This window comes from Lepisma saccharinum, chromosome 16, assembly GCF_977018435.1.
Source record: "Lepisma saccharinum chromosome 16, izLepSacc3.1, whole genome shotgun sequence".
Classification (NCBI taxonomy): Eukaryota; Metazoa; Arthropoda; class Insecta; order Zygentoma; family Lepismatidae; genus Lepisma; species Lepisma saccharinum.
In genome coordinates, this window is record NC_139244.1 from 23191784 (window position 1) to 23419462 (window position 227679).

Here is a 227679-nt window from a genome sequence, read left to right on the forward strand (position 1 = left end):
AGTACTTTTAGCTAAAATGTAATCTACAGAATAGATTATTATTATTATTATTATTATTATTATTATGGTTTAGTGATTTCCACTATGCCTTCTTTGTTTTGTATTTCTATATTAATTTAGGGCAGGTTACGCCTGCTACGTAGGAAAGTTTGTTTATTTTAGAGTTTACCGAGTATTTTGTTACTTTTATACTAGGTAAAGTTTTCTAAATATATCAGGTAGGGCTCCATCCATATACTTTTGTTTTTGCTGTTTGGAGATGATGTGACCAGCATCACTCTCCATCTGCTTTTTATTTTATGTACCCAATATTATTTTGAGGCTTAGTGAATTCTAGAGCCTATTTATGCAGGAGAGAGGGCTTGAAAATTTTGATTTCAGATAACCCACAACTATTTGTCAGAGTATTTTAAAGGATATTTTATATTTATTATGTGCCACTAGAATATCAAATTTGCTTATTTTTTATGTCTGTAACGCTGTTATTGTATTTCTAGCTAAGGCTTACTGGATAAAGTACACGAAATGTTTATCATTTCGACTATTTACCTTTATACGAGGCCAAATTTTTAGTGTAACGAAAATTATTGTGTGTCTATAAAGACTGAAATTTTTTTACCGATGGGTCCATAACTGGACGCTTACCAACATTGTTCCTTTTTTTTAAAAAAAAATATATATATATATAACCATTTATCAATATATTGACAATTCACAGGACAAGACGAAGTTCACAGACAACTGACTATATGGACCATAGGTCCACTTGCTAAATTTTTTTCTATGTTAGAAGAATAACTTAGCCTTAGAGCCTTTTTCAAGGTATATTTGAAGTATTACTGGTTTTTTGGGTGCATCAACACTTGGGTTATTTCCATTTGGTTTATTATACGAGGCTACAATCACTATCTGAACACTGAAATTCTCTGATTGAAACTAAAACCTTAGGCTGTAACTAGGGACTTAGTATGTATAGCGACAATTTATAGGACAACATGAACTTTACAAAGGATTGTAGGTGATGTAGGCCCACACGCCAGAGCTTTGTTAATCTGCAAGAAGCATTTACAGCTAATGCTACGAGGAAATGAGGTTGATTTTTTACTGTTTCAAAAGAATGCTATTTTTTATACACCCAATATTTGCTTTTTCAAGTAACTACATGTGCCAGAAGCACTTACAGGCCAACTCTAACTAGACTTCGATTTATGTAAATGTAGCAAGAACTATATTTCTGAGGAAGCACGCAAAAGCAGATTACCAGATTAAAGTATCTGAAAAACAGATTTTTCTATGCAAGTATGTTTTTATTGACTGGCTTATTTAACAGATCAAACAGGAAGACTGCAAAATTCATTAAATGTAGTTCTATAGTATAAGTGGTTTCAGAGATATAAAAAGAACAAATATAAGATTTCGCTTTTGTTTTGCTTCTGAGGCTAATCGCGACGCTAAGGGTAAATGGCGAGGAAATGTAACGGAGGAGAAACAGTCCCAAAAGTTATGGGCTGCATGTAAGTTAATACCACAGAGATATTACAGTAGGTGTAGGTTCTACCACCAGAACTTTTCTATCATAATAATAATGGTTATGCCGTACTGTTAGCTAAAGATGCTGATATTTGAGAAACTTAAAAGCTTATTTGCAAAATTTTAGATAAATAATAATCTGTAAACATATTTTATATCCATTCTGCAAAAGATCCGATGACAAAATTTAAAAATTGTTATCGCCCAGACAGGGACTCGAACCCTGGACAGATAGGTTAAAAGCCTAACGCTATACCAACTAAGCTATCTGGTCACAAGGTATTCTTTTCTTGAAAAGTTAGTTATGTTAAGAAATATATTGAAACATTTGAGAACACTCTTGGTCTGGTTCGACAGAGAAGGAGACAACATTTCCAAATTTTTACAGACTGGGTGTATTTTTCCACTATAGAGGCCTTCACTATATGTAATTCGAAACGCTAAAGTTCAGCTAGCTTCCAAAATTGAGGCAAAGATTGTGTTTGACGAGATTAACAAGTTACAATTATATCCAGTTACGGACAAATAAAGCTAAAACTCTCAGATTTACTGTACTAGCCAAGTTTTAGTAACATTTTCTTCACTTTAGTACAAATACCAAAGAAATAGGTATATTTTATTTATAATTTGACAAAATGTACTAGTATTTAATTCACAAAGTTAGGTAAAAAACAGTATTTTTTTAAAAATATTGTTACTGCCTTCAAATTTTATGTTATTTAGCCACTAACAACTGGTTTACACTGTTTGGCATTCTTTAAATAGGAAAATAAGGAATTATTTGTTTAGTATTTTTACTACTTTATATTTATTTAAGAAAACAATTCTACAGTTTAACTTAATTTTTAACAAATTGTTACTAATTTATATATCAAAGTTATGTTATTTAGAGTGTTTGAAGGCGTATAAAGTTAATATTTGTACTTATCAGTGCAACTAACAATTATATTTTACACACAAAAGATAATGTTTACAGTTAAATCACTTGAATCAGAGAATAATATTTTACAGTAATTGATTCATTCAGCACTAGTCAGTACTTTTATGCATCAGAAAGTTTTCTTAATTTTCTATTATGCATGCTATTTTGTGCTATTCTTAAAATGTATTTCTAAGGCAAACTGGTTTAATTTTCTGCTTATAATGGAAAGTTGACATAGTTTTCGCACAATGCTTTGTACATTTGTTATATTCACTACTTACAATTCAAATATTATGCTTATTTAATGTATAACTAACTAACTCTCTAGCCTTCTTAAACCCGAAGGTTCATGGCTGCAGCAACACATGCCTCTCATCTGTTCCTGTCCTAAGCAAGATCTATATACTCCTTTCCATCCCTACCAATTTCCTTTAGGTCCATCTCTACATTATCCCTACATTTTGTTTTGGTCTTCCTATTGATCTTTTACCATCAGGTTTCCCAACAAGAATCCTGTATACTTTTTTTTCCTCTCCCATTCGTACCACATGATCTACACACCTAAGTCTTCTTGATTTAATCATTCTAATAATATCTGGACATGAATACAAATTATGTACTTCTAATTTATGTAACCTTCTCCACTCATTTGTCTCCTCATCTGTTTTAGGCCCAAATATTTTCCTAAGGATCTTATTTTCAAATAGTCTCAATTTATGTTCCTTTTTCAATCTAAGGGACCAGGTTTATTTACTGTATTTAACTTTTATTTTTAACAAAAATTAAAAGCTTATACTGTAGTTATTATATCTTTTTCTATCAGCTTATTTTGAAATTAATATTATTAGTTATAGTCTTTGATTTATAACTATATTGCTTTTTTATCAATTTATCTAAGAGTACACGCAGACAAACACATGTGTACACACGTTTATGTAAATAGATATGCCTTTTTTCAATATTTTAGTATGAAGATTGCACTTTAGCTATTTAAGCAAGGGTAGGAAAGGTAGGATTTCTGAGAATTTGTTGCAGGATTTTGTTGTCCAAGTATAGATGAGAACTGAGCTGGGAGACTGTTTTGAACATTTTCATGAGAGTTTGCATGTGAACTGTATGCAAATTGAGCACTATTGACTGTGCATGCTTCTAAGTTTTGCTGTTATTTCACATCAACTTTGTGAGACTGTAGACAGTTTTCCTATTTCAAGTAGTTTTTATTGATTGTATTTGTATATGTTTTGGGGACTTAGCAGTTTTATGTTATGAGGCAGTTTGTTGTAGAATATTTTTACCGGATTGTTTTGAGATATTGAGTGTCTGCTGTTTTACTTGTAATTATTTTCCTTCTTGTGTTGTGTATTTGACTATATTTTGTCCAAGTTCGTAGTATTTAGAATAATTGTTATTGACTTGTAGATGTAGGGAGTAATAATCCTTTGCAAGATGCTCTATACTTTAGTCTGAACATTATTCTTAGTGTTCACTTTTGAAGCCTTAGTATTCTGGTAGTATTATTAATGTAGAGGTAAATTAGGCTGAAATGTAGGCATTTTTCTGATACATTATACTCACTTAGTTGTTTCAGCAGGTAGAAGTTGCATGATGGTTTACTGCTGATGATGTTAATTTGCTCTTCTTATGTACTACGTATGATGTAGCTTACTTGAGTAATTGGAATTTTCTACTGAAAAAAGGATTGCTTGTCTATTTTATTCCTATGTTGTTGAGTTTGTCCATAAGCAAGCCATGTTTTTACTCTATCCTATGCCTTGGAAGAATCTAGATATATTGTGTTGGCAGTTTTATGTTTCTCTAAGGTTTCAGCTATGTAGTTTTTTAAACTGTGCTATGGGTGTGACTATTGATTTCTCTTTCTGGATGCCATGTTGGTTTCTGTGTATTCCTCTTTCTAGATCTTTATATGTTTATTTGTTCAGTATTTTTTATTTTTTTAATATTCTTTTACATAAAAAAATCAAAGTACATTGTTAAAGTCAAAGTGTGTTCAAATTCAATTTTTCAAAGTTAAAATTTTAAAAATACAATTTTCTAAAATCAAAAGTTATAATAGTATATTTTTGTTAGTAGAAGTTTTTATACTAGGGCAAATTATTTTGTTGTTAATGTAAAATTTGTTAGTTAATGTAAAATTAAAGTAATTAAACATCAATTTTTCAAAGTTAAAGTTTTAAAAATACAATTTTCTAAAATTAAAAGTTATAATAGTACATTTTTGTTAGTAGAAGTTTTTTTTTTACTAGAGTAAATTATTTTGTTGTTAAAGTAAAATATGTTAGTTAATGTAAAATTAAAATAATTAAAATTCAAAAAAATAAAAAATACTGAACAAATAAACATATAAAGATCTAGAAAGAGGAATACACAGAAACCAACATGGCATCCAGAAAGAGAAATCAATAGTCACACCCATAGCACAGTTTAAAAAACTACATAGCTGAAACCTTAGAGAAACATAAAACTGCCAACACAATATATCTAGATTCTTCCAAGGCATAGGATAGAGTAAAAACATGGCTTGCTTATGGACAAACTCAACAACATAGGAATAAAATAGACAAGCAATCCTTTTTTCAGTAGAAAATTCCAATTACTCAAGTAAGCTACATCATACGTAGTACATAAGAAGAGCAAATTAACATCATCAGCAGTAAACCATCATGCAACTTCTACCTGCTGAAACAACTAAGTGAGTATAATGTATCAGAAAAATGCCTACATTTCAGCCTAATTTACCTCTACATTAATAATACTACCAGAATACTAAGGCTTCAAAAGTGAACACTAAGAATAATGTTCAGACTAAAGTATAGAGCATCTTGCAAAGGATTATTACTCCCTACATCTACAAGTCAATAACAATTATTCTAAATACTACGAACTTGGACAAAATATAGTCAAATACACAACACAAGAAGGAAAATAATTACAAGTAAAACAGCAGACACTCAATATCTCAAAACAATCCGGTAAAAATATTCTACAACAAACTGCCTCATAACATAAAACTGCTAAGTCCCCAAAACATATACAAATACAATCAATAAAAACTACTTGAAATAGGAAAACTGTCTACAGTCTCACAAAGTTGATGTGAAATAACAGCAAAACTTAGAAGCATGCACAGTCAATAGTGCTCAATTTGCATACAGTTCACATGCAAACTCTCATGAAAATGTTCAAAACAGTCTCCCAGCTCAGTTCTCATCTATACTTGGACAACAAAATCCTGCAACAAATTCTCAGAAATCCTACCTTTCCTACCCTTGCTTAAATAGCTAAAGTGCAATCTTCATACTAAAATATTGAAAAAAGGCATATCTATTTACATAAACGTGTGTACACATGTGTTTGTCTGCGTGTACTCTTAGATAAATTGATAAAAAAGCAATATAGTTATAAATCAAAGACTATAACTAATAATATTAATTTCAAAATAAGCTGATAGAAAAAGATATAATAACTACAGTATAAGCTTTTAATTTTTGTTAAAAATAAAAGTTAAATACAGTAAATAAACCTGGTCCCTTAGATTGAAAAAGGAACATAAATTGAGACTATTTGAAAATAAGATCCTTAGGAAAATATTTGGGCCTAAAACAGATGAGGAGACAAATGAGTGGAGAAGGTTACATAAATTAGAAGTACATAATTTGTATTCATGTCCAGATATTATTAGAATGATTAAATCAAGAAGACTTAGGTGTGTAGATCATGTGGTACGAATGGGAGAGGAAAAAAAAGTATACAGGATTCTTGTTGGGAAACCTGATGGTAAAAGATCAATAGGAAGACCAAAACAAAATGTAGGGATAATGTAGAGATGGACCTAAAGGAAATTGGTAGGGATGGAAAGGAGTATATAGATCTTGCTTAGGACAGGAACAGATGAGAGGCATGTGTTGCTGCAGCCATGAACCTTCGGGTTTAAGAAGGCTAGAGAGTTAGTTAGTTATACATTAAATAAGCATAATATTTGAATTGTAAGTAGTGAATATAACAAATGTACAAAGCATTGTGCGAAAACTATGTCAACTTTCCATTATAAGCAGAAAATTAAACCAGTTTGCCTTAGAAATACATTTTAAGAATAGCACAAAATAGCATGCATAATAGAAAATTAAGAAAACTTTCTGATGCATAAAAGTACTGACTAGTGCTGAATGAATCAATTACTGTAAAATATTATTCTCTGATTCAAGTGATTTAACTGTAAACATTATCTTTTGTGTGTAAAATATAATTGTTAGTTGCACTGATAAGTACAAATATTAACTTTATACGCCTTCAAACACTCTAAATAACATAACTTTGATATATAAATTAGTAACAATTTGTTAAAAATTAAGTTAAACTGTAGAATTGTTTTCTTAAATAAATATAAAGTAGTAAAAATACTAAACAAATAATTCCTTATTTTCCTATTTAAAGAATGCCAAACAGTGTAAACCAGTTGTTAGTGGCTAAATAACATAAAATTTGAAGGCAGTAACAATATTTTTAAAAAAATACTGTTTTTTACCTAACTTTGTGAATTAAATACTAGTACATTTTGTCAAATTATAAATAAAATATACCTATTTCTTTGGTATTTGTACTAAAGTGAAGAAAATGTTACTAAAACTTGGCTAGTACAGTAAATCTGAGAGTTTTAGCTTTATTTGTCCGTAACTGGATATAATTGTAACTTGTTAATCTCGTCAAACACAATCTTTGCCTCAATTTTGGAAGCTAGCTGAACTTTAGCGTTTCGAATTACATATAGTGAAGGCCTCTATAGTGGAAAAATACACCCAGTCTGTAAAAATTTGGAAATGTTGTCTCCTTCTCTGTCGAACCAGACCAAGAGTGTTCTCAAATGTTTCAATATATTTCTTAACATAACTAACTTTTCAAGAAAAGAATACCTTGTGACCAGATAGCTTAGTTGGTATAGCGTTAGGCTTTTAACCTATCTGTCCAGGGTTCGAGTCCCTGTCTGGGCGATAACAATTTTTAAATTTTGTCATCGGATCTTTTGCAGAATGGATATAAAATATGTTTACAGATTATTATTTATCTAAAATTTTGCAAATAAGCTTTTAAGTTTCTCAAATATCAGCATCTTTAGCTAACAGTACGGCATAACCATTATTATTATGATAGAAAAGTTCTGGTGGTAGAACCTACACCTACTGTAATATCTCTGTGGTATTAACTTACATGCAGCCCATAACTTTTGGGACTGTTTCTCCTCCGTTACATTTCCTCGCCATTTACCCTTAGCGTCGCGATTAGCCTCAGAAGCAAAACAAAAGCGAAATCTTATATTTGTTCTTTTTATATCTCTGAAACCACTTATACTATAGAACTACATTTAATGAATTTTGCAGTCTTCCTGTTTGATCTGTTAAATAAGCCAGTCAATAAAAACATACTTGCATAGAAAAATCTGTTTTTCAGATACTTTAATCTGGTAATCTGCTTTTGCGTGCTTCCTCAGAAATATAGTTCTTGCTACATTTACATAAATCGAAGTCTAGTTAGAGTTGGCCTGTAAGTGCTTCTGGCACATGTAGTTACTTGAAAAAGCAAATATTGGGTGTATAAAAAATAGCATTCTTTTGAAACAGTAAAAAATCAACCTCATTTCCTCGTAGCATTAGCTGTAAATGCTTCTTGCAGATTAACAAAGCTCTGGCGTGTGGGCCTACATCACCTACAATCCTTTGTAAAGTTCATGTTGTCCTATAAATTGTCGCTATACATACTAAGTCCCTAGTTACAGCCTAAGGTTTTAGTTTCAATCAGAGAATTTCAGTGTTCAGATAGTGATTGTAGCCTCGTATAATAAACCAAATGGAAATAACCCAAGTGTTGATGCACCCAAAAAACCAGTAATACTTCAAATATACCTTGAAAAAGGCTCTAAGGCTAAGTTATTCTTCTAACATAGAAAAAAATTTAGCAAGTGGACCTATGGTCCATATAGTCAGTTGTCTGTGAACTTCGTCTTGTCCTGTGAATTGTCAATATATTGATAAATGGTTATATATATATATATTTTTTTTTAAAAAAAAGGAACAATGTTGGTAAGCGTCCAGTTATGGACCCATCGGTAAAAAAATTTCAGTCTTTATAGACACACAATAATTTTCGTTACACTAAAAATTTGGCCTCGTATAAAGGTAAATAGTCGAAATGATAAACATTTCGTGTACTTTATCCAGTAAGCCTTAGCTAGAAATACAATAACAGCGTTACAGACATAAAAAATAAGCAAATTTGATATTCTAGTGGCACATAATAAATATAAAATATCCTTTAAAATACTCTGACAAATAGTTGTGGGTTATCTGAAATCAAAATTTTCAAGCCCTCTCTCCTGCATAAATAGGCTCTAGAATTCACTAAGCCTCAAAATAATATTGGGTACATAAAATAAAAAGCAGATGGAGAGTGATGCTGGTCACATCATCTCCAAACAGCAAAAACAAAAGTATATGGATGGAGCCCTACCTGATATATTTAGAAAACTTTACCTAGTATAAAAGTAACAAAATACTCGGTAAACTCTAAAATAAACAAACTTTCCTACGTAGCAGGCGTAACCTGCCCTAAATTAATATAGAAATACAAAACAAAGAAGGCATAGTGGAAATCACTAAACCATAATAATAATAATAATAATAATAATAATAATCTATTCTGTAGATTACATTTTAGCTAAAAGTACTTTTTCTTTAGCGTTTTTGAAAAGATTTAAATAAATACTAAACTCTAAGTTAAAAATTTGTAAATGTATATATGATACAAAACAAAATAAATAAAAATTAATACATACCCTGCAAAAAATCAGTACAAAAGTTGAAAACATCTCTTTGTGCATCCAAAATATAATAACAAATCCTTCCTGACTGGATTAAATTGTGTTATTTGAGTAATATTAAGCCTAAACTTGAAAATAAAAAGGTAAAACTTGACAAAACTGTGTGTGTGTGTGTGAGTGTGTGTGTGTGTGTGTGTGTGTGGGGGTGTGTGTGTGTGTGTATGTGTAAGTGTGTGTGTGTGTGTAAGTGTGTGTGTGTGTGTGTGTGTGTGTGTATGTGTGTGTGTAAGTGTGTGTGTGTGTGTCCAAAATGTAATAAAAAACACGTTCAAATCGTGTTATTTGAGTAAATATTAGAATAAACTTGTGAAATAAACAGATAAAAGTTGAGAACACACACTTTGTGTGTCGAAAATATACCTAAAACTCTTTCCTGAACAGATAGAATTGTGTTATTTGAGTAATAATAAGCCTAAACTTGTGAAATAAACAGATAGAAGTTGAGAACACACACTTTGTGTGTCGAAAATGCGACTAAAAGTCTTTCCTGAACAGATTGAATTGTATTATTTTGGTAATAATAAGCCTAAACTTGTGAAATAAACAGATAGAAGTTGAGATCACACACTCTGTGTGTCGAAAATGTAACTACAAGTCTTTCCTGAAGAGATTGAATTGTATTATTTTGGTAATAATAAGCCTAAACTTGTGAAATAAACAGATAGAAATTGAGATCACACACTCTGTGTGTCGAAAATGCGACTAAAAGTCTTTCCTGAACAGATTGAATTGTATTATTTTGGTAATAATAAGCCTAAACTTGTGAAATAAACAGATAGAAATTGAGATCACACACTCTGTGTGTCGAAAATATAACTAAAAGTCTTTCCTGAACAGATTGAATTGTGTTATTTGAGTAAAAAAATAGGCATAAACTTGTAAATAATAAATTAAAAGTTGAAAAAATCTCTTTGTAAATACAAAATTTAATAAAAAATGTTGCCTGAATAGTACAAATAGTGTTATTTTGGTAAAAATTAACATAAAGTTGTAAAATAATAAGTTAAAAGTTGAAAAAATGTCTTTGTGAGTCCAAAATTTAATAAAAAATGTTGCTGATTAGTACAAATAGTGTTATTTTGGTAAAAAATTAATATAAAGTTGTAAAATAATAAGTTAAAAAGTTGTAAAAAATGTCTTTGTGAGTCCAAAATTTAATAAAAGTGTTGCCTGAATAGTACAAATAGTGTTATTTTGGTAAAAATTAACATAAAGTTGTAAAATAATAAGTTAAAAGTTGAAAAAATGTCTTTGTGAGTCCAAAATTTAATACAAAATGTTGCTGATTAGTACAAATAGTGTTATTTTGGTAAAAAATTAATATAAAGTAGTAAAATAATAAGTTAAACGTTGAAAAAAAATGTCTTTGTGAGTCCAAAATTTAATAAAAAATGTTGCCTGAATAGTACAAATAGTGTTATTTTGGTAAAAAATTAACATAAAATTGTAAAATAATAAGTTAGAAAGTTGTAAAAATATCTTTGCGAGTCCAAAATTTAATAAAAAATGTTGCCTGAATAGTACAAATAGTGTTATTTTTGTAAAAATAAGAATAAGCTGTGAAAATGTTTGACATAAAGTCAAACTTTGGTAAAAAATAAACTCAAAATTAAGTTAAATAGCACACAGTAACATACATTTACTACCTAAATCAATAATCAAAGGGTCGTAGGTTCGTTACCCCGTGATAAAAGCAAATGGTGAAAACTGTAGGCCCCGTCCCTAATAGCTCTCCCTTCTTCATAGTACAGATAAAAAAAAACCTGCGCTAAAGCGTCCTGTGCCTTGAAGGCAAACCTGAGCGGAATATTAATTGGCGGCGGAAACCGCATAGCTTCAAAGATTTGACCCTTGCTGCGTATTTCCAGACATCCTTTGTTGTCTGGTTGAATCCCTCCCCTGCCCTACGGCATTGCATACCTTTCTCCTGTTCTTGCGTACTGGTTAACCTTGAAAAAACCGGTTCTGAAAATCTACCGACGCGTTCTCTGATTGGTCAATCGGGTTCCTTCTTTGTCCTGACGTTGTGACGTCATTTGACCTTGACCGCATATCTCCCAAATTCCTTTCTCGTCTACCCTCAGCGCGGAGCGCGGAGTTCACCGTCTTCTGTCTAGCGTGTTGCACCACCGTGTTTCATACAATAATAACATACATTATTACATAGTACTAATTAATAACATTACATATCGCGGGTTCAAATACCGGGACCGTCCCAAATCGTAATTGGACCTGTACCTACACCCATTAACACCGTTCATAGCGGTTCATAAACCATAAAAACTTATTTTCAATATTATAAACATTAATATTATCGATTTATACATTACATACTTTGCAGTAATGAATATAAAACCATATGCATAGCGTTTAGTACCTCTAATTACCTTCTATATACATATTTTTCATAAAATAAATAATTATATATTCATAAAAAGTTCTAAACATGCAAATACATAAATGTAAAGTATTCTAAGTACATGCTAATGAATTCTAAGTACATGCGAATTAATTAAAACCCGTGCAAATGAATTGCGAATATTAAACGCCCGAGGGCACAAACAGTCCTTGGCTCATTCAGATACTACTCACAAGCATAATTTCTTCACTTTCTTGACCTACCTGTTGATTTCCTGACTTTTTCTTGACTTCCATGACATTCTTAACTGGTAGAGACCCTGTAATTTCATCACATGGTCAGCGAGAGTCGGTACCACAATGTTGTCAAATATTCTTTCACGTTCACTTGATGCAGAAATACATTAATAGGGCCGAACCACTGGAAATGCACCCCATGTGTAGACCTTGCCAGAATTTTTTGTGGGGGTGTCAGGTCGTTGATAAAATTGAATAGTAGAACTACTAGTAACAAATAAGTAATTAATAACAATTATTATTTTAGTAAAATAAAAGTAAATTATAGATTTACTATTATTATTTTCTTTGAGAAGGAAATTCACGGTTATTCTATTTTAGTATTACTTTTTACACACGTTATTTAAGAAAATCTGAAAGCTAGGAGGATATGAAGTTTACGTTGTAGTTGTATGACCTCTGAAAAAAATCTCCAATTTGGATTTTGAAAAGGAATGGAACCATTCATTTTTGGGAATAAGTGGTAGGATATGCAAAATTGAAGGTGTGGTTTGGTTCCCACACATTACACTCAAATTTCTGACCTAGTTTTGAGTTTTCCTTTCGTTATTTTGCTGGAATATTAATTAACTTTATTTCTCTTGTTGAACATCAAAATAATAAGAAACGAACGAGACTCCTGATTACAAAGCAACAGCCAGGGTTGGGCAATTAGACGTAAAAAAGATTTTCAACATGGCACGCAAATTACGCGTAAAATACGTATGAAAGTTAAAGTACGTAAAAAAGTAGAATAAAAAATCAGAATTAAAAGAAAGCATGTTTTTTGCAATGGTTATTGTTATGTATGGCAGTTGGCAGTGATAGAAAATAAAGGAAAAGCTTTAAAAAACTTCCTTTCGAATTTGTACTATGTGCTCTTATATTGGAATTTTACAAACGGTCATATTCATTTTCACATTCACATCATAATTAGCCTATGCAAGTGTATAATACGCATGAAGAAGGTATTTGACAAGTACTAGTGCGAGACGTACATAACAGATTTTTCAATTTTCAAATTATGTGAAAGAACAGTCCTGTTTTTAAAAATCTGTTAGTGAGGGTTAAGGTATGAGGTGGTTGTATAAACAATCTTCAGAAAATAATGATTTTGTGCTGAAATATGTAAGAAAAGTAAAGTTTAAAATGTAACATAATTAAAGTAGGTTTTATGTCACTAATTTACGAAAGAAATTAGTTATTCTAGTATATGGAACTGACGGGCCGCTAAATTAAAGCTAGGGGGCCGCGGGTTGAAGCCTAGGGAGACCTTTAGAGTTACTGTATGAGCTCCCAGAATGTCTGTGTTTCTCTGTCCAGTCGAAGCACATGTGCCATAAACGCACGCCTTTCTTCTGAATTTAATGGCGGATTTGTAATTTCGAAAGCCTTGAAGTGGTTTAAACCTTTAGACTTCAATGAAATTAGTAAAAGAAGGTAGATTTCATTCTGAGGGGGCTGGTAGTCCTAGTAGGGAGAATAGAAACCTTCACGAATTTAGAGAATGTTTACCTTTTGTTCATTAGCAATAGCTATTAAGTTGAATGTATCTAATATGTGAGGAGAAGAAAGTGAAAAATACATTAACTGAATATGACACCCATTATCATGATTCTCACAGCAATTTTCAACGGTTGATTAATTCAATATTAACAAACCGCAAGTAACGAGAGCTTACCATTGTTCACTAATTTGTATATAAGAAACACCAATTCAATTTTCTTATCATGAAGATTTTGACATGTATATTATCAATTTGATATTATGCTAAGGATTACCAATTGCTTATTTCTCATAGAAAACATCGTTTAGTTACTAGTAGGAATATAGTTATACCTATTGTTCATTAGGTAAGCATCGTGCATATATAATCGTAAATAATAAGAAATTGCGCTTGGTAGTGAAGTAAGTAATGACTCTCTCAAAGTAGTTCCCTGAAACCGTAGTAAATTCAATTGTTGTTTTTTAAGTCCACTTTATGCACAGATATGCTAATCGAGCTGGACATATGAAAGTGTAGTGGCTATAACTATTATCGCTTTTTATCTCTGGCTCTGTTTTCAGTAAAGGCATATTTCAGTGGCAAGTTGTAGGTCCAATCTAAATTTGCATAAATAGTGTGTATATGAAGAAAATAATTGAAAGTAGCATTTAATTGAAAACTAAACACAATTAATTGCAACTATAATAAAACATAATCAAAAACCATTATTGTCATTGGTTGTTATTGGTAATCTTTTTTATATTTCCCATGATTTTAACTTATTAGTTTTAACATCAAAGCTTTTTAACCTAAAATTTGCAAGATGCATGTTTAGAAATACTGAAGAGAATATTTGAAGAATTTATAACAGCAAAAATGATTTTTTCCAGCTATGAACATCCTTATGAAAGCTCTAACTGCATTTTACATTGTTCTTTCTATCATATCTTTTAATGGCACAGGTTTTATGTACATCGTTCTAATAACGTACATGGGAGATTTATAGCCTAAAAACATAATAAAGTATGATGTTTTTACAATTGTAGAAATAGAAAGGGGTTCTTTTAATTTTATTTGTTCTGATACTTTTTAAACGCGAAACATGCTTCACTGTAACTCGTGTAGTACATCCGTGAAATAATGTGTTTTTTTTTTCCCTCACGTTTCCCTCAAACCGTCCACGTCAATGTAAAACTAATAACAACTGAAAAATAATGCACTTTAAAAATAAATATTTGAAAAATGAGTATATTCTAGGAATTAGTTTTTGGAAGGTGGTAAATCTGTTTATGAAGAAGTGAGTATATTTTTGAAGTATGACGTATCAATGGAATAGAAGCAATTACAGACCGAGACAATTAATGTAACACATTCCTCCCCCTTAATAATTACATATACTTGGTATTTGTATGTTGACAGGGCAAAAATAAGGCTTGGAGAACATGACAGCAGAACAAACCCAGATTGTGACGACAGCATGTGTGCTGATCCCGTGCAGGACTTTGCTCCCGAGAAGATTCACACGCACAAGAAGTTCAACGTTCCAAGTATCCTGATGAACGACATCGCTCTGATTAGACTGAACAAGAATGTCAACTTTTCAGGTAAGCCCTGAGGTTTAATTGTTTTATTTATACAGAGTGAGTGCAAATCAGTCAATAAAGGTGTCATGTCAGGAATGATTCCGTAAAAGCTGAATCAGTTGTTAGAACGATACTATACCGCTCACAATTCCAACTGGCGGCTGGAAAAGAACGAATCAGAGATCAGTTGAATTCTCTTCGATTGACATCGGGCATTTTCGAGTCACAGGGTACAGAAAGTTCCTGTCGGGACGAAACAAATGAGCGTCGGATACACAGCATGTTGCCAAACGTACTGTAAAATGGGAAAGAGAGAGTGTTGATCAGCGCCATTACAGGATAAAAGTTGTACAATAGTACACACAACACGGAAAAATAGTACACAGAACATCCAAACACTGTACAAGCAAGCCAATAAAAACAGCTAACAAGAAATGACGTACGCTTGGCAACGTTGTAACGGGCGATGTTATCCCTACAGCTCTTACTTCGCCAACTGACGCTGTTGACACTCATCGAGGCACACCCCCCCGAATACGATTGGTGGACAGATAGAGCTATGTAGCAAAAGTATGTCAGCCGCCACTTGGTTTGCGATCAGTATAGCAGTTCAAAATCCCAAAAGTCCCCCCCCCCACCAAACATTCAGTGCGATTTGTCTGACATCACATTCGCATGTACGTATTATGCTTTTTATAATAGCATTCTCTTGTTACAATAAAGACATCATTAGTTAATATAATTAGTTAATAACACACAAAATGTCAGGGACGATTCGTCACCTCTCTGGGTGGAAAGTGTTGAGTGCTGGACTTACGATCTTGCCATCCACGGTCTCAGGTCGAGTCCTGGCGTGGGCATTTATGAGTTTCAGTTTCATATAATCATCATTCATCTTCATACAGTAAGAGATAGTTCGAATAACATACAGGTATTTATCAATTTCGTTGAGAAACATTTATATTAGATATATGCATGAAACAATATAACAATGGCAATTGTAGAAAAATTGTTCTCTTGCAGCCTGGGTGAGACCAATTTGTTTCCCTCATGATGAACTCCTGACTAAAAGTCTCATAGGTGAAAAGGCTGAAGTTGCTGGCTGGGGAATAGTTGATATGAGTAAGTATATCCTTAATACATATTTTCTGAAAACTACATCTTGTTGAGAATCCTGACGGTAAGAGATCTGTAGAAAGGCCAAGACGAAGATGGAGGGATAATGTTGAGATGGACCTAAAGGAAATCGGTATGGATGGAAAAGATTGGATTCATCTTGCCCAAGATAGGGCCAGATGGAAGGCTTGTGTTGCTGCAGGGTTTAAGAAGGCTAGAGAGTTAGTTTTAGTTAGTTTTGAGCACTACATACAACATTTCCATCTGACTGAACAAAAAATATAATCTATATCACTTAATCTTAAGATATCGATGTAGAGAGGAGAATGAAATACCAAGAAAAACTTGAGCATGAGAATGGCGAAGTCATTTGAAATGGTTGAATAAATGAAACCAAGTGTGGAAGACTTAGTGTCTTCCAAAATTGATTTTGTTCATGTGGGTGTCAGATCCTTAGAATATTATCTTTTAGGAGAATATGTCAGATTTGTATTATTACAAGCAAAGAAACATTTTTGTTTATAACCACATGAAGACACTAGACTGAGCTTTCATTATCCATAATCATTATTTGATGAAAATATTGCAGTTACCAATATTTTATCTTCCTTTGGTGATTATTAACGAAGTAAGATTTATGGTGCTGCTATGCGCATACTGTTACGTTGCACAGAAGAAACTCTTCTGCGCATGCGTTGTACTCTACTGCACATTTCATTGCGCATGAAAACGTTGTAAGGAAAACTAAAGACTCAAAATTTCCTATTACAGCAACGAGGAAGACCAGCAATGTTCTAATGTACGTCCAACTCCCAATTGCAAACAATTCTGTTTGCGAGAAGGAGTTCCAGGGCCACGCATCCATCAAGACGACGCAGATGTGCGTAGGAGGAGTTGTGAACCAGGACTCCTGCGGAGGGGACAGTGGCGGACCGCTGATGAAACCCGAAGCCTTAGATGGCCCTCCGCGTTACTATCTCTTCGGCGTGGTGTCCTTCGGCGCCAAGAACTGTGGTACCGACGGCGTACCGGGAGTATATACTAGGTTAAGATGCTATATGAAATGGCTCCTAGATAGGATGGAGCCATGATGTCCTCTGATTGCTTGTCAGTTATTTCGTCCCCCAACCCCTTTCCTGTGTCCTATTGGCAGCCAACTTGAATGTATCACTATCAGACTAATGTGACCAAATCTATTGGATTGTCCGAATAAAGATGTATAAACCCTTTTCCATAATTTGTTTTTAAGGACAGTGCTTCATCACCTCTTCGTTTTAATTTATTAGAATTCCAGCATTATATTTTGATTGTCTTCTGAATGTGTTTGTGTATGTAATAACTGCATCACAGTGCAGGAGACCGTTTCATCTGCGTTCTCTTAAACAATGCTTAGATAAATTTGTTGTAAATAAATCAACAAATCCGTTATTAAATGAATTCGGAAGTTTTGTAATACCATGTATAAATTATTTAACACACCCATATAACCTAGCCTATATAAACACACTTAACCATATTAAAAATGTAATCGTTTTCCTCTGGTATCATTGTCTAGCTACAATGCACTTAAATGTGTTTCACAATATAAATAAGTAATATTTAAAGAATTGGAGTAAAATAGAACATAACAGTTAACTCTTGAAAAAACATTTGTTTGTTTGAACTCTGGAGTTCCAATTGCTTCTAACCAGTCACCTAGTCATATTTATACACAGAGTGTTCTTCGTAGATATCGTGGGGAAAAACTTCTTGTTGAGGTCTTGTATCGACGCTACGACCCCTCGAAAATGTGAACAAAAAATATCCTATATGTATGTAACAGCGCGGCACAAATTAATAGTTGCCGTAGATATTTATTTTTCTGTGTAACCAAACAATGCGAGGGCTATCCTCTCGCGTGTGAAAATCTTAGGCGAAAATATGTGTTTCCCCTTTTAAAAAATGGCAAAACCTTAAATATTAAGGGCTACATATGTGTGGTGTTATACATCGTATGATACAAACATGATTTTAGGAAGAAAAGAAATGTAAGCTCGCCAACGTCATCCTTAGGTCACCTCTACTTGTATGGTCCTGTTACAATGGCATCGTTTTTGGTGTGTTTTCCGGAACACGTCAACGTCAACCTTGATTATGGGTTGCATATATATTCAGGATAAAAGTTTCCCGTTTTATTCAAAGGCTCGGAAAGTAGATACAAAGCCTCGACGAGCAAAACGTTAAGAAAAAAAATGGTCCTGAAGTTTTCCGCTCAATGTGAAAGGTGTTTTTTTTTCTTTCTTGCGACACAGTCCCTGGTATATTACAACGCCGGAAAAGATGAAGTGCTATTTCAAGATATGAAGTTTGTTTACGAAGGGCCGTGGGAAATTTAGAAAACACACTAATGCTTATTCGGAATAGAGGTTCGCCGGCCGCCGTGGCGGAGTGGTTAGCACATCGCGTTTCCACGCCAGGGGTCCTGGGTTCGAATCCCGGCCTGGGCATGGATGTTTGTGAGTGCGTATTCATCAATTTCATCATGTCATCACTCATTCCCATCTTCGCAAATTAGCCAAAAGTGACACAAAAAGCAAAGTAAAATAAAGTAAATCAATTGAGGGTGCCGCTATCTGACGAAACGAACTCACGTAACAGGAAAGAAAAGAAACGTAATAAGTACATTACCCATGATTCGAACCTAAGACCACTGGAGCCTCAGAACGTTACGATAACCACACCGACACTGTGCGATTATCGTAGGTCAGTGTAAAGTTTCCTAGCCTTAATATTATTATACTTTGAATTTACATTATCTTAATGAATGCACCATAAATGACTGAGGAGGGAAGTCCCAGTGTAATATGAAATATTAATACATAATAATAATAATAATAATTATCGGTGGAGGCACATAGTGGTTCGGATTCCACTTTAAACTGTAGGCCCAGTCCCGATTAGCCTTACTGTGCATAAAGTGGACTCAAAACACCAAATCAATCCAGTCAATCCAATAATAATTGTTTCTGGAGTTTTGAGAAGATTTGTCCTCCCTGTTCCCTTTGTTTCAGACTGCTGCTCTATAAAACAAACAGAAATTAAAATTAAATAGAGTAGACGTTTTTATTAATGTTATTGTTTTGCGGCCTGCTACCCTATGTCTTCCAATATGACTAGTGGTTAAACACTAAAATTGGTTCTACATGTCTATGAACTAACTATAGATCAAAAGGCACAACAGTACCAGATTTTCACCAAATGAGCAGACGACAAAAGGGAGCTGTGTCAGCGAAAACCAATCAAATCGTCGAAACAGCCACCGCCATTGTCAATGTTTGCCGCAGCCCTGTTGAAGCGGTCAATAACCTTCGAATATTTAGGCTAGAAAATGGTAGAGAAAAATGTAAGATTGATTAGAGAAGTGGCTAATGGTGACGGGCGAGCCGTGTTGCTGGAACTGCCAGATATCAAGATGTGGCAGACTCTTCTTAGGACACAAACAGGACAGCAGTTGCATTGAAAACTTAAACCTTCACGAACCTGTTCACACTTCAACGGAAATTCATCACGCGTCTACTAGGTCAGTACAAATATTCAGAATTGCAGAGCAGTTCTGTATTACAGAAACCATCGGGTGACCAACTTTTATCTCCGTTGCCATCAGGCTCATGATTCGGACGAAGAGTACGAAGTCAATCTAGTTGAAGTCCTGATTCGAACGCCAGTTCGGTATCTTTTACATAGCTCGAGAGGAAGCCGACCGGACGCATATCTGGTTTCGAGCCAGCATCTGTTTTTTTTTTTCTGAGAAGCCCTGTTGTCACTTTTTCCCGCAGTGTTTAGACATCCAACACGAATTGCGACGACGTTACACTCCCAAGTTCTCCACGTTGTGTCTAAAAAATATAAATAGCGCAACACAAAAACAACCTAGCAAAGATAACCTCACGTTATGAAATCTCTAAAGAAACTGAATTGGCAACGTCTCATTTACTCCACGTGGACGTGACAAGAACTGCCAGTTCCTAAAACGGACGCTATTGGTGGGAAAGGTTTGAGGGGAGGATATACTTAGCTCCACGTGGTCTTGACGTTGTCAGAGAGAAAATTATATTTCGGAACTTTCTTAGAAGTAAAGTGGCGTTCGACTCAGGACTTCAACTTCATCTGCAACCTAGCAAGGTGGAGATTTATAAAATTTGAGCACCTAAGCTATCCTTTGTTTTGGGCCCTGCCGACATCATCATTATTATTATTAACAGTTTTCTTATTATGGTACTTTACTTCGACTAATTGCATGCTTTGTATTAATAACACTTGCAAACTTTAAAATGTAGACACTTCTGATTCAAATTCGATAAAACAATACACTTAGATTTAACAAGAGAACACTCACCTAAAAACAAAACAAAACAAATCCAAACAACAAAAGTAATGTTGTCAAGCCATAATAATTATCTCAAAAGGTCTATTTGACCGAAAAAAAAATGTCAAGTTGCGAATCCAACAAATAACGATGATGAATGAATGAGTCAAAATTTTGGGGTGCGTCGGCACGTATGGCCATTTTATACCCTTTAAAGTATAAGATGAAAACATCCACTTATCTAAAACCCTTACATTAAAGTAAAAAAAGGGGTGTAAAGAGAAGGATTAAAAGTGCAAGATTGTAAAGGAAACTGCACAGGACAAACACAGCACATTAAAATGGTAAAGCTAGTGTAAGAACTTCCTCTAAAGCCCGCATTACACGGAACTGGATTACCAGTAGGTATGCCCTAGTTGGCGCTGGACTTGCTATCAATTTGCTAGTTTTCGCCTCACACGATACTTATCAGTGTACTTGTCAATAGACTTTTGTTCCCATACGAGGGAAGTTGTAATGGCGGCCGCGTGAGAAGTAAACAATGTATCACTTCACATTTTTAAAAGCCGATAACTATTCAACCGAGAGGAATAACGTTTGGTATAAAACGTTATTAGGTACAAGACAATGGCGCTGCTTAAATACATACTTTACAACGTTTACTGTACACGTATGGAAGCATATTTTAGTTCTTCCGTGCACTCGGCATAGATGGTATAACTCAACGCGCCTTTTTATGCTGTATACGTTATACATTGCTGGAGTAACACTCGGAAACCACAGACAAAAACGCTCCTTTGCACACTCACAGATTATCTTCACATGGCGAAACTTTGCTCTGATTGGCTGTTCCACAGAATCCAGTCGAGGAAAGCAAGTAGCAATTAGAACATGTCCTATTTCTTCAAACCAGTCAAGCAGTCAGCCATGATTTCTACCTAGAAAGTTAGTTCAGCGCCAACTAGGGCATTCCAACTAGAAATCCAGTTCCGTGTGATAGGGGCTTTACTCTGGATTCCTTGAAAATCTGACTGAGTCTGCCATCTGTAATTTGACATTGGTATAGTAAGCTTAAATTTTAAGATGAACAATTTCTGTTAAGCGGTACCTTTGAATTGTCTAATAATTTTGAAAGTTATTTTATGTGAGGTGGAGAGCGGGGGGTCATCGGTAGTACCGCATACCAATTGCAAATCTAACATCAGATATAATTAGTATTGTACATTATATGCATGTTTTCCTTTATGTTAACTGCTGGAAAGTTGTTATCATTTCATCTGTAGTGCAGTAATAAACGAAAATTTCCAGGTTTGAGCAATCTGCACATTTTAGTGAGATTTTGTTCGTGCATTCCTCTTTGGTTTTCATACCAAGTTTTCTCATAACGAACCATACTGATCCAACAACCCAAACTACCATTTTATGAGCTGTCATTAGAACCTGGACATGTTCTGCTTCAGTGATATGTGGACGAGTATAGGTAGTGTGTTCATAAACACAGAAGTGACAAGATGTCTTATTACAAGCAACAAAGTCTCAACTTCAAAAGTCATTTCCCCAACAAATTTTCAACAAGACAAGAAGAACCTGTGTGACATCCGAGTGTGAAATTTAATGATGGTAAGTACAAGTGTATCTCTTAATACAACAGTAATTCTAATAAGCGCTTATAGTGAGTCAGTGTGTAGTAATAAATAGTCACACATATTTACATGAATTCATGTCGGTAACAGTTCGTTATATCGGAGACACATTTCTTCATTTTTACAGAAGAAACTACTTACGGAAATGAGTTTATCCAAGCTATCCAACTTTCCTCGAGGTATTTTCTTTCATCGTGGAATATATTTGACCAGGAAATCATGTATTTTTCAAGAGAAATATCTCACTGACGCACAACTGTCATTGCTTTCGCTACGTGAACTGCATGCTGCGTACGTTTGAAGACCTAAGCCCCTCTCAGTGTTTCCAACCCTTTTTTTCCACTATGCTTGCCTAACCTAACCAAACCTTATTGGAAATGGTTCGTGGGGCTATCCGTGAATGGTTCGTGGGGCTATCCGTCAGCTACCGTGCATAATGGTTCGTGGGGCTATCCGTGAATGGTTCGTGGGGCTATCCGTCAGCTACCGTGCATAATGGTTCGTGGGGCTATCCGTGAATGGTTCGTGGAGCTATCCGTGAATTGTTCGTGGGGCTATCCGTCAGCTACCCGGGCTATCCATCAGCTACCCGTGCATAATGTAAAATTTTCACACGTGACGAACATGATAGTAGGTATTTTTCGGTGAAGAAGTTTGGAAACACTGCATACCCACAACATGAGTCAAAATGTGCCATATTGTGTGTTACAGAAGCGAAGAAAGGAATCAAAAACATGACTCTGTATGTGAAAAATTGTGTTTGTTTTCGTGCAAAAAGCATAATGGCACCATGAACTATGTTCCGCAATACACAATTGGTAAGTACAAACCACGCGAAACACAAAATATCCGATTTTAATGTGTCTCGGATATAACGAACTGTTACCATTATGTCTCAAACATTCTTCAATGTTTTGGAGGGATGCAATTACAGACATAACACAAAACAATAACTGGAGTCAAGAGACAGAATAATGTTCATATTATCTGTGCTACATCTCTGGCTCATTATATTCTGTTGTCAAATCTCATACATTTTCCATTGGCATACTCAGGATGCATTTAGATGTCATAATACAAATAAATATTTCATATTGTCATAGTGATTATTTCCTTCCTCTGTCAATGCAAAATTATAACAAGGAACTCAACAATTTCAAATTAGTGAAATAATACAGATGAACTATTATCCAAATCCCGGCCGACAGTCGACCCGGGTTATAGCAAGAAAAATGTTGAATATACACTACTTTGTAAGAACATGATAGTAAGTCAAGGGCACAATGGTCCCGATACTTACAAAAAAACTGTTAATAAACCATTGGCATTGGCATTGGCATAAGAGTTGAAGGAAGAACAAATCTATACTTATTGATTGAGTTTGTGTTTAAAGTCCAATTTATGCACAGTAAGGCTCTGTGGTAAGGCTAATCAGGAGGCACTACATATTAAAGTGGAATCCGAACCACTATGTGCCTCCACCGGGACATGCTCACATAATGGATTTAAAAGTGACATAATTAGTTATTTGTCAGTATCGTTTGATTTTCCCAATAACGTATCCTCCAAGGAATGAATAAACTTTATAAACTGTTTTTATTTCAGAATTATTTCATTTTGTTTGTAATGGCAATCTCATACGTCAGCCTATTCTACGCCGAAGAGAGATGCGAGGGTGAGTGGCACAAAATGAACTTCTTTTTTAAACCGCTTAATTTTGTATAATGCATTTTTATAGCTTATATATCAGTACTATTTAACTTTTTTAACTTTATTCAATAATAATAACAATCATCATAATCTCTTTATTTGGTAGGCCTCTCTAGGTATCTTCAAAGAGACTCAAAAAAACTCCCTGAGGTAGGTCGAGTATTCTCGCCCCTCTCTCCCCAAAGGGTGTAAAAAAGTCTCCCTAAGGCAGGGCGTGGATACTCTTCCCTCTAAAGGGAGGAAAAACACTCCAGGAAACTCAGCCCAACGTGGGATGAGGAAACTCACATTTTTCGGTGTGCCGATTTGTGATAAGCCAAATTCATCCCAAAAAGTGAGTTTACACCCTTTTCTCCTCAATGTTGCATAATCACTGGTCTACTTTATTTATTTATTTATTTATTTATTTCCTTCAACAGAGAAATTTTCTCCTTTTACAGAAGGTAGCCAATAAAAATACAAATAAAAATACAAATACCAAATATCCTATAAAATTTCACGATCATGAAATTACAAAGTAAGAGAAAACCAATAAGAAGCATTCTTCACTTTCAGGTGGATCAAATTTCAACCCTAAGGAGCATCCGAACTGGAAATTGCTGCCTGAAAAATGCGGCTCAAGTTCATCGGAGAAAATAATCGGAGGAAGCAACGCGGATCTTGGAGCATACCCTTGGATAGCTCGTATAGGGTATACCAGTGAGTTAATCCTACGCTATCATTTCTCACTATTACATAGCGTATTTGCACAGAGTCAAATGAGACCATTGCTTTAGTAATAAGACAGGTCTTTCAGGACACTAAGTTTAATAGTTGTATATGTAGCAGTTTCTGAATATCAATTGGGTTCGATTGTTGGCTGAACTCCCCAATCGAGAACACACCTCTTGTTGATTAGTACTTTTAAAGTTCACAAGCACACACCGGCACATAAAAAAGAACTATTCTGTATGGCGTATAGGGAAAATATTCAATGTACTCTTGAGTAGAATAGTGACATGTTGCGAAATGCATATTGGCCAATTTTTGACCTCGCCACCAAAGTTCCCAGGTTCGAGTTCCGGTATTGGGCATTAGGTGCACTTCATCAATTTCCTCCAATCGTCATTCATCCTCATCGTCCCGATCAAAAATGGCAGAAATGCCATGTAAAATAACAAATACAAATACGAGATGCAGCATCCAATACTCATTCATTGATTTGGATAATTTTATTTCGCTTTTCTGCCACTTTTGGTTAATCGCGAAGATGAGAATGAGTGATGATATGGTGAAACAGCAGCTCGGTTACTTCTAAGCAGGCGAAATTTAGAATTACTTCTACAGCTGCTATTCCTTACTTTTTCGTACGTAAGAGAATTTTGGATGAATTTTCTTGCCTCTTTATATTGTCACGAATATTAATTGAATTAATTTAGTTTCTGATGGTCATTAGTGAAATAAATAAAACCATACTTAGGGTTATTAGTGTTATAATTTATCTACACTAAAATAACTGTAAAAAGTAACTTATAGTTGATTTTAACTGTAACCGAGTTCCTTTCCAAAACGAGTAACTGCAACCGAGTTATTTTTTGACTGAATCAACTGTAACTCTAACTAACTTTGATTTGATTTTTGTTATTTCACGTCGCTTTTCTGTCACTTTTGGCTAATCGAGACGATTAGGATGAATGATGATATGATGAAATTGATGAAGAACACCCATAGCCGTGACCCCTGGAGTGGAAGCGTGCTGTGCTAACCACTCCGCAACGGAGGCCATTATTTCCGTCTCTACCTTAGTTACTTTTAAAAAGTAACTTTCCTAAGGATGCAATATCTTCCGATCATCTCCAATCCTTATTGACTCTAAAATTTTAATGTACAAGATATAAAAAATAAGAACATTAAATTAATTATATATTGCACATAGATTACTCACGTGACCTTCCTTTCCAGAAAATGGCAAGGACAACGTAGAATATGAGTGTGGAGGGACTCTTCTTAACAAAAGATATGTGGTGACAGCGAGCCACTGTGTGGTACACCTAAAGGAAGAAAGAAAAGTGTAAGTTTTTAATACATAATTTCTGTACGCGGATTTATATCGCCTTATGAGAACCAGAGGGACGTTAACTCCAAAAATGCTGTTTTCAGTTTTGTTTAAATAGACCCTTCTATTTGGAGTCAGGTCGACGTATCTTCACTTCTATCCTTAGCAGTAAGGTTGAATCATGTATCTCCAACTCTTTTTTAAGAGTCAGATCTCAGATAAAAATATATATAAGCAGATCTTCATCTAAGGCAGTAAAACCGGTGCACGAACCTCCCACTGGGAACGGGCCCTCGCAAGAAGTTCCGGAATAATACGTTGAGAGGCACTGAGAGGTACATCTCTAAATCTTGCTTCCACTTCTTCTGCCACAAAAAGACATGAGATGGCACTGCTAAATTTCAACGCTCGGGTGCTAAGCCTGACGTCATCGAATTCCGAGACAACTTTCACTTGCGAAGCCTCAGGTCTTCGGCATTGAAAACTGACCGCGAAGGCGTGGCTTTATCTTTACCAGTGGTCAGACATATTCATTCCTAAGAATACATTACTTCTTCTGTCCTGTGTATTTGATAAACTGGTTCTCACATGACGATATACCAAATGATTCAACAGTTATTATACCACTTAAGCAGAATTTAGAGATTGCCACGATAACTGAAAATTATGCAAACACTTAATTCTTTTAAAATTAAATTGAAAATTACAAAACATAAAAATCAGTAGTGCTTTGTTATAATTAAACATGTCCACAATCACTCAAGTTCAATCATATTTTAATGTTATTTAAGTTGCCTGCTAATATCCACAAGCTACAAATTGTTGGACTATTTCTTTCTCTCTCTCGGTGTGTGTTTATATTTTATATATATATATATATATATATATATATATATATCATACACACACGGGCGACCGCCCTGGGGTGCAGTGGTTAGTACATCGCGCTACGACGCCAGGGGTCCCGTGTTCGAATTCTGGCCTGGGCATGGATATTTGTGAGTGTCCATTCATCAGTTTCATCATATGATCACTCATCCCCATCTTCGCGAAGTAGCCAAGAGTTGCACAAAAATCGAAGTAAAATAAAGCAAATCAAAACACACGGGCGAACGCACACATTCACAGATAAAATATTAAATTAATGAATTTCGTTCATTTTGCTTCGCTTTTCTGCTACTTTTGGCTAATCGCGAAGGGTTGGAATTTGAGTTTTGGTTTTTAAGTCCACTTTATGCACAGAAAGACCAATCGGGACTGAACCTACAGTTTACCACTTGCGCCTCCACCGGGTATAGAACCCGGAACCCCTTGATTACAAGGCGACGACGTAATTGCGAAGATGAGGATGAGTGATGAAACTTTAGAAAGGGCACTCAAAAAGAACACCCGGATTCGAACCCGGGACCCCTGTGCTAATAACTTAGCCACAGAGGCCGTCAGATATAATATTAAAATATAATTATTTATAACTTATATGAAGCTGGGAATAATTTGGGTATAAAATAACAACTATTTAGTAGAGATTTCATTTAGTCTTCCGAGCTAGCATTATCTACGAGTACCAGGCGTTCTCTTAACAAGTACCTTTTGCCAGGGTAGGAATCCGTCTAGGGGAACTCGACAGCCGGACTGAAGTGGACTGTAACGATGAGGAATGCTCTGATCCAGTGCAGGACTTTGCACCCCAGAACATCCTCTCCCACGAGCAGTACAACCCGGATTCCAAGCTGAACGATATAGCTCTCATCAGGCTGGACAAAGACGCCAATATTACACGTAAGATATAATTGCAATGATACTTATTAGTAACTACTCTATCTGAATGTTTTCAATGTTACATTAAACGCATCTTACCTTTCCTTAACAGATTCTTTACATCTTTCACATACCCTCATCACAACGTTTGTCATTTTGCAGAAATGGCAGTAATTATATGTAAAATAATTGCTTAGTAACTGAGAACAAACGCGATTAGCCAGTACGTATCATTGTTATGCAATTATCTATTATTTGCCAAAAGAAAAGTTTCAGAAAAGTATACTGCTTACCAAATAAGAAGGTTAATAAGGCAAGATAATAATTTAATTAAATACAGTTTGTGCATTCGGCAATATAATTTGACACAATAAATACAATTTTATGGCAAATCTAAGTTGACTGAAATATACTGTATATTCTCACTAATGGACAAATTTATTGGCTCTCTGTAATATGCACTAAAATTGATTGAGTTGATTTTTAAGTCCACTTTATGCACAGTAAGGCTAATCGGGACTGGACCTACAGTTTAAAGTGGGATCCGAACCACTGTGCCTCCACCGGCAATCGAACCTGGGACCCCTTGATTACCACTGTGGCACCGGGGAGGTCAATATGCACTAAAAGAAAGTATCCATATGTACGAGGGGAGTTCAACAATTATTGTCCCTAACATAGAAGGAATGATCTGAAACAACTTAATTTTTTTTGTGTGTCATGTGATTACCACAAAATTTCAGCCATGTAGGGTCTATAATGTTAATGTTATGTTATGCTTTTCAGGACAAGGTGAGCCCTGACTGAGAAAATGAAAAAAAATCGGAAGTGACAGCCGTCATTTAGTACTGCTTTAGCCTTGCGAACAAGTAAAAGTCACTCAGGGCAACATCTGGAAAGTAGGGAGGGTGCTCGATTAGTTCAAATCCAGCAGCAGCAACAGCGGCGGATTTAAGATGACTTTTGTGGGCTGGAGCATTGTCTTGCAGCAGCAGCATTTTCCGGTGACACATCCTTCTGCGTTTCTCCTTGATTGCATCCCTCACTTTTGGAATCAATTTACGAATAATAGTCACCTGTGATCGTCTTTTGGCGCTGGAGGTAGTCAATGAACAATACTACTTTGGCATCCCAAAAAATGGTGGCCGTAAACTTGCCAGCTGATGGCATTGTCTTGAATTTCTTGGGAGGTGGAGAATCATGGTGCCGCCACCGCATCCTCTGTTGTTTTGATTCAGGGTCATAATGGTGTACCCAGGTTTCATTTACGGTCACACATCTACCAAGAAAGTTACCCGGATCTCTCTTAAACGAGGCCAAACTTGTCTCTGAACAGCGGTACTTAATGACGGCTCTTACTTCCAATTTTTCCATTTTCTTGTCCTGAAAAACATAAAATTAACATTATAGACCCTACATGGCTGAAATTTTGTGTGTAATCATTCAAAGAGTTACACATGACTCTTAAAAAAAATTCAGTTGTTTTGGTTCATTCCTTCTATGTTAGGGACAATAATTGTTGAACTCCCCTCGTAGATACTGCAAAAAGAAGAATTCTTCTAAAATAGCAAAGAATAAAATAGTCACACATGTTGAACTGACACAAGGTTATCAAATGTAAAAACAGAGGCCAAGGAATGGAATGACATGGGAAAAGCTAATCGATTTGGATTGGATTGAGTTAGTATTTTAAGTCCACTTTATGCATAGTAAGGCTAATCGGGACTGGGCCGACAGTTTAAAGTGGGATCCGAACTACTATGTGTCTCCATGGAGTATCGAACCCAGGACTCCGGAAAAAGCTAATCGAGTTGGTCCTGAAATATGGATGGGTTTCAAGAAAGTACACAAATGATAAATAAGGGAAAAGTCAAGAACATTTAGACTGAAATACTTGAAATAAGCAGAACAGGTATAGTCTTGACTAATTTATAGCAAAAGTATTGCTTTCATTTAATTTATATCTTAGTCCCACTTCTGTGTAATATTCCCTTTCCAGAATGGGTGAAGCCAATATGCGTTCCACGTGGAGAGCTTCTGGACAAAACTCATGAAGGAGAGGAGCTGGAGGTTGCAGGATGGGGAATCACCAGCATACGTAAGGTTCATGTATATTCACCGCCAATAAAAACAGGACGTCTATATCCTGAAATACTGGCTTCCTTGCAATGCGTTATGCGTGTTACCTACCTCAATGAGCCAATTTAATCAGCGACTTAAAAAAAAAGATCTGATATCACTGTGTGTTCCACTTTAAGTTTCTAAACTGCCATAAGTTTTTAAGTTCACCACAGCAAGGATATTTTTCCGTTACTTGTTACTGAAGTTATTGCGTTCCTCCTAGCTCGGGTGCTATGGGCTACGCTAACCCATGCGTACAACTATTAATAATAATAATACGTATAAAATTCATGATCATGGACTATACTTTTTATTAGCTGGAACTAACAACCTTTTTGGAACTCAATAAATAATCAATTTTAAAATTTTGTGGCATTAATATCTTTGGTGGGACACTCCATTTGTATAAATTTTAATAATAATAAATATACATAAGCTAGATAATAACCACATGCTGTTATATCTCTATTCTAATATTTTTCTACCTGTTCATGTAATAATAATAATAATTGACCTGTTTCGTACAAACATTGTTATTAATAATAGATATATTAATATTGGTTTACTTATTAATAATGAACATTATTATCAGTGGTCGAACATTTTTCTTCAAAGCTAGGCGCCAGCTCTGAAAATCAGGCGCCAGGAAACCACCTACTAGCAATTGTGCATACTACAGTATGTTTCAAAAGTCGCGCAATCTAAACTTTGAAAATGTATATCATGAAAATCGTAAGAGATATTTACACCGGGTTTTCTACACTAAACTAATCCTGTAGGCTATCACTGGGCTCATCAATTTATGTTAGCATTTATCTAAAAGCAATTACATTATTTTTAAAAAAAAACATTGTTAATTTGCTGAAAACATCTGAGAACTGATTTTCAACAATAAATACCAACTCTTAAACAACTTGTGGGATCATTTGTTGGAGTTTGACTGGTTGTAAGACAGTTGCTTTGTGAGGTACAGCAGAAGCAGGGCATTTTTATTGGAAAATCTCTTGCACATGAGTGTAAGAATGAGTAGTGAAATACTCTTCAACAATGCACACGCACTGCTCCAATGAATACGCCAGGCTGAATCATTTAAAAAACAGGCACAGTAGAGGCGAAAGTGAGCGAAGAGAATTCAATGTAACCAGGGGCAGCCTAGGATTCTCTCCAGAGTCCAATTTCGGCACAAAATCTTGATTTACGATTGTTCACGTAAATGTATAGCCAATACTTAGACACATGTTGCATGCGACTGTTGGCAATATTTCGACCTGCTAGTGTTGCCATATACGGAGATAAATAATAATAAAAATGGCATTTTTCACTCAACCCATAAAATCGCCAGTCAAAAATTCATCAAATGTTGCACATGACCAATATTGGTCGCAAATAACAGACTGGCATAGCATCAGTCATCAAATGTCTAATTATGACCCTTCGATAATTTCTTACATATTTTTCTTACTCAGAAGTTCATTTCTGGAAAAAATTGGATGCTGCTTTCCGTCAGTTATTAATTTATATAATTTTCTGTCGGAGTGAACTGATAATTTTAAGCATTGCAAAATATCTCAATGGATGAGGCTTTATAATGCAGAAAACCTGGTTTAAATATCTCTTACGGTTTTCATGATATACATTTCCAAAGTTTGGGTTGGGTACTTTTGAAACACTCTGTATAAGATGCTGACGGTATTCAAAACATCGCTAAATTATTTGAGAAAGCAGGAAATGGGGTGTTGGGGGACAAAGGGTAAGAAATTCTTACTGACTCTATGTAATGTTCACAACGTTGATAACAAAAATCATTTGCTAACTTACGCTGTGCTGCAATTTCAACTTAGAATCATCAAAATTTCGTACATAATATAGCAAAAGATCACAGTCGCCAGGCTGAAATTTTTAGTCGCCATGGCGACCTGGCGACCGGGATTTTTCGAGCCCTGATTATTATTCTTATTACTTGTGAGGAATTTGGTTCTGAATCCTTCCGAAATATTAGTAGTTCTAGATACGTGCCTGTTTATTATATACAGTCAGCGGCAATAAAAATGGGACACCTAGATCCTGAAATGCTTGCTTCCCTGCAAGGTGTTGTGTGTGTTGCCTAACTATACGGCGATAAGATTGTAATAGCAAATTCTCAATGGCAACTTCAACCACCGCCGTAGGGTTAGGCAACACACATAATGCCTTGCAGTGAGGTGAGTATTTCAGTATCTAGATGTCCTACTTTTATTGCCGGTGACTGTACATATTATATCAGAAGTTGCTTTATTTCAGTCGACGTTAACTTGCTTTCCGTTCCAGTCACGAGGCGCACCAGCAATGTCCTGAAGCAGTTGAAGCTGTCCGTGGCCAGCAACGAGAAGTGCCAGAGCGACTACAAGAACCGTGCACAGGTCACTCCGAACCAGCTGTGCGCCGGGGGCAAAGTCAAGGAGGACACGTGCGGAGGGGACAGCGGTGGGCCCCTGATGAAACCGGAAAGTCTCGAGGGCCCACCCAGGTATTTCCTCATTGGAATAGTGTCGCATGGCCCATTGGAATGTGGGGAGTATGGAGAGCTTGGAATATACACGCGATTCAAGTGCTATCTGAAGTGGCTCCTTGATAAAATGGAAGAATAATGACATTAATCAATAAATAATTGAAGTTGCTGGTGTAATTTTTGTCCTTTCCATATCTTACTGTCGGGCTTGGATATTTGGTAGTGTAGTCCAGTCCGAACCGAAATTGAACAAAAACTCCGTGCTCACTTACACGAGACTGAAACTTGCCTCTGGAGTTTTAGTTCAGGTTCAGGAAGACTGAAACTACGTCGGAATTAGTTTTATTATTTCGGTTCAGTTTCAGTCGTGATCCCTGGTAGAAGGGTTACAAAATTTCTAATACTCGATAAAGTAACTTCCACTCTTATTGCGGCACCAATAAGACTCTAATAAGAATAAACACTACGTTGTAGAGGTGTTTGGAAATGAGCAACTATTGTCGAAATTGTAGATAAGACATTGGTTTGTGGTTTTGCGAAGGAAGGAAGCAGAATATCAATAGCGGATATGAATCAAATTCGGCATAATGAGGAGTGATATACAATGGCACCTTGCCAACTTGCAAGAAGGAAATATAGGATATGAGAGTTTTTCCTTACTTTCAAAGCAAGTTCACTGCATGCTTGAAAGACTGGATGATTATGTGGGTGCCATTTTTTATTCTGGTTATCTGTTCCTCAAACCTGCTTCAGGAAGCAAGATGCCGTAAGTAGAATCATTTACATCCAGTTTTCTTGGTTGTTATATCGGGCGATCTGATCGATCATTGCCAATTGCTCTACAATAAAGTAAATTCATTAATTGACTTGAATCTTGCATGTAAATATGATGTATTTTTAAGATATATTATAGTTCTGTAAATGAGTTGATTTCGAAAATGGGAAGTTTGTACTTCCTTTGAAACAACTTATGGAATTAAGATAGACAATCCAAAAAACAAAGTTTACCTTGAATATGTAACAAAACATTGAGCATGTTTTCAGTTTGTCGCTACTTAACTTTCATAGTTTTTGATTTCAAATATTTATAGCTCTGTACTTTTTCTGTGGGTTTTATGGATAAACGTGTTCATATAGTGATGTAGTTTTGTTGTCGTTTGAATTGTGTTGTGGTTAACACGGATCATAATTTTCTTGTTAGTGGTAATGCTAACAGCATGAGCCAAATACAGCATAGTATACAAATTATAGATATATCATTTGACTGATTGATTAAGAACATTTGTTTACGAAGCCATTGATATACCAATGATGCATACAAGAAAGGATAAAACACATATAACATAATCATGCTTAAAATACCGTACATATTTCTACACTGTAAGCCGTAATCATAAAATTTACAATATTCTGCCGTAAAAAAAATACAGTCTTCCTGTTAATTTACGGAAACGGGACGCGACCGTTTTTTCTCGTGAGCGCAGTTGCATTCTCTGTGTTATGGCTATAAAAGTAAACAAAGCGTCAATAAACATTCGAAACATTAAACACGAGACGCACTCATAAATAGAAAACCTTCAAATTGAAATTTTCATATTTTATTATGTATAAAGATAGATCTCAATTATATATTACATTTGTGTGCACAATAACTATATATTTTTAAAACTGGACCCTTAAAATTGAATTGATTAGGTTAACTATTTACAGTTATTTCATTTTTACAGTGCCGTTACGCTTCATGTTCAGATTCCATCAATTCATATGTCTACTAAAATATTAAAATTTTGCAACCAATCAGTCCAGTAATATATAAATTGTACATTTGAATATTTTTTCTATGCTGTATTTTGGATCGTGTTGGAAAATACTACTAGAGTAAACTTTGGGATTTATTTTTCGAAATAATAAAATTAATATGTGAACAAAATCCTTGACAGGAGAAAATGCCAATCGCCAGAAATCCCATTGGCACCTCGCCATACTCTTAAAACCAATTAAAGTTATAGCGCGTTAAAATTGAGTGAAATCGCAACTGCCTCAAGAGCTACGAAGTTTTGATAGAGAAAGACCTCTATAAGTTACACACTTATATACGCTCTCGGCTCTTACGCTTCCCAGAACAAAAACACACATGAGATATAACTGAAAGCGAAGGAAATAAACAGCAAGGTGAATCAAATGGGCTGGCTGTCCCTTTCTATAAAATCTGTGATTCTTAACTGTAGAGGAGGACTTTTGGTCGAAGCCAGAGAAGCCGGTTTCTAAAATTTCTCACCCTTCGAAAAACCGCCATGATTTTCGAGACTAAAAAATTGCATCTGCTTAGAATTTATTCTAGAACATTCATGTGAATTTCTGTGTGCCTTGCTTTCGTTAATATCTAGGTTCGCAATAGTTTAATAAGCTTACGTAGCAACGAAACTACTGGCTGGCTACGGCACGGTCTTAATTCTGGAAGAAATGAAGGCATGATACAGACACGAGCAAGAACGGTCAAAAAGGAACTTCAAATTTGTAACAACCACCCAACTAGGCAACCCAACACACAAACATATACATGGAACTAACACGAAAGGTTCATGCAAAGGCGACGATCAAAAAAGGTATTGTAATTTATATATTCCAATCGTGTATTCATTGTAGAATACGAGTAAAAGAAACAAAGGAAATTGACCAGGGGGGCTGAGCCCCACTGGAACTGCCATCAGCCCCCTCCCCCTGGCACTGCCGTCAGCCCCCTTGACATTAGGCAAAACTATTCTGTGTAATATGTTTACAGTGAAGAATGAATATGTAGACAGCAGATATTATTTTGGTCACAACTTTGGTGAAGGAAATTTTCAGAACATGAACAACAGCTAATATATTTGTTCATCTTATTTTTAAGAAGAAGTCTAAGTATTTAGAAGATCCTCTTCTCTAGACTCTAGAAAGTTCTTTCACAGGGCAGCTTCTTTATCTGTACCTTCACTGCCCCTGTAGCGACCTCCCGTTTAGACAGAAATCTGTGACTTTGATGCTATCATGCAAATTCCCTCCACATCTGCGTCAAAGGTCAACAGCTTTCAAATTTTCGGAATGAAGGGGAGTTTCATTGCTTCCGCCGGGGATGGAATGTACTGTAGACACTATGATTGAATATTGTGCATTTTTTTCTTGCGTATATAAATATTTGTATCATCAAAAGTAGCATGGAGTGTGCAGTAAGGAATGATTTCAGTAGCAGTCAACACTTCAAAAATCGATGTTTTAAAATATATAGAAAAATGTAGTATTTGTATATTTCTAAATTTTATATAACTTCATGACATCCTCCTCCCACACACATAGTTTACCTTCAATTAATACTGTTAAACTTTTGAAAATTGGACTTGGTTTACAAAGCCCCCTCTGATAGGTGTGAGCCCCCCCCCCCCGCCCCGGAGATCAATTCTAGCTACGGGCCTGGATGAATGATGATTAACTTGGTTTACTTTACTTTGATATTATAACACTTTTGGCTAATCGCGAAGATGAGGATGAGTGATAGCATGATGAAATATACGAAGGGATGTTCACAAAGAACACCAATGCAAAGGAACCCCTGGCGTCGTAGTGCGCTGTGCTAACCATTCCACCCCGAAGGTCGGCGGGAAGAATTATGAACTCACGAAGCAGATGAAGGAACAAACCCAGGGAAACATCCACGCCTTACTCAGGATTTGAAATTAGAATACCATCGCTTCACTGCGCTACTCCAACCACTACACCACGAAGACTTGCTATATGGAAAACAGTAACGTTAGGGTACAGCATTTAACGAAGAATGTCAGCTAGTTGTTTAGCTGTCACTCTTAAAGAACTGGAAAATCCTTTACGGCCAATATAATGGTACAAATTAAGCACCGTAAATAAACCAACCCAAAAATCCACTGATATCAACAGATATCCTTGCATGATATGTAACTTGCTAGTCTACGGTGTAATTTAATCTGGACTTTTAAGTTCACCATTTTGTTGAATGAACTCAAAGCCCTTTCAGCTTTTGGCTGCACTCAGGCCAGTCTGGTTCGTTGCACTTTCTGACACCAGGTGTAGTGCAAGTACATCCCACGTGAGGCAAGGAAATTGTGTTCAACTAAGTAACCGCTGTACACAAGAAGATTCAAGAAATGCCTGTCTGCTGCTTCAAACATTCATTTGTTTGGTTAACACGTACGACGTGACCATACATCACACTGTACAGCGCTGCAGAAGGTAGTGCAAACGGTGTAGATACCAAATACACTACATGGCATCAAATCAACCAACTATACGACTCGGTGTTGCACTTTGTAACTAACTAGACACGTGAGTGCAAACAGAGTCAAAAAGTGGGGCGAACTAGACGGAGCCGTTGATAGCAACGTAGTTTCTATCTGGTTATTGCCGTTTAAAAAACCAAGAATCTCTTTTACAGAAACTGAAAATTGCAGAACACCATCAAACGAGGTGGGCAATTGCATCAATCTACGCCAATGTCCAACCTTACTGGCTCTCCTACAACAGATTTCTCAACTACCAAACGCCGTCCAATTACTCCAAGACTCCAACTGTGGATATGACGGCCGAATGCCAAAAGTCTGCTGCCCTCTACCTCCAGGCACCCTACCAGAGGAAGAATCAAGTCAACCGGAAGCTCCTAATATGCCACAGCCAGGTAACCCTAATCTTCCCACCAGGCCGGACCTTCCAGAAACGTCCCGTCCAGAAGAAGGTAGTTTCAATATTTCAGGAGTGGAAACTGGCAATCCAGATACTCCAGAACGTCCTGAGTTTGGTAACAAACCACCAGGAGGCTCTGATCAAGGTGGTTCATCACCTGACTCCGGTGCACCAGAAGGAAGTGAAGGAGGAGAGTCACCTGATGATCCAGATACTCCAGAACGTCCTGAGTTTGGTAACAAACCACCAGGAGGCTCTGATCAAGGTGGTTCATCACCTGACTCCGGTGCACCAGAAGGAAGTGAAGGAGGCGAGTCACCTGATGGTTCCGGGTTAGAAACTACTAGTCTCCCTCTGAGCGAATGTGGTAGATACAACCCAGTATCTTCCGCATCTCCACAACCTACTGACTTTCCATGGCTTGCCCTTCTTCAGTATGCAAGTCCAGGTTAGTATTTTTGCTTCTTATGGGGCAAGCATTATGATACGTTCATGCCTTACCCTTCGAAACTTACACCTCTGGTTTTTTTTAGTGACTTTTACGCCACGGAGGTCAACAGGTTGGCACAGGATTAATTACATGTACGAGGGGCGTACCATAATGGTTTGCACTTTTGAATGCCCCGCATCTCATGGTTGACCATTAGTCTTGTCAAGTCAGTCACAGGTAGCTACTAGCTAGTACCTTGGTCTCTCACATGATATCAGCACTGGGCAGAAAGGGGCCAATCCACGTGAGCCATGTCAGTGTGTATGTGGACAAAATGGAAGGTAATCAGCAAGTGCAGCGCTGGACGACGTGGTTCTTTTGGAAGAGGACGTAAATACCTCAGAGATTCAAAGACGATAGTCAGGGAAGTGTGGTGGGTGTGGCAGCACCTGGAATTCCACCTGTGGCTGTCATGACAAGCACAATGACCAACCATGTGATGCGGGGCATACAAAAGTGGAAATCGTTATGATACGCCCCTTGTACATTGATTTCCAAAATCTTCCTTGAACAGAGTTCAACTTCAAAAGGATACTATAAAACTGTTTTCGATAATGTTGTTGCTATTTTGATCTTCCCTTTGGTATGTCTATACATTGTACCTCACATTGAAATTTAAAAATGTATAAAAAATGCATAAATATACCTGGTCTTCTCCAGATGGTAAAACTCATAATCAGATAGATCATATTCTCATTGATAAGAGAAGGCATACTAGTATAATTGACGTTCGTACACATAGAGGTGCTGACTGTGTCAGTGACCATTATTTAGTAATTGTTAAATTAAGAGAAAGACTCGCAGTGATAAATCATAAGCAACAAAATCTAAAAGTTATAAAATTTAATATAGGAAAATTTGCTGATGAACGAATTAAGAAAGATTACCAAATTAAACTGTCAAATAGATTTGATGTTTTGCAGGATTTAAATGATGATGAAAATATAAATGAAACAGACGTAAATAAGAATTGGGAGCACATACGTAATGCAATAGAATCAGCAGCTAAAGAAAGTATAGGATACCATAACCAAGAAAAAGTAAGCCATGGTTTGATAATGAATGTCATAATCTAATAGAAATAAGAGATCAGGTTAGACTTAGGTGGTTAAATAACTCTGATGATACAAATCTAAGCAATTATAATAGAATAAAGCGAGAAGTTAACCGCACGTTTAGAAGTAAAAAAATATATTACTTGAAAAGCAAAATTAACGAAATTGAAATAAACAGCAAAAACAAAAATATCAGAGATTTATATAAAGGTGTAAATGAATTTAGAAAGGGGTGGCACCATAAAGTAAACTTGATAAAAGATAAAGACGGTGATTTTCTAGCTGACCCAAGCGATATTCTAAATAGATGGAAGAACTACTTTAATGACCTTTTAAATGTTCATGTAGGAGATAAATCAGAAGTAAATGAAGTACACACAGCACAACCTTTAGTTCCAGAACCTAACTTGACTGAAGTTAAAGATGCTATTAAAAGGCTAAAGAATAACAAAGCACCTGGCATTGATTTAATACCAGCTGAGTTAATTAAATATGGTGGAAATTCATTAATATGTCAAATTCATAAATTAATTTGTTTAATATGGAATAAAGAAGACATCCCTCAACAGTGGAAAGAATCCATAATTGTTCCTGTGTTTAAAAAAAGGTGATAAATGGAACTGCAATAATTACCGTGGAATTTCCCTACTTTCAACAACATATAAAATATTATCTAACATTATTTTAACAAGACTACTAACCCCATATGCTAATGAAATTATAGGTGATTATCAATGTGGATTTAAATGTAACAGATCAACTACAGATCAAATTTTTCACATTAGACAGACACTTGAAAAAAAGCGGGAATATAATCAAAATGTCCATCAGCTATTCATTGATTTCAAAAAAGCATATGATTTGGTCAAAAGAGATAAATTATATAATATATTAGTAGAGTTTGGAATACCTATGAAGCTTGTTAGTATGATAAAAGTATACACCAGTGAAACAGAAAGTAAAATTTGTGTAGGTATTAATGTGTCTGACAAATTTACAATTCATGATGGGTTAAAACAAGGAGATGCATTATCTCCATTGCTATTTAATTTTGCCTTAGAATATGCTGTTAGGAAGGTAAAATAAACTAATGAAGGACTAAAATTAAATGGTGTGACTCAGTTGTTAGCATATGCAGATGATGTAGACTTACTGGGGGATGATGTGAATACAATTAAGAATAATGCTAAAATATTTTTCAAAACTGCTAAAGAGATAGGTTTGGAAGTTAACAAAGAGAAAACTAAATATATGCTTACAGGCCGAAACCAAGTGTTAGGTAATAATCAAAATCTAATTATTGATAACAACTCGTTTGAACCAGTTTCCAAATTCAAATACTTAGGAGTAATATTAACAAGTGAAAATTATATTAAAGAGGAAATAAAAAGTAGGCTTAATTCAGGAAATGCATGTTCTCTTTTGTCTTCTCGTTTAATATCTAAGAAACTAAAAGTTAAAATATACAAAACAGTAATTTTGTTTGTAGTATTATATAGGTGTGAAACTTGGTCCCTTACATTGAAAGAGGAACATAAATTGTGAGTATTTGAAAATAAGATCCTTAGGAAAATATTTGGACCTAAAAGGGATGAGGAGACAGGTGAGTGGAGAAGATTACATAATTTAGAACTACATAATTTGTATTCATGTCCAGATATTACACTGAGGAACAAATTAAAACTTTTTGTTTTGCCACTTCATGAAAATAGGTGATCTTTAATAAATCGGGTGCGCTGATTTCAAAAATCATAACAAAAATGCTGTATCACGTACCATTTCTGGCGGAAACCATTTTGAAAATTTTTCACAGCACATTAAAAGAAGGGTAAAATATAGCATATTGCTCCAAACCTTAATGTGATAGTGTGAATTTTAGTAATACATTGGGTTCATAGAATACCAAATAGGATTGTAAATGATGTAGTTATGACATGCACTAAAATTTGCAGTTGCAGTAAAATAGTAATCATTAAAGAAAACAGTAAAAGTAACGCACCTTCAATATGTATTTCTGTATGATTTCCGCTTGTAGCAGGCGTGTTCAACATCTGAGACTGTGTTCCAGCAGTAATCCGTTAGTAAACTGGGAGACCATCTGCCTTTATAACGTTTTTCCATTTCTGCGATTTGTTGGTGAAAGAGCTCGCCCTACTCGTCACTCACTGCACCCAGATTAGAGGGGGAAAAGTGTAAATGGGAACACAGAAAGTGTATCTTGAGAGACATATTGCACCTCATTTTTTTGGTATGTTGCCAGAATACGTTCTACAAGTTCAGAGTAATTGTGAGCCCTGTGGTTGCTAAGGAAATTGCGACACACACCCTTGAACGCACCCCATGCTGCTTTCTCACATTCACTTCAGTTTTTCAAAATTGGGATCGTTCATTACCTCCCGGATTTGAGGGCCAACAAATATGCATCGCTTACACCAGGAAATTTGCTTCGTAAGTACTCAAACCCTTTTCCTTCTTTGTTCATGGCCTTCACAAAGGTCTTCATTAACCCCAAGTTGATGTGCAGTGGGGGGGGGGGGAGTAACACATTGTCGGCGTCGATAAGAGGTTTGTGAGAGACACTTTCTGGGAGGCCAGTGTTTAGTTTTGTAATGCATGTCCTTTCCTCTGCTGTCCCATAGGCGGAGGAAACAACAGAATTTCGTGAAACCTGATTGCATCCCCAAAATAATTCCCAGTACCTTCAGATCAGCACAGATTTTCCGCTGGTGTTTGTCGTAGCTAACACTTGTGAGAATCAAAGTAATGTTTTCATATGTTTCCTTCAATTCACTCGCATGAGCAACTGGCACTGAAGGTTTCTCATTTCCATTATGCAGAAGGACCGCCTTGAAGCTAGTTTTTGACGCATCGATGAACAACCTCCATTCGCCTGATTTATAGTTTTCTCCTAACTCCTGCATTAATCCAGTGACATTGTTGCAGTATACCAGGGACCCATTCATATCAAAAAAGAAAGACAATTTTAGTTGACGTTTTCTGAATATAATACTTGTCCCTGGTTTCAGCAGGTTCCACCCTTGCAGTCTTGAACCCAGCAGTTCCGCTTCTTTCTATGTAAGGTTCAAATCACGTATTAAATCATTTAATTCTGGCTGGGTGATAAGATGCGGTGTCTTCCGTGACTCTTGAAAGTCAGGATCATGTCCGAGAGAAGATATCGGTTCATGTGAGGAAGTTGTTTCCTCTTCCAAAGACCATTCCAATGGTGGCTTTGTCTTATGTTGCACTGGTCTTATCGCAGAATGTAAATGGATACTGTAGGATCTTTTGGATTTTCTTGAAAATCCCGTTACATTAGTTAAACAGAAGTAACAATCAGTAACGTGATCTTGAGGTTCGCGCCATACCATGGGAACAACGAAGGGAATGGATAGATGGGTACCATGTACCCACCCTCGTAAATATCGCGAGCATCTACTGCAACAGACATGAGGCGCCCACTCTTTATCTTGCATCCGAAATATAGCTCGTAAGCTTTCTTCACTATTGGTGTAATTGAGTTTCGTTGGGATTTTGTCGTGAACTCGCTGCACACATAGTAAAACAGATTGGGTGAATTTACACAGTTACGAGGTATCACTGCACTATTTTCAAATAATACACAAAACAATCTCTATGAAGCACACAACCTACACTTCCAGCGAACAGAACGCAACTGATAAAGACACAGTAGAATAAGTTACCTTGCCTCTTTAACAAAGACTTTTCTCTACTCTTATCATAATATCGGGTAACAAAATAAAAAAAAACAATGTTTGCCCTTTTGTTGTCGTTACAATGCTTTCTTCATATTACGCAGGAAAAACAGCCAAACGCGATCTCTTGAAGAATCCTTGTATATCTTATGGCGAAAAAAAAAGCTTTGTCACATTTACTTCAATTTCGTGTTTTATCAAAAACTAGACGTGGTGGAGGAAAAAGAACATCATTTTTGTGTTCAGCAAGTCTAAAAACATGGAAATAGGTTGTTTTTCCGGTCGCGGCAAATTTCATTGTTCCTCAGTGTTATTAGAATAATTAAATCAAGGAGACTTAGGTGGGCAGGCCATGTGGCACGAATGGGAGAGGAAAGAGGAGTTTACAGAATTCCTGTTGGGAAACCTGATGGTAAGAGACCTGTAGGAAGGCCAAGACGAAGATGGAGGGACAACGTTGAGATGGACCTAGGGGAAATCGGTAGGGATGGAAAAGAGTATATAGATCTTGCTCAAGATAGGGACAGATGGAAGGCCTGTGTTGCTGCAGCCATGAACCTTCGGGTTTAAGAAGGCTAGAGAGTTAGTTAGTTAGTTATGAAAAATGCATTGTTCTATGTATTTACTGAGAATTGACAGTACCTAGCACGAATGTGATTCACAAATATGGCGAAATGTCTAGTATCTAGTTAAAGAGAGCTTCGCCCTCTCGTCTCTCCAGGCTTTTTACATGTTCCTAGCGGCTTGCCGACTGCGATGAATTACCTACGTTGGCCGGGTTCATTGTTACTGCTGTGGCTATAGTGATGTAAGAAACATTAACAAAAACATTTTCAAAAGTAAGGCGATTTATTAGCGGGGTTTGGATGAAAAACACAGCGAATTGGCTTTTCTGTATACATGCAACAAATGTATCGCCCCAAACTGTCCGATTTTGTTTGTACAGTCACGGGCACTTCTGGGTTTTGAGGGTCCCATTGAAAGGCAATGGGATAGTTGCAGCCCATAACATTTCTGACAAATCCTGAAAAAAATATGCACTTTATATGCAAAATGAAGCAAGATATTAGTTATTACCAAAAGTGCCAAAATATGAATCTTAAATATGATTTAATGTTCTTACATTTGTGATAAATACATGATAACAGTTAATTTTGGAATATGTCTACTTAAAAAAATATGCATTTGCATTCTTCTAATTATGCAATATGAAAGGGTATCATCCTGTGTACAAATAAATAAATAAAATATAAATGATACTTTTGGCATTTGTCAACAATAGTTTCTAGAAAGTCATGATTAAAAGGTGATTTGGATATTGTTCTAAGCTACCATGTATTTTACTTAGTAAGTACCATGGAAGATCTGCAATGTATAGCTTAAGATGTTTGTCGATGGAAACACACTTTTAAAATAATGTTTACTGTTCTTGTACAGAGAGAAGCGTGTAGTGTGTATAATTTAGCCATTACTTTCTTTCAGATGGCAGAACGGGATATAGATGTATTGGAACAGTAATAACAAACAGGCATGTTCTGACAGCAGCTCATTGTGTTGTTGGGTTACCAGGTGGATGGAATTTGTAAGTTAACTTTCATTTTCCAAGTAACGTATGCAATAGAAGAATATAATCTAAATGTGGTCCAACCTTCAGATGTTCATTTATGTGCATAATGTACAAGGGAGAGTCAAATAATAACTTTAATTTGTTTTTGTTTCTTATGCAGTATAATTCCGTATGTAGGTTTGCACAAGTTTGCTGCATTTTAGCACAGACCTATTGCTGATCTACAAATATTTTCAACTTTGAGTTGGTTCCTGTATACCTTAAGAAAAATAAGTTTTTGGGGTCCACGTGCAGTCACTTATGAGCCACTGTGAATGCCTTTCCACCCATCTACCTGCGAACGGAACCCATCGTCGAATTTTCACCTCCATTAGTAAACTTCTTAGTGTGGTAAGGATAGAGATATTGAATTTTCATTTGCCGGGAAATTTCTGTAGTTTTAGGCTGACAGAGGGCAACAAACCACTCCTCTTCACTGGTGTAAGTGTGTAGAGGAGGCGCGATCTTTAAAATAACACAAATGGCGTTTTGAAGCTTACTTGATTAGTGTTGCAGCCTTGAGGTCGTTTTGTTAATACCACATGTAAATTTAATTTGTATACAGTCGGCCCTACAATTTTTATTGAACTTTTAAGGTTTTCATTTCACTCTTGTGATACAAATACATTGAAGAAAGAATGTTAACGAATACAAGAAAATCATTTATGCAAAAAAAAAAACATAGTTAATTATGAAGTTCAACCTTGTATGTAATGTATTTCGTATTAGAGAGGCCATTCGCCATTCCGGTATTTTAAAACGGGAATACATGATCGTAAAGAGCATTGGGAATTTATAGATTTTTCTGTAATACCGCCACTGCTAGTATACACAGGAACTTATTAAGAATGAAAATACAATTTCTATTGTAATGCGTTTCGATTTTTTGCAGACTGGGAGTTCGACTCGGAGAATTTAACTTACAGGAAAGCCAAGACTGTAGCACCTGCAACCCGCCATTAGAGGTCACCGTTGGAACAATCATACCTCACCCCGGATATTTAAAAAGTTCCAAAAATCAACGAAATGATATTGCTTTGCTGAAACTTAACTGGGCGGTGAATTTCACAGGTAAACATCTCGAAGAAATTTATTCTGAAAAAGGTTGTTTTGCAAAAAGTTTCCAAAGTTTGTTTTAACTAGACTTTATAGTCAAATGATCTTATCACGATTGGGCAATTCAAAACGAGATCTAAGCAACTATAATGTATGCATATGTGTGCGTGTGCGTGCCCCTACAGGAAATCGAGGCACAGTTACTCAGTTAAAAAATAAACAATACTTTCCCCTCTACTTGACAAATAAACTAAACAGACCTGCTGGATCAAGGACTACCAAGTGAAATTTTTCATAGGACGACACGTGATCAGCGCATGTAAACTGTTCTAGATTTAGAAATATAGCAAAATATTTCTAGATCAGAATCTCTTATTTCTTATTCATATTTTCAAACCATATTTTGGAGTTTCTACCAAAATCAAGGGTACTAAGCTTTCGTCTACACTGTAACTTCTTACTTCAGCTAGTTAAATAAATACGAAACTGAACATAGACTTATATGTAAGAATATGTTTCTTAGGAGGTCACTATAAAGACTATAATGCTGATTTACTTAGAATTGTTATACATTCCCTGATTTTATTTCAGATCAGATTCGTCCCATTTGCCTTCTTCAGGATGAAGGAAAATCCTATGTTGGTTCAGATCTAAATGTGACTGGTTGGGGAGCGATGAATGGCTGTAAGTATAATTATATCTATCATCTTGTGAGCTAACACTCTCCTGGCACAGTATCTTTTCAATAAAGACACACAACGCCTTTAACTAGATTCAACAAAAATACATTGCATTTCCAAAAAAATATGCAATGTTTGTGCTACAACACACACAAAACTCAAATTGGAAGTCAGTAAAATGTGTTTCTCTTCATTGTTCAGAATACTTTAATCGGAATAAGTACTTACATACCACCTAGATACAAAACTGAACTGAAGCGAACTGTTTCTGTACAGATTATAAGCAAAGAATGAAAATAATATTAACTTGACTACTTTGAAAATAGATTGTCCATGAGAATAATTATTTCTACGATTGTGTAAACAAGCAGGCAATTGTCCAATGTTAATTTTTGTTGTTCTGCTTTCGCATCCCAACTGTTCATAAGGTCCCGATTAGCCTAAATGAGCATAAAGTGGACTTGAAAATAAATTCAGACTTTTAATTTTGCTCATTTGGATGCTATGAATCCTCGAAATACATGTTCTATCCTACAGGTATGCAACCACGCGACAAAGATTCACGGTTGTCACTGACGTTCATTATTTCTGTTGGAAAGTGAAATTTGTTACGCGATACGGGATGGACAAGGCAACTTGTTATGTGTAAATATCTCTTACAAATATTGCGTTTTTTTTTGTTTTGCGGAAACGCTTCAAGTACGATGTGATTTCAGTCATAAATGCATTATCAGAAGGAAAAGGGTAAGGTCAGTAAGACCCTAACAGCGCCTCTGCTGGCATAATATTGTATCCATGGCATTCTATCGCTTCTAGAATGTTATCTACAATAAAAACAGATGCAATTACAACAAATAAGCTATCCATGGTATTGAATACATCAAGGTTAAAAATGCAATTTTTTTCGTTGCAAACGAGGATATCGACACCACTGCTTTTTCCGGTGTGTACTAATACTACTAGGGCGACAAACTGGCCAAAACTTGTCACTTCCTAGGAACGTCACCGCCACAAGCGGCAACACTATTTTTCTGAAAGAGGTCATCATGGAGAGTTAAAAAAGTGATGTTGCCAACTTCGTAACTTGCGACAGTGGCGGCCATATTGGATTGAAAATGGCAGCAGGTCAACTACACTTAGCTTGTTGTTTTTCATGATAGAAACGTTACTATGCAACACAGACTTGCAAAACTGGTGTCATTCGAAAGAGAGAACTCCAACGAAGTGTAAAATTACCATCAATCTTACGTTTTATTGTTACCCGTTGAATATAGAAACAAAACACTTTCAAATATAAATATTTTTCTTGCTCTCAAAATTGTATTTTGTTTCATAACATGGTAAATATCAATCAAGTCGAAAATATGGTTTGAGTTTGAGTTTGAATTTAAAATTTTGGGAGCGTCAGCACTTAAGCTATTTTGGTCCCGTCACATTATACGGGGGCCAGCCCCTTATCATTACAAATAACAACTCTAGCGTTGCATAACTAAAAATGTTAAAATGTTCTGACTTCTGTTAAAAGCTGAGGCAGTAAACGGGCACTCAGCAAACACAAGGACAACAAACAGGACAACACACACAAAATTATACTGGCCATAGTGCCAGTCGCCAGAGCCTCGTTAGTCTTTAGTCCAGGGTGCACTACGTGGAAGTGAGGTTGACTCTTGGGCGCCTACGTGGAAGGTCACCCCTTACACCCCTCGAAAATATGGTTATGATAAAAAGTAAAGTACAGTTTCTCATGAGTATGTTGCAAGTTTGTTGAGGACGTTATCGTTCTTAGTTCCGAAGTTATGAATCAAAACATATTTGTCGGCGTTGTATTATAACGCAGATATTAAACCTGGCATTGCAAACTCCTCAGTTCAGTTTACCAAGATATAACGAAGAAGATATATAACCTTCATGTACATTTGAATACATATTTCATTCGTAACGATTTACAGTTTTTGACGATGATATTACTTTAAATTAATGTGCGAGGGGTGTTCAAAATGTAAAGTCACATATTTTCTATTGCGAAGTTAAGCAAGGTATCATGTAACCACAGCAAGTGGATCTGGAATATGCACAACAACCAGGATATTTTCTGATATTAATGCTCTTTTGAAGTAAATATAGCGGACAGTAATAACACTTTGAAGGTAGATGTTCTAGAACGTTTATCATGAGAGATGTTGCAATCAATCCATGCTTATCGGAAATAAAAATATAGTTTATTAAACTGCAAGAAAAGTAATCAATAATCAATCGATACCCGGTGGAAGCACATAGTAGTTCGGATCCCACTTTAAACTGTAGGCCCAGTCCCGATTAGTCTTACTGTGAATAAAGTGTACTTAAAACACCAAATCAACCAACTAATCAATGGAATGAACAAGTACTAGGCCTACTTTCAATAAAATTGAAGTGTGTACATATTATTGTTTTTTTTGGGGGGGGGGAATTGACATAGATTATTAACTACAAAATTGAGATGACAACACAACGAAGTGCTTGCTTGAATTTCTTCTGCAAACTTTGTTGCAGACAAAAAGTTTTCACACAGAAAAATAAATTAAAATAGTTTTATCGTAAAACGGACCTTTAGTATCTTACGAAACAATATAGGAGGTACCTCCAACCAATAACCTATCACGTATCTTGTTCTTACAATGAACGACCGAATTGGTAACTTTATTTTCTGACGACCTCTCGCACATCATTTTAAAGTAATATCATCTCAAAAACTGTAAATCGTTACTAATGAAATATGTATTCAAATGTACATGAAGGTTATGTGTCTTCTTCGTTATATCTTGGTAAACTGAACTGGAGAGTCTGACATGCCAGGTTTAAAATCTGCGTTATAATACAATGCTGACAAATATGTTTTGATTCATAACTTCGGAACTAAGAAAGATAACTTCCTCAAACAACTGCAACATACTAATGAGAAACTGTACTTTACATTTTTTTCATAACCATAATTTCAATTTGATTGATATTTACCATGTTATGAAACAAAATACAATTTTGAGAGCAAGAAAAATATTATCTTTGAAAGTGTTTTGTTTCTATATTCAACGGGTAACAATAAAACTTAAGATTGATGGTAATTTTACACTTTGTTGGAGTTCTCTCTTTCGAATGACATCAGTTTTTGCAAGTCTGTGTAGCATAGTAACGTTTCTATCATGAGAAACAGCAAGCTGAGTATATTTGACCTGCCGCCATTTTCAATCCAATATGGCGGCCACTGTCCCAGGTTGCGAAGTTGGCAACATCACTTTTCTAACTCTCCATGATGACCTCTTTCAGAAAAATAGTGTTGCCGCTTGTGGCGGTGACGTTCCTACGAAGTTCATTTCTAGGCACATTTTTGAAGAAAAGTCGCCCTACTATAACGCTATTGGTACATTAATATTATCGACCTGAAATCAATAGGCCTATATCTCGACTTCGATTTTCATTCGTTGCACATTTCAGTTTTAAATAGATGCAGTACGGTATTTAAGTTAAACCTTTTCTTTGTATTCATTGACAGTCTGGAAAAGGATTTTGTTCAGAGATTCTATTATATGTTACGCAAACGTTTTTTTGTTCATTGGAGTATAAAGATGTCAACACTTTTCATAATAGTTACTCGTGGCTTTTGCGGACGCAGGTGGGTGTCCCCCCATCCCCTCCCTCGATAAATCCGCCAATGGCCAGTTTCATATCTTTATTTTCAATTTTTCTTATTTATAATTCACACTTATTCTGAACAAGGAGTGATTAAAGTCCATTGTAATTCACTGCAACTTTCATTTTTCAGCTGCTTTCAACAATCTTCAGCGCCGTGTGGTCGTCAAAGTTATATCCGAACGCCTATGTTCGGACACTTACACCAATGTGGACATCACCTCGTCTCAGCTATGTGCGCAGGGGTCGCAAGAAGACGCCCCTTGTCTGGGGGATGGAGGAGGCCCGCTTTCAAGCCTCGAAGAAGTAGATGGCGCCTTGCGTCACGTCCAAGTGGGGGTTGTCTCTTTCGGACCAAGGGTTTGTGGATCTACACCAGACATCTTCACCAAGATTGGCTACTACTACGATTGGATAGTTTCTGAATTGCAATCTTAAAAGCACCATTCAGCGTTTAGCATAATTGTGCAAGTTGTTTTTCCTTATACTTTTGTAAATTTAGTCTAATAAAGAGACGCTTTACTTACCAACAGTTTCTACTACTTTCTATGTCCACGAATTTTTCACACAAAAATGATGAATTCGTTTAGTTTATTTTACTTCATCCTAAAAGCGACGTTGATTTAATCAACATCCAATAAGAGAAAAAAGTAACTACTCTCATATGAATTGGGTATTAAGATACATACGTATAAGCGAAGTTTAACTACTTCAAATTTAACAATTCTCTCACTATAAATACCATGGACATGTTCATGTACATATAACTAAATTAAAGTCAGAAGAACAAGGATGAATTTGCATGGTTTAAACACAAAACAGTTTTGAAAATTCGATAAAATTTGCATGACTTATTAAAATCACTGCTTTGTGGCACTAATAAATCATACTAATGCCTTCCAATCATTGCAAAGCGAATGTCCATTATATACGTATGTGAGTCTTTGTGCCCATGCTGTAAGGTATCAATAAATTACACAACGTATCGCGAAAAGGAGATAATGACAAATAGAACGCAACGCTTATATCCATAAAGCCACAAAAATCATTTCCTTCGATTCCTTCATAAGAGATGGAACCATGCCAGCTTCATAAAAGGAAAACTAATATTAAAAATATCAAACAATATCATGTACTCGTACTAAACCAAATCAATGCTCCAAACTGCAAAGTATTATCTTCCTTGATAGTTGTTTTGAACGTTTGAAATTGTACATTAGTTGTATTTCTTAACGTTACGATAATTGCTACTATAATTTTCAAAAAGGGTTAAGAGTGCGAAAAAAGGATCCCAAAATATTCAATAGTTTTCTAAATAATGTCCACAAGTCCCTAACCTTGAAAATCATAAAAGTATCAGCGAACTTGTGTTAATCTAGGGAATTTTACAATAGAATTTATATGGTTATCGAAAAAGGAGAATCAATACCAAACTAGAGATGCTGTAATAAATGTTAAATAAATACATACCTTGTGTCATTGGATGCTTGGCATTATTTATTATCCTAATAAAGTTTACATCAACATTTCACTACAAAAATAGGGTATATTTTAGTATTATTCAGTTGGTTTAAAAAATATAGCTATGCGTATGTATGTATATATCATTTGGCTATTGTCCGAAATCATATGACTTCATGGAACAGTCTCTTGGAACTATTTCAATTTTGCATTTTGGTCTGTATTGCCTGTCTCGTTTTCAGACGGTTTGAGTCTTTGACCTTTCCCAAAAAATGGCTTGAATTCTGGTGGAGTGTTATCAGCGTGCTTAGGCGGTGGAGGTGCATTGTGCAAGAATCGTATTTTGCTTCTTTTGTAGTCAAAATCTGGAATCCCTCTTTTGGTTCTAACAGGTGCCGCTGGCACTAACCTTGTTTTTGTGTCTTTCTTAACATCCTTTCCATCCAGTCTCTTCCCTTCTCCACTGAAAGGTGCAAACCCTTCGTCAACAGGAAGCAGCTCTTCGGCTTCCTTTTTGACTTCCTTAGGTTCTACGTAGTCCCGTGGAGTTGCAAAATCAACACGCATATCGCACTCAAGTATGGACACTGCTTGCTCAGGCTTAGTTTCCAACACAAGTATCTCGTAGTTCTTGTTGTTGTAGTTGATAGTAAACATGTCTCCGGTTGTCAAACATGCGAAATTTCTCAAGGTATTTTCCATAACTGCCTTTTGATTTGTTATGTTCAAGAAATCACATGTTTGAGGCTGAAATCGTGCATATGTTGCCACGCTCAAGTACGCACATTCAACCTCAACGTTGTCGCCTTCTTTTAACAGTAAATTTTTCATCATCCAGTTTGGAAGGAAGATGTTCCCTTCTGTGCCAATAAATTCCAACACGCCACAGTGAGTGCTTCGATTCGCGTCACGATTTACCAATTTAAACAACCACGGATTCTCAATCCTGCATTCTGTTAAACAACTAAGTGCAGATGGTGGCATTATAATCTTTCCGCCACGTTCTAAATCAGGCCGTTCATTACCCGGCAACATTGCAACGGAATAACATTTGTATTTTAACTTTATTTGCTCTTCATAAAATGGAAGCTCATCAAATAGGTCATTTTCCTCCATGATGGTTACACACCGGGACATGGAATAATTGCACCTGGACGCTGACGAATTAGCTATCTACACGAAATGTTCACCATATTCATGCCCACTATTTCTTCTGCTTATTCTGGACGATTGCTTAATCGCAGTTCAAAGAAGACATGTTACTGATTTAGCATGTAGAAATAAACCATAAACCATGACAAAATGTAAACCAGCCCTGGCCCAAAACCATGGTAACGGTTGAAGTTTTTGCGTGCGATGACGTGTAACCGGCCAAGTGAATGCATCACTTCAATGTGAATTCACGTGAAATGACAAAACGACAGTGTTGCAGTATGCAGATATTAAACACCAGAACAAGAACAATGTCTAGATGAGGTTGTGTACTACAGGCTGTGGAAAAGGAGATGCGATAGCCACTAACGCCGTCAAACGGTTGGGCGGGAACTTTACGTCACATACCATGAAGAAGTAATAGGATCCGAGCTGATTATGTCCTTTGCGATTAGTCCACTCAGAATTAGTTCACTTCATCAAATGATTTACTAAATCTCATCAATTTACATTGTCGAATTCATTATTTGAGTTTTTTTTTGGGTTTAGGTTCAACATCTTCACCGAAGAGAAAATTATGCTCATTTCTTTGTTTTCCTTGACCCTGTACATCCAGGGTCAAGGAAGTCAGTAAGAAGGTGTGTTATATACAGTGTACATACAACTATAGATTGAATTGTATCTTCTCCAAATATGATGTATAAAGAAACAAACTGCCGGAGAACTAAGTGAGGTGAGTGTACAATTTTATATTACCATTATAGTGGAACCACAAGCAAAGAAACCTGCGCAGACTCGCGACTCCTGTGCACCGTACTCCAGTGTGGAGGGGAGGGGGAGAGTGGAGCATGCTCTCTTATAGTCCGAGTTGAACGGAAGAGGAGGAAGGTTCTTTTTCTTGTGGTCGCTCTTGTAAGTAAGGTGAACTGTGATTGGCCATTCATCTATTTTATCACTTCTTCATCATCTCAATTGGCTTAAATGGCCGGAAGAGCAAAGTAAATTTATCAAATATAAATACAAACACGTACCGTTTAATAAATAACCAAAATGGAATGAAGCAGTTTGTATTTTTATTGCTTTATGTAAATATGTAGGGAAAAGCGAGAGAGAATTGTACACCAATGGCAAAGAAATGGTAGGCGAAGTATTTACCAGGATTATACTCCTTACATTCTTGCTCATAATAAGGAGTCGAAGGTATCTTGCTTAAGGATCTTTCTTCGATGTAAACCTAAAAGTTGACTTTTCAGATTACGTACATAATCTTCTGGGCAGAAATGCGCACTGCAGATTCTAGTATTAGCATGATTCACGTTAGCGTTTCCACACGAATCCAAAGCTCGGTGACCGAAGAATCCTTTTGAAAAACGTATATATTATGTTCAACGTACTTGGAAGATGTATCTTGTGCTGAACTAAAATAAATAATAATAACAAGTGGTGTGCGGTATCTCGAAAAGTCGGGACCGGGATCGGAAAGAAAAATTCAGTCCCTATCCCGACTTCAGCAAATGACTTCCCTAAATTTCTGGATCCCGAGCAGTCGGGAAATACCGAATGGTCATTTTAAAACAGTATTAATTCTTGATGTTTTCTACATTGCAAATGTCTGAAACTTATCGGAAATTGTTAGTTTTCATTCCAGAAATGCAAAGAAAATCACTTAAGGTGAAAATGAGAATTTGAGATTTCCCGACTAGTCGAGAAATTGCTAATATTTCCCGTCCCGAATGTCGGGATTTAAAAAAAATTCCCGTTCCAATCAATAATATTCTGTCCCGCATAACAATAAGTACCTATCTATATTTATTTTCAATTTGTCTGAAGCCACAAAATGTAAATGGGTGGAAATGCTCATTTGTGTACTCGATTTCGTGTGTTTCAGTTTCTGGCATGGTTTCCTATCTGCATAGTGCAACAGCAACACTAGCGCATAGATTTGGAATTCATTTCATGGATAAATTCACCTCTTACCGTCGTTTCGTCATCACGAGTAAACAACGGATTGGCCCAACCTATACTTCTAATAACCTTGATGTAAACGACGTCCAAAGTTTCAGACATTTAAACGATTTTGAAAAAATATAAGTTGTATCTACAATCAGGTTTGTCCATAGTTTGTAGAAGCTTGTTCATTGGTCCACGTACCTTCATAATAACTTTGGACGGAAAGTAAGAAATGTTTGTAATGTAAGACTATGCTCCTACAGATAGACCTGGGTAAGGCTAAGTACGATTCATTAACATTCCTTTGCAATAATAACTCTGCATCTTTTCAGTTTATAGGAGCTCATAGAGTTGGGAAGATACGCCATTTTTTTTCTGCCGCGTAACAGATTCGTTAAAAAAAACATCTTCGACACACACATGAGAAAAGCATGTGCGAAATGTACCTTATACGTTGTTGTACAAAATAGAAAGGAAAATATATTATTTAAAAATCGTCTAGGTTGAATACATTTAAGAAATATGTCGAAAGTTATACCAAATTTGGTCAACTTTATGCGAATTTTTTTTAACTTAAAATGCGAAAAGGAAATCATGCAATGGCCAATGGCTGATGTGATATGCTTAACGATTCTATTCTTCATATTATTATTATTATTATTATTATTATTATTATCATCATCATCATTATCATCATCATCATTTTTAGTAGTAGTAGTAGTAGTAGTATCGCTTAAACACAGTAGCGGCGATTAGGTGCAAAAAAAGGAGGGGGGTCGGCAAGGATATTTACTTCTTGATAGACAAGGTTTAGCATTAAGAGGCCATAATGCGGGGGCGAAAGTGTCAAAAGGTGGGGGGGAGGATTACACACCCTCCTAATCTCCGCCACTGCTTAAATATATTAATCAATCGAACATTGTAAAAACGAAATGAATTGATCGAGCTACTAAAAACCAGTCCAATATATTCTTCTTGAAAAACATGCATTACCTGTTATACAGCCGGATGTAACATATATTATAATAAGATGCTCTCACCATAAATGTTACAAACATTCTCACGGGATTCGCATTCGGAATATTCTTTCACTTGCGTAACTAGTGACCTTAACATTAAAATATAATACAATATAGTGTTACCTACTATTACCTCTTCCCTAAACGATGTCTGAAATGTTTGCTTTTATAACACTTCCTTATTAATAATATTTTAAATTACCGTAACATATATAGGTGTGTAACATGTGGAAATTACATTAGGAACGAAACATTTTCCTGTGACCTTCGTCCAGAAACAACTAAACAGAAAGTGAAGCATAGTGTGTCTTTATTTCTGAGCCTAAACAGGAAGAAATGAAACCATGCATCAAAGACTTCGTGATTTTTATCATTAGGGTATGTTACTCTACTGCATCTACCTACCTCTTCAGTTCAAGGATAAGAATTGTATTGCGTAAAAATTTGATCAGGTATTACATCTGGCACATGCTGAAATTTGCAATCATGTGAGCATAGGCGGATGCGGAAGATTTTTCTCGGAGGGGCACAGAATGTCCTGTAAGTATATCATTAGGACGTGAAGATTTTTCTACATTACGTATTACCATATATACAATGCATATATATACATATACAAGTATACGGGCCCTGTATACTTGTATATGTCCTGTATTACAGGGTGGCCCAAAAGTAGGTATACAGTATATACCACTGTCGGCCTGGCATTGTTGTTTGTAAGTTCATTTCTCTTTTTCTTTTCAGATTTTGAATTATGAGCAAAGGAAGTGGATTCTCCTGGATCCATACCAAGAACGTCGTTACAACGCTTAATGCGTAAATTGAAAATAAAGTCACTGGTACTGTATACCTACATACCCTGTATGTGAGATTTTTTCAATGTGTGGTAGTTTCTTATCGGTCCATTTTGTGCTCAGATAAGCTAACCGGGACTGGGCCTACAGTTTAAAATATAACTGAACCACTGTTCATGTGTCTTCATAAGGAAACGAATTGAAATCTCTTGATTACGGTGCTTGTATCAACAAGGATTAAAAATAAAATATACGTGTATAAGCTCAAGCGTTACATTCTTAGGAAAGATTCCTCCTTCATTATAAATTTACGTACGTACAATGTCTTCCACTGTACCATTCTTTGAGGACATTCCCTATGGTCCTGTAATCACATTATCGTCCTGTATTTAAGATGTTCCATATTGCTTCTACAATCCGTGACAAAAATATTGAGCCCTCGGTTTGCGAGCTTCTAAAATTGTACTCCGTGGGAGGAAAAAAGTCAAATATACCTCATTGGAAAACTACAAGTGTCTACTTTTAGACAAAAGCAAGGCAAAGTGATTTTAACTGTGTCTGTTTTCTATTCAGACAAAATTGTTCGTAAAAGTGTAGTTTTTTCGGGTGTTTTTTACATAAGTCGAATTCAATTGTGTGTAGCATCGTGCAAAACCGTCTTAAAAATATGATTATTTTTTTTTTGTAATTGAACCTTGTTTATGTGGAAATATCTCAGCCAAATATAATGGTACTATCATCTGTGGAACAGTCACAATTAATGATTAATTATGTTGCAATCTCGGTAATTGTCAGACCAGAGGTCATGAAATACATATCAAATGATGGCCGTGGAATAAAAATCAAACTTCCATATCTCATTCTTGCGCACTGTGCGAATTGAAAACAACAGAGAGAATTGTTTTCTTGGCAACCGGTTCCCGCGCAATTCACATCGTTGCTAAGTACGTATGTAGAGCGTTGCCAAGCGTCGCGGCTTGCCCTTTAAACTCCGAGTCCAAGCAGCTTTGACACGGGAAATGACCCGAAACAATGTGTTGCGCAAAGGAAAGCATTGTAGAGATGCCGAAATTTTCTTGTGCCACTTCTGTGTTTACATTCCTGCCATGAATTACTGCCTGAACTCCCACATAGCCATAATAATAATTCTTAAGTGCATTCTATCCAGGCAGTCGGTTTCTCACAAGTTCGCGTTTGTTCGTACGCACTGTATTGAGTGATGGCGGTTCTGTGAAGTGATTTTTTTGTTCCATGAAAATGGCAAGACGGTAATATCATAGTGGTGCAAAAGAAATTGTAGTCAGTGCCAAGATATATTTCGACCAGGGGAAACGAATAGGCGCATCTCACGACATAAGCCAAGGTGTCAAGTGCACGGCGGAGTGTTTGGGGGTTATGTCAGCACAGTATGTAAAGAAAAAGGGAACAACAAAAATTTGCATCGACCCAATATTTTATTGGGCGAGCTTTTCCAAGGTGTGGTGAGAAGAAAGATACACGACTTTTATTTTAATTATCCAGTTCAACAGAATCCGTTATGAACAGCATTTTATACTTTTACCTTTCACTCATATTTATTGAAAATTTATTAATGTTTTAAGTCCTTTTGTCTCTCTTAATGAACGCACAACTCCTTGCTTATTACAAGAGTTGCAGCTGTGAAACAGACCAAAATATAATATCAATATTTCAGGTGCGTTAAATGCTGAAACCACCACCACTAATCGATACGATCATTAAGTGAATTTTGCGAGATAAACACATTTAACATGTGTTTTTGCTCGAAATATATTTTATTAAAATGTTAGTTGGCGTGAAGGCTTCAAATGCGCAATTTTTTAACTATAATTTCTATGCGTTGCTATCGCTAGTATTCCCCTCGCTCGGTTTCCCTTTCTTATGAAATCGCTGTACACAACAGGTGCGTTATTATTGTATACAGAGAAGACTGGATCTATCATCGACTTCATTCAAATCGTCCTCATCGAACATCGCTTTACTCAATATATCTGTTTAAATGTGCGACATAAAATAATACTGGGAAAATTTTGTTCTCTATAAGTTCACTTTGTGCACAGGTAGGCTAATCGGGACTGGGCTTACAGTTTAAAGTGGGATCCGAACCACTATGTACCTTCGCCGGGTACCGAAGGAAACGATGTTAATATGAAGATAAAAGCTAGAGAAAATAAGGGGGGGAAACCTGCAGTACAGCAGTACTCCATTTGCAATATCATAAATATTTAATTATTTTATGCTGCGAAAATACTATGGACCGGCTCTACGGAACGTACTTGCGCGATTCTCGCAGCGAAGGGGCAACGCTGTGGAAGTCGCCTGTGCCCGCGAAGTCTGAGATTGGCCACACTCCGCCATACGTCATGCACCCGTTTACCATATTAGGAGTGCGAAAGAATAATTAATATCTGGAACCATATTTGATGTACACACACCAAACTTCTGGAACTTGATCAAATGCGTTACATCAACAGTTTTTTTTTCTTTGCAATTTCATTGAATTTGTAATTATGCACGTTTGCACGTTTCCCTAAAATGTCAATTTTTGAAGTATCTAGTAAAAATGTGCATTTGATTTTTTCTACAGAGGTGCAAAAATAATCAAACTTCAAGTACACGACATCTTAAAATTTTATGTACAGTCGATTATGAACTGTATGGTGTTAAGTTCCCCGTTCGTGAAAATTGGAAGGAAAAACTACACTTTTCAGTGAATTTTTCATTATAGCAAGAAAACAAAGTTAAGAAAAAAATTCAAATAACGCTTATTAAAAAGTAGATACTTGAAGCTTTCCAATGAGATATATTTGACTTTTTTCCTCCCACGGAGTACAATTTTACAAAGCACACTTCTGTGCCCAGTCGCCGTTAGCCTACTTGTGTTAAACTTCTATTTTTTTATATTTATAACTTCAGGTAGCTATTGAAGAATTCTACACTACGTTACATAACGATTTGTTCCTTTGGAAATAATTATACGATGTATATTTATTAGCCATTCTTTTTGGAAGGGGCACGTGTCCCCGTGCCCCTCCCGCTAAATCTGACAGTGCCTGTGAGTTATTATTTAGTTCCCTTTACTCCCGCTTGAAGAATTTATTGAACTTGTTGCAGAACTATTATGTCTACGCTAATTTGCTAATTATGCTTCCTTTTGTTGCATTCCAATTGAATAAAACATCAAGATAAAAGAGCGTGGGAGAATTTCAGGATTTCATCCACATTTAGATATTTTCTAAAGTTTTATGACACACGTTCAAAATTCACATTCCCTCCAAACACAGTTTAGCTAGATGAGTCACTGGTCAAATTCAATAAGGAATGAAGATAGTAACAGTGCAAGCAGGCATATCTAGAAATATACAGTATTTCGGGAGAGGTCTGAACCAAGTAAATAATAATAATAATAATAATAATAATAATGTTGATTAAATTAAAGCAATTAAAGTATAATTAAATTAAATATTAATTAAAATATGTAAATTTATTAATATTGCATTTTTATTATTACATGAATACTGGAAAAGCCTATAAGAATATAAATTGAACAGCATATATTTATTATCTAATTTCCGTGTACTTAAGATCGCCAAATTTGTATAAAAACAAGGAAATTAATGTCAAATAGATAAAGAATTTGAATATTTATTGAATAATAAAAAATAATGTTCCTGATTAATATTTTATGCATATTTTTATAAGTAGTAGTGTGCATAAATCTTCTTTGGTACTTTCCTTCAAAGCAGTACAATCCCAAAATAATAATCCTTGATTCCAAGTTCATTAGAAATAAATAACCATCGATTATAGTAATACAACAAATGCTAAAAAGTACATTTTCATTATTCTATTTTAGTACTTGGTAGGTCTTTCAGGGTGGGGGAGATCCGAACCCCCTGAACCCCTCCCTAAATACGTCCTTGAGTGCAAGGAGGAAGAAGGGTCTCTCGATTCTTCATTACAAAGGTTCCTTGAACAGAACTGGGGAAAATTCTAGCATGTCACTTCTGAGCACCAATGTTTCAAAGCTCTCTATGAACAATGACTGCTACTACATAAAATATCTATGTTGAAATAGCAAGCCAAGTGCCTTTAAAACTAAAGCAACTCTGTCAGAATGAGTGGATCTTCCAATGTCGTCGTTTCCTGTCGCTTTCGTTTTGGGTAACCGCTTCCGTATTTGTCAAGGGCAGTTCCTGTCTTAAGAAACTCGTATCCTTAACCCATACAGCTTTGTTATGGCTATTGCTATTAGATGAAGTCAATACCTTCAATCGTTTCTTTATTTACTGGGGACATTGAACTCGGAAATACTGGTATTACCTAAACCTTCCGGATGTTGATATCACGCCAGAGGCCTGTGGCAAGTTTCGAGTTCAAACGTTACAGTAACTATAATTGCATTTTGAAAGTGGAAATTATAACTTCTTTCAAGTAACTAGTAACCAAATTAAGAGTTATATGTAGTTTCTTTCCTTTAAGTTTTCGCATGGCAAGAAACTGCCTTCAGACAAACTCTTGCAATATCCTGCTTGCTTGAAAATTCACAATGCATGTACAGTCACGGACACGGCTGGGTTGTAACGACCTTATTGAAGAAGCACTGAAGCAAGCCATCCATGTCTGACCACCAAGCGTCTTGTGACTAGACAACCCAACCAGTATTGCAATTCTGCGGCTTGTATACCAGTCACGGGTATACATCTCTGTAAATTGAGTAGTGATGCCAACGAGAAATACGAGATAAAGATTGTCGATCGTAATGTCTCGTGTTCTCGACATGGAATAATACTCGGTACACGTTACGTTCCATTATTTAATGTTGTTTGGGAACGAACCTGACGGACTGGGTTTATGTTTTCACTCCTTGCATTACAGTAAATTCCATATTTTACAATTATATTAATGCTTTGAACGAAAAAAATGCCCAGAAAAACATCGAACACACGTTCACACCATTCTTCTCACACATATTCACGTGAAAACAAACACACAAAGCTAAGTTTTAACTTCCAAGTGAATGTCCAAATAACAGTAAATGGAGAAGCACGATGTGCGAAACATGGGATTTTTCACAGAAAGAATGCGTCTATTTGTGACATACGTGGTTTCTATTAATAGACAATGAAACAATTATGAGAGAAATTAACATGCATTTTCGTCTTCAGGTGCTGAGGAAGGAAACAGACTGACTGGAAAATAGAAAACATGGTGCTATTGATAGAGTGTTGGTTAGCGTACAGAGCATTCATCAGTGAGGTCTAGGTTCGATCCCCACCAAGGATAATTTTTTTATTCTTTTCTATTAGTGAAGAATTAATTATATAATATTGTTTTCTAGGCATTTTGACGAAAGGATACACATCAAATTTGTTCGTTTAATCTGTATTTTCATTCTTCTAATAAGTTCTTTATCACAAGGGGATATAGCGATTCTCTATCTAGGCGATGGATATCTTCTCAATGGTTCCGTAGCTACGATTCTCCAGTCCCTCCCACCCACTTGTCTTATTTATTTACTTCATTCATATCAACTCACGAAATACCATGAATCTAACGAAAACACACACATATAGTTAGAACAAGAAACACACCTCGCGTCGAAGGTTCCAGACTCGAGTTCTGGCTTCTTTTTTTGCGAGGGTGATTATTCTTGTGTGTCTGTTTATCATCTTTGTCAAAAAAATATTCCTTATTATTACCGTGATTAACCTAGGGAGAGACCAAAGCGACTGAAATAACAAAAGTACAGAAAATGCAAGACACATCTGCTCTGCCTAGGCATGTTATACCTTGGGAATTAGCAATCTGAAAATTAAGTTGCGTTTCAGTCGACTACTTGCGGAAGAGTTTCGTGTTGTCTCGTTTGGAGTGTTGGTTATCGTGCCGGACTAGCATGCGGGCAATCCGAATTCGAGCCCAGCGGAAGGAATTTTTTTTTTTTGTGTAATTTCATCCAACCTTATTTATAAAACTGAGGTTTCTGCAAAACCTCTTGAATTGCATGCCACTTCGTATGTTGGTAATCTGAAAGCAGCAAAGATGGAAATTTGATGTTCCGAAGCGACGATGTATTTGTGTATGTGTTGAAAAAACGCAGTTATTTATTAGCGAAAAACATGCAGCCACGTGATCATTAAGAACGCTTCCTAGTTGTCAGTGCTAATATGGCAGTAGCTATATTCTGTCAACACACACCAACTTTCATGTTCCCCGTAAAATGATTACCTTTCCACGTTTCAAAATCATGAGTGCTGTCTAAAGCAATACTTTGATACTTGCGTTTGCATGTTCGAATCTAAAGTAGCCTAATATGAAACTTTTTTTGCCCAGCAAATGACATTGAAACCAATAATAACTGTTTGCAATGTGATATTGATATCAGATATGGAAAGAATAACAATGGAGAATTTCGCTTAAAACAACTTATAAATAGGGAGCGAAAGTTGATGAAATGTCATCTTTTCTCTGACATCTCGGACACGATGCCCATTAAATATACACAATATTACACTTCGTCTAGAACCCAAATAAGGTCATTTTAAAGTGCATTTTTTTGCATTTGTTGCCATTTGTCAGGGTTTAGGTCATTTTCCCCGATTTTTCGGCATTTTCCCGTCATTTTTCGCAATATTCGGTATATTTTTTCATCATATTTTGTCACTTCTTTAATTTTGGTAATATTCTTGAATCTTTTCACCAAGGTGAATATATGCCTATATATATCTCGCAGGATTGCAATTTGCGAGCAAAAGAAAACTGAACTGGTGATAGTCTTTTTTGTGCCGGGGGAAACCACCAGGTGCCCGTCTGGGGTAAACTCAGATTTAAGATCAGATAAGGAGAGGCTGGAAATACCATAGCTAGACTCTGTTTCCATTGGAAATCCTCGTTGCATATTTTAATTGAATGTGCATGATTACATAGTTGAAAAAAAAACAACAACTGGTGATCACCATAGCCATGCCACACCTTCTTTGTTCAATTGTAATGAACAAAATTATGTATAGTTAAAAAATAAAATAAATAAATAAATGTTAATTTTCATTTTCAAATATAGGGGTTAATTGAACTGTATAGCCTCTGTATTTTTGTAATTGAAGTTACCTATAATGTAATGAAAATTAATGTTAATTTTTTGTTGGGCATCTGCGAAAAAATAACACGAGTTATTATACGAGTTATTATATCTAGTATAAGTAGCAGGGAAAGTAACCTTTTACTTTTTAAAGTAACGGTAATAGTAGCTGAATTACTTAATATGAAATTGCACAGGAGGAAGGTGCATAATTAATTAACCTGTGCTTTCATCACCCTTAAAAATAGAGTGTGGTGATATGTTTTAAATGACTTAAATTATTATGAAAGATGTGGACGGTCAATGAATTGTCCGCCCCCCCCCCCCTAACTCTCACCATAAAATTCTGGGTCTTGGTTTTCTATTTTGAAACAGTACTAAGGAGAAAGCATCTGGAAGTGTGATTGTTCATAAAATCCACGTTTTCTCAAGATAAGATTGCCTGGAATAGCCACTAGATATTGCCATAGTTTCCGCCGGAAGTGCTTACAGACAAGGAAGATACATTGAATGTTCTATCCAATAGTTCATCCCGTCGTTATATGTAATTAGGTATTTTGAGTGTGTTTTTCGTTGTCTGTCTATTAGGAGGCAGCTTGAGATTGACTTTCTGTCATTCTAGCGAGCTGCAGCCAGTTCAACGATGACTGTGCGTGCAGACGAAGTTTCAGAGGAGGATCGGTTTGGAATATAATCTTACTCAATCGACTTCATGTTCATATATCTTGCACAATTATACTAACCTTTGTTTTAAATTTGCGGAGGTTTTCTTTCCCAAGCATAACCACTTTCATATTCTATATCAATCAATCTTTCGAGCTATATAGTAAAATATCTTCTTGGAACAACTCGTTCCTGTCAGATGGTGTAGTAACGATGTCGCCTTGTAACCAAGAGGCCCTGCGTTCGATCTCGTCTTTGGCATTTTTACATGAAAGTATTTTCATTTTATAATCGAGAGAGTTGAGGGTAAAAAGGGAGGGGGTTGATAGGGGATCATAGTCTCTCCTTGTTTGGAACAATGGTAGATTGTTAAAAAAATATTGCTTGAATCATCTGATTTATTTTACTTCGCTTTTCTGCCACTTCTGGCTAATCGCGAAGATGAGGATGAATAGTGAAAAGATGAAATGGGTAAAAGGACAATCACAAACACAAATGGACAGCACAAAACACGAGCCTCACAGAGGATTATATTGGGTGCGAGTCCAGACGCCAGTTAGTGTGCAAAATGCAGTCCCGAGTGGGCCAAAAAGCCACCTCTTTTAGAAATTCCTGTGTACGCCACTGGTTCTGTGTGGGCTTAATAAGTGCACTACGACAAGTAATAGAAATGCCACTTTATATCTAATTAACGAGGTGTTTTATCGTGAGACTGAAAGCGTATTGTGCAATAGGTACCACCATTCCACAGTTTACGAGGAACTGAATCACGACATAGGTTACTTACTGTACGATACAGAAAAGTGAAAACTTGTCGATTCGGATGGTTGCTTCACATTAGTATGCGGAAATGAATCGACAATGCGCTTATGAACTTGGTTTCGTCACTGGAAACTACCGAGTTCTCTCTTCGAGCTAGCGTTCCGTTCACGTGACTCTGGTAGAACAGAAACAGTTTTGAAAACAAGGTCAGAGACTGAATACAATGTCAAATGTTCCCACGAGTTAAGGTCATTGGTTACTTCGCTGTTGTTTTTGGTAAGATTTATCTTTTGTTCTGGTCTTTACTTTTCGTTTACACAACAGAGGGCAGCACGGGAGAGTAGGAATGTTATTGAGACGATTCGATACTTCGCAGTATCTCTGTTTAGAATCTCGAAGTCGAAACATATACATCGTGGCACCACACAAACTTCCACAATGTTACCTAATGTTATCCTGAACACATGTGCGACCACATAGCAAAGGACCACAATTGCCACTAATGGATTGATTTTGGAATCACTATAAATTAAATATACGACTTCTGTAAAAATAATCAAATAGATATCCGCTTGGTATGTCTGAAGATGTAACGTAAATTTGATTTAGGTATAATTTTCGACATCACACCAAAGTCTCGGACACAAAGTTTGGACCTCGTCTCGGGTTTAGAGAAGTATGTCTCGTTCTCAGACCGATCTTGATTTATACAAGGCTCTGTGGGTCTCGTCTGGGTAACATTCCTAGGAGAACAGAAAAATGTTTATTTGGAGGGGGGCACTGGGAAACTATAATATTAAAGTTTTTAATTCAATTAAGTATCTGAATACAAACTGAACTTCAAAAAGGAAATTACTGCCGTGGTGGCTGAGAGCACTGAGTTGTCGACTCATGACGTGGCCACGAAACGTTCCGGGTATGAATCCGGACCTTTCACGAGTGCCCGCCCCTACATCAATTTCCTCTCATGACCATTCATCCCCATCGTCACGATTAGCCAAAAGTTGCAGTAAAGATACGTCAAATAAGAAAAATAGCAACAAAATACATAACTAGGTATATCCAAAAATTGCCTGAAGTTAGAAAGTTACTAACTGAGACTTACTATGGAACGAGTAAGCTATTTGATTCGATATCTATCAGAATTTCTACTTTGATTAGTTCGTATCGCATTTCTACTTACCTAGGTTAATCGCGACGCTGAGGATGAATGGCGACGAAGAAAATAAATTACATGATCGATTGACTGATTGGAATTAAAATTCTGAGTGTCTCAGCACTTAGGCTACTTGCACCCGTCACAATACACGGGACCCAGCCCTTGCCGTAGCTAAAATCAACATCTGTCTCTGAGGACTAAAATCTCCATACCCATGGTAAATGATGAAGCTGTAAAGGGGCACTCAACACATATATGGACAAAACACAGGAAAACACGCAACACTATAGAGGGTTACTGCCCGTAGGCCCAGACGCCAGAGCCTCGTTGGACTGCAGCTACCGGGGTGTACTACGCAGAAGTGAGGTTGGCCTTTGTTGTCCTCTAAAAAGGGCACTCCATACGCCCCAATAAATTACATGACTTGCCTACCTCGGTATTCTGAAAGTATTCTTCCAGCGTTGGTCCTTGAACTAATCAAGAAAGGTTCGTTGCCATGGAAGCGATTTGTTTTTGTTTTGCACCGCATTGCCGAATTTAACAGCCGCAATGGTTTTAGCAAAAGGGGACGGGCAATGCTTATCTTCCCGACCTCCGAGGGGACAGCAGATGTTGACTGGCCGAAGAGTTTCTTATTACTGAGGATAAATTGACAGAGTGGCAACACTGTTTCCACCCCTGCATCTCTCCATCATTTGTAGCCGCAAAGTATAGCTCTGTTCTTTCATCGAATGGACTGTAGGAACATCAGTGTCTCAGCACGATGCAATAGTCACCTGTTATTGGCAGCAATTTCTCCTGTATTTCGGCGTAGGACCAATCATATAACAGCTATAATTAATTATGATTAACCTACCCGGTGGAGTGATACATTAACTTTCATCTTGCAATTATACTCTATCCCGGTAATCTCTGGAGCAAGATCGCGCAGAAAGATACGAAGGAAGTGGGCGGAGCGAAGCAGTACATGCTGATACAAATAGCTGGTATCTGCAGTATCTTTTCCCCTCCACGCAATCCCGTTCACTACTTGCGCAGAGACTTACTTTCGTTTACTCGCTCCAGAAATTTCCCGGACAGAGTGTAATAGATCACCGCTTATATTGTGTTGCTCGGGTATGGTTAAAATTTCAAGCAGGATTATCAGTAATTAAATTTCAATTTAGTTTCCAGAATTTTTGACCGAATGTTTTCGTTCTACAATATTCCTCCTACGAGGCTTACACTGACAGTGGGGTATCCAGGGAAGGGGGACATTATTCAAAGCCCCTACCCAGTTCATGCCCTCTCAATGCCCAAACGCTGCTCTCGTCTACCTTGTGACAGTGAATGCTCCACGCTGCTTATACCGCTATTAGTTATGCGACCACACTACCACCATGCAATTGTCCGATTTGTCTCTCTGTTCGGTGTCAATGCACTGAGCTGAAAGCGATGAGGAAATGTTCCTAATGCATGCCTCGTCACTGTTATTAATATCTCATAAACGGCTGTAGCTTTGCCATAAAAAATTCCCTTTTGTACACTCACCTCACTTATAGATCCATCAAGCTTTCTGAAACCTTGGAATATTCGAACTACAGGCTTCCCCATAAATTAGCCTAGCGACGCTAGCGCCACTGCTCCCACGCCAGGGTTTCAAATGTCTTGGTGGATCTATAGTATTCCGGCAGTTTGTTTCTTTATACAGAACATTTGCAGAAGATACAATTAAACCTACAAGTGTATCAATATATGCTGTATAAAACACACCTTACTGCTAAATTCTTTGTTCGTACAATAGTTGCCTTCATATGGCTGTGTATATTGTTAATATACGCATAATTGATGATATGCAACTTGACGTCATGAAGCCTTCTTACAGCAAGAAAATTTCAATTTAACCACTTTCGACAAATACCATACCCACAATGCTTATCCGGCATGTTTGCAACGCAGGATCTGATCTGTTTGCCCGAAATGTGGCGCAGTGGATTGTGGGGGACGTTGTTCGCTGAATATCATCCATTGAGTAGTTGGATATGCAACATGAAAGGATTGAAAAAGAACATTGTTCATATGTTATGAAGTCAATCCTAGTAGATGATGTAATTTTGTAGTTTCACAAAGTGGTCATTGACCAACCTCTAGGTTTTCGGTTATTCTCATTATGTTTTTCTTTTTTGGACGTTGCTATATGTATATGTAGTTTGATCCGGTGTTGTATCTTGTACAGTAGGATCCATGAGTATTACCGTGTAAATTGTCCATGACTATTTTCATTAATTTTCTCTTACATCCTATGTGTTTTTAAGCGATGGAGTTTTATGTATGCTGGTGGAGAAGTTGTCAACAGCTTGTTTTGAGTTTTATTTTAATTCTCGAAGCTCTTATTGGGTCAAATAAAGTGAACGAACATGGCGATGGACAATTTGCACGGTAATACTCATGGATCCCACTGTACGTTGAATTTTGTCAACTATAATTGAATAAAATAAATTCCATACCAATATTATTATTTCCTTTTAATGTGTGAAATGTCTTGAACAAATATTAGTGTTCCATGAAAACCATGGAACTGTACAGAATTGACCACCCATCATATTCTTCTGCAGACTTTTAGCTGTTTCCGAAATTGAAGTTGGCCATGGAAGGAAAACGTCATGGTTTAATTAAGGACACCCAAAAGCTTGCGACACAGCTTTTGAAGAGGATTCCGGCGAAGAACTTCCAGAACTGCTTCAAATAGTTTTTCAAACGTTTCCAGCCGTGTATTGATTCAAACGGAGACTACTTTGAATAGATAACAATAAAGACACAACATAAATAACGCCATGTGTCTCATTTCAGGTCAGTCACCTTCCCACGACACACTGTGTATAAATCCACCATTTTTTTATGTTGCTCTTGTAGCTTCTCCGATATCAATAGCTGAGAGACAGGCGGACGACCCGGCGAAGTTGGATACTTTTTTCAGCTTTTGCAGACTATTTTTTAATAAAAATACGACTTTGTGTAACAGATAACGTTACTTACCGAGTGTTTATCGCAGACGAAAGCTTCTAATAGACCTGGCGAGCGATGAACGTGGCAGGAAAACTCTGAAAAAAAAAGAAATAGATATTAATTACCACACAGTTTAGTTAGAACTAGTTTCAGCTAGTTACATCTAGTTTTATGCGAAATGTATAATACTGTAAACTAAAATCAAGTCAGCTATCAAGTTAAAAGTAATTTTGAAGCTAGTTTTCACCATAGATGCATTTCCGACGGTCTCCGTGACAAAGTGGTAGGCGTAACGTGCTACAAAACCACAGGTTCCAGGTTTGAATCCTGTGTAAGGCGTGGGTGTGCAATTTTGTTTGTCACATCATCCAATTCATCACTCATCAACATCGTAGCGATTAACCAAGGATGTAGAAAAACGAGGAAAAATAACAAAAATTGAAAGAAATGAAAGAAAATACATGCACTTCAGTTTAATCAATTTAAAAGTATCTTCTCGGTTTAGCCATGAACCCATTTCTGCTCAGTAATATGCATATAATTAATAATTATAACGAAACTAACCTAACATAGTCCCTTCCGATGATTGCTTTTGTGCTCGTACGAATATTGTGCAATGTCTATATGTTGGGTTTATTTCACCATCATGTGGGAACCATTGTATGACGATATTCATAAGATGGTTACTGATTTACAAAATGATAATATTTATAACCATTGGTGTGAGGACAATTCGGGCTGTGGGGGTGCCCAAGGCGGGGGTGGGGGGTTGTGGAGGTCATAACTTCCCTTTTGCCCAGTAGTCCTAAAAAAAGAACATCAAAGGCAAAAAAAAAAGGCAAGATTAAGACTGACTACTAAAAAAAAGTATACATCACCCCTCCCCTTTTCGAAAATCCTGGGCACGTCACTTGGGAGGGTTCAAGTAGGTATATCTTAAGAACGGCAGTGCTGACTGACGCGGATTTCCTTTGAAGGCCATAAATGAAGTCATCACTTCAATTTTTTGGTATACTGTTGTAGGAGGATATGAATGTTACTAAAAAAATATGATAAATGTCAGTTTCAAAGTAAAATATAACCTTTCAAAGCCGTTTTATTCGGGAGAGAAATTCCTGGAAGGTTTTCCCTTAGAAGCCTTTGCACCCAATCCATGCACTGTTCATAAGCAATCGGAAGCTTGGCAACCGTGCATTACTGCCTTGAGCGATGGCATTGGTCTTTTACCTATGAGGATCTCCTCATCAACATACCAGCGAGGGTAGAGGATGGTGGAAGTGAAAGTACACGTAAAAGTACTTGATACTCTTTCCAAATGCTTGCATAAGATCCACCTTGCAACCATTGGGTATCGTTGCTGTAATAAAACAAAGCTTGATCCAGTAACATTGAAATTTCTCGGGCACCCAGTCACTATCCTGTTCCGGTCGGCTGACGGAACTCGGTCTTCCGCGCCTTGCTTATAATATGGAAAAGGGGAGGGGGGAAAAGCAAGCAAAAGGTTGGGAAAATCCTCCGATTCAACGCGGTGAGTGAAAACAGACAGGGATTTGCCGTGAAGGCTCTGGTGTGCGAGTCAATTATATTTTTAATCTCAGCGCCAGTGCATCGTAACGCGGACAGTATGCTCTCTTACCTGAAAACAAGTGTGTTTGCTTTTCTGTGCTTGCAGTGTGCCGTCTCACGTGAGTAATCTTTACCATTCTTTCTTTTTTACATTAATTTACATCTTCTTTTGTCTTGCTCCGGTTAACGCTTCAGTTACTGCACCTTTGTTTTTCCTCTTTTCATCATCGCCTTGGTTTTATTTCAAAATGCTTTCTGCCTTGTGTCATGACATTAGTTTTTGTCTACCTGAGTGTAAGTTCCACGCAATAACTCTTTCCAGTACAACCGTTTGGGACATTTAAAAGTGATATTTCTTGTGCAGGAATTTTCGTATATCACGTACTCCAAGAGCGGTTGGTATTTTTTTTTATTTTGCTATTTAAAGTCGCTTTTCAAACTCTAAGTTGATCGAAACTATGAGAATGATTGCTTACAGTTATTACCATACCGATACTCTTTTTCACAGTGGCGTGCTCAGGATTTTAGAAACGGGGGGAGAGTTACGAATACTTTCTTAGTAGATAGCCCTCATTTTTCCATCTTTTCCTGCTTTTTCTTTAGCAATGCTAGGCCAAAAAGGCATAACACTCCCCCCCCCCCGTACGCACGACACAGCTCTTTCATCTCCCGTTCCTCTTCTTGCGTACTATTTTTCTTTTTCCTTTTGTTGTCTCTCTCTATTTATCTTTCTATCTTTCTCTTTTTGCTACCTTTCTGTATGGCTGACCCTGTTTCACTCTCTCTCTTTGATTTTCTCATTCTTCTCTTACGTACTATACTTCTTAATTTATCTGCTCCATTCTCTATTTTCTCTTTCCTCCTCTGATCTGTATGCATTTTTGTTTTGAATTCACTTCATGCACAGATAGGCTAATCGGGACTGGACCTACAGTTTGAAGTGGTATCCGAACCACTATGTGCTTCCACCTGGTTTCGAACCCAGAACCCCTTGATTACAAGGCGACGACATTATCTCCTTCTTTAGCGTTCTCGCCAAAGATGGTTCTGGATTCGAGTCCCAGTTTGGACATTCATAGATTCGATTAATTTATCAGATTCATCTAATCACCATTCACCTTCATTGTTACGATTAGCTCAGATTAGCAAATAATCCTGGACGCTATTTTTATGGGATGGGAAACCTTTCAATTCTGCTTCCTCCCAAAGTTCAGCTCCAAGTCACGCCCATGTATAAAATTCTCCCTTTCTAAGTGACGCTTCTTCTGTTACAAATTATTTCTCGTGTTGGCTATTTTTGTTGGTAAAGAAGCTTCCGACTAAACAGCAGGAAGAGTGAAATACAGAAGATGTCCCGGAACGACATCTACAAACTTTCACAGTGTGTAGAGGACATCAAAGCGAATAGTTTTTCTTAATAGTCATTCGTTCATTGAGAATTCATTTCGACACCAAAAAATACCATTTTTATCTTAGGTGTGAAACAACGCTGCACGTTTTCCACCGATAATTGTTATGTCAGTTTAGGCTTTCACCTCGAATCATTTGTGTATTTGATCCATTTGTATAAACTTGCAAGTTTTCTCCAAAGCTACTCGTACTGCACAGTGCAGACCTTTGATTGGGTGCACAGTCTGATTTGAACGTACTAAAGATTTTGTCGTTTTCTCGCTTTAAAATCAAAGTTCAGTGGCAACAATTAATCTGTACCGCACGGTTACATACACACAGGAAAAATTGCCCTTTTCTGAGACTGCTTCATATTGACGAATGATATTAAATAAAGAGCGAGTGCCTGATCATACATTGTAATAAATATTAATGTAATTTTCATATTTTACAACGCTACTCTGCCCACTGAGCTAATCGTAACAATGAAGGTGAATGGTGATTAGATGAATCTGATAAATTAATTGAATCTATGAATGTCCAAACTGGGACTCGAATCCAGAACCATCTTTGGCGAGAACGTAAGTAATATACTAAATGCACTACCTGGTGGCCGAATACAATTTAAATTACAAGGATAACGTCGTCGCATTGTAATCAAGAGGTCCCGGTTTGAGTCTTTGCTTTTAGTACACTTTATGCACAGACAAGCTAATCGGGACTGGATCCACAGTTTGAAATGGGATCCGAACCACTTTGTGCCTTCACCAGGTAACGAATCAGGGACACCTTGATTACAAGACAACGACATTACATCGGGGAGTCTCTGGGTCCTGAGCTTCATATATATATATATGGAAGCACATAGTGCTTTGATACCACTTTAAAAATTTTAGTCCAATCTCGATTAGTCTATCTGTGTATAAAGCTCAATTACAAGGAAAATAAATAATAGGTTTACCGGGAAATATATCTATTGGTCGGTGCAGTATATCCTATTATTTTCTCCATGGCTAATAGTTAACCCTGACTTGCGAAAATCCTCCTAACAAGGCCATCAAAGACCGTGTATGACTTAGTAACCCGTTACATTGTTCTCAAGACTTCAGCCTTGAAGCAAATGGCGCGTGCAAGGAGCTAAGTGAAACCACTTCTCGGAAAAGAAAAAAAAATGCAGCGAGGAAGTGGTTAAACTAAAGTGTAAAATACTAAGTTCGAAAGGCATTTAGCACAGTATTGTTTTTTAGTTATTCCTGGAATTCTAGGAGGAAAGATGTATGAAGGAGAAAATGTTTAGGAACGATGTTTCCATACGGACTGATTTTAATGTAATTTAAATCCAACGGGAGCAGTTATTGTTGGTTTTGTTTCCTCTTCTGTACGAGAGAGCAATGCCCTCGTACATACTACGTGCAAATCTGAATTCCAAATGAAAAGTGAAAGCACATTCGAAATTTCAGTGTCACGTTTACCACTATCAGACAGGCACTTATCCAGAAATATATTTCTGGTGTCTCATAAATAACAGCAACAACAATAATGATGATGATAATATTATAAATGTTTAAATGAATACGTTAATATAATATAAGGGTTTATTAATAATATGCCAATTACTTAATATTGTATTGTTATTACAAGAATAGTGTAAAAAAAGACGGTATAAGTAGAGCTGTATTCAAGTTAATAACAGCATACAAACCGACAACTCATCAAAGCACTATCAACAAGAAAATAACATACAATAACATGCTGTACTGCTGCCTTGTTTCAATGCAAGCAAACATTAAAATACGCGTTTCATAATTTTAATTTTAAAAATGCCTTCTCTATTGTGACATGCCTCTTCTATTCCAGTTATTAGAATCGTAATTATTATTATTATTCTACCATTAATGACATGTTTTGTCGAAGTTAAATTATTTCATTAATATATGTAGTGGAAACGTTTGCATTTAACGTTTCACGAAACTTAGCGTATAGCCTTGTAAATATTGAGATTACAACACTGGGTATAAGAACAGAGATATAACCAAGGTTATTAGAATTATATAAGGTTGGTTGGGTCGTAAGCTTGTTTACTCAAAATGCACGCGATCCGATGACGAATCGTGAGATCAAGTGAATCTATCCTCCGAAAGTCCACATAAAAGTGTTGCATTATCCACGTATCAAAAAAGAGCACAAAGTGAAAACTGTAAATGGAGCACAGAAATGCTTATATCTTGATGTAAAGAAGTGGAAAGACTGATATAAATTTGGGTCTGCGAACAGATTCATAAATCTCCAGAAGGAATTCTAAGCAGTTGGAATTTTTAGGATTTTTTAGTGTTTTATAAAGTAGAAGAAATTTAGAAAACTGCTTTACTGGCGTCTGCCAAGAACCCAGCCAAACCTTAATGATACATGTTCATGTCGACTTTCAAAAGTCAAAAATAGAGTAGGCTGTGAAACATCAAAGAAATATCTGGAAAAAAATATCAGTGTATGATGAGTCTATTCGCAAATTATTAACACGATCTTTGGGCATGAAATAAATTTTAAATAAAGCATATAAATCAACCTAGTCACTTCCCAAATGATTCTGTAATTTTTTAATAACAACTTCTTCCGCTTTTAAGCTCGCTTTTTTCTGCGATAGTTTAATCGGTACGCAACCTGCAGATTAAATTAGGATATGAACCTTTGAATCGAATTCAGGACACCTTGATTCAAAGGTAATAACACATGTAAGACATCGAAATTTTCATTCGAATAAAGAAATCCATTTGGATTAACGTTATAATAGCAACTACTGTATATAAACTTCCGAGCAAGTAATTAACAAGAATAAAATAAATAAATAAAATAAAAATAAATAAATCATGCAGTTATTATGAATGATCATTTTGAATACTTCTTGAATGCACAACTGCTTAAATGTAACAGATTATCAAATAATATTACATAGGAATAAGAACTTTCGTTTTGTATAAACCTTAAATTATTCAATTTACTAATATTTCAATATATTACACGTAGTACAGTAATCAGCAAATATTTGAGGAACAGATCGGACAGAAGAAGAACACAATATTTTTTTTAAAGTGTGCGTATTCTCACCCGACCCAAAATAGAAACAGTCTTTTTCGACCGATTTTGAACGTCTGCCATTTTCCCTAAATCCATAATCCAACAACATTAATTCCATGCTGAATCTGTAAAAATGTATCAGGTCTGGTGAAAATATTACTTCTTTCTATTAACATTAAGTGCGTGCATGAATTCTTTGCTACTTGCCTGTTTCTCACAGTTGTTTCGGGTATACCTTCGTTGTCCTTTATACGTGCATATTGCAACACTGTTCTTTCACATCTTGTAGGTAAGTTCACAGACATGTTGAAATGCATGCTTCAATGCAAAAGCGTTGTCCTACATTTCGAATCAGATAATTGTCTGAATGTTAGAAACAACATATGTGTGAATTTCTTATGAAGTAGAGTGCACGACGGATCAGGCATTGTGCATTTCTCTTCCATCTGTGATCAATTAATCCATACAGGCTGTGAAATACGAAGCGTTCCCACAAAATGCATCACTACAAATATTCACAATTTTCAGTGTCAAATACCAAGCAAATTAATCATGCGAAGGAAAATTTGTCATATTTCAACTTCGATTACAATGTTCGTTACGAACAATGAACGCAGAACGAACTTTTTCATTCATGAATCTTCGTTTAAGCAGAGCATTACACACTTCTCATATGTGAGATTTGAAGATTGGTTCCCACGATACGTCACGAGCAAGGAAAAAACAGTTGAAGTACTCCTTAGCTACTGACCGGGGTTGGATATAACAGTACGTACGTATTCATTATCTACATTATGTGTACAGGGTGTACCAAAAGTCCCATTACCCCCCTTCGAATTGTAGACTAACCTGCAAAATGTTATTTTAACAGCATGCGTATGATGAGAGGATGGTATACCACTAAATCAGACCAGTGACCACTATTCACTCCAGAGGATCTGTGTGCACACCGCCATTTTCATGGCACAGTATTGTTTGCCTCCAGGTGCGATGTGGAATCCTCCGTAACATAAGATGTCAGATCTGGCAGTGTGCACACAGAGTAAATGGTGGCCATTGGTTTGATTTAATGGTATACCATCCTCTCATCATACGCATGCTGTTAAAATAACATTTTGCAGGTTTGTCTACAATTCAAAGAGGGGGTAATGGAACTTTTGGTACACCCTGTAGTTTAGATCGCCAAACTGTTCCTGTAATCCCGTGTTCATATATTCAGCTGAACAAACTAGCTGAATGTTTCCAGCAGTTTTTATTCTTTTCACTGGTTCCTACAAATACTAGGAATTTTCCCATTACTTTCTGATAACGTGTTTCCTTCCTTCACGAGGTGAAATCGTATAAAGAAGGAAGTTTGGTAGTATGAGGAACCACACTCAGGCCCATAGCCAGGATTTTATTTCGGGGACGGGGTCATCCCTTATCAGCAGTGGCGTCACCAGAAATATTTCTAGAAGGGAGCATTCCATTAATAAAACTTGATTAGTTACAACGGTTATAATTGTCATTTTACAATAATAACTATTATAAGTTATTAAAAATAAATTGTTATTATTATAATTATATAAATGGAGGGACTTTGTTTCTCGATGACTGACATTATTTTTCTTACATTTTGTACAGTTAGTGTATTGAAATTCATAGTTTTGTTAAATGTAAAAAGGCAAAGCGCTCCCCTGTGCTATGCACCAAGCCATGAAGGCGTATAGGGGTGTGGGGTTAAGGCCCCACACTTTCTTGATCACGGCCGAAGATGGGGGTGATGTGATGAGCACCAGGCCCCTGGCCGCCTTTATCCCCCAGAGTTTCCTCCGGGTGCCCACTTTATACGACGCTAAATGGGCGTCGGGAGCCGCTTGAACAGGTGAAAAAAAATCCCGGTTCTCCCCCGCCGGGGATCGAACCCGGGTCTCTCACATGGTAGTCAGACGCCCTGAGCTACCGCGGCTTTATTTTATGTTATTAACTTTTACACATTCCGTTAAAAAAATACTTTAAAAGTTAAGGGGAAATTTTACTTATAAAGTTTGTATTGTGTGACCTTTCACAAAGAAAACTATATATTTTGGGAGCTGTGGATCCATATATTCTTCTGGATCTAGACTTCCTTCTTGTCTTCTTTGTAAACTTCCCTCTGGATTTCCATTTATTTATGTTTTTGACGATTTAATTAATTCCTTTATCCAGCTTTTTCCTTTAAGCTTTGGGAATAAAACTAATATCCTCCCTTGCGGCTGCGATTGGAACGCGCCAACACTGAGTACAACAGAGTGTATACTTGGTGCAAACGATTGACACGCGCATCCAAGTAGGTGCTACGGTTGAAAGGCACAACCAAAAGTGCTGTGGGGCGTCGATTGGAACGCGCAGCCACTGGTGTAAACAAAAGTTTCCGCTAAGGGGATGGTAAATCAATCATACAGATTCAATATCTGTTCAGACACAAACTTGTATCAGTGCGTTGACTTCTTTAATTTTCTGATCAGTTTACATATGATCACTAGTGTGATTTATCAAGTATATACATTAATTAATTTATTTTATATTTATTCTTTATCTTCTTATAGTAGATTCTATTGTTTTTCATCTTTCCAATCTGCTTATTTATAAAGTTATTCACATATATTATGTTAATTCTTAATCTTGCCCGCCTGGTGCTGCCATCTCTATTCCGCTTTGGCAAACTATTTACATTATTTGCAGGCCCGTAGCTAGAGGGGGGTAGAGGTAGCAACTGCCCCCCCTGAGAGACTGCTTCCCCCTTGTGAAAAATACAGAACACATTCCTACCTGAATTTCTCTCAATGATCTTTACAATTATATCATGTGTTACTCTAGCAACATAACAAAGACACTTATTGATTTTGTGATTTATTAGCGTGTATGGGATTCCGTATAATGTCGTATCATGATTGGGGGAGGGAGGAAATTCCCTTCCAGATTCAGAATTCGGAAAATGATTTCGCAATTTTCAGTATCTAGAACAGTTGTGACATTTTGAGTAGTCTTGTAGCCTAAAGATGTCGGATGTTTTTCTTTGTTGCTATGAACTTAGAACTGATTAAATTTTTGTTTCCCAAGTCTGCCTTTTGGTAATAGCGATTCATGTGATAGAGAGAGGGAGTGGATATTTGATTTTTGTTACTTATTGTTGCTTTTCTGCCACTTCTAGCTAATCGCAACAATTAGTGATGACGTGAAATTGATGAAGAGACACTCATAAACAGTGCCGCAACCACATGGGAGCAGGGGACGGGGGCACTGTCCCCCCCAACCTTGGAAGGAAGTCCATTCTAGGGGAAGCAAACATTGAAGTAACAAAACAAGACTAGGAGAATCTAAGAATAGCAGGACAATTGGATACTCATGATGGAATTAGTTTTTACGTGTTCCTTGCATTTTCTTCCAGATGGCCAAGGACACTTGCAAGGGGCACAGAGGGGCAATTGCCCCCCTCCATTTCAAATTTTATAAAATAAAAATACATTTCGTAAAATATTCTTGCTCGCTTCACTCGCAACGTCTGCTATTCTTACAGTCCAACTTCAGAGCTATAGCTATGGGGTGGCGGGAGTCGGCCAAACGATCTATAGTAAAAAAAATGTTAAAGAGAATGCCATGGCGCCCCTTCAAGTTATTTGTTCCCTATTAAAACAATTTCTTTCTATGAAACTTAATATGAAATATTAATGATGACACTGTAATCCAAGAAGAAGTCATTGATCAATCAAGGGATTCCTATTTGTTTGTCAGGTGTCAAAACATGTATTTTAACTATAATATAATACAATTCACACAATATTTTGCAAAATGGTTAACGTAACCAGTAGGCAAACATTGTCTGTAGTGATGCAAAAGTCTCCCCTTTCAAGGAAATAGAGTCCGTGGTGGACTAAGGGTCCCATGTTTTAATGTTTTAGAAAGTACAAAAAAATATTACAAATTTTTACACAATTCATCGAAGTGTAGATAATATGTTACCATTATTATTTAATAAATTCGATTTTTCTTGCATAACACAACACAATGGTGCTGTTGGATTCACGTTAGATTCCTTTGTGAGTAAAAATCTTGCATACTGGAAACTAGAGGGAATCATTATGAAGCATGAATTATAAAGGGCTCCCTTAATCAGTTTTGCAGAGAGGCCGAGAGCTGTTAGTACATATTAATCATCTGTTAACATTATCGACCTGTAAATATCAAGTAGATACAGTCCCTATTAGCTTATTTATGTTAAACTTTATATTCTTTGCAGTGGCGTGCCCAGAATTTTTTAAAGGGAGGGGTTATGTCTACATTTTTAAGTAGTCAGTCCTCATTTTACCATATTTTCCTGCCTTTCACGTTCTTTGTTTTCAAATATTGGACCAAAAAGGGGGGTATAACCCCCACCAGTCCCCCCTTGGGCACGCCACTGATTCTTTGGCAATCTGGAAAGATCATTATCGAAATATTGCTATTTGATGTTGCTCGAAGTTTTATTGTCCGTTGCAGTTTCAAGATATCATCCCTTTTCTGTTACTTATCTCTTTTGAGGGAGGGGGCAAGTGCCTCTGTGTACCCTGCTATATCTGCCAATGCGACACAATATATTAAGAAATTGCCCCCTCTAGGATTGACTTCGCCCCCCTACAAAGAATTCCTGGCTACGGGCCTGATTATTTGGTCCTATTGGGTACGTAACAATCACCCGAAGTATGATGGAAGACATGTCATCCAAACCCGCTAGGTCGTGACGTAAGGGTTAGGCTCCGACAACAGGACCCCAAGTTCCATGAGACAGGCAACATAAAACTCGTGTAGCGCTGGGATAAATGCCTGAACCTCAACTTCTATGTTGAGAAGTAGTTCATGAAATGTCCTTTCACATGTCTGTTTGTATTCGTCTAATAAATACCTAATGGAATTTGTAGACTTTGTATTATTTCTTTTACGATCATTCGTAGTAGAAGCCAATACTCTGTTTTCTGAGAACGTGCTATTTTTATTATTTAAGTCCAAGCGTCAATTCAGAGCAGGTATAGTACTCACTGAGTCGCTATGTTAGTAGGTGTAAGTTTTATTTATGCTACTCTTAATGAAAAGCAATGGAAATTATGTTCAACAAACTTTTAAAATTTCCTTCTATCTGGTTATAGTGTGAAGTTAATTCCTTCGAGAGAATAAACGTAAAATCTCCCTATTATTCACGTGGTTGCGTGACTTTGTCGTCGTTGAAAGTTTTTTCAATATTTTCTAATGATTTGGTGTTTTATCTACATGCTCAAAACATCGCTATGTCCACTGAAAAAATAATGATTTTATTGCAAATAAACAGAAATTTCAATATCTGTGGCTTCATCACTGAATGCAGAAAATCTCACGCGTTTATATGGTATATATCAGTGGAGTATCGAAGATGGACCCGGCTTTGGCCCAAATTTCCTCTTAAAAATATTGCAGCCAGGAGAAGGTTGTAAAAGAATAGAATAGAATGGTCTTTATTTAAGCAGGCGTGTTTCGGCCTCATGTGCCGTTCTTACAACCAATCCTTGTCAAAGATACAATAAATGAATAAAAACAAAAAGAAAGAAAAAAACACATAATGATCATGATAATACAATCAAGATAATATAAAGATTATACAATGATAAAATAATACATTGAATAGATTAGTATATACACTGTGGAGTAAAGATAATTAATAAGTCTTCGGTAGTTCAATGTGTGTACGGGGGGAGGGGGGGGGCGGTAGGTTAGGTATGCATTATATGATGTGTAAGTGCAGGTGCAATTGTTAACATATGAAGGTTAATGAAGTTGTTGGGACAATAGTAAGTTCTTCAGATTTTCCTTAAAACTTTGATGGCAAATAATGTTAGTCACTGGTGCAGGCAGTTTGTTCCATTCCCTGTAACAATGAAGGACTTGTTATATGTGGCGGTTTTATGTTTGGGGATTTTTACATTGTGCTTCTTGCGGATATTATGTTCGGCTGATGTTCTACGAGAACAGATCTTATCGGATAAGTATTTTGGGGAGCCACTCTTAAGTATTTTGTGCATCAAGGTGAGTGTTAAGTATTGTCTTATATTGTTAATGTTTAGCCAAGAAAGTTTCTTTAAATAGGGGGAAACATGTTCCTTTCTGTTTAGGTTAAATATGCAACGTATACAACAATTCTGAATTTTTTGAAGTTTATAGTTTAGGCCCTGGGATATATTACTGTACACTGGAGCGAAATAGTCTAATGTGGATAGGAAAGTGCTTGTATAAGACGATCTTTAGCACCAACTCTAGAAAAGAAAGCATCATTAAGCCTTAGAGGAGGTCCTGGTATCTATGTTCTATCCCGGAAATCTCTGAAACAAGTGAACGGAGACAAGTTTCTGCGTAGTGATTCAAGAGGGCTTGACTAATGAACGCATGCGAGGGCAAGTTATTCCCGGGACGGCCTTGAATCCGGCGCGGAGTGACCCTCTGTTGCTGCGTTTACCTGCGAAGGAACTCGCGGTCAAACAACCAATTAGGCCTACTGCTTGGGCAAGAAGCGGCAACATTAAAAATCCTCCTCTCCAAAACGGCCAGCAGGGAAACTGGATTTTGTCAAAATAACCGTTCTGCGATGTGAATGGACACCGGTTGGTACGGCGGTTGTGTACATGAAGAGGGAAAAGCGGCTGTCGCTCTCAGCTGTTATGCAGCAGCGCGCACTGCTTCTCTCCGTCCACTCGCTTTCTTCTCTTCTCCACCGTTATGTGCGGCCTTGGTTCACATATTCCCGGGACATGGTACGAAGAGAATATACTAGGGTAAATCAAATATAAACGGGAACTTATTTTTCGTAATTTATTGAAACAAAATACAAATACAAAACAAAGTAATTACTTTTCTACATAGCTCCCTTGAACTGAAATGCACTTTTGCCAGGGGATAGGGAGTTTGGCAATCCCTTTGTCACAGAAAGTTCTCGGTCGTGTGTGCAGCCAGTTGCACACGAACTCTTCCACTTCTGCGTCATCCTGAAAACGCTTACCTCCGAGTGCTTCTTTCAGGGGTCCAAACAAGTGATAATCACAAGGGGATAAGTCTGGACTGTATGGAGGATGTTCAAGTGATGTCCAATGAATTGCATCCAGTTTGTCACGTGTTGCACCAGCTGTGTGAGGTATTATATAATTATATTATTATATAATATATTAAATAAATTGCACACGAAATCAAAGCAGCAGTTACTAACCCTTGTAATATTATCCTTTCCAGAAACCTTTTTCGGAAGACAAAACCAATTTTGCCAAACACCCGACGGAAGCAGAGGCCAGTGTGTTGTCATAGACCAATGCGAACCTCTAAGAACTCTACTGCTGAGGGGACGACTGACGTCACAAGTTCGCTACTTTCTCCAAGCATCGCACTGCGGCTTTCAAGGCCAGAGGCCGCAGGTGTGCTGCCCGACGCTGCAGCAGCCTCAGGTGGCGACAACCACCAGACGGCCTGGGACGGACAGGCGTCCTCCAACCCCCAGGCCGCAACCAGGCGGAAGGTCAAACGGTCTGCAGGAGGCAAGGGAGATATGTGGAACTGAGATCAATTCGAGGATAGTCAACGGAGAGAGAACGGCAGTTGGAGAGTTCCCATGGATGACCCTGCTGAAATACTCTACACGTAAGTAGAGACAACTTTTTCTTTATTATTTATGCAATGCAACAACCACAGTAATATTTAGCGGCAAACGTATGATCTATACAGGGTGGTCCAAAAAGGACTTTACAATTTTGTAAGCGTATAAAAATGCATTCGGAAACGTTACAGAACTGGTTGCGGTGTCATTTTCTAAGTACAAACGGCGTGGAATGGTACCAAATTCCGCTGGCGCTTGCGGTTAATTCCATCAAAAATTGCTGCTTTCACATGTTAAGGGAGAGCTCGCTGTATGTTTTGGCCGCATCCATGTCCAAGAAGTTGGCGCACCACATCACTACCACACCGAAACCCGGAATATCCTCAATAAACCGATTTACAGGTCCATGAATGAAACATCGAAAGTAAAAATCGAGGGTGTTCAGATCAGGTGAACTAGGTGGCCGTGCAATTAACCCACCTCGAACTAAGCATCGACCTGGAAATCGGTTATTGAGGCTATCCCGTACTTCCGCGAGGTAGCGAGATGAATATAGCATATGTTAACATGTGATAAAGTCATACCACTCGACAAAGAGGTTGTAGGGCCTTAAATTACAGCCAACATATTCATGGGCAAAATAACGCCTGAATTAGCACAGTGGAACGGAACTATTTCTCAGAAACATGTGGTTTGTTTACATGAACTTAGTTCTTGCAGTGGGTGGAGAATGGAGAGACATCCCCCTTCCTTCCAAGTGTCAACAATTAACAACTAGAGGGAGGATGCAGAAGCTAGAGGGGAAAATTCCCCGCCATCCTTCAAAAATCACATTTTATTTAAGGGGTGTAAAGATACATTCGCCTCCATTGTGATCGTTGATAATTAGTAATGCAAAACTTAATCTTTACAGGGAATGGCGAGTCGTTCCAATGTGGGGGCGCTCTCATCACTAATCGCTATGTTTTGACTGCAGCGCATTGCATTGTGGATATTCCCCGAAGTTGGAAGCTGTAAGTATTAGTTCAAAGTGCGGCCTTGAATGTACTAAACTAATAAAAAATATATTAACTCAATGCCATACGCAATGACGGGACCAGCACAGAATGAGTGAAAAGGCGGAAATCATTTCTGAATGGGGCCTCCCCGATGGCGCAGTGGTAGCGTCATTGCCTTGTAATCAAGGGGTTCCGGGTTCGAACCCGGTGGAGGCACATAGTGGTTCGGATCCCACTTTAAACTGTAGGTCCAGTCTCGATTAGCCTTAATGTGCATAAAGTGGACTTAAAACACCAAATCAATCAATCAATCATTTCTTAATGGGGTAGTCGCATTAAATATACATACAATATCACACAAAATGCATCTTTGCCTTAAAATAGCATTTAGACGGGAAGGAAATGCTCAAAGAGCAGACAGTAAGAAAAATATGGACGGAAAGGGAAGGCAGAAAATATACGACAATGAAAAGCAGAAACATGAAGAAAATTGAATTGAATTTTATTTTAAGTGTAAAACTTATTCCTATGCAATTACACTTGTGAATCATAACACATATGGACCAACTCAGGCCTTTTAGTCTTCAATGATTTCTGATTTATATGTACGAAAAAAAACTATTCTTAACTATACTTGTCGAGACTGTCATGGTAAGGCGTGACGATACAACTTTGCCTGCCACAAACAGAATAGTAAATACATAAAAACTAAATTCTGGCTGTGAAATTTCAAGCTCTTCTGTGTTCCTGACACTCTTGTGTTCCTTTCAAGGTTGGGGGTTCGCCTGGGAGAGCACGACATAGACCAGGATCCTGACTGTGAGGACTTCAGACTGAACAAGGTGTGTGCTCCATCGCCCCAGGACTTCAACGTGGAACCCATAATCCATCCAAATTATGACAGCAGGAACAGGAACAAATACAACGACATCGCTCTCCTGAGACTGGACAGGCCAGCCACGTTTTCAGGTAAGAACAGCAAGGGCGTGCCGAGAGAGAAAGAGAGGAGGCATATACAATATATATTTTTTAAAAAATGAGACCCACCCAGCCTTGTATCAGCAGGTACCTGGGACCAACGCTGGGCGGTAAAGGCAGGCGGGCGTGATGCTGATCACATCATCCCAACTGTGGCCGAGATCAAGAATAGTGGAGCTCTACCTCCACCCCATATGTTTTCATGGCATGGGTGCACATGCACAGGGGTACCTTTACCTTACCTAAACATTTAACATATTCCGTAAATAAAAATCGAAAAATATTTTCACCCTCCTTTCCAGTGAAAATGAAATACCTACTACAGACCTGCAACTGCTTGTTATTTATATTATTCTTCATTAAGAGTATTAAGAGGAACATTCCCATTCTCGTCTGTTCATCAATAATGAAGATATCTTCCTAATAGGACTAATTCATTCCATTTTTCAATCCAATAATTCCTTATTTTCCTTTCAATAAGGTAAAACACTAATTTTTCAAAACATAAAAACGTCTGGTAGCCGGTCAGATTCGATGCCTGATTACTGAATTTTTCATCCAGCATTTGTATGAAGATTATCAAAAGCCATATTATTTTCAATGAATGAGTTTAGAGTTCTCGAATAACAACCCCTCCTCACCCCCGTGGCTCAACAGCCCGTAAGGGACTTCGCCTATCTCCCGACTGCCAGTCTCCCTCCCACAATCCTACCTAGAGGTATGGAGGTCTTCAACCAGTAATGGGGTGACATGTGGTCAGCACGTAGAACCCCCAGCCGTTATAGAAATTTTTATACCGTCCAGCAGTCGGAGCCCAAAGCACAGCGCCTTAGACCGCACGGCCACGGAAGAGGACTTGAGCTTTCGAATAATCATTATAAAATCAGTTCGTGTAATACAATCGTGTATGACAGCATGACAGTCCAATTGTGTTTGAAACTGGACAGGTTTGCTGTCTAGTGAAATTTTCATACTAACTTAATGAGAAGACGATCAGAACGCATGTTATTGCAGTGAGAATGTGAAATGAGGAAAACAGTTTAGCACCTCAATTGTTCTTCTCGGCATCAGGTAGTTCCATTTTACACTCTTCTACATCCAGAGAACTTATCAAGATAAACTGAACAAGTTTCATGGAGACTCCTTGTTTATTTTATGCAGTATCCAGTCTGATGTGGACGCTGCCTCTTCGTACAGTTCTTGGCACTCAACACGTTCATTTTCGGGTATGACTCAGCGCACCAAACTTAAGCACCTTCTTGGCTAGCTGCCATATTTCATCTTCTGACGTAAGCCCGGAATGTTTTCGTGGTTAGGTTAGGAAGATTGCAGGTTCGAGTCCTGTCACGGTCGGAGAATAAAAAGTCTTACAATGAATTCACTTTTTAAATTCCTCACAGAAACTGTCACTAGCGAGACGATAATTATCATTATTTTCTTTAAAACCGAATTGTCTGTCCTTTTGTAACTACACTTTTTTATCTCAACGGGAATGAAAAAATCACAATTACGGTGAAAGCAGATGACTGTACTTGAATGACCAGTATAAAAGCTATTGGTATAATGCAGTCGTTCGTGACCGTCTGGCCTAATGGATAAGTCATCGGACTTCTGCTCCGAAGATTGCAGGTTCGAGTCCTGTCAGGATCGGAGAAAACAAACTTTAACAATAAAAACACTTTTTAAATTCCTCACAGAACCTGTCACTAACGAGTCGTTAATTAGCATTATTTTCGTTTGAACAGAAATTTTATTTCCTTTTGTAACTACACATTTCTATCTCGACGGGAATGAGAAAATCATGATTAAGGTTGCTACGCCCCTTGTGGGTACGTACTTAAATGTTACTTACCACGGCTACAGATATCTTAATCTCAGGGGGATAGGTTCTTTGTTTGAGAATTCCAAATAAGAAAGCGTTTTATAGCCAAGAGGATATAGTGAAATGCGGATCTATATTCTGAGAACTTGACAAAATACAGAGAATATATATATATACATACATACATACATACATACATATATATATATATATATATATATATATATATATATATATATATATATATATATATGTATGTATGTATGTATAATCGAAAAGGCTTCTTCTTCTTTTAAATGGCTTCTTCTTTTAAAAGGCTTCTTCTTCTTCTTTTAATGTGGAAAAAGCTTCTTCTTCTTTTATTATGGAAACGGCTTCTTCTTCTTTTATTATCAAAAGGCTTCTTCTTCTTTGATAATTGAAAAGGCTTCTTCTTCTTTTCTTCGTTTAATTTATTATCTTCCTTTAAAGCGTAATCTTATTTATGTGCTCGCTTTCCCCCCCGCTTCTTTGTCAAACAATACAAGCTATACTTGTAGAAAAAGTAGGTCGACTAAACTGACAATAGCGCCACCTCCTATTTGACGACCAGAGGGGAATAACCAGGATCGCTAATAACAAGCGCTGCCAATGGCCCAGTGAGACTAATAAAGAGCGCAACCGAAAAGTGCTTCGGGGCGTCTAATTTGACACAGCGCCACCGGGGACAAACAACCAAAACACTGACGATGTTCTCCTCGTCAGGAAAATAAAAAGAGATAGATTTCTGAATTCGTTCGCTTACTTAATAACTTTCCTAAACGTTTCATATGCGGCCATATTCTTAATTATTTTAATTTACTATATACAACATTCTACTTATTCCTTTTATAATATTTGAACTCTTCTTTTATATATTTCTCAATTTATTATAATATATATAATCCCTCTTCTCCGCTCCAAGTTTGTACAATGAGCTCTGCTCTTCTTTATATGGCGTGCTGCCATCTATCGTCGATTTCGAGAAACCATGCCTCCTTGTAACATTCATTGTGTCATCGAAACTGGCACGTGACACAATATCCCCCTCTTTGAGGATGAAAAATTGATATATTGGAAAGTTCATTTGTAAATTTATAAATTTTTCTATCGTTCTATGTGACTTCTCTTACTGTTTCTATTATTCATTAACTAAGCTCTTTTTTACTTCCTCCGTGCAGTTGTACCTCCTGATATTCTCCAGGTTCTCCCTTCTCTCTATCTTTGTTTCTGTATGCTTTACTACCGCTGTGTTCCGAAATAAATTCATGACTTCGTATGGACCTTCATATACGAAGAACAATTTCTTGATTGCTTTCTCTGATGCTTTGCTCATTGGGTGTGTTTTGCAAAATACTAGGTCTCCCTTTTTTAATTTTATTTTTATACCATTCTCTGATTTTTTGTTCATTCCTTAGCCTCTACTTTTGATATTACTTCCCTCGGCCAATCAAATTCTTTGAAGATGCTAGGTTCTTCCATATATCCCACAAACAATTCAGCCGCACTCTTCTTTGTTTCCTCAGATATAGAGTTGTTCATCAATCTTATGGCTCTGTTAACTGCTATGGACCACTTCGTATGATTGTCGTGACATAACATTCTTAGAATTCTTACTATTTCCCCGTTATATCTCTCTATCGGGTTCGAACTTGGATGATACCTAGCAACGTTTATCATTTTGATTCCTTTAAACTTCAGATAATCTTTAAAGTATTCGGATACAAATTGTGTACCATTATCAGTGAGAATTTTTAATGGAACTCCATAATGTTTGACAAATCCTTCTTCTAAATATTTTACTATCTCCTTTGCTGTAGCCTTCTTGAGGTTATAACATATCACAAACTTACTACATACGTCGACGCATGTGAGAATGTATGTAAATCCTCGTGATTTACCTCGTGGGAGAGGTCCAATCAAATCAATAGATATCATATCTATTACGTGTAACTCTTCTCTTTCCATTTTTATTTTTGAAGGTTTAGTTTTTATACATAGCATACAGTTTCTTACATGATCCACCACATCTCTCTTCATACACTTCCAGAAGAAAAATCTCCGGGCGAGTCTCAGTGTTTTATCAATCCCGAAATGTCCAGACTTCTCATGCACTTCTGCGAGTACTTTTTTAATGAGTGTCCAGGTACGCAGAGTTGCACTTGATTGGATTTCTCTATGCTTACTCTAAAAATCATTCCTTCCTTAATTACATATTTTCCTTCTATCTTTGCTCTTCTCATTTTCTTTTCGTTTTCATTTCTATCTCCATTCAAGACATTTAGGATGCCGCTTAATTCTTCGTCTTTCTTCATGCTTTCTATCCATTCTTGTCTGGATATGTTCCCGAGTTCTTCATCCATGATGGCATTTATGGATAACTTCAACACTTCCTCTGGTTCCTGCGTCATATGTAAGGGAGATCTACTTAGGGCATCTGCAATTTTATTGTCCTTTCCTTTAATATCCACTACTTCGAAACTGTATTCCTGGAGAAGTAATGCCCATCTTGTCAAGCGAGGATTCCATTGTCTTGCAGAGTTTAACCATATAAGACTCTTATGGTCGCAAAGAATTTTAAATTTTCTTCCTTTCAAGTAAACCGCAAACTTTTCAATACCGAATATAATGGCCAAACATTCCAGTTCGCTAATGGTATACGCCCTTTCAAACGCCTTCAGTGCACGACTCGCATATTGAATTACAACATCTTCTCCATCCTCGGTTTTCTGGAAGAGATAGGCCCCTAGACCTATATTCGATGCGTCTGTTCCTATGATGAAAAGTCTTTTAAAATCCGGCTGGCCTATAGCTGGACTAGATGTCAGGTCTTCTTTTAGTACATTAAAAGCCTTTTCCTCCTCTTATGCCCATTTCCATTTCATATCCTTTCTCAAAAGATCGTATAAAGGCTTAGCTTTTGAAGCGAAGTTTCTTATAAATTTGCTCCTCCAATTGCATATCCCTAGGAATCTTTACAATTGCTTCCTGGTTGTAGGCTTTGGAAAACATTTTATAGCCTCATTTTTATCGCTACAAAGTCTTACGTTTCCTCCAGATACTATATGCCCTAGGAACTTGATTTCTTTCTTTGCAAACGAACATTTTTCTAACTTAACGGTAAGTCCTGCTTCTTTCAATTTACATAAAACCCAGTCTATTTTGCTTATATGATCCATCCAGTCCTTTGAATGTATACACATATCGTCTACGTATATTGCTAACCATGACTTTGTTTCTAGACCAAATATTCTGTTTAGTGCCGTTGTAAACGCCGACACCGATGAATTTAGTCCGTAAGGTAGTCTCTTAAATTGGAATAACCTGGACCCATACCTAAATGCTGTGTATTTTCTAGATCTTTCTTCAATCTCCACCTGGAAGTATCCTAACGTTAAATCAAAATATGTGAAGTACTTACTTCCCGCAAATGAATGCAACAGCTCGTTGATTTTTTGTACTTGATTTCGTGGTAGTAATACATGCTTATTTAGCTCTCTCAGGTCCAAAACAGGTCTCACGCCTCCGTTTGGCTTATCCACTACGTGCATGGGGCTTATGTGAATACTATTCGAATCTTCTATGATATCCCAGTCTAGCCATTTCTGTAGTTCTTCTTCAACAGCTTTCGTCTTGGTAAACGGTATAGAATATTGCCTAGATACTATGGGCTGATTTGTGTCGACCTCTATTTCATATGAATACACATTCGTAAGTCCAGGTCGCTGGCTAAATAAATTCCTATGCTTTCAAGTACATCTCTCAATTCTCTTCTCTCCTTTTCAGAGATTTCTATGCATTCGCTCACTTTATCTTGTATTTCTTTAACGGACGCCACATATTCATTTTCTTTTTCCTTTATTTCTCTATGTTTATCTTCGTCGTATTCACCTTCTTTATACATAACGTCCCTTTTATTAACCACAAGACCTTGTTTTCGAACACACATTTCTTTTGTTGACTCGTCACACATTGTCTCCATAGGAATATCAAGTCTACACGACTCTTCCAATTCAACATTTAGCCTTCTCTCTTTGACATGAATGTGCCCATCATATTTTTCTAGGAAAGACACTCCTAAAATAATCTCACACCGTAATCCTTTCACCACTAGGAAATTTACTGAGAAATTTTCACCTTGGATATTCATCATGATTTTTATTGATCCCTGTATCTTGTATTCGTCCTTGCCGGCTGCCATGACTAATCTAATCCTGTCTTTCTCGCATGTATCTAATCTAGCTTGCGGGTACTTCTCTCTTATTTTCTTCCAGCATTTGTAACTCATGACTTCCACTACGCTTCCACAATCTACCAAACATTTAACTTCCAGTTCTATTATTTTAGCTTTAACATAAAACGTTCTCCCAGGTTTTAGTCTTCCAAAGTCTGGTTCTCCTACTAAACATAATTCTAGACTGTCGCTGGGTTTCTCTGTTGTTTCTCCCCTCATTTCATGTTCCTTTTCACTAGCTCTCACACCTGGGGATTGCTGCAAGAGCATTACATGTTTGACGCTCGATTATTATGGGCGTTCTCCAAATGTTCTCCTCCGTGCGATCTTTCTCGGAACCTTCTTCCATCATTACAATAACTTCTTGTTAGCTCCATTGCCTCGTTTCTCTCTTCGTCCTGGGATATATTTCTTCTCTCAGTTTCATCATTGGATGCTCGTCCATTCTGCTGTCTTTCTTCTCTTTCCTCTCTCCATCTAGGACTTCCCCTTCTGCCATATCTCTGAAACCTATTTCGGCCTCTATATGTCCTATCATATCCCTGGTACCTTCCATCTCCAACAAACTCTTGATTCCTGACGTAATCGTTCCTATTTCTCAAGTTGGTTCCTCTTCCTCTATCCTGGTCCTGATCTCTCAAATCCAGATTTCTAACCTCGAGCTCTTGTCTTCGGAACGTTTGCCTGTTGCTATTATCTTCGTCATCATAACGTCTCTTTGAATAAGGTCGATCATTCCTGTCATTCCTCTCTCTATCCCAAGAGTTTTGAGTTTTCTTCAACATATCTTCTGTCCTTAGGTATTCTATTAAGTCATCCACTTTCTTTATTTTCACTGCCGCTATAGCTCTTTGGATTCTTACTGGTAGCGTTTGGATTACTTGTTTCACTAATTCCTCTTCACTGCATCCTTCTTTCAAATTCTTAAAGCTTCTCAAGGTTTCCCATGTACGTTCCTCCAGACTTTCAATTTTCGACCAGTCAATGTGTTTTCGTTTTAGGGCTTCCAATTGCCTTTCCTTGATGTCTTTGCTACAATAGTAATCTAAAAACTTTCTACTGATTTCTCGAAAGTCTTTGAATTTGTGTTGGTTTAATTGGTACCACCCGGCTGCTCACTGTTCGAAACACGTGTCAATGAGACTAAGAGTCATGTGATCTGGGATTCTCATTAAACGTATGTTCGTGGTAAGCTCCTTCAAGAATTTCCTTGGGCATTTTTCTGATATATTTCCATTAAATTTAGGCATATGTTGTAATTCCTGTGGTCTAGGTATCCTTGATTTATATCTTTCACAACCTTTGTATTCTTCTTCCAGCGTATCTAAAAATTTCTCATCGTTGCTACCTTCTTCACTACTCTTCCACTTTCAATTTCTCCTTTTGTGAGATCTTTTCCCATATTCTTTTTTCATTTCTTCTTCTGTTGTAGACTCATCGCTAGAGCTTTCTTCTTTTATCTCTTTTTTGATATAAGTATCTTCCTCGCTTCATCGAAAGCTGTATCTATCTTTCCTTTCTTTCATTGATATATTCCCTAATCTTCTTTCCACTTCTTCCATTCTCTTCTCTGTCTTATCCATCCTGGATACTGTTCCGTTTATTTTCCTATCCATTTCCTTTTCTCTCTTATCTGCTGCATTTATTTTGGTTCGATTTTCCACAATCTCCTTTTCTATACTCAGAGTTTCTTCTTGAGCTTCTTGAAGTCCATGCGAATTTTCTTCTCTGAGTTTTAGAACTTCTCTTTCAATTCTATTATTAATTTTTAAACTTCTATCTTCTATCAGGAGCTTAGCTTCCTCTATCTTGCTTTCGTTTTCTTCTATTCTTGAAACGGCTAATTCTATTTGAGATTTACTTTCAACCAGCTTTCTCTCCAAATATTCGTTTCTTTGTTTATTTTCCTCTCTGAGATTCGAAACCTCCTCTTCTATTCTTCTATTTGTATCTAAACTTATACTCTCGATTAACAACGTTGTTTCTTCTATCTTTCTTTCCAACGACTTTCTATTTCCTTCACACGTTTCATTTAATCTCAAGAACATCTCATGAGTTTCGGACCTCGAGGCTTCCAATTTCCTACTGTTTTCCTCGAGCCTTTCTTCCATCTTTTCATTATTTTCCTCTAACTTTTCTTTTAATTCTCTCCTACTTTCATCTATCTTCTCTTCCATCTTTTTCTTACTTTCTTCTATCTGCATCGATAACTTCTGGAACATTTCTATCATGTTAACCTCTTCCGTCTTCTTTGGTTTTTCCTTCATTTTCTCTTCTTCTTTTCCCTTTTTTTCTCTTCTTTTTCATTTATCCTTTCTTCCTTGCAATTTTTGCATACGTAATCTCCTCTTTCACTTATTCCTATGTATTTTTCTCTTCTTATCTACTCACATCACCAATGTTTCATTTCTTTGCATGAGCTGCATAGGATAGTTTCTTCCTTATTTCCCTCTTCTCCACAGCAGTTTAATATTTCCTTTCTGTCTTCCATTTCATCCATTATAATTTCTCTGTTCTCGCCTTCAATTTTATTTTCTTCCTCCATCTTGGCTTTCTCTTTCTTTGCTTTCTCAGTCACAATTCTGCTAGCCGCAACGTTGGTCGCCACTAATGCTACGCCCCTTGTGGGTACGTACTTAAATGTTACTTACCACGGCTACAGATATCTTAATCTCAGGGGGATAGGTTCTTTGTTTGAGAATTCCAAATAAGAAAGCGTTTTATAGCCAAGAGGATATAGTGAAATGCGGATCTATATTCTGAGAACTTGACAAAATACAGAGAAAATATATATATATATATATATATATATAATCGAAAAGGCTTCTTCTTCTTTTATTAACAAAAAGGCTTCTTCTTCTTTTAATATGGAAAAAGCTTCTTCTTCTTTTATTATGGAAACGGCTTCTTCTTCTTTTAAATGGCTTCTTCTTTTAAAAGGCTTCTTCTTTTAATATGGAAAAGCTTCTTCTTCTTTTATTATGGAAACGCCTTCTTCTTCTTTTATTATCAAAAGGCTTCTTCTTCTTTGAAAATCGAAAGGGCTTCTTCTTCTTTTCTTCGTTTAATTTATTATATTCCTTTAAAGCGTAATCTTATATATGTGCTCGCTTTCCCCTCCGCTTCTTTGTCAGACAATACAAGCTATACTTGTAGAAAAAGTAGGGTCGACTAAACTGACAATAGCGCCACCTCCTATTTGACGACCAGAGGGGAATAACCAGGATCGCTAATAACAAGCGCTGCCAATGGCCCAGGGCGACTTATAAAGAGCGCAACCGAAAAGTGCTACGGAGCGTCGGACTTCGGATCCGAAGATTGCAGGTTCGAGTCCTGTCAAGGTCGGAGAAAATAAACTCTTACAATAAATACACTTTTAAATTCCTCACAGAACCTGTCATTAGCGAGTCGATAATTAGCATTATTTTCGTTTGAATAAAAAGTGTCTGTCCTTTTGTAACTACACTTTTCTATCTAAACCAGAATGAGAAAATCACAATTAAGCTGAAAGCAAATCACTGTAATTGAATGACCAGTATAAAACTATTTATATAATGCAGTCGATCGTGACCGTGTGGCCTAATGGATAAAACGTCGGACTTCGGATCCGAAGATTGCAGGTTCGAGTCCTGTCAGGATCGGAGAAAACAAACTTTAACAATAAAAACACTTTTTAAATTCCTAAAAGAACGTGTCACTAACGAGTCGTTAATTAGCATTATTTTCGTTTGAACAGAAATTTTATTTCCTTTTGTAACTACATTTTGCTATCTCAACGGGAATGAGAAAATCACAATTAAGGTGAAAGCAAATCACAGTATTGAATGACCAGTATAAAAGCCATTGGTATAATGCAGTCGTTCGTAACCGTCTGGCCTAATGGATAAGGCGTCGGACTTCGGATCCGAAGATTGCAAGTTCGAGTCCTGTCACGGTCGGATAAAACAAACTTTAACAATAAAAACACTTTTTAAATTCCTCACAGAAACTGTCACTAACGAGTCGATAATTAGCATTATTTTCTTTAAAATCCGAATTTTCTGTCCTTTTGTAACTACACTTTTCTATCTCAACGGGAATGAGAAAATCACAATTAAGCTGAAAGCAAATCACTGTACTTGAATGACCAGTATAAAAGCCATTGGTATAATGCAGTCGTTCGTGACCGTGTGGCCTAATGGATAAGGCGTCGGACTTTGGATCCGAAGATTGCAGGTTCGAGTCCTGTCACGGTCGGAGAAAATAAACTCTTACAATAAATACACTTTTAAATTCCTCACAAAACCTGTCACTAGCGAGTCGATAATTAGCATTATTTTCGTTTGAACAGAATGTTTCTGTCCTTTTGTAACTACACTTTTCTATCTCAACGGGAATGAGAAAATCACAATTAAGCTGAAAGCAAATCACTGTAATTGAATGACCAGTATAAAACTATTTATATAATGCAGTCGATCGTGACCGTGTGGCCTAATGGATCAGTCTCGCGCGAACCGCGGAAGGAGGAAGTTGGATCGCTGCTCTCTCCCGTAGCGTGTAGTTGAGACAGCGTGCGTGTATTACGTAATCGTCCAGTCGAACAAAACTGAAGTCTTGAAAATGGCCATTAAGCGAGTGAACACGTTGAAATTGAACTTTAGAGAAGTGAGATATAAGCCCACGTCAAATGAACTACATCGCTGGATAAGTACGAAATTGAAACTGAAACCAGAACAGGTTGTAAGTATAGAAGTAGACTATTATAGAAAATGTGTTTTTGTGAAATTATTGTCTAAAGTAACGGGTGAACAGTTATTACGCGAGTCGAAAGGAGTGTATATGTATAATGACGATGACGGCGAACATGAAGTGATGATGACGTGGGCAGATGAAAATCATGTGATAGTGCGGCTGCACGTCGTGCCGAGTGAAATGTCAGATGAAGCAATTTATTCTGTACTAACTAACTATGGACAGGTGATATTCCTTGATGACGAAACGTATTCGAAAGACCACATATACCCAGTGAGAACCGGAAGAAAATTAGTAAAGATGAACTTGTCCCGTGCGATACCTTCATATGTTACGATCAGTGGCGGCCGATATTGGGTCACGTACAATGGTCAAGAGCGTACGTGTTCCTACTGTGACGCGGTCGATCATTTCTTTAACCAATGCCCTAGTCGCCAGAGGCCAACAGCACGCACAAGTGATAACTCGTACGCAGGGAGAGTGCGACCCGCCCCATTCAACCTCAACAGCGCTGAAGAAGTGATACACAATGATCGGTCAGTACTTCCAGCTCCAACAACCAAGACGCAAACTGAATCAACTGTAGATGCCAGTTCCGATATAATACAGGGTGTCCCTTTAACGCCGACCGAAGAAAACAGCACCCTGCCTAGTGTCGATTCCATGGCGGTTCCAGTATCTTCCAATGACGATACTATCCATACTACGCAGATGACTCCTGAGGAAACCATCGAGAACTCACCACCAGTAGATGCAGATTCTTCGCAGACGACAAACATGGACCTGACTCTAGAACCCCCATCATTGCCGACCCCAGCTTCACCCATACTGGGAAAGAAGAAGAGGAAGAAGCAACGTAGCACAGACCAGAATCTCACCCACCCGGCGAAGAAAACGAACGAACAGCGTTCACCATCGCCAGTGAAGTATACCCTGACCCCAATTGTGCCCAACCCTTTGGAAACACCCCCAACCCCACGATGACGACCACTCTAAATACCGATTCTTCAGGAAACCCGTAAGTACATGCAATGTTTTGGTTGTTTATATCATTAGTGTGTTATATGACGGCTCCCGTGTATCATTTTGCCACACTAAATCTGAACAAACTATCCTCTACAGTCAAACACCATGCCTTGACCGATTATATAAAGCAAAGTGCTCTCGATCTTCTTTTCCTTCAAGAGGTCGGTACAGACGATTTTACATGTGGCCACGACTACACTATATATAATAATTTCACATACAACGCCACAGGTACTGCCATTTTGGTACGACAAGGTATACCTGTTAACAAAACTTTCCTGCATCCCTCTGGGCGAATTACGTGCGTCGAAATAGGTAAAATCTGGTTTTGTAATATCTATGCGCCTTCAGGATCAGTGGCCCGCGAGGCACGAAACACTTTCTATGCAACAGAAGTGGCGACAGCTTTAGGGGGCAACCACCAACATATTGTCCTTGCTGGGGATTTTAACTGTGTGTTACGACGACAAGATCAATATCCAGGGTTTAACTCATCCCTTAGTCTCTCTACCCTGGTCGAGGCCTTTCACCTAAAAGATGTCTGGGAAACCAAGCACCCACAACTGGAAGGATTCACCTTCATACGTCCAGACTCGGCCAGTCGATTAGACCGTTTCTATGTAAGTGCGAACTTATTACCCAAAGTGTCATCTATAAAGATTTTTCCCACTTGCTTCACCGACCACCTTAGTGTGCAACTAGACATGGCAATCGACGCCAAACCTGCAGTTCGGGGACGGGGATACTGGAAACTTAATAGTCGGGTTCTCCAAGATGAACAATTTCGAACAGCCTTCAAACAAAAGTGGAAGGAATGGGAAAATATGAGCAGGCGCCAAACTGATATCATCACATGGTGGGACACATTCCTGAAGCCGTCAATCAAGCATTTTTGTATAGCATACACACGTATGATGCATACGGATTTCCATAAGAAATACAACTTCTATTATCGCGTACTCCACGAGTTGACGAAACAACTCACCCAGTCCTGCAGGAACTGAAACGTATACAATCGGTCCTACTGAGGATGCACCACGAGCGAATGGCAGGTTTCGTGGTGAGAAGTCGTCTCCCAACAATTGACCCTCAAGAACAAGCCAGTATTGCCCATGTAAGCGCAGAACAGCGAAGTGGGAAAAGGAAACTCATAACGAGATTGCAACAAGGGAACGAATGCCTCACACAACCCTCAGACATTCGTGCATGCCTATATGAACACTATGCAGCACAATTTAAGGCACCCCAGGCGGAAGAAGAACACGTGACATACCCCGATATCCCCACACTATCAGGGGAAGATGAAGCCATCTTAAACCAACCGTTCACTAAGGAAGAAGTGGAAGCGGCCATCCAACAAGCCCAAAAAGGAAAAACCCCGGGCATAGACGGACTACCGATTGAATTATTTCAAACATTTTGGCCTACCATGGCAGACCTGCTTATGCGGTGGCTCAATGCCTGTTTTGAGCAGAAGAAGTTAGGTCGTACAAGCTCGACAGGGGTCATGGTCTTAATCCCGAAAGTGATACATCCCTTAACACCTGAACATTATCGCCCCATCACTTTGTTATGTGCCGATTATAAAATATTGGCACGAATATTAACGCGCCGACTACAACACTATGCAGCTACCCTACTAGGCCCTCATCAATTTGTGCACGGAACTAATGGGAATATAACAACCGTTCTCACTAGCATACGAGACATCGTTACTGTAATGAATGAAGCCCCTGACTCGGAAGCAGCTCTAGTAGCCCTGGACTTCAAAGGAGCATTTGACTCATTGTATCATCATTATCTATTTCGGCATTTAACTCAGGTTGGATGCGGAGAATCCTTCGTAGAAGCGATAAAGAGCCTATACACCCAGGCTCGGGTACATTTGTGTGTAAATGGAACATTATCCTCGCCGTTTGTTCTTCAACGCTCTGTTAGGCAAGGTTGCCCCTTTTCACTCCTCGCCTTCTGTACAGCTCTTAGTCCCTTCCTACACCAAATAAATCAACGACTACAAGGAATACAAGCGTATGGCATGACCTACCGAGTTTTTGCATACGCCGACGATGTCACAGTGGCGGTGCGTGATCATCAGGATTATGTTAACCTAATGGAAATCTTGGAACAATTACGAGTAAATACAGGCTTGTGTCTCAACCTGAGAAAATCAAAAATACTACCCTTGGGGACAATGGCAAGGAACTGGACAGAATCTGTCCCAATGAACGTGACGGACGTATTGAAAGTACTCGGGATCTATTTCTCGAGAAACCTGGTCGAGACTTCCAACCACACATTTCAAACCATAGTGCCCAAAATACAAGCAGTATTACATTTCAACCGACTCCGCCAACTGTCACTAAGCGCTAGAATCAAATATGTCAACACTTATGCACTCTCGAAACTATGGTATGTGGCGCAAATACTACCCGTGCCTACCCAAACGGCTGCGAGAATCCGGAGAATGATCACACGCTTTCTCTGGCACGGTCACCTGTTCCATGTAGCTCATAACACACTATGCCTACCAACTCGCCTTGGAGGACTAAACCTGCTGAGTATCGACCGACAAGCGCAAGCCTTATTTTTGCACCGCCATATCACCATGATAGTCCAGAATCAAGATAGCATTACGGCTCGTGTGCTACGCTCCATGCTGGATGAAGTGGAACTATGTGCCCCAATTTACCCAGGTGTTATACCCACTAAATTTCTCTATTTACGAACAACCATAGTGGAAATTTGTTACATGTTGATGCCCCTTCCAAGTGTGGATCCTTCTGGTATAACAGTCAAATCTCTATCAAAAATGCTGCAAAACCGGATGGAACATATTCCGCGTATTGTCCCATTATTCCCCAGTGTGCGCTGGAACATCGTGTGGAGAAACATATCGGCGACCCACCTCCCCACTCGAGTGCGCTCAATATGGTACTTAACTGTACACGATGCTATCGTCACTAGAGTACGATTGCAGAGATACCTTATGGCAGACAACTCCCATTGTACCAAATGTGCACAGGACGACACCTTAGTGCATCGACTGACGACATGTGTGACAGTCGTGGAACATTGGAAACACCTTAAGAAGTTACTTGGAATCATATGCCGCCGCTCTCCGAATGACTTCACGGTGAACCATATATTAACTCCAGAGTTTCAGTATTTTCCTCTCACAAGAACACGTGCAGTGCAATTTCTCACAGGACATTATGTCTATTATGTGCTTGGCAACCAACCTCATGTACAAAAACTATCATTCAAATTCTATGCCAGTGAACAATATTATCACAATGATCAGATAACCTGTAAAGCCTTGTATGCAAATTTCCCACATGTGATCCTTTGAAATTGACGTCCAAATGTAAAATCTGTGTAAGAAGTAGCTAATTTCAATAAAGAAAATTAAAAAAAAAAAAAAAATGGATAAGGCGTCAGACTTCGGATCCGAAGATTGCAGATTCGAGTCCTGTCACGGTCGGAGAAAATAAACTCTTACAATAAATACACTTTTAAATTCCTCACAGAACCTGTCACTCGCGAGTCGATAGTTAGCATTATTTTCGTTTGAACAGAAAGTGTCTGTCCTTTTGTAACTACACTTTTCTATCTCAAAGGAAATGAGAAAATCACGAATAAGGTGAAAACAAATCACTGTACTTGAATGACCAGTATAAAAGCTCTTGGTATAATTAAGTCGTTCGTGACCAAACTCTCCAGCCTAATTTTTGCCTATTTTTGTGGGAGCAGGGAGAGGTTTATTATCCAGTCGTTCGTGACCGTGTGGCCTAATGGAAAAGTCATCGGACTTCTGCTTCGAAGATTGCAGGTTCAAGTCCTGTCACTGTCGGAGAAAACGAACTGTTACAATGAATACACTTTTTAAATTCCTCACAGAAACTGTCACTAACGAGTCGATAATTAGCATTATTTTCGTTTGAACAGAAATTTTATTTCCTTTTGTAACTACATTTTTCTATCATTTTTAAGCTGAAAGCAAATCACTGTAATTGAATGACCAGTATAAAACTATTTATATAATGCAGTCGATCGTGACCTTGTGGCCTAATGGATAAGGCATCGGACTTCGGAACCGAAGATTGCATATTCGAGTCCTGTCACGGTCGGAGAAGATAAACTCTTACAATAAATACACTTTTAAATTCCTTACAGAACCTGTCACTCGCGAGTGGATAGTTAGCATTATTTTCGTTCGAACAGAAAGTGTCTGTCCTTTTGTAACTACACTTTTCTATCTCAAAGGAAATGAGAAAATCACGAATAAGGTGAAAACAAATCACTGTACTTGAATGACCAGTATAAAAGCTCTTGGTATAATTAAGTCGTTCGTGACCAAACTCTCCAGCCTAATTTTTGCCCATTTTTGTGGGAGCAGGGAGAGGTTTATTATCCAGTCGTTCGTGACCGTGTGGCCTAATGGAAAAGTCATCGGACTTCTGCTTCGAAGATTGCAGGTTCAAGTCCTGTCACTGTCGGAGAAAACGAACTGTTACAATGTATACACTTTTTAAATTCCTCACAGAAACTGTCACTAACGAGTCGATAATTAGCATTATTTTCGTTTGAACAGAAATTTTATTTCCTTTTGTAATACATTTTTCTATCATTTTTAAGCTGAAAGCAAATCACTGTACTTGAATGACCAGTATAAAAGCTATTGGTATAATGCAGTCGTTCGTGACCGTGAGGCCTAATATATAAGGCGTCGGACTTCGGATCCGAAGATTGCAGGTTCGAATCTGCAATCTTCGGAGAAAACAAACTGTTACAATGAATACACTTTTTAAATTCCTCACAGAAACTGTCACTAACTAGTCGATAATTAGCATTACTTTCGTTTGAACAGAAATTTTATTTCCCTTTGTAACTATATTTTTCTATCTCAACGGGAATGAGAAAATCACAATTAAGCTGAAAGCAAATCACTGTAATTGTATGACCAGTATAAAAGCCATTGGTATAATGCAGTCGTTCGTGACCGTGTGGCCTAATGGATAAGGCGTCGGACTTCGGATCCGAGTATTGCGGGTTCGAGTCCTGTCACGGTCGGAGAAAACAAACTCTTACAATAAATACACTTTTAAATTTCTCACAGAACCTGTCACTAGCGAGTCGATAGTTAGCATTATTTTCGTTTGAACAGAAAGTTTCTGTCCTTTTGTAACTACACTTTTCTATCTCAACGGTAATGAGAAAATCACGATTAAGGTGAAAGCAAATCACTGTACTTGAATGACCGGCATAAAAACCTATTGGTATAATGCAGTCGTTCGTGACCGTGTGGCCTAATGGATAAGGCGTCGGACTTCGGATCCGAAGATTGCAGGTTCGAGTCCTGTCACGGTCGGAGAAAATTAACTCTTACAATAAATACACTTTTAAATTCCTCACAGAACCTGTCACTAGCGAGTCGATAGTTAGCATTTTTTTCGTTTGAACAGAAAGTTTCTGTCCTTTTGTAACTACACTTTTCTATCTCAACGGGAATGAGAAAATCACGATTAAGGTGGAAGCAAATCACTGTACTTGAATGACCAGTATAAAAGCCATTGGTATAATGCAGTTGTTCGTGACCGTGTGGCCTAATGGATAAGGCGTCGGACTTCGGATCCGAAGATTGCAGGTTCGAGTCCTTTCACGGTCGGAGAAAATAAACTCTTACAATAAATACACTTTTAAATTCCTCACAGAACCTGTCACTAGCGAGTCGATAGTTAGCATTATGTTAGTTTGAACAGAAAGTGTCTGTCCTTTTGTAACTACACTTTTCTATCTCAACGGGAATGAGAAAATCACGATTAAGGTGAAAGCAAATCACTGTAGTTGAATGACCGGTATAAAAGCTATTGGTATAATGCAGTCGTTCGTGACCGTGTGGCCTAATGGATAAAGCGTCGGACTTCGGATCCGAAGATTGCAGGTTCGTGTCCTGTCACGGTCGGAGAAAATAAACTCTTACAATAAATACACTTTTAAATATCTCACAGAACCTGTCACTAGCGAGTCGATAGTTAGCATTATTTTCGTTTGAACAGAAAGTTTCTGTCCTTTTGTAACTACACTTTTCTATCTCAACGGGAATGAGAAAATCACGATTAAGGTGAAAGCAAATCACTGTACTTGAATGACCAGTATAAAAGCTATTGGTATAATGCAGTCGTTCGTGACCGTGTGGCCTAATGGATCGTCACGCAAGTACCATGTGGCAACAATTACGAAACATGTTAAGTAGAATATGTCGTACATCAACAGCTAATTATACGTCACAGACTGTAATAATACCAGATTTTAAGTATTATCCTAAGATCAAATAGAATGCAGTACAATGGCTTATTAGCAATTCTATTTACTATACTTTAAACTGCATAAATATTCAGTACGCATGTAATTTTAAAGATTTCTTACAACAGGAATTAATGCAAAACACTATTGTTTATAATAGAAAGAATTATGCAAATTTTCCTAAAGGTTGTATATGAATAAAAAGAAGGTATCTTATTTTTAACCATGTTCATATAAAATGTAATTTGTAATAATAGTAATAAAAAAAATGGATAAGGCGTCGGACTTCGGATCCGAAGATTGCAGGTTCGAGTCCTGTCACGGTCAGAGAAAATTAACTCTTACAATAAATACACTTTTAAATTCCTCACAGAACCTGTCACTAGCGAGTCGATAGTTAGCATTTTTTTCGTTTGAACAGAAAGTTTCTGTCCTTTTGTAACTACACTTTTCTATCTCAACGGGAATGAGAAAATCACGATTAAGGTGGAAGCAAATCACTGTACTTGAATGACCAGTATAAAAGCCATTGGTATAATGCAGTTGTTCGTGACCGTGTGGCCTAATGGATAAGGCGTCGGACTTCGGATCCGAAGATTGCAGGTTCGAGTCCTTTCACGGTCGGAGAAAATAAACTCTTACAATAAATACACTTTTAAATTCCTCACAGAACCTGTCACTAGCGAGTCGATAGTTAGCATTATGTTAGTTTGAACAGAAAGTGTCTGTCCTTTTGTAACTACACTTTTCTATCTCAACGGGAATGAGAAAATCACGATTAAGGTGAAAGCAAATCACTGTAGTTGAATGACCGGTATAAAAGCTATTGGTATAATGCAGTCGTTCGTGACCGTTTGGCCTAATGGATAAGGCGTCGGACTTCGGATCCGAAGATTGCAGGTTCGTGTCCTGTCACGGTCGGAGAAAATAAACTCTTACAATAAATACACTTTTAAATATCTCACAGAACCTGTCACTAGCGAGTCGATAGTTAGCATTATTTTCGTTTGAACAGAAAGTTTCTGTCCTTTTGTAACTACACTTTTCTATCTCAACGGGAATGAGAAAATCACGATTAAGGTGGAAGCAAATCACTGTACTTGAATGACCAGTATAAAAGCTATTGGTATAATGCAGTCGTTCGTGACCGTGTGGCCTAATGGATGTCGACCTCCGTGGCGAAGTGGTTAGCAGAGCGCGCTACAACGCCAGGGGTTCTGGGTTCGAGTCCCGGGTAAGGCATGTGTATTTGTGTTTGTCCTGATGAAAAGAAACTGAGAAACTGTAAGAATTGAAAAGTGAAATAAGTGTGAATGGTGGGGGATACCTCCGTGTCGGGGGTATTTTCTTTAGAAAAAAAGAAAAAAGAAAAAGAAAATGCATAAGGCGTCGGACTTCGGATCCGAAGATTGCAGGTTCGAGTCCTTTCACGGTCGGAGAAAATAAACTCTTACAATAAATACACTTTTAAATTCCTCACAGAACCTGTCACTAGCGAGTCGATAGTTAGCATTATTTTCGTTTGAACAGAAAGTTTCTGTCCTTTTGTAACTACACTTTTCTAATTCAACGGGAATGAGAAAATCACGATTAAGGTGAAAGCAAATCACTGTACTTGAATGACCAGTATAAAAGCTATTGGTATAATGCAGTCGTTCGTGACCGTGTGGCCTAATGGATGTCGACCTCCGTGGCGAAGTGGTTAGCAGAGCGCGCTACAACGCCAGGGGTTCTGGGTTCGAGTCCCGGGTAAGGCATGTGTATTTGTGTTTGTCCTGATGAAAAGAAACTGAGAAACTGTAAGAATTGAAAAGTGAAATAAGTGTGAATGGTGGGGGATACCTCCGTGTCGGGGGTATTTTCTTTAGAAAAAAAGAAAAAAGAAAAAGAAAATGCATAAGGCGTCGGACTTCGGATCCGAAGATTGCAGGTTCGAGTCCTTTCACGGTCGGAGAAAATAAACTCTTACAATAAATACACTTTTAAATTCCTCACAGAACCTGTCACTAGCGAGTCGATAGTTAGCATTATGTTAGTTTGAACAGAAAGTGTCTCTCCTTTTGTAACTACACTTTTCTATCTCAACGGGAATGAGAAAATCACGATTAAGGTGAAAGCAAATCACTGTAGTTGAATGACCGGTATAAAAGCTATTGGTATAATGCAGTCGTTCGTGACCGTGTGGCGTAATGGATAAGGCGTCGGACTTCGGATCCGAAGATTGCAGGTTCGTGTCCTGTCACGGTCGGAGAAAATAAACTCTTACAATAAATACACTTTTAAATATCTCACAGAACCTGTCACTAGCGAGTCGATAGTTAGCATTATTTTCGTTTGAACAGAAAGTTTCTGTCCTTTTGTAACTACACTTTTCTATCTCAACGGGAATGAGAAAATCACGATTAAGGTGAAAGCAAATCACTGTACTTGAATGACCAGTATAAAAGCTATTGGTATAATGCAGTCGTTCGTGACCGTGTGGCCTAATGGATCGTCACGCAAGTACCATGTGGCAACAATTACGAAACATGTTAAGTAGAATATGTCGTACATCAACAGCTAATTATACGTCACAGACTGTAATAATACCAGATTTTAAGTATTATCCTAAGATCAAATAGAATGCAGTACAATGGCTTATTAGCAATTCTATTTACTATACTTTAAACTGCATAAATATTCAGTACGCATGTAATTTTAAAGATTTCTTACAACAGGAATTAATGCAAAACACTATTGTTTATAATAGAAAGAATTATGCAAATTTTCCTAAAGGTTGTATATGAATAAAAAGAAGGTATCTTATTTTTAACCATGTTCATATAAAATGTAATTTGTAATAATAGTAATAAAAAAAATGGATAAGGCGTCGGACTTCGGATACGAAGATTGCAGGTTGAGTCCTGTCACGGTCGGAGAAAATAAACTCTTACAATAAATACACTTTTAAATTTCTCACAGAACCTGTCACTAGCGAGTCGATAGTTAGCATTATTTTCGTTTGAACAGAAAGTTTCTGTCCTTTTGTAACTACACTTTTCTATCTCAACGGGAATGAGAAAATCACGATTAAGGTGAAAGCAAATCACTGTACTTGAATGACCAGTATAAAAGCTATTGGTATAATGCAGTCGTTCGTGACCGTGTGGCCAAATGGATAAGGCGTCGGACTTCGGATCCGAAGATTGCAGATTCGAGTCCTTTCACGGTCGGAGAAAATAAACTCTTACAATAAATACACTTTTAAATTCCTCACGGAACCTGTGACTAGCGAGTCGATAGTTAGCATTATTTTCGTTTGAACAGAAAGTTTCTGTCCTTTTGTAACTACACTTTTCTATCTCAACGGGAATGAGAAAATCACGATTAAGGTGGAAGCAAATCACTGTACTTGAATGACCATTATAAAAGCTATTGCTATAATGCAGTCGTTCGTGACCGTGTGGCCTAATGGATAAGGCGTCGGACTTCGGATCCGAAGATTGCAGGTTCGAGTCCTGTCACGGTCGGAGAAAATAAACTCTTACAATAAATACACTTTTAAATTCCTCACAGAACCTGTCACTAGCGAGTCGATAGTTAGCATTATTTTCGTTTGAACAGAAAGTTTCTGTCCTTTTGTAACTACACTTTTCTAATTCAACGGGAATGAGAAAATCACGATTAAGGTGAAAGCAAATCACTGTACTTGAATGACCAGTATAAAAGCTATTGGTATAATGCAGTCGTTCGTGACCGTGTGGCCTAATGGATGTCGACCTCCGTGGCGAAGTGGTTAGCAGAGCGCGCTACAACGCCAGGGGTTCTGGGTTCGAGTCCCGGGTAAGGCATGGGTATTTGTGTTCGTCCAGTTGATAAGAGACGAAGAAAAATGTAAGAATTGAAAAGTGTAAAAGTGAGAAAAAAGAGTGAATGGTGGGGGATACCTCCGTGTAGGGGGTATTTCCTTTAAAAAAAAAAAAAAAAAAATGGATAAGGCGTCGGACTTCGGATCCGAAGATTGCAGGTTCGAGTCCTGTCACGGTCGGAGAAAATAAATTCTTACATTAAATACACTTTTGGGCGGCCCCTGTGGCGGAGTGGTTAGCACATCGCGCTACGACGCCAGGGGTCCCGGGTTCGATTCCCGGCTCGGCCATGGATGTTTGTGATTGTCTGTCCTGAAAAGTCTTGAAATTGAAATATAAAATGATATGAGTGAATGAAGTGTGATGGGGGAAGCTTCCGCGTAGGGGCTTTCCTTTGTAAAAAAAAAAAAAAAAAAAAAAATGGATAAGGCGTCGGACTTCGGATCCGAAGATTGCAGGTTCGAGTCCTGTCACGGTCGGAGAAAACAAACTCTTACAATAAATACACTTTTTAAATTCCTCACAGAAACTGTCACTAGGGAGACGTTAATTAGCATTATTTTCTTTAAAAGCGAATTGTCTGTCCTTTTGTAACTACACTTTTTTATCTCAACGGGAATGAGAAAATCACAATTATGCCGAAAGCAAATCGCTGTACTTGAATGACCATTATAAAAGCTATTGGTATAATGCAGTCGTTTCGTGACCGTGTGGCCTAATGGATAAGGCGTCGGACTTCGGATCCGAAGATTGCAGGTTCGAGTCCTGTCACGGTCGGAGAAAATAAACTCTTACAATAAATACACTTTTAAATTCCTCACAGAACCTGTCACTAGCGAGTCGATAGTTAGCATTATTTTCGTTTGAACAGAAAGTTTCTGTCCTTTTGTAACTACACTTTTCTATCTCAACGGGAATGAGAAAATCACGATTAAGGTGAAAGCAAATCACTGTATTTGAATGACCAGTATAAAAGCTATTGGTATAATGCAGTCGTTTCGTGACCGTGTGGCCTAATGGATAAGGCGTCGGACTTCGGATCCGAAGATTGCAGGTTCGTGTCCTGTCACGGTCGGAGAAAATAAACTCATACAATAAATACACTTTTAAATATCTCACAGAACCTGTCACTAGCGAGTCGATAGTTAGCATTATTTTCGTTTGAACAGAAAGTTTCTGTCCTTTTGTAACTACACTTTTCTATCTCAAACGGGAATGAGAAAATCACGATTAAGGTGAAAGCAAATCACTGTACTTGAATGACCAGTATAAAAGCTATTGCTATAATGCAGTCGTTCGTGACCGTGTGGCCTAATGGGCGGCCCCTGTGGCGGAGTGGTTAGCACATCGCGCTACGACGCCAGGGGTCCCGGGTTCGATTCCCGGCTCGGCCATGGATGTTTGTGATTGTCTGTCCTGAAAAGTCTTGAAATTGAAATATGAATGAAATGATATGAGTGAATGAAGTGTGATGGGGGAAGCTTCCGCATAGGGGCTTTCCTTTAAAAAAAAAAAAAAAAAAAAAAAAAATGGATAAGGCGTCGGACTTCGGATCCTAAGATTGCAGGTTCGTGTCCTGTCACGGTCGGAGAAAATAAACTCTTACAATAAATACACTTTTAAATATCTCACAGAACCTGTCACTAGCGAGTCGATAGTTAGCATTATTTTCGTTTGAACAGAAAGTTTCTGTCCTTTTGTAACTACACTTTTCTATCTCAACGGGAATGAGAAAATCACGATTAAGGTGAAAGCAAATCACTGTACTTGAATGACCAGTATAAAAGCTATTGGTATAATGCACTAGTTCGTGACCGTGTGGCCTAATGGATAAGGCGTCGGACTTCGGATCCGAAGATTGCAGGTTCGAGTCCTGTCACGGTTGGAGAAAATAAACTCCTACAATAAATAAACTTTTAAATTCCTCACAGAACCTGTCACTAGCGTGTCGATAGTTAGCATTATTTTCGTTTGAACAGAAAGTTTCTGTCCTTTTGTAACTACACTTTTCTATCTCAACGGGAATGAGAAAATCACGATTAAGGTGGAAGCAAATTACTGTACTTGAATGACCAGTATAAAAGCTATTGGTATAATGCAGTCGTTCGTCACCGTGTGGCCTGATGTATAAGGCGTCGGACTTCGGATCCGAATATTGCAGGTTCGAGTCCTGTCACGGTCGGAGAAAATAAACTCTTACAATAAATACACTTTTAAATTCCTCACGGAACCTGTGACTAGCGAGTCGATAGTTAGCATTATTTTCGTTTGAACAGAAAGTTTCTGTCCTTTTGTAACTACACTTTTCTATCTCAACGGGAATGAGAAAATCACGATTAAGGTGAAAGCAAATCACTGTACTTGAATGACCAGTATAAAAGCTATTGGTATAATGCAGTCGTTCGTGACCGTTTGGCCTAATGGATAAGGCGTCGGACTTCGGATCCGAAGATTGCAGGTTCGAGTCCTGTCACGGTCGGAGAAAATAAACTCTTACAATAAATACACTTTTAAATTACTCACAGAACCTGTCACTAGCGAGTCGATAGTTAGCATTATTTTCGTTTGAACAGAAATTGTCTGTCCTTTTTGTAACTACACTTTTCTATCTCAACGGGAATGAGAAAATCACGATTAAGGTGAAAGCAAATCACTTTACTTGAGTGACCATTATAAAAGCTATTGCTATAATGCAGTCTTTCGTGACCGTGTGGCCTAATGGATGTCGACCTTCGTGGCGAAGTGGTTAGCAGAGCGCGCTACAACGCCAGGGGTTCTGGGTTCGAGTCCCGGGTAAGGCATGGGTATTTGTGTTCGTTCAGTTGATAAGAAACAATGAAAATGTAAGAATTGAAAAGTGTAAAAGTGAGACAAAGAGTGAATGGTGGGGGATACCTCCGAGTAGGGGGTATTTCCTTTAAAAAAAAAAAAAAAAAAAAAAAAAAAAAAAAGTGGTTAGCAGAGCGCGCTACAACGCCAGGGGTTCTGGGTTCGAGTCCCGGGTAAGGCATGGGTATTTGTGTTCGTCCAGTTGATAAGAGACGAAGAAAAATGTAAGAATTGAAAAGTGTAAAAGTGAGAAAAAAGAGTGAATGGTGGGGGATACCTCCGTGTAGGGGGTATTTCCTTTAAAAAAAAAAAAAAAAAAAAAATGGATAAGGCGTCGGACTTCGGATCCGAAGATTGCAGGTTCGAGTCCTGTCACGGTCGGAGAAAATAAATTCTTACATTAAATACACTTTTGGGCGGCCCCTGTGGCGGAGTGGTTAGCACATCGCGCTACGACGCCAGGGGTCCCGGGTTCGATTCCCGGCTCGGCCATGGATGTTTGTGATTGTCTGTCCTGAAAAGTCTTGAAATTGAAATATAAAATGATATGAGTGAATGAAGTGTGATGGGGGAAGCTTCCGCGAAGGGCCTTTCCTTTGTAAAAAAAAAAAAAATAAAAAAAAATGGATAAGGCGTCGGACTTCGGATCCGAAGATTGCAGGTTCGAGTCCTGTCACGGTCGGAGAAAACAAACTCTTACAATAAATACACTTTTTAAATTCCTCACAGAAACTGTCACTAGGGAGACGTTAATTAGCATTATTTTCTTTAAAAGCGAATTGTCTGTCCTTTTGTAACTACACTTTTTTATCTCAACGGGAATGAGAAAATCACAATTATGCCGAAAACAAATCGCTGTACTTGAATGACCATTATAAAAGCTATTGGTATAATGCAGTCGTTTCGTGACCGTGTGGCCTAATGGATAAGGCGTCGGACTTCGGATCCGAAGATTGCAGGTTCGAGTCCTGTCACGGTCGGAGAAAATAAACTCTTACAATAAATACACTTTTAAATTCCTCACAGAACCTGTCACTAGCGAGTCGATAGTTAGCATTATTTTCGTTTGAACAGAAAGTTTCTGTCCTTTTGTAACTACACTTTTCTATCTCAACGGGAATGAGAAAATCACGATTAAGGTGAAAGCAAATCACTGTACTTGAATGACCAGTATAAAAGCTATTGGTATAATGCAGTCGTTCGTGACCGTGTGGCCTAATGGATAAGGCGTCGGACTTCGGATCCGAAGATTGCAGGTTCGTGTCCTGTCACGGTCGGAGAAAATAAACTCTTACAATAAATACACTTTTAAATATCTCACAGAACCTGTCACTAGCGAGTCGATAGTTAGCATTATTTTCGTTTGAACAGAAAGTTTCTGTCCTTTTGTAACTACACTTTTCTATCTCAACGGGAATGAGAAAATCACGATTAAGGTGAAAGCAAATCACTGTACTTGAATGACCAGTATAAAAGCTATTGGTATAATGCAGTCGTTCGTGACCGTGTGGCCTAATGGATAAGGCGTCGGACTTCGGATCCGAAGATTGCAGGTTCGAGTCCTGTCACGGTTGGAGAAAATAAACTCCTACAATAAATAAACTTTTAAATTCCTCACAGAACCTGTCACTAGCGAGTCGATAGTTAGCATTATTTTCGTTTGAACAGAAAGTTTCTGTCCTTTTGTAACTACACTTTTCTATCTCAACGGGAATGAGAAAATCACGATTAAGGTGGAAGCAAATTACTGTACTTGAATGACCAGTATAAAAGCTATTGGTATAATGCAGTCGTTCGTCACCGTGTGGCCTGATGTATAAGGCGTCGGACTTCGGATCCGAATATTGCAGGTTCGAGTCCTGTCACGGTCGGAGAAAATAAACTCTTACAATAAATACACTTTTAAATTCCTCACGGAACCTGTGACTAGCGAGTCGATAGTTAGCATTATTTTCGTTTGAACAGAAAGTCTCTGTCCTTTTGTAACTACACTTTTCTATCTCAACGGGAATGAGAAAATCACGATTAAGGTGAAAGCAAATCACTGTACTTGAATGACCAGTATAAAAGCTATTGGTATAATGCAGTCGTTCGTGACCGTTTGGCCTAATGGATGAGGCGTCGGACTTCGGATCCGAAGATTGCAGGTTCGAGTCCTGTCACGGTCGGAGAAAATAAACTCTTACAATAAATACACTTTTAAATTACTCACAGAACCTGTCACTAGCGAGTCGATAGTTAGCATTATTTTCGTTTGAACAGAAATTGTCTGTCCTTTTTGTAACTACACTTTTCTATCTCAACGGGAATGAGAAAATCACGATTAAGGTGAAAGCAAATCACTATACTTGAGTGACCATTATAAAAGCTATTGCTATAATGCAGTCTTTCGTGACCGTGTGGCCTAATGGATGTCGACCTTCGTGGCGAAGTGGTTAGCAGAGCGCGCTACAACGCCAGGGGTTCTGGGTTCGAGTCCCGGGTAAGGCATGGGTATTTGTGTTCGTCCAGTTGATAAGAAACAATGAAAATGTAAGAATTGAAAAGTGTAAAAGTGAGACAAAGAGTGAATGGTGGGGGATACCTCCCAGTAGGGGGTATTTCCTTTTAAAAAAAAAAAAAAAAAAAAAGTGGTTAGCAGAGCGCGCTACAACGCCAGGGGTTCTGGGTTCGAGTCCCGGGTAAGGCATGGGTATTTGTGTTCGTCCAGTTGATAAGAGACGAAGAAAAATGTAAGAATTGAAAAGTGTAAAAGTGAGAAAAAAGAGTGAATGGTGGGGGATACCTCCGTGTAGGGGGTATTTCCTTTAAAAAAAAAAAAAAAAAAAAAAATGGATAAGGCGTCGGACTTCGGATCCGAAGATTGCAGGTTCGAGTCCTGTCACGGTCGGAGAAAATAAATTCTTACATTAAATACACTTTTGGGCGGCCCCTGTGGCGGAGTGGTTAGCACATCGCGCTACGACGCCAGGGGTCCCGGGTTCGATTCCCGGCTCGGCCATGGATGTTTGTGATTGTCTGTCCTGAAAAGTCTTGAAATTGAAATATAAAATGATATGAGTGAATGAAGTGTGATGGGGGAAGCTTCCGCGTAGGGGCTTTCCTTTGTAAAAAAAAAAAAAAAAAAAAAAAAAATGGATAAGGCGTCGGACTTCGGATCCGAAGATTGCAGGTTCGAGTCCTGTCACGGTCGGAGAAAACAAACTCTTACAATAAATACACTTTTTAAATTCCTCACAGAAACTGTCACTAGGGAGACGTTAATTAGCATTATTTTCTTTAAAAGCGAATTGTCTGTCCTTTTGTAACTACACTTTTTTATCTCAACGGGAATGAGAAAATCACAATTATGCCGAAAGCAAATCGCTGTACTTGAATGACCATTATAAAAGCTATTGGTATAATGCAGTCGTTTCGTGACCGTGTGGCCTAATGGATAAGGCGTCGGACTTCGGATCCGAAGATTGCAGGTTCGAGTCCTGTCACGGTTGGAGAAAATAAACTCTTACAATAAATAAACTTTTAAATTCCTCACAGAACCTGTCACTAGCGAGTCGATAGTTAGCATTATTTTCGTTTGAACAGAAAGTTTCTGTCCTTTTGTAACTACACTTTTCTATCTCAACGGGAATGAGAAAATCACGATTAAGGTGGAAGCAAATCACTGTACTTGAATGACCAGTATAAAAGCTATTGGTATAATGCAGTCGTTCGTGACCGTGTGGCCTAATGGATAAGGCGTCGGAATTCGGATCCGCAGATTGCAGGTTCGTGTCCTGTCACGGTCGGAGAAAATAAACTCATACAATAAATACACTTTTAAATATCTCACAGAACCTGTCACTAGCGAGTCGATAGTTAGCATTATTTTCGTTTGAACAGAAAGTTTCTGTCCTTTTGTAACTACACTTTTCTATCTCAACGGGAATGAGAAAATCACGATTAAGGTGAAAGCAAATCACTATACTTGAATGACCAGTATAAAAGCTATTGGTATAATGCAGTCGTTCGTGACCGTGTGGCCTAATGGATAAGGCGTCGGACTTCGGATCCTAAGATTGCAGGTTCGAGTCCTGTCACGGTTGGAGAAAATAAACTCTTACAATAAATAAACTTTTAAATTCCTCACAGAACCTGTCACTAGCGAGTCGATAGTTAGCATTATTTTCGTTTGAACAGAAAGTTTCTGTCCTTTTGTAACTACACTTTTCTATCTCAACGGGAATGAGAAAATCACGATTAAGGTGAAAGCAAATCACTGTACTTGAATGACCAGTATAAAAGCTATTGGTATAATGCAGTCGTTCGTGACCGTGTGGCCTAATGGATAAGGCGTCGGACTTCGGATCCGAAGATTGCAGGTTCGTGTCCTGTCACGGTCGGAGAAAATAAACTCTTACAATAAATACACTTTTAAATATCTCACAGAACATGTCACTAGCGAGTCGATAGTTAGCATTATTTTCGTTTGAACAGAAAGTTTCTGTCCTTTTGTAACTACACTTTTCTATCTCAACGGGAATGAGAAAATCACGATTAAGGTGGAAGCAAATTACTGTACTTGAATGACCAGTATAAAAGCTATTGGTATAATGCAGTCGTTCGTCACCGTGTGGCCTGATGTATAAGGCGTCGGACTTCGGATCCGAATATTGCAGGTTCGAGTCCTGTCACGGTCGGAGAAAATAAACTCTTACAATAAATACACTTTTAAATTCCTCACGGAACCTGTGACTAGCGAGTCGATAGTTAGCATTATTTTCGTTTGAACAGAAAGTTTCTGTCCTTTTGTAACTACACTTTTCTATCTCAACGGGAATGAGAAAATCACGATTAAGGTGAAAGCAAATCACTGTACTTGAATGACCAGTATAAAAGCTATTGGTATAATGCAGTCGTTCGTGACCGTTTGGCCTAATGGATAAGGCGTCGGACTTCGGATCCGAAGATTGCAGGTTCGAGTCCTGTCACGGTCGGAGAAAATAAACTCTTACAATAAATACACTTTTAAATTACTCACAGAACCTGTCACTAGCGAGTCGATAGTTAGCATTATTTTCGTTTGAACAGAAATTGTCTGTCCTTTTTGTAACTACACTTTTCTATCTCAACGGGAATGAGAAAATCACGATTAAGGTGAAAGCAAATCACTTTACTTGAGTGACCATTATAAAAGCTATTGCTATAATGCAGTCTTTCGTGACCGTGTGGCCTAATGGATGTCGACCTTCGTGGCGAAGTGGTTAGCAGAGCGCGCTACAACGCCAGGGGTTCTGGGTTCGAGTCCCGGGTAAGGCATGGGTATTTGTGTTCGTCCAGTTGATAAGAAACAATGAAAATGTAAGAATTGAAAAGTGTAAAAGTGAGACAAAGAGTGAATGGTGGGGGATACCTCCGAGTAGGGGGTATTTCCTTTAAAAAAAAAAAAAAAAAAAAAAAAAAAAAAAAAAAAAAGTGGTTAGCAGAGCGCGCTACAACGCCAGGGGTTCTGGGTTCGAGTCCCGGGTAAGGCATGGGTATTTGTGTTCGTCCAGTTGATAAGAGACGAAGAAAAATGTAAGAATTGAAAAGTGTAAAAGTGAGAAAAAAGAGTGAATGGTGGGGGATACCTCCGTGTAGGGGGTATTTCCTTTAAAAAAAAAAAAAAAAAAAAAATGGATAAGGCGTCGGACTTCGGATCCGAAGATTGCAGGTTCGAGTCCTGTCACGGTCGGAGAAAATAAATTCTTACATTAAATACACTTTTGGGCGGCCCCTGTGGCGGAGTGGTTAGCACATCGCGCTACGACGCCAGGGGTCCCGGGTTCGATTCCCGGCTCGGCCATGGATGTTTGTGATTGTCTGTCCTGAAAAGTCTTGAAATTGAAATATAAAATGATATGAGTGAATGAAGTGTGATGGGGGAAGCTTCCGCGAAGGGCCTTTCCTTTGTAAAAAAAAAAAAAATAAAAAAAAATGGATAAGGCGTCGGACTTCGGATCCGAAGATTGCAGGTTCGAGTCCTGTCACGGTCGGAGAAAACAAACTCTTACAATAAATACACTTTTTAAATTCCTCACAGAAACTGTCACTAGGGAGACGTTAATTAGCATTATTTTCTTTAAAAGCGAATTGTCTGTCCTTTTGTAACTACACTTTTTTATCTCAACGGGAATGAGAAAATCACAATTATGCCGAAAACAAATCGCTGTACTTGAATGACCATTATAAAAGCTATTGGTATAATGCAGTCGTTTCGTGACCGTGTGGCCTAATGGATAAGGCGTCGGACTTCGGATCCGAAGATTGCAGGTTCGAGTCCTGTCACGGTTGGAGAAAATAAACTCTTACAATAAATAAACTTTTAAATTCCTCACAGAACCTGTCACTAGCGAGTCGATAGTTAGCATTATTTTCGTTTGAACAGAAAGTTTCTGTCCTTTTGTAACTACACTTTTCTATCTCAACGGGAATGAGAAAATCACGATTAAGGTGAAAGCAAATCACTGTACTTGAATGACCAGTATAAAAGCTATTGGTATAATGCAGTCGTTCGTGACCGTGTGGCCTAATGGATAAGGCGTCGGACTTCGGATCCGAAGATTGCAGGTTCGTGTCCTGTCACGGTCGGAGAAAATAAACTCTTACAATAAATACACTTTTAAATATCTCACAGAACCTGTCACTAGCGAGTCGATAGTTAGCATTATTTTCGTTTGAACAGAAAGTTTCTGTCCTTTTGTAACTACACTTTTCTATCTCAACGGGAATGAGAAAATCACGATTAAGGTGAAAGCAAATCACTGTACTTGAATGACCAGTATAAAAGCTATTGGTATAATGCAGTCGTTCGTGACCGTGTGGCCTAATGGATAAGGCGTCGGACTTCGGATCCGAAGATTGCAGGTTCGAGTCCTGTCACGGTTGGAGAAAATAAACTCCTACAATAAATAAACTTTTAAATTCCTCACAGAACCTGTCACTAGCGAGTCGATAGTTAGCATTATTTTCGTTTGAACAGAAAGTTTCTGTCCTTTTGTAACTACACTTTTCTATCTCAACGGGAATGAGAAAATCACGATTAAGGTGGAAGCAAATTACTGTACTTGAATGACCAGTATAAAAGCTATTGGTATAATGCAGTCGTTCGTCACCGTGTGGCCTGATGTATAAGGCGTCGGACTTCGGATCCGAATATTGCAGGTTCGAGTCCTGTCACGGTCGGAGAAAATAAACTCTTACAATAAATACACTTTTAAATTCCTCACGGAACCTGTGACTAGCGAGTCGATAGTTAGCATTATTTTCGTTTGAACAGAAAGTCTCTGTCCTTTTGTAACTACACTTTTCTATCTCAACGGGAATGAGAAAATCACGATTAAGGTGAAAGCAAATCACTGTACTTGAATGACCAGTATAAAAGCTATTGGTATAATGCAGTCGTTCGTGACCGTTTGGCCTAATGGATGAGGCGTCGGACTTCGGATCCGAAGATTGCAGGTTCGAGTCCTGTCACGGTCGGAGAAAATAAACTCTTACAATAAATACACTTTTAAATTACTCACAGAACCTGTCACTAGCGAGTCGATAGTTAGCATTATTTTCGTTTGAACAGAAATTGTCTGTCCTTTTTGTAACTACACTTTTCTATCTCAACGGGAATGAGAAAATCACGATTAAGGTGAAAGCAAATCACTATACTTGAGTGACCATTATAAAAGCTATTGCTATAATGCAGTCTTTCGTGACCGTGTGGCCTAATGGATGTCGACCTTCGTGGCGAAGTGGTTAGCAGAGCGCGCTACAACGCCAGGGGTTCTGGGTTCGAGTCCCGGGTAAGGCATGGGTATTTGTGTTCGTCCAGTTGATAAGAAACAATGAAAATGTAAGAATTGAAAAGTGTAAAAGTGAGACAAAGAGTGAATGGTGGGGGATACCTCCCAGTAGGGGGTATTTCCTTTTAAAAAAAAAAAAAAGTGGTTAGCAGAGCGCGCTACAACGCCAGGGGTTCTGGGTTCGAGTCCCGGGTAAGGCATGGGTATTTGTGTTCGTCCAGTTGATAAGAGACGAAGAAAAATGTAAGAATTGAAAAGTGTAAAAGTGAGAAAAAAGAGTGAATGGTGGGGGATACCTCCGTGTAGGGGGTATTTCCTTTAAAAAAAAAAAAAAAAAAATGGATAAGGCGTCGGACTTCGGATCCGAAGATTGCAGGTTCGAGTCCTGTCACGGTCGGAGAAAATAAATTCTTACATTAAATACACTTTTGGGCGGCCCCTGTGGCGGAGTGGTTAGCACATCGCGCTACGACGCCAGGGGTCCCGGGTTCGATTCCCGGCTCGGCCATGGATGTTTGTGATTGTCTGTCCTGAAAAGTCTTGAAATTGAAATATAAAATGATATGAGTGAATGAAGTGTGATGGGGGAAGCTTCCGCGTAGGGGCTTTCCTTTGTAAAAAAAAAAAAAAAAAAAAAAAAAATGGATAAGGCGTCGGACTTCGGATCCGAAGATTGCAGGTTCGAGTCCTGTCACGGTCGGAGAAAACAAACTCTTACAATAAATACACTTTTTAAATTCCTCACAGAAACTGTCACTAGGGAGACGTTAATTAGCATTATTTTCTTTAAAAGCGAATTGTCTGTCCTTTTGTAACTACACTTTTTTATCTCAACGGGAATGAGAAAATCACAATTATGCCGAAAGCAAATCGCTGTACTTGAATGACCATTATAAAAGCTATTGGTATAATGCAGTCGTTTCGTGACCGTGTGGCCTAATGGATAAGGCGTCGGACTTCGGATCCGAAGATTGCAGGTTCGAGTCCTGTCACGGTTGGAGAAAATAAACTCTTACAATAAATAAACTTTTAAATTCCTCACAGAACCTGTCACTAGCGAGTCGATAGTTAGCATTATTTTCGTTTGAACAGAAAGTTTCTGTCCTTTTGTAACTACACTTTTCTATCTCAACGGGAATGAGAAAATCACGATTAAGGTGGAAGCAAATCACTGTACTTGAATGACCAGTATAAAAGCTATTGGTATAATGCAGTCGTTCGTGACCGTGTGGCCTAATGGATAAGGCGTCGGAATTCGGATCCGCAGATTGCAGGTTCGTGTCCTGTCACGGTCGGAGAAAATAAACTCATACAATAAATACACTTTTAAATATCTCACAGAACCTGTCACTAGCGAGTCGATAGTTAGCATTATTTTCGTTTGAACAGAAAGTTTCTGTCCTTTTGTAACTACACTTTTCTATCTCAACGGGAATGAGAAAATCACGATTAAGGTGAAAGCAAATCACTATACTTGAATGACCAGTATAAAAGCTATTGGTATAATGCAGTCGTTCGTGACCGTGTGGCCTAATGGATAAGGCGTCGGACTTCGGATCCTAAGATTGCAGGTTCGAGTCCTGTCACGGTTGGAGAAAATAAACTCTTACAATAAATAAACTTTTAAATTCCTCACAGAACCTGTCACTAGCGAGTCGATAGTTAGCATTATTTTCGTTTGAACAGAAAGTTTCTGTCCTTTTGTAACTACACTTTTCTATCTCAACGGGAATGAGAAAATCACGATTAAGGTGAAAGCAAATCACTGTACTTGAATGACCAGTATAAAAGCTATTGGTATAATGCAGTCGTTCGTGACCGTGTGGCCTAATGGATAAGGCGTCGGACTTCGGATCCGAAGATTGCAGGTTCGTGTCCTGTCACGGTCGGAGAAAATAAACTCTTACAATAAATACACTTTTAAATATCTCACAGAACATGTCACTAGCGAGTCGATAGTTAGCATTATTTTCGTTTGAACAGAAAGTTTCTGTCCTTTTGTAACTACACTTTTCTATCTCAACGGGAATGAGAAAATCACGATTAAGGTGAAAGCAAATCACTGTACTTGAATGACCAGTATAAAAGCTATTGGTATAATGCACTAGTTCGTGACCGTGTGGCCTAATGGATAAGGCGTCGGACTTCGGATCCGAAGATTGCAGGTTCGAGTCCTGTCACGGTTGGAGAAAATAAACTCCTACAATAAATAAACTTTTAAATTCCTCACAGAACCTGTCACTAGCGAGTCGATAGTTAGCATTATTTTCATTTGAACAGAAAGTTTCTGTCCTTTTGTAACTACACTTTTCTATCTCAACGGGAATGAGAAAATCACGATTAAGGTGGAAGCAAATTACTGTACTTGAATGACCAGTATAAAAGCTATTGGTATAATGCAGTCGTTCGTCACCGTGTGGCCTGATGTATAAGGCGTCGGATTTCGGATCCGAATATTGCAGGTTCGAGTCCTGTCACGGTCGGAGAAAATAAACTCTTACAATAAATACACTTTTAAATTCCTCACGGAACCTGCGACTAGCGAGTCGATAGTTAGCATTATTTTCGTTTGAACAGAAAGTCTCTGTCCTTTTGTAACTACACTTTTCTATCTCAACGGGAATGAGAAAATCACGATTAAGGTGAAAGCAAATCACTGTACTTGAATGACCAGTATAAAAGCTATTGGTATAATGCAGTCGTTCGTGAACGTTTGGCCTAATGGATGAGGCGTCGGACTTCGGATCCGAAGATTGCAGGTTCGAGTCCTGTCACGGTCGGAGAAAATAAACTCTTACAATAAATACACTTTTAAATTCCTCACAGAACCTGTCACTAGCGAGTCGATAGTTAGCATTATTTTCGTTTGAACAGAAAGTTTCTGTCCTTTTGTAACTACACTTTTCTATCTCAACGGGAATGAGAAAATCACGATTAAGGTGGAAGCAAATCACTGTACTTGAATGACCAGTATAAAAGCCATTGGTATAATGCAGTTGTTCGTGACCGTGTGGCCTAATGGATAAGGCGTCGGACTTCGGATCCGAAGATTGCAGGTTCGAGTCCTGTCACGGTCGGAGAAAATAAACTCTTACAATAAATACACTTTTAAATTCCTCACAGAACCTGTCACTAGCGAGTCGATAGTTAGCATTATTTTCGTTTGAACAGAAAGTTTCTGTCCTTTTGTAACTACACTTTTCTATCTCAACGGGAATGAGAAAATCACGATTAAGGTGGAAGCAAATCACTATACTTGAATGACCAGTATAAAAGCCATTGGTATAATGCAGTTGTTCGTGACCGTGTGGCCTAATGGATAAGGCGTCGGACTTCGGATGCGAAGATTGCAGGTTCGAGTCCTGTCACGGTCGGAGAAAACAAACTCTTACAATAAATACACTTTTTAAATTCCTCACAGAAACTGTCACTAGGGAGACGTTAATTAGCATTATTTTCTTTAAAAGCGAATTGTCTGTCCTTTTGTAACTACACTTTTTTATCTCAACGGGAATGAGAAAATCACAATTATGCCGAAAGCAAATCGCTGTACTTGAATGACCATTATAAAAGCTATTGGTATAATGCAGTCGTTTCGTGACCGTGTGGCCTAATGGATAAGGCGTCGGAGTTCGGATCCCAAGATAGGAGGTTCAAGTCCTGTCACTGTCGGAGAAAGCAAAGTCTTACAATAAATACACTTTTCAATTCCTCACAGAACCTGTCACTAGCTAGACGATAATTAGCATTATTTTCGTTTGAACAGAAATTGTCTGTCCTTTTTGTAACTACACTTTTCTATCTCAACGGGAATGAGAAAATCACGATTAAGGTGAAAGCAAATCACTGTACTTGAATGACCGGCATAAAAACCTATTGGTATAATGCAGTCGTTCGTGACCATGTGGCCTAATGGATAAGGCGTCGGACTTCGGATCCGAAGATTGCAGGTTCGAGTCCTGTCACGGTCGGATAAAATAAACTCTTACAATAAATACACTTTTAAATTCCTCACAGAACCTGTCACTAGCGAGTCGATAGTTAGCATTATTTTCGTTTGAACAGAAAGTTTCTGTCCTTTTGTAACTACACTTTTCTATCTCAACGGGAATGAGAAAATCACGATTAAGGTGGAAGCAAATCACTGTACTTGAATGACCAGTATAAAAGCCATTGGTATAATGCAGTTGTTCGTGACCGTGTGGCCTAATGGATAAGGCGTCGGACTTCGGATCCGAAGATTGCAGGTTCGAGTCCTGTCACGGTCGGAGAAAATAAACTCTTACAATAAATACACTTTTAAATTCCTCACAGAACCTGTCACTAGCGAGTCGATAGTTAGCATTATTTTCGTTTGAACAGAAAGTTTCTGTCCTTTTGTAACTACACTTTTCTATCTCAACGGGAATGAGAAAATCACGATTAAGGTGGAAGCAAATCACTGTACTTGAATGACCAGTATAAAAGCCATTGGTATAATGCAGTTGTTCGTGACCGTGTGGCCTAATGGATAAGGCGTCGGACTTCGGATGCGAAGATTGCAGGTTCGAGTCCTGTCACGGTCGGAGAAAATAAACTCTTACAATAAATACACTTTTAAATTCCTCACAGAACCTGTCACTAGCGAGTCGATAGTTAGCATTATTTTCGTTTGAACAGAAAGTTTCTGTCCTTTTGTAACTACACTTTTCTATCTCAACGGGAATGAGAAAATCACGATTAAGGTGAAAGCAAATCACTGTACTTGAATGACCAGTATAAAAGCTATTGGTATAATGCAGTCGTTCGTGACCGTGTGGCCTAATGGATAAGGCGTCGGACTTCGGATCCGAAGATTGCAGGTTCGAGTCCTGTCACGGTTGGAGAAAATAAACTCCTACAATAAATAAACTTTTAAATTCCTCACAGAACCTGTCACTAGCGAGTCGATAGTTAGCATTATTTTCGTTTGAACAGAAAGTTTCTGTCCTTTTGTAACTACACTTTTCTATCTCAACGGGAATGAGAAAATCACGATTAAGGTGGAAGCAAATTACTGTACTTGAATGACCAGTATAAAAGCTATTGGTATAATGCAGTCGTTCGTCACCGTGTGGCCTGATGTATAAGGCGTCGGACTTCGGATCCGAATATTGCAGGTTCGAGTCCTGTCACGGTCGGAGAAAATAAACTCTTACAATAAATACACTTTTAAATTCCTCACGGAACCTGTGACTAGCGAGTCGATAGTTAGCATTATTTTCGTTTGAACAGAAAGTCTCTGTCCTTTTGTAACTACACTTTTCTATCTCAACGGGAATGAGAAAATCACGATTAAGGTGAAAGCAAATCACTGTACTTGAATGACCAGTATAAAAGCTATTGGTATAATGCAGTCGTTCGTGACCGTTTGGCCTAATGGATGAGGCGTCGGACTTCGGATCCGAAGATTGCAGGTTCGAGTCCTGTCACGGTCGGAGAAAATAAACTCTTACAATAAATACACTTTTAAATTACTCACAGAACCTGTCACTAGCGAGTCGATAGTTAGCATTATTTTCGTTTGAACAGAAATTGTCTGTCCTTTTTGTAACTACACTTTTCTATCTCAACGGGAATGAGAAAATCACGATTAAGGTGAAAGCAAATCACTATACTTGAGTGACCATTATAAAAGCTATTGCTATAATGCAGTCTTTCGTGACCGTGTGGCCTAATGGATGTCGACCTTCGTGGCGAAGTGGTTAGCAGAGCGCGCTACAACGCCAGGGGTTCTGGGTTCGAGTCCCGGGTAAGGCATGGGTATTTGTGTTCGTCCAGTTGATAAGAAACAATGAAAATGTAAGAATTGAAAAGTGTAAAAGTGAGACAAAGAGTGAATGGTGGGGGATACCTCCCAGTAGGGGGTATTTCCTTTTAAAAAAAAAAAAAAAAAAAAAGTGGTTAGCAGAGCGCGCTACAACGCCAGGGGTTCTGGGTTCGAGTCCCGGGTAAGGCATGGGTATTTGTGTTCGTCCAGTTGATAAGAGACGAAGAAAAATGTAAGAATTGAAAAGTGTAAAAGTGAGAAAAAAGAGTGAATGGTGGGGGATACCTCCGTGTAGGGGGTATTTCCTTTAAAAAAAAAAAAAAAAAAAAAAATGGATAAGGCGTCGGACTTCGGATCCGAAGATTGCAGGTTCGAGTCCTGTCACGGTCGGAGAAAATAAATTCTTACATTAAATACACTTTTGGGCGGCCCCTGTGGCGGAGTGGTTAGCACATCGCGCTACGACGCCAGGGGTCCCGGGTTCGATTCCCGGCTCGGCCATGGATGTTTGTGATTGTCTGTCCTGAAAAGTCTTGAAATTGAAATATAAAATGATATGAGTGAATGAAGTGTGATGGGGGAAGCTTCCGCGTAGGGGCTTTCCTTTGTAAAAAAAAAAAAAAAAAAAAAAAAAATGGATAAGGCGTCGGACTTCGGATCCGAAGATTGCAGGTTCGAGTCCTGTCACGGTCGGAGAAAACAAACTCTTACAATAAATACACTTTTTAAATTCCTCACAGAAACTGTCACTAGGGAGACGTTAATTAGCATTATTTTCTTTAAAAGCGAATTGTCTGTCCTTTTGTAACTACACTTTTTTATCTCAACGGGAATGAGAAAATCACAATTATGCCGAAAGCAAATCGCTGTACTTGAATGACCATTATAAAAGCTATTGGTATAATGCAGTCGTTTCGTGACCGTGTGGCCTAATGGATAAGGCGTCGGACTTCGGATCCGAAGATTGCAGGTTCGAGTCCTGTCACGGTTGGAGAAAATAAACTCTTACAATAAATAAACTTTTAAATTCCTCACAGAACCTGTCACTAGCGAGTCGATAGTTAGCATTATTTTCGTTTGAACAGAAAGTTTCTGTCCTTTTGTAACTACACTTTTCTATCTCAACGGGAATGAGAAAATCACGATTAAGGTGGAAGCAAATCACTGTACTTGAATGACCAGTATAAAAGCTATTGGTATAATGCAGTCGTTCGTGACCGTGTGGCCTAATGGATAAGGCGTCGGAATTCGGATCCGCAGATTGCAGGTTCGTGTCCTGTCACGGTCGGAGAAAATAAACTCATACAATAAATACACTTTTAAATATCTCACAGAACCTGTCACTAGCGAGTCGATAGTTAGCATTATTTTCGTTTGAACAGAAAGTTTCTGTCCTTTTGTAACTACACTTTTCTATCTCAACGGGAATGAGAAAATCACGATTAAGGTGAAAGCAAATCACTATACTTGAATGACCAGTATAAAAGCTATTGGTATAATGCAGTCGTTCGTGACCGTGTGGCCTAATGGATAAGGCGTCGGACTTCGGATCCTAAGATTGCAGGTTCGAGTCCTGTCACGGTTGGAGAAAATAAACTCTTACAATAAATAAACTTTTAAATTCCTCACAGAACCTGTCACTAGCGAGTCGATAGTTAGCATTATTTTCGTTTGAACAGAAAGTTTCTGTCCTTTTGTAACTACACTTTTCTATCTCAACGGGAATGAGAAAATCACGATTAAGGTGAAAGCAAATCACTGTACTTGAATGACCAGTATAAAAGCTATTGGTATAATGCAGTCGTTCGTGACCGTGTGGCCTAATGGATAAGGCGTCGGACTTCGGATCCGAAGATTGCAGGTTCGTGTCCTGTCACGGTCGGAGAAAATAAACTCTTACAATAAATACACTTTTAAATATCTCACAGAACATGTCACTAGCGAGTCGATAGTTAGCATTATTTTCGTTTGAACAGAAAGTTTCTGTCCTTTTGTAACTACACTTTTCTATCTCAACGGGAATGAGAAAATCACGATTAAGGTGGAAGCAAATTACTGTACTTGAATGACCAGTATAAAAGCTATTGGTATAATGCAGTCGTTCGTCACCGTGTGGCCTGATGTATAAGGCGTCGGACTTCGGATCCGAATATTGCAGGTTCGAGTCCTGTCACGGTCGGAGAAAATAAACTCTTACAATAAATACACTTTTAAATTCCTCACGGAACCTGTGACTAGCGAGTCGATAGTTAGCATTATTTTCGTTTGAACAGAAAGTTTCTGTCCTTTTGTAACTACACTTTTCTATCTCAACGGGAATGAGAAAATCACGATTAAGGTGAAAGCAAATCACTGTACTTGAATGACCAGTATAAAAGCTATTGGTATAATGCAGTCGTTCGTGACCGTTTGGCCTAATGGATAAGGCGTCGGACTTCGGATCCGAAGATTGCAGGTTCGAGTCCTGTCACGGTCGGAGAAAATAAACTCTTACAATAAATACACTTTTAAATTACTCACAGAACCTGTCACTAGCGAGTCGATAGTTAGCATTATTTTCGTTTGAACAGAAATTGTCTGTCCTTTTTGTAACTACACTTTTCTATCTCAACGGGAATGAGAAAATCACGATTAAGGTGAAAGCAAATCACTTTACTTGAGTGACCATTATAAAAGCTATTGCTATAATGCAGTCTTTCGTGACCGTGTGGCCTAATGGATGTCGACCTTCGTGGCGAAGTGGTTAGCAGAGCGCGCTACAACGCCAGGGGTTCTGGGTTCGAGTCCCGGGTAAGGCATGGGTATTTGTGTTCGTCCAGTTGATAAGAAACAATGAAAATGTAAGAATTGAAAAGTGTAAAAGTGAGACAAAGAGTGAATGGTGGGGGATACCTCCGAGTAGGGGGTATTTCCTTTTAAAAAAAAAAAAAAAAAAAAAAAAAAAAAAAAAAAAAAAAGTGGTTAGCAGAGCGCGCTACAACGCCAGGGGTTCTGGGTTCGAGTCCCGGGTAAGGCATGGGTATTTGTGTTCGTCCAGTTGATAAGAGACGAAGAAAAATGTAAGAATTGAAAAGTGTAAAAGTGAGAAAAAAGAGTGAATGGTGGGGGATACCTCCGTGTAGGGGGTATTTCCTTTAAAAAAAAAAAAAAAAAAAAAATGGATAAGGCGTCGGACTTCGGATCCGAAGATTGCAGGTTCGAGTCCTGTCACGGTCGGAGAAAATAAATTCTTACATTAAATACACTTTTGGGCGGCCCCTGTGGCGGAGTGGTTAGCACATCGCGCTACGACGCCAGGGGTCCCGGGTTCGATTCCCGGCTCGGCCATGGATGTTTGTGATTGTCTGTCCTGAAAAGTCTTGAAATTGAAATATAAAATGATATGAGTGAATGAAGTGTGATGGGGGAAGCTTCCGCGAAGGGCCTTTCCTTTGTAAAAAAAAAAAAAATAAAAAAAAATGGATAAGGCGTCGGACTTCGGATCCGAAGATTGCAGGTTCGAGTCCTGTCACGGTCGGAGAAAACAAACTCTTACAATAAATACACTTTTTAAATTCCTCACAGAAACTGTCACTAGGGAGACGTTAATTAGCATTATTTTCTTTAAAAGCGAATTGTCTGTCCTTTTGTAACTACACTTTTTTATCTCAACGGGAATGAGAAAATCACAATTATGCCGAAAACAAATCGCTGTACTTGAATGACCATTATAAAAGCTATTGGTATAATGCAGTCGTTTCGTGACCGTGTGGCCTAATGGATAAGGCGTCGGACTTCGGATCCGAAGATTGCAGGTTCGAGTCCTGTCACGGTTGGAGAAAATAAACTCTTACAATAAATAAACTTTTAAATTCCTCACAGAACCTGTCACTAGCGAGTCGATAGTTAGCATTATTTTCGTTTGAACAGAAAGTTTCTGTCCTTTTGTAACTACACTTTTCTATCTCAACGGGAATGAGAAAATCACGATTAAGGTGAAAGCAAATCACTGTACTTGAATGACCAGTATAAAAGCTATTGGTATAATGCAGTCGTTCGTGACCGTGTGGCCTAATGGATAAGGCGTCGGACTTCGGATCCGAAGATTGCAGGTTCGTGTCCTGTCACGGTCGGAGAAAATAAACTCTTACAATAAATACACTTTTAAATATCTCACAGAACCTGTCACTAGCGAGTCGATAGTTAGCATTATTTTCGTTTGAACAGAAAGTTTCTGTCCTTTTGTAACTACACTTTTCTATCTCAACGGGAATGAGAAAATCACGATTAAGGTGAAAGCAAATCACTGTACTTGAATGACCAGTATAAAAGCTATTGGTATAATGCAGTCGTTCGTGACCGTGTGGCCTAATGGATAAGGCGTCGGACTTCGGATCCGAAGATTGCAGGTTCGAGTCCTGTCACGGTTGGAGAAAATAAACTCCTACAATAAATAAACTTTTAAATTCCTCACAGAACCTGTCACTAGCGAGTCGATAGTTAGCATTATTTTCGTTTGAACAGAAAGTTTCTGTCCTTTTGTAACTACACTTTTCTATCTCAACGGGAATGAGAAAATCACGATTAAGGTGGAAGCAAATTACTGTACTTGAATGACCAGTATAAAAGCTATTGGTATAATGCAGTCGTTCGTCACCGTGTGGCCTGATGTATAAGGCGTCGGACTTCGGATCCGAATATTGCAGGTTCGAGTCCTGTCACGGTCGGAGAAAATAAACTCTTACAATAAATACACTTTTAAATTCCTCACGGAACCTGTGACTAGCGAGTCGATAGTTAGCATTATTTTCGTTTGAACAGAAAGTCTCTGTCCTTTTGTAACTACACTTTTCTATCTCAACGGGAATGAGAAAATCACGATTAAGGTGAAAGCAAATCACTGTACTTGAATGACCAGTATAAAAGCTATTGGTATAATGCAGTCGTTCGTGACCGTTTGGCCTAATGGATGAGGCGTCGGACTTCGGATCCGAAGATTGCAGGTTCGAGTCCTGTCACGGTCGGAGAAAATAAACTCTTACAATAAATACACTTTTAAATTACTCACAGAACCTGTCACTAGCGAGTCGATAGTTAGCATTATTTTCGTTTGAACAGAAATTGTCTGTCCTTTTTGTAACTACACTTTTCTATCTCAACGGGAATGAGAAAATCACGATTAAGGTGAAAGCAAATCACTATACTTGAGTGACCATTATAAAAGCTATTGCTATAATGCAGTCTTTCGTGACCGTGTGGCCTAATGGATGTCGACCTTCGTGGCGAAGTGGTTAGCAGAGCGCGCTACAACGCCAGGGGTTCTGGGTTCGAGTCCCGGGTAAGGCATGGGTATTTGTGTTCGTCCAGTTGATAAGAAACAATGAAAATGTAAGAATTGAAAAGTGTAAAAGTGAGACAAAGAGTGAATGGTGGGGGATACCTCCCAGTAGGGGGTATTTCCTTTTAAAAAAAAAAAAAAGTGGTTAGCAGAGCGCGCTACAACGCCAGGGGTTCTGGGTTCGAGTCCCGGGTAAGGCATGGGTATTTGTGTTCGTCCAGTTGATAAGAGACGAAGAAAAATGTAAGAATTGAAAAGTGTAAAAGTGAGAAAAAAGAGTGAATGGTGGGGGATACCTCCGTGTAGGGGGTATTTCCTTTAAAAAAAAAAAAAAAAAAATGGATAAGGCGTCGGACTTCGGATCCGAAGATTGCAGGTTCGAGTCCTGTCACGGTCGGAGAAAATAAATTCTTACATTAAATACACTTTTGGGCGGCCCCTGTGGCGGAGTGGTTAGCACATCGCGCTACGACGCCAGGGGTCCCGGGTTCGATTCCCGGCTCGGCCATGGATGTTTGTGATTGTCTGTCCTGAAAAGTCTTGAAATTGAAATATAAAATGATATGAGTGAATGAAGTGTGATGGGGGAAGCTTCCGCGTAGGGGCTTTCCTTTGTAAAAAAAAAAAAAAAAAAAAAAAAAATGGATAAGGCGTCGGACTTCGGATCCGAAGATTGCAGGTTCGAGTCCTGTCACGGTCGGAGAAAACAAACTCTTACAATAAATACACTTTTTAAATTCCTCACAGAAACTGTCACTAGGGAGACGTTAATTAGCATTATTTTCTTTAAAAGCGAATTGTCTGTCCTTTTGTAACTACACTTTTTTATCTCAACGGGAATGAGAAAATCACAATTATGCCGAAAGCAAATCGCTGTACTTGAATGACCATTATAAAAGCTATTGGTATAATGCAGTCGTTTCGTGACCGTGTGGCCTAATGGATAAGGCGTCGGACTTCGGATCCGAAGATTGCAGGTTCGAGTCCTGTCACGGTTGGAGAAAATAAACTCTTACAATAAATAAACTTTTAAATTCCTCACAGAACCTGTCACTAGCGAGTCGATAGTTAGCATTATTTTCGTTTGAACAGAAAGTTTCTGTCCTTTTGTAACTACACTTTTCTATCTCAACGGGAATGAGAAAATCACGATTAAGGTGGAAGCAAATCACTGTACTTGAATGACCAGTATAAAAGCTATTGGTATAATGCAGTCGTTCGTGACCGTGTGGCCTAATGGATAAGGCGTCGGAATTCGGATCCGCAGATTGCAGGTTCGTGTCCTGTCACGGTCGGAGAAAATAAACTCATACAATAAATACACTTTTAAATATCTCACAGAACCTGTCACTAGCGAGTCGATAGTTAGCATTATTTTCGTTTGAACAGAAAGTTTCTGTCCTTTTGTAACTACACTTTTCTATCTCAACGGGAATGAGAAAATCACGATTAAGGTGAAAGCAAATCACTATACTTGAATGACCAGTATAAAAGCTATTGGTATAATGCAGTCGTTCGTGACCGTGTGGCCTAATGGATAAGGCGTCGGACTTCGGATCCTAAGATTGCAGGTTCGAGTCCTGTCACGGTTGGAGAAAATAAACTCTTACAATAAATAAACTTTTAAATTCCTCACAGAACCTGTCACTAGCGAGTCGATAGTTAGCATTATTTTCGTTTGAACAGAAAGTTTCTGTCCTTTTGTAACTACACTTTTCTATCTCAACGGGAATGAGAAAATCACGATTAAGGTGAAAGCAAATCACTGTACTTGAATGACCAGTATAAAAGCTATTGGTATAATGCAGTCGTTCGTGACCGTGTGGCCTAATGGATAAGGCGTCGGACTTCGGATCCGAAGATTGCAGGTTCGTGTCCTGTCACGGTCGGAGAAAATAAACTCTTACAATAAATACACTTTTAAATATCTCACAGAACATGTCACTAGCGAGTCGATAGTTAGCATTATTTTCGTTTGAACAGAAAGTTTCTGTCCTTTTGTAACTACACTTTTCTATCTCAACGGGAATGAGAAAATCACGATTAAGGTGAAAGCAAATCACTGTACTTGAATGACCAGTATAAAAGCTATTGGTATAATGCACTAGTTCGTGACCGTGTGGCCTAATGGATAAGGCGTCGGACTTCGGATCCGAAGATTGCAGGTTCGAGTCCTGTCACGGTTGGAGAAAATAAACTCCTACAATAAATAAACTTTTAAATTCCTCACAGAACCTGTCACTAGCGAGTCGATAGTTAGCATTATTTTCATTTGAACAGAAAGTTTCTGTCCTTTTGTAACTACACTTTTCTATCTCAACGGGAATGAGAAAATCACGATTAAGGTGGAAGCAAATTACTGTACTTGAATGACCAGTATAAAAGCTATTGGTATAATGCAGTCGTTCGTCACCGTGTGGCCTGATGTATAAGGCGTCGGATTTCGGATCCGAATATTGCAGGTTCGAGTCCTGTCACGGTCGGAGAAAATAAACTCTTACAATAAATACACTTTTAAATTCCTCACGGAACCTGCGACTAGCGAGTCGATAGTTAGCATTATTTTCGTTTGAACAGAAAGTCTCTGTCCTTTTGTAACTACACTTTTCTATCTCAACGGGAATGAGAAAATCACGATTAAGGTGAAAGCAAATCACTGTACTTGAATGACCAGTATAAAAGCTATTGGTATAATGCAGTCGTTCGTGAACGTTTGGCCTAATGGATGAGGCGTCGGACTTCGGATCCGAAGATTGCAGGTTCGAGTCCTGTCACGGTCGGAGAAAATAAACTCTTACAATAAATACACTTTTAAATTCCTCACAGAACCTGTCACTAGCGAGTCGATAGTTAGCATTATTTTCGTTTGAACAGAAAGTTTCTGTCCTTTTGTAACTACACTTTTCTATCTCAACGGGAATGAGAAAATCACGATTAAGGTGGAAGCAAATCACTGTACTTGAATGACCAGTATAAAAGCCATTGGTATAATGCAGTTGTTCGTGACCGTGTGGCCTAATGGATAAGGCGTCGGACTTCGGATCCGAAGATTGCAGGTTCGAGTCCTGTCACGGTCGGAGAAAATAAACTCTTACAATAAATACACTTTTAAATTCCTCACAGAACCTGTCACTAGCGAGTCGATAGTTAGCATTATTTTCGTTTGAACAGAAAGTTTCTGTCCTTTTGTAACTACACTTTTCTATCTCAACGGGAATGAGAAAATCACGATTAAGGTGGAAGCAAATCACTATACTTGAATGACCAGTATAAAAGCCATTGGTATAATGCAGTTGTTCGTGACCGTGTGGCCTAATGGATAAGGCGTCGGACTTCGGATGCGAAGATTGCAGGTTCGAGTCCTGTCACGGTCGGAGAAAACAAACTCTTACAATAAATACACTTTTTAAATTCCTCACAGAAACTGTCACTAGGGAGACGTTAATTAGCATTATTTTCTTTAAAAGCGAATTGTCTGTCCTTTTGTAACTACACTTTTTTATCTCAACGGGAATGAGAAAATCACAATTATGCCGAAAGCAAATCGCTGTACTTGAATGACCATTATAAAAGCTATTGGTATAATGCAGTCGTTTCGTGACCGTGTGGCCTAATGGATAAGGCGTCGGAGTTCGGATCCCAAGATAGGAGGTTCAAGTCCTGTCACTGTCGGAGAAAGCAAAGTCTTACAATAAATACACTTTTCAATTCCTCACAGAACCTGTCACTAGCTAGACGATAATTAGCATTATTTTCGTTTGAACAGAAATTGTCTGTCCTTTTTGTAACTACACTTTTCTATCTCAACGGGAATGAGAAAATCACGATTAAGGTGAAAGCAAATCACTGTACTTGAATGACCGGCATAAAAACCTATTGGTATAATGCAGTCGTTCGTGACCATGTGGCCTAATGGATAAGGCGTCGGACTTCGGATCCGAAGATTGCAGGTTCGAGTCCTGTCACGGTCGGATAAAATAAACTCTTACAATAAATACACTTTTAAATTCCTCACAGAACCTGTCACTAGCGAGTCGATAGTTAGCATTATTTTCGTTTGAACAGAAAGTTTCTGTCCTTTTGTAACTACACTTTTCTATCTCAACGGGAATGAGAAAATCACGATTAAGGTGGAAGCAAATCACTGTACTTGAATGACCAGTATAAAAGCCATTGGTATAATGCAGTTGTTCGTGACCGTGTGGCCTAATGGATAAGGCGTCGGACTTCGGATCCGAAGATTGCAGGTTCGAGTCCTGTCACGGTCGGAGAAAATAAACTCTTACAATAAATACACTTTTAAATTCCTCACAGAACCTGTCACTAGCGAGTCGATAGTTAGCATTATTTTCGTTTGAACAGAAAGTTTCTGTCCTTTTGTAACTACACTTTTCTATCTCAACGGGAATGAGAAAATCACGATTAAGGTGGAAGCGAATCACTGTACTTGAATGACCAGTATAAAAGCCATTGGTATAATGCAGTTGTTCGTGACCGTGTGGCCTAATGGATAAGGCGTCGGACTTCGGATGCGAAGATTGCAGGTTCGAGTCCTGTCACGGTCGGAGAAAATAAACTCTTACAATAAATACACTTTTAAATTCCTCACAGAACCTGTCACTAGCGAGTCGATAGTTAGCATTATTTTCGTTTGAACAGAAATTGTCTGTCCTTTTTGTAACTACACTTTTCTATCTCAACGGGAATGAGAAAATCACGATTAAGGTGAAAGCAAATCACTGTACTTGAGTGACCATTATAAAAGCTATTGCTATAATGCAGTCGTTCGTGACCGTGTGGCCTAATGGATAAGGCGTCCGACTTCGGATCCGAAGATTGCAGGTTCGAGACCTGTCACGGTCGGAGAAAACAAACTCTTACAATAAATACACTTTTTAAATTCCTCACAGAAACTGTCACTAGGGAGACGTTAATTAGCATTATTTTCGTTTGAACAGAAAGTCTCTGTCCTTTTGTAACTACACTTTTCTATCTCAACGGGAATGAGAAAATCACGATTAAGGTGAAAGCAAATCACTGTACTTGAATGACCAGTATAAAAGCTATTGGTATAATGCAGTCGTTCGTGACCGTTTGGCCTAATGGATAAGGCGTCGGACTTCGGATCCGAAGATTGCAGGTTCGAGTCCTGTCACGGTCGGAGAAAATAAACTCTTACAATAAATACACTTTTAAATTACTCACAGAACCTGTCACTAGCGAGTCGATAGTTAGCATTATTTTCGTTTGAACAGAAATTGTCTGTCCTTTTTGTAACTACACTTTTCTATCTCAACGGGAATGAGAAAATCACGATTAAGGTGAAAGCAAATCACTTTACTTGAGTGACCATTATAAAAGCTATTGCTATAATGCAGTCTTTCGTGACCGTGTGGCCTAATGGATGTCGACCTTCGTGGCGAAGTGGTTAGCAGAGCGCGCTACAACGCCAGGGGTTCTGGGTTCGAGTCCCGGGTAAGGCATGGGTATTTGTGTTCGTCCAGTTGATAAGAAACAATGAAAATGTAAGAATTGAAAGTGTAAAAGTGAGACAAAGAGTGAATGGTGGGGGATACCTCCGAGTAGGGGGTATTTCCTTTTAAAAAAAAAAAAAAAAAAAAAAAAGTGGTTAGCAGAGCGCGCTACAACGCCAGGGGTTCTGGGTTCGAGTCCCGGGTAAGGCATGGGTATTTGTGTTCGTCCAGTTGATAAGAGACGAAGAAAAATGTAAGAATTGAAAAGTGTAAAAGTGAGAAAAAAGAGTGAATGGTGGGGGATACCTCCGTGTAGGGGGTATTTCCTTTAAAAAAAAAAAAAAAATGGATAAGGCGTCGGACTTCGGATCCGAAGATTGCAGGTTCGAGTCCTGTCACGGTCGGAGAAAATAAATTCTTACATTAAATACACTTTTGGGCGGCCCCTGTGGCGGAGTGGTTAGCACATCGCGCTACGACGCCAGGGGTCCCGGGTTCGATTCCCGGCTCGGCCATGGATGTTTGTGATTGTCTGTCCTGAAAAGTCTTGAAATTGAAATATAAAATGATATGAGTGAATGAAGTGTGATGGGGGAAGCTTCCGCGTAGGGGCTTTCCTTTGTAAAAAAAAAAAAAAAAAAAAAAAATGGATAAGGCGTCGGACTTCGGATCCGAAGATTGCAGGTTCGAGTCCTGTCACGGTCGGAGAAAACAAACTCTTACAATAAATACACTTTTTAAATTCCTCACAGAAACTGTCACTAGGGAGACGTTAATTAGCATTATTTTCTTTAAAAACGAATTGTCTGTCCTTTTGTAACTACACTTTTTTATCTCAACGGGAATGAGAAAATCACAATTATGCCGAAAGCAAATCGCTGTACTTGAATGACCATTATAAAAGCTATTGGTATAATGCAGTCGTTTCGTGACCGTGTGGCCTAATGGATAAGGCGTCGGAGTTCGGATCCCAAGATAGGAGGTTCAAGTCCTGTCACTGTCGGAGAAAGCAAAGTCTTACAATAAATACACTTTTAAATTACTCACAGAACCTGTCACTAGCGAGTCGATAATTAGCATTATTTTCGTTTGAACAGAAATTGTCTGTCCTTTTTGTAACTACACTTTTCTATCTCAACGGGAATGAGAAAATCACGATTAAGGTGAAATGACCATTATAAAAGCTATTGGTATAATGCAGTCGTTTCGTGACCGTGTGGCCTAATGGATAAGGCGTCGGAGTTCGGATCCGAAGATTGCAGGTTCGAGTCCTGTCACGGTCGGAGAAAATAAACTCTTACAATAAATACACTTTTAAATTCCTCACAGAACCTGTCACTAGCGAGTCGATAGTTAGCATTATTTTCGTTTGAACAGAAAGTTTCTGTCCTTTTGTAACTACACTTTTCTATCTCAACGGGAATGAGAAAATCACGATTAAGGTGAAAGCAAATCACTGTACTTGAATGACCAGTATAAAAGCTATTGGTATAATGCACTAGTTCGTGACCGTGTGGCCTAATGGATAAGGCGTCGGACTTCGGATCCGAAGATTGCAGGTTCGAGTCCTGTCACGGTTGGAGAAAATAAACTCCTACAATAAATAAACTTTTAAATTCCTCACAGAACCTGTCACTAGCGAGTCGATAGTTAGCATTATTTTCGTTTGAACAGAAAGTTTCTGTCCTTTTGTAACTACACTTTTCTATCGCAACGGGAATGAGAAAATCACGATTAAGGTGGAAGCAAATTACTGTACTTGAATGACCAGTATAAAAGCTATTGGTATAATGCAGTCGTTCGTCACCGTGTGGCCTGATGTATAAGGCGTCGGACTTCGGATCCGAATATTGCAGGTTCGAGTCCTGTCACGGTCGGAGAAAATAAACTCTTACAATAAATACACTTTTAAATTCCTCACGGAACCTGTGACTAGCGAGTCGATAGTTAGCATTATTTTCGTTTGAACAGAAAGTTTCTGTCCTTTTGTAACTACACTTTTCTATCTCAACGGGAATGAGAAAATCACGATTAAGGTGAAAGCAAATCACTGTACTTGAATGACCAGTATAAAAGCTATTGGTATAATGCAGTCGTTCGTGACCGTTTGGCCTAATGGATAAGGCGTCGGACTTCGGATCCGAAGATTGCAGGTTCGAGTCCTGTCACGGTCGGAGAAAATAAACTCTTACAATAAATACACTTTTAAATTACTCACAGAACCTGTCACTAGCGAGTCGATAGTTAGCATTATTTTCGTTTGAACAGAAATTGTCTGTCCTTTTTGTAACTACACTTTTCTATCTCAACGGGAATGAGAAAATCACGATTAAGGTGAAAGCAAATCACTTTACTTGAGTGACCATTATAAAAGCTATTGCTATAATGCAGTCTTTCGTGACCGTGTGGCCTAATGGATGTCGACCTTCGTGGCGAAGTGGTTAGCAGAGCGCGCTACAACGCCAGGGGTTCTGGGTTCGAGTCCCGGGTAAGGCATGGGTATTTGTGTTCGTCCAGTTGATAAGAAACAATGAAAATGTAAGAATTGAAAAGTGTAAAAGTGAGACAAAGAGTGAATGGTGGGGGATACCTCCGAGTAGGGGGTATTTCCTTTAAAAAAAAAAAAAAAAAAAAAAAAAAAAAAGTGGTTAGCAGAGCGCGCTACAACGCCAGGGGTTCTGGGTTCGAGTCCCGGGTAAGGCATGGGTATTTGTGTTCGTCCAGTTGATAAGAGACGAAGAAAAATGTAAGAATTGAAAAGTGTAAAAGTGAGAAAAAAGAGTGAATGGTGGGGGATACCTCCGTGTAGGGGGTATTTCCTTTAAAAAAAAAAAAAAAAAAAAAATGGATAAGGCGTCGGACTTCGGATCCGAAGATTGCAGGTTCGAGTCCTGTCACGGTCGGAGAAAATAAATTCTTACATTAAATACACTTTTGGGCGGCCCCTGTGGCGGAGTGGTTAGCACATCGCGCTACGACGCCAGGGGTCCCGGGTTCGATTCCCGGCTCGGCCATGGATGTTTGTGATTGTCTGTCCTGAAAAGTCTTGAAATTGAAATATAAAATGATATGAGTGAATGAAGTGTGATGGGGGAAGCTTCCGCGTAGGGGCTTTCCTTTGTAAAAAAAAAAAAAAAAAAAAAAAAAATGGATAAGGCGTCGGACTTCGGATCCGAAGATTGCAGGTTCGAGTCCTGTCACGGTCGGAGAAAATAAACTCTTACAATAAATACACTTTTAAATTCCTCACAGAACCTGTCACTAGCGAGTCGATAGTTAGCATTATTTTCGTTTGAACAGAAAGTTTCTGTCCTTTTGTAACTACACTTTTCTATCTCAACGGGAATGAGAAAATCACGATTAAGGTGGAAGCAAATCACTGTACTTGAATGACCAGTATAAAAGCCATTGGTATAATGCAGTTGTTCGTGACCGTGTGGCCTAATGGATAAGGCGTCGGACTTCGGATCCGAAGATTGCAGGTTCGAGTCCTGTCACGGTCGGAGAAAATAAACTCTTACAATAAATACACTTTTAAATTCCTCACAGAACCTGTCACTAGCGAGTCGATAGTTAGCATTATTTTCGTTTGAACAGAAAGTTTCTGTCCTTTTGTAACTACACTTTTCTATCTCAACGGGAATGAGAAAATCACGATTAAGGTGGAAGCAAATCACTGTACTTGAATGACCAGTATAAAAGCCATTGGTATAATGCAGTTGTTCGTGACCGTGTGGTCTAATGGATAAGGCGTCGGACTTCGGATGCGAAGATTGCAGGTTCGAGTCCTGTCACGGTCGGAGAAAATAAACTCTTACAATAAATACACTTTTAAATTCCTCACAGAACCTGTCACTAGCGAGTCGATAGTTAGCATTATTTTCGTTTGAACAGAAATTGTCTGTCCTTTTTGTAACTACACTTTTCTATCTCAACGGGAATGAGAAAATCACGATTAAGGTGAAAGCAAATCACTGTACTTGAGTGACCATTATAAAAGCTATTGCTATAATGCAGTCGTTCGTGACCGTGTGGCCTAATGGATAAGGCGTCCGACTTCGGATCCGAAGATTGCAGGTTCGAGTCCTGTCACTGTCGGAGAAAACAAACTCTTACAATAAATACACTTTTTAAATTCCTCACAGAAACTGTCACTAGGGAGACGTTAATTAGCATTATTTTCGTTTGAACAGAAAGTCTCGGTCCTTTTGTAACTACACTTTTCTATCTCAACGGGAATGAGAAAATCACGATTAAGGTGAAAGCAAATCACTGTACTTGAATGACCAGTATAAAAGCTATTGGTATAATGCAGTCGTTCGTGACCGTTTGGCCTAATGGATAAGGCGTCGGACTTCGGATCCGAAGATTGCAGGTTCGAGTCCTGTCAAGGTCGGAGAAAATAAACTCTTACAATAAATACACTTTTAAATTACTCACAGAACCTGTCACTAGCGAGTCGATAGTTAGCATTATTTTCGTTTGAACAGAAATTGTCTGTCCTTTTTGTAACTACACTTTTCTATCTCAACGGGAATGAGAAAATCACGATTAAGGTGAAAGCAAATCACTATACTTGAGTGACCATTATAAAAGCTATTGCTATAATGCAGTCTTTCGTGACCGTGTGGCCTAATGGCAGTAGCAGAGTTCGCTGCCAGCACTGGCACGCGGTGCATCGTCTCTACGTGCGGTCCGTGTTGAGCATTTACGTGCAAGCGAGTGAAATTCCGATAAGTCTACCTTCCGTGTTCTGAACCATGTCTGTACGGCGAGTGAATACTGTGAAATTGGTCTTCACGAAGGTGCGACAAAAACCGACATCGATACAACTGCATCGGTGGATACAGCAGAATTTGTCACTAACAGAAGATCAAGTGCTTAGTATTGAAATCGATCAATATCGTAAGTGTGTATTTATAAAGTTAATATCGCGAGTGTTAGGCGAGCAGATAATATTACGATCGGGAGGCACATTAGTATACACTGATGACAATGGGGAGCATGAGCTAAAACTGGAATGGGCGGATCAAAATAGTGTAATTGTGAATGTACACGTAGTTCCTATGGAACTTCCAATGGACGTTCTACAACAGACACTGGCAACATATGGTGACGTGAAATATGTTGACGATGAAAAGTACACAGATGAACATATATACCCTACGCGTACCGGTACAAAGCGAATTCGCATGACGCTTAAAAAACCAATTCCATCGTACATCAATATCAAAGGTGATCGATATTGGGTAACGTACTATGGTCAAAAGATTACGTGCAGGATATGTGAATCTACAGAACATCTCTCAAATTGTTGCGATAAGCGTAGAAAACCAGGAAGAAGGACAGCCTCAACATATGCGGAAGCCATCCACCGATCACCAATCAATATTGATGCAGAAGAACAACCACTGCCATACCAGCCTACAAGTTTTCAAGTACCCACGACAACCCTGGACATAGAAATGAAAGAATCCCCAAAGAACCCAGATGTAAAAGAACCGGAAGGTGCCGCACAGACGCCACTGGATCCTCCGACGAACAAAGTTTCATCAGAGAGAGCAGCAAAGGAAACTTCCCATTTGTTAACAACAGAAGGTCACACTTCGTCATGGGTTGCAGAAGTTGAACGCGAAGAACTTTCGAGTAACCACCAGGTCACGCCTGAAGCCTCGATTAGTGATAAGATAGCCCCTCCCCTCCCCGCGAACAGCTGTGTATCGGAAGGTGAAAAGAGCCAAGCAGGTGATGAGCTTTCCCTGCCAGGCGCTTCCTCGCCCACAACGACCTTGAAACTAGCAGAAGAAAACGTGAGTGAACAACATGACCAACCTGAAATTGCTCCCCCCCTTCCCTCGTCACAATCGCAAGAAATGGTATCAGGAGATGACTCCCAAACCGAAGAGGAATCCACAGATGATAAGCAAGTTATGGACAAAGGTCAACGAAATAGAAAAAAACGCACCAGTTCACGACTGAAAGCGGTAGCAGAAGGTAAGAAAAAGAAATGTACAAGGATGTCTCTCAGCCAGCAGTCCGTCATACTCAGCAGGAAGACCCAACAAAAGTGAAATGTTAATTAGATGTGGGTTCAGATCGCCTTTCCCTCCCCCTCCATTAGGTGGTAGTGTAAGGAGAAATGTTTGTTTGTTTATGTTTTGAGATGAGTGTGATTTATGGGTGTAGTGCGCGACATAAATTTGTGTACTTTCTTAGTGTCTACAGTGTAATGTTATATATTACATGTTAGAGAGTTACAAGATGAATATCGATATAATAACAGGTAGAAAAAATAGTGTAAATTGTGTCATGCACATGAACGAATATCATCATTCTGAAAACACTTCGGACTAATACTTACTTTAGTGTAATTGAGCACCAAAAATGCACATTTACGTGGTATTCTTATATACAGTTTTTTATAATATCTTATTGTGCATGAATTACAGCACTCGTCTTTGTACCCTTAATATCAATGGGATCTTGACACCAGTGAAATGCAAATTGCTTGCGGACTTTGTCCGAATCCATTCGATTGACATTTTATACTTGCAGGAAGTTTGTATTGTAGATTTTAACTTCCTGTATGGGTACGAGGCTATTGTAAACTTGGGGACAAGCGGGAGAGGGACGGCAATTTTAATCAAAAGTGGTATAGAAATAAAAAATGTAAAGAAATTAGTCGATGGGAGGGGAATTAGTTTTCAAAGTCAACGCTATACTTTTGTTAATATCTACGCCCCCTCCGGACAGCAAAACAGATGGAAAAGAGAGCAATTTTACCAGTCTGAGATAGTATATTTACTTCCAAATAATGATTCGTGTATCATCCTAGGTGGTGATTTTAATCAAGTGCTGCGATCATGTGATTGTATAGGAAAGTTTCAAAATAGTTTAGCATTAACGACCTTAATCAGCGATTTACAGCTGAAGGACATCCTGACCGAAAAACGAAAGGATATAGTGTTTACCTATTTCAATAACAAAGCAGGTTCTAGATTGGACAGATTCTATACACTTGGTCATACTATAAAATATGTGACGACAATAGATGCTTTGCCGGTACCTTTTTCAGATCATATAGCAATCAGAATGAGTATTAATCTACAAGAATCTAAATTAGTTTGGGGTCCGTCCTATTGGAAAATGAACTCTGCCCTACTGCAACAGCCTAATGTTAATGATATGTTTGAAGAAAAATGGAAGTATTGGTGCCGGCAACAAAAACACTATACTGATTATAATACGTGGTGGGTAAAATACGTAAAACCTCGAATAAAATCCTATTTTCAATGGCTAGGGAAAGAGAGTGCACGTGACCGGAACTTAATGTTGAACTTCTATTACAAATGTTTACATGAGTTATGTATGCGACCTGATGTCACAGAACATTATCCACAGATACAAAAATACAAAGCAGAAATCCTTACGTTGCAACGGCATCACTTGGAGGGTATAAAGATAAGAACTACTCATGCGTCATCCTTGCAAGATGAACGAACCTCTTTATTTCACTATGTACACACACAAAAACAAAGGCGAGCTCTATTGATAAACAATATTGTCGATCCTGGCGGAGATACACATAGCAATCAACAAGGTATATCACAGGCGTTTTACACGTATTATAATAATTTGTATACTGGTAAAGAAGTAGATCAATTGGCTGTACAACAATTGCTCACCTCGGTAAATAATTTTTTGACGGACGAAGACAGAACTTTGTTAGACAGTGACGTCACTGTCGATGAGGTGTATGAAGCACTGCGTACTTGTAACGTTAAGCGCACTCCTGGCAACGATGGCATAGGCTACCAATTTTATATACGTTTTTTTGATATTATGAAACATGAATTGGTCAAGATAATACAAGATGCATTTCGAAACGAATGCGTGCTTCAAAATGAAGGTATAATTGTACTGATTGCCAAAAAAACGCGTCCGAGTGCAGTGACTGACTTTAGGCCCATTACTTTGTTAAACTGTGACTATAAGATTATGGCCAAAGTTTTGGCTAATAGACTGAAACCTATATTATCTTCCTTACTCAGTTCACGGCAAACATGTGTCAGTAAAACTCAAAATATATTTTCTACGGTGGCGGGTATACGTGTGATTTCACAACAGCTTTTGATCTTGTAATTCACCAATATTTGTTTGAAGTACTTCGAGCCTATCGCTTCAGTGAAGCCTTTATATCTGTTTTGCAAAGCTTCTATAGAAAGGCAACCTCCCGTCTTCTTATCAATGGATTCGTGACTCCTGCAATACACGTGACGAGATCCATTCGCCAGGGGTGCCCCTTGAGTATGCTTCTCTTCGCTTTGACCTTGGACCCGCTACTTCGATATATTCAGTGCCGAGCCCCGCCGGCAGCGAGTGCTTTCCTTGAAACGCAAGTGTTTACATTCGCAGACGATTTATCAGCTTCTGTAACAACAACGAACCAGCTCCAAAATATACTGAATGCAATGTGTTTGTATTGTTCTGCCAGTGGAGCGGAAGTTAACATGACAAAATCAAAGGCTTTACCTGTTGGCAACTGGAAGCAAGACAATCCGGACATAGGGATAAAATATGTAAACGAACTCAAAATATTGGGCATTACTTTTCATACTAATGAATCCAGAATGCTGGATCTAAACTGGACGAAAATTGTAAGCGAAATCAGGTTACAGTGTTATCAAATGAGAGGAAGACAACTCAATTTAATTCAGCGTGTTTGGTTCCTACACACTTTTATTTTTAGTAAATTAAATTATGTCGCTCAAGTGTTGCCAATCACACAGCAATATCTCCGACAAATAAAGTCTGCTGTGGGATGGTTCATGTGGTACGGACATTTTTTTCGGGTACCTTTCCCGATCATGTGCCAAACACAAATGACAGGTGGTCTAGAACTATGGAATATTGAAAATAAATGTAAGTCCCTATTTTTAGCTAGAAATTATAAATTGTACTTAATTGAACGGTCGATTACTTCAATGTGGTTGCGTATATTTACCGATACGTTTCCACCGCAAAATCCACCCAACTTGTCTCGACTAACAAAGAACCCTATGTATGTACGAATCTTTATACAAGAATGGAGTTATGTGGAGTTTCCCATGGATTTGAAGAAGAATACTCTGTCAAAATATTTGTATGAACATTTTCAACGACAACTTATTTTGCAGCAGAGTCGAATAGAGAAAAAATTTCCTAATGTTATTTGGTCAAATGTATGGCAAAATCTCCACAAGCCTTTCCTTGACACGGACATACGAAGTTTGTGGTATACCCTGGTGCATGATCTAGTTCCAACAAATGTTCGACTAAATGAAATAAAAAGACTACCAACAAATGAGTGTAGACAATGTGGAGAGGTGGATACAAATGAACATCGCCTCACTACATGTAAAGGAATTTCAGAAATTTGGGCCTTTCTTCTTATGTGCCTTGCCAAAATATGTCGTATATCGCCACAATACTTTCAAGCGAAAATTTGTATATTACCAGACTTCAAATATTTCCCTGTGAAGAAACAAAATGCCATTGTGTGGCTAATAGCACATACAGTATATTATATATATAGCAAAAAGTTTGAACCAAATATCACCCTATATACAATGTATCTTAAAAGATCTAGATGGAAACAATCAAATAAACAAAATGTCCGATTGTCACAATATTTTGGTAAATATCTGGATGTAATGTAATTGTATGTATACAAAAAAATCCATAGATGTAAACAGAATAGTGAAATAAAACTTTAAAAAAAAAAAAAAAAATGGATAAGGCGTCGGACTTCGGATCCGAAGATTGCAGGTTCGAGTCCTGTCACGGTCGGAGAAAACAAACTCTTACAATAAATACACTTTTTAAATTCCTCACAGAAACTGTCACTAGGGAGACGTTAATTAGCATTATTTTCTTTAAAAGCGAATTGTCTGTCCTTTTGTAACTACACTTTTTTATCTCAACGGGAATGAGAAAATCACGATTAAGGTGAAAGCAAATCACTGTACTTGAATGACCAGTATAAAAGCTATTGGTATAATGCAGTCGTTCGTGACCGTTTGGCCTAATGGATAAGGCGTCGGACTTCGGATCCGAAGATTGCAGGTTCGAGTCCTGTCACGGTCGGAGAAAATAAACTCTTACAATAAATACACTTTTAAATTACTCACAGAACCTGTCACTAGCGAGTCGATAGTTAGCATTATTTTCGTTTGAACAGAAATTGTCTGTCCTTTTTGTAACTACACTTTTCTATCTCAACGGGAATGAGAAAATCACGATTAAGGTGAAAGCAAATCACTATACTTGAGTGACCATTATAAAAGCTATTGCTATAATGCAGTCTTTCGTGACCGTGTGGCCTAATGGATAAGGCGTCGGACTTCGGATCCGAAGATTGCAGGTTCGAGTCCTGTCACGGTCGGAGAAAACAAACTCTTACAATAAATACACTTTTTAAATTCCTCACAGAAACTGTCACTAGGGAGACGTTAATTAGCATTATTTTCTTTAAAAGCGAATTGTCTGTCCTTTTGTAACTACACTTTTTTATCTCAACGGGAATGAGAAAATCACAATTATGCCGAAAGCAAATCGCTGTACTTGAATGACCATTATAAAAGCTATTGGTATAATGCAGTCGTTTCGTGACCGTGTGGCCTAATGGATAAGGCGTCGGAGTTCGGATCCCAAGATAGGAGGTTCAAGTCCTGTCACTGTCGGAGAAAGCAAAGTCTTACAATAAATACACTTTTCAATTCCTCACAGAACCTGTCACTAGCTAGACGATAATTAGCATTATTTTCGTTTGAACAGAAATTGTCTGTCCTTTTTGTAACTACACTTTTCTATCTCAACGGGAATGAGAAAATCACGATTAAGGTGAAAGCAAATCACTGTACTTGAATGACCGGCATAAAAACCTATTGGTATAATGCAGTCGTTCGTGACCATGTGGCCTAATGGATAAGGCGTCGGACTTCGGATCCGAAGATTGCAGGTTCGAGTCCTGTCACGGTCGGAGAAAATAAACTCTTACAATAAATACACTTTTAAATTCCTCACAGAACCTGTCACTAGCGAGTCGATAGTTAGCATTATTTTCGTTTGAACAGAAATTGTCTGTCCTTTTTGTAACTACACTTTTCTATCTCAACGGGAATGAGAAAATCACGATCAAGGTGAAAGCAAATCACTGTACTTGAATGACCATTATAAAAGCTATTGCTATAATGCAGTCGTTCGTGACCGTGTGGCCTAATGGATAAGGCGTCGGACTTCGGATCCGAAGATTGCTGGTTCGAGTCCTGTCACGGTCGGAGAAAATAAACTCTTACAATAAATACACTTTTAAATTCCTCACAGAACCTGTCACTAGCGAGTCGATAGTTAGCATTATTTTCGTTTGAACAGAAAGTTTCTGTCCTTTTGTAACTACACTTTTCTATCTCAACGGGAATGAGAAAATCACGATTAAGGTGGAAGCAAATCACTGTACTTGAATGACCAGTATAAAAGCCATTGGTATAATGCAGTTGTTCGTGACCGTGTGGCCTAATGGATAAGGCGTCGGACTTCGGATCCGAAGATTGCAGGTTCGAGTCCTGTCACGGTCGGAGAAAATAAACTCTTACAATAAATACACTTTTAAATTCCTCACAGAACCTGTCACTAACGAGTCGATAGTTAGCATTATTTTCGTTTGAACAGAAATTGTCTGTCCTTTTTGTAACTACACTTTTCTATCTCAACGGGAATGAGAAAATCACGATTAAGGTGAAAGCAAATCACTGTACTTGAGTGACCATTATAAAAGCTATTGCTATAATGCAGTCGTTCGTGACCGTGTGGCCTAATGGATAAGGCGTCCGACTTCGGATCCGAAGATTGCAGGTTCGAGACCTGTCACGGTCGGAGAAAACAAACTCTTACAATAAATACACTTTTTAAATTCCTCACAGAAACTGTCACTAGGGAGACGTTAATTAGCATTATTTTCGTTTGAACAGAAAGTTTCTGTCCTTTTGTAACTACACTTTTCTATCTCAACGGGAATGAGAAAATCACGATTAAGGTGGTAGCAAATCACTGTACTTGAATGACAAGTATAAAACTATTGGTATAATGCAGTCGTTCGTGACCGTGTGGCCTAATGGATAAGGCGTCGGACTTCGGATCCGAAGATTGCAGGTTCAAGTCCTGTCACGGTCGGAGAAAATAAACTCTTACATTAAATACACTTTTAAGTTCCTCACGGAACCTGTGACTAGCGAGTCGATAGTTAGCATTATTTTCGTTTGAACAGAAAGTTTCTGTCCTTTTGTAACTACACTTTTCTATCTCAACGGGAATGAGAAAATCACGATTAAGGTGAAAGCATATCACTGTACTTGAATGACCAGTATAAAAGCTATTGGTATAATGCACTAGTTCGTGACCGTGTGGCCTAATGGATAAGGCGTGGGACTTCGGATCCGAAGATTGCAGGTTCGAGTCCTGTCACGGTTGGAGAAAATAAACTCTTACAATAAATAAACTTTTAAATTCCTCACAGAACCTGTCACTAGCGAGTCTATAGTTAGCATTATTTTCGTTTGAACAGAAAGTTTCTGTCCTTTTGTAACTACACTTTTCTATCTCAACGGGAATGAGAAAATCACGATTAAGGTGGAAGCAAATCACTGTACTTGAATGACCAGTATAAAAGCTATTGGTATAATGCAGTCGTTCGTGACCGTGTGGCCTAATGGATAAGGCGTCGGACTTCGGATCCGAAGATTGCTGGTTCGAGTCCTGTCACGGTTGGAGAAAATAAACTCTTACAATAAATAAACTTTTAAATTCCTCACAGAACCTGTCACTAGCGAGTCGATAGTTAGCATTATTTTCGTTTGAACAGAAAGTTTCTGTCCTTTTGTAACTACACTTTTCTATCTCAACGGGAATGAGAAAATCACGATTAAGGTGGAAGCAAATCACTGTACTTGAATGACCAGTATAAAAGCTATTGGTATAATGCAGTCGTTCGTGACCGTGTGGCCTAATGTATAAGGCGTCGGACTTCGGATCCGAAGATTGCAGGTTCGTGTCCTGTCACGGTCGGAGAAAATAAACTCTTACAATAAATACACTTTTAAATATCTCACAGAACCTGTCACTAGCGAGTCGATAGTTAGCATTATTTTCGTTTGAACAGAAAGTTTCTGTCCTTTTGTAACTACACTTTTCTATCTCAACGGGAATGAGAAAATCACGATTAAGGTGAAAGCAAATCACTGTACTTGAATGACCAGTATAAAAGCTATTGGTATAATGCAGTCGTTCGTGACCATGTGGCCTAATGGATAAGGCGTCGGACTTCGGATCCGAAGATTGCAGGTTCGAGTCCTTTCACGGTCGGAGAAAATAAACTCTTACAATAAATACACTTTTAAATTCCTCACAGAACCTGTCACTAGCGAGTCGATAGTTAGCATTATTTTCGTTTGAACAGAAAGTTTCTGTCCTTTTGTAACTACACTTTTCTATCTCAACGGGAATGAGAAAATCACGATTAAGGTGAAAGCAAATCACTGTACTTGAATGACCAGTATAAAAGCTATTGGTATAATGCAGTCGTTCGTGACCGTGTGGCCTAATGGATAAGGCGTCGGACTTCGGATTCGAAGATTGCAGGTTCGTGTCCTGTCACGGTTGACATTGACAAATATTAATGAAATAACTATTTATATTTGTGGCAATTCAGGACATACTAATTTTACCCCCTTTCCCACTCGAGTTTAATGCAAGGAAAGCTCAGCAAATATCGAATGAAAAGTTCTCATCATGTGCAATTCTCCATTAAATGTTTTCGCTGAGTCGTACTACCTTCGTTTTCTTTGTTACAAACAAGTATTGTTTGCACATTACATGTAGGAGGAGAGTTGCATCTACATTTCACATTGGTCAACTCCTTCTACTTGCTTTCAGGAGCGAAAGCTTGTAGGGTATTGTTTACCGTTCAGGACTGTCAATCTGATGGTCGTAGGTTCAAACTCTTCCGGTTGCAGAAAATTTTCGTAAGCTTTAGACCTATCCCATTGTGTTCATTGTCCCCGCCCTTTGAAACGGAGTGATTCAGTTTGGAATTAACGAAGGTGGGGAGGGAAAATATTGAATTACAAAATATCCATTTCAGCGAACCGTGAAGTTGACAAAAATTGGTTAATTCTTATAAATATTAGGAATACATCCATGTTTTTAGTGGTATAATCGCAGGTAAAATCAAAGTTCTTACATGGAAGATTTTATCTTGCTCTAAACTAAGCCAAAAGGCATTTCGAACCGATCTAATACATTCATTCTCCAATACATTTCAAAATGTTAGTGAATGTTTTATGTCGATAAATTGACCAATGCATCAATTCTTGACGCTGAGGTGATATTTTCTGCAACTACCTCTTCTCTTCAGTCCCTTCTGGTCTTCTCTTCTTCTTCTACTTCTCCTTCTTCTCTCCCCTCCTTCTGCTCTGATTTTATCTCATACCGCCTTCCCTACTTTTCTCGCATCTTATCTCCATCCCACTCATTTCCACTCCTCGTATCTCCTTTCCTGTCTTAGATTTCCGACTCCACTGCATTCTTCTCCTCTTCTTTTCGTTTTTCTCTTTTTCTCTCCTTCATTCTACTCTCCACTCCCCTCTTCTCGTCTCCTCTTCTCTCACCTCATTTTCCTTCTCTTTTCTCTCCTTTGCTCCATTTTCCTCATCTCTCCTATAATCTTTTTCCATTTTCCTCACTACATCTCCTCTCCTCGTCTATCCTCTCCTTCTTCTCACCTCTACTTTTACTCTTCTCCTTTCTCTTTCTCTTTCTCCTCTCCTCTGTCACCTTTCGTTTTCTCTCACCTCTTTTCCTTTCTGTAGACTCATCAGCGATGAAATGTTAGAAAACCTATTTTTTTTCTTTGAGAAAGAATTTTGTCACTTGCGATATAATAGTGATATTTTTAATAATTTGATACAATAATGCTTGTTTTTATTTCTTTCGCGTATTCTAATACATATTGTGCATGTGGCAACCCTGAAATTGAGCCTAACTCTACACGCAACCCACCAACGCCTTGTGTAAATTGGATAGCCTAGTTTAAAATGTCGTTGTCCTAAAACTTTTGAGAGACACTGTACAAAAATCCCTATACGTAGATATTTACCTGTACAGTGTGGAACACTACCGTAGATACGGCAGCATGCTTTGCGGATGGTTCAGCGATTATCTTTCAGCACATGTCGATTAGTGTTAGAGATATAATAGAAGCTGGCCTCTTCTTGGATGGTTCGAGGTCATGTAATTCCATTTTCATGTCCCGCTTTCCTTGGACCCGGGGTATTGAACGAAATATACAATTTTCTTTCTTTAATGGCTACAAGATGGTGCTAATGGTTTTCATCTCGAGAATGAACGGACTGGGAAGAATACCAGTACATTCCTTTCAGATAGTAGAAAATAAATATTAAAAAAATATATTCAAGTAAAAATAAGTATGTTTACTTTTGCACGCATTAAAAAATCATCTTTAATTAGCAATTTGATGTGTTTTCTTCTCTTCTAGATTACGTAAAGCCAATATGTTTACCAGAAGGAGAGTTAACATCAAGAACATTTGCAGACAACAATCTTACGGTGGCTGGTTGGGGGAGAACAGAACAAGGTAATATGATCTTTGGCGATATATATCGTGGCCGCGATATGTATCGTCACGATATTTGGCGATATATATCGTGTCGCCGATATGTATACTCTCCACGATATTTTATGAATTGAATGTTTGTTGTAATTTTACTTAAGGTACGTGTTCGATGGTAGAGTATGAAGATGGTATACCTACTTTCTTGTTCCTCCAGTCCTTTTTATTCCGTTTCTTCTTCCTTACACACTGTAGGTTATGAGGAAGTTTGTACTGATAGGAAGGTGTGGACGTGCATTATTTCTATTGAATATCTCTTTCTCTTTCTCTCTCTCTCTCTCTCTCTCTCTCTCTCTCTCTCTCTCTCTCTCTCTCAGTATTTTGGTAAAATTTGCACTGTTTGCACTATTTGCACATCGGTAGATTCCGAACATGTACCACGTGATATGTGTATCTTGTCAACGATATAGCATCCATCATATTTATCATGTCAGCGAAGTATATAGTGTCCAAAATTAATACACGAGTTACCCTCTAATCATAGGCGTGCGCAGTTCATGGGGGGCAAAAGCCTTGAAAGTTCAGTCGGGAAATTTGATTGATTGATTTAGTTTATTTTACTTCGCGTTTTGTGCCTCTTGGCTAATTTGCGAAGATGAGTGATGAAAGGATGAAATTGATGAATGGACATTCACAAACAACCAAGCCCGACCGGGATTCGAACCCGGGACCCTTGGCGTCGCAGCGCGATGTGCTAACCACTCGGCCACAGGGTTCGGGCAGTTCAGTCGGGAAAGAAAAACCTCATTTTATCTCACTGTTTTAGTTATATTGCATTGGTGGGTATATGTGTGTGCGTATATGCTATATTTAAATACATTACATAATCAATTCATCCGCCCCATAACAAACCAACAGCATAAATGATATAAATTGTGTCTGAAATGTGCGCGCTCCTTTTCCTCCAAACCAAACTGTTATGGCATCAACAGTACTTCATTGTTCTTACTTCTCTCTGGTAATTTACAATGGATTACAGAAAACAAATTGCGAGGGAAGCGATCAAGAAAATTTTTCAATCCAATTTTTTGTAAATTGAAAACAGTATTGATTTAATATGACACAAAATATTTCATGGCCAGCCATAGCATTCTCTTTTACAATTTTCCTCATTCAGATTGTTCGGCGTCCAGGAGCAACTCCCGCCGCCTCCTAGCTACGGCTATAAACTTGACAAGACTGTAAGAAAATAAGACACTACGAGCGAAGCGAGCAAGAAAATTTTGCGAAATGTTTTTTGTTTGTATAAAATTTTAAGTCGAGGGGACAATTGCTCCTCTGTGCCCCCCTGCAAGTTCTCCTGGCCATCTGGGAGAATAGATGCAAGAAAGACGTGAAAACTAATTCCATTTTGAGTATCCTTTTGTCCTGCTACTCTTAAATTCTGCTAGTCTTGTTTTCTCTCACTACAATGTTTGCCCCCCTAGAATTCATTTCCGTCCAAGTTTGGGATAAGGCAATGCCCCTCTGCCCCCTTGTGGTTGCGCCACTATACCCCCTTCCCCCGTAGTTGCTTTGAATTTTCATCGGCTTAAAATACTTTATGGGTGGCCGCGGTGGCTCAGATGGGCGGCCCCTGTGGCGGAGTGGTTAGCACATCGCGCTACGACGCCAGGGGTTCCGGGTTCGATTCCCGGCTCGGCCATGGATGTTTGTGATTGTCTGTCCTGAAAAGTCTTGAAATTGAAATATGAATGAAATGATGTGAGTGAATGAAGTGTGATGGGGAACGCTTCCGCTTAGGGGCTTTCCTTTAAAAGGTCCCGGGTTCGATCCCCGGCCGGTTCAAATCCGGGAACTTTTCTAACGGTGGAAGCGGCCCCGGCGCCTACCCAGCGTCGAATAACATGGGTACCTGGGGGAAACCCTGGGGGGTAAAGGCGGTCAGGGGCGTGATGCTGATCACATCACCCCCACTCACGACCGGATCAAGAAAGTGTGGGGCGTTAGCCCCACACCCCCTATACGCCTTCATGGCGTTGTGCTATGCACAGGGGAACACTTTACCTTTTTTAAAATACTTTATTCTCTAGGTGAAAATATAACAATGTAGGGGCATGGAACGTAGGGGGCAAGGATTACCACACCTCCCTTTTCGAAAACGAATATCAACCTAGAAATATATATTTCACACGTATAGTTTGATTTCGGTCATAGTAATTTACATTTTAATTATTATGTAATGGGGGGACGCAAGTATGCGATAATTTCAGATTCAATTGGTGTTTTTGAGGGGGGCAACAATACTATCTGGGCAAAATGCCCCATAGAAAAATATCTTCCTTGTCCTTACGTGGAAAAAATCTGCGAACGTCCGTGATTATGGGGGCAATTGCCCCCCCCCCGTGCGCACGCCTATGCCTCTAATGCCATGCAAGCACTGTTTGATTTTAATAGGGAAAAAAAGCATTGCAGTAAGCTACACGAGAAATTAAAATTCGTCTTCTGGGTAACTATTAATGATCAACATGCGCCGTAAACAGTGTTAGGATTAAATAGAAGCACTAAAAAGTCTTAAATAAAACTTCGTTAACAGTGATAGACGAATGCGGAAATATGGAAGCACTTGTTACAGCTAAATTAGTCTTTCAGCACTTAAGGTGCATGGAAAACATTATTTGTGAAGAATGAATTTTTTGATAGTCCAAAATAATCCTGATGCAGCTTGTGGTGCGTGTCTAGGATTGACTGCCCCCCCCCCCCCAATCGCCGCCACTGAACCTTAATATTGTATTATGAAAATAAACTTTGTGCACAGAAGCTAATCAGGACTGGCGTACATTTTTAAGTAAGACAAAAAATAATGTGTCGCCTCACAACTATTTGAAACTTGAACCGTAGATTGAAAGAAAAAAAACAGCTTGGGATTCACTTCCCTTAAAGACAGTGATGCAATGTTACCCCGTTCATTATAGCAGTAAAATGTACCGCGGCTAAAAAGGATTATGATTTTCGTGAAAACTAATGAATCTTTCATATGTCCTATATTCATTCAGTATTGTGAAGTATTGCCCGGTAGGGAAGTAGAGAAGTCTCCACGATATTTATCGAAGTGATAATAGAAATCGTGTTGGCGATATATGTATATCGTTACCACGATTTGAGTACCAAGTAAGACCGTGGTTCAAGACGTGGAATGTTTAAATTTATTTTGTTTCTTCGTACATAGTCGGCCAGAACAACGAATATCTGATTTTCAGCGTAGGTCACTACAACCCAACTTTTTAGAGTTCGTAGATAAACTTTAGTTTACTTCGCATGTCTATTGTTCAGAGTTATAAGTCTTGTCCAGTCTTGCGGCGAGCGCCCTTCATGCTGGCAAGGGAACTGGGGAAGCGACTAATTCAGCGCAATAAGAAATGCAACAGCCTGTAGAACGAGGTGCTCCCGGAGCTTCTTCCTCTCGACGTCGTAACTCTCGGCGCCACCGTCTTGTCTGGTTGGTCTGCTGCGTATTCCCCGCTCCCCACTTCCCTTGCCAGCATGATGGCCGGTTAGTTCATTATGAGAACTTCCTGGAGATGAGGCCTGCTCGAGAAAAGGTTCTTAAAGCCGTCCGCCGTAAGAGTAGACAAGAGTTATAGCCATAGCGACGAATTCCAGGCCACAACTCAACAAATTTTGCAAACTTTATATGAAATAATATTGTGACAATGGAAAGAACATTTTTGAAAAATTATCTTGGTTGTAATGGAAAGTGGTCACAAGGGTACTTTGGCTTTGCAACATAGGTAATTACCATTAATTTTTGTACAATATATTCACATGCTAATTAATGCGTCAAACTTTCTATTATCTTCTCGCCCTGCTAACGTATGTACGAAGTGCACATCTTACAATGTCGTTTTATCCATCCGAATATGACGAACCGAACTTGGTTTGGTTGTCATTACATGAAATACTCTTCTGTTTGTGATGGGAAATGCAGCACGGAAAAGGGAGACGATACATATCGCCGGCACGATACATATCGTGCACGATACGGAAAAAAATATCGTATCGTATCGTCTGTGACGATATATCGCGATACCTAATTTCCGATATCGACCATCCCTACTTGTGACACGAAAATGTCCGATGTCAGTCGAAGATAATTCGACTGGTCGCTGATTCGTTCTTTCCCAGCCGCGAGCAGTATAGAATTCCACTATTCTATGTTACTGATATTACATTAGGCTATATTATATTGTGTATTTTGCATTTTCTTTATATGTTGTATATTGCATATGTACTACATATTGTATATATTATTTTCTTGAACAGGTCAATCGAGCAAGGTGAAGTTGAAAGTCTCCCTTCCTGTAATGACAAATGCCGACTGCGCTCCCATCTACTCCAGGCAGATATCTCTGACCGATTCCCAAATGTGTGCTGGAGGAGTGCGAGGAAAGGACTCTTGCAAGGGGGACAGTGGCGGGCCCCTCATGACCCCCAGAGGCATCGCAAACGAACCACGATGGTATGTTGTGGGTGTGGTCTCGATCGGACCTGAGAAGTGTGGAAGCGAAGGTAGACCCGGCATCTACACTCGAGTTGGGGATTTTGCCGACTGGATTAGCCAGGAAGTGCGAAAATAAGAACTCAAAGCCATTCTTGTAAGGAAACCAACTAGTCGTTCATTAACAAAGGAACAGAAGATTTGCATTTTAAATCTGTACATATTGGGTCGATTGATGTCTATATTATATAATTTTAAATCAGATTTATCCAGTGGTAAGCGTTTCTCGTGTTTGTGAGATTTTTAATGTTATTATTTAGAGTACAAGTTACTGAAAACACAATAAAAAATAAATGTATATAAGAGAGAGTTTCAGATCGTTTATACATATGTATATAAAATGTGTAGTTTGTGTTTGAGAGTTCAGAAATCCATTATTTCTGTTGCCCAGTTTGATTAAACACCAACTTTCCGAGGTGCTCTGTTTGTTTACACACCAACGTTTCGAGGTAAAATATACACACGAGGAAAAATGCCCCTACCTCGGAGCGATCTCTTATATTGTTAGATTGTTGAACTCCATGGCCTTAGAATATCCCAGAGAAGTGTTTCTAACGAAAAATTATCACCCAACGCAAATTCACAGTAGCCACTGACATTTTTTTTCCGGCCAGTAACACACAAAAGCGATAGTATAGTCTGTGGAAACAGTAACGTGCCAGAAGAGCAGCTGTCAGGGTTTCACATGTGTTACCATTAAATCATGGATGCATGTATCGCCATACATACGTAAAGTTACATACCTTACCGTATTATTTTACAGTGAAGGGTATCAAAGTGATCACACTGCTTATCTTGAGTGGTTACGCAGTCCGTCCATAACGTACTAAAAAGTTTGGTAACAATGCGATCTCGTCCCAACGTATTTCTAAATTTTTACAGAAGAAACTACTTACGGAAATGAGTTTGTGTAGCATTTTCAAAGTTCGTGGAGGTATTTTCTTTCATCGTGGAATTCATGTATTTTTCAAGAGAAATATCTCTCCGACGCACAATTGCCGTTCCTTTCATTTCCTTCCTCTACGTGAACCTGATGTTGCGTACGTTTGATGACGTAATCCCCTGTCAGTGTTTCCAACCACGCCGTTGTTTTGCAAGAAGATGACAATTTTAACTATGTTTGCCTAACCTAACCGAACCTAACCTAACCGAACCTAACCTAACCTTGCCGTGCATGGTTCGTGGGGCTATTCAAGAATGGTTTGTGTTCAGTAACACGGAAGTAGGTATTTTTCGGTGAAGAAGGTTGATGATCGACAACGCAACTCAAGCTGTGCCCGCCATATTGTTTGTTACGGAAGCGAAAAGGGAAGAACAATAATTACTCGTAATGTCAAAAAATAGAAATTATTTTCGTGAGAAAAGCAAAATCCCACCTTAAAGAATGTTTCGCAATGCACAATATAGTAAATAAACGAGTGAGAGGTGTTGGGACGAGATCGCATAGTTAATAAAAGTTTTGCCATATCCAACATATGTTAATAACAAATATCGGTGGCATTTGTGAATATATGTAAAAATATAGTTTTTATAGGACTCAAGACTCTAACTAGAAAGCCCGCAAAGAGAAAAATATTATGAAGAAAAGTTCAATATTCTCCACTTGGTGTGGAAGTTTGTCAGTGTTACACGGCGATACTCTATAGTACATGCTACACAAATATTGAGACACCTATTTACAAGATTTTGTATATTTCAGCAAAAGTTAGATGAGGCAACGAATAGTGACATCGCAATTGATTGATTGATTGATTTTGTTTATTCTACTTCTCTCTTCTGCCACGGTTGGCTAATATCTAAGATGAGGATGGTTGATGATATAAACACACATGCCCACGCCGGGATTCGAATCAGAGACCCCCGGCGTCGTAGCATTCTGTGCGCACCACTCTTTCACGTAGGTCGACTAGTGACTTCACAAGTTTTCGTAATTTATTTGAAAATGTAATTTAGTGCCTTCGGTTACAATAACGTTTTACTTCGGAAATAACAGTTAAGGTATGTTGCAGGTAGCTAATTTCAAAAAAGTACGTACCAGGAAGATGTCTAAAGTCTGTATAAAATATGTTTAAAGAACTTGGCCCTGTACACATTGGTGTTTGGGTGCATGTATACTTGCATGACGTAAAACCACACACGTAACTCTCTGCAACCATGACAACGTGGATGGTGACTTGTACGTTTGAAGTCTTCGACAAACGCTGGTGCAAACATAAATCGTAGCCCGCAAATATTTGAATAGCTCTGTGCATTTATTTTCCAAAATTTGGAACCATATCAGGAATGTCTGAGCTTATGCCGTTCTTACTGTCGATAAATTGCTCACACCATGCACTGGGCCAACTAACCGTTTCAATGGATTCAATTGAAGAACTGAAATATGGCTCTGCTGGGAATCTATCTGAAAACCATTGGAGATATAAACTAATAATTTAAATAACAATTATCAATGGTTTGAGAGTTACTTTCTAAAAGTAACATTTCCACTTACAATTACAGTTATTTTGTTCCATATACAATAACGTGATACATGCATGAATTGCTAGCAGTCTATCTTTTTTCACGGATTACATAATAAATACCATTAATTTTCATTAACTTAATATTTTTTTAAAAAAAAAAGTAAAATATTAATAGTGAAATTGAAGAATAAAGTTTAATAGCCAAGAAGCTATGGTATATCCAGGGTGGCTGTATACGCAGGGTGGTCACCAGCGTTGCCACAATCTGAGGACACAATTTCCCTTTCCAAAGGGCAAAATTTCCATTTTTGGACCATTTTTTCCCTTCACCTAAAGAAATATAATAATAATAGTAGTAAAATTTCCGTTGATCCATGATCGTATGAATAAAAAATGTTACACAAATTTTTCATATACATGTAAGCTTCATCGCTTTCTGGTCAGATGTCCCAGTTTTAAATCATGGTCAGGAATCCATTACATTCAAATCGTTACAATTATCCGAAGATATAGAAAAGCGACGCACAATAAACGTGAGAGAAATATAAATAGATACAGGCTTATATTCAAGGGAGCAGAAATAAGAAGGATCAGAAAAAAATTAAAATGTGAATATGAAACTGGAATTTGACATAAACTGTAATAATGTCGTCAGAAATCTTAACATTTCCCTGAAATTGTAATATTTTTAATCGAAATTCCCATTTCCCTTCTGGCTAAAACTTTAGTCCGAATTTCCCTGCAAAAGGGAAATTTCCCTTCATGTGGCAGCACTTGTGGTCACTCTAGGACCATGACCAAATTCATGTATAATTCCCGGTTTTCAAGGCGAACATTCCAAAAAATCAAGGGTACAAGCAGATGTTTTCTTTACATCAACGTATTACGAATCTCACCATTAACACATATGCACACACAAATATATTAACAATATACGTGTAAAAGGTCTGTGAGATTCCAATGTATCAAAAAATTCAAAATCAATTCAATTAAACGGTACATACATTTAAAATATTTAATTTAAGGTACATTTGTTTACATTTAAGTTTATATTTGCAATTCCACATATTCAGACTCGAAATATATCTTGAAACACAAGTGACGGATGTTACGGGATATACTAAACTACGAAAATTTGTTAATTTTACAAGAACTTTAAACTCAAATTTGTCTAATCAACTTTAGGATATCTTATCTTGCAAAAATCTTTCGTCTGTCAGATAGACTGTTCTCCAAAGGACACCAACGAAGTTAACGGATTGAGAGAATTCTATTTTATTTTCAACGCAACTTTCTTTTCCTTCCTCGATAAAAATAAAACCTATACTGTGAAAAACTTGCCTCAGAGAATTTATAAATATGTATAAACTCAATGGGACTTGGATTAATAAAAGTTGCAATTTTTCACGTTTACGGAGAAAATATCACGTAGAATTCACGCAGAATTCCCGGAATTCAAGGAATTCCCGGTGAGTAGCCACCCTGCTATGATATAATTATGTAGGTGTTCTACGTAAAGTAAATACACTTGGCGTACATGGAGTAACGAGTTAAGTGCTAGAAAGATAACATTGTTATCATTCTCACAGTTTTAGTAATCATCAACTCGTTCATTATTTCATGCCAAAATTTAGCTCAAATGTTGCCGAAATCTAACTGAAGAAAATTTCCTTCTACGCGAAAACGTAAAGAAAAGTAACTGTTAATTTCGCTTCCGGTACACAGGTAGATGGAAGGTTACTTGATGTAGGAGAATTTTGAAGAATATTCAGAAAATCAGGAAAAATGAGAAATCGTATTTAAATTGTTCAATAATGAAGGTTGATTAAAGGAAAGTATCCAGAAATAGATTTTTGGGGGGACTCCGAACAAAGTGTCTCAGTAATAACAATAATAATAATGTTTAAATTAAAATAATTATGTTATAATTATATTGAAACAAATTAATACTAATTAAATAATTAAACCATAAATTAATAAATATTATTATTACGTGAATAGGTAAAAATACGGTATAAGAATAGATATATATAAGAGCATGTGCCCATTATTTAGTTTACCTGTAGTCTGTGGCGGCAGTGGGGGCAATTGCCCCCCCCCCAACTATTGTCCTGTAATATGGTACCTTGTCTACCAAGAGAAAGTAAACTGTTCTGGCCCCCACCAGTTTTGAGTTATTGCACCCAAATATTGACACCCAATCGCCGGCACTGCCTGTACTTAACATCGGCATAATTTGTATAAAAACAAGTTCCCTAGCTAAGAAAGTGAAGTCAAATACCGAGTGGCCAGAATTAAAGTTATCCAACTCAGTGGCCTCTGTAGCCTGTTTGAGACATCGTAGAACTCTGAAATTTGGTGAATCCACTATGCAGACCATGGGGAAGAGGATGGCGATAAAAATAGTTCAATTTTCTGCCACCAGGTTGAAATGTGGCGCTGTTCTTCCATGGTGGGTTGTAATAATGACGTAAACTGGTCCAATTGGTTATGGATTTGCCTTTACCTTGAAATCTTGCATAAACGAGAGATTATTTTCTCGCAACTTCCAGCCACTAACAAATAAATGTCTTGCTAATTAATAACTCAGCTAAATCACTTAATGTGATTATTTGTACAACCCATCATGGAAGTACAGCGCTACATTTCAACTTGGTGGCGGAAAATTGAACTATTCCCTTTTTTATCGCCATAGTCTTCCCCATGGTCTGCATAGTGGATTCGCCAAATTTCAGAGTTCTACGATGCCTCAAACAGGCTACAGAGGGCTCTGAGTTGGGTAACTTTAATTCTGGCCAATAAATATATAATAATTAATTCTGTTATTAAATAACAAAAAAGGATGTTAGATCCAGTTGGCGGAAAATAAAGTTCCTAATTAATATTTTATGCATTTTATCATAAATACAAGCGTGCGTGCATAAATATTTGGTTCTGTCTGTTCTTCAAAGCCGTATGATTCCACTCCATGTCTTCTAATAAGTTCAGAGAATATTATAACCATCGAATATACAATAAATGATAGACAAGTATATTTTCCCCTAAACCCCCTACCTAAATATATATCCTCGATTCTAATACAGCGTTGTCTTATTCCCTAGTAACCAGGCTTTAATTTTCTAGCGACAAACTATCTGTAACAGTTTATGCATCATGGAATCCCTGATGTTTTCCTCTAGAGAAAATATGATTTTGCAATAAGTTCTGCATTCTACGTGTTTACCGTAAAACAAAAGATTCGTCAGTATTTTATATCCTTTAAAACACTTCATTTTTCAAGGCCAAAGACAGCTGCTCCGGTTCTTTTGTTCCAGATTACTCATTGGATCCAACCTTGACCTTTCCGGTCAATGCAGACTGAGGATCACGCAAGCAGTGAGAATATCCTGGAAATTGAAAACGTAGAGAATCTTCAAAGCGTGACGTATACACTCCCACACCTCAACACGAACCGGGAATATTTCCTGAAATGATAGTCAGCCCGTACGGGAGTGAAAAGGAACCTCTCCATTGTAGTATCAAAACGACAATTTATCAGAAACCTCTCCCCGACTGCGACATTCGTAAGGAAAGTATGACTGGATCCATCGGCTCGCCAGAAACCTTTGTAGGGAGACTGGAGATCAGGCGGTTGATAAAACATGGAAAGTAGAAACTAAGATCAATAAGAACCATAGGCGTAACTTGGCGGGGGCAATGGGGCACTTGCCCTCCCAAAATTTCCAGATTTATTAAAATTGAGATGTTAATGGTACTTTTGATAACCCCCTGCTGAAACCCGAGGAACAAATAATGAGATTTTCTTTATGATTTGAGAAATGTAAAAGTTAGCAAAATACAGTAGTTCTGGATTAATTAATAAACCAATTTTATCCAAATTTACTATAATAATAATAATTATTATTATTATATCCTTGGAGTAACTTTTGAACTCGCTTTACCAGCCGTCCCCCGTGGCGCAGTGATAAGCACATCGCGCTATGACTTCAGGAGTCCCGTATTCGAATCCCTGCTTGGGCATAAATGTTTGTGAGTGTCTATTCATCATATCATCACTCTTCTTCATTGTTTTTTTTTCTTTTTTTCTTTTTCACACACAGTTAGTGTACTGAAATGCATAACTATTCTGTTTGAAAACTGTGGAACCATTTATTGTATGCATTAAATTTAAGTGGTAGAATATGGTAAAAACAACCCGATTCCTGTACTTTACACTAAATTTATTCGATCTAAGGCAGTTTTTGCTTCGGTTATTCCGTTCGAATACGAACTAACTTAACTTTATTTATGTTACTAACAATAAAAATAACAAGCTTTCTACTTTTATTGTAACTTGAAATAAACTATGTCAATTTTTCCAGGCGGGTTGGACCGTTTATTTCCCTCCTCCCGACACGCATTAACGTTGATGATATATGAAGTAAACAATGGAACAACGCTTTGCATATGATTCGAACCTAGGACTCCTCACTTCGTAGCGAGTTACGATTGTCACTACGTACAGAGGCATCCTCAATTCTGTTACAATTAACGCAGATAAACATAAATCTTATATTCTAATCTTCCATGGCGTTTTTGTCTAAACAATACTTGACACACACACACACACTTCAGGATAGGATAGGAAAACTAATGAAACGGAATTACAAAGTTAAGTCTTGAAAATGTCCAGCTTGAATATATTAAGGATTCAAAAAGTATTGGTGTTACTGGAGTTTATATATAGTTCGGCTATAGAAACTGGTTTTTCATTTTTCATGCAACGTCCATGTTTTAACAAGTCCAAAGGGACTTCCCTCTTACTTCCAGGAAGATTACCGTGGGAAATAAGACTTTCCAAACCTGACAGCGAAAAATCCCGAGCCAAAGGTGTCGAAGCGGTATATCTATAGCAGCTTTCCTGTTTTGAGTTCAATCTTACAGATTTAGCTTTCTACTGAGTCACTCCAACCCAAGTGTCGGAAGTAACTTTCCAAAATTTACCGACCTAAAGTTAACAATTCTACGTTTAGATTGGATCTCTAATTTCTGTGACTCTACTTTTCTGAAAAATAAGTTGCAATATTCATATCAGTGGTTTTGTAAACCTAGAATAGCCATTGCAATCGAGTTAGGGTAGTAGGAAAATAAAGTCAAGTGAACAGAATGTAAAAAAAAAAAAAAAAGAATCATGATGTAGAATTCTGTAAAGCACAAATCTCACTCCTCTCTCATTACAGTTTTTGCAGTTCATTTTTTTCTCTTGCGTCGCTTTTACAGTCACTTTTCGCTAACTGCGACGATGAGAATGATTGGGTATTAGATGGCATAGATAAAAGCGGGGGGCAAAGGCTAAATGGGATTTCTCGACCTTGAGTCAAAAACCCTGATGGAACTGATATGCAACCTATATCCAAACACCATACGTTTGGTGCAGTGAATTTCGGTGAAGTCCGGAGGGCACATTTAGTCAAATCCACTCTCCTCACCTCCTCGTTGGGGCCCCCTGGGATCTTTCAAGATGCGAAAGAGAGAGTGGTGTGCGGAAAGCAACGGGAAGCTACCGCATATATCTTTTCCCTAGAAAAACTGCAATCATGATGAGTCATTCCAAGGCAAAATATTCCGGACGTAAACTAGCCCCCCATTCGGATGTCCGGGAGGGGGATGTCTGGGAAGGACACGTTATGACAAAGGACACTGATGGGGAAAAGAGAAGCAAACAGAAGGTAAGATTAAGGATTGGAACGTGGAATGTCAGAACCCTGTTACAGTCGGGAAAGCTAGAAAACTTAAAGGCAGAAATGAGAAGAAACAAAGTAGATGTTATGGGAATATAAGAAGTGAGGTGGGAACAGTGGCCGCGGTGGCTCAGTCGGTAACGCGTCTGACTACCATGCTCAAGGTCCCGGGTTCGATCCCCGGCCGGTTCAAATCCGGGAACTTTTCTAACGGTGGAAGCGGCCCCGGCGCCTACCCAGCGTCGAATAACATGGGTACCTGGGGGAAACCCTGGGGGGTAAAGGCGGTCAGGGGCGTGATGCTGATCACATCACCCCCACTCACGACCGGATCAAGAAAGTGTGGGGCGTTACCCCCACACCCCCTATACGCCTTCATGGCGTGGTGCTATGCACAGGGGAACACTTTTACCTTTTTTTTAGGTGGGAACAGAATGGTGAAATAGTGAGTGATGAGTTCAAGATGTTTTATTCTGGAGGTGATCAACAAGGAAATCGTGGTGTGGGAATAGTGCTAGGACCACGTGTGAAACATAAAGTTATAGCAGTGCGTTATGTGGATGACAGGATTATAATGGTGAAACTTCAAGGAAAGAAGAGAGACTTAGTGTTAATTCAAGTGTATATGCCACATAGTGGGTTGTCAGAAGAAGAAGTGGAGGAAAACTATGAGAAGATAGAGGAATTGATGGAAAAAGAGAGAAAGGGATCGTGCATTATCGTATTGGGTGATTGGAATGCTGTAGTAGGAGAAAGGCAGGATGGAAGTACAGTAGGAAGATATGGATTAGGCGAGAGAAATGAGAGAGGGGAAAGCCTGGTAAATTTCTCTAAAAGAAACTCCCTAATTGTTGGAAACACACTGTTCCAGCAACATAAGAGAAGGAGGTACACCTGGATATGTCCAAGAGATTGTAAAAGATACCAGATAGATTACATACTGGTACAAGAAAGATTTCGAAATTGTTTGAAAAATGCGAAGACATTGCCAGGAGCTGACATTAATTCAGACCACATCTTGCTAATAGGAGAAATCAATCTTACATTGAAGAAGATAACCCAAAACCAGGTGAGCAAGAAACCCAACTTAGAGAAGCTAAGGGAAGAAGACGAAAGACAAAAATTTGCAGAACATTTCCAAGGAAACTATAATAAGTTTAAAGCTAGTTGTAACAATAAGGATGAGATGTGGGATGGAATAAAAAGCTGCTTACAGAAGGCAGTGGATGAAACAATAGGCTACAGGGAAAGGAAAAGTGCAAAGAAACCATGGATTACTGAAAGTATGCTGGAAAAAATGGAGGAACGGAGAAAATGGAAGAATGTAAATACAGAAGAGGGAAGACATAATTACAAGATACTGAATAACCAGCTAAGAAGAGAAACTGACAGGGCAAAAGAACAATGGATGAAACAAAAATGTGAAGAAATTGAAGAACTGGAAAAAAGAGGAAGGTATGACTTGATGTATCGTGAAGTAAACTGCTTGGGCTTCCAAAAGAAGAAATGGAAAACAATGTGGATGATAGAAGACGAGGAAGGATGTGAAATCACAGACAAAAAAGGAATATCGAATGTGTGGGGAAAGTACGTTGAAGAGCTCTACCAGAAAGAGAATCGCCCAGACAGTCTGAATGTAGAAAATGAAGACGACGTGCCTGATGATGAGAAAGGATACTATATCCTGAATGAAGAATTTGAGCAAGCACTCAAAGAAATGAGGAATGGGAAAGCAACGGGCACTGATGAAATTCCTGTTGAACTTATCAAATGCCTGGGAGATGGAAAAAGAGAAATACTGCACTTATGCAATGAAATCTATGAGAAAGGGGATTGGCCACAAGATTTCACGGAGACTGTTTTGGTACCTCTGCAGAAGAAAAGCAATGCCAGAAAATGTTCTGAGTACAGGACAATCAGCTTGATATCTCACTCGGCAAAAATTCTTCTAAGAATTCTGAACAGACGCCTATACTCGAAGGTCAGTGGCGAGTTAGAGGAAGAACAGTTTGGTTTCAGGAAAGGAAGAGGTACAAGGGATGCAATTGGTTTACTGAGGACCATTGGGGAAAGATATTTAGAGAAAGGAAAGGAGGTGTTTGTAGTATTTGTAGACCTGGAGAAAGCCTTTGATAGAGTGAATTGGGTTAAACTTTTAGAAATTCTGAAGAAAATTGGTGTAGATTGGAAAGAGAGAAGACTTCTAAGCAACTTATACATGAATCAACGAGTTAAAGTGAGAACAGGAGACGAAATGACAGAAGGCTGTGAAATTGGAAGAGGAGTACGACAAGGATGCTGCCTATCGCCTACTTTGTTTAATATCTATTTAGAAGATATAGTGAAAACTTGTTTCCAGGGCACAGGAGGTGTCAAATTGGGAGGAAGAAGAATAAACTGCATAAGATTTGCTGATGACATGGCATTATTCGCTGAGGATGAAATAACCATAAATAGTATGTTAGAAGAGTTAAACAGCAGCTGTGAGCAGTATGGAATGAAGATTAATGTAAAGAAGACAAAGGCAATGGTTATAGGACGGAAACCAAGGATTAATGTGAGAGCAAACAGTGAAAGAATCCAGCAAGTGGATAGCTTCAAGTACCTCGGATGCACTATAAGCAGTGACATGAGCTGCAACCAAGAAGTGAAAATGAGAATCGCAATAGCAAAAGAAGCTTTCAATAGAAGAAAAAATGTTTTTTTGTGGACCCATGGACATAGGTCTAAGGAAGAGATTAGTGAAATGTTTTGTGTGGAGTGTAGTACTATATGGTGCAGAAACCTGGACGTTGAGAAGAAATGAAGAGAAACGACTCGAAGCTTTTGAAATGTGGACATGGCGAAAAATGGAGCGTGTAAAATGGACGGACAAGGTAAGAAACGAAGCCGTACTGAAAAGAGTTGGTGAAAAAAGATCTATACTGGAGACCATCAAGAAGAGGAAAAGAAACTGGTTAGGACACTGTCTAAGAAGAAACTGCCTGCTAAGAGATGCCTTGGAGGGAATGGTTGAAGGAAGAAAAGTCCGTGGAAGAAAGAGATATCAGCTTATGGATGATATTAAATTAACTGGGTCGTATGCTATTACGAAGCGTAAGGCAGAGAACAGGGAAAGCTGGAGATTGCAGTGAAAAACCTGCCAATTAGGCAGAAAACAATGAATGAATGAATGAAAAGATAAAAGCACACCTACAATGGAACACGACTGTCCAGTCCGGGACCTCAACCAGAACTTTCGGTAGTGAGATCTGGAGTTACTCAGATTTTTTTTAAAAAATGATGTACTTAAAATTGGTTTCCTATGAAAACATTATAAATTGGGTTTTAACTCGTTTCATTTACTTTGGAGGGGATCCATCCTGTCTCGCTTCGCACGAAACCTAGGTTTGAGTGTCCTGGGGTGGATGACCTCAAATAGGGGTTTTCCTTTTAATACACCTGCATAAACTATGTTACATTGTTGGTACTTCCGGGAATGGTAGTGTCTGCTTGTATAGCATGTCACAGTTTCGAATTCCGTTTTGAACTGCAGGTCCAATCCCAAAAACTCATACGAGAAAAAATTAAAATAAAAGGAAACTTTACAAAATATTCCACTTACAAAGAACAAATATTAACATTAATATTCAAAACACAGACACTAGAAAAATACCTAAGCCAAGCGTCAGGTCAACCTTGCAGCAGGTTTTAGCATATGTAGATCCAAACGTGCGCGCAAGAATATAGTTCCACTGAGACGGGTTCTATTCCGACACAACTGCATACTTGCAAGAAAACAGTTATTTAATTTGTAATATACAGACAAAATAATACATTGATTAGCAGGTATGGACTTAATTGGTTGCAATCACTGTGCAGACGAACTTAGAACCGCAGATTCGCCAACTCGAATCTGTATTGCGTTGAAGAGACATTGAAACTTTAGAGCGAGTCGAGCGAGACTGAATGCGTTGCAGAGCGCGTGAAATCGCTGATACCAGTGTTGCACATCCCACTATTTTAACCCTATGTTTATTGTAGAGCGGCGAGAATGGCTGAATCTCCTGTTCAGCGCGCGGTTTTACCCGAATGTTATTTTGGGCTTCATCCGAAAGGAAATGTTCTTCAAAGTCAAGCAAGTTGTTTTAAATGCATAATCGTCCTTGCGGCAACAAGATCAAAGTAAAACAGGGCGTGAGGTGATTTGCCGTCAATGTGCACACGAATTGTATCACGGGTGTTGAATGATTTGCGGTTTGAGTTTAGCAAGAGGAAACGATTGTTTGTTGTTTGACGACAAAAGAATCTCCGCGGTATTAAAATATATCGCAGTGAGAAGAAACATGTTTATTATTTGGACGAGACGTCCTTCAACTCGGTGAGTGGGGGAAGGGGGAATAAACCATGGAAGGATACCACCATGCAAAACCACCGCCAGGGCTGAAGAAACCGACGATGAGGGGAAGGGGGAGGCTTATTGTTTCACCCACTGGCGGCAATGAAAGCTTTGTTGAAGGCGCATATTTACTGTTCCGCGCAAAGAAAGGGAAGGGTGATTATCAGCAACAAATAGACAGACCAAGATTTGAATCCTGGTTTAGTGAAGTGATTCATAAATTGAAACCAGAGTAATAGCGACAGACAATGCACCTGATTGTATATATCACCAATAACAAATCATGCTTTTTTGGTGGTACAACTTGAAGTGCGTGTGTCTTACAGTAACGGATGTATTGCGAACGAAGCAACCAAGTTTTTCATAAATCTATTTCTTTCTAAACCAAAAACAATAATTTGTCATTAAATTCAAGAGGGGCCTATCGTTGTTTACTTTTATCTTTGTTTATTTTTATTTTTGCGTGCTCGAAATATACACACATGCTCTCATGTTTAGAAGTTGTTTCGCTCTTATATTAATGACACATTTATTAAATAATATATGCGCAGAAAGTACTTCTAAAATGTTATGTTTCAGGAGACAAAAAGAAACACAAATATATTCCGCTTGACATGCATGCGGGTTTTGATGTGTTGTGCGGTTGGCAATACTGTAGATTTTCTCAGTGTCTCCGATGTAAGCAGCTCGGCGGTTGAGGAAAGACTGGCACGGAAGATTCTGAGCTCAGTTCTCGCGCGGATTGATACATAAAACCTGCTGCAAGGTTAACCTGACGCTTGGCTTAGAGTAAGAGACAGGAACGTCATTAAGAGGGTGGAGGAGTCACTGGCCACCGCTAAACCTTCACGTGCTGTGCCCAAAATTTTCATTGAATTACAGGAAAATTTACATTAATATTTTAAAAACCTAGAAATGATTTATTTAGAAATATTTGTGTGTAAAACACAATCGGTTTCATTTTTTACTTTGTACTTGTAGGAATGTAAAGGCTGAGTCGAATGTAAACATAAATAAGGTGTGTCTGGTAATGTATTCGAAAAAATTGCCAAATTGTAGTGTGTGTGAGTGTGTGTCCGTGAGTGCGTGCGTGTTTGTGTGCAAACTTGAACCCCACTATGTCCCTGGATATCAGCGATCACTTGTATTAAAATATTGCCATTTTGATGAACAAACGTTAGTTTTTCTAGCAATATCAATAATAATTGTCAATTTGATACTGATGACTATATTTTCATGAGATACCATGAATTGAAACACAGTCCCCCTTTCCCCTCCACATTTAAACAAAGTAACTTGAAAAGAAGAACTTCCTTCCCCATGATGTCACCAAACAGAACAAGAAATGAGGAAAAAGCTGATTCAACATTCTGGGGCAAATTGACTCGTGCCGTCGTTGAACAAGCCATTCTCAATGTCCAAATAATCTGTGTTGACACTTTCGGTACTTCCCCGCAAAATAACCGCACCCACAATTGACAATCGGATTTCATATGTGGACTAGGGATGGCCAGATCCGGATCCTGGCGGATCCGAAATCCGGATCCGGTTGGTTCCGGATCCTAAAATATTTCTGATCCGGATCCGCGGATCCGGAATTTTCGGATCCGGATCCAGAACTTTCGGATCCGGATGCAGAACATTCGGATCCGGTTCCGGAATTTTCGGATCCGGATCCGTTTTGCCATCCCACATGCGCTTCTTTGGAAAGTAAGAATGTGCTTATAACATATTGTTACCTGCTAATATATAATATACATACATACACATACACATACATACACACATATATATATAGTGTGTGTACGCGCGTGCGCGATTTGTAATTAATTAATACACTTACAAGGGAGGTCTAAGTCTCCCCCCCCCCGATTTCCATGAAACTTAGCAGGTGTATAGTGCCCTTCAAATGTCAAGATGAGGAGAAATTAAAGTGGGGAACTGACTCCGAAACCACGTAAATATGGCATAGGAAGAAACAGGGGGCATAGGGCCTCTCTATACACCTGTCAAATTCCATGGAAATCGGAGGGGGACACAGGGGTCAGATGATCCACACGTCAATTTGTACTCATCTTGATATTTGAGGCTGGTTTTGCCCCCTAAAACAGTTTTTTTAGCCGAAACAAAAAAAACACGTATTTCTTCCTTTGGGCCCCTCTATACACCTAACACGTTTCATGGAAATCGGAAGGGAACACAGGGGTCAGATCCCCACATCAATTTGTCCTCATCTTGACATTTCAGGGGAGGTTGCCCCCTAGAACAGATTTTTAGCCCAAACAAAAAAAAAAAACACGTATTTCTTCATTTGGGTCCGTTTATACACATACCTGCCAAGTTTCATGGAAATCGGAGGGGGACACATAGGTCAAATGCACACTTAAATTTGTCCTCATATTGACATTTGAGGGGGGGGGGGTTGTCCCCTAAAACAGTTTTTTAGCCGAAACAAAAAAACACGTATTTCTTCATTTGGGCCCGTTTATACACACACCTACCAAGTTTCATGGAAATCGGAGGGGGACACATAGGTCAAATGCACACTTAAATTTGTCCTCATATTGACATTTGAGGGGGGGGGTGTTGTCCCCTAAAACAGTTTTTTAGCTGAAACAAAAAAACACGTATTTCTTCATTTCGGCCCGTTTATACACACACCTGCCAAGTATCATGGAAATCGGAGGGGGACACAGGGGTCAGATCCTCACTTCAATTTGTCCTCATCTTGACATTTGAGGGGGTTTTGCCCCCTAAAACAGTTTTTTAGCTGACAAAAAAACGTATTTCTTCCATTGGGCCCCACTATAGACCTGCCAAGTTTCATGGAAATCGGAGGGACACAGGGGTCAGATCCTCACTTCAATTTGTCCTAATCTTGACATTTGAGGGGGTTTTGCCCCCTAAAACCGTTTTTTAGCTGAAACAAAAAAAAAACACGTATTTCTTCCTTTGAGCCCCTCTATGCACCTGCCAAGTTTCATGGAAATCGGAGGGGGACACTTAGATAACCTCCCTTGTTAGTCTTACACTTTGTAATTATATAACACTGCATATATTATAATGTTTTATTTTAATTTGTAAAACTGTAAGTGTAGAACAATTGCATAATTTTTGTATAACATTTCTATTTTGTTATATGTGTTAAAGGTTTCATTCTGGAATGGAACGTCTCACATTTATGCGTGTTTCCATTTCCAATACATTCGAATGAATACATATTCGTTTCAATGGCATTTACAAAATCACCTCTGACATTTTATGTTAAACAAGTAAGATTATTTTTGTGCACGTGTGTGTCAGCCGATGCGTAGCAAAGTGTTTTAGGAACAACACTTGAAAAAAATTATTGTAGGACTAACTAATGAAAAATTTCTGTGTAATCGAAGATCATAATACCGTTTAAGGTGTGGTAATATTATAATGGGATTGAGATACGAAACTCTCGGATCCGGATCCAAAAAATCCGGAATTTTCGGACCCGGTTCCGGATCCGAAACTTTCAGACCCGGATCCGGATCCGGAATTTTCGGATCCGGATCCAGATCCGTAACTCTCGGATCCGGATCCAGATCCGAAACATTCAGATCCGGAACTCTCGGATCCGGAATTTTCGGATCCGGATCCGGATTTTTCGGATCCGGATCCGTTTGGCCATCCCTAATGTGTACCTCTTTAAAATGTTATGACATTTTGAAGTAAAATAAACAAATCATTGGAAAAACAAGAGGGGACGGTGAGAAGATATGTTTCTCTAGCATGACAAAGTTGACACATTTTCCTTGAATTAGAGGAAAATTTACATTCATATTTAAAAAACCTAGATTAGGGCATTGAAGACACCGGTGTTTGATGTATGGTTGTGAAAGATGGTGTCTAACAAGCAGTAGAAAACAAAGATATTTCAGAAAAAAATATTACGTGGAATTCATAGTCCAGTAAATAAAAATGGCCACTGAAGATGCAGCTCAACATGGAAGTAAAAGTTACTTGTAAAACACATTTGCAAATTACAGTTACAACAAGTCGCGAAGCTGCCTTACCACGCTCATTGTTATTTCACTAACAACAAACATTTCCCTAAGTAAGTAGTTAGTTTCTACGCTGGCACACCCATGGAACAATCATCAACATGATTACAAGCCATAGCTCCTAGCTCCGTTTCATTTCATAACTATTTTCATTATTATTTCTTGTCGAGCACCCTAATATATGTACTGATCAGAAATGGAGTGAATCGCTAAATGTGTGACACTGTCGTGAACAGCTGTTAGTGGCAACACTTGCCTTGAAAATGAAAAATCATTAAGGCATGATGGACTTTTGCTCACACAAATCATTCTCTAAAATACAAAGTGGCTGATACCGTAAGGAATCCATTGTAGAAATATATATACAACATTCTTGTCTCTTCAGTGTACTAAAACTCACTTGTTAAGAAAATAACTTGTCCTGAAACAAATGGTCGAAATGCAAATTTTTGTACTTGTTCACGATGATGCATACGTAAGGTACAGAGTAATAAATACTACTATTATGTACAATGGCTCATTGAAAGTAAGGAACTTTCAAAATCTGGAAAAACATTTTTTATTTATTTATTTATTTATGTTTTTTTGCATCCCGATGGAGTTATTACAGATGTATATACATTATACCGGTATATTGTACTTTCGTGTGCGTGTGATTAAATTATACAATTTAATTCTGTTGAGAATTAAAGTAACTTCGTAAAAGTTCTTCTCTATAAACTACATAGTAACGCATTATAAATTACTCAATAGAGCAGTAAAGGAAAAACTTAACTAATGGTACAATACAATGGGCTACTGTCAGTTTTTGAGGCAATAAATATACACTTTTCTGTGAATTTTACAGAAACTGTTATATAGCGAGTGTGAGAAGGTTTTTGAGGCAATAAATATACACTTTTCTGTGAATTTTGCAGAAACTGTTATATAGCGAGTGTGAGAAGTTTTTTGAGGCAATAAATATACACTTTTCTGTGAATTTTACAGAAACTGTTATATAGCGAGTGTGAGACGTTTTTGAGGCAATAAATATACACTTTGCTGTGAATTTTACAGAAACTGTTATATAGCGAGTGTGAGAAGTTTTTGAGGCAATAAATATATACTTTGCTGTGAATTTTACAGAAACTGATATATAGCGAGTGTGAGAAGTTTTTGAGGCAATAAATATACACTTTGCTGTGAATTTTACAGAAACTGTTATATAGCGAGTGTGAGAAGTTTTTGAGGCAATAAATATACACTTTGCTGTGAATTTTACAGAAACTGTTATATAGCGAGTGTGAGAAGTTTTTGAGGCAATAAATATACACTTTGCTGTGAATTTTACAGAAACTGTTATATAGCGAGTGTGAGAAGTTTTTGAGGCAATAAATATACACTTTGCTGTGAATTTTACAGAAACTGTTATATAGCGAGTGTGAGAAGTTTTTTTGAGGCAATAAATATACGCTTTGCTGTGAGTTTTACAGAAACTGTTATATAGCGAGTGTGAGAAGTTTTTAGATCTATTTATTAGCAAACGGAAAATATTATCAATTAGGGCGACAATACTTTCACGGGGTGCCACGACGTGTACTATTTTCCTATATTTTATCTTGGATCTCCGTTAGGGCATTGCGTATCGATCAACCACTATATGTGTACGTGATTAACTAAACATGCCAGAAATACAAATCAACATGGTTCGAACACAATTCAAGAACCATTTGCCATCTTATTGTTGGCATATAGCAGTTTCGGTCACCTTGAGTTTATGTTCACTTTATGCACGGATAGGTTAATTGGGACTTTAACTATAGTTTAAAGTGTGCCTCCATTGGTTATCAAAGCCTTGATTACAAGGCGACCACTCGGGGAAGCACCAAGTTTCAGTCAGTATTCATAGGCGTAGCTAGAACTTTATATTTAGGTGTGCACAAAGAAAAATATGAAGTCTTGTACCTTCTTAATAGCATATTTTGCAACACAACCACTTGGCTCTTTAACTGCACTGATGTTTGTAAAGGAATATAAATTCCCTAAATGACAGTGTTGAAAATTTCTGAATATATGTAGTAGAAAAAAATCAAATTGCATAGAAATTACACACACACAAAATGTTCATAAATGTTACAAACAAATACATCAAAATACACGTCATCTATAACAAGAGACGTCTGTCAAACGGTACAATGTTCTTAAACTCATCAATAACTTCATTTACATCAATAGACTAAGCTTTTTCCTGTTCCACAAATAGCAAGAGCAGGGCTTCCAATCTATCCTGCTTCTGAGTTGCTCTTAATTTAGTTTTAAGAGAAAGCTCTCTCACACACGTCTTGTGACAGGTATAGAAGAAAACCGCTGTAGTACAGAGTATAATTCAGTAAATATCTTCTTTCTCCAATGACATAAAAAAATCGAAAATGTATAGACACTCGTCTCATCAGCGATAATACACACGTTTGTACCAAGTAATGACATTTTCAACTTCTTACAAACTGCCGCTTATTTTCCCTCTTATTGAAATATCTGTTTTTAATTCTCTTTGATAAAGCAGCCCATTAGGGTGTGCCTAGGCACACCCGGCACACCCGGCACACCCCGTAGCTACGCCTATGTCAGTATTGTACGAGCCACCTTGGTGGCAGAGTGCGTTGAGTGGTGGCGTGCCGTCCCGGGCAAGGGCATTGTTTATTTTGACTGCATATTCGTCGAAAGGTCATTTATTGTCACGATTTGCCAAAGGTAACAGAAAAGCTGTGTAAAATAAGGTCAAATACAAAATAATGTAGGCATTTATCAAAAGTAACTTTTGCAGGTACCCTACACAGTACTATATGCTTTCGTATTTTGTATTTTTACATAGTTTGCATCGATTTTCCACCTCTCCCCGCCTAGAATTAATTTCCAATATTTACGTTATTCCTGTAGGCTTTTATACTGAATTCTGATGAATAGAAGCACTAGTCATGACGTGTAAGAAAACAATTACTATTTTTTTAAAAAAAATCTGGATTTAACAATGTTAAGTAATTATCGTTGCTTTTGAAAACTAACTATAACATAAGGTTTATTTCGTAACTAAACTAGAGACAAAGTAACACTGTAGCAACTAACGAAGAGAGCGAATGAGCAGAAAAGATATTACTATGGAAATTAGACGAAGTCATAAGTAGACCTTGGATTTTAAGTTTTTAACCTATTTTTTCCTTTGCAGGTGAATAAGAAATAACAAGTTATATCGGCGTTTCACTAAAAAAAACAACTGACGAAGTTTTATAGTAAAAATAATAAATAACCCATTTTGCTTGTTAGAACCTATTTTGGGTTTATGTGCCTAAATTAAACCTTTTTATACGTTTTTATATTTTTTTAGGTTTTACAGGATTTTTATGTCTCACAGAGGTATTTACTGGGTTTGGTGTCGAAATTGTTCAATGACTGGCGTGGCGTGTTTGAAACATGTTTTCTGTCGATTTCCCTCCCTCCAATGAAACGAGTTAAAACCCAATTTATAGGATACCAATTTTAAGTACTATAGACTTTTGATGCCAAGCCTTGCCTACTAAGATAAAGTAAACTGTCATTGCCCCCTCCCCCTCTCAGTTTTGGCAGCCAATCGTCTCTACTGCCTGCACAGTCCCAAGTGCAAACTTCTGATCTGTGCGGCCTTGCTCACTCTCGTGTTAGTTTGGTCTTTTTTGGCATTCACGCCTTGCGAAGTAATGTTTCAGCATTCAAATTTGCTTTCATTGATTGAATGATTGATTTGGTGTTTTAAGTCAACTTTATGCACAGTAAGGCTAATCGGAACTGGACCTACAGTTTAAAGTGGGATCCGAACCACTATGTGCCTCCACCGGGTACCTAACCCGGAACCCCTTGATTACAATTGCACTACTGACTATATTTCTGTTGAAAGATAATTTTCAGCACATGAAATGATCCTCACAAACAAAAGGTGGAGTTTGAGCGTGGATAACGCAAAGAGATTCATGATGGTCACTAGGACCATGATAAAATTCAAGTATAATTATTTGTTTTCAAGGCGAACTTTCCAAAAATTCAATGATACAAGCAGATGTTTTCTCTATTCCAAACATACGTAAGAGGCGAATGCCAAAAGTTTTTAGCTCTGCCCACAAGAATCATCCAACTCAAACCAGACATTTACACTTTTTCAAAGTACTCTCCATGGACACGAATACACTTTTGCATCGTTTGAAACCACTTAGAGAATTGTTCATTCCAAACACTTTTGGCAATGTTGTTCACAGCCTCCAAATAAGCAGCAATCGCGTCATCATCAGATGAAAAGCGACATCCACGTAACTGTTCCTTCACTTTGGGGAACACAAAGAAATCGCACAAGGTCAGGTCCAGCGAATAGGGTGGATGTGGCAACACTCTGACTCCTTCGCGGCTCAAAAAGTCTACGGTTCTTGCAGCACTGTGGGAACTTGCATTGTCATGATGCAGCAGCAGATGACCAAGTTTTGATCTTGGGTGTTGGGCCTTCCATTTTGTGAACACATTGGGAAGGCAAACTGTTGAGTACCACTCAGAATTCACTGTACGCCGATTTTGAAGTTGAACTTTCACAACATGTCTCTTCCGTGAGAAAAAGATGCCACCATTTTCTTTCCAACACTTCGAGCTCTCTTCACTTTTGTTGGGGGTTCTTCATTCTCGAAGCACCACACTTGCGACTGCTGCTTTGTAAGTGGATCGTAATGGTAAATCCAAGTTTCGTCACCCGTGACGATGTTGTAAACATCAAGACTTGCACCTTGGTTGAATTTCTCCAACATAAATTCACACCACTCCACCCTCCCCTCTTTTTCTATTTCCGTGAGTGAATGTGGGATCCAGCGAGAACACCTTTTCCTGAGACCCAAGTGTTCATGCACAATTGTCTGTGCTGCTGTTGACCCAATGTTGAGAGTCGTTTCTATCTCCAAAAAAAAAAAAAAAAGATATGGGGATCATCTTTCACCATTTGCCTCACAGATTCGATGTTTTCGGGTGTCACTGCAGTGTTAGGCTGTCCGGCACGAGGTTCATTTTCAAGTGACACACGACCCCTTTTAAATTCTCGAAACCAATTTCCAACACTGGGTCGTGAAGGGGCAGATTCCCCTAAAGTATTCACTAAACTTTCAACGCACTGCTCTGCGGTTAAGCCTTTTTTTTTAATCGAACAAAATCATGGCACGAAAGTTACGTCTTGACAACTCCATGACTAACAACAACAATGGACGACGCGCGCTGCTTTATCGCTCTTACCTCTCACCCCACTATCACTGACTCACTCTATCCATTGTTTGCTCAAGGTCAATAAACATCAGGCTGTCAAATGCAACACATGCACAGTTGCTGCGATGTTACATTATTGCGCTGCTAAAAACTTTCGGCATGCTCCTCGTATTACCAACTCTCACTCTCCCTTCCACACGCAAAAATATTAACAATGTAAAGTGTTTGTATGATTCCAATGTACCAAAAAATTTACCTAATCAACTTCAAGATATATTATTTTGTAATAATCATCCGTCTGTCAGATAGATTGTTCTGCAAAAGACACTAACAAAGTTAACGGATTGAGAAAATTTTGTCTTCTTTTCCATGTAGCTTTCAATTTCTTCCTAAAAAAAATAAAAGCTGAACTGAGAGAAACTTGCCTCAGGGCATTTATAAACATGTATAAATTTAATGGGATTTGGATTAATAAAAGTTGCAATTTTTCACGTCTACAGAGAAAAAAATTGGAAAAGAGAAAACATCCGGTTGTACTTTTTTTCATGTTTTGCCAAAATTCGTGAATAATTTGCAGAGCCAATAATTCACGTGTAATTCCCGGAATTCAAGGAATTCCAATTGAGTAGCCACCCTGATATTGTGCAACAAATTATACATACGTAAGTATTTTTTTCATATGAACAAATAACTTATTGTAACAGCACAAGTGCAGTGTTATGGTAATTTGTAGATAATTTTGAAAATGATATACAGGTAAAGAAATGAAAATTTGTTTAGAAAATTAATATTTGGTTATTACGGTTCTTGTGAAATTTTGTTTTTTTAACGATTGTATGTATGTAATCAGTATTTTCCAGGAATTTTGTACCAAATTAAGTCTTTTTGCAACCTATTTCAGGATTTTTTGAGCCTAATTTACGGTTTTTAGAATCTGTTTTAGGATTTTTAGAACCAATTTTAGGATTTTTAGAGCCTATTTTAGGATTTTTAGAACCTATTTTAGGATTTTTAGAACCTATTTTAGGATTTTTAGAACCTATTTTGGGATTTTTAGAACCTATTTTAGGATTTTTAGAACCAATTTCAGGATTTTTAGAGCCTGTTTTAGGATTTTTAGAGCCTATTTTAGGATTTTTAGAACCAATTTTAGGATTTTTAGAACCTATTTTGGGATTTTTAGAGCCTATTTTGGGATTTTTAGAACCTATTTTAGGATTTTTAGAACCTATTTTGGGATTTTTAGAACCAATTTTAGGATTTTTAGAGCCTATTTTAGGAACCTAAAAGCACATTTTTTAGAACCTAAAAATCCGAGCTCTAGTCATAAGATACCAAAGTCCTATATGCTATTATGCACCCATATTACTTCAGAATAAAACAATAATCGAACTTCAAGTATAAATTGAATTATGACAATTCGAAAAGAACAACCTCCATTTTTTGGGCAGGGAAGCAGTACTTCCTAGAATGCCACCATTAGTTAAGGTAAACCATTAAAAACTTATTAGGGAATGAGCAACCTTGAACTTTCTTTTTGCCTATGTATCTGTTCGGATAGTTCCGCTGTGAATAACATGTCACGTAGGCTACATCTCTTCTTTTCCTGACAATTTCGTTATCTGACTAGGACGGAAATGGGTTTTCCGTGACAGGAAATACGTTGCTCCGTTTCTATACAAGTAACCAGAAATCACCACATGCACTTCGCAACTTGTTAGTTGATCGTACCGGAAAATTACAAGCCCAGAACAGCAATACAGTAGCATTTAATCAACAACTCGAGGTATCCAACTTTGAGACAAAACCCCTTTAGTAGGCGAAAAATGCTGTGATCAAATGTTTCTGTTCGAGCATTTTCCGTGAAGTTACCTAATCAAACGGAAACTGATAAAAAAAAGTAAAGTAAAGTGCTCCCCTGTGCTTTGCACCACGCCATGAAGGCGTATAGGGCGTGTGGGATTAGGGCCCCACACTTTCTTGATCTCGGCCGAGCTGGGAGTGATGTGATCAGCACCATGCCCCTGGCCGCCTTTACCGCCCAGAGTTTCCTCCAGGTACCCACTTTATACGACGCTGGGTGGGCGCCGGAGCAGCTCGAACAAGTTGAAAAAGTACCGGTTTTCCCCCGCCCGGGATCGAACCCGGGTCTCTCGCATGATAGTCGGACGCCCTAACGACTGAGATACCGCGACAATACGGAAACTGATTGGGGTCGATATTTTGAAACTACATTGATTGGTTTGCTTTATTTTACTTCGCTTCTTGTGCCACTTTTGGCTAATTTGCGAAGATGGGGATGAGTAATATGATGAAATTGATGAATGGACACTCACAAACATCCATGCCCAGGCCGGGATTCGAACCCGAGACCCCTGGCGCAGTAGCGCGATGTACTCTGCCACGGAGACCGGCTAAAAAAAACTGAATTGAAAATGGGCAAAAAAAGTAGTTTTGATTGAATGATTTAGCTTATTTTACACCTTTTCTTACACCTTTGGCTAATCGCGACAATCGAAATAAATGGTGATAAGATAGCAAGGATGAAGAAACAATCAAATGACACAACACGAGCCCCACAGAGGATTATACTGGCTGTGAATCAAGACGCCAGAGCCTCGCTAGTCTGCAAAACGCAGTCCGGTGTGTGCTACGTAGAAGGGATTTACTGACATTTAGATGTCTGGAGAGGGTCATCCCTTACACTCCGGGTAAAAAAGTGGATTGAACTGCAAGTGTTCACAATGTTGTGTGTGTGTGTGTGTAAAAATCAATAAATGTTAGCTGTTGAATAATTTCTTGCGAGAGAATTTATGTATATCCGCCCGCCATTCTGCCCCTGTGTCCCACCAAAATATTATGCAGTAGCTACTGTTCACCAGTAGCGGTAAACCAAAAATCAAACGTCGTAAACTGATGCCGTGCGACAGGAAGATAAACAGAACGTAACACTCACCAAAAAGACGTCTGATGTGTTTCGCTCCGAGCAATTTTAAATGTGGTAGATAATACTCGTTTTCGCCTGCTGCATAACAAACCGTGAGGAGGCTCGTAGGTAGGTGTCGAGGACAACTGTGAAGAACAAAGAAGATGCATCAATGTATATTCTGGATCCTCTTTACTGTAATATTTTCTTCTTGCTTCTCATTCTTAAAAGCACGTAAGTAGAGTTCTCGTATTTCAATTTGCAATTACAGAGTGCACGGTTTCTTAGTTGAATTCTTCTGGAAGTTCGTCAATGATTGTTCCGAGAATCCTCCACCAATCATGAATTTGGATTTAAATGTGCCTTCTTGTTAAATTCCCAATTTTTCAATCATTCTCTTTACGATTACGAAACTTTAGAACAAACACACAAAGGCTGTTAATTTTGAGAAAAGAGAAACAGGTCGTACTGCATGATACTCTGAAGGAATGTGACCCGAAGAATGTAAGGAGTTATTCCAAATTATAATTCTGAACTTTAGCATTTCCTCAAACTTTTTCTGCTGAAGTTTGCAGGCATTTATATTAACACGATGAGATTGGTCACATTCCATGATGATTTCAGGTTTCAATTTGAGAGGTGGTCAAATTAGAATTTTGTTCATAAAGATGTAGGAAACATATATGCTGTGTCGTGTTGGGACACGTTGCAGCTTGTTCTCAGTACTACTCCGATCCCCATACCGTTGAACTACTCAGTCACAATCAGAGAGAAAGGTACCGCAGATAATTTTGGAGGGAAGCAAATGTCGTTCCATATGAATTATTTATGGGACTTAAAGTATAGTTCGAGGATGGAAGTTTTTTCCAAGAAAGGGTAGGGCGAAAACGTTTCAAGAAGGATAGTGTGGAAAACGAACCTCTTGCTCGTGGCTCCTGAGAACGTTACAATAATTGATCATGTTTTTCAATCGGTATACTGTATTGTAGTTCCTCAGCAATCCAAAACCTATAAACTTACAAGTAACACTACTCAACAAAACAAAGCGAGCAATCCATTCAAACGAAGGAAACGACAAAATCCTGTTTGTTTCCTCCACGACAATGCACATCCTCACACCGCAATAGAAATATTGGTATCGTTAAGATAATTGAAGTGGGATGTTTTCCTGCGATCGGTCGCGGATGAGCGCCGCGTTCACTTTAAATTTTAATCAAATGCCATTTTAACAGTATTTAAAATATTAGCCTGTGGTGCTCTCTAGCTGACTTTTAGAGTTTCACGAGCGACATGATCAAATTTTTGAGATGACGTAAACGACATTATTAGAGAGACCAACCATTGTTGTGGAAATAGTGTTGTCAGAGTGAGCGCAGAGCTCACCGCAACCGATTACATTATATACGTACATTTTCATTTACATTTGTGCATTATTTAGTCAATAGGTCTATCCTGTTTCTAGTGAGTTTTCGTACCTATATGTTCTTGTCGTGTTAATAGAAAATTCGAAAAGTGTCGCAGTGATTTTATATCATATCAGATTTCTGGAGATCAGATGAAACTACTTCAGAGGAACATGTGCTTTTTGTTAACGCTAGGACTTGTTGGCTTTAACGATGTACACTATGCTGTTTGAAAACAAATAAACATTTTGAAACAAAAATGTAATGAATAAGAAGGATTATAATAAACAGATCATTACAAGTACAATTTTTTTTTTTTTTTTTTTTTTTATACGGTGAAATATGCCTGAAAAGCAAGGGTGAGTGCCGCGCTCACCTGCGACCAGCGACGTGACTACAGCGAGCGCGACCGATCGCGGGTTAATTCTCAATATACGTATAATTTGCATGGACTGTTGAAAAGGCTGTTTGAGCAGTCGGAAACTCAATATTAACGATAAGATCAATACAGCAGTACACGTTTGGATACGTGGACAACAACAAAACCTTCTTCTTCTTCAAATGTGGTACTCAAACTTCCAGAAACTGACGTAAGTGTGTTCCAGCCGACGGGGCTGCACTAGAAAACAGCATGGCACATGTTTTCATTGCAATGCTAATAAAAAGGTGACTTGGATAAATAATCCTTCTTATTAGCACCACCCTTGTACTTGTAATGTCTTGATTTGCTATCTAAAGGTAAGTCTCAGCCTTATCTTGGTCACAAATATGTGCATATTTACGGATATATTTATTTTGCTGTCAATATTTTCCGTGGCTTATATATATATACACATTTATGCATCACCAAACAAACCCTGTTAGAATCTTCCAGAGGATTTGGAAAACAACAATTTCTCTGTTATAATCCTTGTATTCATCGGCATTCGCTCATTAATGCAATGCATGATTTAAACTGCAGAAGAGCCGTGTAGAACTCCCAATGGTGTGAATGGCGAGTGCATCAACTTGAGAAACTGCCCTTCACTGATGATGCTGCTCCAGCAGAAACCACTGCCCCAGAGTGCAATTGACCACCTGCAGAGATCCAGATGTGGCCAATTCGAAGGCAACTACCCGAGAGTGTGCTGCCCCGACAGAACCCAAGTTGTAACCACACCTCCAACGCCACCAATACCATCACCTGGATCGGGAACTTCTGGAAATCGCCCTGCTGATGTTTCCTGGCATCCCAATCTTCGTCTCCTTCAGCGGGATGTGTGCGGACCAATCAACGACGATCGGATTGTTGGAGGGGAGAGCACGTCCGTGTTCCAGTACCCTTGGATGGCGCTGTTAGCCTATAGAACCAGTAAGTGTTAATCTTGACCAAGAATATTTTCCTCTAACACCAAAAACGTTTATGTACTGTAAACTTTTATTTGTATACAAAACACTATTAGAATTCCACGTGCGAAATTTAACGATTTCGACAAAATCTATGCCACTGAATGGCATATGCCTTTGCAAAAACTGTTCTAGGTTCAACGGATATCTGGTAAAGATGGAAGAAGGGTTACGGGTTTTACTTGGAAAGCGAATGCTACTTTTCTCAAGATTACAAGTCGCATGAATGACCGGATTCCAAATTAAAGCATTGCTATTACAGAAGGGTTGTGCAGCAATGTCTTGGAAAAATATAACTAACTCCCCAGTGATTCATCCACACACCCCAACGCTCCTTAACAGACTCAAATCTTGCAACTTTACATTAAAGGAAACTCTATGGCCATTTTGAGGATAATGAATTGCTTTTTCAAGTTCACTTTTTACACAGATAGGCTAATCGGGACTGGATGTACAGTTTAAAGTGGGATCCGAATCACTATGCAATGTGGCTCCACTGGGTATCGAACCCCGGACCCCTTGATTACAAGGCGACGACGTTACCATCGGGGTAGCACCATGTTGAGGATAACTATACCTTTACACCACCTTTAAAAATGACCCTACATTGAATATCACAGGAGATTCAAGCTATTGCATTTTTTTAAAATTATTTATTTATTTATTTTCAGGAAGTGGAGTGCAATATCGTTGCGGCGGGTCTGTGATAAATGACCGATATGTTCTGACAGCAGCTCACTGTGTCGTTCGCTTACCAAGTAGTCTTACTCTGTAAGTATGCATTCGAGTTTATTACATCAGTTACATTTTAGTTGGCACCCTATTGAAGTTCCTTCCAAACAAACTCCAGGACCCCTCCTCTCCACCAAAACATCCCAAAAATACCTGTGACCTAAAATTTCCAAAATATGCCCTATCAACAATATAAATGTCTAATAATTAAATCCTGTGCAACTGGCATTGCTGTCAAACCGAGAAACCAAATCTCCCTGTTGCAAACGAATACCTGTAATAGTAAAATTTAAAAAAATAAAATCAGAGAAAAAGAGAATGTGATGATGGCTGCACTACAGAGCTCTATTTCTGACACTGCATCCAAATTTTGTTACAGCATGCAGATGCAGGACAATATTTTATGCATTCTCTACCTGGGTGCAATGGTCGAATTGGAAATAAATTACTGCCGGTATGCTCGTATGCACAGACCTGTATTTTGATACAATCATTTTTCTGTGATTTCTTAAAAAATACATCGATTCTCATTCTCTCTCTTTTATCACCACAAATTGCGCTCCTTTTTTTATTTCTGTGAATTGTAATAACTAATAATGTATTAGACATTTAGCAACTCACTACTGCAGAAGTTCCTAAGACCCCAAAAATCAGCTTGATGGCTGTGATTTATCCTGTCAACTGATACATTGTTTAACTTATTGCCAGTTATGCCATGTGGTAAAGCTGTAAAAGGCCGTCCTTTCTTACCAATATTACAGGCAATTCTAAACACGTTACTGGTAGGCTTACCACACGTCCGGAAATTAGCCCGGACAGTCCTGGTTTTTTAGAGCTGTCCGGGGGTGATGTCCGGGTTTGCAAAATGTCCGGGGTTTTGAGAATCTGAACATGAAAATAGCTACCGGTATAGAATATTCACGGCCAAAATTTATGACCGGCAAAGATCGATTATACCTTTTCTGATTTACAAGAGAGTGCACAAGTTTTTAATGCAATTGTAAAACATGCCGTAAATATTGATGACCTATTTGATGAACAAGGTAATTCAAAACCAAAAGGTAGGTTATGATTCAAGTTCTGAAAAAGTACCAGATACTATTGAAGAGAAGTGGCAAGCAACTTTTAAGGTGTTTCAAAAGACTGACATTTCATGTACCAACATTTCTAAAATGGTTGAGTTTGCTATGTCTTTGCCTGAAACATCTGCTCCAGTTGAGAGTATTTTCAATTATGGGGAATATTTGGTCTGCAGAAAGCGATAGACTTTTAGTATCCACTGTTAAACATCTGCTGAATGTTAAAATGAATTCAGAACTTTCATGTTGTGAGTTTTATGATGTTATTAAAACAAACAAGCCATTTCTGAAAAAAGTCATGTCTTTCTTAGTGAAAAGTATAACTGAGTCAACTAACAGATAATGCTACCTAAAGTCGTTTTCACGTTCAGAAGACACAACGGCGCTTATGGAGAAACCGCACACTGTTGCCAATACAGCGCTAGCTCATGACGCCGGGAAATGATGAGCTTCCTTCACAATGTAGGTGTTACATATTTTATATATATAATGATAATTATATGTAATTATTAATATTAATATTATACTGTGAACATTACAGTTCATTAGCATGTCATTTTCCCATTAGATTTAATTTAATACAGAGGCACATTTAATATTCATTCGCCTTTCTTTGTAATTATTTCATAGAATAACATTGAGATATGGTAATGTGTTACATATATATATATATACGGATCAGAGGCGAAGATATAGTACAAGCAATGCAAGCACTGCTTGCATAATTCGAATATCATTTAATGTACTTAATGTTCTAACCGTATTTAGTTTCCATCGCACTCGATTTCGCGAAAAAATGCGGCCGCAAACTCCCCCAGCAGCTCTGCAGCAAGCACCAGCCTCAATGCTTGCAGACGTTCTGCGGGAAAATAAGGCCTCCGAAGGAGTCACATGGCGAAGCGTGAAATTCTGGTGGAACCCGTCCACAAAGCTTCTACAAAAAGCTGTGCTTTCCGAGCTTGCGTGATTCCCGAAAATATCCAAGTTCAACCGAAAGCAGAAGGATTCATCTATGGGTACGTTGCCAGCAAAAACTAGTAACGAATATTTGTCTTCATGAACACGTAAACAAGATCGCAAATATAATAATAATTGTTAGTCATAAAATAACTAAAAGAAGTTATTATCACTGTTCTAAATTCCATATATATCATATTATATTACAAATTATTTTAGATTTCGCGAAATGTAAAACGCGTAAAAAAAGTTGACATTGGGAGTTGGGGCAGTGGAATTTCTGCACCCCCGTGAAGAGTTTTCTCAGGGAGGGAAGGAAGATTGGACGGACCTTGGTCCTGCACCCTGCTTCCTGGTCGGTCCAGCTCAAATTACGCCAGAAGTGTTGACCGCTACCAGTGTTTGCAACTGCCAAATTATTTACGCAGTAATTCAAGTGAGCTCTTTCACAAATTTTACAATCAATAAATTGACTGCTTTTGAATAAAACTTGGGGTGAAAATAAAGCTATCTGAGAAAGAACTATCTACTGATATTTATACATGGCATAGAAGTAAATCGTATACATTCTGCATATTATGAGCACAAGAATATGTTTTAATGATTGATTTGTTGTTTTAAGTCCACTTTATGCACAGTAAGGCTAATCGGGACTGGACCTACAGTTTAAAATGGGATCTGAAACACTTGTGCCTCCACCGGGTATCGAACCCGGAACCCCTTGATTACAAGGCGACGACACTACCACTGCGCCATCGGGGAGGCCCGAATATGTTTTAAGTTCTATTATTATGACGCAAGTGGTGTTCCCAGGGTCTTTTTACGGTCCCCATTTTGTCATCTTTTCCTTCCTTTGACGTTTTTCTTAGATATACTGGGCCAAAAGGGGGTTATGTCTACCATCCACCCCCCCTTCGCCCCGGGCACGCCATTGAATGACACTTTATTACTTAAATATTAATGTACATACTCGTTCTGTTGAAATGGTTCTGATTCCTCCGCGTAATTTTTATCTCCAAACTGATATATCTTTTGTGACGGATAAAAAAAATTAAGGAAATAGGTTGGTATCACTTTCTGTTGTTTCAGAGATTTTCAAAGTGATCTTGTGTAGATGCTTGCAGTTGTGGAAAGCGCGTGGGATAGTGTGAGTGTTTGTTGCTTCGTGTTTTGTGCTGTGAATTTATCGGAATGAACGCGTATTTAGGAACGGTTGATGTGAAGTGCGGGTGTATTATTGAGCAATTGAAAATTGCTTCGTTTAGCTCGAGAGAGATACCAACACCGCATTTACCGGACTTAAAAACAAGTTAGCTCAAGGGGCTTTGTGCGACATTTCCAAAGGGTGGCATCCAATGGACCAAGAGTTTGAAATTTATTGTGGTGAGTACATCGTCTATGCATGTGTTTCTTTGCTTTGAAATGAATTTTTTATTGTTTGTGTTTAACTTTTTATTTAGTGTTTAAGTTACTCCAATGCGGTTTTTAGGGTGCCCAAAAATACTAAATTACATCATGCAGCGTAAAATAAACAAATGATTCCCATTTTTTTTTTATCTAAATCGGTTTGGTCACCGTTTGACCATATTAAATAATAATGAACAAATAAAGGTACTAATAAGTAAGTAAGAAATTCCGTCTCCCTTTAGTCGTATGCGGAAAGTTCGCATATGCAAAACGTTTAATATCATATGAATAACGTTACCTGGATTTTTTTAAAAAAGTAAATGTGACGTTTGCGGATCATATGGTTTATTTTTAGTACAGTCACTTTATTACGATATTTTGACAAATCCAGCGACTGGGTAAATGAGGCTATAAACCTTGAATCTTTCCCCTCGGCATGTCGTTGTACTACATGTTTTGTTGTACTGAAACATTGCTTGCCTCCTTCGTAAGACTACGCTTCGCTACTGATATATATATATATATATATATATATAAATTCATTATTGTCTATGAATTTATGTGTACGTTGGAAACTGAAAGGTGATCTTCATTTCAGTATTAATGTCGACAGTAATGTAAACAAAAACAACGTGTATTTACGACAGCACTAATGTTGCTCACAACAGCAGCATTGGAAATAATTGTCAATTATTAAATTAAAGTAATTGCAATTCTATTATAACAAACTGAATGAAGTTAATATTTTTACTGAATGGAAATAAAATAACAACTCGAAAACTTGGTGGTGATTAGCCGGAATGCTGCGGTGAGTCGGCTCAAGATGGCCAGACAACGTCCCCTTACTTTGCGCGCGGTTCGGGTTAAAAAGAAACTCCAAATGCATGGAAGTAATATTTCTGGGAACCTTTGAGTGGTTATAAAAAATAATTTCATTATTTTCTTCACAACTTTGTCGCTGGAAGTTTTTACTTGGAATTACAGAACAAAAAATGGCCAGCGACGACGTTTTCTACTGCACGAATATAAAAAATCTCCACATACTTTATTTGAATATTTTTTAATGCGAATATGCTTTAAAGTATTGATAAATTCTGAGCACCACCATCACCTATGACAATTAGAAAACCGTGTCAATTTTTTTCATAATGAATGCTTCAATTTTACGGCATGTTTCAACGTTAGGAATGAAAACAATGTAAGAATTTTGTTTTCACAGAAAATTTGAGTTTTTAATTTATCTAAAAATATGTAAACAAGTTACCACTTTTTTGTGCTCACCATCGTATTCTCTACAAAATTTCCTGCAAAACTGCAGGTACCGATTTTACGTAAGCTAAATTTGTAAATCGAGAAATTTCACAACAGCGCGCTCGTATTTCCCATAAGAAAAGCATTGTCCATAAGAGCCCATTGTGTCTTCTGAACGTGAAAACGACTATAGAACAGAGAGGCTTCCTAAATATCAGAAACTGTATTATCCAATTAAACATTTGAAAATTAATTAATCGATTTTAGAAAATATTGTTAATATTTTTTTGTACAATTTATAGTTTAATGTTTCAATAAAGTGTTAAGGCTTTTAAGTAATTTCAATTTATTTTTGTAAAAAAAAACAACTGAAACTCAGCAGTAACGAGTTGATCGCGAATATGTCCTGGGTTGGACCAAAAAAAATATGGTAAGCCTATTACTGGTTGATTCTAATTTCTATGTATTTTTTATTATGTTAATTGATTCCTCTATTTGCTTCGATTTAGAACATTTTTAGCACATTCTCGGCGCTAATGTTGCGTTCCTCATGACGTATGATTGACAAGCAGCCCTCGGCCGTGGACGGTTTAGTGGAGGAAGAGTGCAGAGTGCAGTACGGTGCAACTGAGAGAGAGAAAGAGAGAGAGAGAAATGAGCTAATATTGTCAGCCATTGCGTAGCTACTAGTGCGATCAGCTGCAATAAATAAATTCCAAATATAAAAATTGACTGCCGGTATGCTTTTCGGCATCTGAATTTACTACCGGTATGCCATATCGGTCCAATTCGATCACTGACTGTTTGGGTATATCTGAACTTGTAAATGCAACAATGCTGCAAGTTTCTGGCAGCAAAATTTGCAGATTAGAACGTAGACTATGCGTGCCCATTTTTAAATATACAACTTCGTTCTAAGGTCTGACAATACTGTAAAAATACTCAACAGAACGGCATTTATATTTTTTTGTAGAGTACGTTGTTTATTATTATAAAGAAACCTTTCAGTGTCAGAAAGTAAAAGTGCAAGGAAATCAAGGTTTATCTTAATCAGTGAGTGCAAGGGGAGTGGATGTGGGTTGAAGTCTCTATCCTCCAACAAGCGTGAAGAAATTGCAGGTATCCTCTAAATGAGACTGCCTACACGAAGTATTCTTGTCGACCCAACTTATTTTCCCCCTGGTCCGTTTCTGGCCCTCATAGAAGGCAGTTTTCCGTCAGTGTACAATTAACTTCTTCTTTTTTCCCCTTGTAGGGTTAGTGTACGTTTAGGCGAACATGACACCGCGACGGAAATGGATTGTGACTTCTTTGACGGCGAAAATATCTGCGCCGTACCTCCGCAAGACTTTGGTATCGAACAAGTTATTGCACACCCCGGGTTTACCAGTTCAGCTCTGCAGAATGACATTGCACTAATTCGCCTAGATCGGAGAGCTGATTTCAGGCCTGGTAAGTAGTAACGTTACTACATACATCCTATGTGTTTTTAAGCGATGGATTTTTATGTATGCTGGTGCAGATGTTGTCAACAGCTTGTTTTGAGTTTTCTCTTAATTCTTGAAGGTCTTATTGGTTCAAATAAAGTGTACAAACATGGTGATGGACAATTTGCACGGTAATACTCATGGATCCCACTGTACAGTTCGTCTGTTCGTCGCGACCAAGTGAGCATGCGCAAACTGGACGAGTCTACTGGAAAAATAGGGGTGACAGCTGCAGTGCATCCCGAAAGTGACCTTTGTTCCACTTCAAGAGGATTTGTTAAGGGTTGTAACGGCCATCACAAATCAGAAACACAAAAAATCGAGCAGTAGTAAACACTGAACTCATAAAAGTAAAATACTTCTCTGAAACTTACAGCATGCATGTTTCTACATGTACTCCCCCTTTCGTGGTTGGATTCGTCCACGAGCTAGGCGCACCTTCCGTGGTCGAGCAATATTCAATCAACACTTTGTCCTAATGAAATCAGCATATGCTTCCAAAGATTGTTTAAATTTTACATGAATTGGTATTTTATTATTATTCAATTATAATATTATGATAATAACAACAGAGACACGTGGTGAACTCGAGAGACACACATTAAAAAAACAAGAAAAAACTCACTGACTTCTACTTGAAGTTACTCACCCTGGAATCGAATGTGAACTTGGCAGATACCATATGGACTGTTTTTCCCCCTTATTAATCACACTTGGTTTTTCTACTTAAATTTTCATACACGAACAAAATCCAAATAAATAGTTTCTAGATAACTCATATTTTTAGTATATATAGTCTGTCTATATATATATATATATATATATATATATATATATATATATATATATATAGAGAGAGAGAGAGAGAGAGAGAGAGAGCTTTTCTTCTCCAACATTTCCATCTAAGAAATATGTAAATTTGGGGGTATTTTTACGTAGTTTATTGATATATAGTAGAGGCTTCACAATATTCGTAGATATTATCAACATAACGTCAATATGTTTCTATTGAAAGCTCTCCTGGGTTAATAAGTGTTCTATTAGAAATCATTGTTGCTCTGCGTCACAATGGGTAAGAGATTGTTTGAAAATTATTTATTTTTTAGATGTAGTCGCTGTAGTTCAGTCGTTTTTCGACCTGAGTGGTTGGCACAGCGCGCAGCAACCTCGGGTAAGACATGGATGTTTATGATTGTCCTAACGATAAAAACTGAGAATTGAGAAAAACCGAGAAATCTGAAATTTGAGAAAAAGTTAAAACGGGAATACTAAGGTATTCGTGTATTACTACCATGCGGATCCCCGGCGGGGCATAACCGGAATTTTTTCCACCTGTTAAAGCGGCTCCGGCACCCATCCAGAGTCGTATAAAGTGGAAACTCCGGGGACTAAAACCGACCATGGGCGTAATGCTGATCACATCACCCTCATTTTCGACCTAGATCAATGAAGTGTGGGGCCCTAACTCCGCACCACCTATACGCCTTCATGGCGTGGTGCAAAGCACTGTAGTTTTTTTTACTTTTTTTATTTTTCAGATACAGTTCGTCCAATTTGCTTGCCCGTTGGAGAACAACAATGGCGCAATATGGACAATATGGACGTTACAGTAGCAGGCTGGGGGACAACAGAATCAGGTAATATTTTGGTACAGCACTTAGACATACAAAAACTGTATAGCAGCTTTGGTCAACTCGAGATCTCGCCGTCTAACGTTCTGAACTCGAATCTCAGACAGGAAATCTTTTCTATCATCTACGTGGGTCGTTCAATATATAAGTTTTCGTATGCTGTAAAAAAAATATTTTAAGATACATTAGAAAACTATACATACATGTGCAGGAGGATCCTTCCTCACTTCTCCACATAATCCCCATACAGATTCAGGCATTTGTCCCACCGTTGCACCAATTTGCCCATACCCTTTCCAAGAAAATCAGGGCTCTGGCTATTGAGCACTATTCTCACATTCCGCTTCACTTCTTCATCTGTTTCGAAACGGTAACCTTGCAATCCAGACTTTAACGTCGGAAAAAGATGGAAATCACTCAGCGCTAAATCGGGGCTGTATGGAGGGTGGGGCAGCCGTTCCCACCCCAATTCTTTAATTTTGTGTTGTGTTTACACTGCTGAGTGGGGGCGAGCGTTATCGTCAAGAAGAATGACACCAGCTGACAGGAGACCTGGTCGCTTATGTCAAATTGCGTTTTTCAGTTTATCAAATGTTTGACAATAACGGCCAGCATTAATTGTTCTTCCTCGTTCCAAAAAGTCCATAAGCAGAACACCCTTAGCATCCATGCTTCTGAACTTATGATGCGAGCCCGCGTTTTCCGAACAAGCATTTACTTTTCGCCCTTGAGCGGATGCGCCTTCACGTCTGATAACGAATCGATTGTTGTTCCTTGTAGACGAAGGATGGCGCTTGTCAACCATGTGCTTCTTTTTAATGGCATTGCTTTATACAATATTTTATAGCACAGGGAAACTTATATATTGAACTTCCCTAATATTTCATATAATCATAATTCATACCCATCTTAGTGATTAATTTTAATTCCAACTGATCAAGCATACTTCATTTGTTTGACCAAGCTTACAATTTCCAGATAGTAATTTGTTATATCAAAGTTTTTGTACATACATTGCATCATCATTGTAATGAATCCTTTGTCATTATTTCCCCTTAACTAGTTGATGAACTTAAGCGACTCCAGGAATTCCGGAACTAAGTTCAAGACTCATTCCAAAAATAATAATATCAGTCCTAATTCAGTATTTTTCTTGTCAGTTAATATTCAAATTCGATAACAATGAATGGTGACTAAATAAAATATTATTATCCTAGTGTAAAAATCTTGTACCAATATTTAATTAACGAAAATAAAGCTTACCTTCAGCCCTTCCATTTCTTTCCTATTTCACTACAATGTTGTCATACGTTCAAGGGTGAATGAGGAAATTACGAGAGTGGGTTATACTCCTTTGACATCTCCCAGTTTCTGTTAAGAGACAAAATAATGTGAGTAAATTCTGATTTAATTAAAGATTTAAAAACCACGTTGAATACAGTAGTCAACGACAATATTAATAGTAAGGAAATTATCAAGCACCGTATTACTCCAAATTTTTTATATATTTTTTTTATTTTGTGCCCACTGCAAGATACGTACAAGTTTGAAAGGAAAAAAGCTACAATAATAACCCATACGAACATCTATTCTGCTGTAACAATACAGGATTTAGAAGAAAAATAAATGAAAATGGCAACAGATAATTTTTCTAAAATTATCTTGGAGACTTAATTTGTCTTCGTCTATAAGGGGCCTTCTGTCATTATGAAGAAAAAGTGGAAACCTTTTTCAGTAAGGTTATTTATTTATTTATTTATTATATTGAACTCAACAGGTTTACACCAATTTACAGAGTTCACATTGTAATAGAATAGTACAATTTCTTATACAATACACAAAATAACAATATTGTAGAGTTTCATAACATATTTCCATCTATTTTTCTAGCCAATGTATTCATAACTGTTTTTTTTTAATTGGGAATAAGACATTGTGAACAAATCGACGCTTTTATTCTTTCTCCATAGCATTGTAGACCGCACTCATTCTCCAAATAGGTGACCTTTTCATGATATTTGTTCGCGCTTTGCTCACATAGAAGGTTCCATGCTTGGGTCGAGTTTTTATGTTTGGAATGCGTATTTTGAATTGTGATGCATATGCACCTGCATTGCCCGGGAAAACAAATGCTACCACTACCTAGATAGAGGCGGCAAAATCTCCCTCGGACAAGCGAAATAGCGTTACGGTCCAGGTTAAGTTCGTGTGTAGGAACCGGTGACCGACAGTGCATAGTGATAAGCCATATCGAATAAAAACAAAGACATATGTACTTTCAAATAACCACCTCTTTACCTGTAGCCGGGAAGCGGCTAGCTGCATACCTGAAAATCACGGGTAGCGACATGCGTACGAAATGATATAGCCCAAAATTAACATGATAATAAAAAGTATATTCTATTCATAATCAACAAAGATCAATTTACTAAATCTCCCCCTCTTTCACTCTCACTTTCACTCACAGAATCAATCCTCACGGGGTCATCGACACAAAGAATGATACATGACATGTACAGGTGTTATGACGATAAGCCCTAATTATTGCATTCATATTTAAATTTACCTTGAATTTTTGTCTAATCAGGTCATTTGTGATTTTGCTCCAGTGCTACTCAAATCCTAGCCAGCCCTTACTTAAGTTCACCCTTTTAAAAGAAACTAGTCGGCGCGGTAACAATACATTATTTGACCAGCATAAACAAAGGCCTCTCAACGGCAATTACATTCACGTGGGCGGACGTTTTCCTTTTACAAGACCTCACGTGGCTCAAACATAACAAATAACCTCCGTTGAGTGACGCAAACATATACTCTCTAGCAGGCGGGACTTAAACACTTCGCCGCGACGAGCAATTCATATTACCAGGCAAATACTTTTAACAAATAATCACGTATGCGACCTGACATAGCTAGCAGCGACACAGCATTGACACATAAAAATGAACAAACCTCAAGTAGATTAAACAATTAAGTGGGCGGCGCTTTACTCTAATGGTACGCACTTTAAACAAATACAAAGGAGCACAAACAACCATGAATTTAAGATCATTAAAAAATATCACAAGGAATAAGAAAAATTGACCTGAGACGAATAAATTACAAATGACAAGCGCGACGGGAGTTTGATATGAAGTTTCGAGCTGTGTGGGCGTTTTCAAAATGTTGACGAATTTCAAGGGCGTTCTCTAAATCAATCGGGCCGTCACGTGCTGACAATCACACAGATGAATACATTACCATCTCTCAGCTTCCGAGGTGCATCCTGGCGTCTTTATGGGTGATTGAAAACACATAGTATTCACACGAAAGGTTTCCTTGGTCGCGACGATGAAGATGCGAAAAGTGTTCATACGTCCGGTTCCTCGGTTTCTCTTCCCCTCGGGATCGGTGAACATCTCCGTGGTCTGGGCGTCGGGACGACAACGTGGCGGCTGGTAGGCATCATCGGAGTGTCGACAGGGCGGCGCTCGACGTCTCTCTCTCTCTCTCTCTCCGTGGCGGCGGGTAGGCATCATCGGTGTGGCTCGTCGTCTCTCTCTCTCTCTCTCCGTGGCGGCGGATAGGCATCATCGGCGTGGCTCGTCGTTTCTCTCTCTCTCCGTGGCGGCTGGTAGGCATCATCGGCGTAGTCTCTTCTGACATCGGGCGAATCGACGGTAACGCCCTCATCTCTCTTCTTCCTCTAGCCCGCCATAGTTTCCGGTGTTCCTCGTTTCTCAAAAATTATAAACGGCGTAAGGTAATCACGAAAACACGGTCTCGCTTCAACTTCTCCCAGCGGTTGAGGTAGGCGCACTCGTGTAGACTTACTGCCTATCACACACTGGTGTTCGCAAAACACAACAAAGTCCACTGTACACAAAGAGGTAGCACGAAGGCGCTCTCCTTACAAGAATCGCGGCAAAACTGTATACGGAGAGGTAAAGTTGTCACGTTCATTGGTTCCCCAGGCGGCTGCCTTTGGAATCGTACCCTGCCCGCCCCTCTCCTAATGAGCCAGGACCTCCTTAGCAATACCACCCCAACAAAGCTCCAGGCAACGCGTTGTTGCCATGCTTTAAGAGGGCGGCCGGGGGAAGTCGACGCGCTGCACTCAAAGAATGTGACATAAATAAATAAATCGACACATATAATTAATTATGGTGTTTCATTATTTCTGTGACCCGAAAATACATCATAATAATCATCTGATTCGTCCAATCTAGCATAGCATTTTATAACGTTTAGGCTAATAAGAGAATTTAATGTGGACCAAGTCTCGTCCAAGTAAATGAGTTTGCAACCTTCTGAACGCAGCTCCTGTAGTCTCCGTAGATACCGGTATCTCCAAGCAACAATTCTCGCCGATTCCATTATTACATTCTTTTTCCTTAAGCGACCAAACCGAAAACCAAGTTTTTTTATTAGTTCTCGAAGCGTTGTTTCTTCATAAGGGAAGTCCGACACACTTTTTAAAAGTTTCAATAGTTCACTCACTGTCAGTGACTGTCCTTTACTATAGAACTTGTAAATCTCGCGTCTAATGAAATCACAAGTAAACTCGTCCACTTTGTTAAATTTTCTCTTTTTATTTCCAGGCTTCTTTGGTGTGACTGGACCTCTCCGAATCACATTTCGCACGGTTTTTCTGTCTAACTTTAATATTTTGGCTATCTCTGCAAACGGCATCTTTTCCTAGCTTTTTCTTTTCGACATATTCGTGCACATTACACACAAATAACTGGCTTTGTTCAACGTTTTGGTTTTGGATACTTTTCTGTTCGGTGCTCCGAAAGTGCTTGGTTGTAGATTATCTTGGTTTGTTGAATGATTTGGAACTTCGGTTGTGTCCCACGGTCGCCACATGTCGATACAAACTCTGTTTTCCCGTAATATTTCTAAGATATAACAATAAACTAGATAAAAAAATACAATTTGTCAATCCCCGAGAATACGAACTCGCATACGCACCTCACACTGCTCTCTTGTTGCGGAGTTTGTGAAAAGCGGCGAAGAGAAGGCCTTGGGGGAGGAAGTGACTTGGCAACGTCCAGCCTGTTGACAGCATGCTCACCCTGCACGCGTCGCAGGATTGCAATATTCTCGAGGGTGGGAGGATCAGATTTCCAAAGGAAACCAGCGCGCTTTGATGCCGCCTGGGGGTCCAAAGAACGAGGCAAGTATAGCACGGAGCTGCTCTCGCTACAAGGATCGCGGTAAGACTGTGTATCGAAAAACCATGTCCTTCGTTTTATTTAGATTTTGAAAAAATACGCTAGGCGTTCGTTGAAGTGACGCTTCCGAAGAGGTCATCCCACTTTGCTCTATTGTCTCCCAACTGGGACGAGCCGTGCTCGAAGTTGAGTTTCTGCGGATTAAGCCTCAGCCTCGCTGTCGCCCATAGCTCAATTGCAACCGGTGTCCACAAACTGATCAATTACAACCGATTTGATCTGGCGTCCGTAATTGTTGCTTGATCGCGACGAAACTCCACACATCCGTCCTTACACACATGCTGCTGCGCTGGTATAAGTTTCACATGAATCTGACCGCTGGAAACCGAGATATTTAAATGTTTGTCACTACGGTCGAATTTCCTAAGCTTTAGACGCATAACGTGACCCTTCAGGTGCTCACCCTTAAGGCACGCGAACGTCTCGTTCCTCCCGTCGGCTTGGCAAAAATCAAATATGTATTCTTACAAATTAAAACTCTCAACGCTTTGAATCAACACATTTTTTACCGCTATGGACAATAATAATAATAATAATAATGACGTCGGTAAATCTGACTGTCACAGTGAAAGCCACAGAGGAGATCGATGTTTGCCGTTAAACATTTTCCAAAGTAGCATAAGGTCTCGGGCTGTCCTTCTGTGGTCAAGACTGTCCATATGGAATTGCTCTATTAAGTTAGTATATGATTCGAACCTGGGATATTCGCCTTCCAGTTTGAATTTCATGTATCGCAATAATTTTGACTGTACACATTCTAAATTTGCTGTATGCAAAAGTGGAGAAAATTTATCTCTTTCAAGAAGGTTCTGAGGAGGTGGCAATACGAGTAGTTTCATCGTCATTTACATACAATAAATTTAACATTAACCTTGAATACATTTAAAGATATATTATTTAATTTATTTTCATGCAGGCATGAGCAGCACTAAACTTCTCCAAGCGCATCTACCAGTTGTGCCAAACCAACAATGTGCACGGACCTACCAGACTCAAGCAACCATTGGACCTAACCAAATGTGTGCAGGTGGTCTTCAGGGAATTGATTCATGCGCCGGTGACAGTGGAGGCCCTCTGAAATTTATCGACACTTCGGAAAATCAGTACCGATATCATCAATTTGGAATAGTGTCATTTGGACCCAGGAACTGTGGAACTCGCGGAAGACCTGGAGTGTATACCAGGGTTGGTTACTACATGCAGTGGATACTGGACAATATTAGACCGTAATTTGTGCATGTGTTGAAGATTTTTTAAAAATTTACAATTGTTGTAAACTTTGCAAAATTGTGTTTTGTAAATGTCATTTAGATACATAGATAATATACTGTTCTTATAAATGTTTATAGTTACTTCTACTTTCAATAAGACAACCTATTCCAGAGAACACTACATGGTTAGTTGTGCGTTATTGTTCACCGTAACGAGTTTATAATCATCGTGACTAATTCAAGCACGAATGAAATGCATTAAGCAGATATCATAGCTGTAAGCGGTTCTATCACTAGATGTTGACAAAATACTTCCATGATTTTTGGACTTCGACTTGGGGGGAAGGGAGGGTTATGGTAGCCAGAACGTACTGTTCATCATATCCCCTCCCCAATTTGCCGACATTGTGAATATGTGGAGCCATACCTCAACATTCTCTATATGCCTTCCATCGCGCTACGATGCCAGGGGTCTTGGGTTCGAATCCCGGCCTGGGCATTGATTTTTGTGAGTGTCCATTCACCAATTTTATCATATCATCACTCATCCCCATCTTCGCAAATTAGCCAAAAGTGGCACAAAAGTGAAGTAAAATAAAGCAAGTCAATCAATCAATGTGCCTTCATGGTATATTGCAATGTGCGGGGGGAAGAATTTAGGTAAAAATGGCAAAGGAAAATATGGCAACGGAAAAAATGGCAAAGTGAAAATGGCAAGCGGAAAAATGGCAGCAAAGGATAAAAATGGCAAAAGTAAAAATGGCAACGGTAGAAATGGCAAGACTAAAAATGGCAAATACATACATACCTATTACGATTTTACATGAAAATTCAGAAATTATGTGTCTGGCATTTCACAGTTTGAAATTAAAATTTAATATAATTTTGGTGTCTTTTAACATTAATTTGTCTTTGAATGGATACATTTTATTTGATGTTTCCAAAAATAATGCCGTTTATTTCTATATTTATTTTGGCAGGAGTTACTGCCGCTATAGAATCACATGCTAATAAAAGGTAACCTTTGTAGATAAATTGAAGCATGTGTCATTGATGAAACTTAAATTGTGGGTGCAGCATAGAATGGGTTTTCATCTTGACTGAAAACAAGTTTACGCTTTGGGCGCACCTGCTGATCAGTCACACATGTTTGTTACTAGTAGGACTTCAAGTCAGCCCTTATCTAACCCCCTCGCACTAAGAGGGAGGAACTTGTTTACTTTTTTAAAATGAAAATTGTTAAATCTGGGAAAGCTGGAGATAAGCTTTCTACAACAGTCTGATCTGAAGAATGTTATAAGGTGGAGGAACAATTTCAAGTGTCCAGGAATTCTAAAAACAAAATTATTGAAACAAAATCCTGTGTGTTCCTATGACCATAATCATTCACCTGATTATGATGCTGTGAAGATAGCCAAGTGTCCTAACATTGCATACAATATACTTGAAGTTAGAAACAATAAAACAACAAGTTTTTCCATTCCAGGAATAAAACCTAGGGAATTGTGGAGAATGTTGTTTAAGAAATTCAAAATATTAACCCTCCCTTCATTGTACATATATGAAATGTCATTATATGCGAGAAAAAATAGAACTTACATATAACACCCGAAATAATCAGCTTCTAAAGCCATACTTCACCAGGTTAACATTACTTCAAGAAGAAACCGAACATATGGCAATTAAAATATTCAATAACCTACCAAATGATATTAAAGCAGGAAGTATGACAAGTTTCAAAAACAATTTTAAAAAGAAACTATTAGTTAATAAGGAATATTATAGCGTTAGTGAACATCTAGATTGTAAATTATAGAAATTTTGTAACTATATTTTTTATCTGAACTGCACTGAATCCTCCAAATACCAATGTATATGGTTTATATGGAGTAATCCAATTCAAATTCAAACATCCTACAGAGTAAAGGTTGTAGGCTATATTGTGGAAGTTAATCAGGTGCATCCAGCAAGAAAATGCAGCAGTGAAAGCGATCATTCTGCACGCTGAGAGAGGACAACTGCCAAAGAAGAAAACTTGCCATTTTCACTTTGGCCATTTATTCCTTTGCCATTTTTACCGGACACCGGGGGGAAAGCTCTACCTTTTATATGTACGTTTTTCGCGGTACACACGTAACATTATCTCTTCTTTAATACAGAAATAAGAAAATTGTAATCTATCTATCTCCCTCTCTTTTCCCTCTAAAAAAAAGTTTTTATTGATTGATTTGGTTTATTGTACTTCGCTTTTGTGGCACCTTGGGCTAGTCGCGAAGATAATGATGAGAGATGATATGAAGAATTTGATGAACACTCACAATGAACACCCATGCCGGGATTCAAACCCGAGACACCTGGCAAATTAGCGCTCTAAAAAAAAGGAAATGGTCAGGAATGTTTTGGATGTTATAGAGAGTGGTGTTCAATTAACCCTCCAAAATTATGCGAAAATAAATGGTCCAGAAAAATCATTTACCCTACTTCTAGCAAGTGGTAACACGGTTTAGGAAACCAGTACAAGTAATTTCTTCAAATTTCTTTTTTGAACAAGTAATTCATATATCATACAGTAACCTAAATATTCTCTTCAGGCTATGTAACTTTCACAAAGTGATTGGAACCCTCAAAAACTCCAACCCAGGTTCAACCTATCATTGACAGTCAACTGTATTCTCAGTGATTTACTTAGAATCTGAAACATGTGGTGTGAAATGGCCGAGGAAATCTAAGAAATCCAAAGCCAGGCATTTTGTTTACCTTTTAGCACTAAAATCCTAACTTCCTTGGGGAAATTCGGGCCTAAAGACAACACACCCTCAGGCCTGAAAGAGATAAGAAGACATGAAGCAAGAAAGGAAAGGAAACATAGGAAAGAGGATGTCCGGGGAACTCACGCTGCATGCTTAGTGTATGACGTAATTACCAAAAAGAAAAAGTAACTTCGCATTAACACGTGTGCAATACAAAAATGTGTCATAGCTAGGCCACCTGCCCAGATCACAAACACTGTAGCATCAAGTTAGCGGAAAACGGACGGGAATTCCCGTCAACTTGTGGAACGGAACCAGCCTGGAGGCAGAAACCAGTTGCTGTTTCGATGCCAGATGATGACGTACAATAGTTGACCCTGAAGGCTCGGTGAAGCGAGGTGGGACTTCTATCTGTGTTTTCAGCACGGCAGAAACAACCAGGCGTCAAAGAAGGATTTTGCAGACAGTCAAAAGGGCCGTTGAACCGAACTGGACAAGGTGTGGATGTTGAGGAAGTGCCAGGAGACAGATCCTCGTCGTCGAACTGTTGTTCGATGTGACGGAAAACGCTGTGGTGCTTGCGAAAACATTTGTCTTGCTCGGGGGGTTTTCTTACGAGACGTGACGGGCATATCTGAATTATTTTCCTCTTTTATGTTCAGGACGTTGCGAGGTGTGAACGAATGTAGTGAAGAATGATGTGCCAAAGTACTTCGTCGACTTGCATCTTGTTCCTTATATGTTACCTGTGTTCTTCTTCAAATGGACGTAAGTACGATTGTATTTTGTAGTAGATAAGAACCAGTTAATCAATATCATGTTCTATCAATAAATATGCCCGGGTACAATGATGTACCATATTTCACCTTTCGTTGCAGATTTCAGGATCTTTTTTTTTTTTTTTTGCGCAAAAAAGTGGAGTGCGTTATTATGTGAAGCTTTCTTAAATTGTGCCGGTATTACCGGCATTTACAAAGCAAGTATTACTAAACTGACTTTGGTGCAAGCATAGAGGAATTTACAAATTCCTCTATGGTGCAAGATAACGATGCACGGAATACTCTTGAATACTCGTTAAAATTTAATACAGGGTGCGAAATCCTGGGGGATTTCCCCCACCAACAATATTGGCTTCAAAAATCCCCCCACAAAAAAAAAAATCCGGGGGGAGAGTGTTTGTTATAAAAGCAAAAGGAGAGCAATTATTTTTTACTTCAAATATCCTTTACTAAGGATAGTATCGAAAACTCACACAAAGTAATGTGTTTGTGAGTGTTGCAGACTTTCTCTCTCATTCAAGAGAGCCGGACCTCAGGGCCTCCCGTTGGCGCAGTGGTAGCGTCGTAGCCTTGCAATCAAGGGGTCCCGGGTTCGATACCCGGTGGAGGCACAAGTGGTTCGGATACCACTTTAAACTGTAGGTCCAGTCCCGATTAGCCTTACTGTGCATAAAGTGGACTCAACTCAACAAGAGAGCCGGACCATGTGGCCGAGTGCTTTGCAAGGGTCCTGGGTCCGAATCTCGCTCGGGCTTGGTTGTTTGTTTGTTTCAATTTCATCACTCATCCCCATCTTTAGCCAAGATGCACAAAAATAAACTAAATCAATCATTCTAGAGACTATTTACAGATCTTACACCAATAACAAATGTTAGTATATTGATATAATATATTCATAATAAAGGTAAAATAACAATGCAAGACAAATATAACTATGAAATCTAATTCATTTATACTAATAGAAAGCAAAAAAACTAAACAAAAACTTAAAAGATAATAAAAATATTTAAACTATTTTGTCATTTATTGACAGTCAGTATAGGAATTAGTTTGCTAGTTTTTAAATATCTGACATATATATAAAAGTATATGTATATATTTAATAATTATAATTATCATAATAATTATATATATATTATATTTTAAGTCTTAATTTACTTGTATATTTATTATTATGAATATGTAGTATATGTATAAATATTTATATATTTGTGTATATATGTGTGTGTGTAGATTAAGATCTCCCTTCCCCCTACCAATCTTCAATGATTTCGCACCCTGATTGAATAGTCCAAATTAACGCACATCATTTCTTCTTGGCAGATTAAAGAACATTTTCCGGTCTGAAAGAAAAGTTTAACACAATTGTTCTAATTGACCTGTGTATTATAGTCGAAATATTACACTTCAGAACATTTACTGGTGTTGCGAATTAGGAACTTACAAAATTTAATCTTGTGTTCAAAGATTCTGCGCCATCTGAGCCGCTATCATTGGTTTCGCTACCTGACGCACTGATGCGATTACGAGATACAAGGCTATAAACCCATTTTTGGATTGTAAAAACAGGGTGCGGCGATTATGTGGTGAAATACTGTATTTAAGGGGGAGCTGTCGGGCTGGACTCCTTTCCGAATTGTCCTCAAATAAAAAAAAAAGTTATCTTGTGCTAACCTTAAAATTCTAATATTATGGAATGCAGAAAAGTATATTTTGTGTCCCCTCCTTGGAGCAAATTCAGTGGCGTAGCGGCCACCCTCGTAAATCCCGCAATGGCGGGAAAGGGGGGGGGGCAAGATGCATTGGCACTGCAATGTTCTTTATTTGCTCTTGAAATTTTATAAAAATTCAAGATATTCAACATGTAGTGTTGCTAATATGCAAAACATCGATTTAGAAGTGATGTTGTGGTCAATAATGTCTCAGATCGAACTCTCAGTACCGGCCCCGTGGCGGAGTGGTTAGCAGATCGCGCTACGACGCCAGAGGTCCCGGGTTCGAATCCTGGCATGGGCATGGATGTTTGTGAGTATCCATTCATCATATCATCACTCATCCCCATCTTCGCAAATTAGCCAAAAGTGGCACAAAGAAGCGAAATAAAGTAAATCAAATACAAAAGAAATACGATCTCTCAGTCTAGCACTATTTGTCATTTTATATTCGTTAAGCTAAATTTCCGACATTGTCCATACCTGTTACGCGTTATTCTCGAAAAACTCAGTAGATGGTGGGGCCTATATTTCTCTGATAATAAGTCGTGTTCAACATCTCTCTTCTTTAATTCAATTGTTAAGTGCACTTTATGCACAGATAGGCTAATAGGGACTGGACCTACAGTTTTAAAGTGGGATCCAACAACTGTGCAATGTGCCTCCATCGGATCTCTCTTCTGTAACAAAGGTTACTGTACAGACGGGATCAAATGAAATGTACTTCCCATTTCCTACCAACTCAGAAGCGAGTTGGAAACTCTTCATTGCTCCTGTATACATAAGAAAGTGGGGGAGGGCAGTAGCAGACAAGGCCAGCACGCAAACTTGTTTCCAGCAAGCTTTCTGTTGGAGTCTTGGCAGTTTGTGGAAAGATTTTGTATTCCTACCCCCCCCCCCAGCCTCTCTCTCTCTTTGGATTGAGAAACAGGGTGCGACGATTAAGCGATGAAATACGGTAATATATAACGATGAACCTTTATTTGAAGATGATAATAATAATAATAACCCGTGGCGCAACAGTCCGTGAGGGCCAGGTCCCACCTACCGACTGCCGGCCTCACTTCCACCTGCCGAGGTGGGAATTATGGGGTGACGTGTGGTCAGCAAGACAAGTCTTCAGTCGTTGTAGGTTTCCGTGACCGCGTCACGCTACTCATTTGTAGCTCCCCAATTTCCTCACGACGGTGGATGGCCACCGGTCACATACACAAGACCAGGTGTCCCAGGTTTGAATCCCGGCCTGGGCATGGATGTTTCTGAGTGTCCATTCATCAATTTCATTATATCATCACTCTTCCCCATCTTCGCAAATTAGCCAAAAGTGGCACAAAAAGCGAAGTGAAATAAAAGCAAATCAATCAATCAATTGTTAAGGCAGAACCATATATCACACAATACAGGTGAAATTGTTGTTGGTTGACGTAAATTTTTAATATGCCTAAACTCTTAAAATACTCTAATATCAGTTTTTCTGTTGCAATTATTATTTCAATTTTGAGGGCCTTCATGACCGAGTGCTTTGCATACTGCTCTATGAAACCGGAAACCCTATGTTATATTGATTGATTGATTTGCTTTATTTTAATTCGCTTCTGGTGCCACTTTTGGTTAAACGCGACGATGAGGATGGTCGGTGAAATGATGAAATTAATGAAGCGACACTCACAACGAACACAATGCCTAGGCCGGTCATTAAGCAAGCTGTGCTCACCACTCTACCACGGAGGCCGGAATCCTTTTTAATGTATAGGAAAAATCGTTCTTTGACATCGAACTAAGAACAGTTAATATGCGTCACCTCGGAGTTATTATATTTAAAATTTCGAACAATCAATTGAGATTTATTCCTAACCATTATTTTGCCTACATCAAAACTTCAACACAATAAGATCAATTACACTAAGGACAACAGCGTTAGAGTCTATGCAAACAATGATGACGGAAAATAATTCACATGATTATAGTGGGGTGTTTCTTCCACGTAGTGCACCCAATAGTCAACCTCACTTCCACGTAGTACACCCTGGACTGCGGACTAACGAGGCTCTGGCGACTGGCCCCATAGCCAGTATAATTTTGTTTGTGTTGTCCTGTGTTTTGTCCTTACTTGTGCTGAGTGCTCCTTTACAGCCTCAGCTTTTAACGAAAGTCAGAAGATTTTAATATTTTATGATTTTAGTTATGCAGCGTTAGAGTTGTTATGTGTAACGATAAGGGGCGACCCCGTATAATGTGACGGGTGCAAAATAGCCTTGGTGCTGACGCACCCAAAATTTTAAATTCAAATCAAATCAAACATGATTATAGTGATGCATTACATCAGTGAAACATTAATTTTCGGTCATGGTGATAAATTGAAAAACGTAGGGACACAATGATCGATTTATTTATTTATTTTATTTCGCTTTTCTTCCACTTTTGGGTAATGAAAGGTGTGTTAAGATGAAAGTTGTGAAAGGACAACTAAAAACGAAGATGGATAGGTCACAGCCCAAACCCCACAGACCATTATACTGACCTTATATCTAGACGCCAGATCCTCGTTAGTGTGCAAAATGCACTCCATGGTCACAATGACGTAAACATTCGTAAAATTGATTTGTATATTTTGTTTTTATTATTATTATTATTTTCGAAAAACGCAAGCCAAACTATTGGGCATTATGTGATATGCTCATTACTTCTCAGGAACACTCGCGGCCTTCAGCCAGTTTTATCCTTAAACAAAATTAGGATGTTAACAGACACTTCCAAGACAATATCCAAAGAATACTGTCACATACGCGAAATGTAAAACATTTTTATTTTCTCGTTTCTACTACATCCCTGGGGAGTATAAACGGCTGGAGCGTGATGCTGATCATTGACCTCCAAAATGGCCGAACTCGAGAATTTGCGGCGCCCTACTGACACATCCCCTAAATGTGCCTTCATGGCACGGTTCTATACGGACGACGAACTTTACCTTACCTTTACTACTACTAACTACTCATGCCATGAATTTTTGTATTTTTGATCCTTCAGTATGTCTCCATTGCTAACCTGGTTCATACCCAGTCACAACAGCGATTAGTCAATGCAATAAAATACGTCAAACTTAAAATGAAACAGGTGTCGGCGCGCGCACACATACACGCATACACACAGAAGCACAAGGAGAAAGAGAGACAAAGAGAGAGGGGCGGGGGATAGGAATACAAAATCTTTCCACAAACTGCCAAGGCTCCAACATAAAGCTTGCTGGAAACAAGTTTGCGTGCTGGCCTTGTCTGCTACTGCCCTCCCCCACTTTCTTATCTATACAGGAGCAATGAAGAGTTTCCAACTCGCTTCTGAGTTGGTAGGAAATGGGAAGTACATTTCATTTGATCCCGTCTGTACATGAGTTAAGTGTCACCATTATTAAGTGGATTTTCTGAAGTTCATTTTTCTTCCAGTGTCACCATTATTAAGTGGATTTTCTGACTTTCATTTTTCTTCCAGTGTCACCATTATTAAGTGGATTTTCTGAAGTTCATTTTTCTTCCGTATTGAAGTTTCATGGACATTTCTTTCGAACCAGTTTGTCTTTTCCAGAGTGTCATGAGTGTTTTCATTATGATCTATATTTTTTATGTATAAAAACGTCTTGTTTCATGAAGGTCTTAAGAAATGTATGTGGTATCGTTAAAATTATAAATAACAATATCGAGGTCCACTAAAATTAAATTCCGTGTTTGTGTGGCAACAACCTATTGAAGGTCAAGTCCTTCCAACAGGCTTTTCATTGAGTGACGACCTTGCGATTGATCGACAATCTAGAGGTCCAGTTCAACACCCAGCAAGGAAATGGTTAGTTTGCTTGAATATATCAGTCACTCTTAGTGGTGGCGATTGGGTTCCAAAACTGTGGGATGGGGCAAGGACAGTTTACTTTCCCTTGGTAGATAAGGTTTAGCATGGTGTGGGGTGCAAAGAAGCAAAAGGGGGGGGGGACACCCCCACGCTTCTCTAATCGCCGCACTGATCTTAGTATTACTAGGCGAATGCGAGCAATTTCTTGTTTGATCTTGGGCTGGCACGGCTAAGGAAATTCTTTTTGGGCTGCCACCTCAAAGTCCAAAAGAGCACGGTTTATTATCCTTAAAACAATATGTATGTGTATATGTATATGTTCAACTTAGTTGTTTTAAAATCTGCATCAAGCAAAAAATACATATTATTACGCACTAAATATTTGGTCGCATGAAGCCTTGTCCCTCTTCCAAGAAAGTGTCATGGCTGAGTTGAAGTTAATTTCCTCTTCCAAGTTCTACTCATTTATCAGAAAGTTAATGTCATCCTGATTTAACTTTCAGAAGTTACTTCCCGGATGCATGTAAGTCGATGACAAAAATGGGGAGGAGAAAGCGTAACAACTTTTCTCCTGAGATTTCGGCCTGTGTATGAGACCGGTGGCCACCCGAGCACGGAAAACCTACAACGACTGGGGGTTCGTCGTGCTGACCACACGTCACCCCATAACTGGTTGGATGATCTCCCACCTCGGCATGTGGGAGTGACGCCGGCCTCACGGGCTGTTCTGCCACGGATATTATTATTATTTTATTATAATGGAAGGAATTGTGATAACGACAAGCGTTTTCTTCTCTGGCGGTACGCAATAGTACGCCGTATCGGCACCTTTTATGGGTCAGAATTAAACTAATAACATTACCTATATTTTAGCGAAAGAAATGGGCACGTGCGTAACTATATGGATACACTATAATTTATGAACATAGCACAATATTTTGAGTAGTTCTTATGATGAACACAATAACGCATCAGCAAAATAACAATAACAAATAAACTTGTAGAGTTCCTGAACTTTTCTTCCCATAAAAAAAGCACTGATAACAACATGCAATAATAACCATCTATCTCAGCCCTAGATCCTTATATTTGCAAAACAATACTCCAATCTCTAAAACATGGAACTTAGCTTGGTTTGTCTTTAGCGCTTTTCATTGTTTGTTAGTTGAATTGGTGTTGAAGTCCACTTTATGGATAACTGGGACTGGGCCTACAGTTTAAAGTGGTATCCGGACCTTCACTGGGTATCGAACCCGGGACCCCTTGATTACAAGGCCACGACGCTACCACTGCGCCATCGGGGAGGCGCTATATTGTTTGTATAAAACAGTGCAACTGCGGTTAAAATTGATTCTCGGTGAGGTAATGTATCCGACTTATATTCGCCCCTTCCAACTGTAACTTCTGAATCAACAATGCTTATATACCAGGGGTTTCCAACTGGCGGCCCGCGGGCCGCATGCGGCCCGCGATGTCTATTTTTGCGGCCCGCGAAGCCAGTTTGTAAAATACATTAATTTTATGTATTTTTATTAAAATACGTTCTATTTATGGATTTCCTTAAACAACTGGCGTGTCTAACAGATATCACAGGTCATCTGAACGAACTGAACTTGAAACTGCAGGGAAGAAACCAGCTGGTGTCAGATTTAATGAGAAACATAAATGGGTTTCGTAATAAACTGAAGATTTTCAATGCTACTTTGGATAGGAATAACCTGATCCATTTTCCAAGCTGTCGGTGGCTATGAGAAGACGAAGTAACAATGGAATTTTCTGAATTCAGTGAAAATATTAAAGAAATAATGGATGAGTGTGAAACAGATTTAAAGATTTTGAAGAACTTAAAAGCAGCATCCAGCTATTTAGCAATCCTCTTGTCGTTAAAATCGAAGAAGCTTCTCTCCAACTTGAATTGTCTGATTTGCAAGGCGATGTGTTCCTTCAAACTAGGCAAGAAAAGGGGCCAGAGTTTTTCAAATACCTTCAAAGGGACGTTTTTAAAACCTACGTAGTTTTGGGCAAAGAATGACATCGATGTTCAGCAGCACATACACGTGTGAAAGTGTTTTTTCTTAAATGAAGTTCATTAAGAACCGCTACAGAAATCGACTGGTAGATTCTTCACTGCTTCACCTTCTGAGACTTTCAAAAACAGAAATTGAAGTGGACATTCCAACTTTAATAAAAGAAGCAGATCGGCCTCAACTTTCATATTGAACACTTACTATGAAGGATTCTTATTTGTATGGTGTGTTTTTCATTTCGTTGAATTCATCCATAAGTATTGGGTTTTTGTGAAATAAATTCTAATTATACAATTTTGATTTGTGATTCCATTGTTTTTATTGCCTCATTTTAGAAATTTAGGTCATGCGAAAGTACTACATTTTCAGTTCAGTACTTAGACTTTTTGTAATTTTTAATCCCCGTCCCCTCCCCTCCAAAAAAAGTGCGGCCCGCCAATCAACTGCTGGATATAATTTTGGCCCTCGGACCTTTTGAAGTTGGAAACCACTGTTATATACGGTACGGAATGGTATTGTCATTTCTTTCATTAAGAGTCCCGATAATTTTACATTAAAGGGGGGAGGGCAAAGGAAACTGTAGTCTAAGGAGTCGATGACATTAATTATTTTGGAAATTGGGAAGGAAGATTTTAAGACATACTTCATTATCTTGTTGTGATCAGGCCCTCAGTTTTATTTTAGGTAAGTGGTAAGGTGCTTTTGCTTATTAAGGCCACCATCCGATTTTTTTCTGGGGGGGGAGCAGCAGTGATTCTCATGAAGCATCCGCGGATGACTTACACAGGTACTTAATCTGCTGTGTTTCACGGCACCCCTCGTCCATGTTTTCACGCTACAATTTCAAAATTTGTATTATATGAAGGCTTATCTCAATTGGCCCTCTGGCGCCCTTGGTGCTTATCCCAGTATTGTGAGACTGGTACAAATAGCCTATGTGCTAACGTGACCATAATTTAATTCCATCTTGAAAACCGGGAGTGTCTAGGAGTTTCATAAGGCGACACCTGACTGTAAGATGTCTTAGCAGGAATTTGCTGTTTCCCCCCCCCCCCCTCTATTCGGCGTTCTATTTTATTTTGAGGGAAAACTCGACCAAAGTCTTATATACCTCTGAACTCCCTGGTCACCAAGGACGTGCTTGGGGTCCCGACTCCCGCCCCCTTGAAAGTCTTACTAAGTACTAAAATTTATGAATTAATATTATAACTAAAATTAAATAGTGAAAATATACAGTATGCGCCAAAATATACAGTACTGAAATTAAAAGACGAACATTACATTGTTGTCATCTGTGAGTTTATTTATCCTGTAAGAAATACTAACATACACACTATTAGCGAGTTATAACTTCCTTTTCACTACTGAGAACACGAGCGGCTGGAGCTATGCCCCATCGACAAACGCAAGTGCTCGAGTTTCAGTACTGTATATTTTGGCGCATACCGTACTTGCTTAATCGAGGGATATTTATTTCCGCCTAACTAATCGGAAGGCAAGGATTATATTGAGATCATACGGCTTTGAATGAAAGAAGATTTATGCAAGATCTTACTTATAATAATGTGTATAAAATATTACCAGGAACTTTACTTTTCGTCAACTGGATCTAACATCGTCTTTTGATTGATTGAGTTGGTGTTTTAAGTCCATTTTATGCACAGAGAGGCTAATCAAGACTGGACCTACAGTTTAAAGTGGGATCCAAACCACTATACGTGCCCTCACCGGGAATCGAACCCGGTACACCTTGATTACGCCATCGGGGAGACCCTAACATCCTTTTCTGATATTCATTAAATATTCAATTTTTTATCTATTTGTTTTGTTTAATTAATACTAATTATAATTATTTTATAATTATAATTTTTAATTTAAAACATTATTATCATCATCATTATGAGATGCTTGATTCGCCCCCCCCCCCCCCCCACACACCGAAATTTATTTCTAGATACATGCCCCTTGGTCACGCTACTGAGTACAGACTTTGCACAGCGAATAGTATTCTCCATAAAATTACGAGGAGCAGCTTTAACAGTGCTTAGGAAATTGAAAATCATTCGAAGGGAGTTAAGCTGTAACCGGGCCTTCCGCATTCCTAAGAGATGTGCTAACCGTTAAGACCAGTCCGAACAGGAAACTTTGCTTGCAACCTGTGACAGTATTTTTGCACACGATTTCCTGATCCGTCTTTTCCAAGGAACAAGGATGGTGTCGAGATGGTCTCGAGTCGTCAATATTTGCTTCGGATACACTTTGTGCTCAAATAGGCTAATTGTGACTGGGCCTACAGTTTACGTGTTATTAAAACTAATTTGCAATGTGCCTCCCGAGGGGATTGAACCCTGGATCACTTGATTACGATTACATGGTGATGAGTCGTAAATGCCGGCCTCGTTTTGATTTATAAGCAGAAATTCAGATATCAACTTGATACGTTGGATGACGGATCTGATTGATTGATTGAGTTGGTATTTTAAGTCCACTTTATACACAGTAAGGCTAATCGGGACTGGGCCTACAGTTTAAAGTGGGATCCTGCCTCCACCAGGTATCGAACCCGGGACCCTTTGATTATAAGAAGATGACGCTGCCACTGCGCCACCGAGGAGGCCCGGATGACGGATCTGGTATTGTATTTGAGTAAGATCAGTCAAACCGTTTCGAGATGGCGGACGAATGATTGATTTTTCCCTATTTTGCTGGCTATTTTCGAATTAACATTTTCGGAGATTAAGAAACTTATCTCGTACAGCGCATGAAGCGGAAAATGTTAACTGGGGGAATGTCTGGTCGAGCCTTGGGGTTGCGGTTAGATGGGGAGATGCTCCTATGGTTTAACATGGTGACAATGAGACATCTGGGGGGATGCTTTGTGAAAATTTTGCTATATGGGGAGATACCATCCCCCCGCATCCTCTTTCAATTCGAGTACTGATATCGTAGCAATTTTAGGGCATCACTTTTGCGTTAGTTTGGTAATGGAGACTTTCAAATATAATGTGTTGTCAAGGAGGGTAGGGCGGTGATGAGTCGTAAATGCCGGCCTCGTTTTGATTTATAAGCAGAAATTCAGATATCAACTTGATACGTTGGATGACGGATCTGATTGATTGATTGAGTTGGTATTTTAAGTCCACTTTATACACAGTAAGGCTAATCGGGACTGGGCCTACAGTTTAAAGTGGGATCCTGCCTCCACCAGGTATCGAACCCGGGACCCTTTGATTACAAGAAGATGACGCTGCCATTGCGCCACCGAGGAGGCCCGGATGACGGATCTGGTATTGTATTTGAGTAAGATCAGTCAAACCGTTTCGAGATGGCGGACGAATGATTGATTTTTCCCTATTTTGCTGGCTATTTTCGAATTAACATTTTCGGAGATTAAGAAACTTATCTCGTACAGCGCATGAAGCGGAAAATGTTAACTGGGGGAATGTCTGGTCGAGCCTTGGGGTTGCGGTTAGATGGGGAGATGCTCCTATGGTTTAACATGGTGACAATGAGACATCTGGGGGGATGCTTTGTGAAAATTTTGCTATATGGGGAGATACCATCCCCCCGCATCCTCTTTCAATTCGAGTACTGATATCGTAGCAATTTTAGGGCATCACTTTTGCGTTAGTTTGGTAATGGAGACTTTCAAATATAATGTGTTGTCAAGGAGGGTAGGGCGGTGAAAATTGAGGGACAAATCGCCTATGTTTTGACCAATTCCCACATGAGATATTTGGATATAAATTTCCAAAGCAGCAAAATACTTTGAAAGACTGCTCTGGAAATCGAAAACCATGGTAAAGGTAGTTTCTCGTGCATATAACACCGTACCTTTAAGGCACATTTAGGGGTTGTGGGGGTAGGGCCACACGCATGCTCGATCTCAGCCATTTTGGATGTGATGGGATGAGCACCACGCTCCGGCCGCCTTTACCGACAGGGTTGCCCCCAGATACCCATTGATTTGAGGCTAGGTGAGCCCCAGAGCTGATTTATGCGGGGACAAGTCCGGAAAAAAACCCAACCTTAGATCATCACAAACCAGGGACCAAACCAAAATATGTCTCCTACAATAGTTGTTTGAAATTAAGAGAGTATCTACTAAGGAGCTACTCAACTTTCCACTCTCTTCCTCCTTTCCCTCACATTTAAAATTATCATGTATCCCTCGGTTCCCCCAAACAATGTTCCTTGTTTCTTTCTTGTCACATTAAATTCTGATGCAATAAAAGGAAGTTATATACTTTCTTGATACTTCGTATATGCAATAATTTCCATCAATTTAATTTAAATATTTGTTGGTGAAGATATGATATGCTACGTAGTTATTGTGAATAATAATAATAATACACATATATATCTCCCCCAAAATAATGCCCCTGTTTGTACTTGAACCCATCCATGGAGAGATTCTTCTCCCTCCCCAAAGCAAGAAGTTTAATTCAAACATGTGTATGTATCTTAATGTATCATAGTGGAAAGTAAAATATATGAAATATGAAACATTACCATTTGCAGTGTATCCTCTCATATGTTTTGCGAGAAATGGTGGTACTAAAACAGAAGATTGTCCATTGAATGATTGGAAGTTTAATAATGGTAAGCGATCCATTTCCGAAATTTGCAACAGAAGCAGCAAATCAGTTTTTTGAGCACATTGGATTTCCAGCATAATCTCACACAAATGCATACACACGCTAACTGGAATTTCTGCATAGTGGTTTTGGAAAACTTGTGTCTAATCTGCACCCAAGTGCAATGAATTTCACATTTTTTTCACTGTGTGTTCACAATGCTTGTTTCACTGAACTGCACTTCCACACATATGCATCTCAAAATTTTCTGTGATGTGTAAAAACTAATGTAATATATTATTTCTTCTACAGTATTTATTTATTTAGATGTTTATGCTGCTGTTAACAGGATGGTTACCATAAATACAGCAGTTTTACATGAATATGTTACATAAAAATGAAAATATCAAACACAAGATATTTGTACAGTCAGTAACATATGTGTAAAATATTTTAAAACATACCCAAAAACTACACGAATTTACAAAATACTATTAAATATAAACATTGATATATTTTGAACTAGATATTTACGAGTTTTTGTTTCATTGCCTTTTTTGTGAAGTTAAAAATGGTATTAAAACAATTATTGAATATTTAACTTTCTCTATTTGAATTAAAGTGTTTATAAGAAAATGAAGATACTTGTTTTTTTATATGCTTCTTATCCAGTAATAATAATCCACTATTTTCCTTCAGATTGTGGAAATTCACCTTAAGGCATAGCAATCGAAGAAGATTTAGTACCTAATGTTTTCCCTCTAAAATTCCTTCCAAATAAGATATGATTCGCGTTTCAGCTCTAACTTCAAGTCTGTCTATTACTAGGTGTTTCAGCAGGTTATCATACTCATAATAGTATTTGTTTGTATAATAGTATATGTTGCGATTCGATTTTCACATATTAAAAACTTCAAGAATAATGTATAGTGAATAAATATTAATATATACTCTGTCCCAGCTAACTGTGGAGCAGACAAACGAAAACAAGTCTCTGAACAAGTAGTGACGCGAGACAGCTCCACCAATGAAGACGTGAGAGGAACCGAATTGCCTGGAGTGGGGGGAAGCGACTGTAGTTACCAGCCTTACCAGCAGCATGTGTGGCCACTCGTTTACTTTATACACAGCAGACTTATCGAGAGCAATACAAACATGTACATATCATTTCTATGCTGATGACACACAGATATACCTACCTACCACGCCAATTACAGTTAGACGTGATGTTATGGTCCTCAACGATGAATTAAAAAGAATTTCCACCTGGTGTGACTCCAATGCACTGATATTAAATCCCAAAAAATCCACATACATGTTACTGGGGAACAGACAAACAATTACGAACGACAAGTATAACGACATAGTCTTGAAGATACGTGGAACGTGCATACCGCATAAAACAACATCTAAAAACCTGGGTTTGGTGATTGATAGTTCTCTCACTTGGACAGAACACATCAATGGACTGTGTAGAAAATCATTCTACATTCTCAGAAATTTATATAGGTCTCAAAATTATCTAACAGAAAAAGTTAAACTGAAGTTCGTTGAGCTCTTATTGTGGTCACTCTTTGATTACTGTGATGTAGTTTATGGTCCTGGGGTTTCAGTCAGAGATAAAAGGAAAATTCAGGTGATGCAAAATTCTTGTATACGATTTGCATTGAACATAAGAAAATATGAACATATCCTGCCTCATTTGAACAAAAAGAAAATATTAACAATGGACAGAAGAAGGCATCTACACTATATCACCTTCATAAACAAAATTTTGAAAGTAAGTAAACCAGATTATCTATTTAGAAAACTTAAAGTAGGCACTGAAATACACTCACACTTCACACGAGGGCATAACAAACTTTTTACATGTCATCACAGTACCACCTCCTTCAAATCATCATTCTCGGTAAATGCAGTTTCAACCTGGAATAAATTGCCCATAACAATAACTAACCAATCAACACTGCATGCTCTTAAATCCACAGCAAAGGACTATCTACTATGTAAACAGTTTGAATCTAGAAGCACACACGAATAAAAATACATCCCACAATGTATTAATGTCAATGTAAGAATTTGATATTACTTCATGTCAAATATTTCTATTCTTGCACCATCAAACATTAACAAATATGCATTTATGTGTACATGTGTGTGTGCCTATATATATACTTAAAATTGTATTTAGAATTTAGTTTTATGTTGTTTTTTTTTTTTTTTTGTGTATACATGTACTCATTAATTGTATCTTTACAGTTCTTATTTGATTTCAAATTGACCATGCATTTTTTTCATCTCTCTTACTTATTTACTATTATCATCATCATCATCATTATTATTATTATTATTATTATTATTATTTGTTTTCTTTTCTTTTTTTCTTATTGTATATATATACCGTTTGTAACTGTAGACTGTATTCTGACAAGGGTTAGGTGGGAGAACAGCGTACGCTGAACCTCGCCCGCTCAATAAAGATATATTATTATTATAATTATTATTTCCCTCGCTTCTCTGACGCTATGCACGGACTTGCTCCACAGTTAGCTGGGACAGGGAGGGTATAGCAGGTAATCAAAGCTCTGATCTCATCAGCATTCTTCTATTCTCCACATTTATACATACTCTCATGTCGTAATGTATTGTTCTATGATTTTCAAATTAGATGTAATAAAATTTAAGGCTAGCAACTTTCCATTAAGAATTTCCTGTTTTGTAGATAATTTGATATGAAAATCGAACTACAATCTGTCCCGGGAAACTGTGGATCAAGGCCGTACATAACAGTATAGAAGGGAGAAAGTGAGTGGGTGGGGTAAAGCAGTGCAAGATGCTGACAATGGGGTGGTAGCTGTAGCTGCATTTCCCGTTACCCACTTCCCCTCTCACATGTCATTGGTGAAATCCTCTCGAGTCACTACTTGCTCAGACAGTTGCTTTAATTCTCTTGCTCCAGAGGTTCCAGGGAGAGAGTATATAAACCTGTGCACTCTTTATTAAACGCCCATTAATTCAATAAATATATAATGATAATGTAATGAATCTAATAACAAATTATCAACATTCCACATATTTCTTGCTTGTATTTGTACTACAACTTAGAAATGATTACTGTATTATTAGTTGTATTCTGTATTTCTGTATTTAATACATGTACGTTATATACATTACAGAAGGAGATCTCTGCAGAACTCCTAATGGAGCAGATGGAATATGCATTAGCCTGAGAGAGTGTCCGTCCCTATTTCAATTATTACAGCAGAGACCAATAGCCCAAAGTACAGTTGAATACCTCCGACGTTCCCAGTGTGGCTTCGTAGGCAACTTCCCGAAGGTGTGTTGTCCAGACACAAGGCCTGTGGGACCTCAGCCTCCAACACCGAGACCTCAGCCTCCAACACCGAGACCTCAGACTCCAACACCGAGACCTCAGACTCCAACACCGAGACCTCAGCCTACTCCTCAAGTAGAGCGCCCTGCTGATGTTTCCCGCCATCGAAATCTTGGACTACTCAGGGCAGACCTTTGTGGACCAATTAATAAGGATCGCATTACTGGAGGGAACAAGACTTCTGTGTTTGAATATCCATGGATGGCATTAATTGCATATAGAACAAGTAAGTCAGATTAATAGGATTTAAGGAAGTAAAATATCTTAGCTAGAATGAGCTATATTCCAGGATTTTACAATAAAACAAATGTCACCACATTCCGAATATTTTCTAAAGATGTGTACCAGTACAGTCCTCCTCCGTAGTCGAGCGGGTTAAGGCGTTCACTCGTCTTGAGATCGTTCGCTGCGGGACGGCGTAGGTTCGAATACGGCTCTGGTTGGAATTTATTTGGCCTACGTATAGGCCCGGTGGCAACCCACCATCATGAGGAAATTGGGAAGCTCCGAGTGAGTGAGCGTAACCTGGTCAAGAAGACCTACAACAACGGCTGGGGGTTCGTCTGGCTGATCACCTGTCACCCCAATACTGGTCTAAGACCTCCATGCTATAACAGGTGATGGAGGAACAGTGTGGGAGGGAGACCAGCAGTCGGTAGGTAAGCCAAGGCCCTACAAAGGGCTGTAGCGCTGTGGGTTTAGTTAGTTTAGTGTACCAGTACATCATCTCAACTAGTCTCTGTACTTAATTACAGTATTTTCCAAATATTGCCCATCAATATTCAAGTCAAAATATAATTAAAAAAATAAGGATACTAAACATTTATATTTTCTGTAAGCAAAGAAAAATCATAATTTGCATGTATACAATTATTTACAAATAAGAAAATTATGTAAATTAACTATAATTATATATTATTTATATTAAATTACATATTCAATTTTTCTAATACTTTCAAGACATGGATGGATGGGACAGCACTAAAGACAAAGAGGTAATGAAACTAACAATTGTCTGCCACTGACAATAAAAAATTTATTTGGTACAATTAAATAAGTTCAGTACTAGTGAGGATGTGGACTAATTTTTATCAAGTTTCTTCACCTTAGTGTCATTGACTATCAGGACCTTAGTAGTTAAAACATTGATGCTATTCATTGTATCATAATGAAATAAATTTCTCTTTTGGAAGACACTAGAAGACTAAGTGAATCGTTGACTCCATGACTCTGGAGTCAAAAGCTTGCGCAGACTTTAAAAGTGCCTTGTTTATACTGTTTATTTGTTTTGTGTGGTTTTTAACAAGAACATTGCCGGCACATGATGCAAGAAGTGTTTTTAATGCCATATAATTAAAATGGTATAATTGTAAAAATATTTTTTGACTTTCAAAATCCTTTTCAGGAAATGGACTGAGATACCGATGTGGTGGTTCTGTGATAAATGATCGTTACGTCTTGACAGCAGCCCATTGTGTTACTAGTTTACCAAGTTCATTCACACTGTAAGTAATATTTGTTTCTGGTTTGATACAATGCATGTTTTGGTAAAGGTAAAAAAGTGAAGTGTTCCCCTGTGCTTAGCACCACACCATGAAGGCGTATAGGGGGTAACGCCCCACACATTCTTGATCCGGTCGTGAGTGGGGGTGATGTGATCAGCACCATGCCCCTGACCACCTTTACCCCCAGGGTTTCCCCCAGGTACCCATGTTATTCGATGCTGAGTGGACCCCGGGGTCGCTTCCAACGTTAGAAAAGTTCCTGGATTTGAACCGGCCGGGGATCAAACCCGGAACCTTTAGCATGGCACTCAGACGCGTTACCGAGTGAGCCACTGCGGCCACATGCATGTTTTGAGGATTTGTAAAGCAATGTTGTAATTAATGTAACCACACATTTATATATTATGTACAGCATGACAAGTTATAAATGATATATAACTTATAAAATCAAATGTCTTTACTTTATTTACAACATTTTACTTATAATTAAAAATTGAAAATTGTCAAAATTTTCTTCTGGAATGCATAGAAAGAAAGGAATTTCATGGATAATGTTTTCATAAATATTAATTTAGTTTAATTTAGTATGCATAATTAACCAATGTCAACAACCATTAAGTAATGGGTAATCTTCATTCCAAGCAATGAGGTCCCATACTTGACTCTTGTGGTTTGTAAAATTTAAATAGTTTTGAAACTCCCAAATTGTACATTGTGTTTAAATAGTTTTAAAACTCCCAAATTGTACATTGTGTTTAAATAGTTTTAAAACTCCCAAATTGTACATTGTGAAGTTAAGGACAATTTTGTTAAACAAATTTTGTATATATTGATCAAAACATATATTATTGGGAGCCACACATAGATCAAAAAACTAGACAAAACCATATTTGTTACTAGTACACTGAAATCAATATTAAACTTAGAAACAATGAAAGTACTACATTTCACCATCTTTCAATCTTTCTTAACACACAATCTAATCTTCTGAGGAAATACTACTAATAATAGTAAAATATTTGTGCCACAAAAGTAAATTGTTAGAATAATAGCAGGAGCTAAGAGAAACATCCCCTGCAGAAAACTGTTTAGAAACCTCGGTTCCAGCTGGAGATTCTTCCAATTGGATCTGATAGCCAATATGACTTTTTAGACACTCTATTGGAACCAATTGGTCTATCAGAACTGATTAGTCTATCGGAACCGATTGGTCAATTGGAACCAATTGGTTCCTATTAGAAAGTATTTTATTGTTTTCAATATATTGCTTATGAAAAAAAATTCTATACAATTGTAAATGCAATGGAGAAATCATTTAAAACAACTAAAATTAATCTCTCGTAAAGGATGTGGAATTTGTAACTTAGAAAACTTTCACATACAAAAATTTACCAAATATATGAACACGTTTTTAACTCTGTAGCTTCACTGTGTTTAACACACTTATAGAAAATCTAAAAACATGCTGCTTCAGTCATAAATTGACATGTTGTTCTTCCTTTATACATGCGAAACAACAACAAATTAGGTTAGTAGATCCGGCACTGGCCATAAGCCCCCCGCCCCCCCCCCCCCTGTGGGCACCCCTGTTCTCACTCATTTAATCTCTCCATGCAACATTATCAGCATCACGCCCCTGATCGCCTTTACCCCCCAGGGTTTCCCCCAGGTACCCATGTCATTCGACGCTGGGTGGGCACCGGGGCCGCTTCCAACATTGAACCGGCCGGGGATAGAATCCAGGACCTTTAGCATGGTAGTCAGACGCGTTACCGACTGAGCCACCGCGACCATCTGTAATGTTAGTGTATATATTTTTAAAATATTATTTTTTAATTATTAACATTTTTTAAAAAAAGTAATGATCATTGCTTTATTTGTGTTACCTTGCTAAATTCAGTATTGAGCAATAGAATATGATTTGTACAAAAGAAGAATAGTGCTTTTTAATTTTCTCAGAAACCACAAACAGTATAACTGACTGGTGAATGAACATACCCATAATTTTATATTTATTACATATAGGTCATTTGAAATTTCATATCTATCTACATTATATGACAAAGTAACATAATATGAAATGTGGTGACATAATAATGAAAATGCACTTTTGAAAGAAAATATATATATATATTTTTTAAATAGCTTCCCTAGCTTTGGTGCACACACATTATGCACAATAACAAGTTATAAGAGAAAGTATTTACATTTAGCAACCAAGTTTTTATGTAACTTTCTTTTTTGCAGGGTTGGAGTACGTTTAGGTGACCATGATACTTCCACAGATATCGACTGTGAATTCTATGATCAAACAAGAGTCTGTGCTCAACCACCACAAGATTTTGGTATTGATCAAGCCATACCACATCCAGGATTCTCCAAATCAACTTTAAAGGACGATATTGCGTTAATTAGACTCGACAGAATGGCAGATTTCAATCCTGGTAAGAATGCACTTTGTAGTAGAGGTAACACAATATACACTTTGAGTAAAATTTTCCCTCATCCTCTGGCCATGCGGTCTAAGGCGCTGTGCTTTGGACTCTGCCTGCAGGACGGCATGGGTTTTGCTCCGCTTGGATTCAGTCTCTAGGTTTTCGTCCTGTGTATAGGACCAGTGGCAACCCACCATTGTGAGGAAATTGGGGAGTTATGAATAAGCAGTGTAACCCAGTCTGGGAAATCTCCTATAACAGCTGAGGGTTCGACGTGCCGACCCCACGTGACCCCATTACTGGTTGAAGATCTCCACACCTCTAGATAGGATTGTGGGAGGCAGTTGGGAGATAGGCCAAGGCTCTTCCAGGGCTGTAGAGCCATGGGTTATGTTATGTTTATAATTTTCCCTCACTTTTAAAGCATTTTCTTGAATGAGGTATGTAAAAGTTAATAACAAAATACAATAACTATGAATTTCAGTACACTAACTGTATGAAACATAAAAAAAATAATGGAAAGCAGTTGTGCTGGATATTCAGTCATCAGTTGGGTGAAGTATCAAAGTGTCCCAGGCAGAAGATTATGTACTTCCATAATTTATTTGATGATCTTTACTTTTTAGATACTGTACGCCCTATCTGTTTACCTGTTGGAAGTCAGCAGTGGAGATATCTGGATAATGAAACACTGACTGTAGCAGGATGGGGAGCAACTGAAAATGGTAATTAATATCTTCTTAAGTTTTCAATAATCATTTTAGATTTTCATTTTATTTTCAAATGTACAATACATATTCACGCCTGCTTAAATAAAGACCATTCTAACGGGTGTCCCACTAGCTTTCGAACCCGAAAAAAGCGTTATAAATTCCGAACAAACATACATAGGAAAATGAAATTCACAATACACGTACCTTGTTTCATGCTGAACACGAGGCAGGGTTGAACATAAACGCACGCATCAAAACAAAGATGGTAGATGGTGCCAGGGGAAGTGGTGTGTGTGGGTGATGTGATGCGCGAGTCCCTGCATCGCGAGGATGGATCGGTACACCGTACCAGAACGCGTGTTCATTGTAAAGAAATATTGGATATCGGGATCGTATAGACCGTTCAACGTGAATTTGGACTCCATAAAGGACCATTGAAGGTGGGACTTTGGTGTGCAATTTCCCGACAGTGTATCATTGGACCCATCTTCTTTGAAGATACAGTAGACACACAAGTTTACTGACACATCTTCAGTGCATTTGTGAATCAGCTGGATGATGAAAAACTGCGCCGCGATGATTTCCAACAAGACGGAGCTACATACCATACTTCCAACGTGTCCATGGCAGAAACGGAGTCCTTTTTTGGTGACAGAATCATCTCCAAAGGATTGTGGCAGCCAAGATCCCCAGATTTGACACCTCCGGATTTCTTTTTATGGGGTTTCCTTAAAGGTTGCGTCTACAGAAACAAACCACGATCACTGCAAGAGTTGCGAAACAACATCGAGAATGCGATTCACGAGATCACACCGGAGACTCTACATCAGACTTTTCACAATATGGAACGCCATGTACAAACATGTCTGGACGTCCAGGGAAGACACTTGCAGCACCTGCTGTGGCGATCATGTATTCAGCATGAAACAAGGTACGTTTATTGTGAATTTCATTTTCCTATGTAAGTTTGTTCGGAAATTATAATGTTTTTTTCGGGTTCGAAAGCTAGTTGGACACCCTGTATATTGAAATTTAATATCCAATATTTCATCTGGCATGTATGTGGCCGCTTCACTCTATGCTTTATACATAAAAGATGAAGTAATGAACACTGGCGTCTCCTGACCCTGAACTTCAGGCGTTGGCAAAGAAGGAATGTTAACCCCTCCCCCTCTCATTTCTGTGAACCAATATTACAAATTTTCTCCGTACCTTTTCGGTGTAAATTTATAAATATTTAGAAGAACATTAAATTACATAAATTATTTTAAATGAAGTAAATACTGATCACCCCCTCATAAAATTTGGATTTATCCCCTTCTCGCAGCTTAGAAAGTAATTCTTTCTGGATGGATATAAGACTTAAATTCGTCATCCGGTTCTGAGGTTGAGTAGATCGGCAGAATGTGTGGATCCTCTTCAGTGATGAGAACGATCTCTCGACAGATGACGTCGTGGAAGGAATTGTTGCGATCAACACTGCTAATTTATATATTTATGTAAACTCACCCACTAGATTCGTGATAATTTACAATCTCAATTGGTGTTTTCTCTGATGCTTCAGTGGAAGCATACCAAACATAAAGTTCATTCTTCTGCAGTTTGGTTAAATTAAACACACTGCCATAAATTTCCTACAATTTATGTACAAGATGGTGAGGAAAGTTTTCTCTTTTATTCAAGTTTTATTCAAGTTTTGAGGGATTTAATAAATCAAAATATTGCAATTTTTCAAATGATGCGAATCTAATTGTTATCTGGTTGCTGATATTATCAATGATTTCAAAGTAAAGCTTCCGGCAGTGGTCTTTCTGTGATTCGTTGTTCAGTCGCCTCCTTTTCATTTCAACAATCTCTTCCTCTTCTAATGCACCAGTTATAGAATTCCATAGTGTTTCGAAATTCTCAATTTCCTTTTTCAGCTGTCGTTGAAATTCAGTTGTTTTATTACTGCAATACAAAATATCAACATTTTTAGACTGCAATATACTGAATAATACGTCTGAAAAGGCAAGCAAGTTGGATAAAGCCTTTTTTAAAAATATATTTTCGAAGTCCTTCTAGAAAATCCTCTGGAGTCACTGCAGTCAAATGATCGAAGTCTCCACTTTCACTAACATGTTCAAAAAACATAAGCAGTGCTTCTCTGTTGTCATTGACTGTCCACACTAGCCTAGAGGTAAAATTTCATCTGGTAGGAGCTAATGACGGGAGCTTTCTGGACATGAAAGCAGAAAGTTCGTGTAACCACTTTGGAGAATGAGATTTAAGTGATTTAAGACCAGAAAAGAACACCTTAAGCTCTTTGTTACATTCTAACGATTGTTGCAGCACCAAGTTCATTACATGAACATAACAATGCGTATAAAAAGCTTTCGGATAATTTTCCAAAACTTTACTTTAAAGGCCATTCAAATGACCACTCATTACAGAATACCCATCGTATGTCTGGGCAATTAATTTATCCCCACACTTATATTTATCCATTATTTCAGTCACGTGACTAAAAAGAGCTCCTGCAGTTTTATCGGCGCTTGTGTCATGAAATGCAAGAAATCTTTCAATGACTTTTTTCTGTGAGGCCGAGAAAAAACGTAACACTGTTGACACCTGAGATTTTTTGCTAATGTCTGATGTTTCATCGACCATGATAGCCACAAAGTCTGTGTTTTGAATTTCATTGTAGATTTCATCTCTCAGAACATCCGAAACTGAATTTATTAAATCATTTTGAATGCCTGCCGAAGTACCGCGAAAAACTGTAGAATTTAATAAATGTTATTTTAATGAGGGATCAAACTCGGCACTTGCAATAAGGAATTCCATGTAATTGCCCTTATTTAGAGATGCTGCATTTTCCTCATGGCCTCGGAATGGCAGTTCTTGCTTTGCTAAATAGCAGATGGCGTTAATCAACCTCTTTAATATTTCCCTGTTCTCTCTTACTTTTTCATTGTGTAGCTCTATTTCAGCTTTTCATTGAGTATCCAAAAGAACGTCAATTCTAGTAGGAGTGGCAACAAAACTACTAAATTTAAAGAAACTTTATTATAAAGATGCAATTCAGACTCGCTGTGTTTTCTCACTGCAGTATTGAGATGATTCAAATCCGCATACCCTTGATAATTCCCAACACCTTTTTAGTCTAGAATAATAAACATGTCCAACAGTAAAATTTATTCACCACATCACATCCGCAAAGCCAGTCTGAAATTTCATAGAGTTTTTTTCGAAAATGTCTCTCAAAACCTTTTCCAGCACAACTTTTTCCTTTAACACATGTTAGATTAGAACATGGTCGACTATTGTCAATCACTTGTTTCTTCTCTGAATACAAAAGCGAAGAAAATAAATTATTTAAATACTTTTGCACAACACTTTCACTATTCTCCACCTTAAAATAATCACATCACTTCACACCACACGTTTAAAAAATAATGCACAACAATCACGAGCAAAACAACGCGGAACGCGGGGCGAATGAAAGCCAAAAGCGTTGGGAACAAATACAACGCCTTGGGAAGGTAACCATGCTGGTGGGTGGCAGGGTGCGCATGCGCGGTCATGCTATGTTTTGGCAGTGGTAAGACGTTGGATTTCCTCGCAACGCCCTACCCGTCACGGACCGATCTGCCTGCCTGACAACCACTGCGCGCTGCGCCGCGTTCGAAAACTACCGGACGCTCGTGACTGTCAATTGAAGAAAAACACTCAAAATCGTAATTTATAAAAGTACAGATACTTTCTTCTTTATTTCATTTTCCTTTGGCCGTTGACACACGACTTACACACCCAGAGAAATCGCCACTGGTAATGAATCATGAAGGATCAAAAGTAGTATCATGCTGTTTGCATGCTGTTTGTGCAGGAGTTTGATTTAAAAAATTGCCACAATAGATGTATCAGTGCTTTATTTTAAAGATTGTAGCTGTATTTGCTACAAAATTCATGTAAGTAGTAGGGGAAAATGTACAGGTTTGGTTATAATTTTATAGAAATTTTCTCTAGCGCTGAAAGCTTGATCACTGAATTCTACTTAATACTGTTGACTACCATACACATTTATTTGCGGTATGCCTGTTACTGATAATTAAACACTGAACAAGTGAAATGATGGCATGACAAACAGCCTTTCCTACATACAACATTCTCCTACATACAACATTCTTTAAATGGCATTTACACTTTTAGCCTCACATTGAGATAGAAACTGCATTTTGTTAGCTTTCACCAGTGGTGGCTCAAGGGGTAGAGCCATGGCACTACCCTCAGAAGAAACGCATACCTCGCCAAGTAATGGTAAATGAATACATTGATAGTTTACAGACAAGGAGATTCGAATCTTGCAATCGGTCAAGCTGACGTCCTCACTGCATCACCAGCCGTTTCATTCGTACCCTCGCGAGGCAACAGTCCATGCTGCCCAAGAGCTGGCCTAACCAAGTTGACACACGTGCAGAGGGTTGAAGAAGTCTCAGCGAGGAACATTTTCACCATGAGCTGAGAACAAAGTGGCAGGGGGCAGGGTTAGCCCATAAGAAACCATGCCCGTCTTCACCTGGCATGGCGAGGGAACTTTCGCAGTGTTGACACAGTTGCAACCTTCAGAGAAAAGTCGCTAAATACAACTGATTTGTAAGACGAGAAGTAATTTCTGCCTACTTTTGGAGAAACGAACCTAGTATTTTTCCAAAGTTAAATGAACATTTTTGATAATAGATAGATGCACCAAGAGGGCCATCCAGACTTTTTCTAAAATATAAAAGTAAAAAATCCTATGATGATGCGAGTTTCCTTTGGCATTTCGACAATTTCTTTTCATAACAAAGATATTTTCGACATCCAGTTAGAATATGTGTGCATGGGGGAGGAGAAGGTGATAGGAGTTGTTTTTCCTTTCCTCTTGTAATTGTTTTATTTTTAGGGAAGTGTCCTGTAGTGTATAAAGATATGTTAGTGAGTGAAGATGAATCGGATTAGTACATTATTACTTAAACACACGTTGTATTCCACGTTACCAAACGAGGATAAACATCTTGGCCAGTGGCGCAACCTCAAGGAGGGGGCGGGAGGGGGACATTGCGGAGGGTTCTTTTTTTTCGATTTCTTGATCACGTTGGCACTACCCATCATAGTTGCCGTCGGCCGCCACTGGCTTTAACTAACTATGCAGTGACAAACCTTTATACAATAAGATGCAGTTAAATTTTAGACAGTAATTTTCAAGTAAAAAAAGTGCATCACATGGTTCAAGAAATATGTTACAATGCTGAGTGGGCAACTGTACGGAGCCTCCTCGATGGCATAGCGATAACGTCATTGCATTGTAATCAAGGGGTCTCAGGTTCAATACTCAGTGCAGGCACATAGTGGTTTGGATACCACTTTAAACTGTAGACCCAGTACTGATTAGCCTTTTTGTGCGTAAAGTTGACTTAAAACAAAAACTCAAACAACTGTAGGGAATTTAAAAAGCAAGATAGCATGTGCTTTGTTAAGATTGCATTTTGGACCATTGTTATCATGTACTATGATCTACTTTTTTTTTTTAGGCACTGGCAGTAATGACCTACTCCAAGCTGACATCCCAGTTGTTACAAATGATGAGTGTGCAAGAATTTATGAACGCTCAGCTAAGATTGGACCAAAGCAATTGTGTGCAGGTGGACTTGAAGGAATTGATTCTTGTGCTGGGGACAGTGGAGGACCTCTCAAATTTGCTGATATACTGCAAAATGAACAACGTTATCACCAATTTGGAATAGTGTCATTTGGGCCTAGAAACTGTGGAACACGTGGAAGACCTGGAGTGTATACCAGGGTTGGTCATTATATGAAATGGATACTGGATAATATGAGACCATAGACTGGTGGTGTAAACTAATAATCATGTTAATAATATTCCCATAAATGAACAAATTATTCCCATCATTTCTGAAATAAACAAATTTTTATTTATCATGTGCTATTGATTGACAAACAAATACAGAATGGAGCTGCTTACATGATTTAACATAAAGACTTCAGCGATGTGTTCAGTTCAAGTCTCCTTCATAAGGAAGACACAGATGTGTAGGGAAATATTTTCTTTTCTTGTGAGTGCATGTATATTTGGTTATATTTCTTGATGCACCCTGCAGTGGTCACACAGAAAAAAAAAACTCGTCATTGGTCGCATGGACCACTATTGTGACCTATAGAATACTATCATTTTTTCCCATTACTTGCCAAAATGTATCTGGTTGTACGAGGGTCACTATTTATATTTTGAACCTAACAATGAAAAAACAGGAATTTGGCATTGAAAACTGCTTTATTGTTTTTCGAAGTATTCTCCTTTATGGTCAATACACTTTTGCATTCGTTCGAACCATTTGTCAAAGCAGTTTTTCCAATCTTCTTGAGACACCTCCATAATATGGTTTTTGAACGCATCAACGGCATCTTCCGCCGACGAAAATTGTTGTCCACGCAATTTATTCTAGACATTCGGGAACAAGAAGAAGTCATTGGGTGCCAAATCAGGACTGTACGGCGGATGACTCATCAATTCGATTTTTTGACTGTTCATAAAGTCGGTTGTTAGACGAGATGTGTGACAGGGTCTTGTCACACATTGTCTTGATGAAGAATGATCCGATGGCGTTTGTTTGTTTTCCGTATTTGACCGAAGACCTCTAGCAAACAAATTGTTGTGTACCATTCAGAGTTGACCGTTCTACGTTCCTCTAAAGGCACAGTTGCCACATGACCAGTTTTCCCGAAAAAACAGGCGACCATTTGTTTCGATGTGCTTCGAGCGCGAACAACTTTTGTTGGATTGGGTTCATCTTGAAACACCCATACAGTCGACTGCTGTTTACGTTCCGGCTCATATGCATATATCCATGATTCGTCACCTGTTACAATCTTATATACGTCTTTTGAAGCACCACGATTGTATTTATTGAGCATTTGTTTGCACCAATTGACGCGAGTGTCTTTTTGAGTTTTTGTCAAATTGTGTGGGATCCAACGAGAACATACCTTTCTCACAGCTAAATGATCATGTAATATTTTATATATGGTGGTGGAACTAATGCCTATGGTTGCCTCAATCTCACAGTATGTCACATGACGATCTTGCAGTATTAGGTTTTGCAGAGCATCAATGTTTTCTTGAACAACAACTGATTTTGGACGACCTTCGCGAATCTCGTCGGTGAGCGAATGGCGGCCACGATTAAATTCGTTATACCAGCGTTTCACAGTGGCAAACGATGGGGCTTCATCGCCAAATGTGGAAGTAAGTTGATCGATGCACTCTTGTCTTGATAATCCACGTTGAAAATCGTAAAAAATCATCGCACGAAAATGTTCACGAGTTAATTCCATTTTATTGTTGTCGCGCAATCTCCAAGGCAACATAAACAACACAAATGAAGCTATTGACAAAACATTTGAAGTACGTTATGGTCAATAATGCCAGACGATTCCGTGCAAATGTCAAATCGCGCCTAACTTCAATCAGTGTTGCCAAGGCTCAAAATATAAATAGTGACCCTCGTATAACAAGAATGTCCTTTTTTAAGTATTCTGGTTCACTTAACAAAAAATTATCAGTTATTTCACTCAACATATTACAGGTGGAGGAAATTAAAAACCTAGTGAGTTTCATTTGGATGTGATGAATATAAACAAAAGTAAAGGGTGCGGCAACATAACTTCCTTATTTCAGAATGCAATAAACCCATGTGATGAATTAGAATTGTTTAATTGTTTTTTTACACTGTAGGTACATATCTAAAGTTATGTTTCACACAGTTTTGAAAATCATATCAGGGAGGTGACGCCCCCCATTGTCCATACACTGAAGAAGCTGATTTCTGGCGTTCGTCATGACCCGAACCAGCATATCAGCGGGAATGTTGGCAATTTCTTGACGGATGTTGGCCTTCAGGTGTTGGAGGGTCCTTGGACGGGTAACATAAATGCAGGATTTCAAAAAAACCCACAAAGAAAAATCGCAAGGGGCCTTGTGAGCAGAACGCCGTGGTAATCGCAAGATTGAAGCTCTCACTGGCTCAATGTTCTCACATGATCGGATGGGCCGAGGAGCTCCTGTTCTTCGTCTTGTCGCACTCGCAGTTTGTCTGAACGTAGTG

The 227679-nt window shown here is 38.3% G+C and overlaps 6 protein-coding genes and 65 non-coding genes across 72 annotated transcripts in view; 70 read left to right on the plus strand and 1 right to left on the minus strand.

Moving 5' to 3' along the window:
- LOC146000340 (melanization protease 1-like) overlaps positions 1-17389 on the plus strand; it is a 75653-nt gene extending 58264 nt beyond the window's left edge. Inside the window, exons 5-7 of the mRNA XM_083137869.1 lie at positions 14881-15065; positions 16068-16166; positions 16932-17389. Of these exons, the coding sequence (XP_082993995.1) occupies positions 14881-15065; positions 16068-16166; positions 16932-17251 (604 nt within the window). The 3' untranslated portion in view covers positions 17252-17389. The remainder of the gene's footprint in view (positions 1-14880; positions 15066-16067; positions 16167-16931) is intronic.
- Positions 17390-23758: 6369 nt separating this feature from the next.
- On the plus strand, positions 23759-32399 carry LOC146000526 (CLIP domain-containing serine protease HP8-like). The gene is made up of 6 exons (XM_083138272.1): positions 23759-23823; positions 24414-24557; positions 25800-25908; positions 27491-27672; positions 29651-29749; positions 32080-32399. The coding sequence occupies exons 1-6, from the start codon at positions 23775-23777 to the stop codon at positions 32397-32399; spliced, it is 903 nt and encodes a 300-aa protein (XP_082994398.1). The 5' UTR covers positions 23759-23774.
- A 517-nt stretch (positions 32400-32916) lies between these two features.
- On the plus strand, positions 32917-153597 carry LOC146000527 (uncharacterized). The gene is made up of 11 exons (XM_083138273.1): positions 32917-33026; positions 36702-37394; positions 43690-43789; positions 44706-44884; positions 45461-45553; positions 49349-49643; positions 81635-81930; positions 82800-82899; positions 83657-83853; positions 148656-148754; positions 153054-153597. Exons 1-11 carry the CDS (start codon positions 32957-32959, stop codon positions 153365-153367), a joined length of 2436 nt encoding a protein of 811 aa, XP_082994399.1. The 5' UTR covers positions 32917-32956; the 3' UTR covers positions 153368-153597.
- On the minus strand, positions 50700-51980 carry Ufd1 (ubiquitin fusion-degradation 1-like). The gene has a single exon (XM_083137870.1). The coding sequence runs from the start codon at positions 51811-51813 to the stop codon at positions 50872-50874; it is 942 nt and encodes a 313-aa protein (XP_082993996.1). The 5' UTR covers positions 51814-51980; the 3' UTR covers positions 50700-50871.
- Positions 94100-94172, plus strand: TRNAQ-UUG (transfer RNA glutamine (anticodon UUG)). The gene has a single exon. It is a non-coding gene; the product is annotated as a tRNA-Gln (tRNA).
- Positions 100691-100763, plus strand: TRNAR-UCG (transfer RNA arginine (anticodon UCG)). The gene has a single exon. It is a non-coding gene; the product is annotated as a tRNA-Arg (tRNA).
- TRNAR-UCG (transfer RNA arginine (anticodon UCG)) lies at positions 100989-101061 on the plus strand. The gene has a single exon. It is a non-coding gene; the product is annotated as a tRNA-Arg (tRNA).
- On the plus strand, positions 101286-101358 carry TRNAR-UCG (transfer RNA arginine (anticodon UCG)). Its single transcript has one exon. It is a non-coding gene; the product is annotated as a tRNA-Arg (tRNA).
- Positions 101583-101655, plus strand: TRNAR-UCG (transfer RNA arginine (anticodon UCG)). Its single transcript has one exon. It is a non-coding gene; the product is annotated as a tRNA-Arg (tRNA).
- TRNAR-UCG (transfer RNA arginine (anticodon UCG)) lies at positions 102548-102620 on the plus strand. The gene has a single exon. It is a non-coding gene; the product is annotated as a tRNA-Arg (tRNA).
- Positions 105433-105505, plus strand: TRNAR-UCG (transfer RNA arginine (anticodon UCG)). Its single transcript has one exon. It is a non-coding gene; the product is annotated as a tRNA-Arg (tRNA).
- Positions 106549-106621, plus strand: TRNAR-UCG (transfer RNA arginine (anticodon UCG)). The gene has a single exon. It is a non-coding gene; the product is annotated as a tRNA-Arg (tRNA).
- Positions 106847-106919, plus strand: TRNAR-UCG (transfer RNA arginine (anticodon UCG)). Its single transcript has one exon. It is a non-coding gene; the product is annotated as a tRNA-Arg (tRNA).
- On the plus strand, positions 107657-107729 carry TRNAR-UCG (transfer RNA arginine (anticodon UCG)). The gene has a single exon. It is a non-coding gene; the product is annotated as a tRNA-Arg (tRNA).
- On the plus strand, positions 108251-108323 carry TRNAR-UCG (transfer RNA arginine (anticodon UCG)). Its single transcript has one exon. It is a non-coding gene; the product is annotated as a tRNA-Arg (tRNA).
- TRNAR-UCG (transfer RNA arginine (anticodon UCG)) lies at positions 109581-109653 on the plus strand. The gene has a single exon. It is a non-coding gene; the product is annotated as a tRNA-Arg (tRNA).
- On the plus strand, positions 109878-109950 carry TRNAR-UCG (transfer RNA arginine (anticodon UCG)). The gene has a single exon. It is a non-coding gene; the product is annotated as a tRNA-Arg (tRNA).
- On the plus strand, positions 110175-110247 carry TRNAR-UCG (transfer RNA arginine (anticodon UCG)). The gene has a single exon. It is a non-coding gene; the product is annotated as a tRNA-Arg (tRNA).
- On the plus strand, positions 112092-112164 carry TRNAR-UCG (transfer RNA arginine (anticodon UCG)). The gene has a single exon. It is a non-coding gene; the product is annotated as a tRNA-Arg (tRNA).
- TRNAR-UCG (transfer RNA arginine (anticodon UCG)) lies at positions 112686-112758 on the plus strand. Its single transcript has one exon. It is a non-coding gene; the product is annotated as a tRNA-Arg (tRNA).
- TRNAR-UCG (transfer RNA arginine (anticodon UCG)) lies at positions 112983-113055 on the plus strand. The gene has a single exon. It is a non-coding gene; the product is annotated as a tRNA-Arg (tRNA).
- Positions 113577-113649, plus strand: TRNAR-UCG (transfer RNA arginine (anticodon UCG)). Its single transcript has one exon. It is a non-coding gene; the product is annotated as a tRNA-Arg (tRNA).
- On the plus strand, positions 114913-114985 carry TRNAR-UCG (transfer RNA arginine (anticodon UCG)). Its single transcript has one exon. It is a non-coding gene; the product is annotated as a tRNA-Arg (tRNA).
- On the plus strand, positions 115210-115282 carry TRNAR-UCG (transfer RNA arginine (anticodon UCG)). Its single transcript has one exon. It is a non-coding gene; the product is annotated as a tRNA-Arg (tRNA).
- On the plus strand, positions 115507-115579 carry TRNAR-UCG (transfer RNA arginine (anticodon UCG)). The gene has a single exon. It is a non-coding gene; the product is annotated as a tRNA-Arg (tRNA).
- TRNAR-UCG (transfer RNA arginine (anticodon UCG)) lies at positions 117413-117485 on the plus strand. Its single transcript has one exon. It is a non-coding gene; the product is annotated as a tRNA-Arg (tRNA).
- TRNAR-UCG (transfer RNA arginine (anticodon UCG)) lies at positions 118007-118079 on the plus strand. Its single transcript has one exon. It is a non-coding gene; the product is annotated as a tRNA-Arg (tRNA).
- On the plus strand, positions 118304-118376 carry TRNAR-UCG (transfer RNA arginine (anticodon UCG)). Its single transcript has one exon. It is a non-coding gene; the product is annotated as a tRNA-Arg (tRNA).
- On the plus strand, positions 118601-118673 carry TRNAR-UCG (transfer RNA arginine (anticodon UCG)). The gene has a single exon. It is a non-coding gene; the product is annotated as a tRNA-Arg (tRNA).
- TRNAR-UCG (transfer RNA arginine (anticodon UCG)) lies at positions 119492-119564 on the plus strand. Its single transcript has one exon. It is a non-coding gene; the product is annotated as a tRNA-Arg (tRNA).
- On the plus strand, positions 119789-119861 carry TRNAR-UCG (transfer RNA arginine (anticodon UCG)). Its single transcript has one exon. It is a non-coding gene; the product is annotated as a tRNA-Arg (tRNA).
- TRNAR-UCG (transfer RNA arginine (anticodon UCG)) lies at positions 120386-120458 on the plus strand. Its single transcript has one exon. It is a non-coding gene; the product is annotated as a tRNA-Arg (tRNA).
- On the plus strand, positions 120683-120755 carry TRNAR-UCG (transfer RNA arginine (anticodon UCG)). The gene has a single exon. It is a non-coding gene; the product is annotated as a tRNA-Arg (tRNA).
- On the plus strand, positions 120980-121052 carry TRNAR-UCG (transfer RNA arginine (anticodon UCG)). Its single transcript has one exon. It is a non-coding gene; the product is annotated as a tRNA-Arg (tRNA).
- On the plus strand, positions 121277-121349 carry TRNAR-UCG (transfer RNA arginine (anticodon UCG)). Its single transcript has one exon. It is a non-coding gene; the product is annotated as a tRNA-Arg (tRNA).
- On the plus strand, positions 123194-123266 carry TRNAR-UCG (transfer RNA arginine (anticodon UCG)). The gene has a single exon. It is a non-coding gene; the product is annotated as a tRNA-Arg (tRNA).
- Positions 123788-123860, plus strand: TRNAR-UCG (transfer RNA arginine (anticodon UCG)). Its single transcript has one exon. It is a non-coding gene; the product is annotated as a tRNA-Arg (tRNA).
- On the plus strand, positions 124085-124157 carry TRNAR-UCG (transfer RNA arginine (anticodon UCG)). Its single transcript has one exon. It is a non-coding gene; the product is annotated as a tRNA-Arg (tRNA).
- On the plus strand, positions 124679-124751 carry TRNAR-UCG (transfer RNA arginine (anticodon UCG)). The gene has a single exon. It is a non-coding gene; the product is annotated as a tRNA-Arg (tRNA).
- Positions 126018-126090, plus strand: TRNAR-UCG (transfer RNA arginine (anticodon UCG)). The gene has a single exon. It is a non-coding gene; the product is annotated as a tRNA-Arg (tRNA).
- Positions 126315-126387, plus strand: TRNAR-UCG (transfer RNA arginine (anticodon UCG)). The gene has a single exon. It is a non-coding gene; the product is annotated as a tRNA-Arg (tRNA).
- TRNAR-UCG (transfer RNA arginine (anticodon UCG)) lies at positions 126612-126684 on the plus strand. The gene has a single exon. It is a non-coding gene; the product is annotated as a tRNA-Arg (tRNA).
- On the plus strand, positions 128518-128590 carry TRNAR-UCG (transfer RNA arginine (anticodon UCG)). Its single transcript has one exon. It is a non-coding gene; the product is annotated as a tRNA-Arg (tRNA).
- TRNAR-UCG (transfer RNA arginine (anticodon UCG)) lies at positions 129112-129184 on the plus strand. The gene has a single exon. It is a non-coding gene; the product is annotated as a tRNA-Arg (tRNA).
- Positions 129409-129481, plus strand: TRNAR-UCG (transfer RNA arginine (anticodon UCG)). Its single transcript has one exon. It is a non-coding gene; the product is annotated as a tRNA-Arg (tRNA).
- Positions 129706-129778, plus strand: TRNAR-UCG (transfer RNA arginine (anticodon UCG)). Its single transcript has one exon. It is a non-coding gene; the product is annotated as a tRNA-Arg (tRNA).
- TRNAR-UCG (transfer RNA arginine (anticodon UCG)) lies at positions 130597-130669 on the plus strand. The gene has a single exon. It is a non-coding gene; the product is annotated as a tRNA-Arg (tRNA).
- TRNAR-UCG (transfer RNA arginine (anticodon UCG)) lies at positions 130894-130966 on the plus strand. The gene has a single exon. It is a non-coding gene; the product is annotated as a tRNA-Arg (tRNA).
- On the plus strand, positions 131491-131563 carry TRNAR-UCG (transfer RNA arginine (anticodon UCG)). Its single transcript has one exon. It is a non-coding gene; the product is annotated as a tRNA-Arg (tRNA).
- Positions 131788-131860, plus strand: TRNAR-UCG (transfer RNA arginine (anticodon UCG)). The gene has a single exon. It is a non-coding gene; the product is annotated as a tRNA-Arg (tRNA).
- Positions 132085-132157, plus strand: TRNAR-UCG (transfer RNA arginine (anticodon UCG)). The gene has a single exon. It is a non-coding gene; the product is annotated as a tRNA-Arg (tRNA).
- Positions 132383-132455, plus strand: TRNAR-UCG (transfer RNA arginine (anticodon UCG)). The gene has a single exon. It is a non-coding gene; the product is annotated as a tRNA-Arg (tRNA).
- On the plus strand, positions 132681-132753 carry TRNAR-UCG (transfer RNA arginine (anticodon UCG)). Its single transcript has one exon. It is a non-coding gene; the product is annotated as a tRNA-Arg (tRNA).
- TRNAR-UCG (transfer RNA arginine (anticodon UCG)) lies at positions 134277-134349 on the plus strand. Its single transcript has one exon. It is a non-coding gene; the product is annotated as a tRNA-Arg (tRNA).
- TRNAR-UCG (transfer RNA arginine (anticodon UCG)) lies at positions 134574-134646 on the plus strand. The gene has a single exon. It is a non-coding gene; the product is annotated as a tRNA-Arg (tRNA).
- On the plus strand, positions 135168-135240 carry TRNAR-UCG (transfer RNA arginine (anticodon UCG)). Its single transcript has one exon. It is a non-coding gene; the product is annotated as a tRNA-Arg (tRNA).
- TRNAR-UCG (transfer RNA arginine (anticodon UCG)) lies at positions 136497-136569 on the plus strand. The gene has a single exon. It is a non-coding gene; the product is annotated as a tRNA-Arg (tRNA).
- On the plus strand, positions 136794-136866 carry TRNAR-UCG (transfer RNA arginine (anticodon UCG)). The gene has a single exon. It is a non-coding gene; the product is annotated as a tRNA-Arg (tRNA).
- On the plus strand, positions 137390-137462 carry TRNAR-UCG (transfer RNA arginine (anticodon UCG)). The gene has a single exon. It is a non-coding gene; the product is annotated as a tRNA-Arg (tRNA).
- Positions 143119-143191, plus strand: TRNAR-UCG (transfer RNA arginine (anticodon UCG)). Its single transcript has one exon. It is a non-coding gene; the product is annotated as a tRNA-Arg (tRNA).
- On the plus strand, positions 143417-143489 carry TRNAR-UCG (transfer RNA arginine (anticodon UCG)). The gene has a single exon. It is a non-coding gene; the product is annotated as a tRNA-Arg (tRNA).
- On the plus strand, positions 144014-144086 carry TRNAR-UCG (transfer RNA arginine (anticodon UCG)). The gene has a single exon. It is a non-coding gene; the product is annotated as a tRNA-Arg (tRNA).
- On the plus strand, positions 144312-144384 carry TRNAR-UCG (transfer RNA arginine (anticodon UCG)). The gene has a single exon. It is a non-coding gene; the product is annotated as a tRNA-Arg (tRNA).
- TRNAR-UCG (transfer RNA arginine (anticodon UCG)) lies at positions 144609-144681 on the plus strand. Its single transcript has one exon. It is a non-coding gene; the product is annotated as a tRNA-Arg (tRNA).
- On the plus strand, positions 144907-144979 carry TRNAR-UCG (transfer RNA arginine (anticodon UCG)). The gene has a single exon. It is a non-coding gene; the product is annotated as a tRNA-Arg (tRNA).
- On the plus strand, positions 145204-145276 carry TRNAR-UCG (transfer RNA arginine (anticodon UCG)). The gene has a single exon. It is a non-coding gene; the product is annotated as a tRNA-Arg (tRNA).
- Positions 145501-145573, plus strand: TRNAR-UCG (transfer RNA arginine (anticodon UCG)). The gene has a single exon. It is a non-coding gene; the product is annotated as a tRNA-Arg (tRNA).
- TRNAR-UCG (transfer RNA arginine (anticodon UCG)) lies at positions 145798-145870 on the plus strand. The gene has a single exon. It is a non-coding gene; the product is annotated as a tRNA-Arg (tRNA).
- On the plus strand, positions 146392-146464 carry TRNAR-UCG (transfer RNA arginine (anticodon UCG)). The gene has a single exon. It is a non-coding gene; the product is annotated as a tRNA-Arg (tRNA).
- Positions 153598-180481: 26884 nt separating the features above from the next.
- Positions 180482-195825, plus strand: LOC146000528 (melanization protease 1-like). Its single transcript, XM_083138274.1, has 5 exons — positions 180482-180800; positions 181507-181606; positions 187517-187698; positions 189275-189385; positions 195512-195825. The coding sequence occupies exons 1-5, from the start codon at positions 180482-180484 to the stop codon at positions 195823-195825; spliced, it is 1026 nt and encodes a 341-aa protein (XP_082994400.1).
- A 2951-nt stretch (positions 195826-198776) lies between these two features.
- LOC146000342 (melanization protease 1-like) lies at positions 198777-225496 on the plus strand. 2 transcript variants are annotated; one of them, XM_083137871.1, is made up of 7 exons: positions 198777-199324; positions 211433-211513; positions 214665-215108; positions 216288-216387; positions 218635-218831; positions 219449-219547; positions 225088-225496. In XM_083137871.1, exons 1-7 carry the CDS (start codon positions 199252-199254, stop codon positions 225399-225401), a joined length of 1308 nt encoding a protein of 435 aa, XP_082993997.1. In that variant the 5' UTR covers positions 198777-199251; the 3' UTR covers positions 225402-225496. The 2 variants fall into 2 exon arrangements, with proteins under 2 accessions (XP_082993997.1, XP_082993998.1); XM_083137872.1 differs by lacking the exon at positions 211433-211513 and having other exon boundaries at positions 198779-199324.
- Positions 225497-227679: the final 2183 nt, after the last annotated feature.

What these genes read in the sequence shown, in the direction of transcription:
- LOC146000526 (XM_083138272.1), top strand. Translation starts at nt 23,775, where the DNA reads ATGGCAATCTCATACGTCAGCCTATTCTACGCCGAAGAGAGATGCGAG. An exon ending in AGCTCGTATAGGGTATACCA is followed by an intron (nt 24,558 to 25,799) that starts GTGAGTTAATCC and finishes CTTCCTTTCCAG; the next exon opens with AAAATGGCAAGGACAACGTA. An exon ending in CAAAGACGCCAATATTACAC is followed by an intron (nt 27,673 to 29,650) that starts GTAAGATATAAT and finishes TTCCCTTTCCAG; the next exon opens with AATGGGTGAAGCCAATATGC.
- LOC146000527 (XM_083138273.1), top strand. Translation starts at nt 32,957, where the DNA reads ATGATTATGTGGGTGCCATTTTTTATTCTGGTTATCTGTTCCTCAAAC. An exon ending in GCTTCAGGAAGCAAGATGCC is followed by an intron (nt 33,027 to 36,701) that starts GTAAGTAGAATC and finishes TCTCTTTTACAG; the next exon opens with AAACTGAAAATTGCAGAACA. An exon ending in GATTGGATAGTTTCTGAATT is followed by an intron (nt 49,644 to 81,634) that starts GCAATCTTAAAA and finishes TCTACTGCTGAG; the next exon opens with GGGACGACTGACGTCACAAG.
- Ufd1 (XM_083137870.1), bottom strand. Translation starts at nt 51,813, where the DNA reads ATGTCCCGGTGTGTAACCATCATGGAGGAAAATGACCTATTTGATGAG.
- LOC146000528 (XM_083138274.1), top strand. Translation starts at nt 180,482, where the DNA reads ATGCTGCTCCAGCAGAAACCACTGCCCCAGAGTGCAATTGACCACCTG. An exon ending in TTACCAAGTAGTCTTACTCT is followed by an intron (nt 181,607 to 187,516) that starts GTAAGTATGCAT and finishes TTCCCCTTGTAG; the next exon opens with GGTTAGTGTACGTTTAGGCG. An exon ending in CTGGGGGACAACAGAATCAG is followed by an intron (nt 189,386 to 195,511) that starts GTAATATTTTGG and finishes ATTTTCATGCAG; the next exon opens with GCATGAGCAGCACTAAACTT.
- LOC146000342 (XM_083137871.1), top strand. Translation starts at nt 199,252, where the DNA reads ATGATGTGCCAAAGTACTTCGTCGACTTGCATCTTGTTCCTTATATGT. An exon ending in GTGTTCTTCTTCAAATGGAC is followed by an intron (nt 199,325 to 211,432) that starts GTAAGTACGATT and finishes TACCATTTGCAG; the next exon opens with TGTATCCTCTCATATGTTTT. An exon ending in TTACCAAGTTCATTCACACT is followed by an intron (nt 216,388 to 218,634) that starts GTAAGTAATATT and finishes TCTTTTTTGCAG; the next exon opens with GGTTGGAGTACGTTTAGGTG.